Source organism: Melospiza melodia, chromosome 6, assembly GCF_035770615.1.
Source record: "Melospiza melodia melodia isolate bMelMel2 chromosome 6, bMelMel2.pri, whole genome shotgun sequence".
NCBI classification, from domain to species: Eukaryota; Metazoa; Chordata; class Aves; order Passeriformes; family Passerellidae; genus Melospiza; species Melospiza melodia.
In genome coordinates, this window is record NC_086199.1 from 5,153,334 (window position 1) to 5,397,126 (window position 243,793).

Genomic DNA, 243,793 nt, shown 5'->3' on the forward strand with positions numbered 1-243,793 from the left:
AAACACTGCCAGAAACAGCTCTGAGCACAATCCTGCTTGGAGCCAGAGCTGGAAAGATGAAACAAAGAGCTATAATGGGTGTCCCTGCTTTCAGCTGCCAGGAGCACTGAGGTAAATGGGACATTTTGGCTCTCTGTCTCTCTTGCTGATCTTGGGTGAACCCTTCTGAGCTTTGAAGCACCAGCTCTGGTGCAGTATGTCTCTGAACAGGTCTGGTTAGGTTCCTCAGGGCTTTAGGAGCATTCTATGACTCTGCTCTGCCAAGGAGAACAATTCTAGTGACTTTGCAGACAGAGAAATTGCCTCTGTGGAGCCCCTGAGTCTGGGCTGATCCCAGCACAGGCCGTGTGATGGCACTGGGCTAGAGCTAACCACCAGCACAGGTATCCTGCAGTGCCCATGGAGGAGCTCAGGGCTGCAGAAATGGTGCCCTTGTCTCTTATTCACCCTGGGAAAAGGCTCCCTAAAACCCAGGAAAGCCCTGGGCTGCAGTCTTGCTCCAGCAGCTGCTGGGATAGTGTTCAAATTTTTTTGTTCCTTTAGCAAATATGAGTTGAAGCCTAGGAAAGTGTAAGAGGACTTTGTTGTCATTTTCACAATATTGTTAAGGAATAAGTTAAATTTCCAAATTAGTCTGGGGTCAGGAAAAATTCTGTAGCTGTCTCTGAGTTATCTACAGCTGATCTGTCACCTAAGCCTGATCTCAGGCTAAAGGGCTTGATGGATTAGTTCTACTTCACCAAAGAAACAATGATACTTGTGATTCCCACCAAATATCCCTGGCCATCCCAAAATGCTTAAATGACACTTTACTCCCCCATCCTTGGGTGAGAGCCCAAGAAAGCAAAGAGATGTGCATTGTGCTCAGCAATTTGTTGATGTGTTTACCAACTGCAGTGACATTTGTTGCCCAGTGGTACAAAGCTTAATTGAATTGTTGCCTTGTTAATTTTTTAATCAACTCGTTATAATCTTCTAATGACTTTGGAGCAGTAGAGGTTTTCCAGACCAGGATATGCTGATAACCTGGGGCTTTGGGAGCCAGTTTGAATGATCTTCAGTAAATGAAGTCATTCTGCTGTACACTGTAGTTTGCACAGAGATGGTTGTTTAAGATTTTACAGCTGGCTTAGACACAAAAGCCAAAATCAGCAGCAAAGGTATTTCCTGTCTTCTTCCAGAGTTGTTCCTGTGCCCTTTGCTCATATTTACTTATATTTAATTATTTAATTAATTTCTCTTGAGATGCAATGATTTGTCCCAGAGTTCAAGTGCTCATAATGCGCCCATGCAGCTCAGCAGCCATTCACTGACACACTCCATGGCCCTGCAAGCATCACCTGCCAGTCCTCTGGTGGCCCTGCTGACATCACCACTCCCCTCCCCAGAGGTAATTCATCACTCACTGCCTCATTCTCCCCATTTCATTCACACCCAGCAGTGGCAATGCCCAGAAAATGGTCACAAGAAGAGAAAACACTCCTGGGCATGATGTTGGTATGGTTGGGAGGACACTGCTGTGCTTATTCCTTCCCTGCACGTCTGCAGGTCAGTGGCTTGCCAATGAATATGTCACAGCTCAGACTGATGGAGAGGAAGACAGAGTTTTCCCCCAGAACTTGCTCATCTTTCACTCTGCTCAGTCAGGTTTGGGAAACATAAAATAGACCTTTCAAGCATATAAAGATCACCAGGGTAGAACATTTACCAGGATTTAATGGGGAAGTAACATAAGTGTCGTTGATGCAAAGGAAAGCTCTCCATCACCCCAGTTTAAGTCCCAAAGGCAACTCTCTGTGACACTTCCAACATATAAACAGTGTAGTGAGAATAAATATAATATATGGGCTTTGCCAATGCAAATGAAAAGCAATTATCCCAAATCACAGTCTTAATTTATAAGCAGTCAGTATAATTTGAAAAACTGAAATCTGATGTTGCTAAATCAAATTCCTGTAATTCCACTGGGCATTAAGCACATAATAAGATTACACCGTGCACTGAGCATGTCCTTGTTAAATCTGCTGGCTACTGCATTTTTATTGCTCTCCTGGGGGTTTATTGAGTTTACACTTCCAGTAAAAGGTAATGTTTTCACAGTGTCTTTGGTGTGTTGGCCACACAAGTCTGTCTGCAGCAGGCAGAATTCTTAAGCCATATAATTTGCTTACATCCCTTAGTGGCTCAATTGGAAAAATAAAAAGGCTATTAAAAGACACCATGCAGCCGTATATAACCAAATTAAAAATAATAATAATGAATCTGCTGTACTGTAATCAGTAAGGAAAGGAAGCCATGCATAATGGGGAAGGTCTAGCTGTGAGACAGCTGAATTGATGAGCTCTCCTGCTTAGGCTTGGTTCTGAATGCCTGAATAGTGGTGCTAATATGATATCTGCAATTTATATACAAAAGTGACCTTGAGACTAGCTGCTCTCCAAACAAGCAGGGAGAATGGGATTTCCTTGCAACAGGCTGTCTGTAGTCTTGGGAAACAGAGGAGAAGGCAGGGGATAAATGGAGGACACCAAGTAATGTGGATATTGGCCAGTGAAAGTCCCTGTCAGAGCATGGCATTTCCTAAGGGAGACACAGAGATGAAATGTGCCATTTTAGAAGGAGGCAAAAAGCTAAGAAGAAACAAATTCCCTCCCAGCAAACCAATGCAAGACAAAATGAATGCAACAGAGACACCAAAGAGATGTGCAGATCTGTGAACACTTAGCATGGGCATCCTTGCAGCACCATCTCAGTGTCCTCCTGCAGATGTGCTCTCCTGGTGCTTGATTCCCTCCTGCTGTCTTACAAGAGTTGGTTTAAACTTTTAGGTGTAAAAGTCTTCTTGAACAAGCTTATCATTAATCAGGATAATGCTGGATAAGCTTGATAGATGCATTAATTTACATTTTAAATCTTTGCTGTTGTGTCTGGGACAATTCCAGTGTCAAACTGTGGGCTCAGATCTCTCCTAAGAAGTAACACTCTTTTATTCACTGGGACCTTACAGGGTTGTGTAATCATCCTGTAATATTTAAATCTCATTGCTTCTGAAGGGTCATCCTTTGTTCTCCTGCTTAGCTCACCTCCCAGAACACTTTCACAGTCAAGGTTCCAAGAACACCTTGCTTTTACAGATGAATTTTGTCAGAAAAGGACAAACCAAGTGTGAATTCCTCTCTGGGACTGAAGATAATTCTGCTAAGCAGGATTTGTGATGGCAGCATGAGAACAGTGTACCCTGTGACCACTTACAGAGCCCCAAACTTCTGCTTAGGACTAGGTCTGAACTGGAAGACTTTCACAGAATCACAGAATCATGGAATGCTTTGGGTGGAAGGGGATTTTCAGGACTGTCTCTTTCCAACCCCCCCCTACCCTGGGCATGGAGATCTTCCACTGGATCAGGTTGCTCCAAGCCCCATCCAACCTGGTCTGGAACACTTCCATGCCAGACATCTCTCTGATATGCTCTTGCACTTTCCAGTGCTGACTCTTGGAAAAAAACCAAAAAACCAACCAACCAAACAAACCAAAAAACCACCACCAAAAAAACCCAACCCCCCCCCCCGACAACAAAAAACCCATACAAACAAGCACACAAACCCAAAAACCAAAACAAAAAAACCCCAAAAAACCCCAAAAACCCCCAAAAACCCCAACAATCAAAACAAAAAACAAAAAAAAAAACCCCACCTCAAAACTGGTTATTTATATAGGATTCCTGATCTGTATACAAAGCTTCCTGGACTGACTTTTTCCTTCATCACTCCTTGTTTTCTGCAGATACAGCACTACAGAGCCAAGCACACGAGAGGTCAGTCTCACCTCCGGGGTGTCCTGCTGCTTGTGTGGAAAAAGTGATGGAGGATCACTCATCGTGCAGTGAGTGCTGTAGCTCTCTGCAGGGACTCATTTTGCTCTGGGTTTAATGATTTGGAAGCTTGAGGGGTTTCATATGTCTAAACCCTCATGTCCTCAAGCCAGTCACCAGCTATTCCTGAAATCTGAATGTCAAGGCCACAGTTTGTGTCAAACCTGCCTGGGTGATTCTGGAGGTTTCTGTTTGAAATGGTTTCTCAGGGGTAGATACACCAAGGCTTTGACTGAATTCTTCCATTATTTCAGATTTATTGCTGGCAGTGGACAAGTTCCTTTGGGAAAGCCTTAACATGAGATGACAGTAATTCACCAGAAGTTTGGCATGGTTTTACCCTAGGGAACTCTAAACCAGCAAGCCTTCCCATGACATAAACATCACAGAGGTCACAGAGCAATTAGGATTAGGGTTACAAATGTGTTTATCAGTGTCAGGACAATTATGTCTTCTAGCTTTGTTAGATGGGCATCTTGAGACACCTACTTTGGAAAACTTACTGGGAAAAGGAAAAGCTTGAATCATAAACCTCACCAGTGCTGTGTGTGCCATGCAGGCTTGCCCCTTAAATGTTGAAAACATACTGAAAGGTTAAAATGTTGAAAATATACTGGCACTGCCAGAAGGACTGGAATTGGATTTTCACTTTTTTTTCCACCACCAAGACCAGGAGGAAGTGAGAAGAAACTCGACACACACAAAAGGAGGGGAAGCTTCCCATGTAGGGCCAGTGCTTGTGGGACAACCACAGTGCTTTGATCAGCTTGGATGCAGGTGCCAAAAAATTGATGAGGGCTCCAGCAAACGCTAAGGTAGTTCATGCAAGAGAGATGCACAGAAACCACATCTGTCTTGTGCTAAAAAGGGCTGGAAGCTGGGGAAGTATCAGTAACTGCTTCCCTGAGGTCAGACTCTTCCACAGCCATCTCCTCTTGAGTCAGGCTGATCTGTGTCCTGATGGCTATGGCCATGTTGGTTTGTTGTGCTACAGCCCTCCACATCTGGACTTTGGGATAAAGTCCATAAAACAGCCCTGGTTGTGCCCTCCCTCCCCTTCCCCCTGACATGCTGCATCCTCTGTGTGGGATTAGAACCATGCAAAGCTCTGACCTTGTGCATGGCACATCTCTCATCAGGAAAGTAGGAGCAAGGTGTGTGCTCAGAAACCACTGCCAGAAAATCACCCTGGAGGATAGGCAGTTTTAATTTATGACCTCAGTTCATCACATGAGCAATAACTCACTTTATTCCTGCTCAGGGGTGGTGCTTTTCCTCTGAAAGGATGAGATGGAGCTTTTCATGAGGACCACACTTGTGTCTCTTTTCCAGAGAGGAAAGATGAGGATTTTGTATGTTTTTCATGCTGTAATCAATTTATTGCTTTGTGGGACTCAGAGCTCCCCAGGAAAGTGTCATGGATTGTGTCATGGTGCACACTACTTGCATGGAGACCTTTGATTCAGCTGGCAGACATTAAAAGAAGACAGAATAAGTTTAGCCAAAATGCTCAGTAATGACTGCATGTGTGCAGCTGCAAGAAGAGCAGTGGTAATTGAGCCAAGAGTGGGAATTATTGGCAGCAGGGTCTGCATTCATGTGTGATTTATATTTTTTTGCCTGATTTATAATTTCTTTACCAGCTGTGCAAGGTCCCTGCTATGTCCCCACCTAACTGCTGCCCACCCTGCTGCCTTCCCAGGGCTCTTCAGATCCACAGCTGAGCATGACCTGCTCCTGACATTGGATTCCACTGCCTGAGAGTCAGGGAGGTGCTCTTGAGTTTCTTCCAGCCATAAACATTTGGGGTGATGTAGTGGACTAAGAACTTCCCCTGTATACCTTACCCCAGGTCTGGAGGAGCTGGAAGCAGACTGGGAGCTCAGGAACTGGGGCTGGAGCCAGAGAAACCAGAACCATCAAGGGAAAGCTGTTTCAAGCTTCAATCCAGCTTGTACAACCCAGCCAGTAAATTCCCATCCCAAGGCTTGTCAAAATTGTCCTGACAAGACAGATTTTGTCCTCAATGTATATTTTCTTCCTCCTGTCATCATCAGTGGGGCTGAGAGCTTATTGACAGCATTAGTGCCCATCACATGCTGGTTTAACACCTCCTTCACCTTCTCCTGCTAGGTGCAGTTTGTGCTCAGGGCAGCTGGCATAGAAAAGGTTAAAGCTGTTGAGGACGCCATTCTTTGCAGCTTAAGTCATTTTTACAAAACCCTCAAGAGCCAACTGGTGGGCAGAGGGAGAGGAAACATTCATATAAATATGTCTCTGGGTTAATGGATGCTGCAGCCTCCTCTCCACTTGCTGAGGTAACTTGACATCATTCCAGGAGCAGACTGAGCTGGAGAAGCAGATCCTTGAGTATTCCTAGTCTTAAAGTGGGTTTTTCCTGTGTTTCTATAAGCAAATTAACGACTGAGGTAATGTTCAGCTCCAGCCAGGACTTGCTTGGTCCCATATTTTAGGTGCCCAGTGGGTACAGCAGTCAGAAATATTGCCACAGGATGAAGACAGACCATGAGTCCCAGCAGTGCTGGTAGCTGCTCCCACTGGCTTGCAGAGCCTTCATTTGTAGGATAAATGGCAGAAAAAGAAGGATTCTTTCTCTGGCTTCTTAAAACACAGAGTTTCTGCTGGGCAAAGATGTCAGAACTGGCCTTAGAGCAACGGGGAGGTCAATAGAGCACAGCAAACTGGAAGTTTGAGACAAAGTACCTGCTTGTAATGAGCTGTTTTTCCAAAGAGTTGTTCGGCAGACTGGCTGGAGTCTGCACACAAACCTCCCCCACCCCAGCACAGGCCACAAGGCTCTGCTGGGGCTGCTTTAGCTCAGAGCGCTGAAGTTACACAGAATTATGTCCTTGGAGAGATGAAATCCTGGTCTTGTTGGCCCAGAAACCAAAGCTCTTTTTTCACATTTCATAGAAGTATAGAACAATTGAGGTTGGAAATAATAAAGTCCAACCATTTTAAGATCATAGAGCCCAACCATTAACCCAGGCCCACCACTAAACCATGTCCCCAAGTGCCACGTCTGCATGTCTTCTGAGGATATCCAGGGATGGGGATTCCACCACTTTCCTGGGTAACCTGTTCCAATGCCTGATCACCATTTCCATTAAGAATTTTTCCCCAATATCCAATCTAAACTTCCCTGTTGTATTTGCAGGGTTCCCAGATGAAGGAAGGAAGGAAATGATCAATCTGACTCCATTTTCTTAGAAGGCTAATTTATTATTTTATTATACGATACTAGAATATATTAAAGAATACAGAAAGGATACAGACAGAAGGCTAGAAAGATACTAAAAAAACCCCAACTTTCCAAAGCCTTGACACAGCTTGACCCTAATTGGTCATTAAGCCAAAACAAATCACATGAAACCAATGAAACCACCACCTGCTGAATAAACAATCTCCAACCACAATCCAAAGCAGCAAAACACAGGAGAAGCAAATGAGATAATATTGTTTTCTTTTTTCTCTGAGGCTTCTCATCTTCCCAGGAGAAGAATCCTGGGCAAGGGGATTTTTCCAGAAAATATGACAGTGACACCTTCCCTGACACAACTGAAGCTGTTTTCTCTTGTTGTGCCCCTTGTTATTTGGGAGAAGAGACCACTACACCTGGCTGCCTCCTCCTTTCAGAGAGTTTCAGAGCTCTGCCCCATCCACCCAGGGACAGGGACAAGGGATGGTGGCCAGGTTGGTGCAATTTGCTGCTCCTGCTGAGGAGGCAGGACTCACACTTCAGTGTTTTGGGGAGCCTGGGAGCACCAATGCCTCATCATTGGAAAGGATGGCTTTTCCCTCAAAGGCAGGACCTCAGCAGGGACTTAGAGGGCTCCCAGGAAGCCCTGGGGTAATTCCAAGTGTAGCTGGATTTGGGCTGTGCTTTGCTGAGAGATGGAACAGCAGAAGCCACGTTGTGTTTTCAGCCTTTTCCACGTTGGTCTCTGCTCCTGCAAGCAGCAGACCTGCCTCTCACACCAAGCTCTGGTGCTCAGGAAGGTGTGATTTCTGTGGAAGTTGTGAATTTTTTCTTGTAAGACTTCCCTTTCTTCTCTCCCTTGTGATGGCAAATGGATTCTTGCAAATACAGCACAGGTTTATTTTAAGGGTTGGAACAGCAAAGTGCAAGAGACCATTGTACAAAAAATGAGAAACAGATCCCAGCTGTACTATTAATTTGCCTTATAGGACACGAGGCTTTTTACACTATTTTTAAAAATTCTTGTGTGTATGCTTATGCCTTACAGGTTATAAAATCTGGAGCCTGCTGCTGCTGGATTAGAGGCAGAGAGGGGATGCTGCTTTTAGGAATCCCTGGAGTCCTGTTAGCCCCACCTCAGTGCCAGGAGCACATGGGGGTACAATCCCCCACGGATGGATGTTTCTCCTGTAAAACTCATGCACAGCTCTTCCTGGACACTTTCCTTGCCCTCTTCAGAGGTGTTGGTTTCTTTTCCTCCCCCTGGGGAAGTTCTGCCCCAGCAGGAGCACAGCCTGTCAAGCCATTGCCTTTAAACCCTCATGAATGGTTTTCAGGCCAATAAATCCTGTTCGAATTCAAGGTTTTGTCCTCCTGTGTTCCACTGCCAGTAGGTGTGAGTGATGCCTCAGGTTTTAGTTTTTATATTTTTCAGATTCTATACTGCTTTACTGTGTACTTCTGAGCTTAGGGCATGGTGAGCTCTCATCACAGACTAGGGAGACAAAACAATTCCTGCTCTAGCTGGGCACCAAGGACAAATGATCCAAATCTCAGCCCAAGAGCACAAACAACGTGAGCTGAAGAGAGAAAAACAAGAAGGATGGGACTGCATGGGCTAAAGCTGGAACTGGACAATGAACTCCAATATGCAAATGGAGCAGAACTTATAAAAGTGAGAGACCTCATGACTGGTCAGGCATTTTGTGACCATTTTGTTCATCTTGGGTGTAGCCCTGGCTGGGCTCTTGTGCTGCCCAAGGTGGATCCATTGAGGCCTTTTAATAAATCCCTGCTTTATTCCTTAGCTCTGTCTAGCCTCTGTTCTAGGTCAGCCTTTGCAAGGCTTCAGTTTCTGGTGACTCAGATGGGACAGAAGCATCTGGAAAACCTCCTGGACCAGAGCCAGAGGAACATCCAGCTCCTCTGGATAGGAGGAGGATAAGGTCTAGTGTACCAATTCCCACTGCTCTAAATCCCTGCAAGGGGAAGGCTGTGCCCTCACCATCAAGTGTTTATGGGCTCTGTCTCTCTTGCTTTTGCTCAGCTGCACCCCAGTGCTCCTCTTTGGTAATAAGGGAAGTTTTCCCCTTTGTTTGCAGAGCTCTTGAATTTGCACAGGAGCCCTCCCAGGCCCAACACCTGCAGCTTTGGTTCCTGGCCTGGAGATGGGACTTGGCAGAGAATCCTGAACCTGCCCCACTTCTTTCCAGCCCTAAAACTCAGAGTGACATGTGCAAAGATCTTCATACACAGCAGGCAGGGTACATAGAATCATTATGGTTACAAAAGATTTATAAGATCATCAGTTCAAACAATTAGCACAGCCCATGTGCAACCTGCTTCAAAGGGAAGGATGCAATTTAGGAGCCATGATTTACCTTGACTATTAATAACCCTCTCTGTTATAGAGGAATTACTTGCATTCAGACATGACTTCATTCAACCTCAGGTCTTCTGTTCTTTCCTTTCTCCATTTTGCCCTCATTTCTCCACAGCAGGCTTTTGTCAGGGTCTGTGCCAGGGAGCTCCAAGTGTCCCTGTGATGGTGTAAAGGCTCATGGGGAACAGTGCAGCTGGGGATGGGACACTCCCTGTCACCACACACCCCTGCTCCCACCTCTGTGTTTCTTTCCCTGGTGCCTGCCCAGGTTTGGTGCCCTCCAGTCCATTTTCAGCATCACACAGAGAGAGCTGCCATCCCCTGGGGTGAGCTCTCAAGGTGAGAACATGGATCACACCTGGCAGCCATCAGAAGTCACATTATTTCCATGATCTTCCCAGAGCAGCCCGAGGTGTTCAGTAATAACTGCCGCTGACACAGGAGGTGCCAGGCTTCAGCACTGCTCCCTGTCTGAGCTGGGCTGTGCTGGTTCCTGATGACAACAGGGCTGGTGCCACAGGGAATGAGGCAAAACAGCACACAGGGAGGTTAAACTCCTGGGAAAGGGGAAAAGTACAGCTCAAAAGAGAACCTCTTGTGGTGTGGGCCTCTTTAGCAATCCCAAGGCCTCGTTTGTGCTTTGCTGTGATTAATGTGACTCATGTATCCCCCTGCTTGGCACTGGCTGTGGCTCCTGAGTCACTTGCGGGGTCTCTTGTCTCTGATCACAGAATCCTATGACATTTTGGGCTGGAAGGGATCTTAAAGACCATCTAGTTTCCATCCCCCCTTCTACTAAACAGGGTTGTTCAGAGCCCCTTCCAGTCTGGCCTTGAATACTTCCAGGAATCCACATCCACACCCTCTTTGGACAACTTGTGCCTCACTATCCTTGTATTAAAAAAAAAAACCTTCTTCCTTATATCTAATCTAAATTGACCCTCTTTTAGTTTAAAGCCATTGTCCTATTGCAGCAGGATGCTGCTGGCTGAGTTGGATACTGCATTGGAGAGGTACCAAACACCTTCTCCAGCTTCTCTGCTAGGGATAGCAATCAAATTTATCCTCTGCTCTTTTGCACTCTTTGCAAGACATACACATACACCTCCAGTTGCCATTGCTTTCAAAGACTTAGGATCACTCATTCCAGGTGGGATATAATTTATTTTTTTTAACCACTTGACAGCATAAATACTTCTGCAAAGTAGAACTGGAATTTCATGGAGGCTTAGCCTTGTTCCTCAGGACCCAGCCTCCTGGTGCCATAGGGGACTGATCCATAGGATCCAACAGTGGCTGAATGAAAGTGCCAGAGCTGAGGAAGAACTTGTGAGGGGGACAGTGAAACACCTATATTTTGTCTGCAGAAATCCCTGTTGGTGGCAGTTTGGAAAAACAGGTCTCTGCTTGGAAGGGGTGAACCAGAAGTGCATCAGGGATGATGATGATGATGCTCCTTGCAAACTCCCAAATGTATGACCAGCTTCCCATATCCCTAAAGATCAATTTTTCCCCACTTCCCACACATCGAACCCCCAGAATGTGCTGGTCTGCAAAGGAATTAACCACCATGCATGTACAAAATGATCCTGTTTTCTCAGCAGGGTGACCCACTGGCTCCTGGCTGGGATCTAACACCAGAGCTGCTGCTGTGCTGCTCAACCAGCTGCTATTGATTTTTATTTCATGCACATTGATAAAGATGGTGCAGGTGGGAAATTGTGAAAGGAGACATAAATAATCAACTAAGAAAAGCTGTAGCACAGGGTGAGGGAAAAGCAGTCTGGCATTTACTGGAAAGCAGAGTTTAGCAGGTAATTTTTCAACAAAAAGACAGTTGTGCTATAGAAATTGTTGGGCCTGCTTTAGCTGTTAGTTATGCAAGTGGAATTTGGAATCAGTCCTGGGCCAGTGCAGAGAGTGGGGACAGAGTCAGCCCCACTGCTTTCCTTGTGCCTTTTCCCATGGGGCAGGAATGATCTGCTGCCACTGCCAGAACCTGGGCTAACAGGGGCTCTGCTGATCAATTAGCAACTCCAATCAACTTGGCAAGTAGGGGGTTTAACCACGATTTTTCTTCTGGGGAATGAACTGAATCAAACTGAATTGTCTTTCTTGCTCACTGTTCAGGTAGATTTACTGAGTGTGGGATACTTTGAAGGGAAAGGAGGCCCAAGTGAGGGTTTGCTCAACACAATATGAATTTTTAATATAAAGTAAAAGCCTTACCAGCTGTCCTGGACCAAAATGATAAACTCCTTCTCTCCTGTTCAGCACCTTTTATTCAGGAAGTACTGCACAATGCTGTGTAAGAATAAAGTAATGAGCCAGAGGATAAGCAGGAAAAGGGATATATAATTTCTGAGATGGGTGAATCCAGCATGTCCCTCTGTGCATGGTCTGGGGCTTGTTTGTGGTGCTCACCAGAGCTGCAGATCCTGTCCTGGGATACACCACAAGAGCAGCAAGCAGCAGATGAGACCTTTGGTTTCCTCAAGAGGATCCGTCTGGGATTAAGAGAGTGCTCACCTCTGCATCCCACTGGGAACAAATAACCCACAATTTCCAGTTGTCCACTGATTCACTTTGGTGGGGAACAGAAAAGGAAGGGGTATGCCCAGAGCTAAGCAAGCTGTGGAGAGTGAGGAAAGGATCTGAAAACCACTTGGAGAAGAGTGTTATAAAACTCAGAGTGAACAGGAGGAGAACTGGGACAGGAAAACCCAGATCCTCTCCCTTCAGGTGCCTTTGGAGCAGGTTGTTCCACACACCAGTGTCCTAGGGTGACGTGATGATGCTTGTATCCCCAGTCATGTGCTCTGTTTATGCTGGATATTATGTTCTGTGCCTTCAAGTCTGGCTCTGAAAAGTGAAAGTTTTGTTTGGGTTTTCTTATCAGCCACTCCCCCACAGCTGGTGGGACACAGAGACAGGGCAGTACATGGTGCTGCTTTTGCTTTTTTGTTTTTCACTTTGCTCTTGCTCTTGTTTCTGCTTTGCTTCTGCTTGCTCTTGCTTCTGCTCATTAGCTAGTTTAGCTAAACAGTCCAAATTTCTCCCTGGACTGTTTCTCCTTTCCCTTTTTTGGCACCACTCGAGCCTGCTCCGGGCTGGGCCCTGGCAAACCCCGAGAGTTTGCACCTTGTGGCCCAGCGGGGCCTACTCTGGGCAGCAGCTGCCCCAGCGCTGAGGGACTGAGAACAGAGCGAGCACCCCCAGAGAGACTTTCTGAATTTGTCATCTTTTTCAGAGTGGTGTCACCCAGTATAGTTCATTCTGTGTGCTGGGGGGTGCTGTGCCTGTTAAATAAACAAGTTCTTTCCATTTCTCTCTGAGGAATCCTTCCCGACCTGGTTGTGGGGAGGAGCTGTGTGGGTTTGCTTTCTGGAGGGGCCCTTTGGAGATTCTCTCCCAAATTTCCCCTAAACCAGGACAACCAGCTCAGTTTCACCCAGCTCCCTGTGCACACTCGAGGGTCTCTCTCCACTGGCACAGAGGATGCAGCTCTGGGAGAGGCTGCCCACTCTTCCTGCCCTCACAAATCTGGCCAGGAATCTCCCTTCCCTCCCGAATTGTTTTTCCAGCAAGGAGCATTTATCAGTCAATTTGCCCGTGGTGCAGATGTCTGTCTGGAACTGTAATGACATTTACTAAAGAGGACTAGAAATTATCACTGAGGGACTGCAAATAATGAAGCCAATGCCTTTTATTGACACACGTGGAAGCTGTTTAATTTGGGATGTTGGCTGTCAGAAAATAGAGCTCTTTTGTGGCAGCAAGGCAATATTGTGCTTAATTTCAAGGTCCGTGCTTGTGTTTGGAAGGGAGCTATTTTCAGCTTTTAGGTTTGGTGTTTCTTCACAGCAATAACCTATCAATTCCACACACATCTAAGTGGCTGATCTGCCTTTGCCTGAAAACTTTGATGATTTCTGCCAAGGATTTCTTGCTATGAAAGGACAGGAGAATTTCCATTTTTTCCCTTTCCAAATGCAGCTGCAAGCCAAGTCCTCAAGCCTGGCCCTTGGGTGCCTTTCAGCCCCCAGCTTCTGATTTAGATATTCTGCTTCCCATTTATGATAGGAAATGTGGTTTTCTTTGAATTTTTTATGTGTTTAAAAGAGGCAAACTCTTTGCCACCTTGTTGTAGGGTCAGCCAAGTGGACCAAAATCTCTCAAAGTGGTACCTAAAGCTGAGCATTGTATGCTTAAAGACCAGGAAAAAAATCTCCTGTTAGGAGAGGATCCAGCTGCAGACTTCCTCAACTGACATGGTTTTGTTCATCTCACACAAGAGGTGGAATGCCCAGCACCTCAAAAACTGAGTGATGAACTTGGATGGTGCAACAACAAAGATTTGTACAGGTCAACTTTGCTCCTGCCTGCAGCTCCCACCAGGGCCGAGATCTTGGTGCCACTTTGCATCCACATCTTCCCATTGGGAACTGTGAAGAAAAAAAGGCTATTTTTGCATGTGTAATATAGAGGGGAGGGAGGACAGGGCATGCTGATTATTTTGGAAGGGGAATTATAATTTTAGAATTATTTTACTGTCTGGGCTGCTCACAGCCATAGCAGAGTCACCTCTGGGATTAAAGCCCTCACAAATGGCTCCAATAGCAATCTCGTCTCCCAAAGACATGTATGCATTAGGGCTTATCTCACTGCTTCATTAAGGAATAGGAGCAGGGGCAACCTCAGGGGTCACCAAATCCTGTCTCCTGCCACTACAGGTAGACATGCTGTTAATCCCTTTATTATTGTGCAGGGGCAGAGGGGAACATCAGCAGAGACCTGAGCTGGTGCAGCCTGGAAATGGCACCGGGAAAAGCCCGTGGTCCCTTTCCAGGACATCTGCCAGGCTCACATCCATCCCCAGACACATCTTCTGGGATGGTGAAGCCCCAGAGGAGGCAGCCTGGCTTGTTAATTTTAAGTGTGCTTGAGATGCTGCAGTTTGCAAAGCTATCATCATGAAAGGGCTCAGCAGTATGTAATCACTGCTCAGCCTTACAAAGAGTCCTCTGTTATGCTCAGCCTTCTCCAAAGGCCAGTTATAATCTACATTATTTATGTGGAAAAGTATTATTAGCCGAGTTTCCTTCTTTTTTCTTTTTTTTTTCCTTTTTCATGGAAGGATTCTAAGGGAGCTCTTTGTAAGGAGTCCCAGAGGCTCTGGGACTTTCTCTCTGTTTCCTGGTGGGACTAGATTTTTTATTTATTTACCTTTTTTTTTTTTTTTTAAACTGAATATTTCAAATACCAGGAAGGGATATAATGTTAAAGCCAAGCCAGTCAATGTGTAATTGTGGCACCAGTCTAGCCAGTGTGAAAAATGGTATTTTCTGTGTTATTACGAGAGCCTGGGAAATTTAAGAGTTTGCCTTTTAACAGCCTCCATAAGAACATGGGCACACATTAATGATTGGAATAGGCAATTAAATGCAAGAATGGCTGACACCCTTAATGGTACAGGGTGGGGCTCGTAATGAATTAGACCTAGAAATAGATATTGGCAAAAAGCACCTATGGAATTACTTAAAAAAAAAAAAAAAAAAAAAAAAAAGAAAGAAAGAAAGGAAGAAGAGCTTGCAGCTCAATCAGGCACTGCAGAAATCTCAATCACTGTGACAGTTCTGCCTCTGCCATGAGTTTGTGGAGCAGAGAGGTTTCAGTGAGAGCTCCCTGCTCACACCAGCCTGAGCAGGAGCCCTCCTGCCTGGTGGCCATTTGTCCTGGCAGCTGTTGCAGAAAAAAAGGTGGAAATGGGCCAAACTGTCAGTTTTGGGGGTAGTCTAGAGCAGATCCAGGGCTGATCTGCTTGGACTTATCAACCCTTCAAAGTGTGTTTTTGCATAGACACCAAATTACCTGCAAATGCTGTTTCATGGAAGTGGGACCTCAAGGAACCACAGAAGCTGCACCAGAAATAAAATACCCTCTTAGAGTCTGCTCTGAGAGCACTGCACTCAGTGCATAGGTGCATTAACTCGTTAGTGCCTTGTTTCATCAGGCATTTGGAATAAATGTTGGTGAAGAATTGGGCATTGGATTTACCCGGGGTCTAAAGCAGGATGTGGTGCTTTGCACCTCGAGGTGCAACCCACAACCTCCTTAAATGGGCCCTGAACCAAATCCAGGCTGGCTCTGGTCAGGACTTGGACTGGAATATCCTCATGGGTCCCTTCCAACTCAGGATATTCCAGGACTCCATGAACCAGTGTGTCTCAGAGCCATTCTTTTATCCCACCCTGGCATACAGCACCATTTCCTTCTGCTGTGATTTTTATCCTTCATTCCCTGCAAATATTTACAGCACTGATTCCAAATTAGCCTTTCTGCCTTTTGTAATGCATAAGAACGAGCCGCTCGTTGAATATTCAGAATATTAACCAAAAAAAAAAATAAAGAAAGAAGGAAAAAAAAGAAAAAGCCATGTCCAGCATGTGCTGTAAATATGTATAAATGCTTATTGGATCTTACCCAGTAGCACCTGTTTCTTCTGATGAGGCCTGAGATACGGCAGGAAAATGCAAACAGGAGCCTTGTAAATGAAAAGGCAAATTTAGCCAGAGTAACACGGGGAATACAAATGAGCCCTTGCCTCGGGGTACTGCACAGTGACCTTGCTCAGCTGCCGGGAAGGGACACTGGGTGACAAAGAGATGGCTCTGATTAAACTGCAGCCACCTCACCTCTCCGGGGAGCTGCAGATTAAAGAGCCCCCGCAGCACCTGAATTCAGCTCACGCTCCCGCCAGCCCCGCCGCCCTCCTTACAGCACCCGGGTGATGCCTGATTAATAAAAATTAATAAAAATACCAGATTGGCACTCTGCTCCCTCCTGCAGCCTCGAGCTGGCCAATTATCCTGCTTTAATTACCCCCCAAACATGTTTTTTGAGAGGCGTGGGCTTTGCTGTGTTTCTGCCTGACGGAGTAATGAAGTGATGCAGTGATAAATTAACTCGAGGTGGGGATGGGACATGACAAGTGAAGGGCTGTGCAGGTGTGTCACAGACATATTTTATGAAAAATCCTTTTGTCAGGATCTTTTCTCCTGAGGAGCTGGGAATCTTCAGCTTCCCCATGTTTTGCTGCGTTGGAATGTGATTTGGAGAATTGTTTACCCAGCATGTTAAATTGTTTTTACTTGATGACCAATGACAGCCACCTGTGTCGAGGCTGTGAGCAGTCACAAGATTTTATTATCATTTTTATTATAATTCCTTTCTTTTCCTTTTAAGCCTTCTGATGAAATCCTTTCTTCTATTATTTTAGTATAGTTTGAATACATAATTTTCATATAATATAATATGATATGGTATTAATATAATATAATATAATATAATATAATATAATATAATATAATATAATATAATATAATATAATATAATATAATATAATATAATATAATATAATATAATATAATATAATATAATATAATATAATATAATATAATTAATATCAGCCTTCTCAAACATGGAGTCAAGATTTTCATCTCTTCCATCATCCTGGGATACGTGCAAACGTAACCACACAGGTGAGGATTCAGAGGAGTTTAGTGCATTGCTGCACTTCAGGGATACAGCTTTTTTCCCCCTTTCCCTGTGGAATGTCTTTGTCTTTCCTTCGATTTTGCAGCAATTTTGGTATTTTAGCATAAGTTTGACTTTTATTATGCGACTGAATATGAAAATGCTGGAAGTGTCTTTGTTCAGCAGGTTAATTTTCCTGCTGATGATTAAAAGGAGACAATCATTTAAGACAGCAGAATAAAAAAAATCACACTTGGGATTTTCACTAGACCAAGAAATAGAGTGGAGGGATTTTAATAAGGGGCTGTCTAATTTGGATTTCTTTCTTGTTAACCAGAACGTGGAAACTGCTTTCCATTATGTAAAATCAATAATACCATTTTTAAATCCCATTTTCATATTTAATAGTTTCCTTCACGTTGGTGCTGGATCTTTCTGCCATTCCAGCACTGACCCCAAAATCCAGGGGTATTTTCTGCAGTGACTTTCTGTGTGACACCAGGTATTTTCTTCCAGCAATGACAACTCTTGCTTTGTACTGGGGAGAGCGAAAAGTTCAAGAGCAGTGGAGATGTTGGCATGACAGAGGTGGGGTATGAGTGGAGTCTGAGCCTTATTTGACTTTGAGTTTCTGCAAAATGGTCCAGGGAAGGGATTTCTCCACTTGGGCCATCAGCAGATCCCTCTGTGAAACATCCCCACCCAGGAGCCACCACTGGAGCTGGCACAGCTTGAGGGACTCCTGCTCATACTCTGAGGCCCCTCCACATTGTTGCTGGTCACTTTTTAATTCTAGCCAATATTCAGGCTAGGTATTTTGGTGTACATATAAAATAACTCCCCAAACATGATTTTCGGGGGCCAAAAGATCAAAAGCTTGGTGTAATATATTACAATTTTTTTTTTAATCTTTTGCCACCTTCTTCACACTCTTGAGTGCAGCTGAATCCTGTTTCTATTGTACTGAGTTTATAACTTTTGGGGTTTTTTCCTCCAAAGTGTAGAGGGTGAAAAAGATTTCTACACCATGCTTCAAGTGGCTGAGACTCATGCTCATGAACAACTGCAAAAGCTGACATAAAACAGCTATGGACAAATCCTGGATGGTCCTATGAGTCAGACCAAGGAAATTTTGGGGCAGTTCCTTGGAGAGCCTTTCTTCTCCAGGAGCATTCACAGTTTCACAATCCCTACTTGGCCTAGGGGTGTCCTCAGCTCCTGATGACAGCCTGGAGCCTCCTGTTCTGATCAGTCTTGCGGCTCCTTCCATGCATAGCTGGAAACCCTCTTAGAAAACTTGTTAAATTAAGTGCAAGGCAGGCTACCCTGGAGCAAAGAGAGCTCCCTCAGAAGCACCATTTGATTTGCAGCCCCTCCCTGCCACGAGCGCTGCTCAAAGCAGCCCTGTGTTATAGAGGTAAGGATGTGGCTGAGCAGCTATTGAAAATATGTAAAGCTGCAGAAAATAAATGGGCTGGACCTGCAATAACTCTCAGTGCTGCCTCTGGCCTCTTGAAGCAGCCATTTCATCACCATCCTGCTCATGTCTCCTCACCTTCACAGAATGCAGGGAGAGGCTGGGCTGGAAAAGGAGCCCTGGGCGGGCAGGATGTGAGAGGCAGACGGTCTGGGCTGAAAGTCAGGGGTGTGAAATGGGAGGAAAAATTGTTTCTGGAGCAAACCTCACCTTGCAGGAATGAGCAGAGTGTTCAAATGGGTTATGGTGGCAAGGACAGATTGTCCCATGCCGACTGCAGATCTGTCCCATCCTGTTTTACTTGGGTTAACCAAATTAAATGTTGGTTTTTTTGGCTTTTTTTTTTTTTTTTTGTTTTTGTTTTTGTTTTTGTTTCGGTTGGTATTGAAGGTATTCGAGATGATACTTTGTGTTTAGATTTAGGTGTTTATTATTTTTTAAATTTATGTTATAGTACGGATTTTATAGGTAGTGAGTTTTGTAGTTTTTCATTAATAAGGTATAAAATGGTCAATAATTTTTTGTTATAAGGTTTTTTAAGGTTATATTATTTAATTAAGAAAAGATACTTAAGTTATCTTTAACTTAATTAATTATGTGAATTCAACATAATTATTTGAAGTTTGTAATGTGGATTTTTTGTTTCATTATAAAATATTATTTAAACTTATGAAGAAGGAAGAAGAAGGTAAAGAAGGATTAGTTCTTGTTTTAAAACTTCTATTTTGTTTTATATCTATTACTATAGTTTAAAATTTTAAATGTTGAGTTTTTTATTTTGTGATATTATGTCTTTTAATTAATTATATATTTGTAATCTTAGTGTTATTAATTAATTTTAGAAGTCTTCTTTATGGTTTTAGGTCGAATATAGTATTCTCTTGGGTCCTGGTGACTTGTCTCTACTTGGCTTCACAACACCACATCCTTACACCTCTCGCTTTCCCCAGTAGGAGTTAGGAAGTTCAGGTTTTTCTTTCCAGCTTCCCTCCTCCCCTCTCTTTGCACTCTGCAGCATTTCCATACGTTCATCTCCGGGATCTCAGCTCAGCCTGGCCCACAGGCAGAAGAGTTTAGTCCATGGAAGCAATTACCAACTTTGTGTGAAGAGTTACAAGCCACAAGAGTTTGAGTAGAATGATAGTGAATTTGTCACAGAGTGAGAAAGTAGAATTTTGGGGCTTTAGAATGGGGGTTCAAGAGCCAAGATGGAGGAATCTGGGCGTGTCCTCTCCTCCTCCTCCTCCTTCTCCTTCTTCTCCTTCTTCTTCTCCTTCTTCTTCTCCTTCTTCTTCTCCTTCTTTTCTTCTTCTTTTCTTCTTCTTTTCTTCTTCTTTTCTTCTTCTTTTCTTCTTCTTTTCTTCTTCTTTTCTTCTTCTTTTCTTCTTCTTTTCTTCTCCTTCTTCTTTTCTTCTTCTTTTCTTCTTCTTTTCTTCTTCTTTTCTTCTTCTTTTCTTCTTCTTTTCTTCTTCTTTTCTTCTTCTTTTCTTCTTCTTTTCTTCTTCTTTTCTTCTTCTTTTCTTCTTCTTTTCTTCTTCTTCTTCTTCTTCTTCTTCTTCTTGTCCTCCATCTTCTGCTGTGATGGTGACACTTCTGTATTGGTTTAGAGTAGAGACAGACTGTCTAACATAGGTGATAGGTATTGGAAAATAATAATGAATAAAGTAAACGTAGTTCATAGTATAAAAAGCTAACACCACCCCAAGGGCAGGGACTGTGCCACAGCCCAACCTGCTGGACAGATCTCAGCAGGTCAGAGAAAGAATGTGATAGATAAGAGAAAATAAACAACCTTGAAAAGCAGAGCTGAGGAATCTCAACTTCTTCTATCAGTCTTGGGGCTGGGAGAAAAAAGACTCTTTAATACCTCAGGGGAATCTCAACCACAGAAACTCAAGATTCCCGGCTCAGGGGCTCTGGAGGGGCAGAGGCTGAGCAGGCGCCAGGCTGCTGGCCAGCCTGACCATGAAAACCAAGGCAAATACTATGATAGGTCATGATTCTGGCTTTGGGAAGGCACCTGTTTTTGCAGAATAATGCTGTCTCCTGCTGGATAGTGGAAAATAATCTTGTCTGACAGAAGGTGTCACCCAGGTCCACCCCACTGGCCTGTGGTGGTTTTGTTCTCACTGAGCAAGGGAGGTTGGGGCAGGCTACAGAGCAAAAGAGGCAATTTCATTGCCTGGAGAACTGGGGAAGTCTCCATGGCAGGAATTGGTTAGGGGAACTGTGGAAAAGCCATTTGCCTTCACTCTTCCACAGACACCACAGCCATGTCCTGAACTCCTGGAGGATGAGCAGAGACAGTGGCATGGGGAAGATTTGCCTTGGTGGCTCTGTCTGGGTCCAGCTCTGATAGTGCCTCAATGGCCTTTCCTTGCAGGAGGAACATTTCCCCAAGGCCACACATCTGCCTCATGACCTCAGAGGGATTTCTGGCACCTCCTGAAATGGCAGCACAAAGCCCATCACCCTTCCTTGCTGCTGCTGTGCTGTCATGCACATCACAGCCTCTGCTCAGTCCTCCCCCTGCCTTTCTCAAACATCACAAATGTGCATTTTGTAAAACCACCTCCAGCTTCCTTGCAGAAAATCCCTGCACAGGCAACAAGGCAAACCTTTGTGGCAAAAGTTGCTCCAGCTCCATGATTTTCTTCAGGACAGGGAAAACTCCACCACCAGCTGAAGTAGTAAAAGTTATGGATCACAGTGGTGCAGAAAGGATCTCTTACCTGGGGGGATCAAGTCCCACTTGCAGGTGTAGCATCTGTGCTGTGCTGGGTGAAAAGCAAACTGAGCTGTAAAAAAGTAAAACTTTGATTTACCTTCAGCCATAGCCAGCAGCACAAGCCTGGGGAAAAGCAGCGGGACAAAACTTGCTTATAGAGATAATTCTCTGATTGACTCCTCCACTGTTCTGCACTGCAGAGAGTTCACAGGTCAAAGTGGGAATCTTTGTAAAAGACCCAGAGGGGCTTTTTTCCATATAAATGTGGCTGAAAATTGCTTAAGCAAAGGAAACTTCCAGCTGTTGCTGTGCCCCAGAGTGGGGAGCTCCACGTTTAAACCCACAAAGTGTGATGAAGCAACTCTTGGAGATTTTGTTTTTTTTTTTTTAATTTGCGGCCATTTGTTGCTGCTGTTTTTATCTGCTGATAATTTCACCGGCTGACCCTCAGTTTTTTGCAATATGTGTGGTATTGAGGGGTATCTCATCATTCACATCCTGTGGGTCATTTATCATCTTTGGTTTCTCCCTTTTTTTTTTCTTTTTCTGTGGTGTCAATCTCCTGGTTCTGAGCAGCTCTGTACCCCTGGAACTGGGGTTCAGTTCCCAGTTTTTTGCCATATCTGCTTCATCTTGCTGAGATGGTGAAAGGCAAAGAAACACAATATTCCAGGTGGAGGCCAATACCTCTATATAGCAAGGATTTCTGGCTAATTCTCCATTCCTGATGGAACATTTCACAGTCCCCTTGTCAAAGCTTACCTACCTCCATGCTGAAGTTTCACACAACCATAAAATCAGAGAAAGATTTGGGTTGGAAGGGACCTTTAAGACCATCTCATTCAACCCCCTGCCATGGACAGGGACACCTTCCACTATCCCAGGTTGCTCCAAGCCCCATCCAACCTGGCCTTGGACACTTCCAGGCATGGAACAGCCACAGTTTCTGTGAGAAAAGTGTCACTGTGAAGTCCCTGGAGCACTGTTAACTTCCTGAAAAGTCAAGTGAGTGCATTGTCCAAAGGCTTTGCAGAAAATTGGTTGAAGATGTAGACAAATGGACAATACTGTAGCTAATGGGAGGTTATGTTGGCTCCTGTAGAACTAACTGAAAATGGTGCCAGCTGGATACAAGAAAGGAAAAGTAATACTGAATAATTTATTTTTAAATAAAACACACATATGTTGCAAAGTGACTGGATTAAAGCTTCTGCGACTTGGGGAATTTTGTGGAATGCGTGTGAAATTCAAAATGTGTACTGTGCTGAGTTGAAGATTAGGCTGTTTCCAACTTTGATATTTCCTAGCTCTCCCTCACCTGCCTTGCAATGGCCCTGGGCAGTTTGAGCTGCGTTATCAGACGTGTGCTGGACATGCCTGATGAATGCCAAGATCTCACAGTTTGAGCAGACAGCTCCTGCTCTGATCTGAGTCGCTGCAGACTTTGAACAGGCTGTGTTTAAGCTGAAAGTGGGTGGTCTGGGTTGTCTGCAGACAGCCTAACTTGAGAGGGATCTTATTCCTGGAGCATATCTAACGCCATATATCAAAAGTTACTTTGATTCTTATCAATATTCTGGAGGCAAAACTTCAAAATATGCCATTAAAACAAAGAGGCATGACTGATCTTTTTAAGAACTCTTGTGAATTTATTGTTCTACTTAAGTCAAATAACCCAGGAACAGAAAATATATTTTCTGAGTAGATATGTAGGTTAAAGCAACTTCCTCTGTTAAAAAAAAAAAAGAAATAAAAAACCTTTGGAAAACTGTTTTTTCAGACCTTCCTGGCGTTGCTCTGGTCGCACTAAAGAGTCTCCTTAAAGCTGTTCTCACAGCACAGCTGAAAATGACCTCAAGCAAGAGACAATTTCTTCAGCAAACAGCCAGCAAACTCCCTCTTAGAGAAAGCATCCTCATTCCTCACATGACACACAACCTAAATAATGGGCTTGTGCTGTCCCTGTGTCTGGATGATGTACTTTCTGAGCCCAAGGGGATTTTCGAGAGGAGAGGAGAGCATGGATGGTCAGAGGGCAGATATGCAGCTATGTAAATACACAAGGATTGCTGTTATTTTATGCTCATTTATATTTTATGCTCATTTATATGAGCTGAAGATAATTTCCTGCCCCACCTACATCAGAGATACAGGCTGTGTTTTTACTGCTCTGTAACTTGAAAATATCTGTGATTAAGAGTAGCTTTATTATGAAAGAAAGGGCAAAGAAAGGGAAAACTATGCTGGGAGTTCTGCACTCTCCTTAACTTTTACTTCTTTTGCTTGGGTCAAATGAATATATTATTTAAACTTGGAAATGTCTTGATGAAAATTCAAGAGTCATTAGGTTAAAGACACCATTATCTAAACTTTTTGTTTGTTTGATCTTTTTTTGGAAGGAGCACTGTAATTGATCATGGTAGAGACAATCCCTATAACTTCTTCCAGAACTCTCCAGTGTCTCAAAATCTCAGGGCACAGACCAGACATCCATATTCCCTTTCTGAATCAGTCTTAAAATATTGGTGGGCCAAAGTCTCCACAACTGCTTTGGAAAGCACCAACAGCTTCCTGGTTTCAGCTGTATCATTTGGTATTTCCATGTACATGGCAGAGGGCAAAATGTGATTTAATTCACTTTTCAACCTTGTATATGCTTTTAAGACAAAATGCTTAAATGATTTTAAGCAGTCTTGTGTTGGAGACAGGCTTCTTATATAAAAAAAAAACCCTCTCATTGTGTAATTACTCATAACAAAGCATAATGCAATTTTGCAAACAGCAAGAGGTTTGTTTTTTTCCAATTTCACATTAATTTTATTGCCCCTTAAATCCAGGGCTTTCACCAGGAGTGGAGTATTTCCTGTAAAAGTGCTGTGAACTCCCTGGCACTGTAAGAGTTTCCTCCTCCATAGTTTTGCTGGTAGATTTAAATAAGCTGAAAACACTTTCCTAGTGACACTTTTTTTTTCTCTTTTTTTTTTTTTTTTTTTTTTTTTCTGGTGATCATGTTTCCTAGAGGGTGCAGGCTTGTCTCTTTGGTTTACACTGTTTTCTGCCAGTGGGGAAGGCATATACATCTGTGTCACTCAACTTATACAAAGAACAGCTGTTTTAGCCCCTGTAGAGATATTTTTGCCTCCAAGAGGATTGTTTGGTCTTGTCTTTACTGCTCAATTTTTTAAATATTTTTTTTTCCTCAACCCCAGGGGAACAAGTGCTCATCCAATATCTTGAGGTAAAAACACAAACAAGGCAGTAAAACTGGAGCGTCCTGTGAGATAAATTTGCAGAGGTCAACTTCAAGTGAGATCGCAGCATTGACCTTGGTGAGTTTATCCACAGTAAAACCCAAGTCCTCTGTCTTGGCTGGGTTGTTTACCTGAAGAGAGCTGCTGGCCATTAGTTACCTTCCAGTGAAAATAGAAGTGTTTTTCACTAGTGAAGACAAGTCTTTGGAGAGCTGACAGAAAGTTTGGTTGTATTGTCAGAGTTTAAAATAAAGTGCAGATCCTGTTGCCTTTAACTCCTGAGAGCAGCTCCAGCAGGAAAGCACTTGGGACAACCAGAGCAAGCATTCCCTGGCCAGATTTGCTGTTTCCTTACTCACCTTCATCACACTGCCTTGGGCAGATTCTCAGGTGGAGCTGGGCCTGAATTTCACAGAATCACAGAACGTCCTGAGTTGGAAGGGACCCACAAAGGTCATTGCACCTTACAGCAGCAAGAATCTCACCATGTGCCTGAGAGTGCTATCCAAATTCTTCTTGAACTCAGGCAGGGTGGAGGATGTGACCATTGAAGCTTGAAGGCCTTAAGTCCACTGACCCACTTCAAGTCCACTGACCCACTTTTGAATTTTCCTGCATCCAGAAACACACATCTGACAATCACAGCATCACAGGAAGGTTGAGGTTGAAGGTGCCTTGAAGCCCATCCAGTCCCAGTCCCCAAACACAGGCAGGAACACCTTCCAGTAGACCAGATTGTCACATTCAGCCTGGCCTGGAGCCCTTCCAGGGCTAATCCTTCCAAAATGGCTCAGTATGGAGGTGCTGTCTTAGGAGAAGGATGAAGGTTATAAAGGAGCTGGAATCTGACATTTGGACACCCACAGGTGAAGGGTCCTTGGGCTTTGGGAAAGAGCTGCAAGGCTTGGCCAGGCTTCCCCTGAGTCAAACTTACACAGCCTCCTCCACAAACAAAGGGGAGAACAGACACATCCATTCCTTTTCCTGGCCTTGGAGCTGGTAAAAGTGGCACTGCCAATGGTTTGCTTTATTCTAAGAGGTGACAATTTAAATCACATGTGCATGGTGTTCCACCGCTGAGCTCCGAATCTGTCACAGACATCTTTTATGGAAAATCCTTTCCTTAGGATTTTTCCTCCTGAGAAGCTGGGAGGCCTCAGGAACAAAATGTAAACAATGAATATCTGCTGCTGTGGAATGCAACAGGTGCATCTGTGATTGGCCCATGTTGGTTTTTTTTAATTAATGGCCAACCAAAGTGAGCTGGCTCGGACAGAGAGTCCAAGCCACAAACCTTTGTTATCATTCTTTCTCTTGCTATTCTTAACTAGACTTCTGATGAAATCCTTTCTTCTATTCTTTTAGTATAGTTTTAATGTAATATATATCATAAAATAATAAATCAAGCCTTCTGAAACATGGAGTCAAATCCTTGTCTATTCCCTCATCCTAAGACCCCTGTGAACACCATCACACTGAATCCAGTGGGGTGAGATGGATGGGATGGGATGGGATGGGATGGGATGGGATGGGATGGGATGGGGCACCATCACTGAGATGCTGAGGGGGCTCTTGACACATCTGCACGTGCTGGATGTGGTGCTTGGAGAGAGGATAGAAAGCCAGTGCCAAAGGACAGCACTTTAAATGAAAAAGCAGAGCAGAGACAGCCCAGAAACCACCCTGCAAATGCACTTAGAGACTGGTAATATTTCCTCTGACTGGCCAAAGAGGGCTTCCTGCTGGTCTGTGCAAACAACCTCACTGTATTTGTGGATTTCTCAGGCATCTGGGGCAGGTGGGGTTCAGAAAGGAGACCTGTCCTCTGCAAATGGGGTTAAACAAGCCCCAGCTGCATTTTCACATATCCTCAGTGGGGCTGCAGCTCTCTGCACCACACCCAGGAATTGGAAACTGGGCTGAACCCCAAGATATCTGTCTCTGACACAATGAAGACAAGCTCTGAGCCACAGAAGAGCTCTCTTCTTCCTGGCTCATTACCCTGCCAGTATAAAAATCAAGAAATGCTTAGCTGTTGTGGTTTGTAAGGATAATATTTCAAGCCTGAAGAAATGCTTTTTCCTGAAAAAAAAAAAACTCCAACATTTTCAAGAATGAACTTTAGAAATAATAAGCTTTTTCAAATTATATCATTTGTTTCCCATAAACCTGGCCTGGAAAGATTAAGTGTTCCCCAAGAGAGCAGAGTATTTGAGATGGTCCTGACCTCTCTCCATGTGTAATGTGTGTTGTCAGAAGGGCTTTCACCAGGTGTTGTTTGTTTAAACAGATTTCTGGTGATGGCATGGCTACACATGACCTTTAGGGACTGGGCTGATAAGGAAGGAGTAATTAAAACAAACCCCTGAAAGCAGATATAGAGACCCATCAGGAAGACAGGGATGCAGATGAAAGTGCATTGGCCCCACAGCTCTGGAAAAAAAACCCAAAAAAACAACAGGGAAGAGTCCTGTGGGTTTTGAGATGTCTGGAAGAGGATAATATTTCTGGGCAAAGAGATTTTGGGTCAGTCTTGGGGTTACAGCAGCATGTTTTCAATAAAAGTACAACTGTATCAATGCACCTTCCTGCACTTACAGTATTGGTGTCTCAACAGAAACAAAACCAAAGACCTCAAATCTGATGAGATCAGAAAGGGTTGCAGTGATTTATTGATGATTTTGAGGTGGGGAGGTTCAACAGGTGGGAAACTGGCAGAGGCCAGGCAACATGCACATTTCCACTTGGGAAACCTATGTCAGAGAGCTGCTCTTGGATATCTTAAACTCCAAGGGAACATCCTAATTGCCAGAACATCCTTTTGCTCTGCAAGAGGTCTCAAGTACCTGTTCCTTCTGTACTAGGGCTGCTGCAGGAGCCAAACAGTTCAGCTTCATCTGTTCCTTATCCCGTTTCATTTATTTGTTTCACATGGTTTGCTATTTCAGAACAGTGAATCATCCTAGAGTCTCTCCAAGTGCTTGGTTCAGAACTTTCCCCTCCCAGGCACCGTTCCTCACCTACTCAACTTGGCAACAAGCTATGGGTACTAACCCACCCTGCCTTACCCCTGGTGTGAATTTAGTACGCTTTGAGCCTGTGAAAAGATTTTGCATTAAAGCCTGGGGCATCAACTGATGAAAAATGACTCAGAAACCACTGTAGGTCATAATTCTTTTCCCCTCTGTGTGCTGGCTGGGTGGGAGTCTAGGGTGAGGTGATCTGCCAGCCATCCAGGTGCTAATGGGAACAGATGGAGACGTTCCTTCTCTTTCAGGGGTGCTTGGTTGGGTTTCCCTCCTTTTTGTGCAGGTGATGAGTTTCTCTTTGTCTGTTAACTGAGAAACAAATCAGTGGGAGCTTTATCTCAGCGGCATCTACCCCACTTTTAAATGCGGTTAAAACTGGCGAGCTGGTTCAAAAGTTTGAGGGTGGAGAGGAACCAACAGGCTGTATCCTCATATAAACCTTGTTTCCTGAGGTAAAAATGGCTCCTGCTCCTTCTGCACAAACCTCCCCTCCTTTGGCTGTGTAGCAGGCAGCTAATTGCTCATGGCTAATAAAGAACTCATCTGTTCACAGCTTGCCCTGACTAAGTCAAAGGGAATCCTCCTTCACTCTCCAACTCTTTCTGCCACCACCCACCACCCAAACCTGCTCTGCCTTCCAGGGTCTTGGAGGGTTGAGATGTGCTTTGATCCCAAGCTGAGCTCTGTGAAGAGCAGCTCTCTGCACCTGGGATGTGTCCAGCCATTGTTATCCCGGTGCCTTTGAAGCTGCCTATCTGCCGTGCACTTCCCTGCCCCGCTGTTTTTACTTCTCCAAGCCCTTTTAACAGCCCCTTCACATCTGCCTCTGCCTCCACCACAAGCATTTGGCACTGCGAAACCAAACAGGGAAGTGGAAGAGTTAATTAAATATTCCCCCCTCCACCCCGTGGCTCTGGAGCTCAGGGATGCTTTCCTGTGCCCAGTGTCCCACTGGCTCTTTCCCACCAGGAGAACTGCTGGATTCTGCCACATCTCCAGGGCTGAGAGCTGCACAGTGGGACAAAACCAGTACAGCCATCATGCTGGTTGGAAATCAGCCCAGGGGAAAATCCCTGCTTCAAACAGCTCTGAGATTTGGAGGGAAGTTTTAGCCCAGGACCAAAAACTGATTAGTGAGTGGGGATTTTTTTTTTACTGAATGTATTTATCCTCTGCTCATTGCCAGGATCCCCAGGCCTCTGGCAGTGGTAAAACAAGCCAGATGTTGAGATATTCAAAAGCTAAGCAGGTTCCCATCCTGATCAGCTTTTGCTCCATCCAGCCTGCCCTTGAACCCCTCCAGGGATGGGGCATTCACAGCTTCTCTGGACAACATCTGGGAGGTTGTGACAACCTTGCCACCCTCACAGCCAAGAATTTCTTCCTAATATCCAATCTAAATCTACTCTTTCAGTAGAACAATAATCACTATAGAAGATTATAATGCACATTGGGGGTTAGGTGAAATCTCAAAGTGCGTGCTGGTTAACGGGGAATGAGTAAATGAATTTTTCATTCAATTTGGCCTTTGCTCAGGACAAGTGGTTGAGTCTCCCCTCCCTGATCTCACTTATCTTTGAAGGTGTGGGGAGTTCATTAGAGTTGTCTGTCTCAGAGCCACTAAAGATTAAGGTGTGCATACATTAGCCCAAGGAAAACACATCAGGCCAAGGAGACAAAATAACCCAGTCTCAGCACTACAGCTGAGCACAATTGCGTGCTGCATATGGCCCTGGATGTCTCTCAAGTCTGATTCTGCTCAGGAATAATTCAGGGATGAATATGGGATCTATTTGCAGGTCAGCCTGTCGAGCTCCGAGCGTGACTCCCAGCAGAGGTTACTTGGAACGGAGCCCACGAGTCCCACTGAGATTCCCATTGAGATACATATAGACCATTGTGTATTGCACATTAATGCAGGGTAATTATGTCCTTCTGGAAACCTTTCAAGTCAGCATTCATCATTCAGAAATCATCTTAAACCAGTTTGTGCTGCTCTTGTGCTGGAAAGTGAATTGTGCGAGGCTGGCAGCCATAAGCACCACTGCAGCAGGGTGTATAAAAGCCCTTTCATTGTGCACTTGGTGGTTTTACTGTAGCTTCCCTGTCTCATCAAGGAGCACCATAATTCACTGCAAAAGTCTGTGACTCCTGCAGCATCCAGAGCCTCTGGCTTGCTGAGCATGAGTGACTCCAGCCTGAGCTGTGGTGGGATCATTGCTCCACGTCCCCAAGCGTGCCATCAGGAGAGAGGCTGGGTGGAAACCCGCCCGCAAGTTGGTCCAGATTGCCCTTCCCAGGTGGCAGGGCTGTGCTGCCTGGATGGGAGTAGGGCAGGAGGAGGAACATCATCCTCAGCAGCCATTCTCAAGTTGAGCTAATAAAGAGGCAAGCAGGCATTTGCAAATATCACGCTGGGCAAATTCTCCAGGGCCTCTGTGGCAGCTGCAACATGAAAGAGATGATAATGAATATCTCGTCTGTTCCGTGGCCTTTCGGGCTCTTCCTGAGTTTGCAGCAGGAGTGTGGTATGCAAAGAGCAAGCCTCCAGCCTCGTGCACCAAATTAGGTGGTAAAAATAATTGTGAAGCAATTTGCGGCTCAGTTTCATTATGTTGTTTTTTCCTTTCCTTTAGGAGCTGCAGACACATAGGAATAGCCTCAAGACTCCTTTGGTGAAGATCTTCCAGCTCTATTATGTTTTCCGCATCATTTCAGTGTCCAGCATGTAAATGAAGGATGATCCTCCCTGGCTGCTGGTGGAGGGAAGGAGTGAAACTGAGTTAAAAACCCCTTTGAAGAGTGCATACAAAACACTGCTGCCACTAAAGCCAATGCTAAAACTTCCATGGATCTCATTACAGACAGATTTTCACCAGGCTCCAATTTAAGTGGAGCTGCTCACATCCTTACAACAAGCATCTTAATAAGCTTTTGCAAACTTGAAGCCTTAACTCATGGTCCCAGCTGCTGGATGTGGGGAAGATATATTAGTCCCGCTTTTTGCCATGTGGAAGACTGCTCTCTACATGACATTAATTGCTCTCTGCCTCACTTAATAAGAGTCTGCTTTCAGCAGCCCAATATAACCATGTAATCAGAAGAATTTCTGTTTATTGTTAAAATGTTTTCATGCCTAGAAAATGAAGACTTCTGGAATGTGTCTGATGGCAGCACGACATGGGCGTCGGGAGCGAGCGTCTGGAGCGCTGGGCTGGGATTTGCTCCTCAGCCTCCCCATGCCCTGCTCAGCCAGGATCCACAGCCCAGCTGGAATTTCATTTCAGATTAAGGATCCTAGGGCAGAAAAGGCAAAGAAGAGAGGGAATAGTGTGCCAATTAATGCTACCCGTGTGCCTTGGGGGTGTGAGCACACACAGGTGATCCACGGCAATCCAAAGGGATGAGCAGCTGGAAGGTGTCCTGAGCACAGGCACCATTCCTGGAGTGAGGGTGACCTGTCACATGTGTCAGAGCTTTGCCACAGCAGGGATGGCATGGAGACCTCATTGGTAATGCCCTTCTCCCCAGGATAATCCCATGCCAGCTGTCTACACCACCCCTCATGGGATGCCGTGCAAGGAAGGAGAGGACAGTCTGCCCTTTGGGTGCCAGCTTGCACTGTGGGATGCTGTCACCTTCAGCCATGTCCCTGGCAACCAGCATCCCCTCTGGATCTCCCCATCCCAGGAAATTGTCCCATGTGTTTTCCATGGAGAGAGAGGGCTCCAGGGTAGGTGGATGTGATTCTAGGGAGGGACTTTCTCCCAGGTGCTTTCATTTCTTGCAGGAGCTGTGCTGGAGAAAATCTGGGTCAATAGAAGACATCCTTCCTCCAAATCAAAATCTCATACTTGTGCTGGTGATTTTTAATTGGGCAGCACCCTCTCAGCTAAATTAGCTGGTGCTCATCTGGTTCTTCCTGCTGCACACTCTCCCACCCAGATCCCAGACTAGCATCCACCTGGATCTAATTAGAGCTGGGAGAAAATGAAGATTTTTGAGAAGCTGTGTCTGGAGCGGGCATTTTTCAGAGGTTCTTTTGCCTGAAGGCAGCCACAATGCAGGAAGAGCAGGCTGCATGTCAGGGGACAGATCCCCAGCGTGTCCCCTCTCTGAGCATCCCAGAGAGGGGCTCCTACAGCACTCAGCTGCTGTGGCAGCAGGCATACACGTGCCCCAGGCATCCCCTGCCCTGACTGGCCTTGGCTTTACCTATTTATTTCTTGGTAAGTGCATCTGAGCCAGGAAAATTACTGTTTTGGCTGCTTCTCCCTTCACCCGTGAGTGATTTTTTTCATCTGCAGGCAGCCACCTGTGTGTTGAGCACAAGGGACTCAGTAAGGACTGAAAAGCACAGATTTTTAAATTTTTTTTTTTTCCATTGCATCCTGCACGTTTCCATGGGGAGCCCTTTCCCCTCTGCCAAGGTTCAATGCAGCTCTTATGCACTGGATCCACACACACACACAAAAAAAGCAGTAAATACAGCACAGAAGCATGCTTTGTGTGCTCTCCTGCCTGAGAAAAGTGGTGTAGAGCAAACTAGGGTTTCAAAGCTTCCTTCGATAGGAGCTTTCACTCCCTGTGGGATTTGGGGCACCATGGAGCCGAGCTAACTCAGCAAATGTGTTTACTTTTGTGAGCTGGAGAGCCACAAGGCAGGAATTCACAGCAACCCCAACTTCTCAGCACAGAACCAATAACATTATGAGCACCTCAGGGCAGCAATGAACAAGGGCTTCTTTTATAGGCAGGGAAGTGTAATACAAAGTGATTCTCGGCCACAGGAAAAGGGAAAATCGCCCAGGTAAACGTGCAGCGGGAACTGCAAGCTGGATTCTTTCTGAAAAGTTTAATAATTCTGTGTTATTCCATGAAAGCTTTCCGGTATTATGAGCAATAACCCCCTCCTCCATGTCTACATGTTAAAGTAATTAGATTGCAAAATGCAATGGCTGCATAATGTATCTATGGCTTTTGTTATTTAGCAAGGATTTTTTTGTTTGTTTCTCTACCACATGAGTTTTATTGAAGTCCAAAAGAAATCAGAGGCTAAAATAAATGGTAACAAGCTGGGTGCTCCCTCTGGGTCTTCAGCCTCACTGACACACACATTTCTTCAACAATTTCTAGGAAATGTAAAGCCAAATTAGAAAAGCCTCAATATGCCAAGATGCTGCAAAAGATGTTTGGCTGCTCCTCAGGAACTGGTTCTATGGATCAGCTCTTTAAGTGTGAGGATTTTCCCTTCCAGGCAGCCCAGCACACTGGTGTTGCTAAATGAAATTACACACGAATCACCAGGGCAAAGGAAAAGGAAAATAAAGTGTGCCATTCCTCAAATAAAGGGCTGCAGTGTATCACCTTGTCAGGCTGGGAGGAAACTCAAGCTTATGAGGGAAATAGCAGTGTTGGCTCTTTTCTGAAGATGGAATTTAATTAAAGGTACATGTATTTGCTTTATATTTTTGCTTGCTGTTTGACCAGAGAGGAGTTGGGATATAAAGCCAGGTGCTTCCCAGAGAGCTGAGGGCAAAATCCAAGGTCACATCCTGAAGGGACAGTGGTGGCCTGTCAGGAGAGGGAGCTCTGAGCACACCACCCAGCTGGGAGCCCTCTCTGCTGCCTCCCAGATTTCTGCCCACACCTTCAGCTCTGTGCTCCCTGTGCTCTGTGTTCCAGCCAGGAAAATGGGATCCTCCCCAGGGCACTTTTGGTGTCCCCAGAGACAGCTGGAGGCAGGGTTTGGTGCCTGGCACAGCACAGACCATCATCTCCATGGTCCTCTCTGTGTTTATGGGGTTCTGGGGAAGCTTTCCATAAGCAGAGGTTCTTCTTGGGGGATTTTAACACTTGCAGCTGTAACACCAAGCAAGATGTGTCGTGCAGAATGCTCTCAGCTAAATAAATGAATCCCAGTTACTTAAATTTATGCAGAAAGGCTGCAATAAATGGAAGAGTATTTTTTTAAAATGCATGTCACACAACGATTCTAAAGAAAATGGAGATACTGAGGAGTGGTTATCAGCTGCTGGAATCCAGCTGATCAATATGTATCAATCCAGAGGACAGCAGAAAATGATGAATAGAGATTTCCATCATCATATTAATTCCTGTAGTACCTGATGACTTCCCAGTCCCCTAATAAATTTATCCTCATGACCTCTGGAGTGCTCTGAAGGGGAAAATAAGCCCAGACCAACACACAACTTCAGTTCTAGACCTCAGCTCTTGGCTTGGGTGATGGAATCACAGAATGGTTTGGGTTGGAAGTGAGGGCGCCAAGAGAGGATGGATCCAGGCCTGTCCCAATCATCTCAGCCCCACTGGAGACCATCAGGCCCAGATGTCCCTCATTCCTTCTGCAAGCTGACATGAGATGGATCCATCTCATGAAACCCCTGAGCTTTGAAATGCAGCCCAGCAGGTAATGTGGTGAGCCAACAGAGGTGGTTGTGAAAAGGCACAAAAATGTGCTGCCTGCCCCAGATCTAAAATACGCTTTCAGCCATAAAGTGTTTAGTTTCCTTGATCCCCTTCTAGACCACAGCCTGGCTAGTGTTTCCCTGTGCTGGGATTTACCTTTCCAAGTGATTTGGTCATTGTTTCCACTCCAGAAGCTTTTCAGATGGGGAGAGTTTCCCTCTCTGAAGCATTTTTGCTCTCTGTGGATAAAGGCAGTCCCTTGTAAATCAGAGCTCTGACCTTGAACACAAACAGACCCAACCACGATTTAATAAAAACCAAAGGAGGTCACAGTGGCAGCTGGGATCAGGAGGCTTCCTTGCATCTCTAAATGTTGTCCCAATGCTGAGGAGTGTTGCAAAAAACAAATGTTCTTTTCTGGAAATCAACACCAGCATTTCTCTGCTTCTGGCTGCTGCCAAGAATGTCCCCCTCAGCACAGGATGATCCAGTCCCAGCTCCTTTTTGCTGCTGGAAGTGATGGGCTTGGTGTAACAGGCTGTGACCAGTGCTGGGGCTTACCTGGCCATCCAGTAGCAGGGTTGTAACTTCTCCCTGGAAGATTTTAAAAATCCAGTGTAAAATATAAAGAAAACACAAAGGGGCTTGCTTGGCACATAGCATCTATTTCTGTCCCCACAGCTGGCTTCATGTGATAGTCTGAAATATGACTTGTAATATTATGAGATTCAGAGTGATCTTCAAATTGATGATGTCCCTTTAAAATGACTTTCAAAAAAATCCCTTTAAAGTAGACGACAGATTTTTAATACCACCCGCAGAGTTCAGCATGTATCAGTGTCACTGTTCTTACACAGCTGTAGCAAACCCTCTCCATCTGGACTTTAAAAGATTTGACTTTAAAAAGGAAAAACAGCAAACCCCCAATCATTAAGCACTACCTATTTGCCAGAGATCGATGAAATTAAAGAGCACTCGTGTTAAATTACTTCCATCCAGCATGTATGACACATTGAATTTGTTACACTTGGGAAATCGTGATATTCCTTCTATTATGAGGCAGAAATACAAAAATTCCTAATAAAAGAACACACACACTCACACATGAAAAATCAGCTTCTTATGGCATTTCTCTTTGAAGCTGCTGTGGCTCAGTGCCAGTGAGAAGTCCCAGACTCATCTGCAGCTGCCTTGCTGGACCCTTTGTGCTAACACAGACACTGGACTTGCTGCCAGAATTTGAATCTGTGCCCTCCTTTCTCTCAGACTATATGACCACATAGTGCTTTGCAGGCCCAAAAGGGATCTTCCTTTTATTTCTTTTTTAAATTCTGTTTCTTGATTTTCAGAAGATGCAAACTGTTGCTGTCTCAAGTGCAACAGGTGACCACATGGAGAGATCTGTCACAGACATCTTTTATGAAAAATCCTTTCCTTAGGATTTTTCTCCTGAGAAGCTGAGAGGCCTCAGGAACAAAATGTAAACAATGATTATCTGCTGCTGTGGGATGCAACAGGTGGATCTGTGATTGGTCTCATGTGGTTGTTTCTAATTAATGGCCAATCACAGCCCAGCTGGCTTAGACAGAGAGTCTGAGCCACAAACCTTTGTTATCATTCTTTCTTTTTCTATTCTTAGCTAGCCTTCTGATTAAATCCTTTCCTCTATTATTTTAGTATCGTTTTAATATAATAGATATCATAAAATAATAAATCAAGCTTTCTGAAACATGGATTCAGATCCCTGTCTCTTCCCTCATCCTCGGACCCCTGTGAACACCCTCACAGAGATCTGCACTTCAGCACCCAGGGACATTGTCTGTGAGGAGAATTCACCTTCATGCAGCATCAAATTCACCTTCTACAGCAGCATCTTATCATCAGAGTCTGCCCTCTTTAGCTGATTGTTTGTCCTGGTTTTGATGGCCATCTGTCTCTTATTTTGTGCAGGTTATCCAAGGATACAGAGCTGGAGGACTCATCCGAAGAGCTGTGGGGGCTATCTGAGGTGTGAGCTGCGAGCATCAGAAAGGAACCATCTCAATCCAACGTGCAGAACTGTTGAGAAGCAGGACAAGCCCCTGTGAAGCTTTGCCTCCTCCTCATCCTCCCACATCCCAGCATGGGCACACCCTGCTTCCATTGGGAAATGTACAAAGAGCCAGGAATCCAGCTGGTGTGAGGGAGGGGAGAGGGTGAGGATGCAAGAACATGGAGAAGAAAATGAGGAGGAGTTGATTTTTCTTGATATCTTCCACAGGCTGACCTTTGTCATTGTCTTCTATGGAGAAATTATCTTTTTAATCAGCTCTTTGCAAATTCCTTGTGAGATGTATAAAAAGAGGATGCCCAAGACTCTGATGGATGGAGGGGTGGACATGGATGGATGTAAGGACACAAGCAGAAACACAACTTCTCCTCTCCTGCTTCTCCATTTTTCCTACACAAATCTGTCCCATCACTTATCACTTCCTTCAATCCTGACAACTGATGAGAAAATGTTTAGGACTCAAGGTCTCTATTTAGTTTTCTAATCAAATAATTTAAATGTATGAGTTGACACAATAGGCAGAGAGCCATAAGTCCCACTGCTTGCTATTATGTGTGATTCTTCTTTGAGCAAATATATAATCACAGCCCTAAGTTATAATAATTATGTAATATTTCTTGATAGAAGCAATTGGAATCCATTGTGTAGGGAAGTAATTACAGCCTACTTTGGTTCCTTTGTTTCTGAGTGGGTGGCATTTATGGGCAAAAAAAATTATGCATGCTCAAAAATCTTTATAAAATGTTGGGTTCTCAGAAAATCTTGGACCTCCTCAGATGCAAGGGATTTTTAAGGGATAATAAAATCTCTTTATTTTCTGCAGAGCAAAAATGTATATTAAGTTAACCATGAAACATTTAGTTCTAAGGATGAAAGAACATCAAGGCAAATGTTTTCCTTACAAAAAATGAGGAGAGTTTATAAATTTACACATTCAAATAAGCTTGATGGGTGTGTGCACATGTTCCCTCTCTCTCACACACACAGAAGGTATGAGCTGCTTTTAAGATGACACCTTAAATATGGATTTTTATCCTGTAGCAGTTTCATGTTGGAGGGTTCTTATTTGTAATTAAATTTCTGAGAAAACCTTCACAGTAGTGACAGAGCAAAAATTGGCTTAAAGGAATAAATTAACAGTAATAGCACAAAAGAAGAAATGTCAGGCAGACTGCTACAACACTCTCTAATTTGCTTTTTTGATCACATCAGTGGAGGTCTGGAAATAACCAGATGCATTAACATTTATCTAGGAATGATAAAAGTTGCCATCCTGCCAGATATTCAGTTGGTTTATTAATTACCAGCAGAAACCTGAGATGAGATGTGTGTTGGTTTAACTTCTTAACTGCTCGCTGGAGAATGTTTTTAAAGGGATTTCCTGCAGAGAAATAAGAGATGTTTGGGAAATATTTTTGAAGCTCGAAAACAAAAATGTTAAGTTTCAGTTCCTGCCATGATCTTGGTAAGTCTTTCATCAAGTGCATGGGGAACTGGTAAAGGATGCAGGAAGTGGGCTGAAGAGGAGGAAAGATCATAGGAACACAAATATTTATCCTGGAGGTATGAGGTGGCCTTTTCTACATAGCAAGTGAAGGGGCTCTTCCAATAGCATCGCAATGTTCTCAGTCAATCCTGCACCCATTGCTGTCGTGCTGGGTGCCAAAGTTGCTGCTGAAGAAGCTGAAATTGGTGTTTTCCATGTCAGAGTCCTCTGCAGTCCTGCCAGTGCCTTTTCTCACTAAAACTCATTGCTGAGTGGAGATTGGGTGAGACATCTCCCAGTCAGGGCATGTCTGGTGCACTGAGCATTTCTCCACTCAGATCTGCCTGTTTTATCTGCCTGCTTCCCAAGGAAAGCTTTGCACGTGGCTTCCTCAGATGAAAACAAAATGTGTTATTTTCCTCGCTCTGCACAAAAGCCCAGATCTTTTTGTTCCTTTTGACTGCTTCCTGATCAATAGGCCAATTTTAGCTGGTGACCCTTTTCAGAATGTTCTCTTGGCCACTAGAGATTCTCTAATTTGCTCAAAAATTGCCCTGGTGAGAGCAGAAATAGGCAGCATGACCCCAGCCCTGTGCAGTGCATATGCATGGGCTATATGTAAAATTCCCTGTTTCTTCTGGGTATAGTTCTACATGCAGTCCCCCACTGGAAGCCTTTTCTCTGTGGCTGAGTAGCACTTAGGATGAATTTTTTTTTTTATGTGCTTTTTCAAGATCCACTTTTTCATGTGTCAATTTTTATTCTGGATGCCTGCTGCCTAAAAAAAGTGATGGCACGATAGCAAAGCCCACCCCCTTCCACATATTTTGACTAATTGCCTCAAAACATCCTGTGTTAGATCCAGGCTGTGTTCTACACCCACGTCACCACCATTTTTTCATACATTTTATTTTTTTCCCCACTGGTTTTCTGAAGCAAGGCTGCCAAAGCTGCCCAAATCCTCAGAGATAAATCAGGGTCAGAGCTGGCTACTCCTGAGTGGAGGAAGCTACAAATGCTCTCTGTCCTAAAGGGCAGCTCCTATAGCTGTGAAAAACTTCATTTACCAGGAGGATAAAGGATAAATTCATACTGAATTTGTTGGGAAACATAATTGGTGGGTTTGGACAGGGTTTGAGGAGGTGGATTGCTGCTGCCCTGGCCATGGGCAGCTCCTATAGCTCTGAAAAACTTCATTTGCCAAGAGAATAAGGGATAAATCAATACTCAGTTAGGTGGGAAACATAACTGGTGGGTTTTTGGGCAGGGTTTGAGGAGGTGAATTGCTGCTGCCCTGCTCATCCCTGGCCATGGGCAGCACCTATAGCTGTGAAAAACTTCATTTGCCAAGAGGACAAAAGAACTTCAGACTGAATTTGGTGGGAAACATAATTTATGGGTTTGGACAGGGTTTGAGGAGGTGAGTTTCTGCTGCCCTGCTCATCCCTGGCCATGGAGCCTGGTTTTCCTCCAGACCTGAAGGGGGAATTCCAGGAACACACACTTTCAGGGATGTGCCAGCTCCAGAGCTGCTGCTTGCCTTATTGATGCTTGGCATTGAGATTCAAATTCCTTTTTGAAAGACTGCAATTTACACATCAGTGTTATTGTAGCAGCAGAGATTTCTTAATGACTTCCTGTCAAGTACAAAATGCAAGCTAATTTCTGATCCTAGAGAAGTGCTGTGACAAAGACATTTTCAATGACAATGTTTGGTACAACCAAGCCACTGTGCTTCTCCAGGTCAGTGTGTGCAGCTCATCCTCCTGATGTCCTTCACCTCCTAAAAGTAGCTCAGCTAGATTGGGAAAAGTCCAAAAAAAAACAAATTAAAAAATAATTTGTTTTCACGTGAATCTTAGAGTGATTAATTTATACTATTGGTTCCAGAACATGAAAATGCGACCCACCCCATGTAAAAGCTTTTTGGAATATGCCTGATAACTCCATAGTATTACTTCCTTCAGCACCAAGTAGTAATAAATATTAATATTAATAATATTAATATTTATTAATATTATGGGATGTCCTTTTCTCTTATTAACAAAATATAACAAGAGAAAAAGACATCACAGAAGCCAAGCATCTCTTATAACTCATGAAAGAGTTAACAGGCAATCCTACACCTCGCAGGGAGACCTTTGCTACACATTTTTAATGGCCTGGGCTCTTGGTAGGTGAAAGGAAAGTTCCAAGCAATAATTCAGGTTTAAAATACTGTCTCGGTGCCAAGTAATCAAACTAGTTTTAAGTGAAGCAATTAGCAAGCATTAGAAAGGCAGCTATTTCCTGCTTGAAGGTGGTAAACTCTGTGTCTCTTATTATGATTTCTCTGGGGATGTGAGTAATGGGCTACAGAGCTTTTTTGGGGGGGTAGTGGGGTTTTTTTTTCGCATATGTGGAAATACTGGCAATGTCCTAAATCCCTGCCAATTTACTGGATACAGATGATGATGAGGGTGGAACAAAGTCCTTACTCTTTTCTGGTGGTTTGAGCAAGATGTGTGCCAAAATCTGTAAGGTGGTTTTCTCATTAGGCCCTTAAAAACAGGTTTTTCTTCCCGGTTCTGCCTCACCAGATCCCCATTTCTGGGACCAGGCTGGTGCTGGAATGAGCAGATGAAGCGAAACCTGGTCATTCTGCTGCTTTTGCTGGATTTTGTTGGGGGGGTTGATAAAACACAGGTGGGGACCACGTCTCCCTGAAGGAGGGTTTTCTCCTTGAAACCACTTGGTTTTCTGCCAAGGGGAGCTCTCAGAGCTGCATTTCCAAAGCAAGGTGGTTCCTGATGGGTGCAGCTGCATCAACAGTCTGTTTGAACCTAAATGGGTGCTTTTGGAGCCAATCTGTCACTTGTCCTAATTTCCTACGCTTAACTTTGTGAGCACAATTTACCTAAACTTAACCCTGGAGTGCCAGGGCAGATTTCTCCCTCAGTGCCCCTCTCTTCCACCACAGCTTTATAAACTGGCATCCACACCTGGGGCTCCTTGGATTATTGAGAAATCCCTCAGTTGGCTCTGCTGGGCTTTGAAACAGGCTGTAGGGGCTCAAAGTGAAAGGACATGCAGCCAGATGAAGGTGAGAAGCAAGGCTGACATTGCCAAAATTCAGGACATGTCCCTGGAGTCTCAGCAGCACACAGGGCAAACCCCTGCCCAAAAGGGGAACCTCTGCATAAGGCCCAGAAACAGAAATTTCATGAGTTTTTCACTGCATTTTATTATTTTTGTTTTGAACATTGGGGAAAAACCCCCACCATTTTCTAAATGAAAAGGGTGAATCTTAGAGAATATTAAAACTAATTTGCTTTCTATCATTTTTATTCCCTCCCTGGCAAATTCAGAAATAGGTTGGAAAGCACAAAAACCAAATTCTTCAACAGCATTTCACATTTTGGCCAGCACATGACCTTATCTGGTACTGAGCCTGATGAAACTAGTTTTATTTTAAAAAACTTGGCTCATAAATGTGATCAGGTGGAATTTTATGTAAGCACCAGCTGAAACATGTGCTGGTACAGTTATTGCTGTGCATAAGCAAAAAAGGAAAGCACACAAAAAAAGCCATAGAATCTTACCTCAGGTTAAAGAAACAATGGGAAGTTTGGCAGAAAATGGGGAATTGCATACTTTTATTAAAAGACTTGAATTTGTGTAACCACAGGAAGCAGAAGGATAAGGTCCCCCTCCCAATCCCTTGGATTTTCAACCTATTTGTTCTTTTTTTTCTGAACATGTAGGACAGCTTGGGTCTTTCTGACAGGGTGTCTAGATATTGAAGGTAACCACAGTGGTGCTTAAACAATCAGATTTTGTGGCTGTTCTGGGAAAAAAATGCAAAGAGGAAGAGGCAGCATCCCCATTATGATGGATCTCAACCCAAACAGGTACTGGCAAAAGAACCAGTTAAAGAAACAATTGGGAGTTTGACAGAAAATGGGGAATTATATACTTCTATTAAAAACTTGAATTTGTGTAACCACAGGAAGCAGAGGGATAAGGTCCCCCTCCCAATTCCTTGGATTTTCAATCCATTTGTTCTTTTTTTCTGTAGGACAGCTTGGGTCTTTCTGACAGGGTGTCTAGATATTGAAGGTAAGCACAGTGGTGCTTAAACAATCAGATTTTGTGGCTGTTCTGGGAAGAAAAAAGCAAAGAGGAAGAAGCAGCATCCCCAACATGATGGATCTCAACCCAAACAGGTACTGGCAAAAGAACCTCCTGTTCTGGAAAAAGGGAATGCCTGTTTTCCAGCTGACAACTCAGCTGATGAGTCTACCAGCTCATTGAAAAGCCTCTTGCCTGCTCTTTATTTCTTATTATCGTGGCATCTGTGCAAAATTTGGTGGTTTTCACAGCTTTGATTTTCACAGCCAGGTTTTTCCAGTGGAGGCATGAATGCCCTCACAGCAATCTAAGCACCTTCCTGGCAGGCTTGAATTCACAGAGAAACAAGCCACAAGTTGGAAACTATTCAGCCACAGCCGAGAGATGTGATATTTTCCATCAGAAGATGCAGTGTTTGTTTTCTAAGAGCTTTGCCAGCCCAGCCTGCTTCAGATGGGAATTTTTCTGTGTGTCTCTTCAGACCCCTCAGAGACGGGCACTAATTACAAGCTGCTGCTGGTGGCTTTGGTCCCCAGCTCGTGACCCCATGTGCCAGAGCCCAGGGTGAAGCTCTCACGACTGCAGACACAGTCAAAGGCCACCTGTGCTGTGACCAAGTAAAGTGCTGTGGGAAAAAAGCACTCTGAAAAATCCTGCCTTGTGCTTTCTCAAATTAGCAGATGCTTTTAATGCTGTTGACCTTCCTGTCTCTGCAGCTCTGCTCCCCATCTCCAAAACCAGGGATAATGGTATCATTTGGTGGCACAGGGCTCTGCTGAAGGTGCACCCATTAGTGCTGGTGGGGTTTTCAGCCTCAAAGAGAGAGAGCTCTTCACAGGAATGCTGAGCCCAGGGTCAGAAGTGTGTGCAGAGGGAACGAGGACAGAATGTGTGTGACAGAATGAACAGGGAGAGACAAAGCCAGCAGCCACCCAGTGTGGGGATCTGGATCGTTGTGGATGGAGCAAAGCAGGGGCTGATGGAGGGCACACAAACAGGTCTGTGGTCACATCTTTCAAGACTGTGCTCGAATAATGTATGCAGAGGAGAATAAACCAAAGTGGATGGCACTGTGTGTGTGTGTGTGTGTGTGTGCATATATAGGCACAGGATCTAATTTTAAATTAACAGCTAGGGTGAAGCAGTCATTTTGAATGGTGAGATTCACAGGCATGAGTGTGTGAAGTTGAGGGTGGCTGTGAAATGCATATTTATCAAAATAAAACAAAATTAAATAAAAATATAAAATAAGAAAGTAAAAAATTAAAAAATTATAAAAATAAAAATAAAAATAAAATAAAGGAAAATAAATAATAAAATAAAAGTTAAAATAAAAAATAAAATAAAATAAAGGAAAATAAATAATGAAAAAAAAGTTAAAATAAAAAAGAAAAAATAAAATAAAATAAAGGAAAATAAATAATGAAATAAAAATTAAAATAAAATAAATAATAAAACAAAAATATTAAAAATTAAAAATAATATAATATAAAATAAAAAATAAAAATAAAAATAAAATAAAATGAAAAATAAAATAAAAATAAAATTTTAAATAATATAAAAGAAATCATGAAATAAAAAAAAAAAAAAAAAATAAAATAAAATAAAATAAAATAAAATAATAAAACCAGAGACATTTCCAGTCCTGCTATGGATTGATGCCTGCTGACATCAAAATCAACAGAACAGTAGACCTGTGGTAGCAAAGAAGTCTCAGGGCATCCTCCCAGGAATTTCAGAATGACAATAACCAGGGCTGTTAAGGCTGACCTCAAAGGCTCAGGACTTCAACAGAAACCAGGCAGGATCCTTCCAGGGTGTCCACCCAGCCAGACATGGGCCAGGAGACCCCCCTGCACTGCTGTGAGCCCCTGTCTGGGGTCTCCACTGCTTCCACTGCCTCATCTGCCCCTGCCTGATCCATCTCCTCCTGGCTGCCTTTAGCTGAGACCTGCTCCATGTTCAGATGATATTTGTTGCTCCTGCAGCCCCACCAGTTAAGGTGATATTTGTTGTTCCTGCAGCCCCATTTCTTCAGGGCTGGGTTGGAAAGGCAGAGAAATGGCTGTGCTGCACATCTGGTGGGGTGGTAACCCCTGGTCAGCTGAGGCTGCCCAAGGGTTATAAACCTCTGATCCAAGGGATGATCCCTGCAGGACTTGGGATGTGTAACACTCCTGAAATATTCAATTGCTTCTGCATCAGCATTTGGAAGCAGAACAGCAAGATTTGCATCTTACAGCTTACACTTGCTATCAACATTCTCCAAACTCTCCTCACTACCTCTCCCCCACCCCAAATGTAAATGTCTTTTTTTTAGGCATTTTATTTCCAATCTGAGTGTCTAAACTTCGTTCACTGAGCTACTCAAGTCTGAAGATTGAATTCTCTATATCCTCTCTTCACTCCATTTTCTTTCAGGCAGGTCTGATCACTGCTTGAAATATTCCCATTCCATGCAGCTGATGGAGATTTTTCACAGTGGAGCACAGAGCATCTCCACCTGAGCACAGCAGTGCTGCACTATTAGCTTGGGAAGCTATGACCTTGAAGGCTTTCTATTTAATTTATTTCAGCATTCCAGCCATAGAGATGTTTGCTCTGATTAGACCCAGTAAATTACCCTCCACAGATGAATTATCAGGGGATTTTCTTCTATTTTTTTTTCCTGCCTATTCTCAAACAACTCAGAATGAGCCTGGATACTCAGGTTTGTGTGGCTGGAAATCTTAAATGACTTCTTTTCCACAGCACAGGTCTCCAAGCAGTTTGCAGTGAATTCTGAACAATTTCCCGTCATGTGTGTGCCATTCTGTCACCCACTGGCTAATCTGATTATCAAAACTTTTCAACAATGAAATAAGTCACAAATTATCTGCAGTTTTGGCCAGTGATTAGCAAATAGTGGATCCATGGGGATATCGATTTCTGCACTCCCAATAAAGTTTCATCCCTGGAGGTGTTCAAAGCCAGCTTGGATGGGGTTCTAGGTAACCTGAACTGGTGGAAGGTGTCCCTGCCCATGGCAGGGGCTGGAATGAGAAGATCTTTAAGGTCCCTTCCAACCCAAACCATTCCATGATTCTGTGACTCTGTGATAAGTCATTCTCTTGGCATTCTGATAAGGAGGTGATATCTCTTGGCAATTTAGAATAGGAGACAGAAACAATGAAAAAAAAACCCAAAAACAGAAGGTCTTAATGAAACTCAACAAATTGTCATTTTCTAGAGTTAAGTACCTTGATTCATATAATCTGCTATGGCAGTGACCATGCCTTCTCTAGATGAATAATGTGCTGGCAGAAATAACCAGAATTATTCTGGTAATAGAAAAGTGAGAATTTCTTCTTGGTGCGTGAACTTCAGACACACCGAGCAGAGAGGAGGAGAGCTGAACCAAATCTTTAACATTTTCTGGTTCCATGTGAGGAAAAGTCATGTTTTTTCTGCAACATTTTTTCCACCACAGATATAGCAAATTCTTGCAGGCAGCTGAGTAATAGGAGCTTAATTCTTTATCACTTTTGCCCCAGCAAGAAGCCTCTGTGTGACTCTGAGCCAAATGCAAATGTAAAGCAAAGCACATTAGCTCCAGTCACCCTGCAGGGACATTTTGTTTTGCATTTGCAGAAGCTCTAAAATCTGCACATGGGCAGTCCCTGTGGCTTATTCTGTTAACAGGAACTTTTTCTGAGCTTCCCTGATTCAGTCACCTGCAGCTACACGAATATTTCCCTAGGGGAGAAAGGGTTATGTCAGCATTTAGAAAAGGGCTTTTCCCAGAATGACTCAAGGAGTGAAAATAAAGATAGATGCACACTTCTGGAGGTGTTTCTCTCCGTGGGGGACATCTTTTCTCCGAGCAGGAGCTGTGCAGGCGAGGTTTAAGCCAGTGTGCTCAAAAAGCCTGTCAGGACAAGAGCTCACCCTGTGAGACCCAGGGCTGTGCCACCTCCCCTCTCACCTGCTGGGTTTCCTGCAGGCTCCTCAGCTTCACCTCACCTGTGGAGCAGTGATGAATTTTGCCTGCTCTCCCCTCTCTCTGTCCTGGCATGCTTCCAGCCCTGGGCTTGGGGACTCTACCAAGAATTTATTGCATTTGCAGGACGAGCTATCATTCCCAAAAGCATTATTTGCTAATTCTTCTGCAGCTCCATGAGAAAGGTTTCCCTCACAAACTCATTTTCTAGCTTTGGTGAGGATGGAAATGATGGGAGGGGGTGGCTTCAGGTACCCTGACATTTATTTCCTAGCAGTGATTTGAATAATGTTTCCCAACTCTGGGGGGAAGGAAGGCTGGATTTTTTGTTTGTTTGTTTGTTTGTTTGTTTGTTCTTATACCAAAGGCTGGAAATTGTGATTTAATCCTTGAACTGTGCAAATTAAATCCTAAATGCAGAATGACTGGAAAAGTCATGGGGGTTACTTCAGCCAGGAAATAGCCCAATCAAATAGGTTTTTTTGGATCAAAACTGCTCAAAGTGTGTTTTGCAATTTTCATACCCAAAGAAGAAGCGTTGCAATAAATGAGGACACTGATTTAAAGTCTAGCATAAAATACTGACACAAAATTGCACATTATCTCTGTTGCTTTGGGGTCTGTACAGCTACAGGCAAGCCAGAGCCTTGGCAGGTCAGGGGAACATGTTTGAGCCTGGGCTCCAGTGACCTCACTAACCAAACAGATGAAGCTAAAAATAAATGCAAGATGTTGTAGACATACAGGAGCCCCCGTTCCCTGCACTGTTTGCAAAAGGAAGAGACTGATTCTCCTGCTTTCAGTTTGTTGTTGGAGATAAGAGCTCACATCAGACAGTTTGGGTGGGGGGGTCCTTTGGGCTCATTTTCCCAGACAGCAAATACTGCATAGAGATCCTCCAGAAATCCCTCTTGCTCTCTGCATTCCTATTCCCTAAATACTTCAGGCCCTCACATTTTTATGGCTAGATAATGAGGCCAGACCAAATCTGTCATCTGATCTCTCTGCTAATGTAGCAGACACAGCTTTCCAATCCCAGCTTAAGCCGATTTTACTTAACTGTGACCTCTGTAGCTGATGGGAGCTGAAACAAAACTCCTTCAGTTCGGGTCCTGGAGTTTGGACAATGTGTGATTAAAGCTCTCTACAAGTCCATTTGAAAATCCATAAATGACTGCCTAGCCAACATGCTGAGTTTAGAGTAACCATAAATTATCTTAAGCAAATAATTTGCCTCGATCACAGAAGTGGAATTTCATATTCACAAACAATTTGAGAATCAAAGGGGACTGGCACAGAAAGATTACAATAGACAGCAAACCATTTGCAGTTTTCCCATGTAACTTACACTCGAAATGGTTTCAGCAAAGGTTGGATGTGCTGGGCTATGGGACATGAAGATGGACCTCCATAGGTCTTGAGGAATCTGATTTTTCAGAGGCTACAAAAGCAGAATTGAGTGATGGCAACAGATCATGAAGGTGAGAAACCTTTGTGTTGACATGGCTCTTATTGCCAGAGCAGGCTCCATGTGTCTTCACCCCAAGATGATAGTGGAAAGCACATTTCTGTAATTTAGGGGAGCACTGGGAGAATTTATTCTGATTGGGGCAGGCAGACCCAGGCACCAGAGGTGTAACTGGGACAATTAAACAGGCTGAATGTCCCCATAGAAAGTCTCACATCAAACAGCCCCACCATGACAGCTGATGCTGGCAGGGTCTCCACAGATGTGGCAATCTCTGCACTGTGCCCTGTGCAGGGGATAGGATGTTCCCATTGTTCCTTCCCCTCCTAATTAGCCATGGTCTGTTAATAGCAAAGCTGTCAGGTGCAAAGGGAACTCCCATGGGCTGGACAGGGAGATTTGCCATCCCCACCACAGCATCGCTCACCACATTGAGGCAATTTCCTCCTTTTTGTATTTGGAAGGGAATACAGGGGAACAGGGCTCTTTAGGTGATATTTTAGAATATTTTTCCTGCTGGCAGCAGTAAAAAAGGCTTCCAGAAAGAGACCTGACCTTTTGCTGCTGTGGTGCTGACTCCCAGAGAGGCCCATTGAATTCCTCCCTAATGAGAAAGGACTTTGTTTCTGCACCACAGAGGAGTTCACTGAGAACAGCTCCATTTTCCTGTCCATCAGCTGGAAAACTTCCTCTCTTGGGGCTGGGCTGATGGCTCACCCTGTCCCCTCTGCCTGGGGAGGCCACCACACACCCCACAGAGGAACCTTCTGCCCAGGAGCAATTTGGTCTCCAGCACTTCTTCCCCAGGTGAGCTCAAGGTGCTCCACAGGTGATCCTCAGTTTGGGGAGGTCCAGGAGCTCTGACCAAAGCCCAAAGGCCCTGGGTAAATCTGGTCTGCCTCTGATCTTAAAAGAGCCTCAAAAGATTACTCCCTCTCCAATGGAGGGAGAATTTGGGATGTGCAGACAGGTCCTTTCCTCCAGGAAAGGCAGAGATGTCCCCTCCAATGTTTGTTTCTGCCCTGTGCCCCAATCTCTGCTTTATGCAGTCAATTCCCTTTGCTCTCCGCTGTAACAAACCTCATCTCATCCCTCCATCCCTCCATCCCTCCTTCCTTGCCCTGGGGCATGCTGCAGTGGAAGGGATAAACAGTTTCCCTTCCTTGCTCCAGGCTGTAATGCAACTTTCCTTATTTTCCCTCTCTGGTCTCCCAGGATCACCTCTAATGGACTTTACTGGTTAACCCCAGTGTCAGCTCAGCTCTGTGCAAATTTGTAATAAAGAAAACCCCAGAACACATACTTCTTCTTTGGTTTTTTTTTTTTTTTTTTTTTTTTGTTTTTATTTATTTATTTGTTGAGAATAAAGAAGGAATGTGTTAGGAATGTGTCAGCTGTAACAGCTGAAGCACAGGAAGGGGAAGCAGTTGGACCTGGGGTGAGAATCCAAAAGAGTTTCCACCAGGGGCACCCTTGGGATGCAGCAGGTGAAAAGGGAGAGAAAAGGACTGAAAATACTTGACAGAAGGGAGATGAAAGAGGGGGTTCAGTCTTCAATTCTTCCCTGCTGATGGGGCTCAGCAAGGATGCACTTGTTTGAGATTCACACTTCCCTTCCTTGGCCTCGAGTCCCATTGCTGCTTTTGGCCACATCCCTGGGCCTCACCTGCAAGGTGTCCTCTGAGCAGATTACACAGAACTGCTGCGTTCAGATCCCTGAAGAGCTTGAGCTCCAGTGATGACTTTGTGCAGAGCCAAGACGCCCTACACACCCTTTTCCTGGTGAAAAACAAGGGCTGGAGCTCGTTTGCTGTGTCACAGCACCTCTGAAGGGGCTGACACGTTTCACCAAGCAGGTACAAATAATTGCTTTACACTGCACAAAGGCAGTCAAGGGCCAGGGACTGGCTGTTAAAATGTTTGCAGTGACACCGTGCCAGGCTCTGTGACGGGGAATTCACCTTCTTGTAATTAATTCTGAGGCTCTGTCACTGGATCTAGTTCTCCTCAGATAAAGCTGGTGTTAAATAGGCTCAAAAACTTGCCGTGTCAGTCCACTTTGTACTTGAGAGGAGATGAACCTCGGGGTAGGGGGGAGGGAGGGAAATATGCTGATGGCTGAGAGACACTGAGATATGCTGGTAATGGGGCCAGCCAAGAGGCAGAGGGAGAATAAATAAACATAATTTGGAAGTGACAGTCTGTCTGGCATTGTACTGCGGTCTGCTAAGATTTCTGTTTTTAAAGGATGCAGTAATTTAGTGAAAGCAATATGGTGAAAGGGCTCCGGTATTATCGATTAGCTTTGATCCATAAATTTCTGCTGAGCTCCTTGAAAACACATGAGATAAGGATGCAGGACAGATGGAGGACAGATCCAGATTGATGTGCAGGTCTTGATGGTGCTAACACCACAAAATGTGACCTTAAGGACAGCTAGAGTGGGAATGAAGGGGCTTTCACCAGTCTGTGGCAGGTCTGAGTGGGTGTAAAGCTGGTGAAATCATGGTAATCATAGAAAGCACTGAATAGTTTGGGTTGGGAGGGACCTTACAGATCACCCTGTTCCATCCCCTGCCAGTTCCATGGGCAGGGACACCTTCCACAACACCAGGCTGCTCCAAGCCCCATCCAACCCTTCGGAATATGGGGCAGCCACAGTTTTTTTCTGGGCAACCAGTGAAACTGATCTTACTCAAGGCCTTCAGGTCCTTCTATACTTTATGGAAACTGTGTTGGGCTGCAGTGACAGGGAAGCCTGTTTGAAGGTGTCTCAGGATATGTGTAGATCCCTGTGGAGATGTCTTGCTGAGCTGGCAGATGGAGGGGAAGCAGAAAAAACCCATTCCAGTGGCTGGCAGAGCTGATGGATCACTCATGAACCATCATGGATGCTGAGCTGCACCCAGTATCCCAATGCATCCTTTCTGTCACACATTTGCTCTTGGTTTTGGGTGAGTGGGTTGCACCCCCTTGGGGCATGGGAATTTTGTGAGACAAACCTTTATTCATTGCGAGGCTCTCTCTACTTGAGGTTTCTTTGCAAGCTTAAGTTGGGCAGAGTTATCAGAAATGCTTTTCCCCACTGGCAAATTCAAGCATCTGAGCCCAGTTTGGAGGAAATTTGACAGGTGAGGTTTCCACAGAGCCTGGAACTGGCAAATGCATTGCAAGGTGCCATCGAGTCTTTGCTGATTTTTCTTGGTGACCCTCCAGACAATCACATTCTCAGATTCTGGTGATTCAACATTTTATTGCATCGGGACCAGCTGTGGTCAGATCTGGCAAAGCCAGTGGCACCCTGCCAGCTGCCAGCTCTGTGCTCAAGGCTGGAGTTCCTCCAGAGAAGCTGTGTGAGGAACAGACCATCCCTGTCTCATGGCTCAGAGGTGGAAGGGAAACACTTCAAGTGCTTGGTCTTGCAGTGATCTCCAGAATGCTCCAAGGACAACCAGGGGAATTGTGGGTTTTTCTTTGGACCATCCCTGCTTCCTCATGGGTTTTTACACTTGCTGAGCTCTCTCCCACAGCATCAGGTCCTTTTGCAGATGGTGCCAGAGCTCTCTTGACTCATCCTCCCACGGAAGTCTGCACCCACCTGGCTCCAGATCAGTGACACGTTTCCCATCCAAACATTGACTGTTTTTACGGGATTAGGCCTCACATGCTGGTCTTCAGTGGCCTGGATCCAAACCCTAGAAATGTCCATGAAGAAATTCATGTTTGTTTCAGCTTTGGACCTGGCGCCAAGTTCTCAGCACTGTGCTGAGCACAAGCCAGGATCCTGCTGAAGGCAATATCTGATGCAGTACTATGTCACCCCTTTGGATTCCCTGTCTTCAGCTTTTAAACCCCAGAAAACGTGTTTTACTCAGCTCCCTAATGGTTATTCAAGAACACAAGATTGGAAGATGATTCCTTGAATCATCAAGGCTAATCCCCTGTTTCTCTGGCAACCATGCCACTCAAATCTTTGCATAAATCTCAGTTCTGACTGTAATTAATCTGTTTGACCCTTTAAACCATGGCTAGCCTCTCATGCATGCTGCATCCTTTTTCTGCCCAACATGCAAGTGTGTTGTAGAGTCTTTTCTAGCAGAACTTGGCTGCTGTCATTATCATCTCACACCTTCTACTCCCACCCCATCTGTGCCTGGCACTATTTTCATGCATAATACATCGATCATCTGCAGCCTGGTGGGGGGGAAAATCATCACTTCAAGTCACTTGTCTGAATTCAAGCCACATCTGAGCTGTATCCTTTGCTGAATTCCGTATCCATGGTTTGATAAAAGGGAGGGAAACCAGCGAGAAGACTTCAGGCTCCTCCTGTCTGCGAGGACTCCAAATCATATATTGTGTTTATAGGCCTTTGAGAGCCTTGTGGGCCACAGTTAAAGCTGGTGGAAATCCATGCAGATCCGATGGACTCTTGCAGCAATGCCAGCTGATACTGGGCAAAGGATAAGGGCTCCATTGTGTTTGCTTATCTTGGTTTTCTGCAGTGCAAAGCTTCTCCTCTTTGGCAGGTTGGATGGGCCCTTGTGAGTATTTGACTGATTTTCAACCCTTCTGCTCTTCATTTACACCAGCATGGCTGGGAAGAGCCCTGGTGTTTCACTCTGGAATTGACAGATCTTCAAAGAGACCCGTACACGTAACAAACTTGATTTTGAAGTCTCTCAGGAAGGCTTTGAAAACAAAGGCTCAAATTCCAGAGTAAGTAGAAAGACCTTGGTTCCTAGTGGTGAAAGCTTCCTACCAGAATTATTCCCAGAGGCAGTACAGACTTTACGTTTTGCCTCATCTAAATGCATTAGGAGGAGTATTAAATTTCACATGTGCTGCATATTGATGTAATTCTCCTGACATGTCTGTTTGCACCATTATGAAATAAGGGATTTCCTTTCCCTTTCTTTCCACATTTGCCTGGCTCCCTAGGGATCTCGAGGATATGATCCATTGGCATACAAGGATTATGCCTTTTACACACAGGACTTAAAAAAAGCTTTGTCATTGGGCTAACAGAGGTCTCGGGACAGCATCCTGCATTAGCAGTGCTTGACTTAAACTGACAACCTATGGCTGGGAGAGATCCATTAATCTTCCATGTCACCATCCCTCCAGGCCCTGCTCAAACTTTGTGAGGATGAAAACTTTGGTACAGGAGAACCCTGAGGGTCTTTTCATGTACAAACAACACCTCTGTACCCTACAAGCATTCCCCAACCCAATCTGGCATTTCCTTTTGTGGTATTTTTTTAAATGTCATGTTCAGAAGGGTGTGTAGTGTGTTTAAACAAACAGCCCCCAAATATCCCCCCCAGTTTTCTGCAGGTACAAGGTAAGGTTGGAGGGTGCTCTGCCACCCTGCACATCCCTCTGCAGCCCTGCAAGGGTGACCAGCACTGCCCTTTGGGTCCCACACCTCTGTAGCCTCAATGCTTGGCTCTGCTTGTGGCTTTATTCTGCATCACAGCTCCACACTGTGACAGGGACAATGCAAATGCCAGCCTTCAGCAGAGCTCAGGGCCTTTTCCTTCCCTATAAATGTTGAATGCATTTAATCTTGTGGGCAGTAAGGAGAGGGCAGAGTTCAAGGGAAGAAGAGGCAGAGTTGGGATTTTTTAAGCCCTTTTTTTTTTTTTTTAACAGGCAAGTTTAGATTGCTGAAAGAGAGCCATAAAACGAACTTAACAACCCGAGGGAAATAGAGGAGACAACCAATTCCTTGAAAAGTCAACACTGACCTTACTACAGAGACTTGAGGGCATATTGTCTTCTTTCTCTGGGAACACCTGTGCCAATGTTCTCAGATCCTTTCTACAGGGCTGATTGCTCCATTTCTCAGCTGATCAGCTGGATGGGACACAGGAATGTGCACTGGAAGAGATTAATATGTATATGGTTAGAAAAGGCACCGGAGAACACGCCTTGCTTTTACCTTCAGCTAAAGTTGATGGCAAAGAACCTGTGATTTTTCAGACCAGAAGTTGTGAAATTATATATATATAATTTATATACATATTTATACATATATATATGTGTGTATAGAAAGTTATATTTATATAATATATATAACATATAGATATAACATTTTATATACATATATAAAATCACCTATATGTTATATATATATATATATATATGTATATATATGTATATATATATATGTATATATATGTATATACATACATACATACATATAGGTGATTTTATATATGTATGTAAAATAATGAGCACCTACACACAGGGAAGCACCCACGTGGTCTATATCAGCATAATGTGCTCACAAAATGCTTTCATGCACAGCTATAAACCACATTCGTTGATTTTGTCTGTGATTCAAGCACTTTATCCAGGTGGACTGGAAAGCCTCCTGTCTGTCTGTCTGTCTGTCCCAGGCAGGGGAGCAGGGACTGAAGGAGAAGTCTGTGAGTGGGGTTTTTCTGCTCGGTTTGTGCTGTGCCTCTTTCTTGCTTGGGTTGATGGTGACATCTGCAGGCTCTGTCGTGTGTGTGCACAGTGACTTTACAGAATCCTAGAAACACGGGACGATTTGGATTGGGAAGGATCTAAAAGACCATCATGTTCCAAACCCCTGCCATGGACAGGGACACCCCCTAGGCCAGGTTGCTCCAAGCCCCATCCATCCAGCTTGGCCTGGAAAAGGGCTGGGATGGGGCACTCACAGCTCCTCTGGGCAGCAGTGCCAGGACCTCAGCACCCTATCAGGGAAGAATTTCTTTCTAATATCTAACCTAACCCTGCCCTCTGTCAGTTTGAAGCCCATTTTCCCTTGTCCTGTCCCTCCCTGTCCTTGTAAAAAGTCCCTCTTCAACCACAACACACTTTTTGTCTCAGCTGATGGACACCTGTGCATAAAGGGGGTTTACCTATTGTGCAGGCTGATCCCCAAAATCAGCCATTATCCATGACCCCAGAGGGAAGAGTGCTCTGCCTGTTCTTCTTTATGCCACCTCTCATCATCCTGCTGTCACCACCTAAGACAGATGGCCTTGGTGGGGGAGTGAACACATTTCTCATTTCTGTACCTCACTGCTCTGCTTTTTGGCATGTGTGAAGTAAGTGTGGGCTTTGGGGGGTTGAGCATGAGTTTGCCATTCTCTGGTTTTGTCCTTGAACCATACTCATGAGAAGACCCTGTGCCAAAGCAGGGGTCTCTGTAGAAATTTCCTGTCATGTTTTAACTTCCCAGAAGAGCAGCTGGAAGGCACCCTGGCTGCCACACCAAACTCCAGTATGGCTGAGCACTGTTCACTACTACAAATGCCATAATGCAAATTTCACGCACCAAAAGTTGTGCTTCTCCCTTGATACCCCCAGAGGATGTTTTCCACCTTCACTGATTGGTTTGCCAAGGCAGGCTCAGCCCCTACAGAGATAATGGCTGTGAGATAATGACTGGGAAGTGTTGTTACCAAACCCCAGCCCAGAAAATGATCCATGTTTGAGCAAAAAAGTGTGGGCAGCTTGTATTCAGGCTTTTGCTCAGAGACCTGCTGCAAGCAAGGAACAGACTTTTACAACCACTGCTGGAAATTCCTCTTTTTTGCTTCCCCCTGGCAATTTCTGGCTATTTGGCATCACCCAACTGTGCTAGCACTGTTGTTATTGCATTCAGCCTTTAAGCACTTCGGAGGCCTTGTTGCTGGGCCATGTTCTCCAGGAGCTGCCCATGCATTTCTGGGACTGCTGCACCCATCCTTCATCCCATCACCAACCTGAAGGCTGTAAGGAAGAAACAAATCAGGAAAGAAAGGAAAAAAGGAAAAAATATATTTAAAAAATGTATGTGTTGGACTTTTATACTGTCAATTGGGAAACTGGCTTAAGTTCTGCAGAGATTGGCATTGACCTCTGATTGATTTATATCTAATTTGGGGCAACATACAGGCCCCAACCCCAGCATTGATTTGTGACAAACTTGCACAACAGAGACACTGAACAGCTCCTACATGCTTTGTGAAGATGCAGACTGCTTGGATGGGGAGAATTGGTTTCCAGCAACTGGAAGGTGCCCATACTGGGCCTCTTGCATCTTTCAAATTCTCAGGCAGTGCATATTTTATTTTGAGATTAATGCCTGGACTTTTGAAGCTGAGAATAGACAGATGAAACCTGCTTAGGTCTCATCTTGGTTTCCAGTAAATCTCCAAAAACATTTAAAATTTAAGAACTTGTCCTTGATCTTAAAGCATTCAATGAGTCATTTAAATGAAGGGAACAGTGATTACTGGGGGACTTTCAGCACAAATTCTGACTTATGCTCTTTTCTGGTCATGATGCATGATTTTCTCCATGCCAAAAGATGAACAGTCATCTTTTACTTTGAGAAGCTGGATTCACCTCAAACCACATTTGTTCTTTGAGAACATCAGCATCTTTCTGGCTAATCCCTCTCAAGGAAGCCATCAGTTTAAATTGTAAATTTTACCTCCTTCATTTTTCAATGACTCATTCTTGTTATTATTATTGTTCTGCTTATCAGGGTATCTGTCTTTCTGGGGATTTATTATTTCATGCTTCAGCATCTCACCACAAAGTACATATGTAGTTTCCAACCACAAATGTAAGAGTAATTGAAAGAGAAATTTGGAAAGTGTTTATTCAAGAGACACATCTCCTACATCATGTCTGGTAATCAAATGGATTCAATAATTGCCCTAATTTTAACTCAGCATAATAAGCTTTTCCAAACCAATTAGGCTTGAGAATTACCCTAATTGAGTCCAGAACCACTCGTGATAGTAAATGCTGAATTTTCTAAGCAGATTGAGTTCCTGTTCTGGGTTGGAGGTGGGACTGGCTGCAGGGAGGTAGGAGCATGGACAAGGCTCTCTGGAGGCAGCATTTTTACTTTTCCCCAAACTTTTTAGCCCCAGAAGGGCTAATGTTGACTTTACCCATGATGGAGTAAAGTCAGTGTTGCCCAGGCTGGTCCTCAGACATCCCATCAGACATTCCATGTGAGGGATCCCAAAGGATCCCCTTTCCTCACACTTTGGGATCTGGTGTCAAACCTATGTTCAACACCACTTTGAATCCTACTGGAATGGTATGAGAGACTTGGCTGGCACCAAAACCTGGGGTTTTTGTTTCTTTGGGTGTGATCATGAGGGATGGATTACAAGCAAGCCTTTGTAGAGTGATTAGTTATGTTTGTTAAACCTGCTCTGAGCTGGATCCAGCCTTTTGGTCACGAGGCAGGCAAGAAAGCACAAGTCCAAGTGTGACAGAGTGGAAAACAGCATGTGTGTGGCCCATGCTTAGCAATTGCTGTAAAAAAAAAAATCCCACTGGCTGTGTGATGTTACATTAGCCAAGGTGTTCCACTGTTTTCAGTAGTGCCTCTTCTTCCAGAAAAAAAAATAAATCTCTCCAAATGAACTGGCTATTAATTGAGGGAGACCTCAAACGATCCCTAACAGCCCATCTACTAATTAAAGACAGATCAAAGTGTAGCTTCTCCTGTTCTCTCTGGAGGCAATTGAATTTCTGAAGGGAAAAATAATTCCTCATGGCTTTTCCTTAGTTCCAAGTGCAGAAGTGCTAGTGTTTCCTAGCTGGCAGCAAAGATGTGGGTGATGCATGAGGAGCAGCAGAGACTGAATGCAGGAACATGCTGCTGCCATTTAATCCCAGATAATATATTTCACAATCCTACTCCTGGAGTTTTTCAGCAACTGGTTTAATGTATTGGAAAGTATTTGGCTTGCCTTGGAAATGTTTCCCATTTGAAAACAAGCTGCAGTGGGAGAGCTGGCAGTGGCACAGGAGGCTGCTCTGTGAAAATTGGATTTCCCTGTGTGGCACAGTGGGAATGGGTCACGGGGAGAGCTTTGAGAAGCTCCCAGAAAAGGCTGTACAGATCTGCCAGAGGAAAACCCTTCTGCTTGGTCTCCAGAGGATTTCTGTCCCTCTGTCACTTGGCAGAACAGGGATTTTGGAACGGATTTATTCCTGGTTTCTGTCCCTTGGGCAAGGAGAACGTGCAGAAGAACAGCAAAGCCTGGCTTATACTCATGAATTAAAAATCTTGGGATTATTTTAAATCTCCAGATGTGGAGTAGAATCTCTGCTCTAATTCTGCTTTCAATTCTATTTTTTTAAACTCAACAAGTAGAGAATCATTGTGTGGGTCTAGTTTATCAGTAAACAATTCCAGGACACCTGGTCCTGGCTGAGAGAGCCAGAGGTCTGACGCACGAGTTTGGGATACACTGAATTTTCTCTGGGGCCCTGTTACCTGCACAGGAATCAACAATTCCCCCTTCCAGGGTGATGTGAGGACAATTTCTGCTGCTGTTGTGCAATGCTCTGAGGATGATAATGCTGGAAAAGGCTGCTTGCTCCAGCCCTGGAGAGATTTGTCACTGTGCCTAAGCCCTTTTGGAGACAGATTTATCATTCAGATTAAGAACGAGGAACAACAGCACATCCAAAAAAAGTTCTTCTCCCACCCTGGCTTGCAGCTTTCCCAGGCTTTCCCCTTGCCTTTCCCAGCAGAGAGGACCACACACCCTTTGGTGCTGGTTCTTCCTTCCACATATCTGCAGCTCCTATCTCCACCCCTATGCTGCAGGAGGCACTGCCTGCCCTCCAGGCTGCTGCAGAAGGAGCCAGCCCCTCCAGGCCCCAGATCCTGCACCCAAAATTGCCTTTTTGCACAATTTTTTCCAGACCAATCCCTTTCCCTGTAGGACAGGGGGTGGGAACGTGTGCCTTGACCCCAAAACAGATTTTGTGCATGGGAAGCTGCTGCATGGGGCGTGTGGTGGGAATGCTCCTCACCATCACCACCCTGTGTGCTGCCAGTGAGGATCCTTCTTGTGATGGAAGATGTCACAACCTTCTTGTGATGGTTTGCTGGCAGAAAGCCATCACACCTTCAACTGGCCTCCAAAGAGCTGTCTCAGTGTGGGCATAAGGCAGGGGCCTTGGCTGCACCAGGCTGAGGTGCTCATCCCCATCTCTTCCTGGAGAATGAGGCATTTTTTAGCCTTTTTCAAACTCGTGTGAACGGGATAAAAATACAGGGCAGTGGCAAAACAGAGCTGCAACAGTGGGAGGTGGAGAAAGGCTCCCCAAACGGGGCAGGGATGTCAGGGAAAAGGGTCTGCAGCACACAGCCACTGGAGGGCACAAGGAGCAAAGATAAGACCCTTCTCCAAAAGGCCTCTGCTGGAGTAAGGATTTAGGAATGGGCAGCCTTCTTTCTCACAGCAGCTGAGCTTCTCCTGAGCTGCTTTATTTTTATATATTTTTAGTTTTTATTTTTTTATATTTTTTTAATGGATGCGTTTTCTGTGCTCCCAGGGTGGCATCTCCAGTTGAAGGGACACCTCAGTTCTGGACAGCCCCACCATGGCCATTCCTGGTTAATGTTTCCTGGATCCTCTGGCCTTGGGTGGCTTTTTCAGTCCCTGTAGGCCACATCCTTACCCTGGAGCATGGCAGGAGGGATGAGTTAAAATGCCTGCACCCTGTGGCAATAACTACATAGGACAGATGTGTCGCAGACATCTTCTATGAAAAATCCTTTCCTTAGGATTTTTCCTCCTGAGAAGCTGAGAAGCCTCAGGAACAAAATGCAAACAATGATTATCTGCTGCTGTGGAATGCATCAGGTGCATCTGTGGTTGGTGTCATGTGGTTGTTTCTAATTAATGGCCAATCACAGTCAGCTGGCTCAGACCCTCTGTCCGAGCCACAAGCCTTTGTTACCATTCTTTCCTATTCTATTCTTAGCTAGACTTCTGATGAAATCCTTTCTTCTATTCTTTTAGTATAGTTTTAATGTAATATGTATAATAAAATAATAAATCAGGCCTTCTGAAATATGGAATCAGATCCTCCTCTCTTCCCTCAACCTGAGACTCCTGTGAACACTGTCACACAGATGGACTCCTGGAATGGGAAGTGCTTGGGTTTCAAGGCTCATTGTTAAACACCCATGAGGGCAAAAGAATGAGAATTTGCCCTATTTTGCTCCAAAAGGCACAGCCTGGCTCTGTGCTTGCTGTTTACAGTCAGAGGCCATGGGATGTCTCTTTTGCCCTTCCTGAAATGTCTAAAAAAAGCATCTTTGGTCACTCTGTGTTACAATGGGACAGCTGCAGCCTGTTCCAGGGCTGAGTTGTGTTATTTGTCACAACAGGGAGTAGTGGGAAGAAGTTGAAGAAACCCTCCATTCCAGACACCAGGAATTGGCATGGAAGGAACAATGAGAGGCTGTGCAAAATGACTACTGCACCCCAAGGCAGGACCATCACACCCCCTAAACCAGCCCTGGCAGTCCCTACATTAGACTGGGAGTGGGGTTAACAATCCTGCTGGGAAGGGCTGGGGAAAAAGAAAAAAAAAAAAAAAAAAAAAGGAAAAAAAGAGAATAGAATGATGCCTGGAAAATAATAATGTGGGTTAATGCTCAGTGAGAGGAGAAAACAGAGAGGTGAAGAGATCCCTGCCTGGGGGCATCCAGCTGCTTTCTCTGCCTGGCTCTGGTGCCTGCTGCCCTTCTTTGATTTCAGTCAGGTTTTGCTCCTGCTGCCTCAAAAACGTTTACTGACAGAGAGACATATGAGGTGAGAAGTCAACCTTGAGAGTAACACTGGAAAATAATTTCTGGAGGGAAAGAAAGTGCATGTTTGGCCAGGTCTACATGCCAGGTCTTGAACCAGCAGAATTGCTTTGGCAAGAAGCATGACTCTGTTTGACTGAGATAGTTGTGAATCCAGCTTCAAGGCTGACTGCATCTTTATGACCTGAAATTGCTTTATAGCTGTAATTTATTCTCCCTTTCATACAGGAATAACTCTGGCATGGGCTGGTCATGCTGTAAGTAACACCCAGAGGGTGAGCAAAAAACAATTATTCAGTCTGACAAAAGAGGAGCTTGAGGGGCTCACAGCAACCTGTCAAGTGACAGCTTCAGCACTGTCAGAGTGAGGGATTGGTGCACTAAAGCCATGGACTGGCCTGGGGGGTCCTGTGGGTGCTGATGTGAGCTCAGCATTTGGGCAGGTTCGTGGATTTTGATGTACAGAGCCCATTTCCTGCATGGGCAGCCTGGCAGAGGGCTCGGCCCCCCCTGTGCTGGGGCATGGCAGAGCTGCTGATCCTGTCCCCCTGTCACTGCTGGGGACACACCAGGCATGGTCAGAGAAGGTGGTGGGCTGGACTGACTTTTGGAGTGACCACAAATACACATGGGACGTTTCACCTCTATGGCTGTGTCTACCCCAGCTGCTTTGCCACCTCTTCAGGGTTGGGTTTCCATGCATCTTTGGCACACAGAAGGCCTGTGACACATGGATCAACCCTTTGAAGGGCAGAGTCTTCACCCAGAAGTGGCTTGCAGGCCAGACAACACATCTGGAAAACCATACCCGGATCTGACATCCTTTTTTTTTTTTCACCTGGTTGAAGGTTTAGACACCACTCACCCTTGGAAATCAACAGCACCACAGAATCATTGCTAAATGGCTTCACAGTTCCTATGGAATAAAAACATAGCAGCAAGGACTCCCCTCCTCAAACTGGTCTCTGTTCTTATGAAAAACTTACAGAATAAAATTATTATTAAAATTGAATTAAAGACATTGATGTGTTTTTATAAACACCATCAGAAAGATTTTTCAGAGCCACAGGGATAAAAGCTGAAATTGCCTTTATTCAACTTAGAATAAAAGAGGAAGAGGTAGAGTCAATCATTTCTAACATGCTAACCTGTTCATAACCCTGTCCTTTAGATGCTTCAAGTGTCTCTGAACTGAGCTCAGGTCTTGTCATTTAAACATGTTTTCAGACCATAACACCTTATCCAATATGATGGCTCAAGTCAGGCATCTATTAAATTATATACCCTTATTTCTTCTTCCAAAAGTGCAATGCAATGCCAGAATGCCAGAAAAGCTTCTGCATGTCAGTTCCTGGAAGAGACATGATTTCTTGCAAGCTGCAAAATCCAAACAGAACCAGCAAGCTCTTCCATGCCCCTCCTCTGCATTTTTGTGAGAGCACCTTAAAAACACCTTGCAAAGCAAGTGCACTTCTCAGGCTGTGAGCACAACCTAGCTGCAAACTGAGGAGCAAATTTCTTACCATTAATATCTAGGCTTTGTGTAACTGTAGTTCTTGAGTTCTAAAAGGTCATATCTCAGCAAAAGGTGGGAGAAATTTTATTTCTATAGGAATTTCTTTAGAATAATTAACTAGCAATTCTCCAAGGAAGAACTGAATTCTTGACTCATTATGGCAATAGTTTTGCTATTAGAAAACACTTTTTTTTCATTTTTTGTGTGTTCAGAATCTGCTGTTAATGACTCCATTTTCATTGCATCCCCTCCAGCACGTGGTGGTAGTGGTTCTTCTTCTGGAATAAATTGAACAGGCCAGCATCTTCTTTGCTGGCTTCCTACATTGTCCTTACTCACCTTTCCAATTTGCTGGAGATCCTTGACAATTATTTTTTCAGTATCTTCTAGTACTGTTGTCAATAAATTAAACAGCAGAGCAATCCAGGCAAGGCCAAAAAGAATCCAAATGGCCACAAGCACTCGATAGTAGGAAAAGTATTTCCTGTCAGACTGTTTGCCTGAAGATAAGGGGAGAGAAAGAAGGAGAAAATGAAAAAGTTAAAATTGCCTTGCCAGTGTAAAGTGGAACAGCCTAATGAATTCATCAGTATGTTTTATATTGAGTACTTTAAAGTGACTTTTTTGCTGTAATGGAGACCCTCAGCTCCAGAGCATTAGGTTAAGGCTGGGCAATTCTCTTATTGTTGCAATGAACTGATATATGAAATAAATATGATACAAATATGCTGGCCTGTCAAATGACACACTGGAATTGAAGTGAATCATTCTGTGATTCTATGATCCTGTAATTGAGGTGAATTACCATCAGAGCAGGTTATTTTTTCCCCCTTACTACATATCAATCCCAGTTCAACTGCTGCACGTACAGGTAAATTAAATAATGTGGGAAGTAGTGTTAAATTGTACTGTATTATCTTGGAATTACACCCAAACTCCCAAAGCACAAAAAGCAGAGCACAATGGGCCACTGTAACCACACAACCATTATTATCTGGGTAATTGTAATTCCCTGTATTTCTATAGAGTGTGATTACAACCTAATAAATATTTCCCTTAAATTACAGGTACCTGCGAGCACACAGAGAGAGCAGCTGCAGTTCCCACCTCACTTTTGAACGGCTTCAGGAGCTTCCCCCATTTAAAAACCTACATGACTGATGAGAATTTACTGACACATGCCAAGAACAGAACTTTCTATGCTGGAAACCAGTGGACCAAAGCTTATTTCATGCAGTCTGATCCTCTTAGCATCAGCCAGGACCTCACACCTGCTGTTCTTCATGGGCCATTTTGTTTGACCTCAAGATACAGAGAGCATTTGCTTGGTTCCACACAATATTATCACCATGGTACAGGTGGTGTGGCCCTGGCATCTGCAGGAACACTTGGTGATATTGCTGATGGAGTGCTCCAGGTCACTGCCAGAGGTGATTTGACATGGTGGATAACACAACACTGTGCATGGACAGGGAGACCACCACAAACCTTGTGGGGAACCTGCCCAGAAGGAGCCCAGGTGCTGGCAACTCTTTTCAATTTCTGCATAGATTAACGGGCAAGATTTTTGTTCTTTGTTATCCAAGAGTTCTGGAAATGGGGCAGGTTTGTCCTCATGCACAGATATCCAACAGTTGTTTCTTTTTCTGCTGCTGGCATTGAGTTGGCAAAGGGATTCTCAATTCTCAGCCTTGGTACAAAGCATCTCCTCGTTGTGCTCTTATCTGGAGTTCATGATGTGGGGTTAGCAAAGCCACAAGTAACATCTTTGTGTTGTTAACCCAAAACTGAACTTGAGCAGGGAATATTCAGTGTAAAATACCAGGGAGTTTCACCCTAGAGGCATCACCTGTATGTACATGTATTCCCAACAGTTAAATCCAGGCTGAGCCATCTTCCCAGCATGTCTGCCTGCCCCAAACAGGCTCAGCTACACACAATTTTGAATTACTAAAATGCAAATCAACTCAAACCTGTTCTGTTCCACTTGGCCAATGCAAAACCATTTATCATCTGTCAGCAATTCTCACTGCATAATTCTCAGAGCACTCATTGATTCTGCTTGTTTCATTGTGAAGATGTGAAGCATTAAACTTATCAACATTTTATTACTGTTGTTAAAGCAAATTAAGATAAATACTGGCACAGAAAAATATTTTAGATCGAGTTAAGTCATCCTAATGAAGATGAAATCATAGAGCCATGAGGCCTATCTAACTGTTATTTTTAAATAACAATTAGAAAGTTAAAATACAATTAATTGTTTTTGTAAAGCAATATGGCTGCAGAGGAGTGCTATGAAGTCATGGTTTTCAGGCTGTGACTTGCTGTCATTATAGTAAAACACACCTGTGATTTGGACAAGGAAAGACAATGCAAGATTTTGATGCTCAGTTTTTCTCCTGCATGGCACCAGCCCCTCCCCATAATTCTGTACAGCAGACTATTTCATGAAATAGATTTAGAGAAATTACAGTCAGCAGTGACACATCAGTGCTTGGAAAAGTTTGTGGGCTCCCTCTGCCAAAGTCATCAGCCTGATGTAAGAAATCCTTCCAACAGAGAGGCTCCAAGGCCTGTCTAGCACTTCTGCAAGGCTTGAGAGCCTGGGGTTTGCTGTGTGGTGGATGTCTGTCCCCCAGAAAGGTGTGTGAGGCTTTCAGACCCTCTGTGGGGACAGCACTGGTGCAAGTATTAGTTACAGTTTTCTTTGCATATCCCTGCTGAGGAGAAGTTCAGGCTGGCAAGATGATGGCAGGACAGGTTGTTGTAGAGAAATCTTGGATTCTCCATGGAGTTTTCGGTTTCCTGCTTCTTCTGTGGACACTGATTTTGCTCCTGGTAATTATTTTGCAGTTTCTTTGGAAACTTATTCCATGGAGAGTGTATTTTGTCCAGCAGATCCATGGAAATGCTTTGAGAAGCACTCCAGCATGCTTGAGTGCAGCTTAAACAATGTTTCTTCAGGGGAAATCCCAAGCTGTGGCTTGTGAGGATAAAAAACCTCCAGAGATACTCAGGACTAAAGAAGCCCACTTTTGCACTTTTATATTTAAGCCCACTTCTAATACTGTGAGTAGATTTCCCCAGTTTCCCATGGATGAGATTTCCACCTCTTAGTCTGTTGTGTGAAATCATATATTCTGAAACATGATCACTTATTTCTTCACTTTACACTGTGAAACCTAAATCTGAGATGGCTAAAGCACTGATACACACCTTGTTTTGTACAGCTGTCATAAACTGCTGCCTCTTGGTAATAAAAATTCCACTTTTCCTTATCTCACCCTTCCCTAACAAAAATACTTGTCTTCTTTGCACCCCAAAACACCTCATTTCCTTATATTTTGATGCCTTTGTGCTTTTATCAGCACATACAAAGAAGTGAGTGTTTCCCCCCAGAATTGTACAAGGCAAAGACCAGGCAAAGACTTTTGACAGATTTGTCTCTACAGTACATTCAGTCAACCCATGGGGATTACAGTCATTATCCTGGTGTTTGGTTGTGTTTCCTCTCTGGAATCAACCTTACCTACAACATAATCTCCAAAGCCAATGGTGCTGAGGGTGATAAATGCAAAGTAAATTCCTTCACTGTAGGACCAGCCCTCTGTTATCTGGAAGAAGACTGATGGCAAGCACAGAAAAACCAGGATCCCCGTTGCCAGGAAGAACAAAAGGGTCAGAAATTTGATCTTCTTCTGAAAAAGAAACCAGTTCAATTATAATCATGATTTGAGACAGAAATAAGCTATATAAAATGGTGGTTATTCAAAGTGGGTGGCTATCTGGGATCAGGAGGATCTGAAGGATTTCTGCTGAGTGCTTTTCCTCTGGAAATACCTTAGTTCTGCTTAGAAGCAGTGGGAAGCCAGGTGTTATGAGTGTTGCATGTCCAGAGTGGCCCTGGAAGATGTAGTGTTTTACCTGATTGTATCAATGACTGTGACAATTGGAGAAATTCCTATCTAATGACATTTACCAGAGTCAAACCATTTCCACTTTTCACCATACAACTTCATTTTTAATTTTTAGGTATTTAGGGTTGGCACCTAAATTCAGATTTGCCTGGGAAAAGAATATTTTTTATACAAACTAACAGCACCATTTCTGACAGGATTATCTTCAAGAGTCTTAATTACTGACTTTATTTCTCATTGCATCAATGCCACAACTTGGCTCCTAACCAGTGGATATCTCACTGAAAAAAAAAAAAAAAGAAACAAACCCAAAAACTAATGAGGTCTTGATAAAGAGACTTTTAAACCATTCTACTTCCCAGCAGTCATGGAGGAGCTTTGACTAGAGAAGAAGACTTGTTATATGTAGAGATTTATCAGCCAGACACACATAGTTTCTATGTATAAAATGTTCCAAATCCAGATTGCCTGGAAATTAATGGCAACTGCTGGATAACTTCTCATGTATTCATGTATTGTGTACATGCTTGAGTCTGTGTCTCATTGAGCCTTATCTTCTGTTTAAATTTGCCATATATGACAAGAAACTCAGTAATCTGAACAGAGTTATCTGTAGCAATCCTACCTTGTCCTGAAAGAGAATTACAGTAGGAGACACAGAAAAGCCATTCTCACTTCCTCAGCAGCACTGAGAGAAGGGGAGGAGCTGAAAATAAATTGGGGCATAAACCAGACAAAAGCCATCCTGTCTGTAGCTTGTTACAGGTGTCTCCTCATCTTTCAGCAACCAGGCTCAAATGGACATCTCCAGCCTGATGCAGTTAAGGGTGCAGGGAAACTAAAGGACTGGGTAATCAGTTAGGAGGGGTAGCACACTATGCATTGAGTCAAAATCCACTAAAAGCTCTACATCTCACCTAATTTTTACAGCTTTGCACAGCTCACCTGCTTTTTGCAGCCTCAAGGTGATGTTTAATCACCCTGACTGGTTTTAAAGGGATGCATGCACTTCCCTAGGGTGTTGGCTCCTGAGATAAGTGTCTCAAGAAATGAGGTGGAATGCCCCATCTTTCCACTGTTTGCTGAAGGGGGTGGATTTCTGCCATCTAGATGGGAAGACAAAATGCATGCCTTTGTCTGAATATCTCTTCCATGGCTGACATGTCTGCTTAGCTCTGCAAGTGAAGAATGCCTCTTTTCCTGCCCTAGAACAACATCTAAACCAGCACAAGAGCAAATGCAATCGAGGATAAGGCAGCATAAAACTTGAGAAAAACACTAGAAATGAGCATATAATTGTGTCTGAGTAAATAAAACCAATTACCTTTCTCATTCCTTTCTCGTACAGGAATTTCCCCAGCTTTTTACAGAGCAGTGAGAGCATCTTACCGACACGGTGCAGAAAAACAATGTTCAGAGGGATTCCAAAAAGAGCAAAAAACACACAAAATATCTGTCCCCCAGCAGTTTTAGGATGTAATGTGCCATAACCTGTAAAAAAAAAAGATGGGTCAGAGGAGATATTCCAACGAACTGCAGCAATTCACAGTCATATTCACCCTTTACTCCAATCCAACCTGCCTTTGACCCTAAAAGATGTGGCTAGTGCTTCTTAGCCCAAAAGCAGGATTTTTTTCCTCTGAAAAAGGCAGTGAGCAGATGAAGTGGTTCACCCTGCATGTCTGGGGGAATGCAGAAGCACTGTGCGTTCCCAACACAGCCTTAGTGGGAACAAAAACACAATCAAGATTTAATTATGGGAAACATGCTCTGTCCTATGACAAATACATGGAAAGTCAGAAAATAGAACTCTGAGGATCTGGAAGACATCAGAGCTGGAGTCCCAGGCTGTCAGGATCACATCTCCAGCTTCTTGTTGATGTGCCTGTGTGTTAGTGACCTCCCTGGCTCCATCCCAGTGAGCTGCTGTGTCCACATACTGACTCCAGTCCCAAGACAGTGCAGTGTGCATTAGAATTCATGGTGCTAATTAGCCCAGACCTTGTTGGTGGCTGATTTATTCATGCCCAAGAGACATTTGCCTTAAGGTCTTACTAAGAGAGGATTTATCTAAGTAGTGGAACAACCCCAAACACGTCCTTTAATCTCAAGGCTCTTGGACCCCATGAGTTACATGCCTGAGTGCAAGGATACTGAACTTTGTGTATGTCCTTATGCTATCAGTGACCCTGTGAAACTGCATTTCCCATGCACAGTTCATGTCAAGGCATCCATGATTTGGAAAATGCAATGTTTTCTTTGGGAGAAAAGACAAAATAACTCAGTGATTTTTGGGCTACTGGATTTCCAAATGCATGAGCTCTCCTGTGCTCCCTGTTGTAGAAATATTCCGGTTTCAGTGATGGGTCAGAACCCTCCCCTTCTACAGCAGGAGGTCTCCCTGTGGGCTCAGGCAGCACTTACACAGCTCCCATGGTGCTGGGACACTGCTGGGGCCCTTGGGACATGTCACACTCACAGATCAGATGTGCTTTTAGGGTCTGGTGGCAGTGAGGCCTCAGCACCACTCTGTAAAAGCACAGATCTGACTTCCACTGCATGACTGTGAAGCAGGTGCCAACAGTATGGATTTTATCCTTAAGTTTGGCACACCTGCCCTTTTTGGGATGTACATTTGAAAGAAATGATGAAGAAGGTAGGGGCAGGCAGGCCCTGTAAAGGTCAGAACAGCTTGAAGCAGCAGTGTAAAATTCTCAGCATTTGCCTTTTCCCCTTCCCATTTTTTTCCTCCTGGCGTGTTCCTAATTGAATATGTGAATTAACAGCTCAAAAGAGCTTATGGAGACAGTGCCCAGGCCCCAGCAGGATTCACTTCTTTCCTTGCATCTTTTATGTTTTACAGCACTCTCAGATTTAAAGCCTGGAATGAACACCAGGAAAGTGAAGTTTATCCCCCACCTACAAATATCAGCAGAGTGAACATTATAACAGATTATTTGAGAAGAAGAAACAAGTTGGAAATAATAGGAAAGGCCACTGATATTTGACAAGCCAAAATAAAGCATGAAGAACTGTGCACTGGGAAGGTCTTAGGACTAACCCATGACAACAAAGGTCTGGAGTTTTTATCCTGGAAAGTATTATCCATTCATGTCCCTAATAACCAGACACAATAAGCATCACTCACACACAAGCACACATAAACGGAAAGCATTAGACCTACCAATTGTGGAGACAACTGTGCCTGCAAAGAAGAAGGAGTTGCTGAAATCCCAGTTGCTCTCTTCAAACTGTGACTCATTGCCAACAGGGTATACTCCATTTTGAATGGCTTCAATCAGGTTCTGGGAGAGAAAGCAAAGTTTGGTATCATCATGACTGCTTTTCTCAAGTGCTTGCTGCAAAAATATTACAGGTTTAGCCAACTGCTGCTCCTCTCCTGTGAGTACCACTCACCTCCCTTCAGAGACTGTCTGACACTATTCACACCTTCACCTCCAAGGTTGGGAAGCCATTATCCAGTGGGTTTGGGCGTTCAACTTCTGCCCTGATTGTGCTGACTGCTCTAGTGGTGTTTGGAGAGAAATTGTTTCTTTCAGTGTGACCAAGGACCTTGTTTCTTTCAGGCCAAGTAGTTTGGAAAATCACAATCCTGTGAGTGACTGGGATGTAGCAGAGTACTGGTTTAGGAGATGGGGATGGCTGATTGTTGGATTTGGACTCGCAGTTGAGATGGGAGTGGTGGCTCCAAGATCTGATCACCCACCTGTATGAGCAGTGGCTCTGATCCCTCCCAGTGGTGCATCAGTGAGCTGTGCCAGGTTACACATGAGATACACTGAGCATTTCATTTCAAGTCTGTATTTTGGTCAGTGTCACAGAATTAAAATCAGAGAAAGTCCATTGATTTGCAAAGCCTGACATACACATTCTTCTCCAAATTGTATACACATAGATAAATTTACACATTTGCACACATGTTTGTCAAGTTGCCTTTGAGAAGAGGTTAGAGGAACATCTGTCAGAGATGGTTTGGGTTGAGTTGAGTTGAGACTGCCCTGCCACCCAAGGCTTGACTAAATATTTCTTCCACACCTCTCCAGTGCTATATTTATCACTTTTTGCATTTTCGGACTCTTTCTTGGTTTTAATGCTAAGTGCTGTTATTTTTTTATCTCTTTTTTTTTAAGGTAAAAGGAAATTTTAAAAGCAAACAGTATCCAGCTGTCCCTGTCTTTTGCAAACAGAGAACAGTGGACTGGACATCTGGAAGGCAGGCTGGTTTGTACAGAAACAACTGAGATAAAATCCAGGACAGAGCCCTGCCAGAAGCAGGACACATGCTGGAATAAATTGCACCAGCAAAATCTTCCTCCCTGCTTCTCCCTTCACTATGTTTTTGCTGGTGTCTCAGAAAATTGAGGCTAACAAAAATAATTTCCATAGCCCTTGCACAAAGATTTCTTTGTCTTAAAAGCTCATTTTTTCCCCTTCCCTTCTTGAAAAGCTCTCTATTTAATTTTTTTTACCTTCTTCCCTACCCATAACAAACAAGGTGAAGAGGATGCATGCATGGGTGAAACAGGGACTGAATTTCTGGCTCTGCTATTAGAAACACCAGTTCTTCCCCACATTTCTTTATTCTGTCAAGTGGCCCATTTCCATGTGGAAATGCTTCCAGCAAGGTTTTAACTCCTCATTTTCTCCTGCATTACAGCACATAGAGCTCTAAAATACCCAAGTTGAACAGACAGCCATAATAATCTTCATCTTCCTGTGCCATGACCAGAAATATTTCCCCCTGGCCAGGCTACTTGTTTCTCTTCTGCGGCATGCTCAAAAACTAAACTCTGATCATGCCACCCTCCTCAAAAACTAAACTCTGATCATGCCACCCTCCTTGTAGCTATTTGGAGTTTTTTTTGGGTTTTTAACCCCCCATCCAGACCTTTCCTTATTGTTTCTGTATTGCACTATCTGTGATGCTGTTCCAAGTGGCAGCTACACCTACTCATTTCAGACAGCCTCATTTTTCTTGCCATGCCACCCATTGTGTAAGAGCACAGCCCCACTAAAAGCAGAATCAACAGGAGGCAAGACCCCAAAAAACACGGCCTATTGTGGGATGGGGATATTTAATAGCTAGCACACATGAGGTTTTGTCCAGCTACACGAGCTGTATTTACCATCAGACTGAGCTGCCCGCTCACACCAGACAGGGGTTTTCTGGAAGCATCCAAGTGACCACAAACAGAAGGAAAGCAGTGAGAGTTACCTGTGCAGCGATGATGAGCAGGAAACAACATCTGATGGAGAAACAGGAGGGAGAAAGGCCTTCCACTCACCTTCATGAACTGCTCCATCTCCGCCACTGTGAGCTGCGTGAAGTTCTGCAGAAAAGCCTCCTTCATCTGGGCAGCTGCCATTTTCTCCTGCTTCTCAGCGGTCCTCTCCAGGGCCTGGAACACGGCAGCACCCACCAGCAGGTAGGCAAAGTAGCCAGCCACCAGCAGAGCTGTCTGCAGCCTGCCGCTGCACATGGCCTTCAGGGCGACTCTGCAGGGGATGGGGAGCCAGAGGAGGTGACTGTAAATCCCTCACACTCCTGGGAAGCCTCCCCCGGGCAGGAAGAGCCCTCCCTGCTCTGTTTTCCGCTGGGATCCCGCACTGGCAGGGACACTGTGCTGCCAGATGCATTCATTGGAAAGCTGGAAGCAGGGTGGGGGGGGGGGGGAAACCACAATAAACCCAACCCTCCCCAAGAAAAAACTTTCCATTCTCTGAGCTGCATGCTGTTCAGGGATTTCCTCTTGTCTGTGAAACTCTCCCTTGCTGGGTTCTCAGGAAAAGTGGGTCAGGATTGGAGCAGCTGGCAGGTGGCCATCTCCTGCTCAAAAGGCTCTGGGGACAGGTGAGCCTTCTGGAAGGGATTCACAGAGGAGTCTGCTTGGAAAACCATTGTTTGTCCTGCTGAGTCCAAGAACAGGACTCCAGGACAAGCCTCTGATCCTTCGTGCCCCGCGTTCAGGGGCAGCCTCAGGGAAACGCAGCTGAACTGATCTTTTGGGCTTCACTTGTCTGCTTGCAGCACAGGGCAGGGTCATGCAGCCCTGCAGAGCTTCAACAGCTCAGGGCAAAACCTTGGACACACAGGCAAATGGCTGTGGTTGCATATGTGCCAAATCCAAACAGGTTCTTCTGCCAGCAATTCCTCTGCAGTGTATCCAAGGGAATACATTACACTGGTACTGGTGCCATGCCATCAGATCCATGGAGTCATAAAATCATAGAATTGTTTAGGTTGAAAAAGACCTCTAAAGGTCCTCAGACATGGTGCTTACGGTCACAGGTTAGTGGTGGGTTAATGGTTGGACTCGATGACCTTAAGGATCTTTGCCAACAGAAGTGACTTTGATTCTCTGCTACCTACAGCAATGTAGCCTCTGCTGGTTTCAGAAGGATGGTTCTCATGCAATTAGAAGTCATTTATATAAATGTCAGAGCTTGTTTCCATTAGCTTCAAGAAGAATTTGGTTGCCACTGAGAAGAACTTGTGAGAGAGGGAAGCCCTTGAATGAAGATGTTGATTTTGCAACAGACAGCAGACAGGTCTGAGCTTGGCTGCACCATGGACATTGTTAACACCCATTAATTTTCTTGACTTTCTATTTCCCAGCATTTTCATTTGCTTTGTGTACAATTTCTTTTTTTTATTTCAGCAGATGCCCTACTTTAATAATGAGAACACACTGAAGCAAATCACCCTTTGAAAAAGCATTTATAATTCTGCTCTTCAAGTCTTTGTGGTTTTATTGAGTTTGAAAACATCAAGAAAAGGCAGAGACTCTGGGATTAGCTTTGCAGAACTGGTGTAAACAAGAAGCAGCATGTGGCTTCACTCTGTCAACTGCAGGTTGTCCTTTCACATATAAATCTGTTTGACCTTAGAGGAAAACAGGAAGACTATGAATGAAGGTAAGCAGCTTCCGAAACACTTACATGTTTGAAGATCTTCCTTAGGGTTACTGGAAAAGGGTTTGTTGAAACAGGATGTGCCGTGTTTCCTTTAACTTCTTTTGAAGCCACACGTCAAAGGTGTGCTTCTTCCTCAGATTTAAATTATTGCTCTAAAATAAGGACAATTCTTTTTTGTCTCTCAGTCTTTCAGCCCCGTGAGATAAGATAAAGCCCTTTACATGTACAAATGCAACACGTGTTCATCATTCTCAACAGACATGAATATAATACAACTGGATTATTTCCTCAGTTCATCTGAGGGGAAAATGGATGACAAAAACATGAAACTCATGGAAGATCATGAGAATTTCAATATTGGTGACAGCTGCAGTGGTTTGATTGTGTGGGTAAGATGCCAGGAAACCTCATCTTTCTTATGCTGTCTCCTCCAGCCTGTATATATATACTAAGTTGGGTTTCCCTCTAAGCCCCTCTCCAAAGGGGCTATTTGTGCCTGCATCTCCAGAAACCTTTGATTGCAAGGAAGTTTGGTGACCTTGTTTTTTCTCTAGCTCTGGAACAGGGAATACACATCAACTTTTCTCAGTCTGTTTCTTCATACAAAGAATCTTTAATAGCCTGCCTGTGTATCTTTAATTACCACTACAGATTGTTTGGATGTGAGAGGAGTGTCCCATCATACAGCATCTTGTTCATCCTTGGGTTGACACCTCCACAGGGAACAAGGGAGGGAAAACACAGTTCACTGCTAGGATGCTTGCAGATAAGTTGCTTTGAGGAAGAAAGGAAGGGGGAATTCACTCAGTGGAATGCTTTACTTGAAACCATTCCTTGTAAAGGTAAGAATATTTTCCATTAGCGTTGACTGTTCTCCTCTCCTTGTTTTGCCTAGATTAAAAAGTGCAAAACATGCTCCTGGTGGAGGCTGCTAGAGCTGTACTGCTTGTTATAGCTCCTGAGTGTCAGTGGCTTGAGATAAAGCACCATTACTGACTCAGTTTCCCCACAGGGGTCTGGGTACTGGGTTAGCTTGACTCCATTCACCCCAGTCACGAAAACCAAGCACTTCCCAAGTGCTGGGAGCTGCTTTAGGTACAACAGGCAAAGCTTGGTGCTGGCATCTCACAAATGCTTCATAACCACACTGATAACCTGTCTAGATAGCTGGGAAGGTAAATGGGAACACTGTACCTGGTGAACCAGCCACCATTACCTTTGTCCATTGGGAGATCATGAATACATCCCACCTAGGTGCAAGTTATCACAGAAGTCATAGAATGGTTTGTGTTGGAAAGGACCTTAAAAATCATCTACTTCCAACCCCCCTGCTGTGGGCAAGGAAGACACCCACTATGTCAGGAAAGGCCTACTCAGGGCCTCATCCAACCTGGCCTTGAACACTGCCAGGCAAGTTAACAGAACTCTTTTTGTAAATCAAAACAAATTTCTGCTGGCAGCATCACTTCTCTTGAGTCTCCAACCCCTTATGGCGCATCAACTTCTCTTAGACCTGTTCAATGGCATTTGTTTCCCAAGAAGGAGCTGAAGAAATGGAAGTGAGGCCTCATCTCTGTAGCTTTCAATTGTGGGAAATCAACAGATCCAGCTACCAAGAACTTCTCCACAACCCATAAATTGACGGGACTTCTGCTGGTCCAATTCCCTCGGGACTCCCCCACTGCCACCCAACCTGTGGCTTGTAGTTCCAGCATCAAGATCCACTGGCCTGTCCAAGGCTGTGGTGGGTTGGAGTGCAGTTCCCTGGCAAGGGGTGGTGGCAGAGCGTGGCTATCATGGCACTGCCAACCTTGTGCTCAGGTGCTGTGAGGGCTGGCACCTCCCTCAGGGCCCTGGAGCTGAGTGAGCTAACACCGTGGTCTCTCTGTCCCACTGCCCCCAGCCAGGGAGCAGGGCAGACATGGAGGTTCTCAGCAGGTTCAGCCAGCCCTGCTGAGTGTTCATAGAGCAAGTTCATGGTGATGAAACAGGATGAGTTCAAGTCACAGAATCACAGAATAATGAGGTTGGAAGAGACCTCTAAGATCATCGAGTCCAACCTATACCCTAACACCTCAACCAGACTATAGCACCAAGTGCCATGTCCAGTCTTTTTTTAAACACATCCAGAGATGGTGATTCTACCACCTCCCTGGGAAGAGCATTCCAGTACTTTATTTTTCTTTTGGTGAAAGATTCCTTCCTAATATCCAACCTATACCTTCCCTGTCAGACAAAATCTTTCTTTTCTGTGAGAAAAAAGTCAGAAAATCATCCTGCAGCTCAGCCAGGCAGGGCTGTGGGGACTGGGCAAGGCAGAGTCTCCTGGTGGGCTTGGCTTTTTGGGACCCATGGCTGGGCTGGGCAAGCTGGAATGAGGAATCTGCAATGCCCCTGGAACACAGACTGACAGCTCTGGTTTGGGCTGGAAGTGGATCCTGGGCTACAGAGGACAGAAAGGAAGCTTGGATGAGCTGGTCATAGCCCTGGCAGTTATGGAGGCAGTGAGTCTGGTAAGGCAGTTAATTAATACTTTTTGTTCCTGAGCTAGGAGAGATCCATGACGCAATTAAGGGGCCAGGCAAGGAGGAGCCATGCTGACTTTTCCCACCTGCATTATTTACCCAGTCCACTGCAGGGAAACCCAGGCAGTGACATCCAGTGGTAACAGAGGGCAGGGAACATTTCCTCCTGTAACATGATGTGCTGGGACAGGGTTTTCTTGCACTGAGTCCTCTGTCCTGTGTCCTTTCCTCCTCCACATCCCAGTCATGCCCACAGTTTAGCCATTTTCTTTTTCTACATATGGCATCTTACTGCAGCATTATGCATTCTGTGTCCTTAAACAGATTATTGCCTAAAATAAATTCCAGTTTAATGGAAAATATTATCAGTTTCCATGGGAATCACCATGTCATTGTGGTTGTACTTCCTGTTGTGCTTAGGGCTAAAACCATTAAATAATCAGTATTTTTTACACTTTCTTACAGTTTCCCTATAAATATCTATTCCTCATAATGGGTCAGAACATTCAGTCTTCAAACGTGGGTCATTTTAGTTTTTATGCTGTGATCATATGCCAGATTGTCAAATACTTAGGCTAAAGTATTCCACGGAGATCCTCCTACTTCCTAGTTTGTTATTTCAGGTCTGCAAAGCCAAATTCCTGTGGATAGCTATCAGCTGTCAAGGAAAAGGGCTGATATTCATGAGTGAAGAAAATGCTGAAGTTGCTCACTTGCCTTTGGTAGCTGGCTAAGACGTCTTGTGTTCAGGAGGTAAGGGCTGCTGTGTTAAGCAGCCCAGCATGGAGAATTACTCAAGTGCTGTGTGAATCCTGCCTCACAGCATTGGACACAGTGATCAGTTGGGCCCAGGAGGAAGGGAAAGATGGTGTGGGAAAGATATTTTAAGAAAATTCGTTTTATTTTTCATTATCTCACTCTGATTCAATTGGTAGCAAATTAAATATGCTTTCCCCAGATGAGCCTGAGCAATCTCTCTGTTCTTGTCTCAGCCCACAAGTCTTTGGTCCTTATTTTTTCTCTCTGTCCAGCCAAGGTGAACTGACCACAAGCAGTGAGTACTGGTGCCTGCATTCCCCACCAAAGTGAGGCACAGACACTCAACAGAGGGAGCATTTGCTCAAGATGCCATTTATTGGCATCTTTGCACAGGGTGAAATTTCCAGAGGTATTGGACTCTCTCACAAAGAGAGAGCATTCAGTGTCCATGTGGTAACAGGAGTCTCTAGTTCCAGGCTCCTTGCCACAGCCTCTTCATCTTTGGATCTGACTCCCAGACTGAGCTTTTGCTGTTAGAGAATGGTGCACCAAAAATTACAAACACTGACAAAGCAGTGTCTTCTCCATGTCCTGTGTGCTCAGGAATGTGGTACCTCCTCCCCAGGGAGTCAAGGATGGGTTGACACTCCTCCAAAAAAACAGTGAGGGTACAGAGGCCCTTTGGTGGTACCACACACTTGGACCCACCACAGTCAGATCTTCCACTCCACTGTGAATTGTGTCAGCACGAGAGCTGCTCAAGCTGTAGCTATAACCCTCTAGAAGGTTCTCCCAGAAGCCACACCTCTAGTCCACAACTTAACCTGCAGTTCGGTGCGCACTTTGTGTGCATCCAGCCTCTGATTGCTTCAGGCTACACTGAGTGCCTGAGTGGGGGTGGGGACGAAAGGCAGGGCTGGCTTGGTTGGGTTGTGACATCTGTGACACGTGTGACATCACGGGGGACGTGTCACAAAGCGGGCAGCTCTAAAAGGCCCCAGCAGGTAACGCTGGCCCTGCATTGCTTTGGCAAGCGGTGAGTACACACATGGAGGGGAGGCTGGGCTGGGAACAAGGGCTGGGACAGAAACGCTGCCCCTGGGGCTGGGTTCTCCCTCTGCATGCAGGGACAGCCCCTCATGGGAGAGCCTTGGGCAGGCCACAGGGCTGATGCTGCTGCTGCTGGGGCAGTGAGACATCCCTTGCTGCCTGCCAGCTGTGTGGGGCCCTGTCCTTCCTGCCCCCAGATCCCTGTTATTCCCATCCCTGCTGTCCTCATTGTCATCTCCCTCCCTGCTGGCCCCATTTAAGCCTGCTCTTCATCCTCCTGTAGACCATGGACGCCATAACATTCTTTTTCATGCTTCTGGAAAGCCTCATCCAGTACGTGCAGCCTGTGGGTGATGTTTTGGATGAGGAGAAACATCTGCGCATGGAGCTGCGTGGAAAGCGTTTGGAGAGGAAGAGAATTAGGCTGGAGCAGCAGGTGGAGCAGCTCGCCCTGAAACAGAGTGGAGGGGTCTGGGGAGACCAGCTCTGCTTTGCTTTGCAGCCCTGGCAGGTCTGGGCTGTTGCCGGGCTCCTCATCCTTCTCTTGGGACTGTATTTCTCCTGGAAAAAAAGGAGTGATGAGGCAGAGAACAGCAGCGAGGGAGATGAAGACTATTTTTCTGACAATGATCTGAAATGGCTTCTAGACGAGCGCATCCAGTGGCCAGTACAGGACCTGAAGAGAGGCTGCGAGCGGACAATGGACCTGATGGACAATTACACAGTTTATTTTGGACACGTTTTGTCAAACAGTTTCTACCCAGTCCTGCAAAGAGCCATCGGGGTGGGCAGTGCCTTTGAAGGCTGGAGTCCCCGTGAGCAGGATGTGGTGTACCGCGTGCTCATCCCCATGACTCCTCCGCGAGGACACAGCTTCCACCTGGAGCTGGACAGTGCAGAGCAGAGGCACATGAGGAACTTCCGTGTCCTCGTGAAGCTGGAGTGCACCTGCACCAGGGAGCAACAGGCTGAGAACATGCTGTGCTTCCTGCACCACCCCGCGGAGGAGCTGAGGAGGAATCAGGATCCCAGCCTCCTGGACACCCTGTGCACCGGCTCCTACCTGGATGTGCAGAAAACTGCCCGCTGGTTCTACCAACTGGTGAGAGCAGTCTGGCCAGCTTTGCCTCAGTCCCACAACTGGCACTTAGTGCTGCTGCCCTCCACACGCTCCTGCCAATTCAAGGTGACCAACACCAGGGAAAGCTTCAGGATTGAGATGGTCTTCGGGGTGCGGAGAGGTGACTCTGACATCTTTGTGAGCAGCCAGCCAGGATATGCTGGAACCCCAAGCACTCTGTGGCTAGAGACCTATGATGTGGCAGAGATGAAGTTCTTCAAGCACATTGCTAGGCATGCTCCCCCAGACAGCTTGCACCTGAGATGCCTGCAGCTCTTCTCCCGTCTTCAGCTGGGCTTTGGCTTTTCCACCTATACAATGAAGACCATTGTCATGCACCTCCTGAACACCGTTCCCGGGTCACGATGGCGCAGGAGGTATTTTTTGCGGCGCCTGGGAGATATCAATGTGAACCTGCGCCACTGCCTGGAGGAGAAGTGCCTTAAGCACTTTATCATAGGCAACAAGAGATTGCCTCTGGAGATTAGCTTGCCTCTGGACATTGCATCAGCTGAGCCACCCAATCTCTTCCATCATCTGGCATGGTATCCAGTTGCCCACTCCCAGGCAATGAGCGAGTACCGGGATCTTCGGCATCGGCTCGCAAGTGTTCTGCTCAATGGCTGCTGAAAGAGGTGCTCGTTAACAGAGCTAGGTTTGTGGGCCTCGCGGGCAGTAGCAGAAAACCCGCTCATAGTGCCAAGAAAAAGAGAAGAGAATGTGGGGTACAGAGAGAGAAGGTAAAATGCCGTGCAGCAGCCCTCTGCCATCAGCAGAGCTGTGTCATCTCGACAGTCTCCCACAGCACCCACAGTGATGACTACCATGTGGAGGCCCAGAGAAGCTCACTTCCATTGCAGGGTAGATCATGGTGATGCACTCCCCCTGCCCCTGGCTGCACTACAATATGGGAAACACTCATTAGGCCTTGGCCTTGACAAACTCCATTTGTACTTAGCCCCTTTTGAATGTATACAAAACTTTATTTGTTCCCAGGAACTAACAGGTGTCTAATTAGCACAGTTTTTTTTTTTTAAGGAACAGCCTCGGAAACTTATTTTTCTTTCCTGACTTATTTTTCTTTCCTGACTTTTTCTGACTACGAACCCAACTGGAATAACATTTTTGTTGACAAACTTTCAAATAAAGTTACAGATAAAAGACCTGAATGATGGAAAACTATGACTAAAGCCCACTCTGTTGTGAGTGTAAAGCAGTCTAAAGTCAGACCTTTTGAGCTCTTGATTCCCAGAACATAAAGGACCAATGTTTATGTCTCTAACACTGAACATTGGATGGCAGTGGAGCCAACCAGGGACTGTTGGTAGTAGCCAAGGCCTGCTGGTATTAACATGCTGTGAGAAAGACCAAGATTTGTCTGGAAATGGGGGACCAGGAGGAAATATGGCAGCACTTTTCTGTGAGAAAGAGCCACAGCACAGTACAGCATAAGCACAAGAATAGGGCCAAGAAGAGGGCATGGACTACAGAGTAGGATTCAGACACCCAAAAACCATCAAAGCCATCTGAGCCATGTCCAGGAAGGCCTGAAAGAAAGGACTGTACATGCTAATTAATTGACATAGACAGTGGGAAACCTGTCTTTAGGGCAGAGAAACCTGTGAATAAAAAGGTAACCCCCAAGCCTGGGAAGTGCCCTCAGGACCCTGGACATCTCATAGACCAGATAGGCACAGCTGGATTGATGCTGAACCCAGGGTTATCTCCTGGATTGACATTCCATTAACTGGATCAACACTGTAACCGGGACTGGTGTTCTCTTTTTTTCTCTCTTTTCTTCTTTGTCTTTTTCTTTCTCTCTTTCTTTAATTCATCTCTCCCTCTTTAATTCCTCTCTTCCCTTTAATCCTACCCTTTTATCCAAAACCCACTGCCATGTGCTTTATAATAGGAGGGGGACAAATATCAATTTCCAAGCCCAGTGTGTAGTTAGTTAATAAAGTTTTCTGATTGTTTGTGGACCCCCTGACTTTTGTTATTCCTTTCAATCACAAGCATTTACGAATCTTCAGTGCTTCCTTCCCCTTAAGGATGGGTCGTCACACTACAGAGGCTACAAAGATGACTTTCATCACCCTTACCTCTCATACTGTCACAGCCAGGGTCACCATTTTAAGTGGACCCAGAAACTCTTGCTGGCAGCTCCAGCTGGTCAGGGACCATGCAGGAGGCATTGCTAATATTCCTCCTTGTGGAGCAGGAGAAGCTGCCCATCCTTAGACACTCCCTGGGGAAAAGCTGACACAGATCTGAGAATGCAGGACATGGAGAAGGCACTGCTCAATTGGCAGGGGAAATTGCTGCCACATATTTCCTCTAGAGTAAAAGGATACTCATGGAGTCAAACCTAATGTAGCTGGCCAGGGGGCTTGTGAGAGAGAGTGCTGTTACCACTTGGACACTGACTGCCATCCCTTTTCTGAGAGAATCTATTCCCTCTGTGAGCTTCACCCAGTCTCTAATGGATCACTGAGCCAGGATGATGACACTGGTGGATGATGTGTCGCAGACATCTTTTCATAAAAATCCTTTCTTTAAGATTTTCCTTTCTGGGAAGCTGAAGCCCCAGAAAAAGAATGTAAACAACGGTTATCTGTTGGCGTGGAATGCACCAGATGCACCTGTGATTGGCCCATGTTAGATGTGTATAATTAATAGCCAATCAAAGACCGAGCTCTCTCTGAGACAGAGTTGGAGAGAGCTCCTTTGTTATTCATTCTATTCTATTCTTAGCTTAGCTAGCCTTCTGAGAACTTTTCCTTCTATTTCTTTTAGTATAGTCATAATGTAATATATATCATAAAATAATAAATCAAGCCTTCTGATCATGAAGTAAACATTCTCGTCTCTCTTCACCTGAAAACCCTTGTGACCACCATCACAGATGATGCTATAAAGAATGAAAGGAAATTTTTTGATCATTCACACAAAGTCATAGTCATGGTGCACCTCAACTTCTTAGCTGCAAATGGAAATATCACAGAGAAGAGCTAAACAAGCCCCAAAAATTCCTGAAGTCCACAGTGAAAATAGCTTTTTGACATGGGTACTGTGGGAGCCAACTAGGAAAAGTGCCCTCCTAGACCTGTCGTTTGTCCATAGAAATGCTCTTGTGGGTGAAGTGGTGATTGGTGCTGTCTTGGCCACAGTAATCAAGAAACGCTTGAGTAAAAAACCTTAAGCGTTAGGGAAAAAACTGTCTGTGGAGCTACTCCTAAGGCTTGTGGGAGAGCAAGCTTAAGGGACTAATTAATAAGAGCACCTGAGCATGTAGTTTCAAGGGTACTGATGTCCACAAATTCTAGTCCTTTTATTAGAAATGTTTCTATAAGAGCACAAGTCTGATGAAGAAGGGCTGAGGGAGGTGGGGTGTGGAGGCTGGTGGGCCAACAAGGAAAGAATCCACTGTTCTCCCCTAGAGGGAAAATTCAGAACCACCTCTTAGGGTGAGGAAAAAGGCTTCTCCCAGCATGCCTCGTTGTGACATGCAGATTGAATGTATCCCATTGGCCCTTCCCCCTCACTCCACCCCTGTGCCCTCATCCCATTGGCCCTAGTGTTCTGTCCCACCCCTCAAGATCCCTCTATAAATCCCTGCTTTCCCGGCTTTCCCTGCCTGGGTGACTCTTGGACTGTTTCAAGGAAGAAGCTCAGTAAAGGCTCTTCTTGGAGATGGGGACTCCACGCAAAGTCCCCATCTCTTCTTCTGTGTCACTTGAATCATAAAAGAGCTGAAATCACCCAAGATGGGCACAGACACTGAGGTGTCTTTTTTAAGAGTCTTCTTTGGGAAGGTAATGGCACTCCGAACGCCACCCACTGCAATATTGGGGGTGTTTAGCATAGAGAAAAAGTGCTTCAGAGGGGACCTTGTGGTTCTTTACAGCTCCCTGAAGGGAAGTTGTAGTCAGGTGGGGGTTGATATATTATCACAGGTGTGGCAGGGCATCTTACTCTGCTCAAGAGCTGATCTGTGGTTTGTTAACTGCTCAGGTAATTCAAACAGGACCAGCAGTCTTGCAGCGAATTCTTTTGGAGCCATGGAGCTAACAGTGGGCTGGCATCTCCCACCTCCTAATAAATATCTTACTGTTGAAGTGAGATCTGGAAAAAGAAGCTGGATTTCTGACTGACAGGCGCCTCACTTTATAACTCTAAAAGCCATACCAAACTTTCACAAAGCAGAAGTTTTCTGTACATTTCTCTGGAAATGTGTGATGCTTCTCCTGTGGACAAGGACACTTGTTTTGCAATTACTGCCATGGAGGTTAAATGAAAGAAATCTGCATTATTATTATCATCACAGTGGTGTGTAACATTTGACTCCTGATCAGTGCTGTTTCCTTGACAAGCTTTAATATGGTTACCTTCATGTTGTACATTGTTTGTTATGCTGTGATCTACTTCTAGTTGCTTTTAGTTTTATACTGAGTCGTAAGTAACTATGACAGAGATCGTTTATCTATTATCTCCTGTCCGTTTAATAAATAATGCATTTTATAAATAGATTTGATCTTTAGAACTTGCAGACAAGAGAGATTTCTTAAATATGAGCTGTTGACAAAATCTTGGGCTAAGGAGGGGCTTGTCTGAAGATTCCATTTGTCCAGTGACACAAGGAAACAAGTAGTAAGACCAAGTAAGACCAAGGAAAATGACATCAAGTGGTATCACATGTTGATATTTAGATTGGATCTTAGAAAAAGTGCTTTCATGAAAACTAATATCAAGCATGGAAACTGGCTGCCTAGGGAAATAGCTGAGTCACCTCTTTGGAGGGATTGAAAAGGTATGGAATATTTGGGGACTCAATTTATTAATAGAGGAGGCAGTGTTAAGTTTGCAGTTGCACTGTGTGATCTTCAGAGACTCTTCAGTCTCACTGACACTGAGATTTCAGTATAGCTCAACCAGTGAGGAGTCAAAGCTTAAACTCAGTGATCCTCAAGGGTGCCTTCCAACAGAGATATCTATGAGATTGCCAATGAAGGGCAGATGAAAATATTTGTTCTTTCCAAAGGAAAGAACAATGGGAACTCTTTCAAGAAGCTTCACTAAAGGGCCACTCTGAGTGCCTGAGCCAGGGTGGGGATAAAGAGTGGGGTTGGCTGGGTTGTGACATCTGTGACACGTGTGACATCACGGGGGACGTGTCACAAAGGGGGCAGCTCTAAAAGGCCCCAGCAGGTAACGCTGGCCCTGCATTGCTTTGGCAAGCGGTGAGTGCACACGTGGCGGGGAGGCTGGGCTGGGAACAAGGGCTGGGACAGAAACGCTGCCCCTGGGGCTGGGTTCTCCCTCTGCATGCAGGGACAGCCCCTCATGGGAGAGCCTTGGGCAGGCCACAGGGCTGCTGCTGCTGCTGGAGCAGTGAGACAGGCCTGGAGGCCTGCAGGCTGTCTGTGGCCATGTGCTTCCTGTGCCCAGATCCCTGAGGATCCTGTTCTCCATCCAGCAACCAGCAGTTCCCTCCCTTCCCGCCCCACTCACAGGCTTCTCTGCCTCCTCCTGCTGACCATGGGTCCCATGGTATTCCTTTTCATGCTCTTGGAAAGCTTCATCCAGTACCCACAGCCCGTGGCTGAGGGATTGGATGAGGAAACACGTCTGCGCATGGAAGCGCGTGCAAAACACCTGGAATGGGAGAGGCTTCAGCTGGAGCAGGAAGTGGAGCGGCACACCCAGGAGCAGGCGCAGCTCTTGCAGCGCTTAGCTGTTGCTGTGCTCCTGGTCTACGTCTTGGTCCTGTGGTTTATTGGGTGGAAAAGCAGCCTGAGGAGAGAGGAGGATGAAGAAGAAAACCGTGGTGCAAATGAAGAGGAAGTGGGCAATGTTGCTGCAAATGAAGAAGACAATCTTGGAAATGAAGCTGTCAATGAGGCTGAAATGGCAGCAAACAACAATGATGTTGCAATTGCAGTCCAAGAAGAAGATGATTTTGACGATCGCATTGGACAAGTTATAATGCAGCGCATCCGGTGGCCTGTACAGGACTTGCAGAGAGGCTGTCAGTGGACAATGGACCTGATGGACAATTACAGCCCTTACTTTAGGCATGTCTTGTCAAACAGTTTCTACCCAGTCCTGCAAAGAGCCATCGGGGTGGGCAGTGCCTTTGAAGGCTGGAGTCCCCGTGAGCAGGATGTGGTGTACCGCGTGCTCATCCCCATGACTCCTCCGCGAGGCCACAGCTTCCACCTGGAGCTGGACAGTGCAGAGCAGAGGCACATGAGGAACTTCCGTGTCCTCGTGAAGCTGGAGTGCACCTGCACCAGGGAGCAACAGGCTGAGAACATGCTGTGCTTCCTGCACCACCCCGCAGAGGAGCTGCGGAGGAATCAGGATCCCAGCCTCCTGGACACCCTGTGCACCGGCTCCTACCTGGACGTGCAGAAAACTGCCCGCTGGTTCTACCAACTGGTGAGAGCAATCTGGCCAGCTTTGCCTCAGTCCCACAACTGGCACTTAGTGCTGCTGCCCTCCACACGCTCCTGCCAATTCAAGGTGACCAACACCAGGGAAAGCTTCAGGATTGAGATGCTCTTTGGGGTGCGGAGAGATGACTCAGCCGTCTTTGTCAGCAGCCAGACCAGAGAGGCCCACACAGCAAGCACAATCTGGCCTGAGTCTTACGCTGTGGCAGAGGCTGAGTTCTTCAAGCACATTGCCAGACAGGCCCCTCCTGACAGCTTGTACCTCAAATGCCTGCAGTTCTTCACCCGACTTCCACTGGGCTTCTGCTTTTCCACCTACACCATGAAGACCATTGTCATGCACCTGCTCAATGTCATGCCCGCCTCATCGTGGCGCAGGAGAGATCTCCTGGAACGACTGCAGGATATCTTGGACAGCCTGCGCTTATGTGTGCGAACAAAACGCCTCAACCACTTCATTGTGGGGAACCGGAGGCTCCCTCAGCACATCCATTTACCTGCAGATGTTCAAACGGGTGGGACATACAATCTCCTCCTTCGCCTGGCGCAGCAGCCGGATGCCCACGCCCAGGCCATCCATGACTACCAGGTTCTGAAAAAGTGGTACAAAAGAATCCTTCTTGCTGAAGATTGACCCAGTGAAACGGAGGAGTCATGGCTATGAGCACAGAGCTGTGCTTGTGCTGTTCACAGCTGGCAGCAGAGCACCACCTTGCAGTCCAAATTTGGTGGAGGAGAGGATGCATGCAAAGGCTCTGGAGAAGGTCCCACTGCCTCTCCTGCCGCCTCAGCAGATGGAGAGCCACGGGAGGGTTTATTCTACCTCCTTGTATCATTTCATTTTCCAAAAAAAGCACCCAGACTGCATTCAGCCCTGCTTACATGTGAACTCACCCACTCCTGAAAAAGCACACAAAGAGAACATGTGTCATACATGCAGGGCCAAAGTCTCCAAAGTCCACCTGCAACATGAAGTTGTTCCTGGCCTTTGAAACAGGGCATGAAAGAGCATGGAAGAAGTGTGAATGTGGGACACAGGAAGAGAAAATTAATGGGGCCAAAAGGACCAAGAGAAAAAATGGGCACTGCTGGCCGAGGATCAGTCAATGGATGGAGTCTCTCCTTGTTCCTGGAAGGGACATCTTGACGTCAGCATTGGAACAACAGTGTTGGAGCTGACCTGCAATTTTGTATATAGAGGGATCTAGATTTTTATTTCATAGATATTTATATATTGTGTATTCCTATTGTAGACTATGCTATTTATAAATTATATATAATAGTAAATTACCATAGAACAAATCAAAATACTAATATGAATATTATAAAATAAAAATATGTAGTTATGATGTCAGGATAAAAAGTTATATTAAGGAGTTGAATATGTAATTACGTGTAAATACTAACAGTAGAGGGCATATTTAGTTTAGCTATCTGATGTGACTGTTGTTAACTATCTATTGTTTTCTTAGTATGTTATTGTATGGAAGGTGTTCCATAAAAGATATATTTATAACATATATGTGATACATATTACATACATGTTCTGTATACATTATATTTGAATATAATTCTATAATATGTATTATACACTGCATGCCTATAATATATTACATTGTCGATATAATTTTTATATATATATAAAGCCATATCTAGTGTCGCTATCTGTTGTGACCCATATTCATGCCTGATAGTTAGCAAATTTAAGAGTGGTAAGCTGGAAAATTCCTTGTTCTTGTTTCAATAAAATGGAGTTTTACAGAATGTGGAGTGTGGAAGACTTTATTGATCTCAGCCAGGCCTATAGTAGTGGTAAATGTAACACAGTGTGGATCTGGGATCTTGAAGAGACTCCTTGAACTCAACCAAACTGAAAGTGCTGAATTGGCTCAAGACAGAAATTAAGCCGAGCTACCCCCAGCCCCTCAGATCGCAGAATCCCAGAATGGATTGGCTTGGAAGGGTCCTTAGAAATTGTCTTGTTCCAGCCCTGCTGCCAAGGGCAGAGACACCTTCCGCTAGGCCAGGTTGCCCCAAGGCCCATTCAAGGTGGCTGGAAATGCGGCCAGGGATGGGGCAGCCACAGCTCCTGTGGGCAGCGTGGGCCAGCCCTCAGCAGCCTCCGAGGCCAGAATTCCTTGCCCATCTCCAGCCTACGGCCTCCCTGTGTCACTGGGAAGCCACTGGCCCTGGCGCTGTCCCTGCAGGCCCTTGCCAACAGCCCCTGTGCAGGTCTCTGCTGGATACCAGGCAGGGACTGGAAGGCGGCACGAAGGTGCCCCTGGAGAAGGCCTTGGAGAGCGCTGGGGCCAGCAGTGCCGCCATGAGGGAAACAAGCGGGGCCTGGGCTGTCCGTGGGTGCGGGAGGGCACACGGCGGGCACTGAGGCCCTGGCAGCTGGAGCTGGGAGCTGTGCAGGGCAGCTGGCACAGAGCCCTGGGGTCCCGCAGCTCTGCAGCCCTCACGGCTGAGGCAGCTGCCCGGGCACAGGCAGCTGGGGACACGCGGCCAGCCCGGGGCCTCCCGCAGGGGGAGCCGGCTCTGGGGCCAGCCCAGGTCGCAGCAGAGAGCAGCCCATGGGGCTATGCCCAGCCAGGGAACGGCTCTGCCCGGGGACAGGGCTCCGGGAGCAGGGCAGCAGGGCCAGCAGTGCCAGGCACAGACACAGGGGCACACATGGCTGCAGTCACAGCCTGACTGCCCTGGGGCAGATCCAAGAGGCAGACCCAACATGGACAGGCAGGAGCTCCTCCTATCCTCTTTGTGCCCACGGGCCAGACTCTGCCTTGATGTATCCTGTGGCCTACCCTTAACCATGTGCAGCATCTTGTACTTGGTCTTTTTAAAACCACATGAAATTGCCATGGTTCCACTCCTTGGGCACATCCACATCTCTCTAGTTGGTATTCTATCCTTCAGGTGTGGCTACTGCTCCGCTCTGCTTGGTGATATCAGCAAATCTTCTGAGGATGCCCTCACTCCCTTTGTCTACATCATTAATGAAGATATTTAGAATCACTGGTCCCAGAATAGACCCTTGGGGGACACCACTGGTCACCCATGTCCATCTTGACTCTGAGCTGTTGACCTCTGGAATCATCGTGCATGCCATTTCTTATCCATCCAGCAGTCTAGGCACCAAGTCCATCTTTCTAATATGGAGGAGATGTTGTGGGGATCACGTTCAAAGGCTTTATAGAAGTCCAGATAAATGACACCTGTAGCCCTTCCCTTGTCCCTTCATATTCTTGCTCTGTCATAGAAGGCCACTGGGTAGGTCAGGCAGGATTTACCCTTGGCTGTCCTGAATCACCTCCCTGTTCTCCATGTGCCTTAGCATAGCTTCAAGGAGGATGTGCTCTGTGATCTTGCTAGGAACAGAGGTGAGGCTGACATGTCAGTCATTTCCAGAGTGTTCCTTTCTACCCTTTGTTAAGATGGTTGTAGTGGGTTCACCTTGGTTGAATGCCAGGTGTTCACTGAGCCACTCAATCACTTCCCTTCCTAGGGGGACAGGGGAGAGAAAATAAGATGGAAAACAAGTAGTCAGTTGAGATAAGGATGTTGTCTAAGGTGAAAAAACAGAGTTTGTGCACAGAGAAGTAAAGGAGAAAAAAATGCAGTCTCTACTTCTCATACACAAGCGATATTCAGCCACTTCCTGGGAAGCAAGCAATTTCTCTGTTCTCTGGTCTTCTCATTCCCTCTGAGATACTGGGCCTATCATACCACATACCATAACAGAGCAGAGTTATACTTCCTAAGGAGAGATCTGTTCAGCTTAGAAACCCAGCCGTGAGTGGCCTCTAGCTGGAGCCAGAGGTTTACGTATTCCACTCTGGTCCTGTAGAAGCATAACAAGAGAACGGCTGCAGACGTGCTTGCCCTCTCCAGAACATCAATCTTCCCTGGTTTCTAGTTGGTTCCTTGTCTTGTTAAAGCACTCTGAGAAGGGGAAGAGGGAAAAAGCCGTTTCCAACCGTTTGGCTAGCCCAAATCACATCCACTGATGAATAAATGACAGAATTGCCCACAAAGTACTTGCTGACTTCTCTACTCCCCTCTAGCAGCGGTTTCTTTCGTATGGTGATTTTTAATTTTGTTGGGGTGATGCAAAGGGATTTTTAATTTTGTGGGGGTGATGCAAGGAAACAAGCAGAGCCAGCAGTCAGACTGCAAGTTGGGTCACTGCAAAGAAAAGGGGTTAATCTCCCACTCAGAGCTAGCAAGGGTTAGATTAAAACATGCCAGCGTGGAATGCTGCAACAGGTCCCAAATGGCTGAGCACAAGGAAAGGAAGAGAACTGGGAAAGGGTCTGTAGATCAGGTCTGATGAGGAGCAGCTGAGGGAGCTGGAGGGACTGAGATTGGAGAAGAGGAGGCTCAGGGGGGACTTTCTCACTCTCTACAACTCCCTGGCAGAAGGGTGGAGTAGCCAGGTGGGGGTCAGGTTCTGCTCCCAGGTAACAAGGGACAGGACAAGAGGAAACGGCCTCAAGTTGTGCCAAGGGAGGCATAGATTGGGTACTAGGGAAAAATTTATCCTCTGAAAGAGTTATTAAGGGTTGTCAAGGCTGCCCATGGAATTAATGGTATTGTCATGTCTGAAGGCTCTTAAGGGATGTGTGAATGTGGCATTTGGGGACATGGTTTCAAGGTGGGCTTGTCAGTGTCCGGTTTGTGGTTGGACGCTCTACAGTCTTAGAGATCTTTTTCAACCTAAACAATTCCATACTACTGTGATGGGGAGCCAGTTTCAATCCAGAGTATTTTGTAATGTCATTTCATAAAGTCATTAATAGCAACTTCAATCTAGTGCTCAACTTTATGCAGCTGCTTTTCCCTGTACTCTCCTCATCTTCACCTTCAGCCTTGGGACAGGAGAATTGGCTTTGGGGGTGGGATCAGTGGTAGTGGGGGAAAGCCTCATGCCAGGAGGCTGTAGGTTGTTTTACTTCTGCCAAGGTTGGAGCTGCCTCCAGAAAAGGCTGTGATGGCTCTAGTCCCTATTCACGTTCTTTGACCACTCTGAGGTGAGTTCCAGGCTGTAAGAGTTGTGGGTCAAGCTGAAGGGAGATCACAGGAAGCACTGATCTGAAACCCGGCTGAACCAAGCAATAGAGAAAGTCTGTTAGCCACATCAGTCCCAGGCTGTGTTTGCCAAGCAGATGAAAATGACATGAACACAAAACATGTAGGAAATGGTGGGAAAGTGGCTCATTTCCAAACAGCATGCTTCTAGAGTCAGGTGTGCTTCATGTAACAATGAATGGAAGAAGCTGGTGTGCCACTGTTATAACCCTGTGTTGTTTCAATGTCATTGATCATACAATGGAGTTATTACAGTATTATAATAATGCAAATTATACATATTGTAATATTTTCCAAGGCTTTATTACATTCAGGAAAGGCTTTGCCCAGTTGCCAATGGGAGCAGACAATGATAGAAGGAACCCACGCGTGAAGAAGACTTGATTTGCTGAAGTCACTTTGGCTTCCCCTCCTGCCATCTGCTGCAGCCTCTGACTTGATGGTAGGACCAATGTGGGGCAGGACACAGCCCAGCTGCTGGCAGCTGTGAGCTGACTCATTCCATACAGATGAGCCTTCCACATTGGCTGGCACAGGGGCTGGCAGCTGAGCCACTGGCAACATGCCACCTTACCCTACTACAGAACCCTCCCAGGGTTAAGCTAGGGGTTGGGTGGCTCTCCCAGCTCCTGAGCCCCAGGTGAGAAAAGAGAAATGCGGTTACCTGTCAATCACTTGAGCTGAAACATCATAACAGGAGAAAGACATGTGCAAAGGCATGATTTTGAGTTCCATGTAGGCAGCACTGAGAGTGGACCACTCAAATCCAGGTGTACAATACACCAAATGCCACACGTTTTCCTGTGGGGGAAAAAGCTTCAAACAAAAGACAACAAAAACCCAAACCCCAAATAGTTACGTTTGAATTTTCTGTGATTGATAGCTGAGAGAAGCAGCTGTGCAGTGCTGATTGTCCCTTCTCTGCACACTCCTCATCTATGCTCATCTCAGGGCTCTCCAAAGCCAGGTGATCATTTTTACCTGCTCCAGCCTGTGCTGAGACCAAGCAGACATGGGGTGCCCAGGGCCCTGAGCACGAGAGCTGGTGAAAGTCACCGCCAGCCACACAGCCTTCCCCTCCTCGGCTCCAGAGACACAAGGGCAGAAAGCTGTAACCTAAGCTGGATTGCACTGGCACCTTTGTTGGGCTTGTCTGTCCTCTGGCATCCCTCAGGCCGGGCGGTGTAAATCTGAGCTGCTTTCACAGGGAATTCAGGGTTTGCCCAAAGTGGGGCCTTGCTGAAGGCAAAGGCCACGCAAGGGCTCTGCCTTGTGCTGCCCATGCCGTGGAAGGCCCCAGAGCAAGAGGGCATTTCTTGGCTGCTTAGACCCCCTCTTGACACTCTGGTGTAGCAGGATAGCAAGATCCACATGGACATGCGGGGACATTCCAGCACTGACTTTCATTCATAAGTTTTCAATTCTCTCCAAGGAAAATTCTGAATTTTCCTTCTGTTGGAAGGGCATGGATTCCCTTGGCTGATGTATTTGGCACAAAGGTTCTCCTCACATGGAAACCCTTCTGGGCAACCTGGAAGTCTTCTGCCCACCAACAACCCCTTCTGTCCCACTGGATCACGGGTAGTGCAGTAAAAAAGCAACACCTTTCTCTCCTCTGCCAGGAGCTGGTGTCACAGCCCAAACCTTTCCCTCAATACTGCTAATACCAGGCTGTTTCCACATGGCCAAATTGTGTTCCCACCCAAGTTTTGCAGAGGGACACTTCAGGACATGTAGTCTTCCAAAGTGTCCTGCCCCTAGGAAGGGAGTTGAACTTTGTGAGATGGCTGTGGGAGGTCAGTTGAGGAAATACTGTCAAATGATCTTAAGCTCCTTAAGAAAGGAAATATGTAATGTTCAGTGGTATTTTCTGGTTTACAGCTAAGTGACTGAAGTGCAACAGCTAAATGGGACTCTCCCTAACAGAAATATGCAATACTTTAGTAAAAGAAAGATTTTTGGTTTTGAGAACTATATCTTCCAGAGAGGACTTCTTTTCTGACATATCCCTTGCTCAATTCCAACTTGCTTCAATGTTTTTCTCCCTTCTCCACTGTGATGGCAACACAGCCGCTGGCTTGGGATGGAAATTGCTTTGTAGCACCGGTGTTCCAGGTGAAATCCTTTTCTGAGGGTGGAAGAACCTTTGCACTACTGCAGTGGTCCAGAGCATCAGCACCGGAGTTTAGCATTCTGCTCTGACTGTGGGTTTTACAAAGTAAAAATCTCACTCCTGAGCACTTGAGGCTCATCCTCAGCCCGAGCCAGTGGCTTCCCAGGGTGGCTGCCCATCTCTGCTAGCTGGCAATTTGCTCCTCTGAGCGTACATGTTTCTCCAAGTCTCAGAGACATGAGTGTTTCTAGACACACTCCAAAAGCAGCTGTGAGATGGACACAGACCCTGCTACAGCATTCACCATGAAGCAAACACTGAGGGCAGGGCTGTAAGACACTTAACTTTCAGTCAGACAGACATTAGGTTTATGAAATCTGGGCTGTGAAAGCAGTGGTTTTCTAACAAAATGTAATGTTTGTTGCCCAAGACTCCACCCTCTAAACCAGGATCTCTGCAGACCCAGTCCCAACTTTCCCATTGCCTCCACATGCAGCAGTTTTGGCTGAACAAATGCAGCACTTTTCCCCAGAGTGGTAAGACAGCAGCTCCCCTCCTCCTTTCAGCTAAATTCCCACTGCCAGACAGGTTTTCAGCCCCCTCCTTTGGCCCAAAGCATCCACGTGAATTTGTGTTTTGTGACTTTGAAGAAAATGTAAAAGGACTTATTTTATTAACAGCTAACAGACACTTGAAAGCAAAAATGTAGCTGAGAAATTAATCATTCTGCACTGTCAAAGTGAAATTTATTATGATTCCTAAAATAAGTTTAAAATTAACCAAAAGATAAATGAATGAATCACTCTTTTGAAATAAAGTCAGAACTTCAATGGAAGGTATGTATACTGGTAAAATTAAATGCAAGGACATCTAATTTTCTTCATTTAAGAGAATATTAACACAATGTGCTGTCCCTTAGCATCTCAATGGCTTGGGGAAAGTGTTTCCCTTTAACAGAAGAAGTTTTGTGTGATAATGTTTTCCCAGATTATTGAAAATGTTTTGTTTCCACCTTTTTTTTTTTTTTTTTTGGTGTGTGGGAAGGGATTTTCTAAACAGCCAAATTAATTTCCTCTGAGAAAATGCCCACTTTCTGTTATTACCAGGGCAAAAGTGCCATTGTCTGGGGAAAATGGCTCTGATGGGAATTTGAATTCAGGGGCAGGGCATTAACATTTGCTGAGCTGGATAACAAGTGGGCAAGTGGGACAGAGTTTCATCTAAGAGGTTATATTCAGATTCTTGGTGGATTTTTGTCCATAGTTCTTCAAGTGCACAATTTGCTAGAAATTGGCAGGACAATGTGGCCAGCATGAGGTGCAGCTTCAAGAGTGTTTTTTTTTAATAACCACCACTGCCAGTTGTTAGTTGGGGAGCTGGTTCCCTGAAGCTCATGGGAAGATGGTGAGATGCACCCTGCTTGCTGCTGTGATCACAGGCTGTGATCAGGCTGTGAGCAGACAGAACCCATTTCACAGGTAGGACTGTGACCAGAGGAGCTCCCTTAATAACCCTACTGTGTTTTCTCAGCCCATTTTCCTCCTTGTGTGCCTGGCTGAGCAAGGATGCTGCTTTCCCAGCTGTGGCCACACATTCTACATTGGCCTTGGACCCCATCAGCTCCTTTATTCTCACTGTGTTATAACTCTGTTTTCACTGATGAGTACATTCTGTATTTTCCTTAAACCATATAGAACCAGAAATCTCACTAAGCAGAACAGCTTTGCCTTTTTCTGAATTATTTGTACGCAAGATATGCTTCACCCCAAGGGCTGGAAAGCCTCAGCTTCCCCTAATTAACACTTGTCTAATGCACTAAAGTGGCTTGGAATACTTTTATTTTCTGTCTGCCTTGGCTTTCATTTCAAAAGCACAAAAATCTCTGATTACAAATAAATGACAGCTTTGCGCTGCAGGGATAAAGCGCTTGGACAAAAATGCTGCAGCGATATGAAAGGGAAATTCAAATGTCAACATCAAGTCCTTAGACACCTTTGAAAGAGTTTCCTGTTTTGCCAATCCTTTAGGGCCAGGCAATGAGTTCATGCAGAGCTTGCTCAGAGCTTACTGACACCAGCAGGCCAGCTCACGGTGGGGACAGCACGTATGCCAGTGACACCTCACTGCTGCAGCCAGCCAGCTGAATTTACAGCAGAAACCCACCCCAAAACAGGCTTCTTGCTACGAATCTCTTGCCAAAATTGGGCAAGAGCTTCAATCACCTCAGCTTCCAGAAGATGGGGCTGTCCTTCCTCTCAGTACTGTCCAGCCTGGTGGGATACTCATCGGACTCATTTTCACTCATAGTCCTCAGCAAAAAACTTAGAATCATATTATTGTTCAGGTTGGAAAATATGTCTGAGATCATTGAGTCCAACTGTTACCCCAGCACTGCTAAACCTGCCACTAAACCATGTCCCAAAATGCCACACCCAAACACCTTAGGAACGCTTCCAGGGATAGTAGTTCAATCACGCCCTGTATAGCATGTTTCAATGCCTGACTATCCTTTCAATGAATAAATTTCACCTAATATCCAATCTAAACCTACTGCCATACAACTTGAGGCCATTTCCTTTGTTACGTTTGATCTGGGAGAAGATACTCACCCACCTGCTTCAACCCTCCTGTCAGGGAGTTGTGGAGAGTGAGAAGGTCCCCCCTGAGCTCTTTTTCTTCAGGCTGAATCCCTCCAGCTCCCTCAGCTGCTCCTCATCAGACTTGTTCTCTAGACCCTTCCCCAGCTCCATTGCCTGTCCCTGGACACTCTCCAGCCCCTTAATGTCTTTCTTGCAGTGAAAGGTTCAAAATTGAGCACAAGACTTGAGGGGTACTTTGGTACAGAGATTGTTTGCACATGACTGTCCTTCCCTGGCCCACAAATCACTGTGTGGTGTTTGCATGTGTTGCTGCTCGGGAGCTGGGCTGAGCAAAGATGGTGGTGTCAGCCCAAAGAGAGATTAAATGATTGTGGAGGAATTTCTTTATCACCATCCTGTGTAAATAGAGATTAGAGACAGAACATTTTCCTTACAGCTGTGCCTCTGCAAACAGGAGGGTATACAGGGCCAGGCAGTATTACAGAGACAGCTTCAGTGTGTTGTTGCAAATCCAAGAGGACACGGACTCATCATAGTATCCAGGTAAAGTGAGAGTGGCAGTGCCATTCCTCCATTGGCAGTGCCTTGGGGAACAGCAAAGCACCAAGTTCACATTGCCAGGTCTGTGTGAGTCCCAGCTGAGTCTCAGTGACTGACCTGCTCCTTGAAGGCAGGTCCCTGGTGTTTGTCCTCCAGAGAAAGGTCTCTGTAGTGAGTGGAGTTGCAGGATCCCTGAGGAGACCCCTGTAACACTTCCATCCCAGGCCAGGCTGGATGGGGCTCTGAGCCTCCTGGTCTCATGGAAGGTGTCCCTGCTCATGGCAGGCGGGGTTTCAACAAAATGGTCTTGAAGGTCTCTTCCAACCCAAACAATTCTATGATTCTATAACATACAGATGAGAGCAAGCAGGAGCTTGAGTTGGAAGTTCAGTATTTGAAGCGTTAGTTCTGATTGCTTTCTCAGATAAATCGCTTTCCTTTGGGGTGGGTGGCTGATTCTGTGCACTGAGCACTAAATTCTGCTTGGAAGAGGTGAGCTGTGTTTGATATAGGAGAGTATATAAATGTAGCTTTCCATGTTTCAATGGCTGCCTCCTTTTTTGCAAGCTGGCCTTGGAAAGCATACAGAGCAAAGTAAAAATAAAGCAGTATTCATCACTGGTAATGAAAAGTACTCCTACCCCAAAAGAGAGAGGAGTAACATTTTTTACAGTTTGAAGTGTGGGCATTTACCAGAGCAGGTCCTGCTGTGTGCTTGGATGGCACCCAGCCCATGTCTCATTGCTGTTTACTCTGTAAATATTGATTTCCCAATGGGAACAACTGTTGCACAGTACAGCCAGAGTTAAACAACAGCTCTGAAAAAAAGAAGCCAGCCACCCGCATGCCTCACTTCTCCAGCATTCCTGAGACAAGGCTGTATTTTTATCATCTGCAAAACCAGCTACATCTGCTGTGCTGAGCTATAACTGGAATCCCAACTCCCTCATTATGACCTCTGTCAGAGAAGTGAGCTAGCTTCTCTGGGGTATAATTTAAATTCTACCCAGTTCCATGGCTTTCCCAAGAAAAAGATAACACCCTGGTGCATGAAATCAGACGAGAGACTAGCATAGCTCAGCTGCTGTAAGAGGACATGCTGTATGCACAACTTTCCTAAAAGTGCTTCTATGCCACAGGTGTGAATTGCTGCTATGGATGAACCTTACTGAAAACCATGTCCCATATTTTAGCGTTCCCCTGCACACAGCAGCTTTGAAGTATGGAGCTTTCTCCCTCCACCTGCCTTGGGTTTGCTGCTCTCTTGGGTGCTGAGCAAATGCTGCCCCTTTGCAGCACTGCAGCCACCCGGGCAGAGTGGGAGCTCCTGCAGCAGTCCCAGCTGCCTGCAGGAATGCCTGCATTCCTGCCTTGCATCTGCTGCAGCTCTTGTGTTGCAGAGCTGTTCCCAGGACACCTCGCTGGATGCCCTGGCTGTCACAGTTATCTGTGGTTTTCTCAACTGGTCTGAAAGGCTTCAAAACCCCCAAGAGGACGGCAAGGCTCCAAGTTGGACCAAAGCCCAAGTTCTCTGCATTGCTGAAAGAGGGATGCCTCACTCCACAGGGGAAAACTGCAGCAACTCTCCAAGGGCCCCTTCTTACCACCCATCATGGGAGGTTGTTCCCCTGCCAATGTGTCCCAAAATCAAATATGAAGATAAAATACTACTTTGGTGGCATTTTCTTTTTAGGAAGATCATTTCTGCACCCTTTGACTTCAAAGAAGAATTCCTGAAAACAGGGAAGTAATGCCAACACCATCTTTGCTTTGCTCTGACGAGGACTCCTAGAAGGAGAAATGGTTCTCGTTTCTCATTTCTCTCAGTTTTGTTGCATCTGTTAACGGGATTCAATTAAGCTGCCAGAAATGATAAGCATTTAAAGGGACATCAGCCATCACTCCTCACTCCCAGACAAAATCTTTGTCATGTCAGCAGTCATAAATCATTGGGATTGTACTTGGGAAGTGTTAGACACTGTAACTCATTACCAGGATCTATTCAGCTTCCCTCAGGGCACTGTTTTACCTGGTCTGCCAAGGTAAATGCCTTGTGTTGTTGGTACACAAGAAAGGAGTAATTGAGTGAGTGGTGTAGAAATTATGTCTGTTTGCACAGAAAAAGAAAAAAAAAAAGAGGTTAAAAAAAGGTTCCTTCTAAAACGGATTTAAGATTGCAAGAGGAAGGTTGGTCAAAAATCAAATGCTCCATCTCTGGAAAAAAGTCAGGCTTTTTAAACACTTAGTTTGATACCAAATCAGGGCAATAAAAATGGAAAATATTCCTATTTTTCACAGGACAGTATTTGTTGCAAAGTTCTGGGACACTTAAGCCTTCCATCCCTGCTCAGTTTGCAGCACATAGATCACTGTGATGCTGGTGCCAAGGGGCTTTGGCCCCTGTTCTTCAGCCAGGTGCAGGCAATATCTCTCATATTGCACCCAGAACAGCATCATAAGTGATAGATAAATACAGACCAAAGGGGCATCTCTGTGCACCCAGAGTGCCAGAAGATTTAAGAGCAGAGGCAACAGTGGATGGAGATGAACAGACAAGAAAACAGAAGAAAGAATACAGGAGTCTACTCCCCATGAGGTACAGCCTCAAAGCCTTGGGTGCCAATCCCAGATTTGATCTCTGCAACCATCACCAGGCAGGTCTCAAAGAGGATGATGAGGTATGAATGGGAAGAGTAAAATGCAGCACAGGAGGAAACGTGAAGGTGTTGGGATTGAATGTGGAGCAAGATGGTTATGACAGACCAAATCCATGCCTGGCCAGGACAGCATCTACCAGGCCATGGAGAGGAAGCTGTGGAGAAGCAGAAGACAGCTGCAGAGAGATGAGATGGGTGGGTAAATTGGTGGGGTGGGAAACACCATCTCTCCATGCCACTTCTGAGAATTTGTGCTTGTGATGAGGACAACACAGGCACAGGTGTGGGCTTTGCTGCATGGATGAGTTGGCAAACAGATGCTAAGAGGAGGGCAGACAGTGCCTGGGGACAAGATGGGAAGTCTCACCAAGAGCTCTCTGCTGTGGCAAGCCTCAGGTTTCCTCAGCATCATCCTGGTGGGACGTGTCCACCACCTCTTGAATTTCCCAAATTGCCGGAGACTTTTCAAACTTCTGTCAGGAACGGCCAAGCTATGACCCACTCACAGATGCTTTTTTATCCCCCTTAGTCTCTTAAGGGGCTGGTTGCAAATTGCTTCCTGCAATCAGGCTCCTTCCTTGCACACTGGCAGGCCAAAACAGCCCCTGAGTTGATGGAGGCTCTGGAAAATGTTGTTTCACGCTTGGCTCTTTCAGCGCCCTGCACCAGGCACAGGAGGCAGCTCGGTCCTTGTGCTTCATTTCAACACCACCAATATTGACCTTTTCTTTCCTTAATGAGAAGGGATTCAGGGAGGTAGGAGGGACAGGAAAGGAGGTTTGTTCTTTGCTCCTGCTTTGTGAGCCGAGCAGAGGAAAGAGACATTCAGGGTTTACTTTGGGATCTTTTCACCTTGACATTGCTTGAAAATAGAAGTGCTGGGCAGGAGGGTTTTACTGCTTTCCACATTCTGGGAAGGGGTTTTGCCATAAAGCAGAGGAGAGGCCCCATTGCACATCAGCTGCTTTTTGGGGTTTTTTTCCTCCTCAGTCTGCAGATCAAATAATGAGTGCTCAGCAATGGCAGGTTCAGAGTCCACTGCTCAGAGATCAGGGTAGAAAGAATTTGGTCCCTTGTGAACCGAAATGCCTGCCCCTACCTATGCTGCCCATGTCCAAAGGTCTCAGTTGCATCTTTAAGAAAGGGATGTTTTTCTAAATTCCTGTTTCTGGAGTCAGGAAAGTGTGATAGAGGTTTTAATTTTTGGGGTTGTTTCTGCTGCTGCATGTGGGGGGAAAAAACCACTTCATGTCCTGAAAGCACAAAATCTCAATAAAAAGAGAGAGCTTCTTCAACTTAAAAATAAACAAATACAAATCTCATTATTTTGGGAACCTTAATTTACAATATATGAAGTCTGTGATTAACAACACTGAATATCCATGAGACTTGAGCAGCAGTAAGTGATTTCCCTGGCTTCATTCAGTATCCAAAAATGTAACATGACCTAAAACCAATTAAATAACTATTTGGCCTCCTGCTCACATAAGTTCAGTCTAAGGCGGAATTCCCAGCGAGGATTTCTAAAGGAATTCCCAGTGAGGCAGGTAGGAAAGCCAAAGCAGACATCCAGCCTTGAGCCAGTGATTTCCAATGTGTCTCACCACTCACGTGTGCCACAGGCAGTGCAGGATCAAGCTCTCAGCAGGTTCTGGCCCCTGGCTCTGGTGCCATCCTTCCCTCCTGCTCCTAATGGAAGTGATGACTCAGGATTAATTAAGGAGCACACCCTCCTCAGTGTGCGAGCAAGCCCCGTGTCATCTTTGCTTTACCATGGCTGGTGATGCATCAGCCTCCAGGCTCAACCAAAAATCTCAGTTCTCTTATTTTGTAAACAGAACACAGAAAATAATTTGCTTGGAAATCACCAACAGATTAACAACCTCCAGCTGTAACTTTGATGACTAACTCAGCCTGATCTAACTCAGCTGTGCCAAAGTTCTCATTTGTTTAATTTGACGTTTTCCTACGGGTTCTCCACAAGGAGGATGGAGAGGAGATGGGTTTTTAGATGGAGCTGAGGTTTGTTTGAGGTTTATTTTGAAGCTGTGCACTCTATGGGGTTTAAAGATTGTGCAGATCATGTTAGGATAACCTGCTGCAGACCTGTCTGAAAGGAGAAGTAGAAAGGGCTGATCTAGAAATCAGAGAGACAGTTTTGCAAAGCTGGAGGCCTGCTTTTGAAAAGCACTGAATTCAGTTCCACACTCACAAAAAGAAGTCTCCAAGTTAAACACTTTTAATATCTAAGTCAATTCCAGCCTGTTTTCAACATGAAGGCATGTGTAAGCTTTTGTATCAGAAAAAAAAAAGCAGGATAAAAAATTGAAATGCAGATCTGTATTTCTCATGGCCTTCAGATTCTTTGTTTCTCTTCCAGGCAGATTTACTGTGTTACTGTGGATTTATTCAAACTAAGAGGGTCAGCACTTCAAGAAGAACAGCTAGATAAGCCAAATATGCCCAATCCAATGCCCTCCACTTTCAGCATTAATTCGGAGCAACTTGCAGGGGCTGAGCAGATCCTGGATGAAGTTAAAAACAGCTAATTCTCTGTGTGAGCTCTTGGTACCTTTCACCTCTGCATCACAAAAAGCTGCAATATTCAGGAAAATATGCCCTCTGCCTTTCTTATAGCTGACTTAATATCTAAGATCAAGTTGTAAAGATACTTTTTGACCACGCAGAGTGTGTCTCTTCGCAGGAAGGGAGAGAGGAGGCTGAGGAACAGCCCAGATCCATGAACAAAGGGAACAATAGGAACTATTCTGCAGGCAGAGGCTGCTGCATTCTTGAACACATTCACATGGATAAAGGAGATCAAATAAGAGCTTCCAAAGCTGCACGATGATAAGAGAAAAATATTACAGCGCTGTTCTGCAGGCTGGACTGTGCAGTGATTATACAGCAGTTTGTCCAACACAGCTCCCCAGGGCCAAAATGCAATCAGTAACCCTTCCCTTAGAATCCTGGCTTCTCTGCAGAGCCACAAGAGCATCTGATAATTCCCTGGCCTTGTGCAAAGGCTCAGTGAGTTGAATGTCCAGTTTGTGCACTTTTCTCACACGCAGTGGGGCTGTCAGGGAGGCACAGCACAGGCAGGGATGTCCACATCGCCCCTCTGACACTGATCCACTCCTTGCACTTGGGCAAGACTGCTTCCAGTCCAAGTCCCAGGAGCTGCTGGAGGCATGGAGGCCACCAGGACTTGGTGCTGGACATCTGCACCCTGGGAAGGTGTGTCCCAAAGGAAAGGGATGGGTATGGGAGAGACGGGGAGCAGATGGACCTGGGCTGGTGGTGGCAGTGGCTGATCAGCAGAAGAGCCCAAGGTGGGCTGTAGGTGGGTGTACCACAGGTGAGGAGAGGGATGGAGACTCCCCTTCTGTGGTTCAAAAGAAGGGACAAATTTATCTCTTCTTGGCTGGCAAGAGCTTCAGTTGGAGGCAGTGCCAGGGCATTGCTACATTCCTAGCAGCTCCAGAAAGCTGGAGCTGGGATTTTGAAGAGGAGCCCACAAGCAAATATTATCCAGAGCTTCTTCCAGACAACTCTGGTTGATGTGGAGTACAAACAGCAAGCAAACGAGCGGTTTGTGTTGTAGCTCCATTAGGGCTTCGTGCCTGTGCTCTGGGGCTGGCAGGCTGCCCCTGGGCTGGGCTGGGCTGGGAAGGGAGAGGTGAGTCTCCCAGATCCCCTATTTCTCTGCCAGGGCGTTTCCAAGCAGCCACAGATTGCACCACGTCTGACGCAGGAGATCCTGTAACTGCCCTGCTCTGTCTCACTGACTCTGAGCTCAAGTGTTTATACCAAACCCCAGAGATGTGGCACTGCTCTGAGAGGCTTCAAAGATGGATGATGTTAAACATCTCTAAAAGGAGTCCTGGATGTGGAGATGATTTCTGAGCACGGCCAAAGGAGCCTCTTCACCTCTGCTTCCCGCCAGCAGAATAACTCAGGGCATCTGTGTTATAAACACATGGATGGCAGCCCAATAAAAACAATGGCAGCTTTTATACACAGCCTCCAGTTCAAGCCCTTCCAGGAGAGACTGCTTCAAACAGCAAAGAAGTACACATCAAAGCTGGCCCCCAGCATCTGCCAGGTTTGTTGGGGAGCCACAGCATCTGTGTGCTGGGTCCATCACAAGCAGTCACTCCCCAAGTGGGAATCCTTCTTCCAGGAGTGAAGTGGGGAGAGCAGGGCCCTTTGGGGATGTCAAGAATGTGCATGTTCACCTCTGCTGGGCTCAGGTGGGGGATATGACATTCCTGGAGCATCCTCCCCAGGGAGTGGGTCAGGTCTCATGTGGGGCTGTGCTCAGCTCTGGAAGCAATGGGTGCCAAGAGCTCACAGGGAGAATGTGGGCCAAAAAACACCCCAGTGTTATGTGAGTCCCTTTAATCCAGACTGAGCAAGGTGCTAATAGGATGGTCAGCAGCTCTGATTGCAAAGAGAGCCACTTGGAAAGAAATGGAGAAAGTGGAGTACTCTGTGCCAGAAAAGAGGCTTTGCATCCCAGGGAGGAGCTGGCTGTCTGGAGGGTCAGGCTGTCAGCTCCTGCTTTCCATGACAAGGTCATAAGGATAGGGCAAAGGTGAATGGATTCTCAGCTGCTGTCATCCCCCACAGTCATCCTCTGCAGTGACACAAAGTCAGAGGAAAATCTGGACTTGGTTACATCTCCAGCACATAGAGCAGGACCTCCCAGGCAGCCCTTCCCTTCCTGGAGCCAACTCCTTGTACCCAGGACTGATTCTCTGGGCTGCCACAGCTTTGCAGTGGCCCAGGTGCTGTCTTGGCTGATAAGCAAGGCCAAAGCCAAGAGCCCGTGCATTTATCATTAAATCAGTCTAATTCCTTTTTCAGGGGACAGGGAGGGAGAATGCAATCTTGTTCCAGCCAAAAGAGGGTTGGTGCCAGCCTGTGCAGTGACAGGATGGATGGCTGGAGGCAGACAGGTCCTGGGAGCTCTAGAAAAACACCCTGGTGAGTTGTGCCATGAATATCAGCTGTCCCTGGGCCAGGAGCAGCCCTGGCAGAGCCAGCACAGCAGGTAACGGGACACAACAGTCCATTGCCTGGGCTGAAATTCTAGAAAATTACCTTTCCACACTATTAGCATCTGGTAGGGCACTCAAAACACCTACAGCTTCCTTGAGCCAAAAAGACCTCACTGGCAAGAGTACTTTTGTCCTGGGGTAGCTCCTTCTACACAGGATCTTTGCTCCTGTAAAAAGCACAGTGTAAAATGTTTTCTGACAAACCGGTGTTACTGTTTCAGCGAAAGCTTTGAGTGTTCTTCACTCAGTGTAAATAAATAATGCTGAAAGAATAATACAGAGCTAATAAAGCTATTATCTGGGAATATTGCAGCCTAATCTCCAGCTCAATGAAGATGATGAGTGCTGAATCATGCCTGGAGCATCCTAAGTAAGTGGCAGTGGTTTTGATAAAGGATAGGAGCGGAGTTTTGGTCTCACCCTGTTGCTTGTCTATAGATTTCTGGAGTGATCTGTGTGGGTCCCTAATCTGGCTATGGGTCCACATTCCCCCTGGTGGCAGAGCTGGCTCAGCCTCCCATCACCTTCATCCTAGAATGGCCCGGGGAAGTGACTGGTTTGGCCACAGCAGTGTGACCAAGCAAGTGGCACATGGCTCTGGAGCAGGATGGAGATGCTGTCCCCAAAGACAATGAATGTCACAGCAGCCTCTGCTAGACCCACAGGGTGGCTGTGTGTCACTAAAGGGGCTCAGCCTTCCCCATAGAACTGATTCCCATGAGGGAATCATGGCACATGGCCCTGGAGCAGGATGATGGGGATGCCATCCCCAAAGACAATGAATGTCACACAGTCTCTGCTGGACCCACAGGGTGGCTGTGTGTCACCAAAGGGGATCAGCCTTCCCCATACACCTGATTCCCATCAGGAAGGGCCTCCATCTGTACCCCACAGCTGCGTGGATTGCAACTGCAGCTTGGGCAGGACACTGGCCTTGGCTGTTCAGCCACAGTCTGAGTCTTTTCCTGGGGCTCCTGTGATGGTGAGCCCGTGGCCTGAGCAAATTCCTGCTTGTAAAATCCTTTATCCTCGCAGAAAGGCAGACACAGTGTAAAGGGTTTGCAGGGGCTGGACTCAGTGGTGTTTTGGAGCTTACATTGTCATTTGCAAGGAGCAGAGTGTGGCAGGAACAGGCTGCTAAATGGACAGCTTTGCAGCAAGCAGCCGTCCCAAAATAAAACACCCCCGGACAAGTTGAGGATACACAAAGGAACTGACAGCCTCTGAATCTGGCTTCACATCAAGGAGTCGTAACTTGAAAGCTTTATTTAGACTACTAAGAAAAACAGCTGCAGGAGAGTACTGATGACGTGCTTTAAAGGGGGATTTCTGCAAGGAGAGAAGTGCTGGACTCCTGCTGGAAGTGGAGCACACGGCCCCTTCAAAAACCCCAGCACTGGACTGGAGAGCATTGCAGAAGGGCAGGATTTGTACTACCTGAAGAAAATAAAAATACTTCTGGAAAAAAAAAAATCCCAAAACAAAAAACTTCACAACTTAAAAATAATAAAAACCTACCTGGAGGAGAGCTTAGGGGAGTCGTGAGCAAGGGATAAGTCAGGGAGTGGATGCAGTGCTTGGCAAGATTTCGGTTTCCATCTCCCCCACACCAAGTTGAGCTTCCCAGTGCTGGGTGGTGGAAATGCTGGCAAGAGCAGCCCGAGCAGCACATGGACCTGTGCAATGTTGGAGAAAAATATTTGCAACTGTCAAACAGAGCGAGCTTGTTACGTACCCAGCAGGGCTCTATCGCCGAATCCCTTTCTGCAGAGCCATAAAGAGTGGGGAGGGGGAGATAACTCCAAGGCGAGATTCTTGTGAGCTCATAAATCTCCACGAGCTGGGTCCCAGGACTGATGAAATCACTGGGAAGCCCAGTGGCCTGGTTTCTGCGGCACTGCCCTTCCTGCCTCCACTAGCGACGGCATCGCTGGGAGAAAAATGGAGCCAAGCTTTTGGGAGAGGGGTGGCGTTTTCCGAGCAACGGGGAAGCTGTTACAGCCCAGGGCTTTCTTAGGATGAAATGATTTAAGCACCTCTCTGGCATCCTGCTGATCTTTTGGAGGCGGGGAGCCCGATAGCTGAGACTCCTCGGGATGATAATTGTGGTGTATTTGTAGAATCAAAGGTTTCCCCTTGGAGCGGGGCCAGCAAGCTTTGGGAAGAAGAATGGATCCAATACAAAGGGGTTTTTTAAAAGCCCATTAAGTCGCCTAGGGGCTGAGCTCAGATTCCCACCGCCTCGGCAGCCAGGGCTCAGGGAGCAAGGTTTCATTCCCATCCCCTTTGCCCAAGTGGGAAAGTCCTTCTTCCCCATTCCTCCCTTTCCCAGGTCTCCAGAGAGAGGGGGATCATGCTGGGGTCTGGGTGCAGACCCTGGTCCTGGAGGGAACTGGGGGCTGCCATCTCCCTCTCCTGCACCCCAACAGCCCAGCTGGCCATGGTGAGGCTGAGTCAGGGTTTTGAGGCTTCTGGAATACCCATGGCTGGGAGTTGCAGGAGACCTGTGAGAGTTGGTGTGTGTTTGAGCCCTATGCTCATCATTTGCACTGTCCCTCATATATAAACCAGCATCTGGGAGATACTGAGACACTCCCAAGATCAAATCTCACTCCCAACTTGCCATTGGTCAAAACAGGGACAGAGCTGGAGGGGCTGGGGGATCTTCTCCAAGGCAAGTCTGTGTCCCAAATTATAATCTCTGGAGAGACAGAGGTGCTGCAGATACTGTGGAAACGGCTGAACCATGCAAGCCCATCCCCTCCCAGTGACACTGCCTTGGGGGATGCTTGGGGCAGTCCTCAACATCCTGGCCCCCCAGGCTGGCTCTGTCCTGTACCTGAGTCACCATCCCAGTCCTTGCACAACCACATCAGGGGATGAAAAGCCAAGCCTGATTGTCCCATCAGCATTTCCCTCCTTAAGGGTTTCTTGAGGCAACAGACATCCCTAGGAGCCAGCTCTTACTCATGCCACCCCCATGGAAAATATAAGGATGGGGTTGGTAATCCAGCTGTGACTAAGGAGGTTGCAACTGGGGAGGTCCCTGTTGCTGTTGTTGTGACTGTGATTTCCCTCTCTGCCAGTTTAGCAACAGCCTTTTGTCACCAGTAATCCAAGGCAGTGAGGGCTTTTTCAGGGCTCCATCCACCATGGAGGGAGTTGTATCACTCTTCGGGAGCCGGGAGGCTGCTGTCACTGCCACACCTCCTAATGGCCCCAGGTGCTCATCCCTGCACTCCCAGGGCCTCCTCCTGTGCCAGGGAGGTGCTGCTCTCCCAAGGCTGCAACCCGAGTCTGAGACCTCTGAGCATCACCAGCCATGGGCAGCTTTCAGATACTGAGGACTTCCTGCCAGGGTATCAGCCAGAGTCTTGTGCATGGACCTAAAATTCCTGCAAGGCAGATGGAGGAGGAGAGGTTTGTGTGCTTGGGCAGAGAAAAGGCTGAGCAGAGGAAAGAGAAGATCTTTCCTGCAGAGTCCAACCTCATGCCAAGCCAGGAAAACTTTCCCAGTAGGGCTATTGCTGTGGGTACAGCCTGGATCAGCCAGAGGTGGCTGCAATACCTCCCCATCACAAACATTCCCAGCACAGTGGTTCTGACAGCTGATGGAGCCACAGCTGCATGGAGACCCTGGGGTGGAGCAACATCTGGGCACCATGGAAAAGGGAACATGAGCCTGCAGAAATCCTGCAGCAGAGAAATGCAACCAGAGAGTAACCAGAAGCCCTCCAGGGAAAACCTGTAAGAAAATCTAGACAGTCAAGAGAGATGATCTCATGGTGCTGCTGTCACCCCAGGAGTGCCCAGGGATGGAGCAGGGAGGCTGGAGCAGTCCTGTGCTGCTCCATCCATGCAGGATGTGACCTCTTGGCAGGGACGCAGCAGGACCCTGCTGCTCTGCTGGCTGCAACATCACTGTTCAAGTCCTGTAACAGATCTGTCCTGAATTCTGCTGATTAGGGAAAAAATGCAGCAGCAGGACGTGTAAAAGCCACACTGATGCTCTGAAAGATACCAGGAGCATGAATGTCCAGTTACACAGCTGTCAGGGATGGGAGAAATATTCCTGCCTGTGCTGCTCGCTGAGTCTTCACATTCCAGCCCTTGTGCTGGGAGGAACAAAACCTCTTAGCTCTGCAGATGCTGGAGACAGGAGGCACAAACTTTAAGTCATCTGGAGTCAGGCACTGTAAAAATTTAATGATGCAGGACAAATCAGGGGGACCAAAATAGTGAGCAAGATGGAGAGGGTTTTGTGATTTATTGTGCTCAGCCAGGACTTGGGGTATCTGTGAGCCATTCCACAGACTCTCAGAGTGACCTTGGCTGAGTCACTTTGGACAAATTCTGCCAAGAATTTGCTTAGGCATCTTGCAAAAGTGAAATAGGTACAGGATATTGAATCATGTCAAAAATCATGAGGATTAAGACATTCCAAATGCAGGTAGGCCCTTGATGAGGGCTCCTAATTCCTTTGGATAAGTTTCTTTCCTTAGTGGATGGCAGAATTGGGGCCCACCTGGTGACCTGGGGGTTAACTGGGGGTTTTATGCTCCAAGAAGAGGCTGGAGGCTCATCATGAGTGTAAGGTGACTTGGCACGTCCTCACTCTGTTGCTGCTACAGATCTGGAGGAAAGGATGCTCCACTGATAAAACAACAGCCTCACTTGTCCCTATGTGGATTTGTATCCCACTCCCCCAAGCAATGGAGCCAGATCTGGCCAGGCTATTTCCACCTCCCTGTTCTCCCTTCCTGCAAAGCCTTAATCTGTGGTTTTAAATGGGATTTAAGTGATGCTCTGGCTTTTTGCTGGCCCCTCTGCAAAGGCAATAAATTCAACCCCTGCTAGATGTGAACAAATAAAAGCAGCTCTCCCTGTAGGCTGTGTGTGCACACATCCCTGTTAAACCCTTCTCTGACAGCCCCAGCAACAGCTGGTGGAAATCTGCAGCAGTCTCTGGCCTTGAGAGAGAGGCACTGCTTTACACCCCTCTCCACCCCTTCACTCCTCTTCCTCCTGCCTCACCTCTTCCCTGGATGCTACCCCTCATCTCACCTCCTTTCCTGCTCTCAGCAGATAAATAACCAAGGATGTGAGGAAGAAAACAGGGCACTGAACTTTCATACATTGAGAATATGCTCTGATTTTTTTGTTATTGTTGTTTGTTTGGTACCTTTTACAACAATTCAGTGCAAGTCATCTCTAGGAATAAGGAGGAGGAAAAAGACCTGGGCAAAGCCACAGATCCCTCGTCAGGAATGGCTTGTTTTCTAGCTGTGTTGGGAAGTCTAGGAGGAAGAGACAGAGCCCTCCAGACACCCTGAACAATACATATTCCCTCAAACCCAGCATGTGAGGCTGGCACAAGGCTGTGGGTGAAGCCTGGCTCCGGCAGGACAATCCAGGGAGGAAGACTGACCCTTGGCTTTGTGAGCAACCAGGAGCTGAGTGTCAGCAGTCTGCCAAAGACACACCAGGTACCAGCAAGATGATCCAAACCAGGGCATGGCCACACCTGCAGCATCTCCCAGGAGACAGGCAGGAGGATGGATGGCCAGGGCAGCACAAGGGGCTTCTGGCAGCTGTGGAGAGGGGAGGAAGGCAATGACAGAGCACAGAGAGGGGTGGGGTGAAGGGCCCTGACCAAGCCACTGAGATAATTTAAAGCTTCCTACACCCCAGCACACTTACAAGTGCTTTATATCTCTCTGCCACTCATCTGAGTCGTCTGTTTCCCACAGGGCATGGTGTTCTTTCAGGGGAAGCAGCCAGGAGAGGCTGTGCTCTCCCAGCATCTCTCAGCAGAGTGGCTTTAGACAGGGCAGGGCTGGAGCAAAACCTTGTGTTTTTTTTTGTTATAACTGTTTGCAATAAGTCTCACAATCTGGTCTCCAATTATATCTTACATTTTTTATTTCTTAGAAAGACCAGCTGGATGGGGCACTGAGAAACCTGGTCTAGTGGAAAGTGTCGTTGCCCATGACAGGGGGGCTGGAACTAGATTATCTTTAAGATCCCTTCCAACCCAAACCATTCTATGATTTTGTAATATGATTCCATGATTTTTTTACCTTTCTCTGAGCACACTGGAAAAGAATTTGGTTGCTTGGGCTCCCGATATCCCCACCTCCAGCAAGGTACAGCTCCCTGGTACGCCATAAAGCACTTATGTACATGTGATTAAATGCCACTGAAGCGGATGGGAATTTGCTTACAAGCAAATTACAAATTCCTTACAAGCTTAAGGACTTTGCAGAATCAGGGCCTAAATCCACTGAGTCTTTGCTAATGCTCCCAGCCCGCTGAGTCCTGCCTTGGGAACGTGTTTTATTTTCCCTTCTGGGGCTATGAAATGTTACTCTGAAGCTTTGCCTCCCCCTGCCAGCTGCAGGGAGCTGATGTGAACCCTGGGGTGAGATTGGGCTCGGTGCTGTTGGAGATAACATTGGTTTAGGGTGTGGTTTGTTTTCACACAGAGCATCCCAGCCCAGATACAGAACCTCTAAATGTCCTCTAAGTACTCTAAAAAGCTCTTATCAAAGAACAAAAAGCATAATGCTGTCTCCTCCCTTTGAGCCCAAACCAGCCCTGGTTGCTATGATGGAAATATTCCCACAAGCTCCAGTGGTCTGGGATGGTGGTAGGGGCTCAGATGGTGATTTTGTTCTTTTGGTGCAAGTCTTTGGTTTAGAGCAGAACAACAATTAAATAAAAGCTGTGCCCTGTTTTTCTGCTGAGCATATCATCTGTGCAACGTGAAAGACTATAACCTCGAGAGGGCTTTTTTCCCCTCCAAAATCAATTTTACTTAATTTTTGTAAGGGGATGGGTTCCATATTCCATTACTGTCAGCTGAATCAAGAGTGTCCTTTTAGGTTTCACTGGAACACATAAAAACTCTTCCCCAGGGATAAGACAGTATTGATCTGACATGGATTGGCCTCAGAGAACATTTATTAGGGTCTAGTGAGCATCTAAAGAAGAAGGCTACCAAGTATATTCTTACAGATTTAGAACAAGAAACCCATTTTGTTTCCCTCAGCCCTGAGAAAGTCCTGGTTTAGTTTTCCATCCAATGAGCAAACCCTGCCAACCCCCTCCTGTTCCAAGGCATTACAGGGATTATTTTCCAAGCAGGCTTGGTACCCATGCTCTCCCCTTCTCGGGGCCGGATGCTCATCAGTCTTGCACTATGACTATTGCATGTGCCCTACTTATCCAGAAAGGCTCTGGGCAGCTGCTTATTGGGTTTTCCTGTCTGAATACAGGAGCTTAATTTAATAGGCGGCTGTTGGAAAAACAAGCAGGAAAGCAACACAATGGGGCTTGATAAGCAGCGTCCAAACAAGCTCTGAGGAGGCAGTCACCAGAAAATGGCTGAGCAGTTTCTGAGGAAGATGCAATTCCAGATGCCAGCCATTAAGCTGATACTTACCCAGCAGGCTGGGAGCTTGCAGATCAAACCATCACTATATGGTTAACAAAAATCTTTGAGGAGGAGAAGAATGGGAAGGGGGGTCCTGGGAAGGTATTTTATGGAGAAAAAAAAGATGAATGGAAGAGTAAAAGAAAAGCTGTGCTGGGATGGAGGCAGGGACCATTCTGCCCAGCATCCTCTCATAGCCAATGGTGTATGATAAGCCAGGGGTATGAGAAGTGTTCAGGGATATTTTCCCATAAACTCTACAAGCCCTCAGCAGGCTGCACGCAGCTCCAGGACTTCCTGAGCCTGGGGCTTGTATAGAAATACTGGATTGAATAGTCCTGGCCTAACCCTTTACCTCAGTGAAAAATACTCCCTATCTTTGATCACTAGTTCTTTGGTGAGAACAGAGGCCACAGCTGCTCACAGCATTCAAGAGGAGAGCAAACCAGGAATTTGTACAGCACTTTTTCCTCATTAACTCCTATCCATCTATTTGCTTTCTTGACTGCTGCTCAGCAATGAGTTGATGCTTTCATCAAATTCCTTGTTATAACCCAGGATCCTTTTCCTGAGGGGCTGCAGTCAGTTCAGAGCCCGTTGCCATTTGCATGATGTTAGGAGTGCTCCCTGTGAGGCTCATCACTTACATTTGTCTCCAGAGAATTTCAGCTGTCATTTTGTCACTGAGCATCCCGAGGTCTCGCTGTGGTTTGGTGCCATTGGCCTTTCCAAGCAGCTCAGTGTCACCAGAAGCCCCCACCATGTCCCCACCCACCCCCACCGCTACATCACTGATGAAGATGCTGAGCACAGACCCTGCTCAGATCTCTGTGAAACTCCCCATCTCACAGCTCCAGTGCACACTCACCACCCCAGTCTGGCCTTTGTGGCTTCTGCCTAAAAACCACTAAGGCTTTTTTCATGGCTCCTTACTCCCCTCAATATCTTTTGATGAAGGATTTTGTCAGAGCCTTTAGGAAATCAATATCTCTTATCTCCATTAGATCTCTGTTTTCCCACCACATATTTGGCTGCATCAAGGACTGTGGTAGATTTTGTGAGCTATAATTCCTTTTGCCAAAACCTGTGCCTGGGTACAGATGTTTATCCTCTTATCCCACCAGTTTCACATCACCATCCTTGGGTTTGCTGCTCCAGAAAACCTGCGCTTGACACCTTTTGTTCCAAAACTGCCTCTGTGATTGCTGCCTCCCATGTGCTTCAACACCCAATGGGCAAGAATTAAAGCAAGGCAGGCTGGAGGCCAGCATAGCTGAGCAGAGACCTGCTCCTCAAACTGAGGAGTGAGAAGCAAATGCTCAGGGACAGGTGACCCAGGAAGAGTACAGATTTTGATGTTTAAGGATGGGGTTAAGAAAGCTAAGGCACAGATGGAAAAGGCCAGTGAGAACCTGGTCTAGTGGAAGCTGCCCCTGCCCATGACAGGAGGGTTGGAATGAGATGATCTTGAAGGTCCCTTCCAACCCAAGCCCTTCTGTGACTGTTAATTTTACTCCACATTTTGTTATCAACTCTATGGATGCTCTTTCTTTACTTTCCCAACACTGGCTTTTCCTTTGTCCCTGCATCAATTTTTGTGCAGTGCAAACTCCATATGAAATACAATCACAGCAAATCCCTTCCTGCCTTTCAGACCTTCCCATATAGTTGTTGCCAAGAAAGAAAAAAAAATAATTATTCAAGATGTAAATAGCTTGACCTCTTCTCAAAAAAAAAAAAAAAAAAAAAAAAAAAGGCTACTTAAGGTACAATGTTCCACGCTATTAATTTGATCTGAGTTTTGATTTGCACCAAGAACACAAACCGCTCCTTCTGCCATCTCATGCAGCGAGGTTATTCCCATGCATGCGGGAACCCAACCGTGTATCCAATCGCTGCTCTGATTCACGTGAAATGGGAACCGCTGGAAAATTGATTTCTTAAATCCAAGCGGAGCCTGCCGCATCTTGGGAGGCCTCTGCCGAGGCAGCTGCGACACAGAACCCGCGTGTCCGTGTTCGCCAGCCGGCTGAAACTTTATCTTCGGCGGGAGCGAGAGCGGGACCCTCCTCTGCAGCACGGGCAGCGCGGGGCCCGCAGCGGAGCGTCCCGGAGCGGCGTCCCGGTGCGGTGCCCTTGGTGCGGCAGCCCCGGTGCCGTACAGCCTTTGCGGCATCCCCAGTACGGCACCCTCGGTGCGGTACCCCCGGCAGACCCTCCGGTGGTGCGGTACCCCCGGCCGGGCAGCCCCGGCGGCGGAGTCCCCGCCCCGCGCGTTACTCGCTCGCAGGGCCGGCGGCGGGCGGGCGCTGACGCCAGCGCGCCGGGCGGGGCGGGCGCGGCCCATTGTGGGCAGGGGCCGGGCGGGCTCCGCGCCGCGCAGCGCAGCGCCGCGCCGGCAGGTACGGCGGGCAGCGAGCCCTCCGCCCCGGCAGGAACGGCGGGCGGACCGGGAACAGCGAGCCCTCCGCCCCGGCAGGCACGGCGGGCGGACCGGGAACAGCGAGCCCTCCGCCCCGGCAGGCACGGCGGGCGGACCGCGGGCAGCGAGCCCTCCGCCCCGGCAGGCACGGCGGCCGCGCTGCGGTGAGTCCTCCGAGCCCCTCGGCGCTCCTCCCCTCTCGGTTCGGCGGAGCGCGTTGCCCTTCTCCCGTAGCCCGCGGCCGTGCTGGGGAGGGGGTCGGGAACGCCGGCAGCGGGGCCGGCGCTTTTCTGCCTTTTCCCCGCCGTGCGGAGGGCGGCGAGCCCGCGTCCCACCCCGCCCCGGGCGCTGCGTGGAGCTGTTGCCCTGAGGGGAGCCCCGGGCCCCGCGGCGCCCGCCCCGCTGCCGGCGCCCCGGAGCTCGGCGTGTCCCCCGGCCCCGGCGTGTCCCGTGTCCCGGGCGGTGCCGGGCAGGGGGCGCCCACGCGGGGGCGTGGGATGCGGGATGCTGCTGCTGCGCTGCCTTCTCCATGGTAACGCCTCCGGAGGCTGCTGCAGCCCCGGCGCCGGCTGGCACGGCGGCTCCCACCCCTGCGGCGACTCCCACACCACCGATGTGACCCCCCCACCGATGGGGCTCCCGCGGGCTTTGGGGGGCCTCAGGCTCCTACAGCAGTTAGGGGCTGCGCCATGGTGTGTGTGTGCCGAGCCTCTGGTGCTGGTGTCACACGTTTTGCTGCAGGCGTGCTCTTGTCCAGCCGATGCTTTGATGTGGGAGCTGCGGGGGGGGAGTAGGATTTTGGCATGTGCCGGTGTTGGGCTGTGGCTTGGCTGCAGGCAGGTGTGTGGCACAGGTGGGGAGCTCGGGTCTGTCGCTGGCTGTACCCGCCCGAAAATTCTGGGAGGGAGGATTCCGATCAGGGGTCCACCTGGAAGAGGGACAATGCCCTTGCTGTGTGGAGCCTTGAAGGTTGGCACCCTCTGCCATTGGTGTGCGATGTTTGTGTTGGATCCTGGTCTTTTGCTTGTCCCGAATTCTTCAGTGTGAACAGTGGGGTTTGGTCCCTGGGGTCTGCAATGCTTATGGCTTTCACACCACGCTGCCTCCTGCATTGGTGCTGGTGTGAAACAGTCTGCATCTTTAAGTGATCAAGGTTAATTTAAGGCAAAGACGGATGATAACGTGACGATAATGTGCCTCCTGACAAAAGCCACGTGAATCGACAGGGCTGTGCTGCCAAACTGGGGATGGGGAGCTCCCTGTGGAAACCTGAGGCAGGTGGAAGATCACGGGGTGCAGCCAAGTCCTCTATTCCAGGGGACTTGGAATCCATGTCAGATCAATACATTTCCCTGCTGGGGAGAGGGCAGCCCTTGGCACAGGCTGCCCTGGTGGTTCTGACCAGGCCTGAGCACTGCAGATGCCCGGCATTGTACAGCCAGGCAGCTTCTCCCGGAGGCACGGAGAGGGAGAAGCCAGCAATTTCCTTTTTTTCCCCTCTCTAGAGGTTGATTCTGATACTGAGTACAAAATCAAGTGCTGCTGTGTATTAATGCCTCAGTGGTCAGCTGTAGTGCAACCTCTTATCCTCCCTTGCCAAAACCAACGTATTCCAGAGCTATCGGCATTCCCTGCCTGCCCCTCTTTGAGTCCCATTAGGAACAGAGGTGTCCTGCAGCATCTGGACCTTTTTCCACGAGCGCTGGAGTTTGTTTTGGCGTGCATTTCCCCCCAAACCCTGCGGGTCAGGCATCCACCTTGCTGTTCCTCGATTAATGAGTGACTCACCCTGCTCTCCCCATGGCCATATGCCGGGACCTGCCTCTGCTCTGACAGGAGCAGGAAGCAAAAGCCAAAGTCCGTGATCTCTGGACGCCCAGTGCTGTGTGACACAGGGACAGGAGGAAGCAGTGACACTTCCTGGCCCTGGCTCAGCTGGTGAGTGGCTCTGCCCCTGGTGCTCTGACACGGCCCTGGGATTTTTGGGTCCAGCCAGCCAGGCGTGCACCCTGCTCCGTGCGCTGGCCTCTGCCCTGGGGAGGCAAACAGGATGGGTGAGGTGTAAAATCAGCGCTGAATCCGCTCCCCTGGGCTTGAAACGGAGTCAAACCGGTCTTGACCTGAGCTGGCTCCTTATCTGACCCTTTGTTTGTGGCAGGGGTGCAGGAGGGAGCAGGAAAGGACAGCCACGGCGGGCGGGCTCCTCCGGTGAGGACAGGCGGGACCTGGGGACAGCTGGTCTGACTGGATCGTGGTTATCTCCCTTTGCTTCTCTGCTTTGTTTTGGTTCCTTCCTCCACGTTTTCCCGTGCTGTCAGGTCCCAGCTGAGGAGCCCAAGGCAGTGGGGACATGGAGATGTTGGGCAGCTGAGCTTCCCAAAAAATTTTCTCTGTCAGCCAGCCAGCACCATGGCTCCTCTCGCTCCATCTTCCTGCTTTGAAGCTTCCATCCCTGGAAACTGGGGATCCCTGGGGTGCTGGGAATCCCTGCTGGGTCCGTCCCTAAAAGCCGATGATGCACTTGGAGCAGCCCAGGTTGCACTTGGTGCATTTAAAACCTGAATGTGTTGCATGGGGATCCTGACAGATGCACCACCCAGAGCTGGTGGTCTGCCCATCCTCCTGCTGCACAGACACCCACTGAGCTGCTCCTACACGGCCACTTTTATCTCTGAAGTATTAATAAATGAAGCCAGCCTATTTCTGTGAGCCTTTTTAAGAGGCTGGCGGGGCTGCCTTGAAGGCTTGCTCGGCACTGCAACTGTTCAGAGCTTTTTTCCGCCTGTGCTCTAGCAGTCGATAAGCCAGGGCATCCAGCTGTCAGCTTTGCAGATTGCCAAAGCCTGCTCAGCGACATTTCTGCAGCCTTCGCTCACAAATGAGGATTTTGTTGGACGCTTTGGTTTCTGACTTGATGCTGGTAATTAAATATCTTAACTTGGCTTCAGAAAGCTGCCACTGCTGTGGAGTGACTGGTGAAGCCATGTGAAGCAGGATGTGCTTGTTCTGCTGGAATTGAGTGTGACCTAACTATGATTCTTCAACCTGCAATTTATTTTCTTATAAAAATATACTATTTTATATAAGCAAAACCCTTTTAAAGGGGAAGAAAAACCTTGTGTGTTACTGCTGTGCTGTTAAGCTTGCATGGACCTGCTGGGACAGCTGTTTATTTGCAAGTCGTGGCAGCTAAATGCTGTAAAATTCAAGTCATGTCCACGTTGATTTTTCCCCCCCTCTCTCTTTTTCCCCCTTCTCTTAATCGTATATGTGCTTTTTACTCATGCAACACAACAGATGTCAGTGCCATGCTGGAGAAAAAAGGAGCTGGTCTGAGCAAAGGGCTGTAAATTGGGGCAGAAATACTGAATGCCTGATCCTGACTTGTGTGTTGGTTAATTTAGATGCTAAATCACATAGATTTACTTGCTCTGTGTATTTAGCATACTAGGGGACGAGAGAAACAGCTAGTTAAGGTTTGGAAAGTCATTAAATATTCCAGCAGAAGCTCTTCTGAGTATTGCATTAGTTCCCTCACCCTTCATGACATATTCTTTGAGCAACCTAAACTAGGGGAAGGGGGTTGGAACCAGATGGTCTTTAGGGTCCATTCCAACCCAAACCATTCTGTGATTCTATGATTTCCAACTTTCTATTTAATGCAAAAATTAGACGCTCCACAGGCCCTTGCCAGATACATGTTGTAATTTGCTGTTTGCCTTTGATTCTTCTTTTCTTTCTTCCTTAATTGGGAGAAAAGCTGCGCTGGTGCCTACTTAACCCTCCTGCCCTCTCAGGAGACCATTTGCTCTTGGTATCTTCTGTCCTTGAGGCATGTCATAGCATTCTGGCATTCACTGAGGAACCAGGAGTTCTGGGGTAGCACAGAAAATCTCAGCTCAGTGAGTCATAAAGCTTTCAGATCTTTGTGGCCACTGAGAAGAAAACCAGAGGAGATGGAAATGAGGGAAATGGCCCTGGCACACTGTAAGGACGTGGTTAGTTGACTGAAGAGTTTCAGGATCTGAGCTGACAGCACTTTGTTTCGTGATTGGTGTGGCCTGAGCACCAGCCACCTGAATTACAGCAAATTAACCAAATTAATGCCTGAAGTTGTCTGAACATCTGGCCTGTGTTTTCCTCATGGTGGGGTTGGGTGGGGTCATTCCCAAGGGCATCTGTCCCATGCTGTTCCCAGGTCTGGAGCAACCTCTGTGCCCTCACACGAGTCTCTGATTACCCCATCCTGTTCATGCTCCCTCCTGTGTCCACCCCCAGCCTTTTGGGGGCAGTTTATTGTAAATGTGGGACATGGAGGAGGTTTGTGCTGCCTGGAACGCCTGGGAGACGAGGCTGCTCATGGTCCCTTCCTGAGTCAGCCAAACTGGATGGGGTGGCCCAGCCTAGAGGCACTCGCTGGTGACTCAGTGTGACCATGACTCAGAAGGTTTCTCCATGTTCTTCTCCTCATGCCTGAGTTGCCTTGAGAAAAACTGTGTTCAAAACATTGCTGTGACCCACTGGAAGGGCGGTGTTGGATGGGTCTGTTCTTATCCACCAGTTTGTGGAAACCTGGGAATATTTATTTCCCTGTCTGCTCTGGGGTGTCCCGACCCCCAGGGAAACACTGACTTTGACCCTCATTCATGGAGAAAGTCCAGAATAGACTGGAATCCACAAAACTGTGAAATAGATTATAGAGAGTAGTGTAGATGTATCACTTAGGTGGGAAATTTAGCGTTTGGGATTTTTAGTATGTTGTGGATGGAAGCAGGATGGAGGGCACAGGGTGTCATCCTGGGCTGCTTCTTCATGCTTCTTCTTCCTTCTTCTCCATGGGTTTGGGTGGCATTTTGTAATTGGGTGGAAAAGTCTGCATTGTGGGCTCTTGGGGATCAGTCATTGGGTTAAAAGGGAAATAAGGATAAAGGGAAATAATCAAGGTTCTTAATTGGATAGTTTAGCGTTAAAAGATGTTGTAATGAAAGATTGTTGGCCATTTTTGCAGTGCTTTTCCAGTGTGCTGAGCCTGGTGCGGACAGCGTGCAAAACTCTAGATAATAATAAACAAGAACCTGAAGACCAAAAAAATCCACTGGGTCTTTCATTCCTGACAAAAGACCACTCCAGGAGGGTCTGCCCTGACAGGGGAACCCCTGGGAGGGCCCAGCCAGAGTCTCAGAAGTCAGGGAATCAGCAACAGGCCCCCTGACACCAGCTAGCTGCTCACCATGCCAGTGCTGATGAGTGCTAATGTTGCGTTTCAAAGCAATGCTGCTCTTCAAAGCTCTTCTAACATTGCTCTTCAAACCTCTTCTCTTCCTGCAGTACCTGCCACCTGCTTGGATTCTTATTTTTGTGTTTGGAGCCTGCTTGCAGGCTGGGAGGAGGCGCAGCAGCGCCTGGTGGCGCGGTTGGTGACAGCTGATGGCTGGAGACATCCTCTCCTCTCTTTCCCAACCCTGAGCTCCCGGCAGGGCCTGGCTGCTGGATGATTGAAGGATTATTTGCCGTGCCAGACAAGTGGCTTCATGTTTCCCTTCTGCATTCCTGGGGCTGAGCAGTGCATAGCGATGTTGTGCTTTCAGCTACGTGCTGCTCACCTGAATCACGGCTCCCTCCTGGAGCCTGCCCTGTCCCTGTGTCACCGAGTGCTTTATGAGAGGTAATGAAAATGAGGTGTGCAGGGTGTGGTGGAGGAGCTGCGGGAGTGTCCAGCTCTGTCTGTGACCGTGCCTGTGCTCACCACACCTCCTGGAGGAATGGTTTTCGGAAGCTGAACCCAGTGACCCAGTTACCGACCTCTGGGTTTGGGCTGCTGCCAGGAATTCTGCACATCGCCTTTGTGCAGGCCCTGCGTGGAAAGCAGCCGTGCCAGAGCTCAAAACAACTTGGCAACAGATAGAGATGGTGGGATAAAGAGAGGGGAAGGACCCAGTTAATCCACCTGACCTGTGCCCATCCCTGGGGGAGCGCAGTGGGGTCTCCTGGTGCTCCTTGCTCCCTGCTGCTCCTCTTTCTCATGGGGCTTTCATCCTGTTTCCCTGGCGATGGGCAGGGCTGCTGGCGGCTCCTGCCTTGGGGCAGCATGGCAGGAGGAAGCGATTCAGAATTGTGCCGTTCAGAGGCAGGCTCTGGGGGGTGGTGTGTGAAACACCAGCAGCTGGGCTCTGTACCAATATGCAAAACTGAGCTACGGAGCTTGGCAGCTTTTGGGGAAGGCTCTGCAGGGTGTGGGTTCCTCCAATGCTTCGCAGGAGTGAGGATCAGCTTGTCTCAAATCTTAGTGAGCAGAGCATCCTCAGAGGTTTTTTTGAGCGTTTGAGGGCAGATTGGCACCAAGCAGGGAAGTCCTCACACTGTTTTTGGGCAGGAACACAACTGTCCATACACTGAGGCTGCAGGGCAGGGCTGTGCTCTGCACCTGGGAGCCAGCTTTGCGCCACTTGGGCTGGGAGCGGATTTTAAAATTTTTAATTTAAAAATTAAATTTTTAAAAAAATTATTTTAAATAAATTAATTTTATTTTAAAATGAATTTATTTTATTTCATTACAATAAAAAAAAAAAACCCCACCCTGGAGTATGACAAGGGGGGATGTAGAGGGGCATCGTTCAGGGGTGGGATCTGCAGCCACTCAGGTCTGAGGTGTGAGAAGTAGAGTGCATTGTGTTACAGGGGGGTGTGGAAAGATGTTTTATGCTGCTCAGGTGATTTTCTAGCAGCTTGGTGCCTGTTACAGGCAAACTCTGTTGGCAGGCTTTCCTCCCAGCACCAACAGGGAGAAGGAGGAGGATGGAGGAGCAGTCCAGAGACCATTTCCCCCACCCCAAACAATCAGGATTAATTGTTTGCTGTGGCATGGCCATGGAGGCAACGCAGGAGGATGTTTTCTGTCTGTGATGTATTATGTGACATAGAGTTCAGTCCATGGTGGGTCTGCCCTGCTGCTGCTCCTGGGTGTTTTTCTTTTTTCCAGACCTTTCTGAGGTGGCTTTCTGGAGCTGCACATCCATCTAACTTTTACCTTGCCATGAGGTGATTTTTTTTTTTTGGGTTGTTGTTTTTCCTTTTTTTTTTTTTTTTTTTTTGGTTGTTGTTGTTTGTTTGTTCGGGGGTTTTTTGTGTGTTTTTTGTGTGTTTTTTGGTGGGTTTTTTTGTAGTTTTTTGAGTGCTTGTTATTTGCTTGGCCTCAGCATCAACTTAATGAATGGTGCTTAGAGGAGCTGTGAACTCACCTCCCATCGTGGAGAGTCTGTGTCAGCTGTGCTCCGGTGCAGCTGTTTCCTTCAAGGATGCCTGTGTGTGTGGATGGGAGCCGCTGTAAACGTGTTTGTGCAAAGCTTTCCCTGCCGTGACTCCAGTCATCCTTCATGTTCCTGTTGTTTCGTGCTGCTCCTGGAAACCACAGCACCCTCTTGCCAGGGCTGAGGCTGGGGGAGCTGTGTCAGGGCAGGTGGGTGCCCTGTCGTGCCTGGCTTCCCCAGGAGTCGCACGCCAAGGGCGCTCCATGGGCTGAGCTCTCCTTGCCTGTGCCCCCGAGGCACGAGGAGTGTCTTGGCTTGTGTGCCCAGCGCAGGGAAGAGAGGCTGCTCTGTGCCTTGATGTCAGGGCAAGCCTTTAGGCTGCCTGGTGTTTTCCAGCTGCCCTGTCTGGCTTGGCACCATTCCCCTGCATGTCCCGTGCATTGCTCTCAGCTGCTGTGCTTCTGCAGGGGGACACTCGTGTGCCCAGCTTGGTGTTGGATTGAATCCTGCAACACAGGGAGAAAACAGCCCCACAGTGCTGCCTCCTTGGGTTTTCTCCTTCCACTGAGTCCTGTGAGCAAGCACAGGGCTCCTGCCATGCCCATCCCTGTCTCTAACTCCATGTAGGAGGCAGCAGGGTTAAGGCTGTTGGAGCTCTCGTGTTCTGAGGTGCTGGGTGAGCGTCAGGCAGGAGAAAAGCTGAACTTGCAGATCTGTTCCTGGGCTGTCTGGTAAGTCATGCCAAGGACTGTTTGAACAGAGCTAATCCCAGGTGCCTCTGGAGCAACCTTGTTTACAGTGCCAGCGCTTCAAATGGGTGTTCTGACAGAAACCTTATGCAAGCCATTTGCTTACCAAAGCTCTCCAGCTCTGGCAGATTGGTTTTCAGACCTCAGTGTGTCACCTCCTTGTCCCAGCGTTTTGGAGACACCCTGTAAAGAGACTGGAACCTTTTTGGGGACCACCTGGATCCATTTACAAGCTCCATCTATTTTTCCATGAAGAGTGCTGCTGGCAAATTGCGTGTCAAGTAGCTGGTGGCTCTGGAGGCACGAGAAATCCCTGTCCATCACATGGAGCAGAAGGATGTTGAGGAAAGTTTTTGGAGCATGCTAAATATTGTAATCCCTACAGTCAGTTCTGCTTTTGGGGCTGAGGCTGGAATTGAGCCTTTATGCTCATTTTCCCCCCCATTTACTTATGTATCAAATGCTGCGCTTCCACTTAGCAGGTTCAGCAAAATTTGTCAGTTCTTAATTGATGCAGTGGTGGTCATAGCTGTGTTCAAACTGCAGTGATGTGTGACAGGCTGTGATTTGGGTTACCTAGTCATGAAATTGTGCCATTCCTTTAGCTGGCACACTAGGACTTAACCTTACATCCAGGCTTTTCAAGCCATTCTATAGCATGACAGCTTTCATCATGAGAAAAAGACAGTAAAGAGAGACTTTAGCCTCAAAATTCTCTGGATTGATTTCCAAAGGATTGCTTGTAGTTGCATCACAGGAAGCTTTGTTGGTTTTGCTCTGGGGATGAGGCTGAGCTAGGTGAGAGACGTGTGAGACAGTGGTGGTGATGTGTCTCGCAGCTGTAGCTCAGTTGCCTCATGTTCACGGTTTTATTTTACCTTTGCCTTGTGGTTTGGACTGTGTTTATCATTTTGAAAAGTCAAACAGACTGTGTCTTTGGGGTCTGGCATCCCCAGTATGCTGTGAGGTGTGGGATAATTAAGGAGGGACCCATCCCTTGGGGATGGCAAGACCCAGCTCCAGCTGTGGTAATGGGCTGTGACAGTGTGCTCTGAAATGTATGCCCTTACTCTGGGAAACTGACTGCAGGCAACACAGAGTGGGGGAAAAAAGACCTGTGAAAAATGGGTGCTCATTTTTCCAGAGGGGAAAAAAGCCAAGGAAAACAAATCCAACAGTCGCCTTGTCAGATCTGTCACGGGAATGTCCTTATCCAGCCCCTGGGACGCACTCAGTGCTGCTAATTACAGCTTGTCTCGCTGCTGAAAGGAAAAGTTTGAATCTGTTCACCCCGAGTTTCCCACAGCAGCGTTTTGGGACAGCACCAACCCCATATCTCCATGCCTGGAAGCTCTTGTCCAGTGCCAGAGCCTGGGCTGCTGTTTGCACCAAGCCTTGGATTTGTGCTCATCCATTGTGGCTGAAGACCTTGGAAAAACCCCTCTCCGTCTCTCTGCACTGTTCTGAACTGACCCTGCAGAGGTGCTCTGGAGCTCAGGGGACGTGTCTGTAAAGGTCCCAAGCACAGGACCCTCATCCTTTGTGGTGCTGGCCCTGTTTTTGGCTCTGTGCTGCCAGAGGATCCATTGCAGCTCAGCTCTCCCCTGGGTGCAGTGCTTCCCACCCGGCAGAACTGGCTGCCTTTCAGGAAAACAAACAGCCCTTCTCTCTCAGCTGGAGCTGGGAGTCCTGGGCTGCTGCACAGGGGGAGAAGGGTGTAACCAAAGGACCCTTTCATCACCTGCCTCTCTCTACCTGTGCTGCTGCTGCAGCTGCCCTGCAGTGCTGGGGCTGGGCTGTGTCTGGTTTGTAACACGCTGTGTTCAGGGAACAGCTTTATGTTCTTGGTTCTAAATTCTCTAAATTTTCCAGGAGGGGAAACCATCCCCAACCTTTCCATTTTGCACGTGGCTGTGTTTGTGTTGGGAGTGCAGCGTTACAGAAGCCTGTGGGATGTGAGCCCATGGGCACAGCAGCAGGGCAGCTCTCACCTGAGCCTGTGGGATGTGAGCCCATGGGCAGAGCAGCGGGGCAGCTCTCACCTGAGCCTGTGGGATGTGAGCCCATGGGCACAGCAGCAGGGCAGCTCTCACCTGAGCTTGTGGGATGTGAGCCCATGGGCACAGCAGCAGGGCAGCTCTCACCTGAGCCTGTGGGATGTGAGCCCATGGGCACAGCAGCAGGGCAGCTCTCACCTGAGCCTGTGGGATGTGAGCCCGTGGGCACAGCAGCAGGGCAGCTCTCACCTGAGCCTGTGGGATGTGAGCCCATGGGCACAGCAGCAGGGCAGCTCTCACCTGAGCTTGTGGGATGTGAGCCCATGGGCACAGCAGCAGGGCAGCTCTCACCTGAGCCTGTGGGATGTGAGCCCATGGGCACAGCAGCAGGGCAGCTCTCACCTGAGCCTGTGGGATGTGAGCCCGTGGGCACAGCAGCAGGGCAGCTCTCACCTGAGCTTGTGGGATGCTCAGTGCTTTCCCAGCAGCAGCTCCAGGTCATGCAGTGCCCAATACAGATGAGTGTTCTGTATTCAGCTTGCCAGTGCTGCTCTAACCCCAAGCTCATTAAAAGCCCACAGGACCGTGTCTTCCCCTTCCTCCTCCTGCTTCCTTCCCCCTCCCTTGGCTTTTCAACACCAGGCTTTGAATAAATCATCTAGGATGTGATCACACAGGAAATTCGCGAATTTAATTTTATTTTTTTTTTACGGCCAAGTTCGGAAGTGAATTCAGCTCTCCAGGGTTTCAGTCCTGTGCTTTTTAATCACGAGGTTCCCCATCCTTTCCACTCTGTCACTTGTGACATGACGTCTCCTTGGCCGTGTAAGCTTTTCCCCTGCCCACAGAAACAATAGCTGCTGGAAATGCTCTTTAAGAATAGCTGGGGATTGCCTGTGGAAAATGCAGATTTAATCTATGTTGGGTCTTTTTGTTGTTATTTTGTTTACTGCTTGGTTATCCTTTTCCTTCAAAGAAAAGCAGAGGGCTTGTTCTTGTAGAATTCACCACTCGTGATGTGTTCCTAGCTGGAAGTAACACGCTCAAAATCCCGCATTCCTTTGTGCATCTTTGCTTTATTTTCTTTTTCTTTGTGGGTGGGAGCTTAGGGAGTATAATGGGCAGATTAGCAACTGTATTTGTGGAGTAACCCATCTTTGTGCAGGTCTGGCTGGAAACCAATTAAGCTTGTCTTGATCTCTAAATGAGATTTTTGTCCAACGCCTCTCCCAACCTCCTTGTGCATCCATTAATAGCAGGGTGGGATGGAAACAGCTGAACGAGTGGAGATGGAGTGTTGGATAAACACAGAGGCGTTGGCTGCAGGGAGGTTCCCGGGATGCGTGCGAGCTGCTGCCTCTTTGTGTGGTTGTTTTGTAGCTCTGCTTCTTGAAACCTGGGATTAGCAGGGTTGGACTGCAAGTGTGCAATCCCCTGTGGAAGCAGGAGTGGGGTTGGTGGGAAAAGCTGCTGGATAAAAAGGGAGCATCCCATGGACTTCATTGCTGTGCTGGCCCCCATTGCTGTGACATCCCTGGGGTGTGTTTGGGAGCTCCTTGTGACTCCCAGCTGCAGGTCCCCCCGAGTGCCTTGGCTTGGGTGTATCTGCCTGGTCTTATGTTGCTTTTTAGGCTGGAAAAACCGTGTGGCTTTCCAGGGGGACACAGGACCTCGCCAGGCTGGGGGTGTTTGGTGCTGCTGTGATGAAAACCAGTCCGGGAACGGCGCTTCAGTGCGGTGTTTTTGAAGAGAGCTGATTAAGGAAAGATGCCTTTAATAAGCTGTGCCTTCAGGGAGCCCTTCTATCTCTGTCCCAGACTGTTTCTGCATCCAGATAAGCTTGCAGAGCAGCTGGATCTGCGCTCTGCTTTGGGAGGTGTAGGAGGGGGAAGGGCGCTGGGATTTCTTCTAGGTGTGAATGTTCATTATGATCACTTTTATTTGTAAAGCAGCTGCAGATAAGCCATGCACAGGTGATGCCTTCTTCTTCCCTGCATGCCTGGCTTCGCTGTCAGGGGACAAATGATGGCAAGAGTGATCTCAGGGAAAAGAAAAACACTGGGTGAACTTGCAGGGTGTAGCTGCTGCAGATGTGCTGCAACATGCTGCAGACCACCCTTGGAACTCTCCTAGGGACAGGAAAGCACAAAAAGCACAAACCAGCTTTCCCCCTGCATGCCTAGAATTTTGCTCCCCATCTCCCCACTCCCTAAATTCCAAAAGCTCTTGGTTTATTCATGGAAGTGTTGCTTTTTTTCTTCTCCCAGTGTAAAAGTGCCCAGTAAGAGATGTGGGATTAAAGACATGGAATGCTGTGCTGAAGCCCATGTGCCACATCAAGGAGGTCGTGCTGTGGACCTTGACATCAAGGCATGGCCAAACCCAGTCACTTTCTGTGCTGGGGAAATTTGGGAATCCTCAGTCCACAAAGATCTGGATGTGGATGAAGCAAGTGTTCCATGAAGACTGCAAAAGCCTCAGAAAAATCTAAAACTGGGATGGCTGGAAGATGGTTTCAGTGCTTGGGTGGGAGTTATGAGGAGAGGAACTGGAAAAACCTCCAGGGCTGGTGCCGTTTTGCTTTCTTGGGATGCTCTTGACTGAAAAGCTGCTGAGTTTTGATGCCAGTGAGACAGAAAAATACCTGGTGGCAGAGTGTCCCCCCGACTTCATCCTGCTGTCGTGGGGCTGAGGCAGTTTGGTGCCCTGATCTGATGAGGCATGGCAGCCCTGCCCTGTGGAGATACCATCTCCTGGGAGGAAAATGTAAAAATAACCACGGCTTTGGCTGCGTCTTTGGGTTGCGTGAGAGCGCAGCACAGGAGGTGGGGGATGAAATTATATCCATGGAAATGAGGCAGGAGAAATGAGTCCTTTCCTGGGAGGCAGACCTGAGGGAAGGGTCCTGCAGATCATGAGGGAATTGTCCTTGTCCTCCTGTACTGTGCTGGGGTGCAGGGGACACACTGGAGCTGGGCTCTGGGGTGGTTTCAGGGGGTCCCCCAGGGTTCCCTGTCGTCATCCTCATCCTCACTGTGGGCTGAAGGAGGTGCAGCCCCGCGTGGGTTCCTGCACTCATCCCATGCCATGGCTCCAGGCTCTAGACAGATGACACAAACCCTTGGGAGAGACTCTGTCCTGCCCAAGGCTTTGGAAACCTGTTGGACCCATTCTTCCACCTCTTTGCTTTTCTGAGCTTTTGTGGAACAGGCCTGTTCCTCCATGGGGGACCACTGAAGTGTGGAGCTGGGAATAAAATAAATCCATGGGAGCTGCTGTGCATGGCAGACGGGAGCTCCTGGCGTAAACAGGCTCAGCTAATTGAATCTGTGGTGGACATGATCTCCTTTGTCTTGCAGTTGAGCTAAATATACCTTTGGGTTGTGGTTATGGAGGCTAACTCCCTTTTTGATTATGGAAATCACACTAACAAGGGATGCAGGTGGCTGCCTCCAGATGGAGCCAAGGGAAGAGCAGGATTGGGGGCTGAAACTCTGCTTACCTCTATCTGGACCAGGGCCAAAGTGTGGGATGCTGGATGGGCATCTCTGTGAAGGGTTCCAGCTCCAGAGTTTCATGTGATGCAGGTTTTGGAAGCACAAGGAATTCCAGCATAGCCATAAGCTTTCCATTGTCTGACAGGTTTTGGAGTTTGGTGGCTGAGCTGCACCTGCCTGGGCATGGCTGGTGGCTTCAGGACAGAGAAAAGGTCCCTCTCCATCTTTGCATGATTCCCAGAAGCAGCAGTTCTGTATTTTTGGATGCAAATGAAAATAAAAAGCTGTTGGTCAGCTTGAGCAGCAATTGGGAGAAGTTTTAGTCTTGGAAGGCAAAAAGGAAATTAAAGGCCCGTGGTGAAATTTTATGTGTCAGTCCAAAGGTGCCACCTGGCAATGTGTGTTCCTGGGATTAGGCACACAATACACAAAAGCCATTCTGTCTTTGGGGTGCTCTGCCAGAGCTGCTGGGTGAGTTTTGGCTGCTTTATCTCCTGAGGTTTGTCCTGTGTGACAGCATCTCAGACTCTTCTGTGTGACAGCATCTCAGACTCTTCTGGTTTGGCCTTGAAAGACCAGAAGGTCACAACAACAGGTAAATTTGCTGCTGCATCTTCCCTGCCATGCTGGCCTCAAAGCCAGGAGTCACTTAATTTTTTCAGCCCTCAGTATTGCTTCAGAGGAGCCAGGAAAGCAGTTCAACAGCAGGAGAGCTTGGGTGAAATGTGGCTTCAGGCTCTCTAATATTGGCGATTTCTGAGTTAAATACCCGGTGTCAGCCATGCAAATGCCTTGTGCAGGTATTTGCTGCAGGCTGGCAAACCTCTATTCCCCCATTTGCTGCCCTGGTGTGTAACCAGCTTATCTCTGAGCAGCTGGATTTAACCCTCTTATCCACCTCCGTGCCAGCCCTTCACACTCTGCTGCTCCTCCCTCCCAGGATGCCAGGAAAAGCCTGGATGGCTTCCATGGGAAATGGATGTTTGCCCTCCCTGGGATGATTACTTCTGTTATTTAAAAAGCAACAAAACAAAAAATGCACCAGCAAACTCTTGGATTGGGATAATTAAGCCAACTGATGTGTTTAAGTAAATTAGTTTCCTTTTAATTGAGAAAAATATATATAGTCTCGTCATGGTTCCTAAAATAATGAGCCGCTGACCTGCTTTATCCCTGATTTGGCTTGCAGATGGAGAGGGAGGTAAATTATGATGGAAGCACAGAATGTCCTGATCTGGAAGGGACCCTTAAGGATCATTGAGTCCAAACTCTGGCCCTGCACAGGACATCCCAAGAATCACACCCTGTGCCTGAGAGTGTTGTCCAGATGTTCCTTGAGCTCTGTCAGGCTTGGTGCTGTCATCACTGCCCTGGGGAGCCTGTTCAGAGCCCACCCACCCTCTGGGGGAAGAACCTTTCCCTAGTGTTCAGCCTAAACCTCCCCTGACACGACTTCATCCCATTCCCTCAGGTTCTGTCACAAAGAAGAGATTTGTGCCTGCCCCAAATTTGAGATAAAAGTGGAGGAAATCAGCTTCATCCTTGAAAAATCATCTCCTCGTCTTCTGTGGCAGCGCCTGAGGCTGTTAGCTCAGGGAAGCAGAGACTTGCTGTCCAGGGGCAAGGCAGTTTGTCCTTCCCGTCCTGGTGTCTCTGGAGCAGAGCAGCACTCCATGGTGGGACAAGGCAGTTTGTCTGTCCTGTCCTGGTGTCTGTGGAGCAGAGCAGCACTCTCTGATGGGGCAGTTTTGAGCTCAGAAAGGTGAGATCTCACCTCCCTGCCCTTTCCATAAGCCAGGAGGATGCTGGGGAGCCAGGAGCTGTGCCCTGGGGCTGGGAGGAGCCAAGGGACCACATCACACCTGAGATTGCAGAATAAAGTGCTGATGGCTCTCCCAAAGCCAGTGCACGTGGGAATGGCACCCCCTCAGCGGTGGGTTCAGTGATGCGATGTGATGAGACACGTTTATTTATCCAAATTCTGATCAGTGCCGAGGGAATGGGGTGTGTTTGGGGGAAGGGGTGAGGCAGCCTGGCAGGGTGGAGGTGCCTGAGATCAGCAGGGACCACAAACACAGCTGTGTGTGCCTGTGTGCCCTGCTAGCTCCAGCTCATTGCTGCTGCGAGCCCCTGCCTCACACTGCTGCCAGACATGCCGTGCTGTTATTAATCTGCTGAGATAATTGTGGTTTTAGTGTTTCCAGCGGGGGAGTTCGCAGGAGGCAGAGGCATTCCTGGAAGGTGGGTGCCATCCTGGAGGCATCCAGCAGCCTCCAGTGACTCAGCTGGTGCTCTGAGTGGTGCTGATTGTCAGAGCTGGGAGGTAACATGAAGAGGACAGGGAGCACAGGCAGTGGTTTGGAGCTGTGGAGTAGCATTGTCACAGAATTCACAGAATCACTGGGTCACAGAACCACAGAATCACTGGTTTGGAAGAGACCTTCTGGACCATTGAGTCCAACCCATCCCCAACACCTCAACTCACCCCTGGCACCCAGTGCCACATCCAGGCTTTGTTAAACACACCCAGGGATGGGGACTCCACCAGCTCCCTGGGCAGCCATTCCAGAACTTTCTCACCCTTTCTGTAAAAGCTTTTTCTTAATATCCAACCTGTATTTCCCTTGGTGCAGCTTGAGTCTGTGTCCTTCTGTCAGTGCTGCTTTTTGAGCTGTGATTAGCAAAAGAGGCAGTTTGGGAGCAGGGCTGCTGCTGAACCCACGGTGTAAAGGCAGTGCCTGACCCTGCTTTGGCTGATGAGTGTGCAGGGAAATGCTGCACGTGCATGAAATCTGGGGAAACGTTTTGTGCTGGGGAATGGGAATGCTCCTCTTGCCTTTTCATCAAGAATCTATAAAATGGCATCCAGCAGCTCTTCAGCCCATGCCTGGAAGCCAAAGCCAGGTGCATGCAGTCCTGAACGAGGCATGGGGACATCTGGATGTTTATTTATATTTGAGCTGCATTTGGCTACTGGAACAAACATTTGCAGAAAGTGGCCTTAACCTTGGCTCAGCATCCTGAATGCAGAGCACAGGTAGCCCTGAAGGGAGTTTGAGCTTGATGAAAGCACATTAAGCCATCAGTAGCAAGAAAAGCAGATAAGATCAGCAAGCTGCAGTGTTTGGGAGCCCCATCCTGTAGGAGAAGTCACTTTCAGAGCAAACACTCCTAATGTTTGCTCACAGGGTTGGAGGAGGACAATGCACAAGAGATCCTAATGGATCTGTGCCACATCTCCTGAGGGTGACAGTCCCCCTTGCCTGTCCCACAGTGAGCAGACCCCAGAGGAGTGGCTGGGGCAGTGTTTGGGAAGCTGTTGGGGGCAGCAGCCTCTGTGTCCCATCCCACCTGGTGGCTGCAGCCCTGTGTAAGCCAGCAGCAGGTGTGGATGGAGTTTCTGCAGCTGTGAAAATGGTGTCAAGCAGTTTTTTTTTCTTGCAAAAATCACCCATTGGTTCTGCATGCTGTGGGGCAGAGAGGTGGGGACCAGGTGAGATGTGACACAGATCTGCACTGGCCCCTGTGTTGCACTCTGCCAGGCCCCCAAAAAATGTAAGAATGTCTGAAATGTAAGAAATGTCTGCTCTGAAAAAGTGATTTCTGCTGGAATGTGTGACTGAAAGGGCTGCAGTGCAGCCTCTCACTGCTGAGGAGAGTCCTGGTTTTGTCTTGTCCCATTGATCTGAATGAAGTGATGTATAAGGACGTTTTCCATGAATCAATAAATCCATGCTTGCTGCTGTGCCTGGGAGGTTTAATTTGCTCTAGATACTGCACAGAGTATCTCTGTCCTGAATTGCACTGCCAAGTTCTGCTCTTTGGGAGAGGATGAGGATACAGCTGGATCCTCTGGGAACATGCTGCCAGCATCTGATGGTGCCTGATCCCTGTTAATTATTGTGCACCTCGTGGTGTGGGCTGGAGAGTTCAGGCAGGGGTAAAAGCAATGGTTTCCCTGTGTGTGGATTTTGAGGGCTTAGTCCATTGTGCCAACCATTTCCTGATGTTACAGATCTTGGGGAAATTGAAGCCAATAAAAAACAGGGAGGGCTGGGATCATTCGCCTTTGAAGAGACCACAGTGCAGAAATCTGGGTTACAGGTAGGTTTTCCTTCCACATCTCTGAGCGATGCTTCCTCTCAAGAAGAATTGAAAAATTCCCATTGCTCTGCACCACCTCCCCTCCCAAAAGCTGCTTTTATGAGCCCCTTGGAAGCAATGCACATGTGTTTGCAAAGCCTGCCACCGGATCTGCCTGGGAAAAGAGGGTTCAGAAACACATTGAGAAGTTGAGGTACCCCCAACTCCCCCCAGTCCTGAGCTTGTTTCCCTTGCTTTATCTGAGCACTGTGGTCATGGATGCATGAGGGGACCTTGCTTTCTGCTGTGCACTGGAGTTTGGGGTTGTTCCTGACCTATTCCTGTGCACAATGGGTGTTTTGAAAGCCTCTGAACTGGTGGGGCACAGACTGGCTCAGCTGTCCCTGTGAGCGCCTGGATCCCACCCCACCTCTCATCCTGCTCCACCTGCCTGGCTGAGCCCCCAGGGACCCCTCCACTTCTCCTCCAGAGCAGCTCTGAAACCATTTTCCATCTCTTGGAGGTCAGAGCTCAAGCTGGAGAACCCAGAAACGTTCCCAGAGCCAAAACACGCCGTGGCAAGCGGGTGTGTGCCTGCTCTCTGCTTCTCATTTCCTCCAGCGCTGTGAGAGCGCTGCAGCTGCACATGGGGTTTCAGCAGGGTGTCCCCTCTTTTGTTCCTATACATCAGAAAAGTCTGTGCATGTGTTTATATTTAAAAACAATATGTATATATTTCAGCATGGCCGTTTGTGAGCTGGGCTCCTCAGTACTGGTCTGGTTGGGCAAAGGAGGGATGAATTTCACAGCTGCCTATCTGTTGCACTGGCAGCTGTGTGATGGTCCTGATGGTTCTTGCACTTGGAAATAACAGGCAGTGATCCCAAACCTGCTCAGACCCAGCTAGGAAGGCTCCTTTAGAAGTGAGCAGGCTTTGGGGTAAGTCTGGCAGCACCAGTGGAGAGGCTCCATTTCTGTGATTTGTGTCACACAGCCTGGGCAGTCCATTCCACGTGTGCCCATCTTGCATCTTCCATGCCCTCTTTCCCACATGCTTGCTGGTGTGTTGGAAAGAAGCAGATGCAGCTTCTGGAAGCTGTAGGGGCTTCTTGTTGGGCTTGTTGCACATCCCCTGGGACAGCAAACACAAGGTCAAACAATGGAGCAGCCATAGAATGTTGTCATTTTAAATAATTGCCATAATGGCTTCTCCTCCCTTTCTTCCACCCCTTCCCCATCACCATGTCCTTCCCCACCCATAACCTGGGGGCTGCCTGGATCTCTTCAGGATTTATGTTAAAAGGGAAGTGTTTTGTGCATAATTAAAGCATCCTATTGCTGGATGGAAATGGGATTTGGTGCTTACCGCTGTGACTCTTTCTCATGCATGAGGGTGAACTGATTGATTGCTGAGGTTTGAGATTAAATATTCCCCTGAGCTCCACTGGCATTTAGTGTGCTGGGGAGGGGTGGAGGGGAATTCTGGTTTTCCTCCAAGGCAAGGAGAGCACGGGAATGTCTGCTGAGCACATCCCCTCGTCCTGGTTTGCAGCATTGACTGTAACAGGCTCCTGGCACGGCTGCCTTGGGCACCAACAAAGCAGGTGCCTTTCTCCATACCCACACTGGTGGATGGGCTGCTGGTGGGCTTTGCAGGTTCCTCTCAGTGCTGCACTGAGCATCCCATTGCATCCTGCCCATTCCTGGTGACTCAGCTGCCTCCCCACCTGCCCACACCTAGCAGTGGGGCAGACCCGCTGTCCCCACCTTTCTCCTTCAGAGTGCACCTTATTTGTTTATTTTCCTGAACTTCTTTTCATCCCCAAAGCCCTCTGTGTTTGGTTTCGATGGGAAAGGAGGAGAAACCCCCACACTCCTCTCCTGGAGTGCGTGGTGGGTTGGAGACGCCGCCTTCCCCTTTCCCTTGAAGTCTAATTTTAGCGGAAGGCGTTGGCATCCCTCCAGGGCATGGCAGAGATTTCCTATCAGCTGCCTAGACCTTAAGAAACAAAACACACAAACAAACACAGCACAGAAGCACTTGAGGTTTATTTGGGTGAATTCTTTCAAAAAAAAGGGTGTGACTTATTATTTTTTATTTATTTTTTTTTATGAGCAGCGCACGCTGGCTTTGTTCTGCTGCAGTCGGGTATTTCAGGTCTTCCAAGATTTAATCAGAATAATTAGTTACTGTCTGTTTGTACCTTCTGTTTCTGTTGCAGGGTTACCAAAGGGTGTATTTATCTCCCAGAGGGCTGCCTAAGTGTGGCTTAATCATTAAAGCATCCGATTTCCTCCAAGTTATCTGCCATGAGGCTTATGTAAGTAAACAAATAAATAAATAAATGAAAGCAGGGAGGGTGGGGATGGTGTTGGTGGATTCAGCTTGGGGGAGGGTTGTACGGATTTTTCCTGATTGTCACGGGTTTAATTGTGAGCTGCCTGTGGTGGTTCCCAGCCCGTCATGTGGGGATCAGAGGACTGAGTGTTTGGGCTGGCACTGAACACCCAGCCAGTTTAATGAGGCTGCTCCCAGCCAAGCCTTGACCCCACTAAACTGGCAGGAGCTGTGTTGCTCCCTGTCATTTCAGGAGCAGGGGGGAAAAAATAGACCTTACAGGAATGAAAGGCTTTTGCTTTCACTCGTACAGTTATGGCTTTGACTCCTTAACCCACTGGTATCCCTTATAAAAATCACAGCTCTGTGTGGGAATAAGTCACCACTGTAAGTTTGGCAGGATTGGGAATTAGCTGTTTTTCAGCCTGTTTGCCATGTTTGGATTGGGAAGGGGGGCTGTTAATGCACACATTTCCCATCTCTAGCACAGGAGATGAGAAAGGCTCAGGAGGTCATTGCTGGGGAGCCTCACAGCGAGGGCTGTGAGGTGCTGAACCAGCCCTGGTTTGTGCCTGGAGCCTGAGTGGATTGTGGGATATTTTCCCTTCAGTGTTTGTCACCAAGAGCACATGAGTGGCCCTGTTCTGATGGCAGTGTGGGGCTGAACAATTTGCTTTCTTCTGTTTGCTTTCTCTTTCTGCCTGAGCTGGTGTGGTAGAAGTTGGATTCTGAGGTGCTGCCTTTGCTGCCTCATTTATTATGTCCCCTCTGCAAGCCCTGGGAGTGAGGGTTTGGGGTGCATGCTGCTTCCCTGATGGATTTAGATACTTTTGAATCCAGAAACAGCCTTTGCCATCAGTTTCTCTGCTTCCCTGTGTGAGAGGAGCATAAATTTTTGAGGTTGGTAGCTTTGTGTTAGCCTTTCCTAGAGATACAGGTGTGCAGCTGGGCTTTGTTCTTCCTGGGAGAAGCTCATGAAAGGGAAGGGGCCTGGAGGGGACAGGGTGGCACCAAAGGGATCTGCAGGGCTTTGGTGGCTTCAGGGAGAATTGTTTGTGTGCAGGTTGAGGTTGAAGTCCATCTTCTCTCTGCGTTTGTTGGGAAGAGTAGAGACGAGTGATGGGGCATGAGTTGGACTCTGTTGTGGCAGAGCTGAAGCTGGGCATGATCCCACATCCTGCCCCAGCTTCAGAGTGACAATTTGGAGAGACAGATCCCCTGGTAAATCCCCTGTGCCCTCTGGGAGTGATGTGAGGCTGTCACAGCCAGCAGCGCGTTGCCGGTGCCCTTTGCTCTGTCTGCTCCGGTGTGTGTGCAGTGGGAAAAGTCCTGCTTGATGGAAGTACTCCTAAGAAAGCCTGTCAGCCTGATTTGTTCCTTGATGTTTGCCCAGCTGGAAAGCTGGTGGCAGCTCAGACAACACCTCCTGAAGCACTGGGCGTGTGTGATGTGCAGCGCAGCCAGTGCTGCTGCCTGGCACAGGGAGGGCTGCTGGAGGGCTGGCAGGTCTCCAATCCCCATCCCACCCGTGTGTCCCTGCCTGTTTCACTGGGCCTTTCACAGATCTGCTGGGTTTGGGCACAGGGAGAGCTGGGGAGGAGGAGCAGAGCTGGTGGAAGCGTGGAGGGGAAGGGAGATGATAGAGGATGGAGAGGACGCTGGGAGGAAGAGGAGATGATGTGGCTCATTTGCCTGATGCTTTGGAAGTTGCTTAGCTAAATTAAGTGCTCACTAGGGAGCCTCATTTGGATTTTAAATAGCTTTGGAGCATGTGAATGCTCTGTGTTGCTCTCTTCTTCCTGCAGTGTCAGCCACCTCCTGTCTCCTTCTCTGAAGAATATCCCCAAAAGTCTGCCTTAGGATATGGGAAAGCTTGGTGGTCACCTGCTTTCATAAAGCTTTTCAAAGTTCTCTCCAAGCTCCTCATCATTCCAGACCATCCATCCTTTGGTTTTTTCTTCCAGTCTGGACACTGTGAGCTTTGGTGATTGGGACTGACCACAGGTTCCCTCTCCCACAGAGGCCACGGCATGCCAGGAGCTCTGTGCTCATCACACAGCACCAGCTGCTCTGGGATGAGCTCACTGGTCTTCCACCATCCCACTTAAAGCAGAAGTTGATGCCTCTTTGGCTTTCCTGTTCTTTTGCAGGACTGTGTATTTTTTCTTTCCTTTCAGCCAGCTGAAAACCTGCTCCAAGAGCCTGGAGAATGATTTTGAGTACCTTATTTCCCTGGCTGTACCTTGGTGCAGGGCTGGATGTTATTTGTGCACTTGATCATCCTGCTACTTGGTAAAGGAAATTCCTTAGTTTTATTTAATTTCTATAGAAAATGAAAGTATCTCAAGATATTTATTTTTCTTTTGTCTCCAGAGTAACACACTCAGTGATGGAGGGTGCCAAAGGCAGGCACAGATCCTGAGGATGGGGATGCAAACCATGTTTGGTCTCCAAAAAACTGTCTCAGTCAAGGATGGGGAATATTCCCCGCACCAGAGCCATCCTGGGGGGGTTCAGCTGTGTCCCCCCATGCAAGGAGATGGTGGCCACCAGGTGCCACTGAGGTGTCCCCAGCCATGGGGCTGCCTGCCTGCTCCGCCCCTCCACCATGTGCCCACCAGCCACTCCCAGCTGTGGTGGGGGAGGCTTTGGGAGGAGCACACCCCGTTTTCCTCGTAAAACTCCAAACAAGAGGCTTGGCCTGGTTTAGATTTTAAAAATAGCTTGCACATTTGGAAGCTAAAGTTTCAGAAGGGCTCTGGATGGGATGATGGCTTTGATCGTGACAGTCCGAGATCAAGGCAGGGCTTTTTGGGTTTGCTGCATCAGCTGGAAAATATATTGTAGTGTCTAGACTTTATCATCCTCAAGAAAGGCTCTTTTTTTTTTTTTCCCTACTCTACAAAAGCCCATGTACAGTTGGTAGGAGGGGCTCTGATTGTGCCCAGGAGCATGTTGGAAGAGGTGGGGATGAGCTTTGGGCTTTGGAGGACTCAGACCCTGCTTTGCAGGCGCTGTTTCCAATGGAAGTTTGGGATGTCAGCAGTGGGATGAGGATGGGCACCAGCTGTGTGCCAGAGGGGTCAGTCACTGCAGCTGAGCCCTGCTGACACCTCAGTGCTCATCCTCTGGCTGCTGTGCCTGTGGTCAGCTGCTCAGACCAGCATCTCCCACAACTGCCTGAGTTTTCTCTGTGTAAATAACCATAAACATCCACCTTTGATGGTGTGTGGACAGAACTTCAGCATTTTTAGCTTGAGCGTAGAAAATTTCCTCTCCTTACCATTCCATAAGTAGGTTCTCAAGTTGTTTTTTTTATTTTACTGAATTCTTTTATTATTTACATCTTGTAATTCCAAAAGAGAGGCAGGGATGGATCTTCCTCATTTGCTTGGACTAAACTCAAAAGCCTGCTGAGAAGGTGAGGACATCTGGCCACATGTATTTATAGAACCATTAAAGTCGGATAAGCCCTCCCAAGATCTTTGAGTCCAGTCTTTGATCAAACACCACCTTGTCAACCAAACCACAGCACTGAGTGCCACATGCTGTTGTTCCTTGAACACCTCCAGGGATGGTGACTCCACCACCGCCCTGGGCACTCTGTCCCAATGCTTAACAACCCTTTCAGTGAAGAAATTCCTCCTGAGGTCCAACCTGAACCTCTCCTGACACAGCTTCAGGCCATGTCCTTTTGTCCTGCCCCTGCTCCCTGGGAGCTGAGCCTGACCCCAACCTGGCTGTACCCTCCTGTCAGGGAGTTAGAGTGAGAAGGTCCCCACTGAGCCTCCTGTTCTCCAGGCTGAGCCCTCCCAGCTGATCCTCATCAGACTTGTTCTCCAGACCCCTCTCCATCTCCTTTCCCTTCTCTGGACACCTCAATGTCCTTCTTGTTGTGAGGGGCCCAGAACTGGACACAGCCCTTGAGCTGTGGCCTCAGCAGTGCTCAGTACAGAGAGACTGACTCCTCCTGAAAGCCCACACAGCTCCTCTGTCACACTGGAGTATGCCCTGTGGAAGAAGCAGAGGCAGTTTTCCTTTGAAACTCTTGTGTTTTGCGTGCAGGGCTCTGGGGTGTGTTTTGGCAGGTGTGTCATTGGCAAAGTCACCCCCAGCCATGTCCTTGGTGTCTCTGCTGCAGCACACCATGATGCCAGGCTCAATGCCCCAGGCTTTGGAGGGGTTGCAGCCTGGTTATGAAAGCTTCATCTGGAAGCTTTGGGGAACATTTGGAAATGTTTTGGAAAACATTTGGATCGAGGATGCCATAGCTCTGTGCTTGGTTGTTTTACTTTGATTTGTCCTTGAGCGAGAAAAGTGCTGTAGGGTTTCTGTTTTTTTTCTTTCCACCAGCTTTTCTTTTAGACAAACTTATTTTCAGGGATAAATCAGAGCAAATGCCAGTGTGAAAATAGTTTGTGGTGTAAAACGGCACTAAAATCGAGCTGGAAGGGATCTTGAGAGGTTACTTTGTCCCCAAGGGTAGCTGAATACGCTCATTGGTCTGGAAAGTGAATGTCTTTGCTGGGAGTTGTTTTGTCATAAATTTTCTCAGGAGCAGAGGCAAAAATCTACCAAATAATGCTGTCAGAATGTGTGCACGAGTCTTCCTCAGTTTATTCAAATAATTTGCTGAATAAGTGTTGAAAATTAATGCTGGGTTTGTTCCCACAGCTGTTCAAAGTAATATTCCAGTGTAACCTTTCCCACCTTGGCATTTGCCAATATACTGAAACCATTGTGGATGAATTGCAGTTACCCACAGTCTGTATTTGACATGGAGCCATCCCTATTTTGCCCCATTTTTGGGACAGCAAGTCCCCAGAAGGCCCACTGGGATGAAGAGCAGGTTTTTCTTGGTTTCTTGTGAATTAGTTGTGACTTTTCAGTTTTCCAGGTGGTCACCAGCCCTGTGGAAATCCACAGCAGCCTCTCCCCTTGACATCTGCAGGCTTAGATAAAGTTGTCAGATCCTGGGCAAGGATCACCAGAAATCCTCATCTGCTTTGAGATTGAGCCAAGTGATGACTTTCAGTTAATTTCAGTTAATTTCTCCTTCACCTTCCTCTGTCCCAGCTTTGTGTCTTGAACGATAAATCAAAAAAACCCATACCCAAGAGCTCTTCTTTAATGCCCCCACCTTTTAAAGGTGCTGCAGAGCTCCATGGGGTTTTTCACCTTGCTTTCAGCTCCCCACTTCAGTGATGGAAGGCTCTGAAGGAGGTTCACCTGCAGCCAGCTGGATGCAGGCTTGTTCTCCATCCAGCATTGTGTTGGTGTTGCAATCCACACAGCCCAGATGGAGACTGGTTTTCCTTCACCTGGTCCTTTTCCCAACCAGTTTCCAGTAGGTGATAGGGGAATTCACCCATTTCTGGCTGTGGGGAAGGCTTGGCAAGCCCCCCTTGGCCCATCTGCACATTCACAGTGAGGATGACTGGCATCAGCCTTATTGTTTGGCCAAGTGTATGCAGGGATATCACAGCTTAGATTTGTTGCAGATGGGTTTCTGGATGTAGTCTGAGGCATTCTGCCAGCCAGTTTTATATCTGTGTAAAAGTGATTGGCATCTCTATAAATAAAGCTGCTGTGGGATTATAAATCTAAATATACTTATTCATTAAATTATTTTTACATTTCCACTGGGTTGTCATCCTGGCTTATCACAGGCAAGCCATGCTCTCTGCCTGAGTGTTATCCACAGCTCCAGCAATGCAGCTTCTGAGGCTTGGAGGTATTTTTTGACTTGTGTGTGAGCTATCCATGAGTCTCTGTGCCATGGATCTCTTCACTTGGACTTCCTCAGAGTCATCACCGGGAATGACCCTGTCCTGGACACTTCTGTAAATGGCTGTAACTACAGGAATGTGAGTTTTTCTTTCTTGCTTCACAAGTAAGCATGACTTTGCTGGGCTATTTAGTACCTGTGACCTGGTAAATGCTGTTTGCCTGGCTCCTTTGGTGCTGGGCATGGCTCCTCCATAAGATCCTCCATCTGTGTCCTCAGGCAAGGAGTCTCACAAATTTTCCTCCTCCTGTGCCCCAGGCCAGGCTGGATGGAAAAAGGGCTCTGTCCACCTGGTTTAACCATCCCTGCTGGTTGTTTTGGCTACAGGAGCAAGGAAAAATGTCCCCCAGACCAGTTCCAGGTGCAGCTGTGAGCTGGGGAGGGGCTGGAGGGAGAGCAGCAATGCAGGCTCTGGTAAATCTGGCTTGGTCTTTGAGCAGGCTGATGAGAAAGAACACTTGAGAGCTGCAGCCTCCTGTTTCTCTGGGTTTTTTTTTTCCTTCTCTTTTCAAAGCATTTGATTATTAATTCAGTAAATGATGAAGCACAGAGAAACATGTGCCTGCGTGGCAGAATATCAGCTGCCTCACTCTGCGTGGTAATAACATTCATTGTTGAAAGTTAACCCATGATTTTTCTAATTTCCTAATGAAGGGAAGCTTTAAAGTCAGTCTGTCCATCTGATCCTCCTTCCATCACTGACAGTTCACTAAGTCCATTGCCTGGTCTTGTCCTTTCTTTCAGTTTGGTTTTTCATCCCAAATTTGTGGGGCTGCTGCAATTTTGGTCAAAACAGCCATCAAGTTAGAAGGGTGTTTAGGGAGGTTTTTTATTAAGGGATGCAATGAAACCTCAGCCTGCACTAGACACCAGGGAGCACACATAAATGTTATGAACATCCCAGCCATAAAGAGTGCTTCGGTTGGATTTGCCACGTTATGAGACAGCAGAGAGCCCACGCTGCAGGTCCCTGTGCAGACATGTAGGTGTTACCAGGGGGGATGTTCACCTCAGTGAATTCCCTGGTGTCTAATAAGTGTGAGTTCATCCTGCTGCCTCACTCTAAAAGTGGCTTGTGTTGCTCAGAGTCACAAAAGGAAATATTTCCATTCATGCTGGTATTTCTAGTGCTGCTCACCCCACTAAATGTAGTTTTGGTAGCATGACAGGGTCAGCACTGTCTTGTAGGGTCTTCAGAAACTGGGAGCAGCATTTGCATGTGTGACCGTGTTCACAGGGGTTTTAGGATGAGGGAAGAGATGAGGATCTGACTCCATGTTTCAGGAGGCTTGATTTATTGTTTTATGATATATATTATATTAAAACTATACTAAAAGAATAGAAGAAAGGATTTCATCAGAAGGCTAGATAAGAATAGAATAGTAAGAATGATAACAAACGTTTGTGGCTCAGGCTCTCTGTCCAAACCAGCTCACTGTGATTGGCCATTAATTAAAAACAACTAACATAGGCTAATCAAAGATCCACCTGTTGCATTCCACAGCAGCAGATAACCATTGTTTACATTTTGTTCCTGAGGCCTCCCAGCTTCTCAGGAAGAAAAATCCTGAAAAAAAAAAGATTTTCCATAAAAGATGTCTGTGACATGGTGCTGCTGTATGTGGGTCCTGTGTGGGTGTGGGATCATTTCATCACCTTGTCTCAGGGGGAAGGGAGAGACCCTGGAAGCAAAGAGCAGCCACCAGCACTTCCCTGCAGGGCTGTGCTGGGGTGCAAACAGGATCTGACATTCAGTGTGTTCTTGGTGAGCTGCCAAATGTTTGCATATCAGCCTGGCTTTTACTGGTAGGTGTCAGTGCTTCTTTCCAGGCCTGGTTTCCACCAACACCCGAATTCTTTGTAGTGTTGGGGTTTGGTTTTTTTCTTCCCCTCTTTGTTTCCTCTTTTCTTTCTCCATTCAGTGCCTTGGTAAGAACACAGCTGAAGTGCTGGGAGCCCAAAGGAAACCTGTCTATTACACATGACCCGATTAGAAGCCATGGTAATAAGCATTTGAATCTAAAGCTAGATTAGGCAGGGAGCAGTCTGAGGCTGGATTTGCATAGCACACATTCCTTTTCTCCTTTTCCATAGGACGTGTTGGTAAATCTCCTGAAAGTGAATTTAGAAAGGCTGGCATGTGTCAAGTGCTCCTGTTGATGCATGGGTTGTTCTTCTCACTAAGCTGGGAAAAAAATGCCTGTGATTGCCTGAAGATGCCTTTTCTCCTCTCTGCCTGCTCTCACAGCTCGTGTTGCAGCCCATGGGTATGGGTAGCTCTTGCCAGCTCCACAAATCTGCATTTTGAGGGCATTTGGAAAGTTTTTGCCTGGAGAGGCAATTATTTCAGGGTGCTTTCTCTCTTCCTGTGACAACTCTGGCAGTAGTGGAGTGAATCTGGAATTTTCAGGTACCTAAATCCAATTTGCAGCTTCTTCAGGCTTTCACTTCCATGTTACTGGTCTTGTGCTGGAAAATGCTGCAAAGATTTGTTATCCAAAAGCCATTTAATTTCCTTCCCCTGTGGCCAGTCAGAAGATTGTGGATGATCTGAGGGTCAGTTATGTCATTGCCCTGTGTTTAGGCCATCCAGTGATAGTTTAGGGCAATGGGATGCAGAGATCAGACAGAGGGGGAAAATTGTTTTTCAATGTTTAGGGCAGTGTCTGGGCAGCAAATCTGCAGGCTGTGTGTTCTGGGAGAGGGTTTGAAATGGAATCATGGGTTTCAGTCCCATGATTTTTTGGGCCCCACTTTGTTATCCATGGTGTTGTCTGGGCTGTGTTGGAAGACCTGACATTCTGGTGAAGGCAGAGCTGCCCGCCTGAGTGGCCTCTATCAGCCAATTCCATTGCCATTTTTGCTGATAGAGGTGTTCCCAGAGCTGCTGAAGGAAGGGGAGAATGTTTCAGGGTGTTGGGGATGAATTCCCTCACTGGAATTCCCTCGCCTGGTGTCAGTCAAATGCATTGCCCTGAAACCATGACAGGAGGGAGTTTTGAAGGAATGCCACCAGTCACTGATCACCTGAAGCCTTTCCCAGGTGTGGAGAGCTCTGCAGGACCCTCCATGCCCAGGACTCATCTCTTTAAAGTGTGAAGTTCTCATGGGTTTGCATTGTGGGTGAACCCAGACTGGTGTTGACGGGTTCAAATGCCATCACTCCAAGATTTAAATGCTGAGCATGACTCCAGCTGCTCTGGAATAAATAAATAAATAAATAAATACCCCTCTAGATAGTGACCCCCCCTTTGGTCACTTGGGGTCATCTGTCCTGGCTGTGTCCCCTCCCAGCTCCTCTCTGGTGGAGTGAGGACCAGAGACCTTGACTCTGTGCCAGCCCTGCAGAGCAGAGACTCAAACATCTCTTGAGTTAGCAACACAGTTTACAGCACAAACCCAAAGGAAATGAAGCATTCCAGCCACGACCAGCTTGGGAAGGGGCAGGAATGGTTTGGGGAGGTGAGAGGGGTGGGAGCATCTCTGCAGAGAGCACTGGGTGGGTGTCAGAGTTTGTCAATGCTTCTTTCCAGTTTGGTTTCCGCCAAAACTGGAATTCTTTGCAGTGTTGTTTTTTTTTTTTTTTTCCCTCCCTCTTTGTTTCCTTTTTTCCTTTCTCAAAGAAATCCAAGCATTCCAGCCTCAGCCAGCTTGGGAAGGGGCAGGAATGGTTTGGGGAAGGTGAGAGGGGTGAAGTGGAGGTGTGGGAGCATCTCTGCAGAGAGCAGTGGGTGGGTGTCAGAGTTTGGCGCTGCTTTATACAACCATCTCCCTTTCCATTAAAAAAAAGCCTAGAAATTGCAAATAACCACAGGGATAATTATTTATTTATTATCTACAAGGGGTATTTATTTATTATCTACAGGGATATTTATTTATTACAGGGGTGGGAAGCTTGTGCTGCAATTTGTGCCAGGTGCAGTGTGAAAACCTGCAAAGAAGAGAAATCCACTCTCATATTTAGCCTGTGACCACGGTAGCTGTGATATTGCCCCTCCAGGGGGTTTCCTCACTGAAATGTTTGCTCAGGAGGGGTGGAGAGGCTCATTTTGTGAGAAGAACATAGAGATGAAGCTGCCTGAAGCACTGGAGATGCTGTGCATGCCTTGTTTGGACTTCAGACTCTCTGGGGAAAACCAGATTTGGTTCAATCAATGCACAGAGGAAAAACTAACAATGCTGTGCATGTACTCAGTGTGTTTAAATTCAGTTTGTATTGACACTGCTGATGCTGATACTTCCCTGGATTAAGCATTAAAATAGCCTCTATTGATTTTTAAATGCATCCCCTTGGGACCTCCACTGGGCTGACATTTCCCTCTGGATGCTCCAGCAGGAGAAGAGCAGCTTTCCTTTGGTCCATCCCCAGCAGCCATGTGGGGAAGGCTCCCTCCCCTCTGTCAGAAGCTGGATAATTAGGCAATTAAAACCACGTGTCCCCATTAAGAGAGGTCCTGTGAATTGCAGGTGGTAGATTGGAGCAGCTGTCCTGGTGGAAAATCGAGTCCTGCTGCCCTGTGCCTCAGGATGGTGCAGACCCATCCTGGTCAAAGCTTTTGCCATAAGCTACATTTTGTGTTGTAGCCACATGAAATAAGTCTGACCAAGCCTTCCAATTAATTTCACTTGCCGTGCTAGCCTGATTTTTTTTTTCCCATTTAAATGCCAACAGTATTTTAGTGAAATGTGATAAAAGTTGCTGTTTTTTCCCAGGCTGGGTGGGAGCTGTTGGGATCACGTTGTGCCTGCTCTGAGCTCACATGCTTTGTTTTTTGGTGTTCATCTCCTGGAGCACAGGGAGGTATTAGTGTCACACTGGGAGGAAAAGTGGCCAGGAGGGCTTTTCTGCCATTAAACATATTTATCAAGGAATTCTCAACCCCAGGTTTGTACTTAAGGGGGGAAAATCACTCTGGATTAACATCAGAATTTAAAAACCTTTAAAAGAAAATCAGCATTGCAGATGGGTAGGCCAGCTGAGACATCTGACAAGTGTGTTTTGTTTGCTCTGGGCACCTTCAGTAGTCTGGGTTTAATGGTATCTTGAAGTTTAATGATATTTTAGCCATCAGGGTCCCTGCTGGGAAGGACTCCTGTTTCCAGCAGCCTTCATCCAGTTTCCATTTTGAGAGAGAAAGAAACCAGCTTGCTCCACACCACAAAATGCCTCAACACCTGTGTCACAGACATCTTTTATGAAAAATCCTTTCCTTAGGATCTTTCCTCCTGAGAAGCTGAGAGGCCTCAGGAACAAAATGTAAACATTGATTATCTGCTGCTGTGGAATGCAACAGGTGCATCTGTGATTGGTCTCATGTGGTTGTTCCTAATTAATGGCCAATCACAGTCAGCTGGCTCGGACAGAGAGCCTGAGCCACAAACCTTTGTTATCATTCTTTTCTATTCTATTCTTAGCTTAGCTAGCCTTCTGATGAAATCCTTTCTTCTATTCTTTTAGTATAGTTTTAATGTAATATATATCATAAAATAATGAATCAAGCCTTCTGAAACATGGAGTCAGATCCTCAACTCTTCCCTCAACCTGAGACCCCTGTGAACACGGTCACACACCTGTGGTTCCAGTAGCCTCACCTTAAGCACAGATAATGCTAAAAAACTCCAAACACCACCCAAAAAAGCCCTCTGGGACTCAGCCAGCAGCTCCTTGTTGCCTTGTCCTGGTGGTGGCCCCGTGGCAGATGTTGTTCTGGTGATGGACTGGAAGCATCTGCTGCTGAGAAACTTGGAAACTCCACTTTGTGCAGCCCAAATTAAGAAGCTTTAAAAGAAGAAAAAAACCTGCCTGCCTTCAGCCAGTGTCACCCCAGGGATCACTGCTGAAATGGGGAGCAGTGAAATGGAAAGCTCAGCATTTGAGGGTTTGCATACAATTAATCACAGGCACAGCCCAAGTATTCACTGGACGAGCAGGGATGAAAAAAGGGGAAGAATTAAAATAAAGGAAGGCTCTTGATTGAACTGTTGTTCTGCAGGAAAAGACTAATTGGGCAAACAAATCTCCTCCTCCAGTGGGAAATGCAGCTCCTCTCTCTCTTGCCAGGCTGCTGAGTTTGTATTAACAGCATTTGCATCGTCAAAGGGAGGAGTGAGAACTTGTGATATCTGGTGGAAATCAGTGCAAGGCTGGGCTTTACAGCTGCTTTTAGCACCTTCTGGAGGTATGGTGTGCTTTGAATGAGCAGTTTTCTCACAGCTGGGGCCAAAACCAGCTGTGGAGAGGGACTGGGGCTGGATTGATGCTTGTGCTGGGTGATGGGGATGGAGGATGGAAGAGGATGCTCCCCCCAGGATGCTCAGTGAGGCTGTGGGAGCCCCCTGAGCTGCCCAGAGGGTCTTGAATCTCTCTCTTTTAAGTGGTTTTGTCCTTGAGGGCTGCCTGGACAAGGCTGGGCATCACCCAGCCCAGACACTCCCAGACCAGGTTCAAATGGCACGGGAGAAATTCTGGGAGATCTTCCCTGCAAGGCTTCAGGCTTTCAGGAGAGCCTTGGGTGGGTGCAAATCCCTCCCTGCAGGTGACCCCAGCTCTGAAAGGGCTGTGTCTGCCCCTGTGAGCCCCAGCACAATGCAGCACTGACAGCTGGTGCCCCAAAACAAAAGTGGTTTTCTTTTTTTTCTTTTTTTCTTTTTTTTTTTTTTTTTTTTTTTTTTTTCCTGTGTTGCCTTTTAGAACTTGGCTGGGACACAGGGAGGTCAGGGGAATGCCCCAGCATCTTTCCTGGATGCTCTGCCTCCCTCTGCCTTCCTGGAAAGTCTCTTGGGCTTGGATAAGTGTTGCTGTGCCTGGGTTTCAGGGTGCAAATCATGGGGAACAGATAAAGGAGTGCTGTGTGACTTGAGAACTGTTTCTTCCTCCCACCAGTGCCAGCCCACCCCACTTTTTTGGTTTGATTCTGTGAAAAGAGGACCACAGATCTGCCTGGTTTCTGGGAAAATGGAATGTGTGTGTCTGTAAAATTGGGTCACTCATTCACCCTAGTGAATATCAAGAAATATATATATATATTTATATAGGTTTGCAAACTGGGTCTTGTCTGTGGCTCCATGTTGTTGTCCTTGTTCCTGGAATAAATGGTATTTGCCTGAGCTGATCTGCTGGAGCTCCTGTAAGATCTGTAGTGGTTTGGAGGATCTCAGCTTGTCACTGGTGAAATTTACCCTTTTAGTGGAGAACTTGTCACCTCCAGTGTTACTGTGCTGCTCACCATCTAGATGGCTGGGAAACTTCCAGCAAGGTTTGCTTTTTAATCCTCAAAAACCAAACAAAGTTTTGCTGCAGCAGCGTCTTTCCTGGTTGGATTAATGCGTGCACCGAGCCGTGCTCCACAGATTCCCTGGCCCAGCTCCTGATGGATGCTGCAATTCCTCAGCTTCTCCTTGGATCCAAGCTTGTCTCCATGGCCTGTGTGAGAAATGGCTACTCACTTTTCATAGTTTAGGAAGGTTTATTAAACTTTATCAAAAATATAACAGAAGACTGAATAAGGAAAAAAGGTTACGGTGCTGGGAGCAAAAGATTTTCCCTGCCATGTGCCCAGCCCCCTCACAATGGTTTTTTCCCTTTTAACCCTTCCCAAAGTTCTGTCCATCAACCCCTCCTTCACTCTCCAGTGGTGGAGATCCTGACTGGAGGTCAGATGCCACCACAGTGACAAGCCAGCCCTCCCAGCTGTCCCTTGATAACCTCGCGAGGCAGTACAACATACCTGTAAATCTGTAAAACTTTTCTCAACCTAAATCCGTGATATTTGTCCATTAATTGTGAGAGTCAATCATGGCATTGCTCATCCATCACAACCTCCATGGACATCCTGCAGCTCACCACCAGCCATCCCCTGCTCCAGACTTTGGCTGGCTTGGCAAAGGGAGCAAGGATTGATTTCAGCTGGAGAGTGTTAAGACAGATCCCGTCTCACCCTGCTGTGCTCCACGCTCTCCCCCCTGAAAAGTGGATTACAGAGCCAGCAGTGTGTGTGCTTCCCTTGGCAGGGACCTCACTCGTGTGCTGGAGGGGTGACAGGCAGGCCAGGCCATGGCACTCTCACTGCACCCTGGAGGTTGTTGCTCTTTTCCCTGAATAGCATCAACACCTCCAGGTGGGAGCCCCATTCAGACTCAAACAAACAAAAGTCTCTCCCAGCACCTTTGTTAGGTGTAAAGTGGAAAAGGGAGGGCTTTTCTGGAGTGTTACAAATTCATTGAGCTATGTCTTTCCCTCACTGGCTCTGTAATAAAATTGGTCTAATTTTTCTTGCTGGTTGTGGCCATCAAGCCCCCAAAGCTCGTCTGCCCTTGAGCTGAGTGAAATGTTTTCTTGTGAGACAGCAGGCCCAGATGTGTGCTTCAGGATGTGACAAATGCCACAACAAATGGTAAAAATAGAAAGAGGGGGTGACACATTTTAGGCAAGCACTGGGTTTTTGATGATGCTGGCAGATGGGGCTTTGCTGGAGTGAGCAGAGCAGCCATCTCCTCATGGCATCAGGGGCAGGGTCCTGGTGGCCTTCAGGTACCAGGGAGCCCAGGCAAGGTATGGAGACACAAAACACTCATTTTGTTGGCATCATAGAGTATAATAGGATTTCTGGGATGGGGAAAGAGGATCGGGGTAATTCAGGATTTGGCAGGTGTATTTATAAATCCATGAAACCCGAGTCTTTGAGATCTGCTTGTGCTGAGAATCAGAGCTCTTGTGATGCACTGGTGATGAGTCAGGCTCCTCCTGGCAGCTGCATCATGGAGAGGGTCCTGTTCCCATCCCTTCTGGGCTGCTGTTCTCAGAGTAGATGAGTGGAGAAAAGGCAATCAATAGTTTAAAGCTTTTTAGCTGAATATTTTGGGCTTTTTGCCCCCTCCTGATGATGTGCACTGATTTCCACCAAACACAAACATTGCTCCCCTGTACAGCCTATGCCTGAAAACAGCTTTACACTGGAGAAAGGGGGTTTTAGAAATCAGCATGAGAGTTTGTGGCCAAAAAATCATTCTGGTTGTTTTAAACAGGAGCAGCTGTGCTGGGGATACCAGCACCATGCTCAGCACAGTGGTGATGCTGGAAATGGGCTCAGATCCTTTAAGCTTCTGTGCTGGAGGGGAGATGATTCCTGCTCAGAGGAAGGCAATCCTATTTCTGAGCTCTTCACTCATGCAAGAGCTCAATGTCAAACCTTATATTTTTAAAATTGAATAATCCTTGGACCCCCATCTCAGTAAAAAGTGTTTTCATGCACCATTGCACATTTTCATTTTCACATTTGGTGCAAATGTGAAATGGAGGAGCACTTTTCTCTCTTGAGAGGAATGTGCAGCTGCCTTTTGGATCAGCATAGCACCATGAACACACTTTGGTGGGCTCACAATCAGAACCAAACCCAAGAAGAGGTTGGGTTACTGAGTGGAGCCAAGGAAGATGCTGACTGTCTTGGGTCTGTAAGGTGAAAAATGAAAATGTGCCTGGGAAGGGCTTTGGTGCTTCTCAGGGAATGCTGCAAATGTACAGCTGATCTGAAAAATGCTGTGGGAGAGTCCAGTTTTTATTGCTGTGGAGGTCTGGATGTGACTTACATGGGAGGAAAAATCATCTGGAATTGTTTATTTAGAGAAATAGTGCAAGGTGGCTTGGACTGTGCCCTGCTCTGGGTGTTGAATTCATGAGGAGAAACCCTGAGGGAGGATGAGCATTGCTCAGTGGTGGGGTGGGATAACTATAGGGTGCACTGTGTAGAATGCCAAATTCCTGCTTTCTAAGAGCTGAGGAAAGGGGTCCAGGTCACCGGGCTCTAACACTTGGTGACAGTGGTGGTGTCTCCCTCAAGTCCTTGCTGAAGCCACCATCACCAACCAAGGACATCACTTCGCAGTGATGGATGAGAGTTGGAATATTTCCATTGTTTGGGAGCATCCCAGGCTGTGCTGAAGCTCTGGCAGAGTAAAGGCAGGCAGAGCTTGACATGGCCCAAGATGCTGAAATTGGTGAGGACACCAAGGCAGAGGCGGTCAGTGAGCGCTGTTGCACCAAAACCACCTGGAATAAAGCTCCACATTCAGAGCCAGAGCTCACTCAGGATCTTGCCTCCTCACTTTGGGAGGGGAGCCAGGAAAACAACAAGCCGATATTCATGTTTGAGGATTTAGTGGGTTTGGAGGAGGCGGGTGTGAAGGGGAGCGCGCGCTCCCCTGCTCCTCTGCATGTGTTTGTGCCCTTGTTGGGTATTTTTAGGCTGCAGACCGCAGTGCTGCAATACCGGTGCTGGCTCCCAACCAGCTGGTTGGGGCATCGGTCACAGACAGGCTTTGGCAGCTCGTTGCTCCAGTTTAATTTAGCTTGCTGAGGAGGCTGTTGAATATGCAAGTGGTAATTGCTGCTCTCCTTTCCTTAAAGCAAAGGCGGAAGCGACACCAGGCTCCAATTTTCCCCTAATGACTGATTTCATTTAAACACTGCTCAGGGCGATGCAGGCTTGATGCTTTTCTTTTTAGGGCTGGGGAGAACTAAACTTCTGTCTCTGGGTATCACTGAGCAGGATGGCCTCCATCCGTCCTGGTCACACACATGAGCTAAGCTCCTTCTCCTCCTTCTCTTCAGTCTGGGTTTCCAGTTTGAACCCATCACAAATACATTTTCACCCTTGTTTCTGTGCAAACAGAGTTGTTTGGGAATGATTCAGCCCCATCAGTCCTGCCTTGAGATTTGGGCTTGGCTACAAGTTCCCTCAGTGACCCTTCCCAGCCTATCATCCCTGGCTCTGTTCATACAGGGGCAATTAAGCTTAATTTATTCTGGCCTGCTCAATAGTAGAGGCCAGAAGGCACCATCAGATCACAGTCTGACTTAAATTTATTGATCTAATTAGCAGTCAAAGGTACAAGCAGGAGGTGGGAGCAGGACACTTAACATATGATGTGGCGTGGAACTTGTCCCTTCTGTTCTCCTTAACACAAGCCTCCAGATTGCCAGGGGCTGCTGCTTTTTCTTCTTGAATAACCAATTTCTGCAGGATTTGCAGGGGAGGAGGAGGCTGTGTAGCTGGACTTTGTTCTGACTATGCAAGCTGCTGTCTGCAGCTCCCAAGGACCTGCCAGGGAGCTGTGTTTTGATTTTGATCCATCACGTCAATGAATATTCATCAGCCTTCTGAAGGTTTAATGCTATTTGCCTGGTAGCTAACATATTCTCTCCCTAACCTTTTTTTAGCCTTGGTTGCTAATAACCTACAGCCCACTCAGTCTACATTATAGGGTGGTTTGGTTTTTTAAATTGTTTATAGATGAAAATGAGGAACCTCAGTAGCTCCAGAGCTGGAAGCAGCTCAAAAGTACCTTTTCTTGGTTGCTGTATGGCTGTCTGCTTTAAACCCCAAAATAAAACCCTGCCTTTTGTTCTGTCATTCAGACTCCTCATAAAACATTGTCAGGAGTGTGCATCTCTGAAGAGCAGGTGTTGTTCTGATGAAAGCTTTCCACACGTTTTTGTGAGCCCTAGTCAGAGCTTGTGTGTAGCAGCAGGTTTCAGGGACGAGGCTGACATGGTGTTGAAAAGGGGATGGAAAATGCCCTGTGGAAGAGTTGGGTCTGTTTGCTCCAAACCAGCTCCTGGAGCGGGAACTGCTTTGGGAATGGTGTGGCTGTACCCATGGACTTGGAATCACCAAACTTTTCACATTTGAGGACTCAGTGTGGGTTGGGACAGAGCTCCTGTGCTGGGCACAAAGCGCTGAGCAGCCACCAGCAGCCTCTCCCTTTGCACCCTGCTCCTTGTGGCTCTTTAAAACCCAAACCTGCAGCGTTTTCTCCCATATTGGGGTGAACAGAAATCTGTGTGCCTTTGGCTTTTTGTTTCCCTCCCTTCTTTAGGAGAGAAGCTGTGCAGCAGGTCCCCAAGCCCTCCTGACACCAAGGGGATGCCAGCAGGCTGCTAATGGATTTGCTGTGGTGCTGGCTGCCGGGGAGCCGTGATGAGAGAGCTCTCATGGCAGCTGAAATTCCTCCAGCGGCTGCATATTTCTACATCCAAGATGTAAAAAATGTGAAATGAGATTTGGGGCCCTTCAAGAAGGGGGGGGACTCTCCAGGCTGGGCACAGAGCAGTTGCACAGGCTGGGATTATCCTGCTTGAAGATCCAATAGCTGTTTCCCATCGTCCGTGGTTCAGCAGATGATTACACCATGTGCTAGAAACGTGCCATCGGGATCATTTCAAGGGTCAAATCCTCTGTTAAAGAACTGTGGGTAGAGCTGGGATTTTCTGCAAGCTCCCTGCTTTGAGAGGGCAGTGTTTGCCATGCTGTGGTGGTGCAGGGTCTGCCCTGAGGTCAAACCCCAGCCCTGGCTCTCCACAGGGCACAGCAGCTGTTTATTCTGCTGTATAAATCCATAGTTGGAGGGAATGGCAGGCTCCAGGGAGATCAGACACTCCTTTCCAAATGCTGACCTTTTTTTCCCCGAGTCTCTTCATAGCTTTGTTAATAAATCTGAGTCATCCATATTTCAACCTTGGCTGTTTGTCCAGTCTCTTAACATCTCAGTGTCTTGTTTCGCAGAGATAAAATATGTGGGTGTGTAACTTTGTAAGACAAATGTTTAGGCTTTCAAAAATTCCCTACTTTGCTGGTTGATTTTTCTCATTAGTGTTTCTCCACACTCCTCATTCCTCATAGGTGACTCTCTTGTGTTGTTGACTTAAGAGTCCCAATTTTGTGGCAGTTTTTTCTGATCCTTGCTATCATTAGGCAGGCAGGGCACATGGTTCCTGCCCTGAGCTTCGCTCCCAACCAGAGTTTCAGAAATCAGCAAAACCCAAGCAGCTGCCAGGGCGAGCGATGCCCGACGTCAGCACAGCTTAGGAAAATCTGAGCTACCGGCCCCGTGTGATTTTTATCAGCTGAAATCGCCTCCTGTAAATATTTACTGGAGCTGCAAGTAAGGTTTATCTAATTAAAGCCAAGCAAAACTTTCCATGAAAAGGAGCTGCCGTACAGGGGGTTGCTGGTGGATGTTTAGGGACACGTTTAAGAGTTGGGAGAAGCTTGCAGGATATTTTTTCAGCTCAAGGCATGCTGAGCCATGTGAGTTCTACAAGGGTTGAACCATCCATGGTGGGGACCTGGTGGCCCCAAGCACATCCAGCTGTTCCTGACAGCAGTTCCCTGAATAATTTTCCATACCCCTGGCATGAAGGGATGTGAGGTGTGGGTATGAGGGGGGCTGGCTGCCATGGCATGGGGAGGTCGGTGCAGGTTTGCTGGGATTGGGAGAGGCCCAGGACTCCTCATCCCACGGGGACAGCGGTGACCCCTGCGGCTGCCAGCTCTGGCACGAGGCAAAGCAAATGCATCTTTTTTAATTTGCGTGGTCCTCAAGGTTGCCAGGACTGTAAACGTCAAATCTGAGCAGAAATATTTGGCACGAAAACCGTCTGTGCTCTTCCCCTCGGTGCCGAGCGCGTGGGTGGCTCGGTCCCTCCTCCCGCCGCGGGACGGGAGCGCAGCGCCGCGGGGCTCCTGCTCCAGCCTCCTCTCTTCTCTTCCCTTCAGGATCTAGTGCCCAGCAGGGAGGGACGCGCGGGACTGTGGCCATGGCCCCGAGGAAGAGGAGCGGCCGGGGGATCTCCTTCATCTTCTGCTGCTTCCGCAGCAGCGAGCACCCCGAGATCACGTACCGGCTGCGCAATGACAGCAGCTTCGCCCTGCAGACCATGGAGCCCTCGCTGCCCATGCCGCCCGTGGAGGAGCTGGATGCCATGTTCACCGAGCTGGTGGTAAGCAGGATACTTCTTAATTCAGTGTTGTTTTTTGGGGTTTCTCCCTCTTTCCCCTCAACCCACTCATTGTAGTCTCTCCAGTCTTGGTTTTGAGCTTTCAGGCAAACTTTGGCGTGAAGGGAGGCTGAACCCTGAGCTCTGCTCCTCCCTGAGGTCCTGCCACTTTGGGGTGGTCTCTCTCATTAGAAACTCTTAATTTCTTATAGCAAGGGGTTGGGTCCAAGCTGGTAAAGCAAGATGTTCCCCATAGATGCAAAGTGACTTTATTTGCTGAGTGACTTTATTTTATTTCATATATATTATCAGGTGTAGGCTACACTGAAATTTGGAAAGTCAGGATATTGTTTCTTTATCCCTTGGTTCCAAAACTTGGAGAAACATGGATTAAGAAAAAAATTGACAGCCAAAAAAAGCTTTCATTTCCTCTAAGCAAAAACATTTTGGTGTGGTATTTTGGATGGTGTTCTACTTTGAGTTCAGTCAGCAGTGAAATGAGCTTTTCCTACAGTGCTTGGATGCGTAGAGGGAGCTGGGAATTGTGACACTGGTCACACCTCAGGGTACAGCACATCCCATTAGATGCCAGGCAGCATGGACCTGTTCAGCCAGGCCTCTTGGTAGAGCAAAGCTCCAGGTTGTATTATAAAAGCTGGTTTTGCCAAGACACTCTTCTCCAAGGGTGTGGCGGGCCAGGACACCAACACAGCACAGTGGGGATGAAGTATCCCTGCAGCAGAACTCTTCTGGGTCTGTTCAGAAGTGGCTGTCTCTGTCCCAATTTATTCTCCACTGATAACTTGGCCAAATCATGTTATCCTGGGGAAATTCTTTCCTATGGATCACTTATCCCCTGCCCCAGCCAAAGCCTTGTTGGGCTGAAGGAGGCATCTCTGGAGGGTCATTTGCTGGAGCTCCACCAAGCCTGTGCACTTCATGTCAGCTTAGGATTTTCAAAACATCTCTTCCAGACTCCTGCAGATGCTTTGTGCAGTGGCAGTGCCACAGGGAGGAGCCAGCCCAGCCTGGGGCACAGCCTGGTGTGGCCCTTCTGCTCCCCAGCCCTTCTCCATGCTGTGGAGATTTTTAGTTATTTTCTCCCAGCCAAGGATGAGAAAAAGGCCCAGAGGCAGCTGCTGCTCCAGGGCAAGCTGGCAGCAGGAGCTCCCTGGGCACTGAAGCCATGCAGGGAGGGGGACAGAGGGTGCCCACCATGCCCCTGCACAAGCAGCTGCAGCCCCCTGGCTCCCCAAAAAACCCATCAGGCAGATCTCAATCCAAGCCAGCCCTCAGTGGGAGGGAGGGGGAAGCCAAGCTCTGCCCTGTGGGCACAAGGAGGCAGATTCCCATTCAGGGCAGTGCAGTTGCAAATCCCCCCTTGGTCCTTACAACGGCTCCTTCTTGCTCTCTGTAACCTGTTGGTGTGGGGTGTTGAATTTCAGCATTAGTGAAATGGTTTGGAAAGTGTCCCACTGTTCCTGTACAAACCCACTGTGTAACATTTGGAAGAGAGACAGAGAAAGCACTCAGAGGTGCTGGGCTGATCTCTGTGCCTGCAGGAGCCCCATGCCTTGATGCTTGGCCCTCCTGGGTGGGATGGCTTGTGCTGCTCTGTGGGACTGGGGCTCCCTCCAAAGCCCTTGGCTGTCTCGGCCCATTGGGTTGAGGGAAGTTAAAGGGCTTGGAGGGGGTCTGGAGGCTTTGCCAACTGGAGTTGGTCCTTTGCCAACTCTTCCCTTGCAGCTTTATCCTGACTTTTCTACTCCACTTGTTTGTGTCAGGGATCAGAGTGCAGGGATGGAGGATTTCAGGCCTGGGATGGGGGGGATCTTAGGGGACATTGCTGCAGCAGGCATGGACAATCCTCCCACAGACACAAATAACAGAGTGGGATCCTTTTCCACAGATCTTCTCCACAGATCCCAGCCTGCTGCTTACATTGAAGGGCAAAGTCCCTTTCTTTTTGGAGCCATCCTGCAAAATATTCCCTGAGCTTTTGTGTTGTTTTTAAGTGTGGGTTGTTGATCTGAGGCAGGAAACAGCCATAGTGTGAGAAATTGGTGATTGTCCCATGCCAGCAGCAGAGGATGAGGGCCTGAGCTGCAGAGCGATGTGGAGCAGCTGTGACTCCAAGGTCAGCTGAAGGCTTGGGCTGCTCTCCCAGTGTCTGGTTTTTTGGCCTGTTTTGTGTTAGATGGACACTTAGGATTTTAATTGGGATAGGTTAATGGAACAGATAAATAGTTAGGGGTTTATTCTGTGCTTATGCAAGTGTTTTTCACTTATTTGCATTAGAAACAACAAGGAAATGGGATTTTTTTTCACCTGGGCACAAATTTCAGCGGTAAGAAATGCCTGATCTTCATCCCAGACTGCAGAGACGATGCTCCCTGTCCCAGCCAGCCACATGCAGCAGGCAGGGGCTTTTCCCTGGCTCGGGGCAGATGCAGATGTTGTTGTTGTGGTCAATGACTGATCACTGCTTCCTCCCAGAGGAACCTTTTCCCTTTCTCTGCCTCTCCCCAGCCTGGTCTGAATGGGTTTTGTTGGAGCATTGTTGGGATGTCGCTCGGGCGGGCACCGGCCCTGTCTGAAAGGATTTTCTTTGTCCCCCTGTCCTGCCGGGGCTCCGGCCAGGCTCAGCCACCCAGGGAGGAGCAGGTGCTGGCAGAGAGGCACAAACAAAAGCAGAGTATTTCAGCAAGATTTACTGATTTGCAGCTCCTCTGGCTGGGACAATGCTTTATGATTTTGTGCAGCTTTCTGTGTCCTGCCGGCTCGGGTAGGCACTGTTTGCTTCCTGAGGCTCCTGCAGAGGTGTGGCACCTGCCAGGCAGCATCCACTGGATTTAGGGAGTTTCAGGAGCCTCCCATAGGACACATCAGGAGGATCACTGATCACTGTGCCCCAGAGAGGAGGAAATGTGGGGTTGCACAAACTGCCTGCGGACCAAGAGAACAAAGCTGTGCCATCTGCCACAGCTTCTTTCAAGAGGCTCCTGCGTATCCAGGCTAACAATACAGCATTTCTTCAAAGGCTGAAATCTTGCTTGCACACTCAGAAAAAGCACTTGCAAAGCTCCACATAATGGTGCCATATGGTAGATCTTGCCATAACAATCCTCTCTATTTTCTGCCAGCAACTAGACTTTCCAGCAGATGGGTGAATGACTGATGTCCTTTATATCTGCTTAACACTCCTTGTCACTCCGAGGCTTGTAATGAAATGCTCTGTGTGTGGTGCTGTGCACTGGGCAGGGGGCTGGGGTGGCTTGGTTTGGGGAGGATGGGAGGAGCCCCAGCATGGCCCAGGACCCCTCTCTGGCTCTCCTGGCAGTGGGGTGGGTCACGGTGGCATCTCCATCCCTGCAGAATGAGAGTGATGCTCTGGTGGCTGCTGACAGAGCTTAGATGTTCAGAGGAGCTGCTGAGTCTGGTGTGGCTTTGCTTGCCCCTGAAGCACAAATTCTGCCTCTCCCTGATCCCACAGGCTGCTCCCAGCCTGCATCCCTGCTGCTGGAGGGATGGGTTCAGAGGAGATGCTGCCCCAGACATTCCTCAACATTTGTCTTGCTTTGAGGAAATTCCATTTAGTGCTCCCCATGGGGCTTCACAGCCTTTTCACTTCTGAGTTAGTGATGCAGAAGAAATTAGAGCAACCTCCATCCTGCCCTGCATCCTGCTGCCTGTGATGTGCAGCAGGCTGTTTTCAGCTTGTGAAACCAAGCAGGTAACCCTGCCCTGGGTGTCTCTGCCCATACTCCAGCAGCTGACAGGGTTTTTGGGATTTGGAGAGGTGACACCAGGAGCTGAGTGGCTGTGCAGTGTCCCCAGCCCCCCAGACTCAGGATGGGTGCAGGCTTTGCCCACTGATGTTGCCTGGGTTTTTTATGCCTTCCCCTCACATGGAAGGCGGCTGTATCCCCTCCCTGCTGCTTTATGAAGTAGTGGAAAGTTGTGAGCCTGAGGAACAATAAAAAGGTCTCTGGCAGCTTATAAGATTTATCACAGCATTTGTTTTTGCTGTACTTGGGGCAGCTAATGCATTTCATCCCAGCTGCTCTCTGGATGCTATCAGGAGATGGTGAGGAGATAGCATCCCCTGTACAGACTTTAAATCTGTTGCCTTTGAAATGCTTCCTGATGGTCAATAGGTCTGTGGCTCATGATGTGCAGTGCTGGGGCAGGATTCTCCATGGATAGCTGTCCCTTGGAGCTGTGCCTTGCCTTCCTCTTGGCATAATGATGGCTGTTTTATGTGCTGCTTGAGCAGGGAGCATATAAATGTGAGGAGAAATGCTGGTGTAGTCAGTGTGAGCACTGCTGTGTGTCAGCAACAGCTCAGCCTTGGGAACTCAGTGCTAGCAATCTCCATTGTGCTCAGGAACTTCAGCAATGTGCTTTCCACCCCAGTTTCTAATCCAATAAGGAGAAAGTATGAGGTTTTGGGCTTTGCAAAACAACACGGCTTTTAAGTAGCAGCTGAGGGATCAGCTGCAAAGCCAAGCTTTGCATTTCATGCTTGCAGGTCAGCTGTCATATTTTGCTGCCTGGTGCTTCCAGCATTAAGGACTTCAGGATTTTGAGAACCAATGGGTGGTGACCAAAGCCATTTCCCCTATATCTGCAAAGAAAAGCATGTGGTTGGTGTCTGAAAAAAATTGCAATTGTGTCCTGGGCAAGCCACCCCTTTCTGCAGAGTCCATCCAGAGCCAGATGCTGAGCATGGAGCTCCTGACCCCATCCCGCTGCTGTCTCCCAAACCAAGCTCCCTTGGCTTATGAATCACTTTTAAGAAGGCAAACCAAATGAGAGGTAACATCTGCTTTTAAATTCACTCTGCAGGGATCCGTGTGCCATATGGACACTTCACCAGGCTGCCCAGGTTTTGCTTTTTTTTGTTTTTCTGATGTGAGCAGTCTGGGCCTGCCAGGCTGCCATCCCAGCCCAGCGCTCACGGCGCTTGTTTTCATCACCTGGTGTTGTTAACACCCTCCCAGCTAATCTCTAAATGTACCTTTTGATAGGCGAGCATCTGATAGAGAAGTCTCACACCTACTCGGTCAGAAAATAAGGATTTTCTGCCTACCTGTGTTCTCTGGACTTGAATGAACCAATGCACCAAGGAACTCTGTATTTCAGCAGAAATAGCCCTGTAATTGCAATATCTGTTACTGCTACAAGCCAGTGTGGGGGCTTGCCCAAAAAACCAACCCCTGATTCTACAAAGGAGCCATGTTACAGCACAATAAAAGGAAGGGAGCACATAAGGAACCCCTTTGTTTCCAGGAGAAGTCCAAGTGGAGTGGAAAAATAATACATTTAGTCTACCTGCTAAATGCTTTCCACTCTGCACTTGGTAAAAGAGGAGGCCACATCCCTGGGAGATGCCTGGCAGCTCGTTTGGTAACACATCAGTGACCTTAATTGGGGCATTTAGGTTTTTGGCTTGCACTTGCTCCCAGTATTCCTGGCACAGGTCACCGTGGAGGTACCAGGCTCTTTGGACAGGGAATCTGCTCCAGAGGCAATCTTCTTCCCCACTGCTCAGTGGTGGGGTGTGTTGCTGGAGTTACGAGCAGGACTGGACAGCAGATGAGCTGTGCTCTGTCACCGTGCTCAGCTGGAAGCATTCCTGCTGGGAATAGCCTGTGCCTGCCTTGTATCCATGTGCAGATACCAGTGGAGGCTCTGAGTGTCCGTGCTGCTGTAGCATCTGCTGCTGGCAGAGCCTGGCTGTTCCTCAGCGTGGGAACATCACCGAGGTCAGCTCTTGGCAGCTGAGGCTTTTGCAGCCCTGCAGGGAGGATCCTGCCCGAGTGCCCAGTGATCCCAATTCCCATGAACTCCAGTGTTCCAATCAATACCATTATTTACAGGGATCAGCTTCCCTTTCCCAACCACACCCAACATCTGTAAACCAGTCTATGCCTGCTTGCAGGTGACATCTGCTGGGTGTCAGACCCTGAAACCATTGAAATCACAGAAAGGTTTGGGTTGGAAGGGACCTTAAAGTTATCATTCCAACCCCCTGCCATGGGCAGGGACACCTTCCACCAGACCAGGTTGCTCCAGGTCTCATCCAGCCTTGCTGAGAAGTATCCTCCTCTCAGGGTGACTCTGCTTTGCACCTGAATAAGTTCTTAAAAATGCTGTTAGGATTCCAGGTGTGACTAAAGCCAGGCCTGTGGGGGATGAAGACTTGTCCCCATCCATTTCCATCCTCTGCTGCTCCATCAGCATCAGGCTACAGCTGGCTTCTGATTCCCATGGCTGCGTTCTCCAGTTCCCACAACCAGAGTGGTATCTCTTGGGATACTTCCAGGATTAAGTTGTGGGATACTTTCAGGATTAAGGTGTGGAGCTTTGTAGCCTCTTATTCCATCCAGCCCCTTTTGAAACCCTTTCCAGAGCATTATCTGGGGAAACCTTGGCATGGTGTAGCCTCAGACCATGCACAGTGTTCCTACCTGAGCATCCCTGTCAGGCAGGGGACATCTGGAGCCACTCTTGACTTGATTTCCAGCTTGAGCAGCTCCCTGGGATGCCAGCAGCAGCAGCAGTGTCAAATCTGACTGAAAAGGGAGCTGCTGCTTGGATTCTGTAAAGAAGTCCACATTTGAAACCTTACTTATTTGCCAGTTCTGTGTTTTATTATAATAGGAGGTGCTCCCACCAAAGGACAGCCATCCCCAGCTCTGGCTGATTGGATTGAATCCATCTGAGCTGTCACAGTAGTGGATAATAGGCTGAGACATATTTTTGTTGTTTTTTCAGGGTCTATGTACAATTGTGTGGAAAAAGCATGGTGGTGATGCACCTGCAGGGCTTCTGGATCTGAGAGTGCTCTGCAGGGTGAAACTGTGGAGATCAATAACTCAGGCTGGAAAAGTACCCTGGGTTAATTAAAATGGGAGAAAGGTTTTCCAGATGAGGTTGGTGAAAAGGTCACAGGAGGCTGAGCTCAATAAATAACATTTAAAAAAAGGTGTATATGAGTTTATATAGATATATATATGATAACAAAAAAGGAGAAACTAAGTGGATACCTCTCTTAAAATACACTAATATTGAAATATGAGCAGCTTTGAAACCTTTAGCCTTTTAAAATAATTATTGAATTAAAATATTAAAGCATGACATGCTGTCTGCCTCAGTTAGGTGTCTGAACTGATGGGAACATGAATCAACAGCAGCTGCAGTTTATTGAAGGGCTAAATCAGCTATTGATGGCCATAATCTTTCCTGCAGGAGGAGGAAGGAATACATATTTCATTTGTGTCTGTCCAATGTGTTCAGGTCAATAACTGAGCAGGGTGGACTGGGGTCTTTCTGAAACTAGGAAGAAAAATTCATTGTGGGAGGAGGTTAACCAGGCATGAGCACTTCTAAGTGCTTCTGTTACTCGTTGTTGCTGCTACTCATTCACTTGGCTGTAAGCAATTTCCTTTATTCAGGAAATGCATAAAGGCAAAATGAATAATAATCTTTTATCTGTAATGCTTATTCATTAAAAATATGAATAGTTGATTTTGTTTTTTTTGTTCATGTTCTGTAATTGCAGCTGCAAGTTGTCATGGAGAAATTAAAAATACACAGTGATAATATTAGCAGGGGTTTGCTTGTCTGAGGAGCTGTTTTTAAGCTCTCAGGGTACTGTAGCTGAAAAGAAGTGTGCTGAGGAGGAGGCATTTTTATTAGTGATAATAAAAACAAAAGGCTTTTAAAAAAACCCCTGAGATAAGTCTGCATACACTGAGAATTGCAGAAGTAAATCTGCAGCTGGAGGAACTCCTCCTGCAGCACAGGGTGGGTGTGGAGGCAGGGGCTGTTTCTAACAGCCACTGGTTAATCAGGATTAATATGCCTTTTTTCCCCAAGAAAACAGCTTAAAAGGAAAATAAGGAGCTGAGTGGGGTGTGCTCTGGGGCAGGGGTTTGCTGAAGGCAGCAGGGCCAGCACTGGAAGCAGCAGCTGCTGCTCCGGCCGCGCGGGCAGCGGAAAAACAAGGGATGAGGAATGGGGGGAGAAATGCTGATTGCCATTTCCCCTGAGACCACAGCCTTCTGGGATAAATCACATTGATGAACTTGGAGAAGAATGCCTGGAAGAGAGTGAAAAAGCAATATGACCCCTGAGAAAGGAAGGCGGTGCAGGCTTCAACAGCCTATTATTTATGGACTTCTTAATTCCCATGCTGGACCCCTTAATGCCAAACTTTGCCAAAAAGTTCACACTTTGTTTTTTCCTTCTATTTTTTTCCAAGTTTTTTGAACATTCTTGGATCTCTCTCATGCTTCATTTGATAATGCAAGAGATCTCATCTTTACATGCTATAGCCTCACTTACAGAAGGTTCTAAACTCTGTGCATCTATCCACCAGGAGTAAATTCACTTGCTGTTTATGATGTTGGTCATTTATTGATCCAGTGACATCTTTCTGTATTTGTGTGTATATAAATAAATATACATATAAATATAATATATATAATAATATATAATAAATGAATAGATAATGTATAATTATGTTATATATAATATATAATATATAATATATAATATATAATATATAATATATTATATATTATATATTATATATTACATATTATATATTATATATGATGTATGTACATAATAAATAAATAAATAAAATATATATATATTATTTTATATATATATATATATGCACACCTGTATGTATAAGTTAATCCAGAGAGAGAAGTTGTGGATGCCTCGTCCCTGGAAGTTTTAAATCCAGGTTGGATGGGACTTGGAGCAGCTTGATCTAGTGTGTGGCATCCCTGCTCACAGGGAATGTGTTAAAACTAGCTGATCTTTATGGTCCTGCCCAAAACAAGCTTTTCTGTCATATATATATATATATGTTTATACAAACTCAGCACCAACCAGCAAATTATAAATAATCATTATTTCAGTTATGGCAGTGGGTGACCCCCAGTCTCCTCCATCTACTAAATTTACACAATTTATCAACCAGAAAGGAACATTGGATTTAAAAGTTTTTAATCTTCTTTTCTTACAACCTGTAAGGATATTTTGGAGTTGCAGACCCCTCTATTGGAAGCTGTTCCTTATTTAATCTCTACTCCCAGATTCTTCATGCAGAATGTTTGATGGCACGAAGGACCTTTGGGATGAAAGGGAAAAACCCATGCTGGTCAGACTGTGGTCCTGTGGACATGGGTGAGCAGCACTTGGGCTCACCCAGCTCCAGGAGCCCATCCTGGAGGTCATTCCAGAAGTCAGGAGATTTGCAGCATGCTGCTGTCTGCCTCCTGTTGCCCCCACTAATGCTCTCAGTCTGTGGAAGATGCTCATTAAAACATGGCACGAGTGAAGGGGCAGGGACAGGAGTTTGTCTCAAAGAACTGTGCTGTGAGTCTGAGGCTGGACTTGATGCTTTTCCTGCTGGGAGAGTTGAACATTTCCATCCGTGGTTTTTTGGCTTGATCTGGCTTTGCCTTCAGGAGGTGGTGGGAGTTGGCAGTGGCTACCAACCAGAGAGGTGGTGACATCTCCCTCCTTGGAGATGCTCAAAAAGCCATCTGTACATGGCCCTGCTTGACCAGGGGGTTGGTTGCCCTCAGGGCACCTCACACCACTGAGGTGCCAGCCTGGGGAGGTGCAGGTCATGGGGACATCTGTCCCTGAGTGCTGCTGTGTGTCCTCCAAGGGAGAGCTGTGCACCACTTGTTACTTGTTTGGCCCACAGAGTTGTGCTCACCATGTGCTGAGCTGAGCCACACGTTTCTCAGGTAGCTTTAGGTGACATCTCACCTTCAGTGGAGCTCATGCTGTGCTCAGAGAGAGGGGGTGAGGCTTGCTTGGCTGGGATGGAGAGCTGTCAGCAGAGCACACAGCATGGAAGTGCTGTACCTCCTGGAAATAGCAAAATACACACTAAGAGTCAAGGCTTCCCTATGAGTTTTTTTTTTTTTTTTAAACCATATTCATATGAAGATTTAATGTGGAAACCTGTTTCCTGATGTAAAGGTGAATAGTTTAGCTGTACAGGATAAATATTTAAGAGTAGCATATCTCTTTCCAGTAAAAACACTCTGGGCAGAGACTTCCCTTGGGTGGTAAAACGAGGCTGTTATTTTTTATGCCACTGACCTGATTCCAAAAAAAGTATTAAAAATAGTGAATTTGGCAGATCCTGACGCAGGAGGCAGCTAGGTGGAAGGAGCAGAGCTGTGAAAGGTGAGGGGTGAGGGCTCTGAGGATGATGGACACTGACCCATGGTTGTCTTCTCACTCTTCAACAGCTGCCAGCATCACACGCTGTAGTTGGGAGTGTGTGGATTGCAAATGGCCCATAAAATGAATTTCCAGTTAGAATCACCTAATTATCAAGCTCATGATTATTAATTGAAGGCCCATATGGGTGTGATTTTCTGCACAGCTTCTCTGCCACGCTGTGACTCGGGTTGATTGTTAAAGGCTTTGTGGGAGCTGCATTTCTACACCTATAGCCTCCAGAAAACAGGTGCTGCTCCTGTCCTTTCTTGATCTTTGGAGCTGGAAAGGGCAGTTTCTGAGCAGCCTGCACTGAGATGCATCAGTGAGCCTAAGCAAAGGGCTGGAGGTGGCTGCAGGAATCCCCAAACACATAAAAACCAGCAAAGACCTGACTCTTCCCAGCTGAGTCACTGTTGGGGCTCTGAATTACAGTCCTTAGTCACTCGTTGATTATGAGGATTTTCATATTCACTGGGTGCCACACAGCATTTATTCAAACACCTCTCCCAAGCATCCTGCAAGATATCATTAGGTAGGTGTTGTTGAGTGATGCAGGGCTGTGGTGACTGAACGTGTTAGAGCTGAGGCACAATGAAATGTGCTGTGTGAGACTTAGAGGCATTTCTGCACCTTTTTTGGATGTGTTTGCACGTTGTCATGTGCCAGCACCTACCTAATATGTTCTTCTGTTTTGTCCCTTCTTGCTCCTGCTTAGGTTTCAGCTTGGTTTAGGTTTTTTTTTTTCTTGTTAATAAATCTTCACATTTGCACAAATTGTCTTTTTAGGGTATGGGCATTTTGAAAGTTTCAGTAAATATTTTTCTAAGGATCTAAGTGCAGATGTGCTTTCAGGCCAGATTATCAGATTCACATGGCCAGAAAGTGGGGTCACAGTGGAAGCAGTTTCCTGTGCTCTCTCAAACCCTCACCACAGAGGTAAATATTCATCAAGAGCCCCTTGTCCTCCCCCACACTCCCAGATTTACTTTTCCAATGAGCTGAATTTCAGCTGGGTCCCTGTGTGGGTGTCATCCTGTTGGTCACCTTTAGACTTCTGAAAAAAGTGTTCAAGGCCAGGTCGTGTGTGACCATGAGCAAGCTGGTTTAGAGGGAGGAGAATGTTGGAACTGATGATAATATATACATATAATATTATATAACTGATACTATATATCTATATCTATATATCTATATCTATATCTATATAATATGATAGGATATAATGGATGATATAGATTATATTTAAGGTCTCTCCCAGCCCGCACCATTCTGTGATTTCTGTGAACTGAGGCTGAAGCAGAGCTTGGATGTTTGACTGGCTCATAGCCCGAGGAGACAACGGGGAAGTGCAGTTTTGATTTTGAGGCATGGAAGGGTGACAAGGATTGCCCAAGGCTGGGGTGGAGGTTGGTTGCTTGATAGGGATCTCTGACCTCCCAAGCTGTAAGGACATGGGAATATTTGAGCATGGTTGGATAGTCCCTAGCTCAGGTTCTCCTCCCTGTCTCGCACTGAGCTCAGGTTTTCTCAGTCTTCTCTTTTACCCCAGTCTTTGTTGTAGCAGCGTGGGTTTTTTCTGTTGTAAAGGTGTCCAAGTCTGCTTCCAGAACTCCACCATCATCAGCTCTGTGCACCGTGGTGGTTTGAAGATTTGGGGTAAAAAGGTCAGGGAAGAGGCAAAGCCTCTTCAATGAATATGTAATAGAAAAAAACTCTGCAACACCTTTCCTTTTGAGGAGTAATTTCAACCAGAAGAGAAATCAATACCTGCAGTACCTAGATAAGCCTTTCTGAGCTGTTTGGGACTGCTAGCAGCCCTCTTTCACTGTTGTTGTGCTGGAGGGCCCCTGGGTTTGGGTTACAAGATAGCTCAAAGCTCCTTTCCTTGGCTACTGGGTGCAATATGAGCTTGAATTATATCAGCTGAGTTTCCTGATGGCCTGTGGGCTTGCTGGTGCAGGGACCCATCTTTTGCCAGAGGCATCTTGCTCAGCCTTCCTCAATTGAGGCTTTGATTGGGGTACAGAAGCTGTTTTAGTTGCTGAGTGTTATTGTTCAGTCAGGGAAGATTTAACAGTTCTCCATATGGGGTTTCTTTTGGTTGCTGGAATTAAATGTGTAATTTTTAATGGGGATCCTCTTATTTAAATCCACAGTCTGGGTGGGATGAGTTGGCTTGAAGCCATGGCAGGGCTTTCCTGTGACCTTCTGCAGCCTCTCCCTGCTGCCCCCAAACCCCTCCAGCACAGGGATTATCATCAGTGCTGGTGGTTTTAAGAGACACCCATGGTTCTAAGATCAATGTTGGCTTTAGCAACGAGCCTCCCAGCCCTGCCTGAATGTTTTATTTACTTCCCTCATAAAAGCTTTGACCTACATCTAGCACCAGGAAGCGATGAGGCTTTGATAATGCTCGGGCATCCCGGCGGAGGGCACGCTGCTAAGCGAGCTTCCAAGTCAGAAATGGATGTGTGCTTTAAAACATCAGATAAACCAATAAAGGTTGCAGTCAGTAAACAGCTTTATCTCTGCCAGGCAGTACGTGATGCAGTTTTGATGGAGAGGATGTAGCTCTTTATGAACTGTAGGTATTAGGAAAAGAGCTTTCTATTTTTAGCTGTAGGAAAACAAAGCAAAATCTAGTTTTTGATGATACAAGGGTGTCAGCAATGGAAATGGGCTGGACCACTTGGGGTGAGGTGCTTCAGTGAAGTAATGATGATAAAAAGAAAGGTCCTGTTTGAATTTTTCTTTGCTGTGTGTCTTAGATGAGATGGCTCGCCTGAAGCTGTCAGTGTGAGTCTTGTGGGCAGCAGTGATGGCTTCATGGGTGTCCTTTCCAAAACACTTACAGCCTTTAAAAGCAATGAAGGAGATGTCTAGGAGGGACAAGGCAGGGAAGTTTGCAGCCCAGAGTCAGGAGAGGTCAGCAAGAGCAGGATGAGGATTGGCATCATTGCCCTGACAAACCCAGAGTCACGGGTGATGCTGTGGGGTCTCTGCTGTGCTGTGCTGTGACCCCACATTGATTTACACTGCTTGTCTGGGGGGCTGTGTCTGTGCCATCAGCTGTTTGAGTACTCATGGTGCATGTTTTGTGTTTCTTTTCCCCTTTCCAGGATGAGCTTGACCTCACAGACAAGCACAGAGAGGCCATGTTTGCGCTGCCGGCCGAGAAGAAGTGGCAGATCTACTGCAGCAAGAAGAAAGTAAGAGACTTGTTGGGTGCTGAGCCTCTTCCCTCTCATGCAGGATGGGGGGAAGGACACGGCTCTCTTGGGGTGCCAGGTGGTGTTTGGGGTGTCACAGAAATGGGCCTGTGTGACGGTGTTCACAGGGGTCCAAGGATGAGGGAAGAGCTGAGGATCTGACTCCATGTTTCAGAAGGCTTGATTCATTATTTTATGATATATATTACATTAAAACTATACTAAAAGAATAGAAGAAAGGATTTCATCAGAACGCTAACTAAGAATAGAAAAAGAAAGAATGCATAACAAAGGTTTGTGGCTTGGACAGAGAGTCTGAGCCAGCTGATTGTGACTGGCCATTAATTAGAAACAACCACATGAGACCAATCCCAGATGCACCTGTTGCATTCCACAGCAGCAGATAATCATTGTTTACATTTTGTTCCTGAGGCCTCCCAGCTTCTCAGGAGGAAAAATCCTAAGGAAAGTATTTTTCATAAAAGATGTCTGTGACAGGGCTGCTCCTGGAGTGACCCTGGGAAAAGAAACTCTTTGGTTCTGAGCCCATTCAGGCTGGAGAGTGTCCCCACAACCCACCTGGGTGTCCCCAACACCATGCAGCACATCAGGGCCATATGGAACCCTGTGGGCACTGAAGTTGGCCTTGCAGGGGTGAGAGGATGCTCACCACCTCCTTAGAGCCCCTCCCAGTACCTAAAGGGGCCTGATAAAACAGATGAGGACAAACCTTAAAGTAGGGGCTGTTGCAGTAGGACAAGGGCTAATGGTTTTAAACTGGAGGTTTATTTAGGTTAGATTAAAGGAAGAAGGTTTTTGCAGCGAGGGTGTTGAAACACTGGCACAGGTTGCCCAGAGAAGCTGTGGATGCCCCATCCATGGCATTTTTTCAGGCCAGGTTGGGTGGGGTTTGGAGCAACCTGGGTTGGTGGCAGGTGTCCCTACTGGCAGCAGGGACATTGGAACCAGCTGATCTTTAAGGTTCCTGCCAACCCAAACCATTCTGGGGTTCTGTGATTCCATTGCCAAATTTGCCGCTGTGCCCCTCACCTGTCTGCAGGGGTGGCTGGGCAGTCACTGCCCCTCTCAGAGAATGCTCACTGCTGTAAATGTCTCTTTTCTCCTGCTATAGCAATGGCACCAGATTTTCCATCCACATTTTAGGCCAAGAGCAGGCTTACCTTGCTCATGTAGGATTAAGTTTTAAGCCTCTCATAAATACCCCTGAAATCCCTGTATTATTGTTAGACAGAGGCCTGTCATGCCCCAGATTTAAATGGGAGGGGAGAAGGGATGTGAACAAATTACAGGCACTGCTCTGGATCAACAGGAGAATGGGCAGGGATGCTGCTCCTCACTCCCTGGTGGATAAGCAGAGCCTGGCCCTGGTGTGTCTGGATAATGGGAGAGTTAAATCAAGCAAAGCCATGTAATTATTATGGTGAGTGCAGATTACATGCTATCTAATCTCCTGAGGAAGGCTTTAGATGGAGCTGATGGTGGCTCTTTCCCTTTCCAGACCCTCCTTGCTCTCATGGGTTTTTAAAGGCTGAGCTGTGAAACTCCTTGCTCGTGGGGAAAAGGAGGCACAGAAGTGCCTGTGGTATCCTCTGAGCATCCATCTGAGCCTGGATCCTGGCTGCTGTTGTCCTCTGGTCCTCATTCCTGTCTGGCTGTTCCAGCCATTCCTTCCCTATTTGTGATGCCATAAATATAACTATAAATATACCTGTACATATAAATATAAACATACCTATTAATATAACATAATATAACATAACATAATATAATATAATATAATATAATATAATATAATATAATATAATATAATATAATATAATATAATATAATATAATATAATATAATATAATATAATATAATATAATATAATTAATACAATATAATATAATTATATAAAACATACATATAAATATAAAATACCTGTAACTATAAATAAATAAAAATATAAATATAAATGTATATGTGCACACCTGTATCTATAAGTAAATCCAGAGAGAGAGAAGTTGTGGATGCCTCATCCTTGGAAATTTTAAATTTGAATTTAAATTTAAATTTTAAAATTTAAATTCAGTTTAAAAGTGAGCTGCAGAGCACGTGTGCCACTGTTTGTTCTGAATTTTAATTAAAAATGAGTGAGACCATATCAATGAAGGCTCCAGCCATGGAGGAAATCAGGAATGACATGGGCTGGAGAGCAGTGTCTGTGCACAGCAGGCTCTGGGCTGTCCTGCCCTGTGTGGTGATGGCTGGTGAGCAGCACAAACACTGGTGGATGTCCTGGCAGCTCCTGGTAAATCTCACTTGTGCTCCTGTGTATTTATGAGGCCAGATCACGTACATGGTGCCTAGCATGGAGGAGAGGGGCTGGATTCCAGCTGAGGGCAGGGCAGCAGGGCTGGCCGTGGGACAGTGTCCTGCCTCCCTGAGTGGCAGTGATTTGGGAAGTGCAGGGTGTGCCCAAAGCCCGTGTTTGACAGCAAGGTGTTGCTTGAGATGCTTCTAACACTCAGTTTCACCTGGTGGGTCCCAGAGGTGGACATCAGTGTCAGGCAGCTGCCTGATTACCACCAATCCAGGACTGTCCCCTGAGCAGTTTTTGCTCTTTACTCTGCTGCCAGTTTTGGCTGGAGCTTCTGCTTTGCTGTTGGTGTCATCCACCACACTCAGCTCTCCAGAGCACATCCCAGATGTTGCTGTTTTATATATTCCCATGACAGGCAAGATTTCATAAAAGGGAACCAAAAATGAGACATTCATTGCTGGGTTGTCCTGGAAAGAGACGTGACAGCACCTGTTGAGAGGAAATAGGGGAAATCCAGCTGTCCCCCAGGCATGTTTCTTTCCCTGGAATGTATCCCCCTGGCCTGCAGCCCTGGTTTTATCCTGGTTTCTCTGCCCTGCTGGCAGCTGGTTTTATCCCAGCCCTCAGGACTGGCTTGGCAGGGTGGAGGCTTTTTCCTCCCTGATTCTCCATCCATGGAGGGAATGGGTTTGATCCCATCCTTGTGGGCTGCACTGCATGAACTCCTCGTGGTCCCAGCCCTCCTGCATCACCCTGCGTCACTCAGGGGACAGACAGAGGGACAAAAAGCATCTTGTGGTGGGGCTATTCTGTCAGCAGCAGCCTGAGGAGGAGCTGAACTCTGCTCTGAATCCTGCAGTGCTGGGTCAGGAGAGAGATTTATAGATTATTCTCTGAAGTTGTCAGCCCCTCCGCTGCTGGGGTAAAGCAGGGAAATGCAAAAGGCAGGGATGAAATCTGCTTTTAGAAGTGGTATTTCTGGACCATGACTCGTCTCATAGCTCATCCCAAAATATTTCACTCCCTGCTGGCCCCGCTCTCCAGGAGAGGATATTGCTAGGAAGTGCAGGGAGGAAGCAGGAGGGTTTCCAGATTTGCTGTTTCTTTGGCTGTGGGTTTGCCTCAGTGCAGGAGTGTGACTCAGGATGGCCTTTTTCCAGAGGGAGTTAATGATTAACCCTTGGTGCTTAGTCTGCAGGACCTGTTTAACCACAGGAGATTTGGCTCCTGACAGCCCATGCAGGTCATGCCAAGCTGTTAGAGCAGCTCAAAGGGTGGCTTTTATGAGCCTCAAAATATAGATTGGTGCAAGGTGTTAGAAGCTCAGAATAAATAACCAGGTGGGAGGGATGGGTAGTGACAAACAGCTGATGTAATGCAGGGTTCTGCTCCTCTCCCTTTGGGTCCAGCTGAGCATTTCCAAAGCTGGACTAGAGGAAAATGACCTGCAGGGATGCCAAGGGATGCTGAGCTCTGTCAGCTTGTGCTGAGAACCCAGTGGCATCACACTAACCCTGGGTGCATTGCTCTGAGCAGTGTGAAGCAAAGCTTGCAGCTAAAATTTCCTCAGGGGTCAGATAAAAAACCTTTTGCACGAGGAAAAGGCAGCAGTGGTGATTTTTCAGGGGAAATATGTAATAAATGAGTGATGTCTCTCCAATAATCCTCTATTTCCCAGGCAAACAGCCTCTTTCCCTTCCAACTGCTCCTTCCACCCACTCCCTCCAGAGAGCTTTGCTTTCCAGCTCCTGCTTCCACTTGTCCTCCTTTTTTGGGGCTTGCCTTCCATTTCCTTCATTTAAAAAACATCAATCCCCCATATTTTTTGCTGCAGTAGCCAGAACTAAGAGCAAAAGCTGACAGAGATGGCATGCTGGGGAGGGAAGGATAAATCAGCTGGGCATTTTGCCATGCTCCAGGGTCACCTGGGATGGATGGGAAGGATCTCATGACCTCTGAACATGCAGATAGACCTGCTGTTATTGCAGCAGCAGGTTGAAATACCATCTCAGGTGTCATTTGCTCAGGCTGACAGAGAGAAACTGCCTGTTTGCATGGCTGGGGATGTTTTTCACTGGGAAATGTTTATAGTTTTTATCTTGCAAGGTAATTCCCCTTTTAGTTCCAATCACAACACACTTTTGTTTAAGCAAGGTTTTTCTCCCTCACCAGCCAAAAAATGCATCTGTTAGCAATCTTTTTTGGATTTTGAAGCAGAGCTTTTCAAACAATGAACCAGCTGACTACCAAAGGCATCTGATCATGCTATATTTGCTTATGGGGAGCATAATTTTTAAACCCTGGGAAAAGTGTACAGGGGCACGTGTGTGTGTTTGTGGAGGAGAGGGCATAGCAAGTGTTAGCATATGGAAAAACCAGAGCAGGCTGGGCTGGGCTGGTTCAGACCCTGAGAGCCCAGCTTGGGGAGAGTCTGATGAAATTCCAGCCTTTTGCTGCAGGGCTCCATGGGGAAGCAGCTTTGGTGGATCATTTAGGTTCTGTTTCAGGGGTACCTGGAGGGATGAGGGAGCCTTGGGGGGCTGTGGTGGGTCCAAATCTCCACCAGCACTCTCCTGGCAAAGGCTGGGCCATGCTGGTGGAGCTGGGCTGGATTTAAACATCTCGGAGAGGCTGCTTGGCTTTAAAACCCATCCATGCCACAGCCTGCTTCCTCTCATCATCCAGGTGGATCATCCAGAGCAGTCAGGGAGGGAAGGGTTGCCAAAATGCAGTGAGCTGCCACTGCTGCCAGCTTTCCCTTGCCTTGCTGTTATGGAGCAGCAAGGAGGGGTGGGGAACACTGTGCAGAATAAAAGTTATGTCAGGACAATGTGTAAAAATGAAGGGGGTGTTTCTGTTTTTGCAGCTGGTGCCAATTGAAGAGGGGTTTTTTTTAATCCTTTCCTGAGGAGTTCTCCTGGGGCAGACCAGGCTTGGAGGTGGTGCCAAGAAGGAGGTGAACCACCAAAATCATGGAATTGTTAAGGTTGGAAAGACCTCTGAGATCACTGAATCCATTAACCCAGTGCTGCCGTGTTCACCCTTAAACCATGGCCCCAAGAGCCACATCCCCACCTTTCTGAACACCACTCCCTGGGCAGCCTGTTCCAGTGCCTGACCACATTTTTAATGAAGAAATTATCCCAGATATCCAATCCAAGCCTCCCCTGGCACAACCTGAGGCCATTTCCTCTTGTCCTGTCACTTGCTACCTTGGAGAAAAGCCACTGGTGGTGTCACTGAAGGGCTTGCATGGAGCTGGCTGCTGTGAGCCAGCCCTTTCCTTCCAGCCCTGTGGGATGTAGCGTGGTGTGTTGGACATCAGCTGGGTGGGGAGCTCAGCCAGCCACCATCAGTTATCCCAAAGAGCTCCAAATCCAGTTATCCCAAACACCACCATGGTAGGGAAGCAGGCTGCTGGTTCAGGTGTGCCATCTTCTGCAGGGTCAGGAGCTGTGAGGTGCTGCCAGAAGCTTGTTTAGGAAGCAAAGCAGGTGTGACAAAGCACTGAGGAACATCTCAGGTGTCTGTCCCCACCACCATGGGGACATGCTGGGAGGTTGCACTGCTCCCAGCAGCTGCATCCTGCAGGTCAGAGCAGCAGGAGCTTGTGGGGAGGCTCCTTCCAGGTGCAAACAGGTTGAGAGAAGCCTTGAAATTGCTTTGAGCCACTACTGGCTGAGCCCCCACCTCCTCTGCATTGGGAAGAGAAGAAATTCTGGCAGTGGGAGCTGCTGACACTCCAAGGGGGAGGCACAAGGGCTGTGGAAGTGTCAGGCTCAAAACCAAGACATGACAGGGCTGGGGAGTGTGAAATCTCTGGGATGGCTGGAGCTGCCAGATTGGTGACCTTCACATGGCAAAGCTCCTGCTAATGACTGGGCACTGCTTTCCCTGCAGTGCTGAGCAGGGGATGGAGCTCATTTATGGGGTTCACATCACAGCAGGCCCTGCCGCCCTGGAGCAGAGCAGCATCCATCAGCCCCATGCACAGGGCTCCGGACAGCAGGGGCTGTGACATGAGAGGGTGACCTGGTGACAGCAGGGCTGCAGCTGATGGGATTTGTGGTTTTGCCAGGTCCCTGGAAAGAAGGAACAGGTGAGGGGCTCAGGTGGAACAAAGCAGGGGATGCAGCAAGGGCTGCCCTTGTCTGTGCAGCTTTGGCACGGCTTAATTTTTGCAGCTGAGCGCATGTGGGCCTGGAGGACAGTGAGGGACGTTGATGTGCAATTAAAGCCATCAGTGTCTCTGACAGCAGCTCAGTCTGGGTTCCAGCAGGGTTCAGATCAGCCCTCACTTCTCTGCTGTTTGAGAGCACCCACAGCAGCCTCAGCACAGGGAAAAAAAAGGATCTGGGAGATGTTCAGTGGTGCAGTGGAACATCCTGGAGACACTCACCTTGGAGGTGCTCAGCTCTGTGTCTGAAATCCCTCCCTGCAGGCAGGCTGCAAAACCCATGTCCCCAAACACCCACCCTGTGTGCTGGGAAACCATTTTTCACACTCAACTTTTCAAACCCTGATGCTGGAGAGGTTCCTCCCTCCCCCTGGCGCTGAGCAGAGCCTTGTGACTCACTTCCCTCTGGGCTGTGCCTTTGTCAGGAGATTTCTTTACCACCAGGAGCACACCAAAGGACACTTCTCAGTGTGCTGTAGACCATTAGCCCCAGTAATTACCACTGAGCAACATCCTGCAGGGAGCTGAGGGGAGGGAAGCCCCTGCCCTGATCTTTGCCTGCTTTATTGTGCAGTCCCCCTTTGCCTGGGAAGCTGCTTTCTGAGGAGCCTGCCCAGCTGCTCATTGGAATTAATGAGGTTCTGCTGCACTTAATTGAGAGCACTCTCTAAATTGGGGGTTTCAGGGAGGAAATGCAAGAGCCCGAGGGAGCCGAGCAAAGGGAAATATTTATAATGCAGCACGTTAATTATAAATGAGCAGTTTAGCCAATTTTGTTGTTCAGCCTCCCCTCCACCCCCCTGGAGACCTTTATTTGCTCCAGTGCTTCTTTTCAACCCTAAATGAGCAGCAGGTCCCCATCCCTGGCTGCCTCGCAGGTGTTCCCAGCACAGGGCAGGTCCTGGGCTGTGGGGTGAGCCAGCCCTGCTGCTTTCCCTGCAGGGATCTCACTCCCTGGGCACATCTGGACACCTCTTGCTACTGTGCCATGCTGGGGACCTTGCCACCTTTCCCAGCTGGTGCCTCTGGTGAGAAAGTGTCCTGGTTTAAGGCAAATTTGGGAGAGAATTTCCAAAGGAAGGCCCCTCCCCACAACCGCTCCAGGAAGGATTCCTTGGAGACGAGTGGAAAGAACCTGTTTATTTAACAGGCACAGCACCCCCAGCACACAAAATGAACAATACTGGGTGACACCACTCTGAAAAAGATGACAAATTCAGAAAGTCTCTCTGGGGGTGCTCGCTCTGTTCTCAGTCCCTCAGCGCTGGGGCAGCTGCTGCCCAGAGTAGGCCCCGCTGGGCCACAAGGTGCAAACTCTCGGGGTTTGCCAGGGCCCAGCCCGGAGCAGGCTCGAGATGGTCGAAAAAAAGGAGAGGAGAAACAGTCCAGAGAGAAATTTGGACTGTTTAGCTAAACTAGCTAATGAGCAGAAGCAAAAGCAAGCAGAAGTGAAGCAGAAGCAAGAGCAAGAGAGCAAAGCGAAAAGCAAAAGCCGCACTAGCTCCTGCCCTGCTCCTGTGTCTGTATCCCACCAGGCTGATAAGAAAACCCAAACAAAACTTTCACTCTTCAGAGCCAGTCTTGAAGGCACAGAACATAATATCCAGCATAAACAGAACACATGAGTGGGGATACAAGCATCATGACATCACCCTGAGACAGAAAGAGATGCTCCTTATAAGAGGGACAATGGGAAGGACCTTCTTGACACCTCCAGGAGGTGACAGGACCATGCTCAAGGCACCTGTGAGTGTCCCAGCTCTGCTGTCCCCTGGAGTCCATTTGCATGCTGGACTCTAAAGTGGGGCAGGAAAGCTGGGAAAATCAGAATTCCCACAAGCTTTGTGCAGAGCCTTGCCCTGGCAGGGCACAGAGAGGGTTGGCACGAGCGCCCAGGGCTCAGTGAGGAGCTGAAAGCCCCGATGGCCGTGTCAGACAGAATTGACACTGAGCAGATAGGTGACCTGAGCCTCAGCCCAGCTGCTTGGCACCTCTGAGCGACTGTGGGGTCAGAAGAAAGTGTTAAAGCAAAGGGCAGAGCTTTCCAGGCCTCTTGGTGCTCTCAGAGTTGTGGCACAGCCGAAGGAGGGGTCAGGTCTGGAGGCACTCCTGTGCTGCCCAGGGGCAAACTGAGTCTCATCCAAATTACCTGTCCTTGACTTTGCTTGTCCTCATCTTGGCACACTGCAGCTTGGGAAGTTTGGATGCACAGAAGTTTTCCAGCTAAGCCTCTTGAGGCACAGTGAATGTTTGGGGTTCTGCTCCTCAGGCTCACTGAAGCAGCCACAGTTGTTTGTGAGCACAGAGATGGGGGCAGAGAGGAGCTTCTGTGCTGCTCCCCCATCACAGGTGTTTGGGGTGTGAAATGAGGTTTACAAACAGCTCTGAAAGTTAGGGAAGGGGCAGAGCCATGCAGCCAGTCAGGCTGTGATCAGAAGATGGTTATGATGGAAGATGTTTGGGATCTGTGTAGAATTTTTTGACTCCAGCCTAGACCTGTGTGGCATTGCTGCTGTGAAATCCTCTTCTTCTTTTGGTATATATGTTTTTTAAGAAAATAAAGTGAGGGAAAAGATTAATTATGAAGCATTCCCTCAAATTCTGCCTGCTTACTCCATGCAGCCCCTGGGAATGTGCAGCATTAGTTACCTGAGCTGGTCTCAGAGATTCTTTAGTCATGTCCTACAAGAACAAGGTAGAACCTGAAAACCCCTCTTGAGCCCTGACAGATGCAGGGTATTGTAGACCAGGGTGGCCAGAGGAGGCTCTGCATCACTCAGTGTCACAGATCATGGGCCCAGGGGTGACATCCTTTAAGAGGTGACATTGCCAGATGTTCCCTCCCAGTGACTTATGAAGTCCCCAGAGGAACTGTTGTGCCTGGAGTCTCTCTTAGGATGTTTGAGATGTTGATAAGTCATGGTTCTGCTCCAGGAGTGCAGCCTAGACCATGTCACATTTAAGCATTCTTCATTGCTTTTAAACATTTTCCCCCCAAGCATATTCAAGGCTGTGCAGCCAAAGCTTCAAGGGCACTGTGGAGTTGAAACAAGAGAGATTTGGATGTAAAATTTGAGTCTGGTTTCCCTGAAGCTGATAATCACAAGACTGATGCAGTATCAGTGGGGCAGTGTTTGGTCACAGGCAGATGGTGTAATTGTATTTATGGCAGTTCAATAAATCAGGTAATGTTTGCATAGCTGGAGTCAGGGGGAAGCTCAGAATATAGAAAGTCACACTTATATTAACATAAAATAAAGCAAGAGCTCAGGGATGCTTCAGAAATGGTTGGTCATGAAGGGCAGGGAATGTTAATACTATTTTTTTACTAATCTGGCTTTGTTTCACTTTTTTTTTATCCCCTACCCAGGACCAGGAAGAAAATAAAGGAGCCACCAGCTGGCCAGAGTTCTACATTGATCAGCTGAATTCCATGGCTGCTGTGAGTATCCCTGGTGACTCTGAACCCCAGGTGGGGCAGCAGCAGGGTGGGGACAGTGCCAGCACTGTGCCTCAGAGGGTGGCAGTGTCACCTGTTACACCAACAGCTGCACAATGGAGATGTTCCTGCTGAACCTGGGTGTTCTGTGAGTCACAGGACCATGGGTGGGGTTTGGGTGGCAGTGTCACCTGTAAGAGGTACAGCTGCACAATGGAGATGTTCCTGCAGCCCCCGGGGTGTTCTGTGCAGCCACAGAACCACGGATGGCTGGGGTTTGGGTGGCAGTGTCACCTGTTAGGTGACAGGTACAGCTGCACAATGGAGATGTCCCTACAGCTCCTGGGGTGTTCTGTTCAGCCACAGAACCATGGGTGGGGTTTGGGTGGGAAGGATCCTTAAAGGACATCCAGTTCCACCCCCCTTCCACCAGACCAGGTAGCTCCAAGCCCCATCCAGCCTGGCCTTGAGCAGTCCCAGAGGGATGAGCAGGGGCTGTGAGCCAGCAGGGAGTGTGCTGATCCCCCTGGGAAGGCAGGAACACCCAGTGCTGGCCATGGGCTGCCAGCCAGAAAGGGCCCTGAGCCTGAGCAGAGCTTGTGATCAAAGCCTGCCAGATGCCTGCAGGGTGGCTTTGATCTCCCTGACGTGCTGCTGAAGAGGAGCTGGGTTAAATGGAGGGGTCAGCACAGCTCCTCATATCTGCTGGGTCCCTTTTTGCCTTGGATTAGCCTCAGCCAGGGCTGGCAGGGCTCACCCTGACACCTCTGGGGGCCCAGCACTGCTGGGTGCTGCAGGAACCACTCAGGGAGCTGCTTTAGCTGTAGCTGTGCCTCATGCATGCCCAGGGAGCAGGCAGCCCTGGTGCAGGAGTCAAATCCCAGCCCCAGCCCCAGCTGGAGAGCAAAATCCAGGGTGGGAGATGCATCCTCTGCACACAGCCCCTGTCCCCAGCTGAGATCCACACTGCTGGGTTGCACTGGGAGACTTGGGAATGACAGGGCTGGCTGTTCACCATCCCCATGGCTTACTCTGGATGATCTTCAATAGCCTAATGCCTTTTTTGGGGGTCTTTTTTTACATTGTGGTGCCCCAAACTGCCCCCAGGACTCAAGGTGAGGCCACAGCAGTGCAGAGCAGAGCAGAAATTGTGTGGGGCTTGGAGGCAGTGCCTTCATCCCTCTGTCCCCATCCAGGCTGTCTCCTTGCAGAGCATGGAGTGGTTTTCCTCACAGCTCCTTTTCCCAAGTTCTGGGATTGCCATAAGGATTCCAGACTTCCAGGGTGGGTTTAGGATCCCCATGGCTTGGCACAGTGGGTGGTGGGCACTGCCACTGCCACTCCTTGGGCACACAGGGGGATTCCCCTTCTGATCTCTGCCTTCCTCCTTGCACAGAGAAAATCCCTGATTGCCTTGGAAAAAGAAGATGAGGAGGAGAGAAATAAAACAATCGAAAGTTTGAAGACTGCACTGCGGACAAAACCAATGAGGCAATTCCCTTTCCTTTTCCTTTCCCTTTCCTTTCCCTTTCCTTCCCCTTTTCCCCTTCCCCTTTCCCCCTTCCCCTTTTCCCCTTCCCCTTTCCCTTTCCTTCTTTGGATTTGAGTTCTCTGCCAGAGCAGGGGTTAAATAGGAATATAAATGGGAGCTGTACAGGGTGAGAGAGGTGAGGACTCTGAGGCACTAACTGACTTTTTTTTTGTTTCACCAACTGCTTTTTTTTGGTGTCACATTTTGTCATTTTGTTCCTTTTTCTTGATCCTTTTAGTGACCAAGAGCCACCAGGACCTCCCTGTTCATTCAGGCAAATTAGGCAACTTTTTTATTTTTCCAAATTTTCCTTTGTACTGAACAGAATGTAAAAATTCCTTGAATATTTTTTTTCCCAAGAAAACAACAATTTTTATTGGTCAGTTAGGACCTTTGTTTCAACTTCAGCTCCTCTTGCACTTTATAAGGGAGTAAAGTCACATGAATCTTCAGGCTTTTATGAAATTGAAAACAATTTTTGATGGGAGGATAAATGAAGGCTGGGATGCTTTCTGAATGTCTGTAGCTTTTCCTAATTTCATTTTCTCTGGAGTCTGCATGCACACTTTTGCAACACCTAAGGTGCCTCAGGTTGACATCTTCTGATGGGAATATGTTCCATTGGGAAATGCCTGACTTGCTTTGGTTATGGAAGAAACAAATTTACTATTGCTTGCAAATATCTTTCCCTTTTTCACCTGTGGTTGATGGTAAGAAATTCCCAGCGTCTGGGGTGAGCACCTGATTTCTGTGACACCTGGACCTTGTGGGTGCTTGTGGGACCTTTTAAGGATTGTATAAAGTTTCATGGTGGCCAGCCATGAAACTTTATAAAATCCTTAAAAGTGATGTTTGAGTGTTTTTTGAGGGATGCAGCAGGCTCTGCAGGAAATTTTACCTGTTGGAGCCACTTTTTCACCCAGGGAAGTGAACACCAACTTTCCTGTTAACTTTGGCTGGACGAAGAGCAGCTTTGAAGCAGAGAAAGCAGTTTCCCCCAAGCCTGCAATTACTCCTTTTGTTGCTGCCCATCAGCATGGCTTGTTTTGAATTAAAATCATCCCAGTGTTGGGATGTTCTTGGCTCGTTTGCTTTCCAGCCTTTTGCCAAAGCAGAGAACACCCAGCCTGGGTGGCACTGGGCATGGGGGCCCTAAAATGCCTCAGCAGGGTGCAGTGGGTCTGGTGAACCTGCCTGGGCACTGCCCTGTGTTTGCTGTCTGCTCTCTGTTCAGTGGTGTTGTAAATCATCGAAAAATCAGAAATCCCTTAAAATTGGGGAGGTGTGCCTGAGGAAGGAGAAGGGTGTGGATGGTGGGGCAGGAGAGGTGACATTGAGGTGTCTGCAGCTGATGAGGAGGTGACTTCAGGGCTTGGAATCTTCTTCCAGATCAAAAATTGTCTCAAAACTCAGCTTGGTATTTTTTGCAGTGTGACTGCCAACTTCCAACCTCCATCCCGAGACTTGTGTTGGTTGCTGAGTTAGCTGGTTCTCTTTGAAATATCCTCACTCTGAGGAACCTTGTGCAGGTAGCACAGGCAACCAGGCACCAATTAAATTGATTTTTACACCCCCATGGTGTAAAAATCAATTTATTTGTGTCTGGGCGACGGGAATCCTTCAGGCTTTCTGATATCCATGAACAAGTATACAGGAAGGTTCTAGGTGTGCATCAACAGACTGTTTGGGGGTAAAAGGCCAAGTATAAATAAATAAATAAAAAATAAAGAAATAATAATGAATTTATAAATAATTATAAAGTGAAAACCCCCTTTTCTGGCAGGTTTGTGACCCGCTTCATCGACCTGGATGGCTTATCATGTATCCTCAACTTCCTCAAAAGCATGGACTATGAGACAGCAGAGTCTCGAATACATACCTCGCTCATTGGATGTATAAAAGCACTAATGAACAACTCCCTGGGCAGGGCCCACGTCCTGGCCCACCTGGAGAGCATCAATGTCATTGCTCAGAGTCTGAGCACAGAGAATATTAAGACAAAAGTGGCAGTGCTGGAAATCATGGGCGCCGTGTGCCTGGTTCCCGGTGGCCACAAGAAGGTACTGGAGGCCATGCTGCACTACCAGAAATATGCCAGTGAAAGGACTCGTTTTCAGGTAGGTGGGTGTGCTGGTTTTGGATGGGTAATTTCAGATTTTTACTAATTTTGAGATTTCTTTTTTTTTTTTTTGGTTAATGGATTAAAGAGTGTGATGGGTTTCGTGTCGGTTAATTATTGGTGTGTTTACTTCTTGTTGTGAGGTAGGATTAGGTGAAAGATACAGCAGGTTTAAAACTTTAAAGGGTATAAAAATTTTATTAATAAACTAAAAGGAAATAAGGAAAGTAATTAAAAGGAAAAAAGTGGTAGGTATTAAAATAAACTCTTCAGAGCACTTCACTCCACAGCCTTTTTTTTTTTCTTATTGATAATGTAAAGAAACAAAACCTACAATTTCTAGTCAGTTCATTATTTCTAAAATAGGGATTTTTTCAGTTTACTTAGGGAGAGAAGTTTTTTTGGTTTTGTTTTTTTTTTTTTTTTTTGTTAATGTTATGGAGATTTTTTATAAGAGGGAAAAACCCAGTTCTTTTGTGGTTTCTAATTTCTTCACTGATAACAGCTGTTTGGGGAGCCCTGTTATCATGAAGCCCCTCTTGTCTTCTACAAGTTTTCTTACAGTTTGTTGATGGGTTATGTTGATTTATGGGGTATTGTTTTCAAGATGAGTTGTTTAAAGCTAAAAATTTTCATTATTTATTTCTAAATCGGTTCCTTTATTTTAAATTTTGTTCCTTGGGAATGAAAAGTTTTTCATCACTTCCCTAGATTTCCTCCATTCCAAACCATGACAGTGGGTATCCACTCACCCCTCAGCCCCTGAAATTCAGCATTCCTGACCCTTTCTCCTCCTGAATATCTGAGTGGCGGCTTGCAAATGTTTTGTTATGGCTGTTTGCAAGTTGAAAAATCCAGAATTACCCCAGAGCTGTGTCTGATGAGATCTGCAGCTAAGCACGGAGGGAGGAAACAGTTATTTAAGGTGAAACCCACCAAAATAAAAGGCTTGTTTGTGCAGGGTCCCTGGGGTCAGAGCTCTGCAAGGCTGCAGCGTTGCTGGATGGGCTGGTGCTGGCCCAGATGGGTGCTGGGGTGGCCAGCAGCTGATGGAGCATCACCAGGAGCTGTTCCTGCCCGTGTTCCCTGGCTGTTTGGGCAGCACTGGGGCTGTCACAGGGCACTGAGCTGACCCCTTGTGTTTGGCAGACACTGATCAACGACCTGGACAAGAGCACGGGCCGGTACCGAGATGAAGTGAGCCTCAAGACAGCCATCATGTCCTTCATCAACGCTGTCCTGAGCCAGGGGGCAGGCGTGGTGAGCACCAGGGAGGCCTTGGGGTGTGCTTGGGGTGTTTATTTTATTCCAGTGAACTTTCTGAGGGTGTGCACCTTGCTGTGCTGAGCCCACACCTGTGCCTTGCAGGAAAGCCTGGATTTCAGACTGCATCTGAGATATGAATTCCTCATGCTGGGCATCCAGCCAGTCATCGACAAACTAAGGCAACATGAAAATTCAACCCTTGACCGGTGAGTAGGGACCCCCAGCACATTTGTGATTTTTGTCTGCTGCCCTTCCTTCAGGTGTTGGTCTAGAGTCACACTTCTTACAGAAATTCCTTGCTGTCTCCAGAGAGGGAGAAAAAAATTCCAACAGGGTTTTGCTGCATTATAATGTAGGGTTGAGTTGGGGAGGATGTGCTATCAGGGGTTCAGGGGATGCTGTCAGCCCTCATCCACCTCTTCTCATCCCAAAAGGCTCCTTGCACATCCTGTAGTGATTAGGAGATCAGGGATGAAGGTCTACTTGGTGTTTCAAGCCCTCCCAGCGTCTGGTCCACTGACAAACTCATTGCCACATTTATATCTGCTTTTAACAGGTTCTTCTGGTTTAGTTTTTTTCCCCCTTTCTTTCCTCAGGCACTTAGATTTCTTTGAAATGCTTAGAAATGAAGATGAACTGGAGTTTGCCAAAAGATTTGAGCTGGTGAGTATGAATGCCGCTGATGCAGACACTGGCACTCACTGTCACAGTTAGTTTTAGAAGAGTGGTCAAAGGGACAAAGAGTGATCTTCTGGATAAAATGTGGAGTTTGGAAGTCTTTCCTGTTGCTCTGCACTTTTGCAACATCTGTATGGAGCCTGCTTTAGCCCTTTTGTCCTTTGCCTGCCCAGCAGCTCTGTTTGCCCCTCACAGGGCACTGGGGTTAGTTTGTCTGTCAGTTTTGGGGTGGGGGTGACTCATGGGGTGTGGAGCTGAGACTCAGGGATCAGGAGATGCTGTTGTGGCTGCAGTGGCCTGACTCTGCCTGTCTCCTGCCCACAGGTCCACATTGACACCAAAAGTGCAACTCAGATGTTCGAGCTGACGAGGAAGAGGCTGACGCACAGCGAGGCATACCCGCACTTTATGTCCATCCTGCATCACTGTCTCCAGATGCCTTGTGAGTCCCAGGAGAGGCCAGGAAAGCCAGGGCTTGCTGGGGGCTTGGCAGCACAGCCCTCCTGCCCTGCAGTGTCACAGCCTGCCCTGTGCTTACGTCAGCCTGTCCCCTTCCTTCCCTGCAGATAAAAGAAGCGGCAACACCGTCCAGTACTGGCTGCTGCTGGACAGGATCGTGCAGCAGATTGTCATCCAGAGTGACAAAGGGCAGGACCCTGATGCCACTCCCCTGGAAAACTTCAACATTAAAAATGTTGTACGAATGTAAGTGCTCAAGGGTCACTGTTCCTTGCTGGTCGCTGTCACACATCACACAGTGGTGTTGCTGTCCTCGGTTGGACATGAGCCAGCATCCCTGGAGCTGTTGGCTTCACCCCACCTTAGCAATGAAGCCCATCCCTTTTGTTAGACAGCACTTGCAAGTAATATTTGAGATTTAGGAGTTTTTGTGTGTTCTCTGATAAATTTTATATATTAGAGATCTCAGTGTCCTCTGTCTTCCATCAAATTGAATCCCATTTGAATTCTTCTGAACGACTGAGTTTTGAAGATGTGCATTTAGCACAATTTCACATATCTTTTATACGTCCCTTTTAAGCTCCATGGTGACAGAGTGACAATTAGCTATGGAGCTTGTAATAATTAAAATTGTTTATATGCTTTCTGATTTCTCTCTATGCCCTCTGCCCTGTAAATCTCTTCCTATCAGAAAAAAAAAATCTCCCCTCTCTGAGGGGAGACACAGCAGAGCTATTAGTTTGGAGCCCTAAATTCCACTTCCTCAGCCGTGTCCCTTGCTGGTGATGGTCTCCTGTTTGCTGTAGTAGGATTGTCTCACGTGCTACATCTCCTCTCCTTTTAGGTTAGTCAATGAAAATGAAGTCAAACAGTGGAAAGAGCAAGCAGAAAAAATGAGAAAAGGTGAGTGGTGGAGGAATACACAGTGTGAACTCTAATCTGGGCTAAACAGTTACCATATACATTTATTCATATGTTTATTTATACATATATCTGCAGGCTTTATTGAAGGGCTGAGATAGTGTCATGCCATGGGGCTGACATGGAAAATGGGCAAAGAAAATTATATTTTTTCATAGAGAGGCTCCAAAGGGGGTACTGAGGCACAGCACAGGCTCCTTTTTGCCAGCTGCAGCTTCTCTGCAGAGCAGTGTGGGGTTTAGCCCCCCATGGGCTGCTGTTGGCAAAAAGGAGTGTTTGTCACCCAAAGTGCTCTCCTGGGGCTGTTTCAGAGCACACAGAGCTGCAGCAGAAGCTGGAGAAGAAGGAGAGGGAGTGTGATGCCAAGGCCCAGGAGAAGGAGGAGATGATGCAGACGCTGAACAAGATGAAGGAGAAGCTGGAGAAGGAGTCCAGTGAGCACAAGCAGGTCAAGCAGCAGGTGGCAGATCTGACAGCACAGCTCCACGAGATGAGCAGGGTGAGACCTCAAACCTGCTCCTGTTGTGGGCCCAGTCCCTAATCCCCTGCACGTGCTGTGGGGTGATTCCAGGAGGCTCAGCTGCATGGGGGGGACTGAGAAAGAGCTTGTTGGAAGAGCCACCAAGGTGTCTGTCCCTAGTGATGGGCTGATTCTGCCTCTCAGCTGCATTGAGCCGGGAGTGTTGAAGTCTTTGAATGCTTTGTTTTTTCCTAAAATTTAAGCAAATTAATTAAAAATCAGCATGGGGGTATTTTTTAGGTGGTGTCCCCACCTCCATATGACCAGTCCCCATCCCTCTCTCTCTCTCCCAGAGGGCAATCTGTGCTGCCAGCCCTGGAGGACCTCCCATGCCACCAGGAGCACCTGGGGGCCCTTCGCCTTCTCCAACCCCCGGCTCCCTCCTGCCCCCTCCGCCGCCCCCCCCACTCCCAGGGGGGTGTCCCCCACCTCCTCCCCCACCTCCTCCTCCCGGGGGTCCCCCCCCTCCCCCTGGCCCCCCACCCCTGGGGGGGCTGATGCCTCCCCTTGGGGCACCCCCGGGCATGGCCTTCAAGAAGAAGAGCATCCCTCAGCCAACCAACGCCCTCAAGTCCTTCAACTGGTCCAAGCTTCCAGAGGTAAGCCGGGCAAAACTTTGGGCACTGAGGTGCTGGATGGTGATGTGAGGGCAGTGGGTGAGGACCCCCACCTGCAATGCTCCCACTGTCTTGCAGAACAAGCTGGCAGGCACCGTGTGGACCAGCATAGATGACACAAAAGTGTTCAAAATCCTGGACCTGGAGGACCTGGAGAGGACATTCTCAGCCTACCAAAGACAGCAGGTAACAGCTGGCCCAGGGTGGGCACACCTGGGTGAGGTGCCACCATTGTGGGATCACGTGGTTTCACTGGTGGTCCCAAAACACATCTCCCATCATTATTTCATACCAAAGCCATGTTGGCCAGATCAGCTCCATCTGCTTTGTCCCCTCATCCATGTACCAGAGCCTTGGTGTTGAGCTGTTCATGGCTCACTGTGCCCGATTCCACACACCTGACCATGTGCACCCTGAAGATGGATCACCAAAAAAACACACACACACACAAAAAAGAGACAGGGAATGTTATGAAAATAACCCCCAGATGTGGCCACAGTTGGGTAATATTTTTGGATTGCTGTTAACAGCAACTTCTCCATGTGTCTGTATTGGGTGGAAAATTTCTATCCCTCTCTGGCCAAGAGGGACTAAGTTTTGCCCACATCTACCATGGGTGGGTCTCTTCTTTTTATTTTTGTAGTGAGCCAAGAGCAAAATGTGAGCTTTGAACAAATATCCCAAACCAAAATAATGTCATTGCAGGCAAAACTCTCTGCTTTTTAATCTCCTGCTCAAGCACTGCAGGCCCAGTTTGGAAGGCATCAAAGCACATGAAGAAAATTAGACACTTTTTTTACCCCCAGGCAGGGTGAAAATGGGAAGAAGTGTTTCAAGAAGGCAGGAGAAAAAGCAAGGAGAGAGGCTGAAAAAGGATAAAAAGGATGTTCACGTGCTGAACACCTGGCTGTGTTCCTGGGAGGAGAGAGCAGCTTGTCTCCTTCGTGCCAGGCCCAGCCAGAGGGATGGTGCCAGGAAGGAGTGGACCAGACCCATTAAGCTCATTAGGCAGTGTGAGAGTTTAATCTGTTCCAGAGGCTAATTGAAGGAAAGATCAGGGTGGATTAGAGCAGGGCAAATATCAAGAGTAACCCACCAGCAGTACGTGCTGCCGGCCCCAGTGTTTTGGGAAGAGGTGACCACAGCAATGTCTCCTTCTCCTGGCATTTTTTGAGCTTGACTCATTCCTACTGGAGGGCATGTCTGAGGACAAGGGATGGAAATGGAAGAGGAGCAAGAATAGAAACCTGAGTGTCAGCAGGATGGTTTGCCCTCGGGCCCCAGCCCATGAGTCACCTGGTGTGATGAGGATTATTGCCAGGCAGGAATTTAAAAATAATTTGGCTTGGCTGAGGTCCTGCTGGGTGAAGTGGCTGGGTAGGTTTGGGGCCAGGAGGAGCAGGGAGATGGTGCTAGGAGAGCTGTGACATGGGATGAGGACCAGAAGGGAGCTGAATGGAGGAGCCAGGAGCTGTGGTGGGACTGGCAGAAGATGCTGTGAGAGCATCTGAAAGGCAGATGGGAAAGACAAGGCAAAATCCCACCTGTGAGATGCTGCTGGGGCTGGAGCTGCCCTTGGGGACGTTGTGCACAAGTTCCTTGTGGTCATTGTGTGTCAGTGGAGCCATGGGACACATCTGGGGGCTGGAGCTGCCCTTGGGGATGTGATGCACAAGCTCCTTGTGGTCATTGTGTGTCAGTGGAGCCATGGGACACGTGAGGGATGTGTTTGTCCAGCTGGGACTCCCCAGGGTGCTCCCAGTGTTAGTCCCAGGATGGAGAGGGGGTCATGGCTCTGCAGCCAGCAGCAGGATATGGGGCTAGATGTCCTCCATGAGATCAGGAGAGGTGGAGATATTCTAGGCTGGTTGAGTGGAACGTTCCCTGCCCATGGTTGCACTAGAGGGTCTTTAAAGTCCCTTCAGCCCCAGCCATTCTGTGGTTCTGTCACACATGCAAACCACAGGGCTCTGTGTACATGGAGGGGGGCTGGGGCAGTGAACAGCCTGTCCCTGAGGCACAATGAACTCATAATAATGGTTTCACAACTCCCAGCATTTCCAAGCTCTAGCAAAACTTGGTTTCTGTCACGAAGAAGCAAGGGAGGAGCAGGGTTCTCCCTGCCTGTTCCCTGTCTGGAGCCACTTGCTCAGTGGTGATGCCTCTCCCTTGTCCTGGATCACAACATCCCCAGGGCATGGGGCATCAGGGGCTGCCTGTGCCCATGCCCCCAGACAAAGCAGGGCTCTGAAAATGCCTGGTCAAGGGCTGCATCCCTGTGGCCCTGCCCCAGCAGGCAGAGGTGTGTGCAGTGCACGGAGCTCTCTGACCCCCCCAGGGTGGCTGCTGTGGGGCTGCCTGTGCTGGCATTTGTCTGGTTTTGCTGCCAGAGTGCCTGGGAATCCCAAAGTGCTGCACACACCCGAGGCTTTAACCATGTACTTAATTTTAAGCATCTCTTTAAATGTTTTTTCCCACATCACAGGCTGGGATGTAAATGCAGGCTATTAGCTGAGCTCTGCAGCTTTTGGGAAGGGCCCTTTCCATGTGGGGAGGACAGGAACCCTCTGGGCTTCCTGGGGCTCATCCCTGCCTCATGAAGCTGCTAGGAGAGCCTGTAGCTTCCCAGCTGAGGCTCTGCAGATGTCCCTGTCCCCAGAGAAGGTCTGAGCCCTGCAGCTGTACAGAATATCAACATTTACAGAAAATCCAACAGGAGTTTTTGGCTGTGGCATGAGAACTGGCAGCAGGGTGTGCATGTAGTGATGGAGAAAGGCGAGTCCAGGACCATCAGGGCTTAAACTACACAAGGGTTGGTGCCTCTGTCAGGGATGTCTTGAGAGTCTTCCTGGGGGCAGAGGCTGGGAGTGATGTTGATAAGCAGCAGTGACACAGCCAGGGCAGTTCTGGCAGGTCCTGCAGCAGTGAGTGATGTAAAAGAGTCAGGGCCAAGTGGAAAAAAAATATGTGTTGTTGAAGCAGGGGCTTAGCAGTGAGCTGGGAAAGAATTCATCTCCCAAAAAAGGATGAAGGAAGGAAAGGCTCCAGCTCCTCTGTGCAAGGGAGAGTGACCTGTGCAGGGTCCAGGGACAGCAGGGCTGGGAATTGTTTGTGGGGATGGTGGCAGCGCATTTAAAGCTGCTCCTCCTTACACCATCGTGCAGCAGGGGCTGGATCACAGCTCCTGTGAGGGACAGGGATGAGGCTGGTTTGAGGCCTTTTTGTAGTGAACCTTTTCTCTACCTTAATGCATGAGGAGCTCTCCCTTTCCTGGAGCAGAGAAAACCACCATGTCCTCCCTGTCCAGCAGCCTGGAGCAAGTCTGAGCATCGTGGGGCAGGTCTGAGGGCTGAAATGGAAGGAAGAGCTTCTAATCAGGGACCAGTTAAATGAAAATAAAGATACCCACTGCAGCTTGTGGGTGTGCTTTGTGCCTGTCCCACAGATGAGACTGCTGGGTAGAGATTGATTAGTGAAACACTGATCCTTAGCCTTAACTGAACCAGAGACTTTTAGCCACAAGATTCTTGATCAGCAGAGCTCAGCCAAGGGGATGGGGAAGGAAAACTGTGTGTGTGTGTGTGCACATGTGTGTGGTGCCAGCTCTACTGCACCTGCTTCCAGCCTGCTGGGGAGGGACATGCTGCTGGTGGGCATTGGGGCCAGGCTGCTGAGCCCTGCAGAAGCAGGGAGGAGGAGGAGGAGGATGAGAACTCGAGGGGAAGCATGTTGCTGTGGCCACTGGTGAAGTTCTGCTGCGGCCAGATTTGCTGTGGGATGCGCCTCTCCTCATTTCCACTCACAAGCCCTGTTTTTCCTGGCACTCACATTGGCATTTCAGTCCCTCAGATGTGCAGGAACCAGCAATTTTCCTCCAGGCACGGCAGGCTGAGCAGTGCTGTGCCTTTGGGCCAGTAGCAGGGCTTGGCCAGCATCCTCTCACCTCATCCCATGTCCCCTCCTCACCCCTGTGCACAACGTGCCTCGGCCTCATCCCTTCATGGAGCCTCCTCTTCATCAGCCCTGCCCTCCTGCACATCCCATAACCCACGTTTTCACCTGCATCTCCCCTATTTTAGCACTGGGACCTCCAAGTGCCTCCTCTTCATCTGCTCTGCCCTCCTGCACATCCCATAACCCACATTTTCACCTGCATCCCCCCCTATTTTGGCACTGGCACCCCCATGCTGCCAAACCTCCCTCATATTGCACATTTCCCTTTGCTGTGCTTCAGTTCCCTCTGGTTTTGCTGAGATCACTGAACTGCATGTGTTTTTACTGCCTTTTTCCATGCTTCTGCTATGGCTGTAGGACTTCTTTGTGAATGGTAGCTCCAGACAGGTAAGTGAGCGCCTGCAGGAGTGTGATGTGGGGCTGGGGACAGGGACATGGGGATACATGGCTGCTTCTGAGGGGGGTTCATGTGTGACAAACGGGGTTGAATCAGAGAGGTGCAAAGATCACCAGAAGGAGCAGCTTGAAAGTTGCTGCTGGGGAGGCTGGTAAGGCAGAACCCACCCTCTCTGCTGTCTGGCCTGAGGTGAAACCAATGTCTGAGTACAGGAGTTGGATTTTTAACTCCACAGAGAAGCTCCTAACTCCTAACCCTAACCCTGAGCAGTATTTGTTTTCAGAAGATGGAAATAAACCCACAGGTGGAAGCTCTCTGCTTGGTCAGAGCTTACAAGGCACATGAGAGGGGCAGCTGGTGCTGGGTGACTTGGGGCTGGTGTTCCATCCCCTGCCTCTCTTCCCACTTCTCATATCTGCATGTTTTCTTCGTTGAAACAAGAAAATGAGTAAAAGAATTGTAATTTCAGAGCTCACTCTCAGCCCTTGCAGTGGCCATGTGCCAGGTCTCCTTTAGTGTGGATCTGTAACGTTCAGGACCTTGCAGCTCCAGATTGTGTTCCTTCCAGAAGGATTGAATAGCCAGCTTTTAATTGATTAACCTCACTAAAATATGCAATATGGTAAATTAAAACCTGGGGCAACATGAACTCCTCGGGCAGCCCTACAAAGCTGCTGTTGTGTAGATCTGCCCATTTGCCCACAACCACAGCATTGTTACTCATCTGAAGGTAAAGTGTTTAAGCCACTTAGGAGATACAGGTGCTTATTCCACACCAATTCCTGCTTTCAAATCCTTTATTTTGGGAAGATTTCACTGAAAAAGCTGCTGGTTGCTTTTGCAAGTCTGACAGCATGTATTAGTTGGCTCAGGAGGGCTGATGCATGAAGGGTGATCACAGATGTTTGGAGCAGGGGTGAGGAGCAAGAGCGATGCTGAGTGTGTGCAGCAGCCCATAGTGAAATCCTCCATGCCAGGGTTTAATGAAGTATCACAAGTATGTATGCTGAGAAAGCCAGCCTTTATTTATTCAGCAGCGCCCCTGTGTTTGCAGATTTTTAAATCTTCCCTGTCTGAGAAAATATTTACATTTCTAACCAGTGGCTTCAAAGCCAGCTCTGGTTTATGAAATGACTTTCTGTGTTTCAGTCACAGGCAAGGGGTTTTACCCATAACCTGTGGTGCCGCTCCTGATTTATGGGGCCCACTGTGTATCACACTGAGAGTACTAAATGTCCTTGCTGCTCCATGGCTCTTCTCCAGGCTTTTTTTCTTTTTATTTTCTCATAGAAGGAAGATGCCATCGATGACACGTTGAGTTCCCGGCACAAAGTCAAGGAGCTTTCTGTCATAGATGGCAGGAGAGCTCAGAACTGCAACATCCTCCTCTCCAGGTATGGTTCAAGCCTTGCTGTGGGGAGTAGGGTGTGATGGTGTTCACAGGGGTCCAAGGATGAGGGAAGAGACGAGGATCTGACTCCATGTTTCACAAGGCTTGATTTTTATTTTATTATATATATTATATTAAAACTATACTAAAAGAATAGAAGAAAGGATTTCATCAGAAGGTTAGCTAAGAATAGAAAAAGAAGGAATTATAACAAAAGTTTCTGTCTCAGAGTCTGAGCCAGCTCACTGTGTTTGGCCATTAATTAGAAACAACTCTATGAGACCAATCACAGATGCACCTGTTGCAATCCACAGCAGCAGATAATCAATGTTTACATTTTGTTCCTGAGGCCTCTAAGCTTCTCAGGAGGAAAAATCCTAAAGAAAGGATTTTTCATAAAACATGTCTGTGACAGTGGGGGGGATGCTTAATACCCTGCCCTGAGCTGCCCTGAGTGTGCTCCTCATCCCTGGTTGATGACAGGAGCCAGTGCAGCAGGAGAGCAGTGACACCTGAACCCAGCTATAGCCTTACAGCCTCAGGGTGGGGTGACTGGAGGGGGGACAGTGCCATTAAGGGGGTATGTGGCCATTTGGTGTCCCTGGAAAGCCCTCAGGGAGCTGGGATAGCTGGGACACCCAGTGAGCTTTCACAGGAGGTGGAAGGGGGTTGATTTCACCTCTTATCTTTCTCAGCCTGGGTTTTGTTTGCTCTTTGCTGGTGGTTAGAGAGGGTCTGTCTGGGCTGGGGAAGTGCTGGGTGTCAGCAGGAGCAGCAGTAATTCAGGCAGGACCTTGCTGCCCACATCTGAATTTTGGGAAGGGGATGTTCCCCTCCTGCAGCTGCCCTGCTGGTCTGACAGCCTCCCTCACACTCCTCACCAGGCAGGCTTAACACTGCTACCAGCAATTTAATCTGATCTCCAAATGGCTGCCAAAATTATAAAAATTGCTTTGGCAAGATAAACTGCACCAATAAGACTGAATTTCCTGAGAAAAGGGAAACCAGGTTGTGGTGGTCTGAAAAGGATGAGCTGTCAGTGTAGCTACTTGTGAAAAAAACACCCAAAGAGCAGCAGAAAATGCCATTTGTTTCTGACTCACACAGCAAAAAATAAACCCACCATCAGTAAAATTTAAAAATATTCACTCTGCTGTCTGGAGGCACAGAAGCTTCTGTGCCATCCAGGACTGTCCAGGATGCAGCAGCATGGCTGGCAGGTTGGCTTTGCAGCTGAATTCAGTATTTTCCCAGCCTGTGGTTTCTGTCTGGTTCTTCCAAGTGGAGATGGTGCCTTGTCTGGGCAGCCCAGCTGATTTCCTTCCCTGGAAAGCTTGGAGAGGCTGATGCCTGCAAAACAAAACCCATCTGGGTGGGTGCCTGAGCCCCTGGTGCTTTTCCCAGAGGTGGCTGGCAGCCTGTGGGCAGTGAGAGTGCCACAGCATTTGGGGGTAAAGCTGCCCTGGTTTTGGCTGGCTCTGCTCTGGGCTGCTTCTGGGGATTTTTGTGCTTCCTAGCAGTCCAAATAAAAAAGGATGATGATGAAAGGAGAGTTTAAAGCAGGCAAATGAGTGTGTCTGTGGCAGGCAGCTATTAGCAAGTAAAACGATGGGATTTGGGGCTGAGCTGCTCCTGGCATTGGTAGGCTGAGCGTGGAGTGGGTTTAGGTGTGATTCAGCCAGAGGTTTAAGTGTATATTTGGAAGCTAAGCACACAAATAGGTCCTTCAGTGGGAAGGGGAGAGACCCAAGCACTCAGCTTCAAAGGCATCTTGCACATCCTACTGAGTGAAGGTCTCAATTTCATCTCACCAGCAAACTCTTCCAAGAAAGCAGTGGCTGGAAATAAATTGCCAGTAACTAATCCCACAAAAAGGGCAGGATGGAGGTTGCTGCCTGCCTGCCTTTCCCTGTGGGCCAGTTCCTAGGGGAGAAGCAGGACCAGACTTGCCCTGCAAGGTGGTCCTCAGGCCTCTATGTGGCTTTTCCCAGGCCCATCCTCATGCAGGGATGTGTGGCTTTGAAGCTGCAGTGACTTGCCCCCGATGCTGCTTTGGAGTTCATCCCATGGTACCCCCAGGACCACAAGTGAGCTTCTCTCCCCAAAATCCCTTTGGGTGGTTTGATGCTAGGTGTCTCAGAGGTGGTGTAGGGATAAAGCCCAAGCATCCTTTTAGCATTCTCAGGTCCAGCTCCTGCATCTCCAGCACTCTCTGTGTATCACTGGGCAAACCCTTCTGCAGCTGCCATCCCAAAGCTGGGCTGAGCAGTGGATCCCTGGTCCCAGATGTTCCAAAGGGACTGGTCTGGCAGCTGGGCTGCTGCTGTCCCACCTTGCATGGCCACCGTGGGGCTGAGCAGACTTTCACATGTGAAAGGAGCTGCAGGCTTGGCCCCTGCTTTAGCCCAGACATTTGTGAGCTCACCAGGCATTGTCTGGCTCGCAGCATGGAAAGATTACAGCCACTGAGATACTTTATCTCTCTCTGTAGATTTATTTTTTTGCCTGTTTGCCTTGCTTTGGGAGAAATTACTGCGCAGTGAGATCACTGGATTTTCCTCCAGCTTGTAATGCAGCACAAGAACATTTTTAACACTTGCTTTTTCCTCCTGTGCTTTGGAGAAGGCTTTGCTGATGTCAGTGCCTCGCCGTGTCTCCCTCTGTGAACCCACCACATCCTTGCTTTTGCTCCCTGTGCATGGGTGTGTATTTTTAGCCCTGCTTTCTGCCAGATGCAAACCCACCCCTCTCTCCATCCTTTTCCTGCTGTGAATGGCTCATTTGATTCCCCTCTCCCAGCATTTTTTTTCCCCCTCAAATCAATGTGGCTTTTCAGGAGGGGCGCGTCCCTTTCCTGGCAGAATTTGTTTTTCCCCTTCACACTTATTACATCCTCCACGGGGTCTGACAAAAGCAGCCTGGGCTGGTGAGCTGTCACCTCTCATTGCCAGGCTGCTGCCTCTAAATCCCTGTGACAGCAAGTCCTGTGACCCCGTTCCTCTCAGACGGCTCGCCTTCGACAGCTGCTGCCAACAATGATAATTATTGTGGTTATAGATAAGCTTCTAGCTTTCACTGGCCCCTTTCCCATCAAATTGTCTGAGAAGCTGTTTTCTTCTTGCTCTCTGCTGATGCAGAGAGCAGGCTCTTGTTCTTGGCACTGGATTGTGATGATTCCTGAGAAAAGTTTGGTTGTTTTTTTTTTTTTTTGTCCGACCTCTTTCTTTTTAAATGCATTTTTATTGTTGACTGTGCTTTCAATGAGCAAGGGCTTAAAAAGTCACCCTCGTCTTCCCCCGCCCTCCTGGAGATATCATGGTACTTTTCTGTGCTTTTTAGGTGTTTGCTGTGGATGGGGAGTAGCTGCCTAAGCACCCCCTTCTCCCAGGAGCATTTGTGCCTCCCCAGATACCCAGATCCAGCCAATGTCTGCTTTCCATCAGGGTGGAGACTGGTGTTGGTGGTCTGAGCATTCCTGTTTCTGCTTGGGTGTAAAAGTTCTCCTGCAGTTTCACATCCCACCTCAGATCATGTCCCATCCTGGCCAATTCCATTGTAGGGGACAGTAGGGTCACCCCGGGATGTGGCTGCTTGTCACTGCAAGCAGCAGAGGGGATATTTTCCAAGGATTCTGGATTTGTTCCTTGTATGATGACCCCAGCAATTGTCTTGGCCTCTGCTCAGTGCCTTTGAGGTAGATTTTAATTCACTCCCTAATTAGCAGAGCCTCTCTGGGGTGCTCCCTTGAGGAGGAGGCCAGAGAGGACTGAGTGAGAAACATGGGCTCATAAGGAATGAAGATTTACTTGCCAGGTCTGTAAGATGCACCTGTCTCAATAAAGCTAATCCTTTACTTCCAGTCTTGAGCAAAATATCCCAAGCCAAACCAAGCTCTTGCTACCCTGGCCTTAGAGACCAGAACCCTTCCTGTATCAGCTTTAGCTTCCAGAAGCCAACTCCACAACTCCACAGTCTCAGTCTGCTCCCTGCAGAGATGTGGGGGTGAAAAACCCCCTCCTTGTTTAATTACTCAGAGTGATCAAGTCAGCTCCCCATCTTCTCTTTGAGCTGCTGATCAGGTTGACTTCCAAGGTCTCACATCCTGCTCTAGGGTGTGTTTCTGCATTCAGCTCATTCCTTTGAGCCACATCCAGTGTTCCAGCATCACTTGGCAGCACTGATCACTGATACATGGGGTTCCTCAAACAGGTCTTTTCAACTCTGTGGTTTTTCCCTGCGTGCAAGTACAGGGAATTACATTTTTTAAGCTGGGTCTGTTGCAATGGCTTTAACCATGACTGCACGCCATGAGAGAGAGAGAGAGGATGTAAATGGAGTTGCAGGAGTTTCTGGGCTTTCCCTTTATTTAATTTAGATTATTTTATAGACCACAACGCAAAGAATAAGAAAAATACGTGTGGTTTTGCAATCAAAGTCCTTGCAGGGAGCGGTTCCTTGCAGTCAAATTAAAGTGTAATTAATGGCTGCTGCAGCCCAGGAGGAGCTGAGGGCGTCTCTCCATCTCTCTGTTGCCTCAGCTCAGTGTGGGCTGCTGGCAGAAAGATCCCTGCCAGGAAAGGCCAGCCTGGTGCTGCTTGCTGTGACACAGTGGTCTGTGGTTTTGGAAATCTCCAATTTGAGGCTGCATCTTCAATTCCTGTTAGGTGAAGGAGAGGAAGAAAAAGGTGGAGTAGAGGCTGTTTTCCAATATCTTACACTTCCAAGAGCATTGAATCCCTACCCTTCCAAAGAAAACCAAACTGATGGGTTTCCTGGGATGCTGAACATCCGCTTGCCCAAATTTTGGATTTCTTTCTAATTTTTTCCTAGAGGAAGACTCCAGCCAAAGGTGGTGAGGAAAAATGGGAGAGACAATGCTTGAATCCAAGAACAGGAGTGGAAATTGGCCAGATTGTCCTTAAGGGTTGTGGCAGTGGGTTCAGGAGCAGTGCTGAGCTGCACTCCTGAGCCTGGGCTGGGCTCTCTTCCCTGTGGGAATGTAACCTCAGTGGCCCTGTGGCCTTTGGGGTGCTGGAACTGCAGGAGCAGCATTGCTATGGGCAGGAGTTACATCTGAAAGTTGTATGTTTAATGTACTGCTTACAATCCTTACATAAAGTACTGTTAAACAGGGAAATAGGGAATGGCAGTGTGGGGAGAGGGAGTTGGTTTGGGGGGTTTGACCCCCTGTTTGCAGCAGGGCCGGGGCTGTGCTGAGCCTTGGCAGAGCATGATCCTACCACATTTCTCACACATCCTCCTTCATATCATGCTGGATAGAGCTGTTTGTGATGCTGCTGCTGTTGCATAGGTGTGTAAGGAATCTCTCCCTGACTGCTGGGCTGGGAATAACTCTCCTTTCCCTCCACCTCCCAGGCTGAAACTCTCCAATGACGAGATCAAGCGAGCGATTTTGACGATGGACGAGCAGGAGGACCTCCCAAAAGACATGCTGGAACAGGTGGGCAGAGTGTCTCCTGCTCCTCTGTGGCTGTCTCATGCTGGGACAGTGCTGTGCAAAGTGCTTGGGACCAAAAGCACAGCTTGTGCTGGACCCTAGATTTTTTACCAGCCACATGTTGAAAAGGCACCCAGGTGGGCGGGAAAGCAGCTTGGTTGTGGCATCACTGCTGGGAGCAGCATGGCCCCCATGTGCCATTCCTGTACTTGGGTCTGCCCTGGAACCTTGAGGTGGGGCCATTTCACCTTTTTGTGGCTGCAGCTTGAAGTTTGTGCTCCGTAGTGGTTTATTTTTGAAAGGTTTGACAGTGTTTTTGCAGTCCTCAAAAGGGGAATCCCATTTTCACTCCCTCTGAATCCCTTTGGAGGCATATTATTCACCTGTCCTTAAAGCTGAGCTGGTAATTGCACTTTGAGCAGAGATGTGGGAGGATTCATTTCACAAAATTTCCATCTGCTAATAAGTAGAGTTGCAGCAAATGGGAGTCCCTGACTGACACCTCCTCTGGCAGAGCTGATGTTGAAACCTCCTTGGAGCAGACTTAATTCATTTGTTGTAAAAGCTGAGTGATGGCAGGGCAGAGGCAGGAGAGACACTGACGTGATGGAGTAACGTGAGGAAGGTCACAGGGACAGCAATAACACTTATTTCACAGGTGCCTTGGGGTCACTGCCTGTACATGCTGAGAAGGTGTTAGACTTGAGGAAATAAATCACTTTTTATCTCCTGAAAATGTGTACATGGGTCTCATATCCACTGCTGCGCTTTTTCCTTTTCAGCTCCTGAAGTTTGTTCCTGAAAAGGGAGACATTGACCTGCTGGAAGAGCACAAGCACGAGCTGGACCGCATGGCCAAGGCTGACCGGTTCCTCTTCGAAATGAGCAGGTTGGTGCCTCAGGGGACACATTGGAAATGAGCAGGTTGGTGCCTCAGGGGACACATTCTGGCCATTGGGAATGAGCAGGTTGGTGCCTCCGTGTCTTGGTTTGGAAAGGCAGGAGTCTGCTGAGGAAGGCAGGAGCCTCCCCTGACATGGAGAATGTAAACCCTCCCCACCCCTCCGAATTGCTATAAATTTTAAATTAAGGGGCTCTCAGGCAAAAAAAAAAAAAAAATATGGGAGCAGGAAATAACAGTTCTTTAATAGGGAAGAAAAAAGTAAAGGATAAAATAAAACAATGCAGTGCACTAGAACAGCACTGACAGTCAGAACACAGCCTGACACCCTGTGGGTCAGGGTGTTGGCAGCAGTCCCATTGGAATTGTGGCTCAGCCCTCCTGCAGTGTCAGGGGTGGTTCTGCTGGAGCAGGGATCCTGTAGAAAAAGTGTAGTTATCCTCTGAAGATCCAGTGGGAGAAGAGGCAGCTGCTGTTCCTCTGGGGAATCCAGTGGAGAAGCCGTGCAGTTATTCAAGAATCTCCAGATTATATCCAGGTAGGAATGCTTGGCTGGTGTTCCAGAATCTCCAGATTATATCCAGGTAGGAATGCTTGGCTCCTCCCTCTGGGCTCACATCTCCCAATGGGATGCTGTAGTTCTTATCAGCCATGCAGTGACATTCAATAGCTGTTATCAGCAGATGTCCCCTCCCGAGGGAGGAGTGATTGTGGTCACTCAAAGAGAGAGATAAGGCAAACTGCCTACTGACAAAAGATAATCTGCCATACAGATGGTAATAGAAAACATCTTGCCTTGCAACCTGGAACACTCAGGGGACACATTTTGGCCATTGGAAATGAACAGATTGATGCCTTGGGGACACATTTTGGCCACTGGCTGCATGGGTTGGTCAGGAGATGGCTGTTCCATGGAGCCTGCTTGGGAAATAAACCCTTCTTACTGTTTTTCACATCAAGAAATGAGTGGACCAAGGAGACAGGAGGGCAAGCAAGGTGCTGCAAATTATAAGGATTATTTGTGATGCTCTGGTCCTAAAATCAGGGTTGTGTTCCCATACAAGCAGCAGCAGGACAGAGCAGGAGAGAGGGATGGGGAGATGGATTTTTTTGGTGGTTCTGGGTTGATGGTTGGACTGGATAATCCTGAAAGTCTCTTTCAACCTTGATGATTCTGAGATTCTGTGATCTAACCTGGTCAGGTGGAAGGTGTCCCTACAGGGCAGAGGGGTTGCAAATAAATGATCTTTCAGTCCCTTCCAGCCCAAACCATTCTGTGATTCATTGTGGCCCAGGTGGGAAGTGCTGCTAGAATGATAACACAGTGCTCCTTTCCCTTTCATCCTAATGAATATTCAGGCCTGATGGATGTACATTTTGTCCTGCTGTGTAGATGAGTCCCACTTGTCACCTCAGGACTGACTCATCTCCAGGGCTCCTGAGACTATATAAAACTGAAAGGAAATGTCATTTCTTCCTGCTCCTGGTAGCAATCATTTAAGACTTAGGAGTCTTCAGGGATGAATAGCTTTATCTATTGCATGCACATCCTCTAGAGGTTCTGGGTTAAAATCTTGAAGCTTCTTATTTGAATTGCACTGAGCTCTTTGAATTTCTTAGTTGAACTTCAAGCCAGTCACTTGTTGGCAAGGTCAGTGAGTTTTACAATTGGAGATTGCACTGGGAGATCAAAAATAGAAATACTTCCATCCTCCCTGAGCAGTGCACCGAGGATGGGCTGTGTGCTTGCTGAGTGTCACAGGCAGGCAGGATGGAGCTGTGCAGCTCAGACCTGAGCCCTCAGGGCTCACTGACACTCAGAATTAGCTTTTCTATCACAGGTCACCTTTCTTCTTCACAGGCTCTCACCCAAGTGTTGCTCCCATGCCTTCATCCCTTGGAAAGCACAATGTGCTGATGCAAATGTTTTCCTTGATTTTTAATTTTGCCTTGTGGTCTGTAACTGACTGTGATGTCTTTGTCACCTCTGATTAGTACAACAGTGCAGTTCATGCCTCTGTGTGTGAGCATGTCTCCCGTGGGTCCTTGGTCCTGGTGACCCCAGTCAGACTGCCACGTGCATACAAGTGAGATCTTGGTTAGCATAAACACAACTGACACGAGCACAGCCATCACTGACTTGCCCAGGAAAGGGCCTTTCCAGCCCAGTCCATCATTCTGATGATCAGAAGGTCCAGTTTCATTAGTTCTGGTCATAGGTGAGCCTCTCTCCAGCTGCAGCTCATCACAAAGCCACAGGGAGCCCAGACCTCATCAGCACCTTTGCTCAGGAGTGGTTGTGAAAGAACTGTTTGTTCATAGCAGTGGGGTGTAGAGATGCACTTGTTGAACCTGCTGAGTTAAGGGGATAGGCTCAAGCATGTACTCAAAAGCCCACAGGGAGCCACCCCAGGACAGCTGTACCTTCAGTTGTCATTTTTTCCCATCCCAGCACAGTTTCAGGGAGAAAAGGGGTCATTGTTTTTAAATCACCCTGGCTCAAGCATGCTTTGTGAGCACAGCTGTGAGCAGTGGAGCAACAGAGCTCTGCCTGGAGCAAGCAAAGCTCAGCCTGCTCCTCCTCCTCCTTGTTTTCCAGGATAAACCATTATCAGCAAAGGCTGCAGTCCCTCTACTTCAAGAAGAAGTTTGCAGAGAGAGTTGCAGAGGTCAAACCCAAAGTGGAAGGCAAGTGGCAAAGATCTGCTAAGGGACTTTGTGCCAGCACAGGAATCACCCCCAGGAAGAGCATCCTCTGTGCCAGGATGAGCCTGGATGGAGCTGGCAGTGATGGGAAGGGAAGGGAAAAGGGAAGGGAAAAGGGAAGGGAAAAGGGAAGGGAAGGGAAGGGAAGGGAAGGGAAGGGAAGGGAAGGGAAGGGAAGGGAAGGGAAGGGAAGGGAAGGGAAGGGAAGGGAAGGGAAGGGAAGGGAAGGGAAGGGAAGGGAAGGGAAGGGAAGGGAAGGGAAGGGAAGGGGTTGGTGGTCACTCTTTGGGGGTACTGAGGGGGTTGCTGGTGGGCTCTTGTGGCAGGGGGTAATGTCCCACCTCTCTCTGCTTTCAGCCATCCGTGCTGGCTCCAAGGCAGTGCTGCAGAGCAGCAGCCTCCAGCAGCTCCTGGAGGTGGTCCTGGCCTTTGGGAACTACATGAACAAGGGCCAGAGGGGTAATGCCTTTGGGTTTAAGATCTCCAGCCTCAACAAGATTGCAGACACCAAGTCCAGCATTGACAAGTGAGCAGCCCCTGCCCTTATCCTTGGTACCATCCACGGGCCCCAGGGGTGTTGGGGGGATGCAGGGGTCATTAGCATTACCTCTGGGACTTGGGTAGGTGGGAGCAGTCCCCTCCTCCTGCTGCCCAATTTGGTACACCCAGTGATGTGAGTGCATTTTTTTGAGCAGGACAGTTTTCAAGGGAAGCCAAAATTCAGATCAGCACAGTGATTGATGGGGCCTTTCCTTCCTGGGCTGGCTAAATTCCAGCCAAGGCTGATTAGGATGGTCATCTTCCAAATGCTTTTTAACCCCTTTGGAGATACCAAGAGCCAGAGAAAGGATTCCCAGGGGCTTTTCTCCACAGGAACTCCCTCTGCCTCTCTCCCATGCTGATACAGCCATTGCCTGGTTTGCTTTACCCTGCTGAGCTCTGTTCACAGAGCAAGAGGAGCTGGGTCAGGTCTCAAACCTGCCTGGTCTCATCCATCAGTAAAGAGCAGTGATGCTCAAGTCACCTCCCCTGGGTTCCTCCTGTGGAGAACCCTTCCTTGCATGGACCAGGCTCCTCTGCCCTGTAGCTGTGCATGGGACAGACCCCTCCCATGTCCCCACACAGCAGCATCCTTGCAGAAATCCTCAAATAGCTCATTACTAGGGTTGGGGTTTAACCAGGGGTTTTGATTGAACAGTGAACCCCCCAAGATGCTGCCACACTGACCTCTCTGCTCCTCTCTCCTAGGAACATCACCTTGCTGCACTATCTCATCACTGTTGTGGAAAAGAAATATCCCAAAGTGCTCCGGCTGCACGAGGAGCTGAAAGACATCCCACAGGCAGCCAAAGTCAAGTAAGCAGGGTTGAGGTGGCACTTAGGCAGCCCTGGGGGCACCTCTCCCCTCATTTCAGCCTGCTTTGCCATGTCACCCCACCCCAGCTCGCCCTCCTGGCCAGATCCTGGCTGCTGGGCTGGGTATCCCGTGCCACGGCCGTGCTGGCCCAGCACTCAGGAGCAAACATCACCTGGCAGCTTTAAATCCCAGCCCCTTGCAGTGAAGGCTCTAAACTTGCGAGCTTGGGGGAGGAGAGCTGCTTGGAGCAGCCGCTTCCTGCTGTTATCTCACCACAAAAGCATTTAATTAATTTCTAATGGTGCATTAAGTAATGCGGGAGGAAGCGGTTGCGGTGTGGCTGCAGATAAAGGGCAGCTGTTTATCCTCATGTGCCAGGGAGGCTCTGCCTGCAGCATGGGCAGGACCAGGCAGCTGTGGGAGGGACTCACCTGCATCCAGATCCTGCCTGCCTCTTGTTCTGCCAGCATGGAGTTTGTGGGGTTTGCAACCAGATTTTTAACTCTGCCCGGTGACCTGTTGGGAAGAGGCTGCCCCAGTTCAGCAAAGCCCTTAAACACAGCCTGAGCCTTTAAGATCAGGAGGAATCTGCTGTTCTGTTGCCCTGCAAAGCCCTCAAGTATGTGCTGAAGTACCTCTGAAATCAGCGAGGCTCAGTTTTGGTTTTAAACTCCAGCTGGAGTTTATGGGCTTTGATGCTTCAGGGATGTGAGCAGCAAAGATCACAAATTTCTGCAGGCAGTTGTGTTAGCTGTGGACATGAAAAGGGGCTGAAACTGCAGCCCTTTAGAGAGGATGCAGCTAGAACAGATTACCCAGAGGAGTTATGGATGTCCTCTCCCTGGCAGTGTTCCAGGCCAGCTAGGTTGGTACTTGGAGCAATCTGGGATGGTGGAATGCATCCCATGGCAGCAGGGTTGGAGCTGGATGGGCTCTGAGGTCCCTTCCAACCCAAACCATGCCATGATGCTATGAAATATACATGGAGTTTACAGTGGCTTGAGGGTCTTCTAAGCTTCAAAGGTCTCTTGTAGCAGTGGTGGGTTCCTAGGGAAGATGTGTGTTGGACAAAACAAGGATTCTCATGTGTAAAATGCAAAATAATCAGCCAGGGGATGAGCACAGTGACAAAACAAATCTTGGTGTGCAGGCTCTTCTGCCAGAGGGTGGTTGGGCACTGAACAGGCTCCTCCAGGGCTGTGGTCACAGCCCCAAGCCTGACAGAGCTCCAGAAGCATTTGGAGAATGCTCTCAGGCACAGGGTGGGATTCTTGGGGCTGTCCTGTGCAGGGCCAGGTGTTGGACTCGGAGATCCTCATCAGTCCCTTCCAGCTCAGGCTGTTCCATGGTCCTGTGGGTGTGTGGTGCTCAGTTTGCAGGCACCAGCTGAGGGCATGGCTGAGCAGGACATGCTCCATGCTGCTGCAGGCTCTGCCTTTCCCATGCTCCTGACCTGCAGCTGTTGCACAGACACACGTGTGGGAAAGAAAACGCCTGCACAGAGGGTTTCTTCACCCCCCTAAACTTTTATCATTTCTCTCTAAACTGGACACCATATGTAACATTTGGGTTTGGTCCAATCCAGAGCAAAAACCAAAAAGTTTCTAAAGCTCTGGAAAACCCTGAATTCCCCCCAGTGCTGCAGCTGTGAAGCAGAAACTGCTGCCTCTGTCAATCCCACCAGTAGTAATGAACTGCTGGAGCACAGAGCTCCCAAAAGTGCATTTTCCCAGACTAAACCTGCCAGGAATGCTTGCCCCATGACCCAGCATCAGCATTTCCAGGGACCCCAGCCCTTGCACAGACACCCCTGGAAAGGCATCAAGCCTGTGGTCACTGAGGCCTTGTGAGAAAGCTTCCCCTGACATAGTAGTGGTAGGAACCCATAAGCACTTGAATTTGAAGCTCATCAGGGGCTTGAGCCTTGTGTAAACAAAGGCAGTGCCAGACGTGGTGATTTATTTTGATTTCTCTATATTTGGGCTGTCTCCCTTTGTGAAAGGCTCGCTGCTCCTCACAAGGATGCTTTGCCTGGTGTTCACCCAGCCATGGTACCCTGAATAACTCTCCCCTGTGCACTGGGACAATGATCTTATCTTCTCCTGGACCTGGAGAGAAATCTGTGCCCAGCAAGGCATTCTCCTGAGCCATCCTTTCACTTGGAGAGGGCTGGAGGCTGCTGAGCTTGCTAAAACCTTGCAATCCCCTTTGCTTTGAAACAAGCAGCTGCAGCCACTGTGAGCTAGTCCCAGCTCAGAGGCTGTCAGCCTGATTTGCTGCTTGAGACACACTGATCTGCACTGCAAAAAGGAGGCAATGTGGGCATGGTTGGGGTCTTTTCAGTGGGAAAACCATGGTGAAGTTGGTCAGAGAGCTGTAGATTTTGCTGGGAAATGCTGAAAATTAACATCCCGCTATTTCCAACAGCATGACTGAGCTGGAGAAAGAAATAAACACCCTGAGAAGCGGCCTGAGAGCAGTGGAGACTGTAAGTATTATTTAAATCAAGTACAGTCCAGCCTGGCTCTGAGCAGCACTGCATCCCTCCTTGGGGAGGCAGGCCAGGGAGCTCCCAGTGAAGCTGCTCTTATCTCACATCCTGGAGATGTGTTTGCCTTTCCTTCCTGCCCTGCACGTGTGCCTGCCCTCCCAGGGCCATTCTGGCTCTGAAGTTACCATGTGTGATTAGGCACACTCATGGTTTATGTCAGATACATCAAGGGAGGCTGACTAAGCCTAGTGATGATGCCCAGGGAGTTCCTGTGATGTGCAGAGGGGTCTCCCCTTGGCTGTAAAAGCACTGAGGGTTGGGGAGCACTTCTGCAGCACAGCTGGAGTGGTGATGAAATGGTGGGAGTATCCCAAAGGACTCACTGTCTTGCTGAATTATCCTGCTTCCATAAGCTTTCCTGCAGGATTTGGCTGAAGAGCTTAGTTCAGGCAGTGTAATCCAGGGTGTCAGGCATGGCAGGGGGAGCAGCAGTGCTGGTGCCAGCAGAGCCCCTGGCACTGATTCAGGCACACTCCCAATGATGTTACCAGATGCCAATGGTATTTGTGTCCCTCATCAGCCAGGCCTGACCAGATTTACCCTTTTTTTTCCCCCCCAAAGGAGTTGGACTTCCAGAAGTCTCAGGTTCAGCAGGCAGGGGACAAGTTTGTGTCTGTGGTCAGCCAGTTCATCACATTGGCCAGCTTCAGCTTCTCGGACGTCGAAGATCTCCTGACGGAAGCAAAAGAGCTGGTAAGGCCACCAAAACCTGTCCTTGAGATCTGAGCAGCTTTCCAGCCTCACCTCCTTCTCCCTGGCTGTACCCAGTTGGCATTGTCCTCCTGACCCATGCCTGGGCATTATCATGGACCTCCCTGAGGCCATGGCTAACCCAGGCCACCCCTTTGGCCTGCTGGTGGTAACCTGGCAGAGATATTCTCTGCAGAATAGGAGTGGTGATAAATGCTCTGAAAGTTGTATCATCTTCTGCTGACATGGCTGGGTCTGGAGGACAGGGTCTGGTCATGGTCCCCAGCATCTGTGGAAGCCCACTCTGAAGCAATTTTCCATGGTTGTTGGAAGGGATGGGCTGTGTGGAGTGCTCCAGCTCTTTGCTGTTTAAACACATGTCCAGATTCAAGTTGTGTTCCTGTTTTCTCTTAGGAAAGCAGAAACATCCCTGTTTTATAAACTTTATATCACATGAGGAGAGCATTTTCAGCCTTCCCTCCCCCACCAGAATCTCTAGTAACATGGCAGAGAATTGTAATATCTTGATTAAAATCAGCAAGATTAACCTCAATTATATTGACTTATATAGTGGCACTTCTCAGATTCCTCTCTGCATCTTGAAGTGTTAGGTCTCTTAAATAAACAAAGAAATAAAAATGCACAAAATGTCTTTTGAAGAGCCAGGGGCTCCCCCGCAAATAAAACTAAATCATACAGGCAGGCTTTAAAAATGTTCCTCTTGGTCTACCCTGCAATATCAAAGCAACTAATAAATCTGTTGGTGCTTTGATTTTGTTTTTCTTTTCTTTTAAGCGTGCTTATCTTCAGAATGTGCCTTCACAGTTTTAACAAACTTGCTGTGCACAAAGAGTCTCCTTCAGGCTGGAAGTGAGAACAAAGAGTGTCAGTCCCAAGGACAGCTCGGGGGCTGCTTGGGGACTGGGACATGTTGGCAGATTGTGGATGTCCTGTCCTGACCCCTGCTACGGCCTCATTCGACTCCCTCACATTAATGCTGTGCAAACAGCACAAGAGGCAGGAAAACTCCCTTATTTCCCTGCCCAGGGCTGTGCCTGAGCCTGGGCAGAAATCTCTTTTAGAAGTTTCACCAACACATTTGGTTTCAATAGCAGAGCATGTGGCAATGATAAATAATACCCCAAAAATACTTCAAAGAAAAACTTAAAAGTGCAAGTTTCCCTTCCCCTGCCGTGTTTACTATTAGTTTTATGTCTTCAGTCCCACAATATTTTGCTTCCTTGTTTTTACTGCTGCTTAGTTAATAAAGTGGAGCTGGGGCAGGGGAGGCTCAGCAGAGCCAGAGGCAAGATGGGGAGAGGGGGCTTGATAGTGATCCAGGTCTTGCAGGGCAACAGGTAACACATCAGGTGATTTATTTCAGCTCTAGATCAAGGCTTGATGAGGCAAAGCCCTGCTGTGTGCTATGGCTGCTGGCAGTGTTTCACTCTGCTCCATCAGGTTGAAAGTTTCACCAGTCCAGTGGCTTTATCCAAGACTGATGCACCCCTGTCTTCTCTCTTCCAGTTTTCCAAGGCTGTGAAGCACTTTGGAGAAGACACAGACAAAATGCAGCCTGACGAATTCTTTGGCATCTTTGACCAGTTCCTTCAAGCTGTGACCGAGGCCAAGCAGGAGAACGAGAACATGAGGAAGAGGAAGGAGGAGGAGGAGCGCCGGGCACGCATGGAGGCACAGGTGAGCACACACCAGCAAGTCTGGCAGCACCTCCAGGGCATCTGGGAGTGACAACAGTGTTATGATGTCCCCATGGTGGCACAGACAGCACTGAAGGCTAGGAAGGGAGCTTCTGTGGTCTTAGACCCAATGGCTTTTCACTTTTGATTACTTGATTAATGACCTTGGGCTGGGGAGGTCTTGCAGCTGAAGTGTGCAGCAGAGCTGGTGCTGTTGGCTGCTGTGACCCACAAGCAGCAGCCATGGGGCTGTGACCCTCAGCCCATGGCTTTTATCACAGAATCTCAGAATCATAGAAAGCTTTGGACTGGAAGTGACCTAGTTCTAGTTCCAACCCCCTCGCTGCGAGCTTGGACACCTTCCACCAGACAAGGTTGCTCCAAGCCCTGTCCAACCTGGCCTTGAAGCACATCCAGGGATGTGGTCTATCAATAACCCTGACCAGCACTCATGTGCTAAGCACTGGGGTGGGAAACAACCATTGAGTTCCATGAGTTTGGGGATCCACAAGCAGCAGCCATGGGGCTGTGACCCTCAGGCCATGGGTTTTATCACAGAATCATAGAAAGCTTTGGACTGGAAGTGACCTAGTTCTGGTTCCAAATCCCTCATTGTGAGCTTGGACACCTCCCACCTGACAAAGTTGCTCCAAGCCCTGTCCAACCTGGCCTTGGAGCAGGGATGTGGTCTGTCAGTAACTCTGACCACTGGGGTGGGAAACAACCCTTGAGTTCCATGAGTTTGGGGATCACCACAACCACCTGTATGACACTGACCCGCCTTCCTTCCCCCCTCCTCCGCGGCCTGCAGCTGAAGGAGCAGCGGGAGCGGGAGCGCAAGGCCAGGAAGGCCAAGGAGAGCGGGGAGGAGAGCGGCGAGTTCGATGATCTGGTGTCGGCCCTGCGCTCAGGAGAAGTCTTTGACAAGGACCTCACCAAGCTGAAGCGCAACCGCAAGCGCATCACCAACCAGCTGGCCGAGAGCGGCCGCGAGAGGCCCGTCACCAAGCTCAACTTCTGAGAAACAAACTGACAGCAGAGCCCAGCAAAAGACACGTGGGTCAGTCTTTCTGAAGTGGCTGCAGTTTTTTGGGTTTCTTTTTTTTTTGTTGTTGTTTCTATGACACTGCCTTGCGATTCCAAGCGGAACAGTGGCACGCGCTCTGTCCCCTGTGCGGGCGAGTGTGTGTGTGTAGATACTGTGTACATAGTCGGGTCGGGGGGGTGTGGAGGGAGGTGTGTGGGCAGCTCAGTGCCAGCACCACCTCCTCCCCACTCCAAAAAGTAGTTCTCCCCATGCACAAGCACAATGCCGCGTCCGTGGAGCAAGAGAGGACCCAAGGCCAAGCCGCCGGTTGTCCCCATGGTCCCAAAGCCGACGGGGAAGCTGCCTCCTGCTGCTCTCCTGCTCAGAACCCACCCCAGGGCCATTTGCAGGGGACGCCTTGCACACAAGCCGAGCGGTTTAAAGAAGAAAAGACAAAAAAAAAAAAAAAAAAAAAGCAAAGTTGACTGAACTTTAATCCATTGTTTGTTTGTTTGTTTTCTCTCATTGTTGTGATTATTCTGAGAAACTCGCAATCCGTGCGTCCGCGCTGGTTCCCCAGCTCGGCGCCGCGCGTGCTCCCGGCGATGCTCTTCCCGTCATCCTTGGGAAATGCTCTTTTTCCTCCAGCTGCCACCTTGCTAAAGGACAAACTTTACCCCAAAGTGCTTCTCGCTGTAACGCCACACTGATGTATTTATACTTTTGCAACGTTTTCTGGCCCAAGACGGTGGGAAAGGTTCGGTTCTCGGAGGAGACGAAGAGCATAAACTTTTGCGTTGTAACTTTTGTTCTTGCTTTCTGTTCAATGGGACAAACTGTATCCTCTGTCAAGGTGGGTCAGGACCAAAGGTCTCTGAAATACAAAGGGGTTGGGGTAAAACCCAGCAGCTTTCACCTGCCTTCTTTTCCTTTTTCTTTCTCGGACACACAGAAGCAGTGATGCCAAGAAACACTCGTCTCTTAGCCAGGTCCTTTTGGTTTGCTGTTCATTGTCATTGCAAATTTGTAAGCAGAACTACCTGTCAAATGTCAGTCCAAAAAAAAAAAAAAGAAAAAGACAAAAAAAAAAACCAATAATAAAAGTAATTCAGAGCTCTCAGGGAGTAATAATTTAAGGGTTTAGAAAATAAGAATTGGAGAATAAAAAATAACCACCATTAACATATTAACATTTCTATTCTTAAATTATGCTGAGTATATAGAGGACTGTTACTTTTTACTTTTATTTATTTGTGGTATGTTTTTTAAGAAAGCAAAACAAAACATTTTTATACCACCAATACTTTTGTGATCTTTTTTTTTTGTTTGTTCTTTTTTCCTGTGGAGAGATGAGTTTGTCCCTGTTGCACTAGATATTAACACTATTTGAAACAAGGTTGGTTGTCCTTTTTTTTTTTTTTTTTGTCAGATAATCGGTATTACTGGTGGGTATGGGATGTCAGTTAACTATATGTACTGTATAGCAAAAGTGCTGTTTAAACTAATTTGTATAAAAAAATATGGTTCTAAGCACCGGAAGGCCGTGGGGTCTGTGTGCTGAGTGAAAGCTGTGAAATCTCTCTCGAAGCAGAGTTGTCAAGAGCTGTGGTTTTACCATTTTGTTCTTTTCTTCATTGCAACGTTTAACGCACTGTAGATTAAAAAAAAAAAAAAAAAAAGAAGAAAAAAAGAAAAAAATACTTTCTGAGTAGCATTTAAAGCAGTAATAAATAAAGCAGGTAAGTGCAAAAATAAGGTCCAGCACCTCATAGCCAAGCAGCTGCAAAACCTGCAGATTATGTTCAAAGGTGGAGTTAAGCACTTTGCTTTAAGAAGGAGGGGGAAATAAAGACAAAAGGTAATGATAATACTATTCCTTAACTAAAGTGCCTCTATTTATATTTTTTATTTATGGCTGAAAAAAAATGGGGCTGATACAATTGAGGGAATGGACTATGGGGGGAATTGAAAATATATAAAATAAGAAGGAAAAAAAAAAAAGGTTAAAAAGAAAAAGGTTAAAAAGAAAAAGTTTGGCTTCTGATGGTTTAAGGAATGGTTGGTCACACGTGTTTAATTGGGCAGGTGGTGGGGTCAGAAAGGGCAATCTCCTCCCGGGGCCCTGGGTGCCAGCACCCACCCCTGGGTGCCAGCTCCTGCCTCTGCAACCCCAGTGCCACATCAGGACCTTTCCTGACAGATTTCCTCTTGCCCTTCCAAACCTCTTGGGTTGTTTTTATTTTTAAATTGTTTTACAACAGCCTGATTATCAGGCTGACTTTGCCATTTCTTTGTTTTCTTTCAAAAAAAAAATAGAAAAAAGAAAAAAAAATTATATCTCTATAAATAAATACAAAGGCTGTGTGCAGGTAATTCCATGTGCCATTGTCGAAAACTACTTTTAGATTGGTGCTGGTGTAAGTAGCCACTCTTTTCTCTTGGGTGTGTATTTTAAAGATGATTTTTTTTTTAATAATGCCAAAAACAAAACAACAAAAAAAAATCCATAATGATTTGTAAACAAAAGTTTATGTCTTGGACCTTATTAGCTTCATAGTGACTAAGGTAGTCTGTTAGGTGCAAGGATGTTAGTAGTTCTAGCTAGTGGGAAATGCTGTGTAATGTTATGAGACTGTACATTTTCTAAGATGGCAATATGCAATAAAGCAAAACGATTTCGGTGAGTGTACACGGCAGAGCCTGAGTTATTTTTTAGGGGAAATAAATGGGATAATTAGGAATTGAGGCAGTTGTTGCAAAAGAGGCTCTCTGAGGGTTGCTCTTTTTTGGGTGTGTTTGCAGGCATTTCTGGGGTCAGGTGATAACCCTTGCCCTGAGTGCTGGGTTTTAGGAGATTTGGGGTTTTCCACCCTGCTGGATTTAAGGCAGTTGGGTTTTTCCACCCTCCAGGATTTGCAGCATCCTCATTGTCCCCCACATGTGGGTTCTGAAATGCCTCCCAGTTGGTGAACCCGTTCATTTCTCCTCCTTTTGTTGTTGCTGATGCGTGTTCCCACCTTGGTGGGAATTTTTCCAAAAGCCCACTGGGGCTTTTCCAGGATCCTGCATTGAGGCAGCAGCCAGTTTTGTATCATGGGATTGGATCCTGTCCCTTTTTCCAGGAGAAGTGCTGGCTGGGCTGGCCACTGTGCCTCTGGCTAGCCTATCTAGTGATGTTTCCTTGGCAGTAGCCCAAACCCCTCCTGGCTTATTCCTGCTCAGCTTTTCCTTTCACACACACCTTTCCATCCAGGCTGTGTTACTTCCTTTTTCCAACACCCCTGAGTGAATTTTGCAGCACTCAGACACCCCCAGGCCCCACTGCCTGTGCCAGTGGGAGCATCTGCATTGTGCTCTGACCCATGGGCTTCCCATTTAGGATTGGGGCTGGCAGGGAGCACAGATTCCATCACCACCCCTGGCAGTTGTGGGCTGGTGATGCCATGGGAAAGCAGCCCAAGGCTGGTGTTGATAGGACCCAAGGAAAACAGGAATAGCTTCAACTTCTCTTCCCATCATAAATCCCCATGTCCCCAGCGTAGGGCTGGTTGGGGTTTGTCCATAAATAGATGGGAACAAGCTGGCCAAAGCCCACAGACCAATAAGGACCTGAAATTCTAGTTTGTGGCAGATTGCAGGTTTCCTGGGTCATGCCATTGTGTGACACAGGGGGCAGGGTGGCTGTGAGCAAGGCCAGGACACAGCTATTTATTCAACCAAAATACCTGATGGGAAAAAATATCCTAGTAACATACAAGCTTCCTCAACTTCAAACCCTTCCACATGGCTGGATTAGCAGCATCTGTGGTTTAAGGATACAAATTTCAGATACAATGTTTGTTACCCAGGGGGAAAAGGGGCCAGGGTGGGCACTGGATTGACACACCTGTGCTGTGTAAGCCCATGCCCACTGAGGCTCCTGTGCCCCAAATCCTGGAGGCTGTTCCCTCCTCTCACAGCACACCCTGGTGTTCTGGATGGTCCAAACCTGCCCGGACCCACTGGTGCCAGGGAAGCTGCCGGGCACGGCACTGCTGCAGGAATTGTCCCGTGGGGCCACCCGGGTTGGTGGCACCAAACCTGCTGAGCCAGCCCTGGCTGTGCTCTGCTCCAGCCCTGCAGCTTTCCCTGCTGCCCAGAGCGACAGGAGTGTCAGGTGTCACCTCCCGCCCTCCGCCTGGCAATGTCATCCCTGGCACTCTCCCAGCTGGGACAAGATGAGTCAAGGGCTTGTGGCAATGCCTGCTGCAGGCACGGCAGCAATGCAGCATTGCATGCAAACTCAGCTCAGCAAGTAGGGCAGGCACTGCCAGGTGGGGAGACACACCCAGCTCCCATCCTGCTGGCAGCCACCCTGCTGGAATTCTGGACTATTTATTTCATCCCAAAAAAGGGGACTGTGGGCCCAATGGACCTGTCAGAGTTTGAAATCCCTGCTGGAGGAGGGAAGGGGTAAGCAAAGCAGGGATGTTGCCAGCTCTGTTCCCACCTGTGCTGTGGGACATGTCCCCACTGCCACTGTCCCCGTGTCACACCTCAAGCTGATGCTGTGGGGTAGAACTGCACTTTGCCATGTCCTCTCTCACACAGCCTGATCAAATCTGCAGTCCTTGTGCAGGGCTGGCACTGCTGGACTGCCACGGGACAGGCAGGCCAATGTCAAGTCTCATGTTCAATGTCGAGTTTCATGAGGAGCAACTGGGAGAGCAGGGGAGGCTCAGCCTGGAGAAAAGGAGGCTCAGGAGGGACCTTCTGACTCTCTACAGCTCCCTGACAGGAGGGTGGAGCTGGTGGGGGTTGATCTCTTCTCCCAGGTAACAAAGAACAAGATAAGAGAAAGCCTCAAGTTATGCCAGGGCAGGTTTATATTGGATGTTAGAGAAAAGTTCTTTGTCCAAGGAGTTACCAAACATTGAACCGGCTGCTCGGGGCAGTGGTGGAGTCACCATCCCTGGAGGTATCTGAAAGCCATGTAGATACTGCACGTGGGGACATGGTTAATGGTGAGATTGGCAGTGTGGGGGGAATGGTTGGATTCAATGATCTTAGAAACCTTTTCCAATCTAAATGATTCTGTGATTCCAAACAATTCTATGATTCTATGATTCTAAACTCTCATAAAAGATGCTTATTTCATCACCCTCTGCTTTTGGTGAAAACATTCTCTGAGCTTTGCTTCTGGGGGAGACGGGAGAGGCCGAGAGGACACAAAGGTGATGGATGCAGGAGGGAGGGGATGAGCCCCATCTCCATCTCCTGCAGCAAATCCTGCAGACATCTCTCCAGTGAGCTCTGTCCCTGGCATTGTTCAGGGTCCCCCAACAGATGCATGTGCAAAGGACAGTTGTCTGTTTGAACCAGGAGTGCTCTGACCTGAAACCTCTGAGTATTTTGTGTCATTTTTAGCGTTGAACCAGGCGTGCTGAGAATGTGCAGGTAAGCCAGGGAGAAATCCCGTGCTGCCGGGCCCCACCGGAGCCGCAGCAAAGGCAAAGTGCCATCTGCTGGCTCTTTCCACCTGCAGCATTTTAGAGCTGTCAAGCACAAAATAAATTCTGCTGCTTGTTTTCCTCTGCGATCTCTACTGTGCTCTGAAAAGTTCTCATGCTAAATTTTCTGTGGAAGTTTCCCCCAGCATGGTTGAGGAGGGCTAATTTTATTTCTCTCCATTGTAATTCGAGTCTAATAGCCGAAGGTCACAGCCTGTGGCTTCTCTGTGACTTTTGGCAATGCCCAACCTTCAGGTGGATGCTCAGGGTGCGCGCGTGCAGGCACCAAAAATGCACTTGTGTGTAAGATAAAGTAACTCAGAACAGTTTCACTCAGGGTCATCTGAGCTTACTTCCATGGCTTTGAAATGACCACAGAATGCCCCACGGCACCACAGTGTCCCCAGGGCTCGCCCCAGTGCCAGGGTTTGTGCTGGGAGCCTGTTCCTACCCAGCTTTCTGTGAGGGTACCAGTCCTTGGTTTCTCTGGGTCTGGATTGGAGGCACTTGAGACAGTAATTCATGTTCAGACTCAGGTGTTTATTATTTCTTATCAGTAAAACTGCCTCACTACTGTAGGCTCATTAGCAAGGCACAAAATGGCCAACAATCTCTTGTTACAAGTCTCTTTTAAGACTAAACTATCCAATTAAGAACTGACACCTGGATTGTTTTTCCTTTTAACCCAATAACTGATCCCAAAGAGCCCCCAATGAGGACTTTTCCACCCAATTACAAAATGCCACTCAAACCCATGAAAAAGAAGCATGAAGAAGAAACCCAGGACAACACCCTGTGCCCTCCATCCTGCTTCCATCCACAACATACTAAAAATCCCAAAACCTCAATTTCTCACCAAGTGACACCTACACCGCTCTCTATAATCTATTTCACATTTTTGTGGATTCCAGTCTATCTTGAAGTCTAGGAAACTTTCTCCATGAATGAGGGCCACAGTCAGTGTTCCCCTGGGGGCCAGGGCACCCCAGAGCAGACACAGAAATATTCCCAGTGCCCTGGGTTTCCACATTTTGCATGCACTCTGCTCTCACACTGCAAAGAACTTGAAATTAAACTAGAGTTTCCAGTTCTCATAGCAATTCTGTGAAGGGGAGTCATTGAAATTGCCATTTTTCCATTCCTCTCTTTACTGGCCCATACTCCAGTATTTGCTCAGGGGTGGCTCAGCAGGAGGGGCAGGATGACCCCACTTTGGTTTTGGGCACCACGAAGCAGAGCTGCTCTAACCCAGGATTATCCTGGGCACCAGCACAGCAACTCTGGAGGACACAGCTCTGTTCCTGCTGCCTAACCCATGGCTTTGGCCTGCCAGGACACTGCTGCAGGCTGGGCTGGGACAGTGCCCCTGCCTTTGCCTGGGCTGTGGGTGCTGAGGGGTGCCAGCAGCTTTTCCGTCTCCTTGAATCTGTGCTGCGTACTCTGGCATGGCTTTACTTTGCCAGGCTCTGTGCAGAGCATCCCCTGGGCTCAAGGAAAAGTAAGGAAGGCCCAGTTTTGTGCTTTGCCCTGCTCCTGATCATTGCCTAAAACCCTTTTTGCTGTGAAATCAGTGAGAAGCACTCAGGCAAGGCCTGGTTTCTATGGCAAATCTTTCCAATTTAATAGCAGGAGGCGATCACCATTTGAGTTACATTTTCTGTAAAGACTCCACAATTCAGATGCTGTATTCAGAACTAGACATGACCTCAGGGATGCTATATTACCAAATGTTCTGTAAAATGCACCAGACTGAGCACAGAAGCCACAGGCACAGATCAGGCACATTAGATTCCACTGGAAAAAACAAGTGACCTGGTTACTCAGAGCATTTTTCATCCCTGATGCTGAGATTAGTTCAGAGTATGTTGCTAAATCAGGTAAGCAAATTACATTTGTGGGGTCGCAAGGGAATTACTGGGAGGGCACGATGAATTTCAGAGAAATTTATTTTGCTGGTTTTGTCCACATCTGCCCTGGGGTGTGTGTTAATTTGTAGGGGTCATCCAGAGGGGTTTTGAAGCACCAGCATCCTCCCAGCTGCTCTCTGATGGGAGTGGACTGGGCTGAGCTGGTGTTTTCCTTAATCTCACACAGGAGCCAGCCTGGTGTCCATGTGCAGCCCCAACGTGGGGACAATTGTCACCTGCTCTGAGTGTGAATCCCTCTGGCCAAGCCCCACCCAAAGGGTTTAAGCCTCGGCATCAGAGCTGCTGGCAGAAGCAGGAGGAGAAGAGCCTCCAGCCAGGCATGCTCTGGCCCCTGGGGGAAACACGGATGTTCCTCCAGGTGTGGGAGGCTGATCAGCACTATTTCCACTCCCAATCTCCATCCCAGGAACTGAAGAATATAATTTTCCTAAGTGATTTCCCCAAAGTCATCAGGGCTGCATCTTTTATGGTGGCAAGGAAGTGTCCCCACGTCTGAAGGGGAAGCAAATGTGTGGAGCTCTGTGGTTTGCAAACACCTTTAACTCTTCAGTGCACACAATAAAAGGCCCCTGAGGAAAGGCACAATCCTCTGATCTAAAGAAATCTTAAAAAAAAAAAATCTTTGTTACCTTTATGATTACCTTTTGATGTTCCCTTATCTTCTGAACTGACTGTGCAAGACATAAGATTAAAAATAAAGGCAAGAATAGTGGATGTGTAAAATTAAGGATCCCAAGTACTCAGAAATTGCTCCCTGGTTGGTTTTGTGATTGCTTGCCTCTGTGAAACCAGCTGAACCTGGAGGAGTTCAGTGCCAGCAGTCAAGAAATAACACAAATAACAAGCAGCTCCTCTCAGGGTGAATTTACTTCCTCTGCTGAATCACAGCTGGATCCTACTCATCTCCTATGATCACCAATGAGCCTGTGGGCACACTGGTGTGCTCTGCCACCCAGCACAAGCAGCCCCAGCACACAACCCTCCTTGTTAAATTTCCTTCTGTCACAGCCCCCCGGGTGTTCATGGCTGAGCTCATCCAAACTCCCCAGACAGATGAGTGCAGGTCTCAGTGCTGTGCCCTGGGGTTTCTGCTGCTTTCACTCTGATTTCCCCTGTGACTCATCCATTTCATGCCACTGAGAGGGATTCACAGTCTGTCTCTCCCCCTGTCACTTTTCCTCATGCTTTTTGCAGCAGTGATTCCCTAGGAAAAAAAAAAAAACTGGAAATGCTGAGCTGCTGCCCGAGAACCTTGGCTGTGGTGATGTGGATGCTTCAGCACCCAGGGAGTGTCCTGCCAGCAGCATGGCACTGAAACCCATCACTCCTCAGCAAACTGGGAGCAGCAGGAGGGCTGGCCTTGTCCTCCCACATTCAGCCCCAGTGAAACCACTGGGACACACCCCAGGATCGATAATACTGGATCTTATTGTGGGTTATTCCTCTGGAGGACTTGGGATCTTTGCTTTCTAGCACTTTGTGGCTCACTTTAAAAAAAATAAAAGGACAATAAAAATAGAATGCCTTATTGAAAATGAGCAAAAAAAAAATGGTTTGCATTCTGATAGTTTCTTGCAGATACGTGCTTATAGTTTGTTAGAATTAAAGTACTAAAATATATTATTAAAATTATATTGTAATATATTGCAATTACACATTCTCAACATTAACTACTACTATAAATAAATAGTAAATCTATTTCCTTTTGGTCTTAGATCAGTTTTAAGAACATAGGAAAATCCATCCTGTGGAATTTTCCTCTCTACCCATTTATTATTAATAACCAGAGTCATCATGTGAAAATACAAAAGCATCCGAGAGCAGCTGTGCTGCTGAGCAAAGCATTCTGCCACACTGGGAGTGATCTCAGCAGCCCTGCAGGCTGCAGCTCTGCATGCACAAAATGCCACTTTTCTGATGTGCTTCCCAAATTATTCATTTCAGCCTGCACAACCAACTTCCCAAAGAGCAGCACGTGCTGGATCTGTCTTTTGAATTAGTTTTTGGTGAGGTGCTCTTTGGGCAGCAGTCACAACCCCTACCCTGAGTGCTCGTATTTGGGATGCAGCAGTTCTGAGGGCTGATCCCATTAACAGAAAAGCTTTTCTCAGGATCTCTGCTGGGACAGCTCTGCTGCTGCTGAGGTCTCTGCTGGCATCTGCTGGATACAGGAATCAACACCAGCGCTGAGAGAGAGGCAGCAACGGGGTAATTTATTTCATCCTCCTGAGCTCTCCCCGTTCTGGTGATTGATGGCAGCTATTACAGCCCATCTGGCTGTCACTTGTAAATACTGCTAATTGGACTGCTAATTGTTCACAGCTCCTAAGCTATGCACGCAGCATTTGCTTTGAACGGAGGCTTCATCCACCGATTAGGAAGGGAGTGGAAAATAACTACTTGAACGAATCTGATGATTAAATCAGCAGGAAAACTACCACTGCGTGCAGTTGGAGGAGTGTGTTCTGAAATGCTTGTCATTCATCAAGACTTAATGTTTTCCTTCTAAGATATAATGCATTAGTTCAGTCAGTGGCATGTTATCATTGCCAAATAGCAAGGTATTCTTAAACTGAGGGTTTAAATATGCTGGAAAGTCAACAGGAGACTAAAGAGCCCAAATACTCATTTTTAATTTGCCTTTGACTGCAGTTGTCTCCAGTACCCAGGGCTGAACTGGCCTTCAAATCACTTGAACTCCTCTTCCTCCTATGCTGAATATCCTGCACTGAATAATCCTTGTGATTTTTGGTTTGTCCCAATGTCCTTGAGCAAATAAGATTTGTGCAATTTGCTTTGTCCAGGCTCATCTCAAGGGAGGAAAAAGGAAAGAAGCTGGAGGGTTGGAGCCTCAGAGCCCATTTTGTAGTGTCTCAAACATCAGTGTCTTCCTGCCTTCAGAGAAAGGGGATCCCTGAGTGGGGTGACACCAGCATGGGCATGTGGGAGATGTGAGGATGATGTCCTGTAGTGGCTTGGCCAGAACCCACCTACTGCAATGTTTTCTCACCCAAGAACAAGCAGCTGCAACCACAGAGAGCAGAGTTTTCAGAGCTGGAGTAAAACAGTGGCTTAAATCCACTGCTTTCTTTCTCCCAGATGAACACATGGAGCCCCATGGTGAGGTGCAGGGACAGAATTTCTCACCCGCTCTGCTGCTGGGTGAGAAGCAGCAACCTTCACCAGAGCTCATTTCAAGGGCTGTTTGGGCAGGCCTTTGGTTTGGTTTAGTTAATACCATTTGCTTGTACCTTTTTAAAATACACTTTTAAAAATGTGGTTGTAGAGACCTATGTACCTGACTTGTCCAACAGTGCTGTGGTGCGAGCAGTGGCTGAGGGAGTGTTTAGCCAGGAGAAAAGGAGGTTTGGAAGGAACTTCTCTACAACTACCTGAAGGGAGGTAACCAGGTGGGGTTGATCTTTTCTCCCAAATAACAGTAGCAGGACCAGATGAAAATGCCTCAAGTTGCAGCAGAAGAGGTTTAAATTGGGTATTAGGGAAAATATCTTCCATAAAATGTTGCCAACAGGCTGCCCAAGGAAGTGGTAAAGTCACAGTCCCTGGAGGCATTTAAAAGACACGTAGGTGTGGCACTCAGGGACATGGGTTAGTGGTAGATTTGGCAGTGCTGGGACTTGATGACCTAAGAGGCCTTTTGCAACTGAAATGATTCTGTGATTATGAGGAGCACAGGCCAGGCACAGCTCTGAAACACAAGCTGCCTCTCTGCTGAAGCTGCAGCAGGTCCACGTCAGAAAGGATCAGATCAAGAATCTCCCCTTGCTACAGCCCAAGTTAGCTTTTCACAGAAATGTGCCTGTTTGTGATGCCTACAAGCCCACAGCCAGCTGCCCTTCTTCAATTCCTCAATGCAAGACTAAGATGCACCAGTCTGAGCTTGTAAAAACTATGTTGAATTTTGTGTTAAGCAGCTTCACCACCACTTTCCTAGAAAGCTGTGTTATTTCTACTCCCAGTGCATCTCCTTCAGTCCTGACATCCCCAATCCTTCCCTGGCCATTCCTGACTGCCACAGAGGAGCTTCCCTGGCCTGTGGTACATCAAATCAGTGGAAAAGGAAACCAGCATGAAAAAGAGGGAACCAGCAGCTGTTGAGTGCCTGAGTCAGCTGGGGTGGTGGGGACAGAAAGGACAGGGAAGGTGTCCAGAGCCAGGCACTGAGGGGAGCAGCACCACCCTTCCCAGGGCCTGTCATGCATGATCAATGATCCCGCACCAATCTCCTTGTTCCTGCCACCTGCAGCTACCCAGGTGAGAGTTCAATCCAAATCCCATCATTCACAGCCACCCCTTTCCATTTACACTGAGCCAGGAATTGCTGTGCCAGGAATTCCTCTCCTGCCCTTCTGAGCCACCCATGTCAAACAGTTCCTGGGCTTTCTGCACAGCTTCTTTCTGAAACTCAGCAAAATCCAGTAGCTGCAGGGCAAATTAGCAGTGCTGAGTAGTCAAGGGTCAGGTTTTCCCTCATGGGCTTCAGGAGCATCACAGAAGAAAGTTACAGTAATGCTTGCAGCATGGAAATCAGCTGCATTAAAATTTCACAAACAACTAGGTCTCTCTGCTGTCATTCATCTGACAATTTTTTACAGGAGTTCCCCTTCCCAAGGCTGGCTTGAGAATGATGCCAGGCTGAGACACTTTCATTTCCTGCATAAAAGACAATTTATTTCTTCACTTACAAAATAATGACAGAGTGTTCACTTGCATCACAAACAGCTGAAAAATCCAGTAAAACCAAAACACTGTATTTTAAAATTAAAACCAAAACACTGTGTTTTTAAAGCTTGTACAAGGAAAAACACTGTCTCACACTAAACTCTGGCAAAGACAAACAAAGGCCAAATCTTAATTTCAGATTGAAAATACTAATTTTAAGGCTTTGGGCCCTTGAACAAAAAGATGACACTGATAAATTCATTCACATTAATGCTGTGCAATTGCATTTCCATGGTGTTATTTTCCTTTTTTTTTCAACAGCAAACAGCTGTTTTTTAAATACTGTATTCCAATGGATTACTGCCATCAATACAATATCTGTTCTGTGCATACACACATTTTCACATGCTGCAGAGCACACAGAGGACACGTGGTATTGCTTTGCCTCTCCTTTCAGACACTTCTCTCACACAGCTCCTCTAATTATGGTAAAACCCTTGGAGATGAGAGACACTCTGGATGAGCTCAAAAAGAAAACATACATCCTGTGCACACCACAGTTTACACCCACACCCTTTTCAGTCTGTCTGAGGAACTCATGTTTCTCATATTCATAGTATTTTAAGTTGACTGTACCTGCAAAAAAAGAGAAAAGGCTGCTGAAATTCTGACACCTGAGGTATTTACCTTCCTATCCTTCCCTCCCAGTATCATACATCTTCCCTTTCACATTTACTTTTCTTGTTATGCTTCAGAGTTTAAATTAAAAAAAAAAAACATATAAATAGATCACTTTTTCAGCCCATCCTACAGTCTGTGACTTTATGACTGTTGGCACTTCCACATATAACGGATAAAAGCAACATTTTCCTGCCATGATGCTGTTTTTCACAGTGTGGTGTTTTCAGAGCGGCTTCCAGCTGCCAGTGCTCAGCTTTCAGTTGCTTTTTTGGCACTTAACAAACAGCTCCCACAGTCATTCAGTGAGTTTGGTGTGTCAGCCCCGGAGCTTCACAGTGGCACTTTCCGCAAGTCTGGAGCAAACTCTGTCCTGTTCTCGCAGCTCTTGCCTTGGCTGGGCTCCGTGGCTGTCACCGATGGCCTGCTGAAAAGGAAGGGGGATTCCCCTTCCCTGGGAGTCCTTGCTGCTCGCAAATGGTGTCACCAAAGCAGAGCTCACACAGTGGAGAAGAAACACGGTCCCATCACAGATTCCTGGTAATCCCGCTGCAAGGGGCTCCAAGCAGCAGGACTTTGTTCAGGGAGGCAGCCGGGCCCGACGCCTCCATGCCGGCCCGCAGCCCTTCAGAGGCTGGTGTCGATGGCGCCCGCTCTGCCCTTCAGGGTGGCCTCAGAGACCGTGTCCGGCTGTCCATCCCGGCAGAAGAGCACAGCGGGAGTCTTGCAGGCCCACATGGCCACCTCTGCCCCGCTGGCCGGGCTGGACGAGGACACGGCGCTGCCCGGGGGCCCGCTGTGCCGGTTGATGTAGCGCTCCCGGACCCGCTCAGCCCGGCTCCGCGGCTCCGGCTGGCGGCCCGGCACCGACAGGTAGGCGACCATGTTGTTCCTAGTCCTGTAGCCGCCCTCCCGGCTGCGCCGCAGCAGCACCGAGATGTTGGGGTTACGGGCGGCGTAGATGAGGGGGTTGATGGCGCCGTTGGCCCAGGCCATCCCGCTGGCCACGGCGTCCATGGTGGGCGAGAAGGGCAGGCGGCCGGCGGCGGCGGCCAGCCCCAGGATGCAGTAGGGCCCCCAGCAGCAGATGATGGAGACGATCATGATGAGCACGGTGGTGGCCGTGCGCATCTCCCCGTAGGCGCGCAGCAGGTGCCCGTAGGTGGTGAGCGGCCGCACCCGGCTCTCGGCCAGCCGCACGGCCCGGCAGATGTTGAAGTGGCAGAAGCACATGACGGCGAAGGGCAGCAGGTAGCAGAGCACGATGAGGGCGGCGCCGTAGGGCGGCCCGAGCCGCGAGGAGCCCCAGGGCAGCACGTAGACGCAGCGGTAGGCGCCGGGCCGGGCTTCGCGACGCCCCTCGCCCGCCAGCCCGTACCAGGGCCCGGCCAGCGCCAGGGCGGCCAGCCAGACCGCGGCCAGCAGCTGCGCGGCGCGGCGCCGGCCCATCTTGTGCCGCGGCTGGCGGACGATGGCACAGTAGCGGTCGAAGGAGAGCAGGGCCATGGTGAGCGTGGCGGCGATGCCCAGCCCGGCGTGGAGCGCGGCGCTGGCCAGGCACAGGCGCTGCCCGAAGAGCCAAGCGCCGGGCGGGCGGCTGAGCAGGCTGAGGAAGGCCAGCGGCAGGCAGAGCAGGGCGCCCAGCAGCTCCGACAGCGACAGCGACAGCACGAAGGCGTTGGTGACCGTGCGGAGCTGCCGGTGCCGGGCGATCACCAGCACCACCGCGCCGTTGCCCAGCGCCGAGAGGGCGAAGATGAGCAGCAGCGCGGCCGCTTGCGAGGCCAGCGCCGCCGCCGACCACCCCGCCGCCGCCGCCGCCGCCCCGCCGCTCTCGTTGCCGCCGCCGCCGCCGCCGCGGGAGAGGTTGCCCGGCACGGCCGCCGCCGGCTCCATGCGCAGCCTCATGGCCCGGCCCCGCCGCGGCTGCGGAGGCCCCGCCGCTCCCGGCCCCCCCGGCCGCTGACGTCGCTCGGCCGCCGTTACCCGGGGAACCGGCCCGGCCCGGCCCAGCCGGACCCGGCGGCGGCGGAGCGGAGCCCCGACAGACGAGCGGTGGGGCCGGGGGATCGCAGCCCACAGCGGCACCATCCCATGGATCCCTGCAGATGCGCTCCCCGGGCAGCCCCGGTCAGCGCCTCTCCCCGCACAGCCCCAGCCCATCACGGAGTACCGGCTACCCCCAAGCCCTCAGCTGGAGGCCGGGACCATCCCCCCGGCTCACCAGGCTGGGGTTTGAGGGATCATCAGATGTAAAACTGAGGGATCAGGCCAGGCTCCCCCCCTCCCCCCATGGACAGCAGGACCCTTTTCCCCCACTCTCATCCATGCTATAGCCGCCTGCCCCTGCCTGAAAATTTTCTTAAGGATGGGGGTAACAGAATAGGTAATGAAGGATGCATCCTAATTAATGCCTGAATAATATCCAAACATCCTGTGCTGGGCTTTGTGACTTGCTGTCCAGCTCTTTCCAAGGAGCCAGGCTGGGGGATGATCAGGAGATGCTCAGAAGATGAAAACACATGAAAGAGTTTTCATTCATGGAAGAGTGTGCTCCTGCAAGCACGGACAATGTGTGTGTCACTTCTTTTTCTCATGACCAGAGGCTGTATGGGACTTACAAGAGAGTTACAGGAAAGCTGGGAGCAGGAGCCCCAGAAAAAAAAGGGGGAAAAAAAAGTCTACTGGCAGTTCAGTAGTTGCATAAATTGGGATTTTTGTTTCTTCCTGCTACGAAGTTATTTTCAAGTTGACAGAAGAAATTCCTCCCAGCCTTTTCTGTGCCAACCTTATCTAAGTTCACCAGTATGCACCCTTCTGCTGCATGAGATGATCATTCTCATTTTCATGTCTCATTTTAACAAATGCCAGTTCCCCCCAGGAGTGTCTTCATTAAACAAGCACCATTTTATCCGCAGACACAATGGAAGTGACAGGCCACCAGAGGTCTGAAGGACTGCTCCTGCCACTGCAAATGCTTGGTTTTTCCCTGGAGGGACTCTGGAAAAGCAAGCACTGACTGCACTCTGCTGCACAAGCTGCCCCTGGACTGGGACAAAATCAGTAAATAATTGGCAGTCAAAGGTCGTAATGGCTCAGACTTTCAAACACAGCTGCTCCTGTTGAAAGTTAACCACGGGGTATTTGCAGCCAGTGGTCCAAGATAAGCAAGAGAGGAAGGCTTAGGGAAGCAGCACAGCATGGACGCTCAGCAGGAACGCAGGAAATTCTGATCAAATACCTGCATCCAGCCCCAGGACACAGGAGAGCCCTGGTGGGGTGAAATGAGTGAGGAAGGGGTTGTCTGGACAGGCTGAGCAGGGAAGCTAGGGCATGAGACAGGGCAGCACAGCTGGCTGAGCAGGAGACAACAGGAGCTAGCAATTCAAACCCAGAGTCATGACATACTCAGCAGAATCCTGCAAATTGAGCTCTGGGAGGGAAAACAAGGAAAATGGCAGAGTTTTCAGCTGGCATTTAATAGAAATCTAATTTTGGAATTAATAATTTGCAGACGTACAGAAGGCACATAAATTTGAAGGCAGCTCTCCAAGCTCAGCTCAGTTTTCTGTGAATTATGGGTAAGAAAAAGAAGAAAAATACTACAGCATCTCAGAGCAGCTTGTATGTGCTAATCACAGTGCACCCAATATGCTAATCACAACAGGGCAACAAGCTTGTTACCCTGAAACGTGACAAATGCTGTCACACCACCCAGGGCTGTTCCTGTTGCAACGTGTGGAGAAGCAAAACAGAAATTCGTGGTCAGGAGAAGCACAGCACCATCAGTGAGGCTCTGCCACCACCTGTGGCTCAGGTCACTTGAGGAAGAAGCCGTGTTTCAGTGGGTCCTCCTCTTCCACAGTGAAGGTGGCTGTGCCAGTGTAAAAGGCCTCTCCTGAGACCTCCACAATGACAGCGTTGTAGTTCCCAAACTTGGTCTCCTGCAGAGGGATCAGGATGAGGATAGAGGCAACAGAAGGTTCTCCACTCTCCCAACCCCACAGAATTCAAGTGCTACCTGACATTTATGCAAACACCCCCAGCCTGGTTCATCCCAAAGCAGCCACACAACACAACAAGACCCTAAAATCCTTTTAGTGCCAGGTTTGGGGGAGGGCAGGACCCACAGGCACCTCCCTCCTTCCCTCCACCCTTCCCTAGGCACAGAAAGGCTTTTCTGCTCCCCACTGAGCACATTTCCAGCAGCCCTTGATTCAGGGGGAAAGTCCAGCACCATTCACTTGCCTTCACGGCCTTCCCAGTGAACAGGGAGCCCGTGGTGCTGCTCTGGAAGGTTCTGCTCTGCCCCAGCTGGATGAGTCCCTTATGGTACTGCAGGGCAATGCGAGCTGTCACCCCCGAACCCGTCGGACTCCGGTCAACCTACAGCAGAAGGGATGAACCAGCTCTAGATTTTGGGGTTTAACACAAAATGAAATTGCTCCCCACAGTTCTCTCTCCCACCTTAACACTGCACTCAGGGGAAAGTCCCCCAAGCCAGGGTTTTGTAGAGAATCCAGATACATCACAACTGAGAAGGAAAAAAAAAAAAGGCAGGTTTGGGATACTTCTGGACTGTGGTTGGCTTTGGCACAGTTAGGGATGGATGACCTAATAAACACTGAGGCTATTTAGGAGCAGTTGAAATCTTCTCGGTATCATCTCTAAAGGACTGAGAAGGGCTGAGGTCACCTGCTCCATTCTCACACCTCAAGGCAAGATTGGTTCTCCTTACACTGAGGGGGCTCCTGGCCAACCTGGTTTTTAAAACCTCCAAAACCACAGTGTTGGCCAGCTTCTGAGGTGACCTGTCCCAGTGCTCCACACTCCTCACTGCTGGAAAGTCCAAACAAAACTTCCCCTGCCATTTGTGTGATACTTTATGCACTGCAGACAAGAACAGAATTTTAACACCCCATTTATCTCCTGTTGTTCATACTCAGCAGATGTTCCCTGGATTGGGACTTTAGGGACATGTACTATGCTGGGATCCTGTCTCTGCTCGTGAACTCCTGGAAAATTCCAATCAACAGCTTTTGGGTATGAAGCTTTTTAAAATGCCACCATCTAAAGTGTGCAAAAGTATTTCTGCTATTAGGAGCAAAACCATGACAGCAGCACAAGCAAACACTGCCCAAACTAAGAACCAGAACAGTCTCTCTTCTTTGCAGTGGATCTAAGGAACAATTGTGGTGTCTCTTGTGCCTGAGAAAAGCCTGTTTCTGTACCTGTTCATCTGCAAACACACAGATGTTGGTGGTGGGCTCCTCACTAAAGGCATCTTTCCCGTCTGTCAGGATGGTGCCGTAGAGGAAAGCCAGGTCTTCACTCTCAGGGTGATGAAGCTTGAACTGGGAACAGCACAGAGAGGGTCACAAATACAACAGCAGCAATGTGTGCAGTGCAGCTTCTGTGAGAGACCAGAGGAAGGGGACAAGGCCACATGGCTGCGTTTCCACGTCCGCTTCACAGGTGACGGAGAAGCAGGAAAGCTCCTTCTCCCCTCCTTGTAAGGGCTCTGAAATTCAGCATGGGGCTGGAAGGATGGGACTCTCCCACCATCCTGAGCTGGTCTGGTGCAGTCGCCCCAGAGGGAACATGCTGGGATACCACAGTGCTCATCCATACCTGTTTCTTCACTGCTTCTGTCACTGCACTCGCTGCACTGACAAGGTCTCTGGTCTTTGCAGAGCGCACATCGAGGCCCAGCTGCTCGGCGCTGAGGAAGGCGTAGAAGGTGCCACCATAGCCGATGTCAACCACCACCTTCCCATGGCCAGGGACATCAATGGCCAAGTCTGGGCAGAAAAAGGGAGGAACGTGAGGAGGCAAAATTGCTGAGCCACAGAGTGAAGGAACAGCCACATATGAGGGCAGTGAACAGGGATGATAACTTGAGTACTCCTAGGGCATCTTACAGCATCCCTGACGAACAGTGGGACAAGGGAGACAATTGCCAGACGCCCCTTAGCCAGACCACCAACCCCCCCAGTACACCCAGCGTTCCCCACCGGTGGCGGCAGCGAAGGCGGGCACGCTGTGGAAGCGCACGGGGTTGCCGCTGCGGTGCCCGTCCCAGGGCACGAAGGCGGTGACGGGCCCGCAGGGGCAGCGCAGGCGGACGGCGGTCTCGGGGCGGGTGGGCGCCGGTACGAGCCCGTAGTCGAGGGCGAAGCGGCCGAGGGCCATGACGGCGTGGCCGCACATGGCGCTGTAGCCGGCGCAGTGCAGGAACAGCGCCGCCAGGTGCGCGCCCTCCGCGGCCGCCCCGCCGCGCACCACCACGGCCCCGTACATGCCGGCGTGCCCGCGCGGCTCGTGCATCAGCGCCCGCCGCACGTGGTCGTGCCTGGCCGCCACCTCCCGCCGCAGCGACAGCAGCGACAGCCCCGCCGCCGCCGCCCGCTCCGCCGCCTCCAGCCGCGGGATGATGCGCAGCGGCTCGCCGCCCGTGTGCATCTCCACCGTCTGCAGCACCGCGCCCGACGGCGAGTGCGGCGGCAGCGCCCGTCCCGCCCCGCCACCGACACCGTCACTGTCACCGCCGCCCCGTGCCGCCATCGCGCCGCCACACCCCACAGACCACGCCCACAAACGAGAGACCACGCCCCGCTCGGGCACCCCCAGCCTGAGGCCGCGCCCACCTCCCGCCCACCCCATTGGAGTCCCGCCTATGACCACGCCCATGGAGTAACCACGCCCCGCTCCTGACCACGCCCCCTCGAGCCCCCGCCCCCTCGCGTTCCCGCCCCGCATTCCCGGGCGGAGCCGACCCGCGGCGGAAGCGGAAGCGCCGCGGCGGAAGTACCGGGCCGCGGTTGCCGGGTTACCGCGATGTTCCGCGCCGGTAGGACGGGCCGGGATGGGGCACCGGGCCGAGGCTGGGGATGCGGGTGGGGCCTGGATGGGGTTGAGGGTGTTGCCGGCGTTGGAGCGGGCCGGGACTGGCGTTCGGTGCCTCTCCCGGTAACGCGGCCCGCTCTCTGCCCGCAGCTGTGGACATCCAGCCCGCCTGCCTCGGGCTGTACTGCGGCAGGACCGTGCTGTCGGTGAACGGCTCCGTGGAGACCTACGGGGACTGCGGGGTGAGTGCGAGGCTGGGCTCGGTGCGGGATGGCTCAGGCCGGGCCCTGCGGGTCGGTACCGGGGGCTGCTGAGGCGAGAGCAGTCCGAGCTGCACCGCGACACGAGGTGCTGCGGGCTCGGTGCTGCACCGCGGCTGGAAGAGCTGACACAGAACGGGGCGGTGCGGGGAGCTGTGCTGGAATGAGTCCCTGTGCGCGCCGGTTTTACCGGAGTGCTGAAGGAGAGCCAGAGCCGCGAAGGGCGGGATGAAACCGGAGAACCGTGGTTGTGAGCAGCCTGCTGAGGGAGCTGAGATGGGAGGGAGTGGTGTTACAGCACGAGAGGAAAGTGGAGGCTTGCACAAAGGCTTTTAATCATGCTTCACCCTTGTTTATATTAAAAAAGAAGAGCCAGAGAGAGCAAGTGTAAGGTGAGAAATTACTGGGGTTATTGTTTCATTTTTTTACAAATCTGCCCTATGTCTTGCCCCAAGCTGTTTTTCCATTAACTGCAGAGATTTGCTGTTGGTGCTGGGATTCTAAATACAACCTCTGCCTTCTGCAGGTGTGTCCTAGAGGCCAAAGGACCGATGACAACAAAATCTGCCGGGAGTGTTTGGGATCTCCAGACCGCTATGACTGGCTGTACCTCGGCTTCATGGCCATGCTGCCCCTGGTGTTACACTGGTTCTTTATTGAGTGGTATTCTGGAAAAAAGAGGTTTGTGTACCCTTTCTCTAAATGAGTTGTTTAAAATTGGAAATCTTTTATCCACGAGTGATCAATCTGATGCTAAACTGAGCTGTTCAGCACTTCTTGGAATCCTAGACTGGTTTGGGTTGGGTGGGATCCTTAAAGATCATCCAGTTCCAGTTCTCTCTCATGGGCAGAGACACCTTCCAGCAGAGCAGGTTGCTCAGAGCCCCATCCACCCTTGTTATTGATTGAGCTGATGTGGTTGCACAGAGTTTTAGAGTGGCTGTAGGAGAGTTTATTTACAAGTGTAAGTGTCCTGCAGGGCACCCTGTCCAGTCAGTGCCCTCAGGGCATGGTCTGTACCTCTTTAATGTGCCAGTGCACAGTCCAGCTGGCAGTCTGGGCTGGGTTTGGTCTCCTGGCAGACAGAAGGAGCAGGTTGTATTTTCCCATCTCCCCTGGGTCAATATCAGCAGGGCTGAACAGGTACAATGAGAGGATGGGTTTGAGTTTTCTCTTTAGAAATATGTATTCTGGCTTTGGGTCTTGATAGCAGAGCTGCTGTGGCCTTTACATCAGAGAAGTTCTGTAGAAAAGAGGTTTAAACCCACAGCTGCATGTGGCCATCAGGTGTTAGACTGGAGTTTTTTGAGGAGTGATGGCTCTGGAGTGCACTGAGCTGTCCCTGTCCATGGCAGGGAGTTGGACCTGGACAGTCTTTAAAGCCCTTCTAACGCAAATCATTCTGTGATTCTCTGAGCAATGAACAGACAGGGGACTGAGAATGTTTAATATATGAATATTTACCATCTTCAATGAGGTCCTTTTTTATGAGGTCCATCTTCAGTGAGCTTCCTGAGCTGCTCAAATTGCAGCTTTGGCAATTCTGCTTATATCACAAGCAGCAATCACCCCCTCTGAGACATGTGGTGCATCATCATCACTGCTCTTTTCTTTTACTCACTGAGCCACTTGAGATTATCAAAGAGCTTCCACACTCAGCAGGTTGTAGCTCTGCAGAAGGCTCTGCGGGATTCCAGGGCTGTTGGGATTTGCAGGAGCTGGCAGCATGGTGTGGGAGCCCAGGAAATTCCTCTGGCTGCCCTGGAGGACTCGAGACCCTGTCAGGGGGCTCAGAGACCTTGGCACAGAGCCCAAGACCCCTGTGCCTTTGATCTTGACCCATGGAAAAAACAATTACCAACCTTTACATGAAGAATTACAAGTGAAGAGATGGCATTATGGAGCATGGCACAGCAAAAAGTACCACGACTCCATCTGAAGGGTGCAGGAGAGGTTTATTATAGCAACGTGTTGCTTTTATACTCTTTCAAAATGTTTACATTCACTTAACATATACATTCACTGCCCATTGGTTATAGGAAAGAAACAAAGTTCTCAGTGGAGCCCATATCTCTTAACTTTCTCTCCTTCATCACATCTCCATGGTGACAACCTTGGTGTCTTCCTCAGGAGAGATATGGGGCTTTCCTTATCATAAGGAAGCCTTTGCTGGCTCACAAGAACAGCATAGAATGTCTTTCCTACAAAGAGAGTTTAAGTAGAATAATAGTTAGTTTGTCCCAGGGTGAAAAATAGATTTTTGAGGTTTTTTAGAATGGGGGTTCAGGGGTCAAAGATGGAGGAATCTGGGCATGTCCTGCCTTTCTCCTTCTTCTTGGTCTCCATCTTCTGGGTGATGCTGGCACTTTTAGATTGGTGTAGAGTAGAAGCTCACTGTCTAACATAGGTGATAGGTATTGGGAAGTTATTGTAAATGATGTACGTGTAGTTTTTAGTATAAAAGATAACACTGCCCCAAGGATGGGCAGTGTGCCTCAACCCGACCTGCCAGACAGACCTTGGGGGGTCAGAGAAAGAATGTTATAGATAAGAAATGATAAATAACCTTGAGAATGAGAATAGAAGAGTTCTGACTCCTTCTTGGACTGCTGGGCTGGGAAAAGAGTCTTTGTAACACATCTTGGGGTGGCTGTGGCCAGCAGAGTTCCGAGAGCCCGGCAGTGACAGTGAGACAGAGTAGAAATTCTCCAGAGTAGAAATCCATTTTGATTTAGGTGCAATGTACATCTTTGAGTTAAGTCTGTAGTTTGAAAACATAGCTATTTAGTTTGACTGCCTGTTCTCATAAAAAGCCTAGGCTCAGAGAAACTGCTTCAATGAAGGACAGAGATAAGGGAGAGGAGACATAGAGAGACAGAGACTGCTGTGACAGCAGGTCAACCTGACCTAGGATTTCTTTCTGATAAAGAAGAACTAGTGGCAAATGTCAAGTGAAACTTGTAAAAATGAATATATATGAACCTATTGTGAAATTGCATGCGTATGGATTTGAGAGGGGGATAAAAAGGGACCTGGATTACTCTTCTTAAAAGACATGTGTTCCCAGAGAGTAATCTTTTAAGGAGAGTAATCTCCACGTGTGTCCAGTGTTGTAATAAACATACCGGCTTTGCAGCTTTCACAAAGTTGTGCAGTTTTGTTTATCTCCACAAATCAGCAGTGCTGTTGTCCCTTAGCTCCAGCGCGGTGCTGCAGCACCTGACAGCCCTGCTGGAGTGCAGCGTGGCAGCCCTGGTGACCCTGCTGCTCAGCGACCCCGCGGGCTCCCTGCACATCCGCTCCTGCCCCGTCAAGAAGCTCTCGGACTGGTACACCATGCTGTACAACCCCAGCCCCGACTACATCACCACCGTGCACTGCACCCACGAGGCCGTGTACCCGCTGTGAGTGTGCACTGCACCCCTGTGTGCCCCCTGTGAGTGTGCACTGCACCCCTGTGTGCCCCCCTCTGAGTGTGCACTGCACCCCTGTGTGCCCCCTGTGAGTGTGCACTGCACCCCCTGTGTGTGCCCTCTGTGAGTGTGCACCCCTGTGTGTGCCCCCCTGTGAGTGTGCACTGCACCCCTGTGTGCCCCCCTGTGAGTGTGCACTGCACCCCTGTGTGTGCACCCCTGTGAGTGTGCACCCCTGTGTGCCCCCCTGTGAGTGTGCACTGCACCCACGAGGCCGTGTACCCCCTGTGAGTGTGCACTGCACCCCTGTGTGCCCCCTGTGAGTGTGCACTGCACCCCTGTGTGCCCCCTGTGAGTGTGCACTGCACCCCTGTGTGCCCCCCTGTGAGTGTGCACTGCACCCACGAGGCCGTGTACCCGCTGTGAGTGTGCACTGCACCCCTGTGTGCCCCCTGTGAGTGTGCACTGCACCCCTGTGTGCCTCCCTGTGAGTGTGCACTGCACCCCCTGTGTGTGCGCCCCTGTGGGTGTGCACTGCACCCCCTGTGAGTGTGCACTGCACCCCCTGTGTGTGCCCCCTGTGAGTGTGCACCCCTGTGTGCCCCCCTGTGAGTGTGCACTGCACCCCTGTGTGTGCCCCCCTGTGAGTGTGCACTGCACCCCTGTGTGCACCCCTGTGTGTGCCCCCTGTGAGTGTGCACCCCTGTGTGTGCCCCCCTGTGAGTGTGCACTGCACCCCTGTGTGCCCCCTGTGAGTGTGCACCCCTGTGTGTGCCCCCCTGTGAGTGTGCACTGCACCCCTGTGTGCCCCCTGTGAGTGTGCACTGCACCCCCTGTGTGTGCCCTCTGTGAGTGTGCACCCCTGTGTGTGCCCCCCTGTGAGTGTGCACTGCACCCCCTGTGTGTGCCCCCCTGTGAGTGTGCACTGCACCCCTGTGTGCCCCCTGTGAGTGTGCACCCCTGTGTGTGCCCTCTGTGAGTGTGTGCCTCTGACCGTGTTCACAGGGGTCCCAGGATGAGGGAAGAGATGAGGATCTGACTCCATGTTTCAGAAGGCTGATTTATTATTTTATGATATATATTGTATTAAAACTATACTAAAAGAATAGAAGAAAGGATTTCATCAGAAGGCTGGCTAAGAAGGAATGAATAACAAAAGCTTGTGTTTCAGACAGAGAGTCTGAGCCAGCTGATTGATTTGCCATTAATTAGAAGCAACCACATGAGACCAATCCCAGATGCACCTGTTGCATTCCACAGCAGCAGATAACCATTGGTTACATTTTGTTCCTGAGGCCCCTCAGCTTCTCAGGAGAAAAAAATCCCAAGGAAAGGATTTTTCATAAAATGTGTCTGTGATGTGCCCCTGTGTGCACCCCCTGTGAGTGTGTGCCCCCTATGTGTGCCCCCCTGTGTGTGCCCCCTGTCAGTGTGTACCCCCTGCCTCTCCTCCAAGCTGCCAAAGGTGTTCAGGTAGGGCTGGGATCAATGACAATCAATCCCCTGAATCTTTTGTGCACTGAGCTGTTTTACATGGATGGAGCAATGCTTAATGACTTTCTGAGTAATCAAAGAAAGTGGCATAGCCCAGGCTATCACACAATCAGTTTATTTGGAAAAGACCTCTTGGATCATTGAGTCCAGTCTATGGCTCAAGACCATCATGGCACTGAGTGCCAATTCCAGTCTTTCCAGATTAAAGGTAATTTCCAGATTTTAAGCATTTCCAGATATTAAACATCTCTAGGGATGGTGACTCCATCACCTCCCTGGACATTCACATACTGGAATGGGAGGACATCACCTCCCATTCCAGTATGTGATCACCCTTTCTGTGAAAAAATTGATCCTGATGTCCAACCTGAACCTCCCATGTGCATCTTGAGACTATGTCCTATCAACATATTAATATATAGCTTAGAACTTCTTTTTTTTCTTTTTGTTTTCCTTTCCTTGGAACTGTTGCTTGTTTTCTTGTCCTTTCTTTGGAACTGTTTCCTTGACTGTTTCCCCTAAGGAAAAGTGAGCCCATCATTCTGTGTTTAAACCTTTTACCCATAAAATCTTTAGAGTTCACTGTCTAACCCCAAATTCCTTGGTTGTGACCTGAATATCTATGAGAAAACTGCACATTTTAAAGAATTTTTTCTTTTTCTCCAGGTACACTATTGTGTTTATCTACTATGCCTTCTGTCTCGTGCTGATGATGCTGCTGAGGCCTCTCCTGGTTAAGAAGATTGCCTGTGGTTTGGGGAGATCTGACAGATTTAAAAGCATTTATGCAGCACTCTACTTCTTCCCCATCCTCACCGTGCTGCAGGCCGTGGGAGGAGGCCTCCTCTGTGAGTTCTCTCCTAAAAGCAGTCCTGAACACACCTGTCAGTGCACACTAAGAAAGAAGGAAGGGACACTTTTTGCTTTGGGAACAAGGATGTTGTTTAGGGTTATTTTGAGGAGTTTCACCTGAAAAGGTTGCTTGTTAGAAGCTCTGTCCTCACCAGGCTCCTGACCAACACTGCTTTGCCTCAGCCAGTGCTGCTAGAGACTGTCCCTTTCCCAAAAAAGGAGGAGAGGGGGTGAGAGAGGAAAGTACTTCAGAGTGAGCTAGTTCCACTTTTTGCTAAGGCAGAGTTTGTCTGATTTCAGAGATGGATTTCAGTGTAAATTTGGGGAGATTGCTGGAAGCCAAACTAAAAATAGCTGTTCTTGTCACATTTGGAAAGGTGCCACAAAATCCCCACTCAGCCTGACTACTTTTCTCATTATCATTTTTCAATTTGTGGTATAAGCATTGAGTAACTCCACTGAGAAATAGCAGAAAACCTCAGAGGGAAGAGCTGTGCAGGTTGTGCTTGGCTGACCTTCACATGCTAAGAGGCAGCTAGAGCAGCTCAGTTTGCTTCACACCTGTGGAAAAACTCTCTGCTGAAGGATAAGCTGTGCCATTTTTTCTGCCTGATAATGTGTTATATGTTTGCCTTTAGATTATGCCTTCCCATACATCATCCTGGTGCTCTCTTTGGTTACACTGGCTGTCTACATGTCTGCTTCTGAAGTGGAGGTGGGTAAACATGTTCCTTGTGTTAAAAGAGTAAAAAATTCTTGAGTGAGCAGAGACCACTTTGTCTCTTGCCTTTTTGCAGTGGTGTATTTTACATTTAAGCCTCTTCCTTTATCCCTTCCCCTCTTGGCTGGAGGAATCTCATGTGAGAATTCCCTCTGATGGTGCACTGAGAAGCTGGGTGTGTGCTGGAAGGGTTCAAACCCAGGAGCTCTACCTGTCACACCTCTTAAATGTCAGGTGCTGGCTGACAGGCTGAATGCTAACAGAAAATTGTGTTTATTTTACAAGTTTTTCAAGGATCTGCTCGTGAGGAAGAAAAGGCTCGTTGTCCTCTTCAGCCACTGGTTACTCCATGCCTATGGAATCATTTCCATTTCCAAACTGGATAAGCTTGAGCAGGACCTGCCTTTGCTTGCCTTGGTACCTGCCCCTGCCCTCTTCTACCTGATGACAGCAAAGTACACAGAGCCCTCACGGATCCTCTCTGAAGGTGGGAATGGACACTGAAAGGAGCCTGTGCCAACAACTCTGTCCCAGTGAGCTGGATGAAGCAATTTTAGTGCTTGTCATGCTTTGGAAACTTCTGTTTTCAAAAAGAAGTTGTTTATGTGCCAGACTTCTGGTGAAACACCTCTGGGTGAGACTGTATAGTATTAAAAAGCTGCACTTTGTATTCTTCCTAAGTGTCTGGTATAGATGGAAAGCAATGTCTTTTTATCTATTTATCACTGTGAATTTGTGTAAAAAGCTTGTGACACATCCTAGTACAATGGTTTGCTTGTGTATTGTTCATTTCCTAACACAATATTGGAATAAAACAGTAGAGCCTGGTTTTCAATAGACTTTAATAAAAAAAATAGAGCTTGAATATACCAGAGAACTTCATTTTTTCATCACATACTCTAGCTTCTCTCCCCCACCAGTGGAAACAGACTTCCTTCCATCAAAAGATAAAACATGTGCATGGTTCCTCATGATGTTTGAGTCTGACTGCTGGAGAAATGCACTGTAAAAGAAGAAGAAGAAGAAGAAATGCACTGTAAAATTCTCTGTAAGGTGGAGTTTATGCTCTGTGTGCTTAATTTATGGAGACCTTCCCAGAGAGCATTAAATAGATCAGATTAAAGATTTTCTTTTTTTGGGAGTTGGGTTAGTATTGGTCACCAGAACTTGATGCTGTAGAGTCTAGAGGAAGATTCAGAGCAGTGCTGAAGGGCCAAAAACAACCAGAAGTAAGATCCTCTCAAATTAAACTCTTTGACTGTATGGATCACTGGCTGTAACTGCCTATTTCTATATGTCTGTGACAATAATGCTTTTTTCATTCTATCACCTGCCAGCCCTGCTAAGGACAGAGTCTGCCAGGAGCTCAGAGGCTTTGAAAGGTGTCACCTCAGCCAGGCTGCCTTGAGTGTCACTCTCCTCCATGGAAGGTTTTTGTACATCTGATACACCCTTCCTCATAGCTTTATGTGATTTTTTTTATTTTCATGTGCAATGCCACTTGACAGTTCACTGCACCTAAAAATTGTGTGCAAACTCACTCTTGCATGTAGAAGTGAGGTTTTCTTTAGGGATTGAAGAAGTAATTGATCTTAAATCAAATCTGTACTGCTGTGTACAATGTTTAATTTGCAGACACAGTGATCTAGAGGAGAGTTCTAAAAGTATGGGATTAAAATTCATGTTAAAATATCCCATCTGAGGACTTTACTCCTTCATGTGCATTTCTGTGTGGACTGTGTGTATTGGACTTAAATGTTATGCTGGATCTTGGGTTTAAATATTGTGCTGGATCTTGTTTTTAAAAAGAAAACTAACAAGTCCCAGGCAAAGAGTACATTTTTTGCTAGGTCTGGAAAAGAGTGTGTTGATTTTGAAAGCAGAATGAGAGATTCTATTAAAAGCAAAGTTTATGGAAGGGCAGTGCACCCCATGGACCTTGCCTGGCACCCCAAGCACTGACCTTTCTGCTGGACTCCAGTGCTTTAGCCTTCAGCAAAGCCTGGAATGTGAAATACAAATTAATACAGCCATTTATCATCTCCCATTAGCAATAAAAGAATTATAAATACATATATAATGGCAGCCACAGAAACAGCAGTACGAATCGCTCACATGAAAATATTAAAGAACATAAATTAACCACAGTCCTGCAGTGATCACCACCCAGCCACAAGCTGCAGGAGTTGAAGTCTGTTCGTTTTATTTATCCTTTGAGAAAAAGCAAAGAATTCTGGGAAGATCAGTGATGCTCAGACTATTTAACAGCCCACTCATTGCTATTACCACAGCTCTTCAGGTAACAGTTAAAATGGGGTAGATTGCTGTGCCAAAAACTTAAAATATAAGGACTGAAAGGTTTTCTTAAAAAAGTAATCTTGAAAAGAAAAAAGGTTTTTTTCTTTCTTTTTTGTTTTGTTTTGTTTCGATTTGTTTTGAAGTAGTTACTAACATGTTACCATGAAGCACTGTCAGGTCATTCAGACTTTTGCCTATTGTTGCCTTGAGTTCACTGCAAAAATATCTTATTTTATTATTACTCTGTGAAAAAAAATAATTACAACTGAATATTACCACAGTTTTCTAAATATTTTCCAAAGAGTTTCACTGTTTCTAGAGAGATCAGGAAGGATAAAATGAGTTTTTGCTTATGGAAACACAAAGGTTAATGTATTCCTCTGACATTAAAAAGACAGTTTTTCTTTCAACATCATCATCCACTTCACCCTGTTGAACAAATTTTAGGAGTTTCCAAAACCAACAAAAACCACTTGTGTCTATGACACCAAATAAAATGGGTGAGAACAGCCAGAGCAGCACAGGTCATGCTCAAACAGGGAAACTCTTCTTTGGTCCCACAAAATTGTGTTTACTCAATAATGTTGGATCAGGTCTACCAGTACCCAGCTAAATTTCATCTTGGTTCCAGACAGATATGATCAGACAGAGCTGATAGCCAAGGGCCTGAAAGATGTACAGAATGATTTCAAAGGATAAATTCCACATTTCACAGCCTATTCCACACCTCAGCTGCATCCCAGGCCTTTTCCTACAGGAAAGCACCAGACACAGGATATTGATTATGCCTCAGGCAGGTGCCTTGCCCTTGGATACTCCTCTTTGTTTCCTCCCAAACTTCATGTCTCTTTTCTGCAAAGCAGAGAAAAGGTTTTCAGACAGTGTAATGACTGAACATTAGGCTGTTATGAATAAAAGCTGGGTCTGGCAGTAACTGATTGGCTTAACCAGTCTCCCTTTTTTCCTTTGTCTTTTTTTCTTTTTAAAATTTTGTATACTTCTCTTTTATTTCTCTCTTGGTATCTTCCAAGATTAGCCTGCTTAGGTTTAATTCCTCTTCTTTTTACAGTAGTAGAAAGAATACTGAAAGTAATCTCAAAAGGTCATCTTGGTCCATCTCTGCTGTACAGCAGAATCAATTAGACCTAAGAACCCCTGACAGATGTTTGATTTGTCCTTAAAAACCCTGGTGGCAGAAATACTCTGTCTCTGCAAAACTCAGACAACTGATTCCAGTTTGATTCCAGGGCTTCCCTGTGTGTGCTGTCAGTGCTTTCTAAGGGCCTACTTCTGTTAAATCTGTTCTGTTCCCAGTTATTTGTCTGAAAAAGAGGGCAAGGAGAAAAGCTTACTGTCTTGCTAGGATTTTTTTATTTATTGGATGGTTCCTGCCACACCTTCTCTTAGATTTACCTGTTTTAAATGGAAAAGTTGCACATTTATTCAACTTTTTTTTCATCATCTTTACTGAATTCCTCTTCAATCCCCAAATAATCTGCATCCTCTGAACTCCAGGTCTGTGGAGTTTAAAGCTACAGGTGAGAACATACACCTCAAACCTCGCCAGGCCACCTTTTCACACACACTGCTCTGACTGTTGCCCTTTTCATTGCTGCAAATCTTTGTTGACTTTGATGTTCAGCTTTTCAGCTTTAATTCTGTTTATCTCTGCTTAAATGCCTCCCTTATGACGAATTTGCACAAACAACTGTTTCTACCTAAATGCAAAATCATGGATTTTTAAAAATTGTTTTGAACCTTTTTTCCCTTAAAATAATTTTCTGGCTTGCTAAAATAATTCTTAATTCTAGTTCTGACCTGCAGAGGGTGCTCCCACTCTTACCATGTTTGTCGTTTGCAGATATGATAAGCTTTTGTTCTGTCCTATCACCTGAGTCCTTCAGGAAAAAACAGATTAATTCCAGTATGAGGCCAGACCTCCTGCAAACTAACAGGAATCATTATTCTATTCAGTCTAAGCATGGGTAACAATTATCAAAGGTGATTTTTCCAACTGTTTTTGCTCAGCCTGAAAAAGAGGCAGCTGAAGGGACATAGATTAAAGGTGTGTAAAAATCACACACACCTTTGCTGGAGGAGTTGAAGAGATGAGTTACTGTTTCTCACAACACAAGAACTGCAGGATGCCAATAAACTTTTGAGACAGCAGGTTTAAAACAGGAGAACTCTTGTCCTTATTAAATAAATTATGTAAGTTATTAGGGAGGATAAATGTATATGTGAGCTAAAAGAATCAATCAGTGATAGGAGAACATTGCAGTGAAGATCCAGCATAGCATAAAATTCCATCAAAAGCTATTAAAATGCAGATATCATCCTCATCCAGAGAAGTTCCTGACACTCCATTTGTCATGGAGATTATAGAGAAGAAGGGTCATTCTATATTTGCCTGTTCTTGCATTACTTCTCCAAGGAGGACTATTGATCACTGCAGAAGACAGGATCCTGGTAGGACCAGCTCTGAGCCTTACCCAGCAAGGCTATTTTGGGAAATGAAGCTGATTTGAACTTCACTCACCTATTTTTGATGAGCACTTAAATATAATCACGAGTAGCTCTGGCCAAAAAAGGGCTAATTTGATGTATGTGCATCTCTCAGCATAGTGGAGTCTCATCTTGGTTAAGGCCAAAGAAACACAAGTCACAAGTTAAATGACTTTTCAGTGGAAAAATACATCCCTTCAGTTTTGCTGCAGCAAAAGCACAGAAAGGGAGGACAGGAACAATCTATTCAGGCTGAGAGATTTGGAGAACAGACAGACAAGACGATACCCAGGAAATAAAGCCAAACAAAGGAATGAAACTGGGCCCAGGATGTGAAGCAACACAACAACTCTGAACTCATTTCTGTGCAGGACTTCAATGTCAAGTGCTGCACTACCTGCTTTTGTTCCCTCTGAGACTCTGAACTTGGGTAAACCTGTCATGTCCACTCCTGTGATCAAAGGCTAGAAACATCAGATAAAGTATAGATGTTTGGATATTCTCACGGGCTTTATTTTTTTTTTTTTTTTTAATAAAAGACTGTAGCAGAAAAATCAGCATAAAAATGAAAAAAAAAAAAAAAAGTCAAATATGGAGAACAGAGGAAATGGCTCCCTTGGTAGAAACAGGTATGTGAGGAAGGCAGAGAAAGGTGAGCTGAGTCTCATTTCTGTGAACTACTTTGATATTTTACATCACTGTCATGCTCCAAACAGAGAGGAATGAGCTTGATCTGACATGGCTTCTACAAAGGAATTTATTCCCCTCACACACTTCACCTCCATAACACAGCATGCAGACTGAGGCATTTTGCAGATGAAAATACTGGAGGGCAAGTGCAAGAAATACTGAAAGCCCTGAAAGAAAATGGAGGAGAAAAGGAAGTAACTTCGGTTGTTTCATCCAAATAGGATGAAATAAAGCAAAGTAGGAAAAAGTTAAAAAAGGAGAAAGTGTTACCAGTGTATCACTGAGTGAAAATAAACAGTTGCAAATGCTTTTTACACCTAGTGCTGTTCAGGACACAAAAGAAAGCAATCCTCTGATAAGAGTCTCATTTAGAATGGATCATATTAAGGGAAAGTCAGAGTAGGAAAGTACCAAGGTATATTTGCCATCTCTTTTGCATGTCCTGCTTAGCTCAGCTGCCAGAAAGAGCACGAGAATGAATCCAGCACAATGGTTTACTCAGCACTGACAGCCTCGGTCCTGATTTTTAGGGATTCTTGAGGAGTTACAGACCATGGCTGTCCTTGGTGATGGGGGAGCACAACCTCTCCACCAGCAGAGTGAGAACAATCCTCAAGGCCGGCTGTAAATCCACCTGTCTGAGGTCAGACATGCACAGAGAATATTTCCTGCTCTCCTGGCACCTGATTTATCCTGTCTCAGCTCAGACTGGTGACCAGGAGTCAGACAATTCCCCTGGGGACAGAGCATCTGCTGCAGACCAAAGGAGCTCTGGAATCTTTGGAAGCTGCACAGTTCACACTCAGCATTTCAGTGCCCTACTTTCTTTGGGAAGGAAGCTCCTCATTGTTCCAAGGAACAGTGAGAGTCAGCAGCCTTGGGGGATGTCTTGACCACCATCACCCACTCCAACAGATTTACTACAATAATTCAGAGAAAACTTCCACCAGTGCCTAAAATGGGGAAATCTTAACAATGAAGGATGGGATGGTAGGCATGCAATATCAGCGGAGGCAGTGTCCTGGTTTGAAAAGACAGGTGTGTGCTAAGGAAGGCAGGAGCCTCCCTTGAAATGGAGAATGTAAACCCCTCCCTCTGAATTGTTGTAATTTTGAAATGTAGGGACTCTCAGGCAAAGATGTGGGAGAAGGAATAACAGTTCTTTATTAGGGAAGAAAATAGAAATAAAATAAACAATGCAGTAACACAGAACAGCACTGCCATAGTCAGACCATGCCCTGCCCCCTGTGTGTCAGGAGTCAGGAGGTGTCCCAGCCCCATGCCATGGGGGCTCAGCCCTCCTGCAGTGCCAGCTGTGGCTCTGCTGCAGCAGGGATCCTGCACAAGGGGGGAGTTTTCCTCTGCAGCTCCAGGGCTGCTGCAGATGGGCCTGGGCTCCCTCTGGCCATGCAGGGCAGCAGAAAGCTGCTCCTCTGGCAATGCAGGGGGCAAAGGCTGCTGGGGTGTCCCAAAGCTCAGATTGGATCCAGGCAGGAATGCTTGGCTCCTCCCCCGTGTCACGGACATATTTTATGAAAAATCCTTTTGACAGGATTTTTTCTCCTGAGAAGCTGAGAGGCCTCAGAAATGAAATGTAAACAATACTGTGGAATACTGTTGCTGTGGAATGCAACAGGTACATCTTTGATTGGTCTCATGTGGTTGTTTTTAATTAATGGCCAATCACAGTCCAGCTGTCTCGGACTCTCTGGTCAGTTGCAAGATTTTATTATCATTCCATTCTCTTCCTTGCTAGTTTTCTGATGATATCCTTTCTTCTATTCTCTTAGTAGAGTTTAATATATCATTTTCTTTTAATAGAATATATATAATAAAACAATAAATCAGCCTTCTGAAACATGGAGTCAAGATTCTCAGCTCTTCCCTCATCCTGGAACCCCTGCAAACACCACCACACCCCTGGGCAAGAGGATGATGTAATTTTTATCAGTCATGCACTGACACTCAGTGGCCCATTAACAGAAGATATTTTCCAGAGGGAAGATTGGTTGTGGAAGAGATAAACTGCCCAATGAGCAGAGGATAATTGCCCCACCTCTAACAGATGGAAATAGAACACACACCCCCACCCACATCTTGAAACCCAGGACAGGCAGGTAAGTGCAGGAAAATGAAAGAGACACAGGAAATAGGAAATGGGTGATTGGGGTCACTGTGAATGCTGCAGAAGAGCAGGTGGAGTGGCTATGGGATGGGGACAATGTGGTTCCCAGCTTGGGCTGCCCAATCCCAGCATGGCAGAGTTTTTAATGGCCAGCCTCTTCTTTGCTTTGAACACTTCTGGAGGAGAGGTTGTGGACACAGCCACGAGAGGCCCTGTGGACTGATGACTGTAGAGCCTCCCATCAGATTTAGCTTTTCGCCCCACACTGTGAAAGTCAATAATAATATAAAAAAACATGGAGCAAGTCAGCCAGGATGACTGAAATCTGCACACTCAACTTTCCAGACCAGGAACCCGACCTCATCCCTGCTGACAAATCTCCCCACAATCCTCCCACATCCATCTGTCTGCCCCATGCTCTTTCTGCACATGTAGTCCCTCCCAAATTCCCAAATCAACATCCTAACCCCATCCCCCTCTCTTCCATTGCATTCCAGCACAGAAAACTTCTCCAAGCTCATCAGACCTCTCAATGCCTCTAAAGCCTTTCAACATTAGCCCATGGCCTCAGCAGTAAATGTTCTGAGCCAGGACAAATATCTCTCTTACCTTTCCAGATTCATTATGGAAATCTTTCTTTTCCTGGACAATTTTTGATTGTAAAAGAATCAAGCTGAATCTTAAGAGACAAAACCAATGTAGGCATATTTAGGAGGTTTTAGAAAAAAATTAAGGAAAAAATAATGCATTCTGATTTTCAGGTCTCTCATGTGAATATGTGTCTACATGCTTTTGAGCTCTATTCCATTCCATCTTTATTCATGAATTCCCTCTGATATATCTGATGAGAATAAAACTGGCAAAGAGGGCAAGGACATACAGAACTAGTAGGATTTCTGCTACAAGGTCTTAAATTACAAGTCAAGGCAGGCTTGTGGGGAGAGGCAATATTTTTCACAGAAAAAGTACACAGGGAGAAAAGAAATGCTCTCAGGTAGGTAAAGGATAAAAGTCTGAGCACAGATTTATAGTTCTCTCTTGGGTGAGCATTGTGCATTTGTGTGATTTACAGGATGCACTCAGAACAAGGGATAATTGTTTCCTTTTTTAATTTCCTATACAAAACAGGAGTTCTGCAAGAACAATGAGCCTACCTAAAGATGTGTTTGAGGAAAGAAATCTGTTACAGAGGAGGAAAGGATAAGCCAAAAGGAAAAAAAAGAGGAATGAGAAACACCTGCACCCTTAGAGCAGACAAATACAGAACTAGAAATCCATCTTGACCAGGCTTGGGGAGTAAGTGGCAAAAAATGTGAAGGAAAAAAATGCATTGATGAGATATTTTCTTTAACTCAACACAACTGAGAAGCTGTAAAAATGCAGCACAAAGGAAAAAAAAAAAAAAAAAAAAAGGAAAAGACAAAGAAACAAAAAAAAAAAAAGAAACAAAAAGACAGTGGTTCTGTTCCACTCAGGCTGTGAAATTCCTGGCCTGCAGCTCTCTGGTCACCATCAGATCATGACTCCCTGGGCTCTCAAACAACTTGGTCAGCTTCCCCAGCAAAAACTATTTCTACTGAAGTTAATGCTCAGAAGAGTAAAGATAAGACATTTGTAACTGCCTACAAGATCAAGGGCCAGGGCTGGATGCTGGCTGCAGCTCATTTTTTACAGTAATTACGTTGTTAATTAATGGCAACGGTCATTTCATGAGGACGTTAACGAAATAGTTCTGCCACCAAGAAAAATAGTAAAATAGAATTCTGAGCAATGGTTTCACACAAGTTTCCAGGAACTCATCTTTTCTTCTCTGTATGGATTCTGAGCTCAGATTGTACAGGGAAAGGGGTTCAAAAGCAGGATTTGATTCTCCAGGAAAAGCCTCACCTTTTCCCCCTTTACTTTTGTCCTACAACCCTTCAAAAGGCAGAAAAGGAGAGAAGTAATTAATATAGAATAAAAAAAAAAAGACTTTATTAAAATACATAAAAATAATTATAGATAAAATATAAAATTATATATTAAAATAAATAATATAGAACATATAATATATATTTTTGTATTATTTATATAATAGATATATAATGTATAAAATAATAATAATATTAATAAATATAAACTTATTATTATAGTGCTGAAGTGAGGATCTGCACATTGAGCTGCATGGATATAACATGGATAAGTCCACAGAATATTTGGATTATTTTGCTTGCTCACATCTTTTTCAATGCCTTGCAATTCAGGTGACATTCAGAAGGAGACATCTATGCCACAGATTCTCTTTTCTGAGAATGTCAAAATGTCTGTCTCTTTAAATTCCGTTTTTTCCCAGTTGCTTGGGTTTTTATTTTTTTTTCAGTTTTGCTATGAGAATTAAATATAGCCTATAAAAATAAAACAGAATGTGTCAAAACAAATGAAAATTTCCAAAACAGCAGATAATGAATCCCTTTACTGCCACTGGTAGGGTTTTTTAAAAGTTTTCATAATATCTGCATGAAGATCTACTATTTTCTAGCCCCTATGAGATTTCAGTTACAATTTCCACAGCTGAGATTTCACAGTTACAATTTCCACAGCCTGCAAACAAAGAATATTGACGGAGCAGTGGTTAAGGCTGTACTTTCTGCATTTAATTGCATTTAATCACAGAAAGAGTTAAAAAAATAAGCAAAGAAGCTTGGCAATGAAAAGAAACTTAAAATGTTAACCTGTAAAATCTACCATTTGAGGGACCCTCACTGCAGGATTAACTCAGGTTAAAATTCAGGAGGAGTACAAAATCCTTCATGATGTCTGAACAGTCTTCTTTTCTAAATTTCTTCCGATTTCACATCATAGTTTGCACCCACTAAATATCTGTAATTTTAATTTCTCCTTTTCAGCTGGTCCTCCAGCGGCGTGGGAGGGACTGGGATCCAAATCAGCCTCTCCCTGATTCTTTTTAATATTCCTTATAAAAATGTCCTGATAAATTGACCAAAAGAGTGGCAAACTCTCCCATGAATCTAGTAAAAAGAGTCTATACAGACCTTGTGTTTTTGAAAGTGATCTTATAACCAAGAAATTAACAGTTAATAAGGTCAGGCATCAAAAAAACCTAATTTTCTTATTAAAATGTAGGGACTGACTTTCTCTATAAATGCCCCTCACTTTGACCAGTTATGAAATTGGATTTGACCTTTGCACTGATGGACCCAAAGAATTTTGTGTATAATTTGTGTACCATTGAATTCAAACTTATCAAGTGCTCTAAGTCCAAAAATTTTGTACTTGGGTTTTCAAATTAAACCTTTTTCTTGGAAAATATTATTGGAAGATGATAATTACAGGGTTTTTTCCTTTTAATTTCTTTCTTCCATATTAAAAATAATGCAATTAACTGTGCAATGTTTAACACTTTAAAATAAAACATCTGAAGCCTTCCATAATTAAATGAGTACAAAACTTGGACTAGAAGAAAATAATTTGCTGCAAAAACCACAGCTATGTACCAAATGGCAAAATTCTGTAAGATAAAGAAATTATGACTAATTAATATATCATGCAAATTAGGACCTGATCAAATTTCATGTGACCTTATTCCAGTGTAGGAACCTGATTATACCAGATTTAGTAAAAAATTAAAATATTTTTAATAGGGTAATCTCTCTTTATGTTATCATTCAGAAAGTATATCAAATATTCACAACAGAAAGTAGGACAGAACATTAAAAAACAGTGAAACCTTATCTCACAGCTTGCTGGGAAATGCAGGTACCTTTATTTTAGGCAGTTTGCCTGGAGGGAGTGAATTCCAAGTATGTGTTTGTTTGTCTCACAGTCTGTAAAAGCATCAATGCAGATGTGACATTCTGAGAGGTTCTGACACAGAAAAAAAATTCACATTCCATGTCTGTGAGTACATTTATATAAACCACACACACAGAAGTGCAAACTGCACATGTGCACCCAAGGGAGTCACTTTTCTGCCTGTGCCACTGTGGAAACAGATATGAGAAGGCAAAATCCAACACTTGGAATAATTTCTAAGGTAATTTCATTTTTGGCACTCTCTGCAGAGCTGGGAGTAGGTTTCAAAGCCTTTACCTTTTTATCACACTCACAGAAGCACAGAGAGGTTTGGCTTGGAAGGGGCTTTGAAGATGATCTCATTCCAGTTTTCCCTGCCAATGGCAGGGAGGTTGGAACAAAATGGTCTTGAAGATCCCTTCCAACCCAAACCATTCTGTGATTCCACCACTCTGTGTTTACTGAAATGAATCCTTGCTTATTTATCCACACATGAACAAAATTAATACACATACAATACAGCATGACATGACCAATATCTGTGATAAGATCATCCAAGACTTTGTGCTCCAATGAAACACATTCCAGTTATTTGTGTCAACTTCTAGAAAGTTATGCTTTTTCTGGTGCAGTTGTTTCTCACCAGTTTCATTACAAATGGAAGGGCTGCTTGCAAGCACTGGAAGAACAAAGAAAGCAGGAAGAGGCTTCCCCAAAGAAGGGGCATTGTGATTTATTTTTGAACAGCTCTAGCAGCGTGGCAGAAGGTGACAGTGACATGAAATCTGTCAAGGAGAAAACAAATATCTCCCAAGTCTCTATTGGAGCAAGTCTTGAAGAAGAAGATGGATCTCTAGCACAGTTACTGACTCAGAATTCTGATTCTGTCCTATTTTTTTAGCTGAAAACTGTGATTTTTGATGAGGGAACAGCCTCAAGTTGTGCCAGGGTGTGGCATTTTCAGGGTCCACCATGGCAGGAAGGAAATGATGAATCTGATGCCATGTTCTTAGAAGGCTAATTTATTATTTTATCATACGATATTATATTAAAGAATACTATACTAAAAC

The 243,793-nt window shown here is 47.4% G+C and overlaps 6 protein-coding genes and 1 pseudogene across 9 annotated transcripts; 4 read left to right on the top strand and 3 right to left on the bottom strand.

The window, feature by feature from the left end:
- Nucleotides 1–49,122: 49,122 nt before the first annotated feature.
- LOC134420046 (potassium channel subfamily K member 16-like) lies at nucleotides 49,123–70,676 on the bottom strand. 3 transcript variants are annotated; one of them, XR_010028225.1, is made up of 7 exons: nucleotides 70,364–70,676; nucleotides 68,242–68,362; nucleotides 66,382–66,548; nucleotides 64,670–64,838; nucleotides 61,477–61,637; nucleotides 52,768–52,900; nucleotides 49,123–50,712 (listed from the first exon to the last, which is right to left on the bottom strand). XR_010028225.1 is itself a non-coding variant. In XM_063159734.1 (6 exons), exons 1-6 carry the CDS (start codon nucleotides 70,556–70,558, stop codon nucleotides 60,529–60,531), a joined length of 822 nt encoding a protein of 273 aa, XP_063015804.1. In that variant the 5' UTR covers nucleotides 70,559–70,676; the 3' UTR covers nucleotides 60,276–60,528. The 3 variants fall into 3 exon arrangements, 2 of the variants coding, with proteins under 2 accessions (XP_063015804.1, XP_063015803.1); XM_063159734.1 differs by lacking the exons at nucleotides 49,123–50,712; nucleotides 52,768–52,900 and adding an exon at nucleotides 60,276–60,537; XM_063159733.1 differs by lacking the exons at nucleotides 49,123–50,712; nucleotides 52,768–52,900 and having other exon boundaries at nucleotides 60,575–61,637.
- A 5,722-nt stretch (nucleotides 70,677–76,398) lies between these two features.
- On the top strand, nucleotides 76,399–78,077 carry LOC134419718 (inositol 1,4,5-trisphosphate receptor-interacting protein-like 1; annotated as a pseudogene).
- A 5,004-nt stretch (nucleotides 78,078–83,081) lies between these two features.
- On the top strand, nucleotides 83,082–84,536 carry LOC134419719 (inositol 1,4,5-trisphosphate receptor-interacting protein-like 1). The gene has a single exon (XM_063159356.1). It carries the CDS (start codon nucleotides 83,082–83,084, stop codon nucleotides 84,534–84,536), a length of 1,455 nt encoding a protein of 484 aa, XP_063015426.1.
- Nucleotides 84,537–111,940: 27,404 nt separating this feature from the next.
- On the top strand, nucleotides 111,941–207,638 carry DAAM1 (dishevelled associated activator of morphogenesis 1). 2 transcript variants are annotated; one of them, XM_063159735.1, is made up of 27 exons: nucleotides 111,941–111,987; nucleotides 131,619–131,717; nucleotides 151,076–151,299; nucleotides 164,682–164,771; nucleotides 174,642–174,713; nucleotides 176,107–176,201; nucleotides 178,025–178,358; nucleotides 179,510–179,620; nucleotides 179,729–179,832; nucleotides 180,223–180,289; nucleotides 180,629–180,746; nucleotides 180,871–181,009; nucleotides 181,608–181,666; nucleotides 181,996–182,183; nucleotides 182,498–182,803; nucleotides 182,900–183,007; nucleotides 187,133–187,162; nucleotides 188,463–188,566; nucleotides 193,939–194,023; nucleotides 194,803–194,909; nucleotides 197,521–197,609; nucleotides 197,985–198,153; nucleotides 198,876–198,983; nucleotides 201,412–201,472; nucleotides 202,097–202,228; nucleotides 203,753–203,923; nucleotides 204,734–207,638. In XM_063159735.1, the coding sequence occupies exons 3-27, from the start codon at nucleotides 151,117–151,119 to the stop codon at nucleotides 204,941–204,943; spliced, it is 3,240 nt and encodes a 1,079-aa protein (XP_063015805.1). In that variant the 5' UTR covers nucleotides 111,941–111,987; nucleotides 131,619–131,717; nucleotides 151,076–151,116; the 3' UTR covers nucleotides 204,944–207,638. The 2 variants fall into 2 exon arrangements, with proteins under 2 accessions (XP_063015805.1, XP_063015806.1); XM_063159736.1 differs by lacking the exon at nucleotides 187,133–187,162 and having other exon boundaries at nucleotides 111,942–111,987.
- Nucleotides 207,639–217,045: 9,407 nt separating this feature from the next.
- On the bottom strand, nucleotides 217,046–219,635 carry GPR135 (G protein-coupled receptor 135). Its single transcript, XM_063159371.1, has one exon. It carries the CDS (start codon nucleotides 219,633–219,635, stop codon nucleotides 218,355–218,357), a length of 1,281 nt encoding a protein of 426 aa, XP_063015441.1. The 3' UTR covers nucleotides 217,046–218,354.
- Nucleotides 219,636–221,182: 1,547 nt separating this feature from the next.
- L3HYPDH (trans-L-3-hydroxyproline dehydratase) lies at nucleotides 221,183–224,291 on the bottom strand. Its single transcript, XM_063159372.1, has 5 exons — nucleotides 223,742–224,291; nucleotides 223,359–223,528; nucleotides 222,959–223,081; nucleotides 221,976–222,113; nucleotides 221,183–221,671 (listed from the first exon to the last, which is right to left on the bottom strand). Exons 1-5 carry the CDS (start codon nucleotides 224,289–224,291, stop codon nucleotides 221,546–221,548), a joined length of 1,107 nt encoding a protein of 368 aa, XP_063015442.1. The 3' UTR covers nucleotides 221,183–221,545.
- Nucleotides 224,292–224,504: 213 nt separating this feature from the next.
- On the top strand, nucleotides 224,505–232,182 carry JKAMP (JNK1/MAPK8 associated membrane protein). Its single transcript, XM_063159737.1, has 7 exons — nucleotides 224,505–224,577; nucleotides 224,724–224,815; nucleotides 225,360–225,514; nucleotides 228,031–228,237; nucleotides 230,407–230,588; nucleotides 231,231–231,307; nucleotides 231,599–232,182. Exons 1-7 carry the CDS (start codon nucleotides 224,565–224,567, stop codon nucleotides 231,815–231,817), a joined length of 945 nt encoding a protein of 314 aa, XP_063015807.1. The 5' UTR covers nucleotides 224,505–224,564; the 3' UTR covers nucleotides 231,818–232,182.
- The last annotated feature ends 11,611 nt before the right edge of the window (nucleotides 232,183–243,793 follow it).

Coding starts and splice junctions, on each gene's coding strand:
- JKAMP (XM_063159737.1), top strand. Junction 224,816..225,359: donor AGACCTACGGGGACTGCGGG/GTGAGTGCGAGG, acceptor TGCCTTCTGCAG/GTGTGTCCTAGAGGCCAAAG. Junction 228,238..230,406: donor CACGAGGCCGTGTACCCGCT/GTGAGTGTGCAC, acceptor CTTTTTCTCCAG/GTACACTATTGTGTTTATCT.
- GPR135 (XM_063159371.1), bottom strand. CDS start 219,635: ATGAGGCTGCGCATGGAGCCGGCGGCGGCCGTGCCGGGCAACCTCTCC.
- LOC134419719 (XM_063159356.1), top strand. CDS start 83,082: ATGGAAGCGCGTGCAAAACACCTGGAATGGGAGAGGCTTCAGCTGGAG.
- DAAM1 (XM_063159735.1), top strand. CDS start 151,117: ATGGCCCCGAGGAAGAGGAGCGGCCGGGGGATCTCCTTCATCTTCTGC. Junction 178,359..179,509: donor GTGAAAGGACTCGTTTTCAG/GTAGGTGGGTGT, acceptor TGTGTTTGGCAG/ACACTGATCAACGACCTGGA. Junction 188,567..193,938: donor TGCAACATCCTCCTCTCCAG/GTATGGTTCAAG, acceptor TCCACCTCCCAG/GCTGAAACTCTCCAATGACG.
- LOC134420046 (XM_063159733.1), bottom strand. CDS start 70,558: ATGTGCAGCGGCAGGCTGCAGACAGCTCTGCTGGTGGCTGGCTACTTT. Junction 66,549..68,241: donor CACAGTTGTCTCCACAATTG/GTAGGTCTAATG, acceptor TTTTTTTTACAG/GTTATGGCACATTACATCCT. Junction 61,638..64,669: donor CTTTGGAGATTATGTTGTAG/GTAAGGTTGATT, acceptor CCTTATCTTCAG/GCAAACAGTCTGACAGGAAA.
- L3HYPDH (XM_063159372.1), bottom strand. CDS start 224,291: ATGGCGGCACGGGGCGGCGGTGACAGTGACGGTGTCGGTGGCGGGGCG. Junction 222,114..222,958: donor GTGTGTTTGCAGATGAACAG/GTACAGAAACAG, acceptor CTTCTGCTGTAG/GTTGACCGGAGTCCGACGGG. Junction 221,672..221,975: donor TCACTGGGAAGGCCGTGAAG/GCAAGTGAATGG, acceptor ATCCCTCTGCAG/GAGACCAAGTTTGGGAACTA.